Below are 288358 nucleotides of genomic sequence, written 5' to 3'. Positions count from 1 at the left end.
CAACAAACTTTTGGCTGTAACTAAGGACTGTCTCTTTTTCAACTTCCTCAACAGTTCGTTTAAAATAAAGCTCTGTTTATCGGCAAATTATATTTACACAAAAGGAATCCTGGTTGACCTCTTGCTAGCCAGCTAGTCGCCAGAACTCCCGCTCTTCTGCTATTCCAATTCCTGTGAGTATTGCCAGCTCCAAAGAATCATAGGAGACGATTAGTCCAAGGAGGTTTATGTATGAAAGATCACCAGTAAATAAGTAACATAGAATTGAAAAATTAAAGGAAACTCGAATAGAGCGGACAGAAGCAACTCACTTTCAATGGTTTAAAGACTAGTGTCATAACATATTATAAAGTGGAATGCAATACGCAATGTGATCTACAAGAAAGAGTTTGACTCAAAAAGCTCCAACTAGAGATTTTTTCAAAATATTTGCTTTATTAGTGTTTATTTGTATTATAACCGGAATTGAAAAATTGACCCATTTTTAGTTTTACGACTATGCATCTTCAAATTCGTTGCCTTTTAATTTTAAACCCTAACCAAAAGGCGAGACATGGTTAAATCAAGCATTGAGACAAATTAGCCTTCATAAATCTTTGGTGGAACTAACCTGCATTAGCATCACATGGTGAAGAAAACAACGAGAGCCTCCTACTGTTAAGCAGAAGACAAGAAGACTCTAAACCTTGATCCGTCTACAACTAAGATCTACATCAACACTAAGGTTGGAGAGAGCTGGAAACGGAATTAGAATTGAAAAACCACCACTGAGATTCGAACCTGGGTCACCTCTTTGAATGATCTATACCCTGACCTCGGTTACTTCTGATTGAAATCAATAACACCTCTATGCCAGGTGATACAAATACCCTGGGTAGAAATCCCTATTTGAAAGGAGAATAATGAGCTAAAACACAGCTCAAGGGATTCATAAGTAGATTCAGGCTTAATATACACGCTATGGAGTGCATCTTGTGCTATGGAGCGCTATCATGGTGTAGTGCCCCTCCAGAAAAATGTCAGGCTACACGTAGTCAAGAAAACCCTCAAACTTATTGCGAACTTACGATTAATTGTTTAGTAGCATCCTTTATACAACCCTGATCTCTCTCCAATTGACTCTTATGTATCTCCATCCCTGTACAAATATCTGGAAAGCCAATCTTTCATCTGTGGCAAAGATGTACAGAAGACCGTGGAAAACTGGATCCACCAGCAACCCTGAGTTAGTACGCTGATGCCATCCTATGTTCTAAGCTATTATATATAGTAGTACTGCTCTAAATTAACTGTAATAATGAAATTAGGAATAAAGTTTCATTAAAAATAACTGTAGTTTCGTTTCATTTGGTGCACCTTAACTAGACATAGCATTATATATCTCATCGTAAAAGTTCACTGAGCAGAATTAAAAAACGTTATCCCCTGAAAATCTATTGGTGATTTATTTTGGCCGTTATTTTATTAAACCTATCACTCAGAAATTTCAATACACCTCCGATTACATTATTTCTTGTTTTTCCATCATAAACAAAGCGTAATTCGTTATGTTGAGTCATAAAATATTCACCCTGTATAACTTTTGCTTTCATTATCATATTTTCAGAAAATAAAATTCTGCCTCAATGGTCGTAAAAGTTGAATTCAAATATGCTAATTCATTAGGAACTTTCAACTAAATTTTGGAATTAGTTACAAAAACGTTTTCTTTAAGTAAAAATGTCTGTTTTTCGTAACCTTAACCTAAACCTTAAAACTGGAAAATAAAGTGTATTATGATTATTTTCGTGTAATTTCCAAACGAAATAAGTTAAGAATATCTCGTTGAATTCATGAAGTGATGGAACCAAGGGGAAGTAGTCAAACTTTGTGACCATGCCGCTGGCTGAAGACGCTGTGTGTCAGCAAGAAAAACACTTAACGGCATGAATGGTCAACCCCTAAATTCACAAGGATTACACCAATGATCAGTTAGGAAAAAGTACGTGGAAAAATTATTGAAATATCATATGCTTTTTAAATTATAGAGAGAGTTCTGCAATCGTTTGTAAAGTAATGTGTGGTATTACGACTCTCTAAAAATGGACTTTTAATTATGTCACAATTTCCTGTGGCATGAATAGGGAACTAAGTGTAAACTATACGAAGATTCTAACGGAATTTCAAAACTCCTCTGTGTATTTCCAAGTCCAAGAGACGATGTGCGAGCAGGTTTGGTTTTCTAGGGAGTTTAAATATTGAGATTTGTCTTTAAATTAGCAAGTAATTTTACTTTCATAAGATTTTTTTTTGTATTCTTTCAACTCTAAGGTCGAAAGTCATAAATCATTTCAAGGAAAAAAATGTCACGGCATAAAGTTTTTTTAAATCTTCATCTAAAGTTAAAATTGATTGTTCACCATTTACAAATTAAATGGTGAACAACTCATATTGTAAGCAGTACAAGCACTCAAATAATTCAACAGCCAAGCACTCTTAAATCCTTTCATTCGGCAAAACTCTATATCAAACATTTTCTGAGACAAAACTGGAAAGCGTTACGCACTTCTCGTATTTCTTCAAGAAGTTGGAAGAACAGCTTAGAACAGGGTAATGCCGATAAGCCCCGTAATAAAGCTGTTGCAGAATTCAGACTTGCGGTGGGCCATGATTGCCTGGCGAACCACCTCTGCCGCATCGGCATTCTCGCTGACCCAAATTGCCCGTTATGCTCGAATAATGAACTTATGGACAGGAACCATCTATTGAGATGCTCAGCACTGCGCTACTGGAGTGCCCAACATCTGTTAATGAGATAGTGACTTTTTTCTCTTACTTGTTGTTCACTGTTTTTGTAAGAGTTTGACATTTTCTTTTGCCATTAGAAATAAAAATCAAAAACAAGCACAACAACAATATCTGAAGGCGTGGTTTTTAAGATAAGGTGTAAAAATTAATCAGAACTCAGAAGTCTTATTACGAATTTTAACTGCTTGCAACACTTGTGCTTGGCTTTATAAGGTTCTCCATCCATTGGTTAAAATGTGGATCCATTGGTTTATGTGGAAAATAATGTTCAATATGAAGAAAGGTCATCGAAATAGGGTATAGCCAGACTACAGAGCCCATTTGAAAGATTAAAAGAAAATTCAGAGTGGTGCACCACAGATCTGTGAAAGTTTACGATCTTCTGTGTAGATTCAGTGCAATTGAAATTTCGCACTAATTCATGTAAAGCTTAGAGTGTGTTGGATCGAAGATCATTGAATTACTGGATACATGAAAGGAAAGTCCCGGAGTTGATATACTAAAGAAGGTAAGTGTTTCGTTTTATGTATTTCTTTACAAAATAAGTATTGAAATCAATGAGTGGTAGTGTGTATTGTGTGTTAAATTAAATTGTATGACATTTAAAAGAGGTAAAAGTAGACACTGTGATGAAATGATTTTACTAAATCTACTTTTTTTTTAAAAAAATTAAAGGCTTAACTTTGTTATTAAGTTTCAAGCATTGATACATTTTCAGCTCTTTCTTTTTACATCTCTTTTTTTCCTATTAACATCTTGTTTTATTTAAATAATTTTGTAACCGCGAACTTTAAATTTAGAATTGCATTAAGCGCGCGTTTAGGTCAATTTACATTGCATTTATAATGTCTAAATATCTTTTTGTTATTAGTTGCATAGATTGAGTAACCCCATCTCATCATTTATGGGGAAATAGAATTTTTCGGGGAAAGGAGGGGGATTCTTAGCCCCTTTAGATTATATCAAAACTAAGGTAGTAGTGGAATAAAGTGATGCGTACTGAACAAAAAGAAATTAACAAAAAATAATAATCAAACAATTTCACAGAATTCATTTAAATGTTTTTCAGCTCTGTCATACAAACAGAAGCTTTTTACCGAAGTTTGAAAACTGTTTAGAAAAGCTTTTATTAGCTGGTTAAAGGCTAATACAAAAAAGAAAAGTAATCCAAAGTTAAAGGATTTTTTTGTGAAAAGCAAATATTTTTATGCATTTAAAAATATTGTGAATGTTATGAAAAATATTGGGAAATATAATGGGAGACCTATTTCTTATGATTTAAAAAAAAACGGTTTTAAAAACTATGAAATTGCAAAAAGGAAATATTTTGAATAACTATTTTCAAGTAGTTTTTTTTCTAGTTAAACTGGAAACCAGTTTTTTGTTATGCAAGAGCAAAAGTGCTTATTTGTTTAATTACTAATTATTTACACTCATCTATAACTATAGTAAATACACCTTAGATACCTTTTTTTTCTCTTGGTATCTCTCATGATTTTACATTTAAATTCCTCAAAGCATCTCATTTTAAAGGTTTTCTACTTTTAAAAAAAATTAAAATCTTCAGTCAAGACTTTTGAAAGTAATTTTTGAATTGAATTCGCGACTTGACTATGAAAAAATGGAGACTATGAAAAATGTTCTATGAAAATATTAGTAAACTAGTTATAATACGCATCACTTTATACAATATGCATAACCAAAAGAAATTCGAATATAATCATACTACTTGCTGATGAAAGAGATAAAATATTCTAATACTGAAATATTAAATTAAATAAATCTGAAGTAAATATAGCCTCCAATAACGGTGCTTAAATACTTCACATCTTTAGTTTTTTTTTTATACTTAACTGCATTTATTTTTTAATTTCTGGTATCTATATCTTTAGCTACATCTTAATGGCCTGGGTTATGTGAAATTTTATATTGGAATGGTGCGATTTTTATAAATGGGTGCGATTTTTAAAAACAAACAGCTGGATTTTTTTTTCTGGATGATGCTGAAATGGTAACTTATTTTTTTGGAAGGAAGGGGCTATGAATGAAGGAAAGGATAAGAAGGAAGAAAGGGGTTAAGAATCATATGTTAGAAACCCTAAGAATGAAAGCGCTTATTGTGAAAGAAAGAAAAAAAAAATAAGTAGAAAAACTATAGATCGAAATATTGAAGGAAAAAAACTTATGTAGGAGTCACAACCTTCCCTACCTCAGTGTTCTCCAACCTTTTTATCACCGCGGACCTGTCAACGTTTGATAATTTTACTGCGGCCCGCTGGTGGTGTGTCTCTAGGGTGGGGGGGGGGATGTTGATTGTTTATATTTTAGATTATTTCGATTTATTAATTTTAATTTAATTGTATTTAAACATGCCTTCAAAATAAAATGCAGTCACACCAAAAAATAAATATAAAGTGATTTAACATTTTGATTTACTAGAGCTTTAAATCAATGAGAACCCTGAGCTTTTTTCTTTGCAATGAGACTGTTCCATCCGGGGGTAATCGGATACAATGACTCCCGAAGTGTGTTGCTTATGTCCAGTTTATTCCGTTGCTTTGTTTTGGTTGCTGTTACTGCAGAAAACCCAGCTTCGCACAGATAAGTAGTCGGAAATGACAATAGGGATTTAAGTGCTGTGGTGGCAATCTCGGGGTATTCTGCCACGTCTTTAATCCAGAACACCGGCAGAGTTGTTGTCTCGAACGTAGTTTTGAGGCTGCTGTCGTCATTTGCAATCTCCAGCAGTTGATCTTCTTGCACACACATGCTAGATTCGCCCGATTTGTTGACAAATGGGTCGCACATCCATTCCTTACCAGATATTTTTAATTTGGGGTATAAACCTAGGAATTTAAATTCAGTTTCAATGAAGAGGACTGCCCAGTACCATTTGTACCACGGACCGGTACCGGTCCGTGGACCGGGGGTTGGGGAACACTGCGGCCTACCTCATTAATATTTTTCAAACTTTACATTTGGTGTGGATGACACCCATAGTGAGTTATAATTAAATTCCTTCGCTCATAATTTCTGATTATATTCAACAGCCTGAAAAAAATAATCTTTCGAATATTTTTCTTTATTCTATCTAATATCACTATTAAGATAAATTTACATAGTGAATCGAAGAATTTGCAGGCCATCTAACATAATTTCACAATAAGCTCCTTTCATTGCTCGACTCGTAGAACGATTATTATACGAATATCAAACTTGTTTTTGTTGGTGTTCTAAACTAATACAGTACAAATTTTATGAGATTTGAAATTTATTCAATAACATTTAATACTCAAAATCGCATTCATTAAAAGATTTTGGGATGCTTAATTTGTACATAACTCAAATTTGAGTTGCTTTACTTTAGAGTGCAATACCTTATTTTTTCTATGCTTTCGATACAAGCAAGTCTGTTTTGTGAACAGGGTAGCGTACATTTACAGGTACAAACAGGGTGGCGTATTATTTTTGTAATTTTCTATCGCAGTAGCAAATATATTCCTAAAAAAAGGTCACCGTTTGGTAAAGTTTGTTATAAAGGTAAAAGTTTGTTATAATGACAATTCTTAATAGCAAATAATAGTGTCGTTAATAAGAAAACAAACTTTTAATGTTAAAATAGGAATAAAATGACTAAATAATATAATCCTTTTTTTTTTCTTCGATTGTGTACAAGTATTTTAAACTAAAATAATCTGGAGTAGTTTCCATATAATTTTTTAACTGAATTGACTCTGTGCTTAATGCAAAACAGTCATATCTACATGTCTTTTGAGATATGTGATAGATATTTCGTTAACAAGAAGTGCATTCTTTTTAAGCCCGAAGCAGAATTTCTAAAAGTAGCAGAACTTTCCTTTTGTAAGGAAAAATATAATTTAGCTGGTGGTTGGTCATGCATTTATAAAAATAAAATGTTAAATTTATAAGAAGGAAACTATATTTGATTTTCGCTTTTCTACATCGATATTAAAAATTAATGATATATCCAATTTAAGCCATTTTTATATATATTACTTGCTGAAACAGCTGAAAATTGTCTCTAGTGCCACTTGCTAATACAGCAAGTCTGCTTGGTGAAACCAAATGCATCTAAGGCAGAGGGTACGTTTCTTTCAGAAAAATGTCCTTACTAACATTTAATCTTGACATCTTTAATATAAGCATTTTGACGATGATTTGGAACTTTGATGGTGAACTTCTCGTGGTAAACCGTGACCGTTATATCGAGCTTTTACTGAAACACATCCTTTAGATTTCAATTCTGGATTTAACTCTAAAGTGGCGGAGCAGCAGAGATTAATTGCAAAACTTTTGAGTTTGAACAAAAATTTTAGATTTTCTCACCTAGACTTCAGTCAAAAATAAACTATTGGCGAATTTTGTGTTTTAGATAGTTGCAATAGTTCCAATCATTATGATGACTAACCGATGACGCAATACGGTGAGAAATATTTTAATCAAAAGTCCTAAGATAATTATGATTAATATGGATAGTTACTTTCCCAAACCTATATGCGTATTTTTTAAGGCTTTTTTTGCCATTTTCACGAAAAAAATTTTAAATATAAAAAATTTAATAATAAATATTTAATATTAAAGATTATTTAAAAATTAGATATAAAGGAACATTAACAATTACCTAAACCCTTTCCTGTTACCACTCATTGCAAAAAATTACAGACCGTTAGAATATAAAAATTCTAAACGTTTCCTTTTTTTTAAGCAACCACTACTCTTAAAGTAACAGAACTGAAATATAATTCTTTATTCGATTGTAGTTACTTAGGTGATGTTTGCTGCACCAGAATTTTTTTGGAATAATAATTAATATACAAAACTGGGATGAATTAGGATAATCAAAGAAGCGTTTAATAGTGAATACTTATAAGAAAAATATGAATAGTTAGTGTAAGTACTGTTGAGATGAAAAAAATATTTTCGAGGAAAAAAAGAGAACTTAATAAGACTGTGAATAAGTCTCCTTGCCTATTTGCCAGCGCAGTATCAAAAGGGAAAGTTACCCTTCACGATTTTATATTGACCGGCATACCGCCGACTCAATTCTGGGTTTATGACAATCACTGTTCAACTCCATAGTTTTTTTTTAAATTTTGAACCCAATTTAGAAGACAAGGGATCTCCTGGATTAAACATTGGTGGAAAACCTGCCTTTGTGGAAAACTTTTTGTCGGAACTAAACCGCATTTGCGTTACATGGAGAGAGAAACCACGAAATCTTCCAAACGTCATCTCGACGGCAAGGGGGATTCGAATCTATGATCTGTCTACCACTGAGCATATTTTGTAGCACTACGGTCGGTGCGAGCCGGGAGCAAAATTCATTTCCACCAGCTTGGTGCTTACGAGTTCTGGAAAGGCCTTTCTGAAGAACATTTTGAAAGGATTAAGTATGAAGTTTTCGAACTGTCTAATGCGCTCTTTAAAACTTTAGTAGTCTTTTTTTTTTAAATTGAGATTCTACGGAGGGTCTGTGTCCGTCTTAGAACAGGACAACATCCTTAATACGCATGAAAAGGTAATTTAATACTCAATTGATCGGGGCTGATTAACGTTATGAAGTCATATAAAAACCTGGATGATATGTACCTATAAGATTAAAGTCAAAGTAATTTCATTTTTTTGAATATGTATTTAAATATTGTTTTCTGCCTCTGACTTTATGCTATTAGCTTAAGCAAAACACATTTTCAAAAATCTATCTTTCTAAAATAAAAATTATCTGTATTGAGTATCATAAGGCATGATCAACTCATGATAGCCAACTCATGATAACCAATATTTAGCAGATGCAAGCAATTTTCCTCGTGCTTATCCCTTTCGAGGGGCCGTTACAAACGTATTATAAGCACCTCGGTACCCATAAAAGTATAAATGACTCCCTAAGCAGTATGAATTACAGCAATGCTTTTACCAAAATTAAACATAATTACTGTCAAGAATAGTATGGCGTTTTTATGCGATTCCCTTAAGTGAATTAGTACTAATTTACGATTGTTTTTGCTTTTTAGTACATGATTACCCTTAGTACAATTACTCTTGATTTTACTTTATTTAGTCTTATAGAACACATTTTAAATGAGTAATTACAAGAGAAATAAAGAAAGTGGTTTCAATAATTTTAGGAATACTAAAGTGGTGACGTAACCCCTACATGCTAGCCATGTTGATAAGTTAGCTTGCCCTATGTGTCGAAAAATTAAATAAAATGATTAAATATAAAATCATGGAAAAATTAAATATCAAAAAACTTGAAAATACTCCTATTTTGATTAATTTTGTAAGCTAGCAAATATCACTGATATTCTTTTATAAATAATTGAAATTTAAAAAAAACTGAATCAATCAGGAGTAGGATTTCTTTTTTAAAATTCTCTTTCTAACAAACTAAGTAAATTTTTGTAACTAAAAGTAATGTAAATAAACCTCTGTACGAATTTCTGAAGGTTAGCGCAGATGGTCCTGGAGTTGTAATATAGTGATAGACATACACATCCAAATTCTTCATTTTAAAATAGGTGTTATTTAGTTGCATACCAAACGTAAGTTTGTTGTTTGTTAATATTGCGATTGCACTATTTCACCGGGCAATGTAGGACTCTTTTGAAAAGTATTATAGATTATTAAAGTAAACTCGGCTAAACTTTAGAAGTTTAACAAATATCTTTTTTTCATTCTTTGTATAACTAAACACGCAAAATTGTTTACAATTTCAATAATAGTTTTACGAGTTTAGCCTAAAACAAAAGTATTTATTTCATTTAATTTTCTCTCCAATAAACTAGAAAATTGAGTTTATTTATGAAGCTGTACCCGGAAAATCATGTATATAAAGTGTTCTTTATTATTCTTGTTTAAAGAATATTTAGATATGAAAATTAAATTTTCATTTCGAAGAGAAGTTTCTTATTAGTGTACTATGGTTAGTTCACTTGCGTTTTCCAAGTTAGATCACTTGCAATAAAATTGGTTATTTATTAAACAGTTCATAAAAAAAATTAAGCTTATATTGTTTTTTTTTTACAATCAAATACGGCATTAACGCGAAATGTGACTCAATCTAAAAAGAATTTCTAATTAATTTTGTAGGTAGTATCGAGAATGAATGTTGATTTAATTTTTTAGAAATTTTAAGAACATTTAATTAGATTGTTTTTCCTACTACACATTTGTTGTTTTAAATATTTATAATGCTTTAATTGCATAGTGGGTTAATCCATATATATCTCATTTTTATTCAAAATCATTTTAATCAATTTAAGTTTTTAGATTTTACTATTTCAGGAATTAGTTATGACATAGGCATAAAAATGACCTCTAGTTTATTAATGTGTTCAGTGGCAATGTTTAGGTCGTTGATCTGACATTTACTGGCAATGTTAATGTTAAATCTATACCACGTTGTTTTTTCTTCATCTTTTTTGATGTGTTTAATTTTTAGAAAATTATTCTCAATAAAATAATTTCAAACCAAATTTTGTTTTAGAACAAATTTTAAACTTTGGCCACGATTTTGTTTCGTGGATGCATTGCAGAAAAAAGAAAAAAATATATAAATCGTGTTTAATATTTTGTAAAACAAAAGTTTGAACATAATTTCCAAGCAATTACTGTGTGATTGCTATCTTATAATTCGATATTTTTGTTCACTGATTTAAAACTAAATTTTTATACTTGAGTTAATTTAACGAGAGTCAAATTAAGTAATGTGAATCACATCGCAGATCAATTGAAAAAAATAAATTTGTAAACACTTAAAAGGGAGGCGGATATTCTACACTAGAGTCAACTTACTAACTTTTCTGCGAAAATTTTGATCGATATGGTAAAACTTTTTTTTCTGCGTTAAAGAGGAAAAAGATATATTTTGCTATAGTAAAAAAATTATTCCAAAATTAAGCCTGACTTGAGTCATAGTTGAAATTTTTACAGTTGAGATTTTCACGAAATTTAAAATACGATCTCAAAAATGGGTTTATGATAAATAACAGAAATATTTCATTTAGAAAAGAACCCCTAAACAAATCTGCTTAATAAGTTTTTAGAATAAAATGTTGCCTCTTGTCTTAGGTGGAAATTAAGAAAATTTAGTTACTGGTCAAAGATTAAAATTATTCCCCGGTTAAGTTATTAAAGGTTAAAGCTATTACCAAAGTAACTAAAAGTTATTATCTTCCTTGTCTATTTACGTATCTCTATATTTTTTTTTAAAATAAATGTTAATCAAGTTAATTTAAAAGAGTTATAATGCGGAGAATGTGTAATGTTCAAATTGTGATGAACTATAATTTAAGTAAACACAGAAAAAAAGCATAATCAAAATCAAAACTATATAATATCTTCTTACATCGGTTGGTGGTCCACAAACTATTAATAATAATTTTATGGTAGCTCGAGTTAAATTTTAATTTCGGACCAACTGACCACTTTTAATATATTGTCCTGTAATTAATAACTGGTCAATGTTGTTGCTCTTTTAAACAAAGATCAATAATGAATAAAAATAAACTTTTGAGGAATTATAATTAAATTTATAATTGAGTCCTAAATTATGAAGAATTTTAATATTCAATACTTATCTGTTTTCGCTTCAGTTATGTATGCTACAATATTATGGAGTAGGATCTTTAAATGATGAGCAACCATTTATAGCGTTGTATATTTTTTTAATTTTAAAAGGCTGTTTTATTCAAAATGTCAATTCAAAGTGTTTTTCTTTTTAATTAAGTATTTTTAAATTATTTTTTTATTAAGTATATTTTAATTAAGTATTTTTTCACTAAGCATCTTTTAACTTGATAGACTAAGAATTTTCTTCCTCTCAAGAATTAATATTCAATAAAATTTAAACTTTTGTTATGTTTAATTGACTGCGATATACTTTCAGAAGTTTATGATTTCAATTTTTCGAATGCAATAAACTATTGAGAGCACTTAAATTCCGAAGAATTATAAAATGAACATTAAATATAGATATTATTTAATATAAATTAATATGAAAATAGCAAACCAATTAATATAAATGTATAGTTAATTCCATTTATTTCTTGGCTGTCTGTGATACTTTTTGTCCATGTCTGATCTAGCGTAACACTATCACTACCAGGTCCGTTGCCAGAATTTCTATTAAGTGGGCATCATGTATTTTTTTTAATTGATGACTGAATTATTTTAAATTTGTATTCGTTTTAGATATCTCATACTTTAAATAACTAAACATTAATCTAAAATGTATGAAAATATATATGATATACAACCTAGTACATATATACATTAACTTTATTCAATAATTATTATCATTTTTTCCTTTTGAAAATCTTCTCGAGGATGGGGTAACCTCCTTTCGTAGCAGGATTTAAGTCCTGTGAAGATTTAAAAATTTTCTTATACTCTTTTTTGACGATGAGTTAAAATGCAGGAAAAGAAAGATAAATAAACAAGACTGAGCATTTTGCATGTTTTGATGTTTTATTCGTAAAAAAAAATCTCGTTTTTAAATTCAAGTATATGTTTCGTAGCTTTACAAAATCGAATTCTTTCTCGTACTGCAATTTTAATATTTATTAATATTTTTTTTTTGACGCAACAAAGAGAAACCTATTTTTTTTAAAAATTGAAATAAGCATGACTTGTAAAATTTATTTTTTATGTCAATTATAAAGCACTGTTTACATACAATTCAGTGAAATGTAGGCCTTGTCAAATATGACTATAATCGATGTTATATTCCTCATATTAATCTTAGATAAGTTTTAGACGCCTCGATAAATAAGGCATCTTGGTGAATTTTCCTCAAAATTTCATAGAGTGCTTAATCAGTACTGTGCGGTATTACTGATTAAATTTTAGGGTTTTCGCTCAGCGGTGCTAGTTTTACCTTACAGTTTAAGCTTCATAGCACTTGCGCATACATTAATGTAAAGAAAAGATCTCATTAACATGAAGGGATCGAAAATATGGTTAGTAATAACAGATAACGTATGATAAATGCTTTGCATATCTCTTTAATTACATATGTGTGTGGGCATATAAGGAGGGGTAGAAAGTGTGAGAGGTATTTTTACATGCCTCGAACATGTCGAGCAGTATAATTTTTGAGTCAGTATGCGTACTGTTATTCTAAATTCATTACGTTTTTGATAACTGTCAAAAATAAAGGTTTAAATTTATATAATTTATTGGAAATTTCTACCGGTTTATATTTTAAAATGTTACAATGTTACTAATAATCTTCCAAGAGAATGTAGCATAAGCCTTACTTCAAAGCTTGTTCTTAATTAACTGAAGTTAATCCAAACATGTTTCCTTTAAGTCCTTCCAAAAAGTGCTATTTGTCAGGCAATGTTTTGGTGACACAAATATAATATAAATTCACACAGAACAAGGTTTGCGCGTTGTTTAAATTTATCTTTTTGAAAAATGTTTCATTGGGTCAGTAATTGAAATATTTTCTTATTCACGGTTAGTTCAAATGTAAGCATATTTTTTTAATTATAATCTAAATTTTTTTAGTATAAATCAACAGCTATATTTAATATTTTTACTTTTTAAAGTTTAAATTTTAAAGAAACCCCACGTTTTAAGAATTTATTTTTATTTTAATTGTTTAAGTTGCATTTGTATTCAGTTAATGCTCTTTCAAAAGTCATTTAGATGTAATTTAAGGTAAAACTTTCTTTAACTGACGGAGAACAATTTTAGATTTTTAGAGTTATCATTAAATGTTTACATTTAATGAAATTTTCCACATTTTAATCTAATTTTCTTCTAATTTACATAAAAATGTATAAAAAAATTAAAATGTTTAGTTTAAATTTAGGTCTTCATTATTGGTTTCTTTTTAGAACGCTTACAGAATTTTTGCTTTTACTATTCCTTATAGGGTATTGATCATCAATAGTTTAAATGCGTTTTTCATTCACATTTAACTTTAAATGTAAAAGTATAATTATTATGCTGATCAGCATTTATATATTTTAAGTATTTAAAAAAATATATTCTTGAGGACACCTCTGCTGCTTGATAGATGCTTCAATTTTTTTAGTGCAGTTAGTTTTTTTTTCAGTATTAAGTTCAGTTTTTACTATAAAGAGTGGAAGCATATATGCAATTGAATATGTCTGTTCTTTTAAGTGTTACAAATTATATTGTTAATAAAATTATAAGTTTTTTTTAAAAATGTTTTGATTTTTAAAGTTACTGCATGTGATGAGTCATTTTTGTAGGAAAATTAATGTTTTATTTGGTGTTTATCTGAAATTATTATTAATACACTGATGGCTTTAAAATTTTGAAAATGGGCAGGTTCTTAAAATCTGTCAATTTCTTTTGTTAATTACCTCTTTTGAAAATTAATTTTTAAAAAAAAGAAGAAAAAAACATCTGCATACGGAAACTACAGTGCTGTTTCGAATAATCTTTAAAAGAGGTCAGCTGTAGCCTAAAATTTACAATTATTGCTTATTTAATGCTTTCTTTTTTTCTTCATGTGTCTGCATGCAAAAGTAATTTAAGAAAAAAAATTATCAATTTTGAAACGCAGTTTTGTTACTCGTATAGAAATCTGTGCACTGACGCCATGACATTTTTACCAACTTTATTTTGTCTTACCACAATATTCTGTTAGAAATAACTCCTTAGCAAGAAAGGTAACGTTTTATCATGAAATTAACTGTTTATTTTTCATATAACAGCAGAAATAAATTGGTAAAACATCCAAATATAGTTATAATCTAAAAGATAATTGATTTAATAAAAAAATATGGTTATTTAAATAAAATTTTAAAGAATGCATAAAAAGAAAACATAAATAAAGTATACATGCTTGCTTTCTTATAAATTTTTGCGTTAGACTTAGTTTTTGCCACGATTTATTTATTAAATCATGCAACATTAAACAGTATTATTAAACTCTAAATTTATTCTTTTTAATCTAACTATCAGTATATGATTAGTCTCAGAACTTGAAGAAATAGGAAATAAATAAAAATAAAATTTAGAAAGGATCACAAAAAGATGATTTTAAAGCTAAATCTCGTGATGAAATTAAGAAATCATGGTAATTTTTCATTTGCCATAGTTTACATATTTTTTAAAACAAAACTTATATTTTGAAGAAATTAATTTTCGCAAAAAACGGAAATTAAGAACAACTTAGAGAATAAATGAAAATAAATTCGACAACTGTGACCTACCGAAGAGGCATTAGTTTTATTTCAAATAGCACAGAAAGTAGATTTATGATCTATATGTTTCTCTCAACCTAATTTGGTGATGCTATCAATAATTTAAAACACAATGTCTTAAGTTTGAATTTTAGATGTGAGTTCGTGGATCAAAAATGATGAAATAATTTGTATTTTATGCAAAAATTTTAATAATATCCGTAGCTTTTGTTGTGCTTCACTCCCAAATAAACATGTTTGTGGCACTTGCCCATTTAATGTATGGTTGAAATTCGTCTCATTAAAGAAAATTTATAACTTTTTCAGATATTATAGTTATTTTAAAGATTTTAATTTTTCTTCATAATAATAACGAAAAAATAATAATAAAGAATAACAATAAAAAGTTAAAAATACGCAGTCCTTTTTTGTTTCAATTTCAACTTAAGTTGATTTAATATACGTGACACCCATTTAAAAAAAAAAACAAATTTAAAATTTTTGAAAGTTTTGAAATTTTTTTGGACTTTTTTACACAGGAAAAATTATGTATTCAAATTATTGAAGAAAAAAAAACGTTATTAATGATTTTTTTTAAAAATAACTTTTTAGATTATAGTAAAAGTTTAAACTTTAAAATATCGCAATAATATTCTTTTGATTATGAATCATGAGAAGTTAATTCCCAGAAGTCATGATGTATATTAGCATAAGATTTAAAGATTTTTAATTGACAAAAAAGAAACGTTCGCCTTTATGTTGATCTAGCGCTCTCTAGTATGCACGTAAATTATTTAAAAAACTATAACAAGTATTATATAATAGTAAATTTTAAAAAAAATGCTGTTAAATATAGTTTTTTTAAAAACTGAAAAAAGTTTCAGATTTCAATACCGAAATAGTTATATAATAATAAAGAAATCAATTTGATAAAGAAGAAAGGTAAAAAAAAATTTTTTTTTACTTCAATGTATAATTTTTTTTCTTCAAAAATTAAATATATTATAATGCCGGAAAGTACTGAGTTAGGTGCATCAAGTATTTTATAAAACTAATCAAACAATAAAACTAATCAAACAATAACAAAATATCCTGAATTTCAGTATAATTGGCAAAAGACAATTACAAATATATTTTAACATTCAAAACATTTTCTCCCAGAACATTTAATATTCATGGTACGTAAAATATTTAAGACTAAGAAAATCATGTCATTACTTCAATTGTCATCTATTCCTAATTCTCCGTATCCAATTTGGCAGAGAAAGTTCTCAAATTTGTGTATGAACTTACAATGTCGAGTGTCGAACTATAAAAATGACTTTGATTCCAGTAACCATTTAAATCGTAATTTTTAATCGTCCATAGTAAAAAACCATGCTTGAAGTTTCGTAATGAAAATTTTATAGTAAAAGAACTCTTAATGTTTGACTAGACAAGGTCTTTCGGAGGAGAAAGGGTATTTTCAGCCACAAGAATATTTATTTAGTTGCTAATTGATAGCAAACAATTAGAAAAACATATGGACACCAGAAGTTAGTGTGTTCCTAACTAGCACAAACATTCCCGTATGATCTAAATTTTTATCAGAAAATATTTTCTCTTATACTTCATTCGATTAGAATGAGTTCTCCGTTGTTAGCTATTTACTTTTAAATTTTAGAGGCATACTCGTAATCAAGTTATAAGTATATCATTAATAAGCAACTTAAAGTAGCTAATTTTTTGAGCTGTGTAAATTTTTTTTGGATTTGTTTAGAAGTCTTTTACATTTAGTTGAACTTTTTCTCATAACTGACATATTTAAGATAATAGGAACCTTTTTTCCTCTTGTACATAATGCCCATAGTTACTTTTATAGATTTCAATGATCGCTCACGATGGATCTCGTGTTTTCCTTTCCCAACACAATATCTTTTGAATTTAAATCATTGTTCTTACTACTATGATTAACTATTAAAAATATATGCTTTCTGAAAATTAGTCTAAGAAATATATTCTTGTGAATTCTTAAAAATTTTATATTAGTTTTTCATCTGTATATTAACCTTGTTTCTTTAATTGCTCGTGATAAAAATCTGTTTTTGTTTGTTGGCGATATTCAAAGAATTTTTATACGTTTGGGGAATTACGTTGACGGATCACCAAATATTTTTTTATTCTCACTTAATGATAGAACTAAATATTTCAATGGTTTAAAGCACACAAAAAAAAAGATTCAAAGAAAACTATTAAAAACTGATGCCAAAGATAAGATACATTAAAAATAATTATGTGAATAATTTTTAAACTGTTAATATAATAATGTCGTTTGTTTTAAAAAGATTTTCTTAAATTTGTTTTTTTATTGTATTTTCTTTGCAGTGTATCATTTCATTTGTTTGTTAATTTCAATTACTTGACCAGACAGTTTCCATATTGCTTGCAGAATGCTAGTTTACTAAAAATATTCGTGTGGACTCTTAGCACACAGATAAATAACTAATATAAATATTTTAACTTAGCTCGTGGTAAAGACCGATCTGGCGATGCTCATTATCAGACATAAATTTGAATGTTGCACTATAGTTTATTTTTTACAAGAAACTCCGTATATTATTCATTATTTTTAACATTATACATTATTCCATTATTATACATTATTCCATTATCGTTTTGGTGGCTTCTTCTTTCTGAGATGGATGACATTCTTGAATAAGTATTTAAAAGTAGAATTTTACAAACGTATGTTTCACATTATTTACAGTGAGAGTACTTAAATTTAAAAAAAATATATCTATCTCCATAATAATTATTTCATAAAAAAATATCATTTTTGAAAAAATTAAATTTAAATTTAAATTGAAAATGACAGATTGGGTTTCACTGTATTTGCACAATATCCTTTTAATACAGTAACAATACTGTTGATTTTTCTTTTTTTTGTAATTGGACAAATTTCTTAGTTTTGAAATGCGAAGAATGCAATTTCTCAATATTGGTGGTTTAAGGAATTTCATTTGTTTTTGAAATGATAACTGCAAATTTATTAATATAATAATCTAATTAAATAAACTGAAGTAGTTACTATAATATATCAAAAGCTTAAAAAATCCAAATTCTTTGCAGAATTTAAACTCAATCATTCATTCGATGAATTCCAACGAACAATTTTTACTTATTTGATTGATTACATCAATAGATATTTTTTTCGTTGTTCTCACTCATTGGTAGAACTATATATTTTGATGGTTCAAAAAATTGATAGGAAAGTGTCAAAACTGATATCAAAGACAAGATTCATTAAACAAAATATTATCTGATTAATTTTTATAGTATTAATGTAATAATGTCATTTGTATTAAACATCATTTTCTTAAATTTACCTATTTTTTTTAAATAATTTTTTTGTAGTAAATTTTGTAAAACAAATTTATCTTCAAAAACGAATAGTTTCCTCTATGAGGTTTATTTAAAGAATTAAAAAGTAGTGTTTGTGCCAGTTTTATGTTTTAAATTTTTTTCAAAGCTAAAAAAATAATGCACGCATACTGTACACTATATATTCAAGGTTTTGTAATTTTTGAGAGTATCTAGTTAAAATTTTATTGTATTTTTGCATAAGTGATTAACCATCTTTTATATCTGAGATGTTTCTCCTTACGTATTTTTTAACACCAGGTATATTGCAGTTATGTATTTAATTATGGTTTTAATTTCTTAAATTGAAAAAAAAATAAGAATACCAGAAAAAAATTATTTTGGGATAAAACGTTGATGTATCTTGATTATTTTATGTCGAAGCAATGGTATTGTTAATCTTAAATTTTTTTTTACATTTCTCATGAAAACTAATGAACATTTTGTGAAAGCTGAAAGTTTTGGAACTTCACGAGGTCATGCTTAAATAGGTCATGCTTAAATCAAACAGTTGAAAGAATTAACTTTTAGTTGGGTCACATAGCTGCAGATATTCTAAAAATAACTTTTTTATGTAAGGACTTACCAACAACCGATCCCTATGACGAGGAATTCAGAAAAACCCTGCAATTTGATATCACTGAAAGTACGAAATGAGAAGAATAGTATAATCCAATGAAGCATAAAATAGAAATTTTTAAACTCTGTGGACAAAACAATTTTGATAAGAAAAAGAAACTAATAAACTGTTCTGAAAGTCTGATAACACGCTAAGAAAGTAGCTTATAGATACAATTAGAAAATAGTTTAGTTAACAAGATTAAAGAATATTGATGGTCTTATTCAAAAAACTGTGTGATAATGTTTACTGGAAATAAATTTCTGTCAAAAGAAAACGACTATACTAAATTCTTTTTATCATTAAAAAATAGCGAGATAGTTGCACTTGAAAGACTTCAAACTGTACTGGTCCCTTACGTGCGCAATACCTCTAAGAAACATTTTGGCGGTATTTGTGCTCCAAATTGTGAAATTTCACTTTAAAATTTCCAGTTACATAGAATATTGTGATAACGCATCACCTAGAAAGAAGCTTGAAAATAAAGGGAAATATATTCTAAATTTCTACCAGGTACCTAAAAATAATAGAAATTAGAATAAGTCATAAAGATAATTTTAATAAAATGAAAAAGTTTGGAATCTGATGACTTAAAAAAGGTCTAATAAAGAGCGCATCTACACAAGTAGTTACTGCCTGTGCAAAAACTAAAGAATGTTCCACAAAATATAAGAGGGAGAAAATAAATACAAAGAATTTGGTATTTCCTCAATTGATCAACAATTAAAGCTAATATAGAAATGTACTGTTACAGTTGCGGCTAGAATACGGTGTAACTAAAGTGAATCATCCAAGTGGCAAGTAGAACCTGGACAGTTACAAAATGTTCCCCTAAATTGAATGGAGTATTGTTCTGGGAATTGCACCATATCAACAAGAATATGATGTAACTAAATTGAACCTTCCAAGTGGCAAGTGGAATCTGGACAGTTACAAAATGTTCCGCTCAATAGAATGCCACATTGTTCCATAAATTATACCATAGCAACTAGAATATGGTGTCACTAAAGTGAATCATCCAAGTGACAAGTAGAATCTGGACAGTTACATAATGTTCCGCTCAGTTGAATGCCACATTGTTCCAGAAATTGTACCATAGCAACTAGAATATGGTGTCACGAAATTGAACCTTCCAAGTGGCAAGTGGAATCTGGACAGTTACAAAATGTTCCGCTCAATAGAATGCCACATTGTTCCATAAATTATACCATAGCAACTAGAATATGGTGTCACGAAAGTGAACCATCCAAGTGGCAAGTGGAATCTGTACAGTTACAAAATGTTACTTAAATAGAATGCCACAGTGTTCCAGAAATTGTATCATAGCAACTTGAATATGGTGTCACTAAAGTGAATCATCCAAGTGACAAGTAGAATCTGGACAGTTACATAATGTTCCGCTCAGTTGAATGCCACATTGTTCCAGAAATTGTACCATAGCAACTAGAATATGGTGTCACGAAATTGAACCTTCCAAGTGGCAAGTGGAATCTGGACAGTTACAAAATGTTACCTGAATAGAATGCCACAGTGTTCCAGAAATTGTATCATAGCAACTTGAATATGGTGTCACTAAAGTGAGTCATCCAAGTGGCAAGTAGAACCGGGACAGTTACAAAATTTTCCCCTGATTTGAATGGAGTTTTGTTCTGGGAATCGCACCATATCAACAAGAATATGATGTAACTAAAGTGAATCACCCATAGGGCAAGTAGAATCTGGACAGTTACAAAATGTTCCGCTCAATAGAATGCCACATTGTTCCAGAAATTATACCATAGCAACTAGAATATGGTGTCACGAAAGGGAACCATCCAAGTGGCAAGTGGAATCTGTACAGATACAAAATGTTACTTAAATAGAATGCCACAGTGTTCCAGAAATTGTATCATAGCAACTTGAATATGGTGTCACTAAAGTGAATCATCCAAGTGACAAGTGGAATCTGGACAGTTATATAATGTTCCGCTCAGTTGAATGCCACATTGTTCCAGAAATTGTACCATAGCAACTAGAATATGGTGTCACGAAATTGAACCTTCCAAGTGGCAAGTGGAATCTGGACAGTTACAAAATGTTACCTGAATAGAATGCCACAGTGTTCCAGAAATTGAATCATAGCAACTTGAATATGGTGTCACTAAAGTGAGTCATCCAAGTGGCAAGTAGAACCTGGACAGTTACAAAATGTTACTTAAATAGAATGCCACAGTGTTCCAGAAATTGTATCATAGCAACTTGAATATGGTGTCACTAAAGTGAATCATCCAAGTGACAAGTGGAATCTGGACAGTTACATAATGTTCCGTCCAGTTGAATGCCACATTGTTCCAGAAATTATACCATAGCAACTGGAATATGGTGTCACGAAAGTGAACCATCCAAGTGGCAAGTGGAATCTGCACAGTTACAAAATGTTACTTGAATAGAATGCCACAGTGTTCCAGAAATTGTATCATAGCAACTTGAATATGGTGTTACTAAAGTGAATCATCCAAGTGACAAGTAGAATCTGGACAGTTACATAATGTTCCGCTCAGTTGAATGCCACATTGTTCCAGAAATTGTACCATAGCAACTAGAATATGGTGTCACGAAATTGAACCTTCCAAGTGGCAAGTGGAATCTGGACAGTTACAAAATGTTACCTGAATAGAATGCCACAGTGTTCCAGAAAGTGTATCATAGCAACTTGAATATGGTGTCACTAAAGTGAGTCATCCAAGTGGCAAGTAGAACCTGGACAGTTACAAAATTTCCCCCTGATTTGAATGGAGTATTGTTCTGGGAATTGCACCATATCAACAAGAATATGATGTAACTAAAGTGAATCACCCATAGGGCAAGTAGAATCTGGACAGTTACAAAATGTTCCGCTCAATAGAATGCCACATTGTTCCAGAAATTATACCATAGCAACTAGAATATGGTGTCACGAAAGGGAACCATCCAAGTGACAAGTAGAACCTGGACAGTTATAAAATGTTCCCTTGAATTGAATGGAGTATTGTTCTGGGAATTGCACCATATCAACAAGAATATGATGTAACTAAAGTGAATCACCCATAGGGCAAGTAGAATCTGGACAGTTACAAAATGTTCCGCTCAATAGAATGCCACATTGTTCCAGAAATTATACCATAGCAACTAGAATATGGTGTCACGAAAGGGAACCATCCAAGTGACAAGTAGAACCTGGACAGTTATAAAATGTTCCCTTGAATTGAATGGAGTATTGTTCTGGGAATTGCACCATATCAACAAGAATATGATGTAGCTAAAGTGAATCACCCATAGGGCAAGTAGAATCTGGACAGTTACAAAATGTTCCACTCAATAGAATGCCACAGTGTTCCAGAAATTGTACCATAGCAACTAGAATATGGTGTCACGAAAGTGGATCATCCAATTGGCAAGTAGAACCTGGACAGTTACAAAAAGTTCCCCGGAATAGAATGCCACAGTGTTCCAGAAATTGTACCATAGCAACTAGAATGTGGTGTCACGAAAGTGGATCATTCAAGTGGCAAGTGGAATCTGGACAGTTACAAAATGTTCCCCGGAATAGAATGCCACAGTGTTCCAGAAATTGTACCATAGCAACTAGAATATGGTTCAAGGAAATCATCTAAGTGGCAAATGGAATCTGCACTGTTACGTTATATTCTTCTGTATAGAATTCCACATAGTTCCAAGAATTGTACCATATCAACAAGAATAAGGTGCAAGTGATTCACCTAAGTGGTAAATAGAATCTTCACAGTTACATGATGTTCTTCTGAATCGAATGCCACATTGTTCCAGGAATTGTACTTTATGAACTAGAATATGGTGTAACTAAAGGGATCCGTCCAAGTGGCAAGTAGAATCTGGACAGTTACATAATGCACCCCTGAATTGAATACCGCATAGTGCTGGGTATTGCACCATAGGGACCAGAATATTTAAAAAATTTTAATCTTTCTATGAAATATATACCAGATGGTCTTACCAGAACTACATCATAAGAATTAGGATGTGATTTATCACTTATTTTTCCTCTAAAATAACAGCAGCATGTTTCTAAGGGAATTACCCCATTACGTTCAGAACTTGTACAGTTATTTATTGTTTCACTAAAATAAATGCCTCTTGGTTCTACAAGGAGTGAACCATAGCAACTAGACTTAGAAGAAAACAGATTTTAATTTTCATAACACTAAGATCTGAGTACTTGGAATATGTTGGTGGAACTCCCACATGACTAGTTGTACTGTTTGAAAGGCGAAGGTTGTACTAGTTGTACTGTTAGGTGTCCATATTTCAGGTATAGAAATATGGACACCTAAATTGTTAGTAGTTGCTGTGTGCTCTAAGAAACATTTTGAGGTGAAAAGCATTCCACAACAGTCCCACCATTCAGATACTGTTTTTGATAGAAATAGTTCCTATAGTGACTTTCTAAATCATACCAGTGACATTTGTACGCATGCACAATAAATCTGCCTATGACTAATTTGGAAAATGTCTCGACATGTTCTCTCAAGATTTTCTCGATTATCTGACAAAAGCAGCTTTGACCCAACTCCCACACATCAAATGCCTTCTCCATTTAACCGAGCTATTGATGCTGAATAAGAGAGACAACGAACTAAGTAAAATGGGGGTGATTAAACAAATTAGACTATTTATAAACTTACTGAACAATATGCTTTAGTTAATTTATTACATTCTTTTTTTTTAAATTCTTGTAATCTTGAAGTGCTTTCTCTTGAAGTGTTTTCTATGTAAATATAAGGAATATTTTGTTAAATTTTTAAATTTTTATGCAGGCATGTGAAGTGATTGTTAATTTATATACATATTTATTGTCATATTCAAATGTGGCATATATTATGTTTTACTTAGTTAGTAGAGAAAACTGTTAATATTCTTTCAGTAGCAAATAACTTTTTTTAATTTCTTTTTTTTTGACAGATTAATAGATAAATTTAACATTTTATATTTAAATCATGTACTTACTTTTAATTATAGAATATCCATTCCACCCCGTCAAAAAAAAAGGTTGCATAGTTTCTTATTGTAAATTATACATTTTTTTTATTTCCTTAAATTTGAATTTTTTAAATTTTTTTTTACGGATTGAATGGACGTTCTTTTACATTTTGAGTGTAATATTTTTATATCTATTTAAATAACTTGTTTTCAGTTAGTTCATTCCTTTAAGAAAATCCATTTCACCCCATTGTAAAAAAAAAAAAAAAAAAAAAAAGATGGGTCATAATTTCTTATTCCAAATTATATTTTAATTTTTTTTTTATTTCCCTAAATGCTTTTTTTTAATGTTTACGGTCTTTGGATTTTCTTATATATTTTGCGCGCAATGCTGTAATAATCTTTTTTAATAACTTATTTGTATATAATTTATTCCATTAAGAAGTTCCATTCCGCCGCCCCATCGTAAGAAAAAAAAAAAGATGGGACGTAGTTTTTTATTCTAAATTATTTTCATCTTTTTATTTCCATAAATAATTTTTTTTTTAATTTTGCTTACGGACTGAATGGAATTTCTTACATATTTTGAATGCTTACATATTTTATATATTTATACTCATTCAAGTCATTAAATTTTAGTGATTAATTTTTAGTCTTTTTTTTTTCATTTACTATTAGTAACCTTTTCAATATCATATCATTTCACCCCATTGTAAAAAAGAAAAAAACAAAAAAAAAAGATGGGTCATAATTTCTTATTCCAAATTATATTTTAATTTTTTTTTTATTTCCTTAAATGCTTTTTTTTAATGTTTACGATCTTTGGATTTTCTTATATATTTTGTGCGCAATGCTTTTATAACCATTTTTAATAACTTATTTGTATATAATTTATTCCATTAAGAAGTTCCATTCCGCCGCCCTATCGTAAGAAAAAAAAAGATGGGACGTAGTTTTTTATTCTAAATTATTTTCATCTTTTTATTTCCATAAATAATTTTTTTTTTAATTTTGCTTACGGACTGAATGGAATTTCTTACATATTTTGAATGCTTACATATTTTATATATTTATACTCATTCAAGTCATTAAATTTTAGTGATTAATTTTTAGTCTTTTTTTTTTCATTTACTATTAGTAACCTTTTCAATATCATATCATTTCACCCCATTGTAAAAAAAAAAAAAAACAAAAAAAAAAGATGGGTCATAATTTCTTATTCCAAATTATATTTTAATTTTTTTTTTATTTCCTTAAATGCTTTTTTTTAATGTTTACGATCTTTGGATTTTCTTATATATTTTGTGCGCGATGCTTTTATAACCATTTTTAATAACTTATTTGTATATAATTTATTCCATTAAGAAGTTCCATTCCGCCGCCCCATCGTAAGAAAAAAAAAAGATGGGACGTAGTTTCTTATTCTAAATTATTTTCATTTTTTTTATTTCCATAAATATTTTTTTTTTTAATTTTGCTGACGGACTGAATGGAATTTCTTACATATTTTGAATGCTTACATATTTTATATATTTATACTCATTCAAGTCATTAAATTTTAGTGATTAATTTTTAGTCTATTTTTTTCATTTACTATTAGTAACCTTTTCAATATTGCATTTAGGTTATTATTGCATTTAGGTTATTATTCTTTTATATTTATTTTTATAATATTTATAAAATATTAATAGTAACCTTATTCCATTTTATTTAAGTATGCTATTTAGATATTTTTTTAAGTTTAGAAATGCTCTTTAATAAAAAGACGAACAATTTTATTTTCTAAATTTATTGAACTATCAGTTTAACTTTTTTGTTAATATTCATTATTTTTCTACATTCAACTATTTGACCTCCATGAAAATCTTGTAATTTCTCTGTAATTTTTGTGTTTTCCAGATTGTTATTGTTTGTACCCAATCATATTCTAAACAACAACCCAGTTTGCTTAAAAAAAATTTTAAAAAATGAAAAAAAGAATTAAAAAAAATGAACGAAAAAAAAGAACAAAAAATGATAAAAAAAAAAGAATGAATAAAACTTGAAAAAAAAGACAACTTTAAAAAAAAAATTACAGAAGGAAAAGCAAACTGTCTGTTATTGTATTTTGTGCAATAGTTTGCATTTTTTTAAAATTTTGCTTTCATTATATGTGTCTTCAACTCAAAAAAAGAGGGTACTGCTTTCATGCGTCTAGTTTTATATTTAGTGTACAGTACTGTGTTGAAAAATTACTTTCATTATTTTATTCTTTATATTTAAAAGATGAGAATATTTTTTTAAAACTTTTATACACAATTTCAAGATTTTTAATATAAATTAATATAATGAAGTTATTTTGAAGACTTCTAAAATAATTTTTTAAGTACCTATAATTTTTTTTTTATTTTGTGATTGATTACTTTTTAAGCATTTCACTGTTTTCAAACTTATATTGTGAAAAGAAAATTTTGAAAATAGCACAAATAATATATTTTAAATAAATATCTTTTTTAAAAATGTTCATCTTTGCATCAGTATTTATACTTTTTCTCATCATTTATAATTAATTGAGTGAATTGTATTGTGTAGAGTCCCTGATAATAATTTAAACTAAGAATTTCTCGGGTAAAAGTTATCTTTTTTTGACAAAGTCTTTTTTTAAACATAAATTATAGTTGTTTATAATTCTATTAATAAATTTTTTATTCAAAGAATATCTTAAAATTGTCTAGCATTTTTAAATGCTCTAATCTATTGTTTCTGAAAAGTTTGATTTGAAACTGTAGATTCGAATCAAATAACTCAAATCAATAAATAAAAAAAACACCGATTCGAGTGAATGATTGATAAATGAATTATGTCTATTTAGATTTCAGTATTTAAATTTATTGGACAGTACCATTTGATGTTATTAAAAGGATGTTTTTCAAAAGTGAAACCTATTAATGTGAAATTTTAAGTATTTGTCATGAAACTGATAAAATGCTTTTAAAAGTAGAGTGGAACTTTCGTTGGAAAGGAAAATGTCATTTCATTTACTGGAAGCCAATCAAAAAGATTTTGGGGTTGACTTACATCAAACAAACCCGTTTCTTAAAAGTAAATCGTAATAAATCCAAATTGTTAATTCACTTTGACAAAGATTTGAAAAAGTGCCAACACTCAAAATTAAGCCGTAATGAGCTTACGCTAGGCAACCTTATCACGCTTTGATTATATTAATCTGTTTAAATAAATATCTGGTTTAATTTGGAAAATTAATAGATCCAACATTTTGTGTAAAAAAATTATAAAAGACACAAAAGCAAAATAAAAAGAAAAATTAGAAAAATAAACTAAAAAATATGTTAAAAAAACTAAACAAAAATTATCAAAATATGTAATAAAATTCTTACTTGATATGCATACTGTATGGTCTTTATGTTTTATGTGAAAAATTATTTTTAAATTTTGTGATTATCATTTAAAGTAGAAATATAATTTTCTACTTTAAATTTTTTATGTGAAAAATATATTTACATTAGTTTTGACATTTTTTTTTTAAATTTGTTATGAAACATATTTTCTTGGTTAGAATTAGTAGTTTTCTGTTTAATGTTAAAATCATTTTTTTATTTAACTTATATGGAAATTATAACTTTCTTTTCATAAAAAAACTCCAAACGAAATTTTGGTTTAAAAAAATAAAAATTTATTTTCCTTTCTCATTTGATTGCTACATAACTGACGACATTTACCTTTTCGTGCTATTGAATTTGTCCAGCAGAGAAATTCCGGCAAACTAAACAATTGAAACTAAGAATCTTGCTTTAACCAATCATGGCATCTTTACGTAGGTTTTTTGTACTTTTTTTCATCTTTTTAAACCTACTTAAAATTTTTGAAATATATTTAAGTTTAGGGAAATAACAAGAAAATATTTTTCCGTATAAAGGTTTGAATCTTTATTTCTCATGAATCTCTGGCTCAATTCAAGTATTAAAGACAACAATATTATTAAACAAAAGGTTGACTTTTTAAAATATTTTTAGTTTTAATAAATACCAAACAAACAATTTATTTGGTCATATTGGTGATAAACTATTTTCTGGCTATTAAGATGGTTCTTCCAAAATATTTTTTAACTCCTGGTATATTGTTCTATACTTAATTATGGTTTTACTTACTTAAATGAAAAAAAAATACAAAATGCAAGACAATAATTTTTGGGGGATAAAATGTTGATGTATGTTGACTATTTTAAGTAAAGCAATGGTATTGTTTGTTATTGTTACCAGAAATGTTATTTTTTCCTTGAAATCTAATGAATATTTTTTGAAAATGAGCAATGAAAATTAATAAACATTTTTTCGACTGAATTCGACAATCACCCCTAAATATGCCATGCTTAAATTAAGCAGCTTTAAGTGACTTTTGAGTTGGGTCATGAAGCTGCAGAAAAAGCAGTTATGAAATAACTGCTTTATGCAACGAGCCATCAACATACATTTCATGTGACAGCTAATTCACTTAACACCACAGATAAGAACAAGATAAAATCAAAGCAGCATCAACTCCTGAAACTCTATCAACGAAAGAAATTATAAAATTTTTAATTTTATTTCATTTTCAAAGTTTGATTATTATAAATTAGCTTTATTGACAAGAGAAGTGATGATCTGTGTGTTTTTAAAATCGATGATGTCTACTGGAATTCATTTTCAGTTACTAAGTGCCTTAGATGATACGATGATACTAACTAAATCATTTTTATCGTTTAAAAGCAGTGAGATCGTTGCACTTGAAAAACTTTGAACTGTTATGATCCCTTACGTGTGCAATGCCTTACATTTAGGCGATATTTGTTCATTTTGTGCTCCAAATTTTGAACTTTTACTTTAAAATTCCCACTTCCATTAAATATTAAGATTAATTATCACCTACAAAGAAGCTGGAAAATAAAAGGTAGCATATTTCTAAATTTCTTGCATGCACCCCAGAAGTAAGAATATAAACTAGTATAAGTTAGGAAAAGAATTTTATTGATAGGAAGTGGTTTAATGACTTAAAAAGGACAGATAATAAATAATTTTGCATAGTACTGACCCCTTGTGCAATGTCTGAGAAACAAATCAGCGACATGTGTTCCTTTATACTCCAGATTGAACTCTTTCTTTAGAAGTTGTACCAGTTAAAAATATTAATCATCATCCGGAAAGCATCACCTAAGAAAAGTTCAAAATTTAAAGATAAAATAATTCCTAAATTCTTCCCATTACACCAGTTATTAAGAATGATAAATACTGGAATCAGTTGAGAATTTCATCAGTAGGAAGAAAAAAGTAAAATTTAAGGACTCAAAATGGATGGATAGAAGCATCTACACAAGTAGTATAGCCTACGAGAAAATTAAAAATGTTCCACAAATTATAAGAGGAAGAATACAAAGAGAATTTATCATTCCCTCAATTGTTCCACTAAATTAAATGCAGCCAAGTTTTACATCATTACAACTAGAATTCAGTTTCTTATTGTTTCACTAAAATAAACGCCTCGTGATTCTACAAGAAGTGAACTATAGCAACTGGAATATGGACAGTTTTACTATGTTCCTCATAGTTAAATAAAACATTTGTCACTTATGGTAAGCAAGTTAAAAAGCTTTTGAAAATTATTTTACTGAGTTCAGTTATTCCAGTTTAAAAGAACCCTGGAAACTAGAATCAAAGGAAAGGAGCTTATAATATCTAGAAAGATGGACATTTAAACACTCATAATATATTGGTAGAATGGTTTTAAAATGAATGAAACCAAATGAGGCGATTAATGATAGGAAGATCGCATAGACTGTGTATTAAAGAGATACAAAAATTGGTTATGCCCAAAGAAAGGATCTCAAATTTGAGTTCTGCATCCGGGACTAATTGATCTTAGTTGTGCAAAGAAAAAAAAAATCGGAATTGCTAGTCAACTTATTTTTATAGTTTGGAAAAAGAGAGCTAACTGCATGTGAACAATTCAGAACAGTGTTTTACCACTTGACCATTGTAACAAACTATTGACAGCTACTAAGACTACTGAAGCTAAATGAATGTTGACTCAATCATTTTCATCGAAAAACAGATATTTAATGTAAAAGAAATTTTAAAACTGATGAAAGTGAATCACCCAAGTGGCAAGTAGAATCTGGACAGGTACATAACGTTCTTTTGAATAGAATGCCACATTGTTTCAGGAGTTGTACCATAGCAACTGGAATATGGTGCAAGTGCATCACCCAATTGGCAAGTACAATCTGGACAGTTACTTAATGTTCTTCTGAATAGAATGCCACATTGCTCCAGGAATTGCACCATAGCAGCTAGAATATGGTGTAACTAAAGTGAATCACTGAACTGGCAGGTGGAATCTGAACAGTTACATATTATAACCCTAACTTTTATGCGACATTGTTCTAGAAATTATACCACAGTAACTAGAGTATGGTGGAAGTGGCAAGTAGAATCTGGACAGATACATAATGCTCTTTTGAATAGAACGCCACATTGTTCCAAATATTGTACCATATCAATTGGAATTTGGTGGTACTAAAGTGAATCATCCAAGTGCCAAGTAGAATCTGGACAGTAACATAATGTTCCACTGAATTGAACACGGCATTATTCTGGGAATGGCACCATAGCGACCAGAATATGGACAATTACTTAATCTTTCTTACAAATAAATAACAGATGGTTTTACCAGAACTACATCATTGGAATTAGAGTACGAGTAGTCACTTATTTTTGCTCTAAAATAAATGCAGCATGTTTCTAAGGGAGTAACACCATTACATTTAGAATGTGGACAGTTACTTGTTTCACTAAAATAAACGCCTCTTCATTCTACAAGGAGTGAACCATAACAACTAGACTTTGTTAAGAAGAAAACATTTAAATTTTTATAAAAAATAAAATCTTAGCACTCGGAATATATTAATAGAGCACCCACATGACTAGTTGTACTGTCTGAATGATGCATCAATATTAAAATATTTCCGAAATAGAAACAGTGAGACCTACATTGAGTAGGTGCAATTTTAGTTTGACTGAAATTAAATGAAGAGATTGACATGACCGATTAAAAAGACAGTGGAAAAAAGAGTTTTACAGTGATAAAAGAATTCAAATCTCAGTAACTCTTCCAGAACGAAAGTACTCCTAATCAGAAGGAAAAAAAATTCTCCCCAAAATATGTTAGTTTGAAAGAGTGAGCTAACTCAATTTACCAGAGTACTGTGTATTAGTGACATTCTAAATCCTGCTTTAAACAGATCTCCAGTGATTTTATATAATATATAAATTGACATTTTAATTAATATTTAATAATTAAACTACTAAATGTCAAAAGTTTGTTTAACCATGTGCGCTGAGAAACATTTTGAAGTGAAAGGCATTCCACAACAATCCCACCATTCAGATACTGTTTTTGATAGAAATAGTTCCTATAGTGACTTTCTAAATCATCCCAGTGACATTTGTACGCATGCACAATAAATCTGCCTATGACTAATTTGGAAAATGTCTCGACACGTTCTCTCAAGATTTTCTCGATTATCTGACAAAAGCAGCTTTGACCCAACTCCCACACATCAAATGCCTTCTCCATTTAACCGAACTATTGATGCTGAATAAGAGAGACAACGAACTAAATAAAATGGGGGTGATTAAACAAATTAGACTATTTATAAACTTACTGAACAATATGCTTTAATTAATTTATTACATTCTCTTTTTTAAATTCTTGTACTCTTGAAGTGCTTTCTCTTGAAGTGTTTTCTATGTAAATGTAAGGAATGTTTTGTTTAATTTTTATGGAGGTATGTGAGAGTGATTGTTAATTTATATACATATTTTTTGTCATATTCAAAATGTGGTATATATTACGTTTTACTTCGTTAGTCGAGAAAACTGTTAATATTATTCTTTTAGTAGAAAATAAATTTTTTTAATTTCTTTTTTTTTGACAGATTAATAGATAATTTTAGCTTTTTATATTTAAATCATGTTCTTACTTTTAATCAAAGAATATCCATTCCAAATATCCATTCAAAAAAAGGGTGCATAGTTTCTTATTCTAAATTAATTTTTTTTTTAATTTCCTTAAATTTGCATTTTTAAAAAATTTTTTTTACGGATTGAATGGACGTTCTTTTACATTTTGAATGTAATATTTTTATATCTGATTAAATCACTTCTTTTCAGTTAGTTCATTCCTTTAAGAAAATCCATTCCACCCCATTGTAAAAAAAAAAAGAAAAAAAAAGATGGGTCATAATTACTTATTCCAAATTATATTTTAATTTTTCTTTTTTATTTCCTTAAATGCTTTTTTTTAATGTTTACGGTCTTTGGATTTTCTTATATATTTTGTGCGCAATGCTTTTATAATCATTTTTAATAACTTATTTGTATATAATTTATTCCATTAAGAAGTTCCATTCCGCCGCCCCATCGTAAGAAAAAAAAAAGATGGGACGTAGTTTCTTATTCTAAATTATTTTCATCTTTTTATTTCCATAAATAATTTTTTTTAAAATTTTGTTGACGGACTGAATGGAATTTCTTACATATTTTGAATGCTTACATATTTTATATATTTATACTTATTCAAGTCATTAATTTTTTTGTGATTAAAATTTAGTCTTTTTATTTTTAGTAACCTTTTCAATATCATATTTTTATCATAAACAATTACTTTAACATTACACCGAGTATAATAACGTATTTTTAATATGTTTTAGTTTTTACAATTTTTAATAGAAGATTCCATCCAATACAACAAAGAAAAATTAAAAAAATGTATTTAAGTTATTTTTCTTTTATATTTCTTTTAAGTCATTTTTCTTTAATATCTATTTAAATCACTTAATTGTAGCTAGTTTATTCCATTAAAATACTCCATTTTGCCTCATCAAAAAAAAATTGTATAAAGTTTTTTATTCTAAATCATATTTTTTTTAAAAATTTTATTTCTTTAAATATGTTTTTTTAAAGAATTTCATTGATTTACTGATATATTCTTACATATGACATATTTTGGAATACGTTTCTACTTATTCACGTCATTAATTTATATTTATCTCATTTCAATATCTCTCATAATTTTTATGTAATTCAAGTATGCTCCACAATCTACCCATTATAATATTATTTCATAAATATTTATTAATTTTTTCTTTTTTCTAAGAAAAGGAATTCTTTTTAATTGCATGTAAGTTACCTTTATTTCTTTTAATTTTATTTCTTTTTTGAAACGTATTGCATTTTATTTGTTCATCTATGCTGTTATATAGAACTTTTTTTAAGCAAAATGTGGTTAATTAAGACACGTTTCATTCTGTTTTCAAAATTTTATGAACTAGGAGTTTACCAGCTTTATTTTTAATTATTACTTACCTACATTCAATTATGCGATATTCTTGTAATTTTATTATTTCATGTGTTCCAGATTGTGATTGTGTGTAACGAATTATTGTGTAAAGAACAAAATGGTTTGCTAAAAAAGAAAAAAAAATTAAAAAAATTAAAAATTGAAAAAAAAAAAGAAAAAAAATTGCTCGAAATTTGAAAAACCGAAAATTATAAAAAAAAAGCAGAAAAAAATACAAAAAATTAAAAAAAAAAAAAAAATACAAAAAAAAAAAAAAAAATAAAGAACGAAAGAATAAAAAGCAAGCCATCTTAGAATTTTGTATCATAGTGATTATCTTGGTGATTTATCTATTATTTTGCATGCATTGTATTAATCTTCAACTGATAAAGGGACTGAAAAAAATCTTTTATTTTTAGTGTACTGTATTAAAAATTTAATTTATATAATTATTTATGTTTAAACGATGATAATAATAATTTTTCCCGATAGTAACTTTATGCATGATTTCTAGATTTTTTTGTTGCTGGAAAAGTGTCAAATATTAGTAATTATTAGTAAACGTTACTAATATTAAAAAATTATTATAAAGACTTCTAAAATTTTGAGTATTTATTAGTTACTAGAGATTTGCTTTTTTTTCAAGCATTTTAAACGTTATAAACTATTTTTTGTATCGACAGGTTAAAATTGAAAGTGGCAGAAATTATGTATTCTGTAATCTTTTATTCCTTTAAATATTACATCTTGGCATCAGTATTTATGGTTTTTTTTTCTTAACATTTACAAATAATTGAGTGAGATACCAATGTCTAAAATTCGTAATAATAATTGAAATTGTGAAAGTTTCAGGTTAAAGTTATATTTTTGACGAAGTAAATTTTATATAAATAATAGAGTTGATTAAAATGAATTAAAACAATTCTAAATCTATTAATAAAATTTTTGAACGAGGAATATGATGAAATTGTCAATCATTTTCAAAATGCTTTAAACTATTCTTTTTTAAAAGTTCGATTTGAAACTTCAGTTATAGACTGGAATCAAATGATTCAAGCCAATGAATGGAAAAACATTGAATCAAATGGGTGATTGATTAGTGAAATATGTTTAATTAGATTTCAGTATTTAACTTTAATGGATATTACAATTTGAGGATATTATGATGATGTTTTTCAAAAGTGGAACCTACTATTTTCTAATTTATAAGTCTTTGTTACTAAAATATAAAACGCTTTTAAAAGTAGAGTGGAGCTTTAGTTTCGAAGAAGAAAAAAACATGTACTGGAAGGCTGGAAACCAATCAAAGTGATTTTTGGGCGGACATGTATCTTAGAAAACTATTCAAGTGTAAAATTTTTAAAACTATTTTTATTCTTCTATTTGGAAAATATTAGAGGTATTTTTGGTGGCAATACTCAAAATTTTGCTTAAATGAGTGTATGCTAGACAACGGCAATCTTTATCACTATAAAGTATTTATTTATCTCACACTCTTAATTACCAAGTTTTTCCAAAGTAAATAAATAGTTGAATAATTAATTTCACCAACTCATTATTCCCGTAGTAATTTCGTAGATGAAATACACGTTCACTAAAGATTTTCCTCCGAAAATGTGTTTGCAAAATTCTCATAACGTTTAACGAAATCCTGAAATTTGATTGTAGGAATACCCAAATTAGAAAATAATTATAAAAGTTTCTGCTTGAAAAATTAAAATGAAAAAAGAAACTAAAAGAATTTATCGGATCTAAGTGCATTGATCTTGCATTTAGCCTTGAATATAATTTTTTGTATGCGTAGAAAACGTTAAAGCATTTTTTTAAAAAAAAATCTGCAGTTCCTGAGTTAGTAAACATGAACTTTCTTGAACAAAATATTTTTTAAAAATAAATTTCTATTTCTAGTTAAAATTTTCACAGTTCATGTATTTTAAGTCTTAACTAAAAAACTGTTCGGTAGTTTAACACTTTCAACTTCTAAATTTATTTATTTTTATTTTTGAAAAAAAAAAAAAAAAAAACAGTACTTTTGCGATTTTTGTACGAGTCTGTGGCTGAAAATATTTTGTCTCTTTCTGTTAATAAGCCACTTTGATTTAAAAACTATTTTTTTTGGCATGTAAAGTACAATGTATCGTTTAGAAGAGCAAAGCAAAATTAAATTCAATACAGAATCATAATGTAGATAAATCATAATAAAATTATAGTGGACGTGATAGCCCACGTCATTCTTAAAAACTTAGTGTTGATATTTGTTTCCTGTTATATTTATTGAAATCAAATTTTTTATTTTTATAAGACTTTTCTTTAGTTATATTGATTTCGCTAAAAAGCAAATTTTGATTCTCAACATTCAACATCCATCTTAATTTTAATATTGAACTCAGATTCTCAGTTAAGAAGACGAGGGCAATTGTGTCAAATGACAGCATTTACTAGAGAGCCTAGAATAATTTTTTAAGAGAAAATTTTTATGGTCATTAAGAAAATAATGAAATCACGAGAAAGAATGAATAGATCAATCTTTTATTCCTGCGTTAGATCAGTATAAGAAGTCCAATCCTAAACGACTCTTAAACAGGTATTTTATCATTTAGATTAAATTTAAGTAATTTAATTTATACAGGTTAATAACGGTTAAACCGGTTTATGCCGCTTAATTTATTAGATTGCTGTAACATATTAAAAAAAAAATTAATATTTTTTTAATAAGTATCAAGTTATCTATGAAATGAAGCTGGGTAATATTTCTGGTAGATAAATTTCAATTATATTAAAAAAAGGACTTTATTTCGTTACTTAGAAGGTTGTTTATATTTGCAAATTGAACAAGAGATAAACTTTTAAAGATCTACTTGGAAAGTGTAAAAATTGGTGAAAAGTTTGTATAAACGAGCAAATATTTTGTTTCAGATTTAATTACAAAAATATCATTGCCAATTTTGAGGCATATCAGTTTTGATTTTATAGCCATGGTAAATATTCAGTATTATTATATAACTGCATACATTGCTTAACAGAAAGCACTTCAAATGTGCATATTTATTTTTAAAAAAATGTTATAGCATTTTTTTTTTAAATTTCTTGAGTCAGTAATTTTCTTACTTTCTTGAATAATTTTTTTCCTCAAATTAAATAACTGAAGACTAATCATGTACTGTTATAATTGCTATTTTTACTGATATTTTTTGAATTCTTCTATTTTTATGCGCAATTAATTCTACGCAAATACTAAAATCAACTTTTAAAAAATCCTTACTGATTTTAAATTCTTTCTTGAAAAATTTTGTTTTCCAAAGCAAATACATTTTTACAACACTTCAATGACAGTTACTTAACTCTGGAAAACATTTTTAGCACTTTTTTAAAATTTAAGCTTATAAATGCTATCCAAAAATATTTAAAAATATTTTTGGATTATCTTTCCTTTTAAATCAAATATTTTCTACGTAAATTATGAGAATGAAATAATGGTCACAATTTACTGATTGTTCATAGTACATTTCGAAGTAACTGTTTGATGCGATTTTTGGAAAACAGAACAGCAATTAAAATGCGGTTAGGTACTTTGTGTGAAAGACAGATTTTCAAATAAAAAACAGCGGTTAGATGCAATTTATGAAAAACTTAATATCAAAGCAAAACAGTCCATTCACAATTGGGTACTTGCACTTCAATAAGATCACAATACCCTCATGTGACATGTCATCAGTGCCAGCTGATCGCTTATAAGCAAAATGGCGCGTTAACGTTAAGCTAAGTTTCGACACCTAAGTTAGAATGCTAATTAGCATGAAGTTAATTCAATACAACTCCGTATCACTCATGGAACTTGTTGAAACATAATTCTTTCTCGTCTTTGTTTTATTTAACTTAGATTAATTATTTGTTTATGTATTTTATTGTTATCGTGTTATATTTTTGTTTGCGTACCTGGCAAATTTGATGCATGATTAGTTTACGCTCTACATAGCTTCATGCTTATTTTAGTGTTAAGTTAGAAATATATAGTAAAAGAATTAGCTTGGCTTTCTCGAAACAGAATGAAAAGAACAGTTGCTAACGTAAACAAAAGCCACGTTTCAAAAACCAATCAGGAGCAAGATAACCACTCTACGTCACTTGCAGGTATCTTATTGATCAATGGTTCTGGTTTATTTTTTATGCTTTTTTTTAATAAACTTTTCAATCAAAACCTTTTTAAATGATTAATTTGTCATATTTTCGAAACAGTAGCCGGTGTTTTGTTTAAATGTGCTTCCACTCTTACTGATTCAATATTTCACCAATGATAAAAACTGAAATATTAACTAATGTAAAAGTATTTTAAACCATTCCTAAGTTCCATATTGCCAAAAGGGAAGCGATATTCTAAATTAATTGATTTATTTTCATGCCAATGTGCCTCAGTACCATGGGTTAAATATTTAAAAAAATCATAACAGCGGTTGACTGTCTTGCTAAACTTTCTGTTTATTTTAAAACAATGGTCGTATTGCTGAAAGAAATGAAAATAACCAGCATTTAATTGTATTTTTTTTTTATTTAACTCACATAATATTCGAGACGTTATATTAAATTACTTTAAAAACTACAATAATGAGCGGGTGATTTTTCTTCAACTGCTGTAAATATGGTAGGAATTTTCAATCGATGATCAGTTAAGCATATTGTCAAAAAGAAACCAATAATCTTGAATCACACACAAAGTAGAATTATAAAATAAAATAAAGAATTTTTTTTAGAGGGAAAATGCAACGGTTCTCTTCGGGACGCATTCCTTTACGATGGTAATTATAATAAATCAAAATAAAGAATGATTATCCTAAGAAAAAAATTACTCTTTATAATGCGCTATATTGCTTAAACATAAAAATGCAACTGAAATGAGTTGAGAAAAAAACAGAAAACAAATTTAGCAACGTGGGGTAAAAGTTAAAAGGCCTTAAATTAGATGTACTAATCTAATAGTTAACAAAAACTTTCTGAGAAGAAAAAGATTTAAAGCAGCGCAAGAATTAAAATAAAAAAAGTCAATGTCTTTAAAGAATTTTCATGCCATAATTAAAATGTAAAATAATTAAATCGTTCATTAAAAGAATTTTTGAAAGAGTGCCCTAGAATTCTTCTGAATGAACAATTGATGGTTGAATGTAACAACATAAATACCCCGAAAGAGGTTAAAAAAAAGCAGAAGCATTACTATTTCTCTTCTTTCATTCTGATTATTTTTGTACACTTAAACAATTGTAATCTGTCATTCCAATGCAAAGGCAAATTAGACGTATATTAAGATATTTTCAAAAAGGGTTTACCCTGTTTTTAATCAAATACTTCAAAACTCATTGAAATAAATCACAACTCACTTATCTTGAACAAAATAATGTTTCTGATATTTTACATAATTGTTTGCTATAGCCGCTTTAAAATTTTATTTTTCTTACTCGCAATTATCCTCATTTTCAAGTAATATATCAAAAAACGAAATTCCTGAAATTTCCAATAAGTTATTCGAAATTCGTAACCATAAAATTTTAATTAAAGGCTGAATTCGCGCTAAGTAAATATTAAATTCTCTAAATTTTGTAAAATTTTGATTTGTTCCCCTTATCTGAAAAGCTAAAATATTAGGATAAATTCTTGATTCATAAATATAAATTCCACATGATTGCACGCAATTTTTTCCCTACTACTGCTAATTGATATTTTTTTCTATAATTTCTACATTTTTTTTCTGAATTAAAATCTTGCTTGTGAATAAATACAAAATTTATTGTTTTTTCGGATTAACTCAAAAAACTATGTTATTGAGTCATTTTTGCTGCTTCGAACGGCGCATATTTTGATTTTCCGGCTGGAAATCGAGATCATCCTTTCAACAATTCAAGCGTATCAAGATTCAGAACCTGTTAAATTTAATCGGGATTGAATGCAGGAATTCAATAACCCCTATAATTCATATTTTTACTCTAATTTCTACTTTTTTTTCTCTAGGTGAAATAATCCCGCACACTTGTCCCACATTCCGCAAACTAAATTCTTTTTAAGCTTATAAGGTCACTGGCCGATATACGCAATTTTATTTCATGAATTTTTTGCAAATCTTAATAGGAATTACGATTTCTGCAAACAAGGTTTATTCCGCCTAATTTTAGTTTACTATTTTGTCAGTCGTGGGTATGTTTGTAAAATCTAGTTTTTTAAAAAATGGGATATTAATTCAAAATTAATTTCACTCGTAACTAATTATACTTATATTATAAATGTTAAGTAAGCCGGGATAGTCTGATTGATGGGCACATTCGTGAGAACGAGAGTTTAAATCCAGCCGACCGAAGACTCCCCCATGTAGTAAATGGTGACTGGTGTACGTTAAATCTCTCGGGTCACAAAGTCTTCCATGTTCCCTTAACAAATTATGTTTCTGGATGTGTGCTGAATTAGAAATTGATCGTCCTCGGGTTCAGATCAAAATTACGAACTGTGGATGAGTGAATGGTTGCACCCTATGAACGGGTGTGACGTATGAGTGTAGAAGTCGAATTCTTGGCCATAGATGGCTCCACTGGAAAACAAGAACAATCTCACCTCCAGTGCTTTAATAGCCTGAAACAACAATCAATTTTAAGTAAACTTTTTGTGGGTCATGATTGTCTAAGAGGGAATCTAAAAAAACAATCTAAAACCGCGAACTCAATTTCTATCTGCAGTTATTTTTATCTGCAGTTACCTTTGAAATAACGGAACTCTTGTCATCTCCTTTTGAATTGATGCTTTTCTTTAAACGATAATTACTAGTGCAATAGTACTTAGACTAGGTCCTGCTAATCAGAAAATTAACCTTATTTTGCTAAATTATTACATTGATTCTCCCACTTGTCAAAAATTACAAAATGAGTTATTTATTACGACAATTCGGTACTTCTAGTTGGTATAGATTTTTTTTCTTATTTAGAAATTATTTTTATTATTACATTGATATTCATGAATTTACAAAAGATAATAATTTTTAGAACTTATCCTTTTTATTTTCCCGATTGTTAATTTTTTTTTAGAATGGTTACTTTCACATGTCTTTTAATTGTTGTTTAATTTTTTAACTTAAAGTATAGCTATGTTTTTAGAAAAAAAATTATATTTCTACTATCTTGATTGAAAAATTATCATTTTTAGAAAAATTACATTCACATTAAAAAAAAAAAACTAAATTTCTTCTCTGAAAGGTTAAATTCTGCAACTGATCAAAAATAACGACAGTTTATTTTTGAGCTGTTGCCACAAAGTCATTAAAAATATAATATAAATAATTGAGTACAGCAGTTTTGATTTTTGCATTTATTATTAAAATAAGAACAATCATAAGTTTAAATCGTCTAATGGTTGCTTATCTATGTTTCTGAAGTAGATATTTTACAAGTGAAAATAATTTCAGAATCGAAACAAATTATCCTTTAAAACAGGTGCTAAAATGTATTTTCAAATTTTTTTTTTATCAAATGAAGACAAACTCAGGATTATATTTTATTGAAAACACGTATAGTTCCACTATAAAGTAAAATATTGTTTTAAATGTTAAACTTTTTCTTTAAAGCCGCTTTCAACAAATATAATTTAAAAGTCAAGGATCCAAAAAGTTTTAATTGATTAAGTCAGAAAAAAATGGGGATCAAAATTACATCATGTCAAAAAAAATAAAGTCTGGAGTTGTTTGAAGATACCTAATTTAGTCATTCAATAATAATTGATCATTAGTTACAAATCTATTATTGGCGTCGGCTCCATAAGCATTTTTATTAATTCGAATTCCAAGTTAAATCCCCCTAAATAGCTCTTTATATATATGCACTATAATCTGTGAGAAAATGGTGCAATTTTTCTTGATTGCATCAATTAATTACTTTGAAAAAATATTAATACAATACAATTATGTAATGACATGCATTTGCATGTAGAATGTGAATAGCATGTAGAATAAATAGATATGTGTCATCAACTACTGAAAAGTCGACCAAAATAATCAAATCAAAAATTGATTTCATTGATCTAATTTTTTTCAAACTTTTTTTTAAATGGCAAAATTGTGTTACTCAAACCAACTGCGGGTTGACAAACATTTCAGTTTAGAATAACTTATTTATTTAAAAAGACTTTTAGAATAACTTATTTATTTAAAAATAACAACTCACTATGCGGGAAAGGCAGTTTAAAAATATATATATTTTTTTTTAATTCCAGATAAAGATATTTCCTCTTGAAATTGAATGAACTTTATGAGGCAGAAAAATCTATGCGGAATTAAAATAATGTGTATAATAGTTATAAATTTATTGTTTATTATAAAAATAATAAATGGGTAAGACTTTCATTAACATCATTATTTTTTGGAAGAAAAAAAATTCTCAGTCGATGCCTACTTTTTACAGCTGTATTACTATACAAATCTGTTAAATTTTCATTTCTTTCTTTTTTTTATTCTGAAAAATTCAAAAACATTATACGATTTCTAAAATGTTATTTCAAATGTGCTGTTATTTTTAACACACTAAGTAACCTAGTAATGAAATTTTGCTTATTGAAATTTGTTAAAACAGCAATATATTTGCAATATATTTTATACTATGAAAATTAACATAGAGTTTAAACACTCCTTTAGTAAAATGCTTTGTAAATTTTTAAAGCATAACTTTATTTAAGTAAAAGAAAATGGATTTGTAATGAAGCATTTTTAACTTGGTCTGCAAGTGAACTAGCTTGAATAATCGCATATTAGTAAAAAATTATTTACAAAATATGTCTTAAGATTTAGCTAATGGTTATATTATCAATTGAACAAATTCGAAAAGTCAATTCGAAAAAAGCTTAGCAGAACCTTTCAGAAACTTTATTTAATTTAGTTGGGGTGGGGAGAACTAAAAGAAAAACAATTATTTATTTTAAACAGCAGTGACAAGAAGTTTTTTGTAAAAACTTTTTCTTGTACAATTTCCAGTTAAATGTTCTCACTTTTTATTTAAGCTAATAATTAAGTTTAATTTTCATAAATTGGAACATTGCCCAGTGATGGAACAAGTGCTAATATTTTATGTAACATCAAAGTATGCCAGATTTAACAAAAAACTGATATCGTTAAAACTGATTTCGTTCTCAAAGCTGCATTTTAATTTAAATTTTCACTTTTGTCATTTTGATTTAATAGAAAGTTTTTTATCAGTATACTTATAAAGAGGTGATTAATAACTCAATATTGATTGATATGATGGATATTTAGTTGAATTTACTTTTCTCTTACCTAAATTATTTTTGGGTTTAATTCTAAAAGTAGTGCAAATATTTAAAATGTCGGGTAGGAGTCAAATTAATTTTGATTTGCCGTTTGCTTGCTAAAGTATTTATACTGGTTTTGACCTTAAATTATCTGAATATATAGCTTAAATATTGAAAATTTTGGTCACCAAAAATTGTAGCAATTAATTAAATTAATCTATCTTTATCATGTCAATCCTAATATAAAACAATACTGTTATAGATTATCTTTGCAAAATAAAATTCAAATGCTTGTTTGTTTGTAATCTTAATCTTTGTTAAATATCTTTTTTAAAACATTGCTTCATGTAATATCACTAGGTATGTAACTATATATATTTCTGAAGAGGTTTTAGGCAAATGTTTGCATTCAATCGTATCTTGAAAGCATCCTACAGTTAGTCTTCGCATTCAAAATTTAAAATCTAAATTATTTCTTTATTTTTATATAACAAGATTTAATGCATTTTTAACCAATTAGTACTTCTATGTTTTTTTAGAGACCGTTCTAAGAATGAATTAAGAGCAATCATAAATTACGTATTTTAATGCAGAAATTTGGGTTAAATTATTTGTAAGCCTTCCATAAATAGCAGTATATTCCGTATACGTAATGTAGTCATTTTATTTTCGAAGGACTACGTTATCAACTGAAAGTATAAATGTTTTATCTGACTCGATAGTAGTTTTTTACTTTGGCGTGTCTTAGATTTTATTTCACAAAGGGTCTAGTCTATAAAGTCATCCATAAAATAGGCAAATAAAAAAAGGCTTTGAAGTTAAGTAAAAATATTAAACTTCATCTCTTTATCTCTTATATTAAAATAATTATCTTTTTCTCTTAACATAAACTCTTTTTTGGAATAATAAATAATAATTTATTAATATTGTTCAGTGTTTATGTACAGCATACTCGAGCATAGTGGACTGTATAAATATCTGTTCATTGTGGATATAGTAAAAATAACCTAACATTTAATTCAATATCTAAATTTTTAAATAATATAGAAACTTATTTTAAGCTGCTAAGATGGGAATGATCCTCACTTTTTGAAAAATGTTAATTTTGTATCTGAATTTTTGACTTTTATAAACAAAAATACGGAATGTAATTTGCTTACAATCTTTCATTTTTAAAATGCTTTATATATTACCATTTAAATAATTTAATTAATTCAAAATTTAATTTGGAAGCATATTACTCTTCTTTAACTAAATATTTAAGCAAGTACATTTTTGAAAAGAATGTTCCCCAAAATTGAACGTCATACTATTCTGAATCTAAATGTAATTATTTTTGTTTTGTTATTTCAATATTTTCGTTTTGGGAAGACCCCATGGATTCCCCACTCTGTTAACTACACTTGTTTTTAAGACAAAGTACAGTAAAAAAAATTCAATTATTTATTAATATGTATACATAAATTTTATGTATTTCTTATCTAATAAAATAGTTTTCGAGCAGAAATATTTTTAAAAATTGTTTTAATAGATTTCACATAGTATCGAAAAATTAAGGCATACATTAGGTTGAATGGCAATGGCTGAGTGGTTAAAAAATTGAACTGTCATTGTGAAGGAATGAGGTTTGATCCCTTGCTGCTGCTTGCAACACGCCCAGATTCAGATCGATGGATATAAGCTTGTCTCGAAACAAAAGGCAGCCTAAGCGCTAAGCTAATCGCATTGTCCTATTCATGCTGAAGGTTGTATAATTTCTGAACCTTAACCTTCATGACACCCCGGGCCCACAGCGGGTGGTTGCGGAAATGCTTTACTTTACTATTAGATTAAGAGAAAGTAAAAAAAACGCACATAAATTATATATAATATATATGAGCATCAATTTCATTATAATGTTTCAGCTACAGTAAACATTGATAAGTTTATATTGATTGCTTTCGTAGCAATTTAATTTAAATGATTGGTTGCTATGAAAATAAATTTCATTCATTTCATAGTTTAGCAGAAATTCTTATTCACTCAAATAAAATTATTTAACTGAGACCCAAAAGAAAATCTTTTTTTAAGCATAAAAGCTTGCCTAAATTTCGTTTCGTTTTATTAGTTTAAAACCTTTTCTTACAATATTTTCCACCTCGTTTTTTTTTCCTCCGACGCACTATTATTACCTTTATACCAGATATTGTAGCTACCATTTTCACTTTTTCTCACTTCAAATGAGTAAAGGGTTAAAAATCAATGTTGAAATTTTTCAATCATACAATGTTGCATTAATTATTTATTTTCCCGAGCAAGACGTACCTAAAGGTCTAGTAACTCAACGAGTATCTTTGTTCTCGGTTGGAATTTGTTAGGTTATAATAAGATTTCTAGATCGGAAAAAGAACTTTAAAAACGACAGAGAGATGTGTGGCCTTTTTCAAATATTATTTTAAGAGTAGTAGTTGTTTTTTATTTCTTTTTTTAAGAAAATTGTTACTTAGGGATAAAATTGTATTGTTTAAAATTGTTGCCCAAGAAAAATTAGTTCTTAATTTAGATTTCATTTTAATATAGCTGCTTATGGTGTTTTATTGTTCATAAAAAAAGAAAAATTCTAACCCACAAAATTAGGTACTACTTCAGTTTACACCATTAATCAACCTCTAAAAGCTATTTTCTTTCTTATCTAATTTGTATATCAGTATAAAGTATGAGAATCGCCATGGTTAACAGGAAAGCGGTGGTGGCAAATTGATTAAAAAGAACACGAATAACAATAGTTTCAAAAATGAAAGTATGGAGAAGTTGCTGCTTATGTGAGAAAGGGGGAAATGCAGCAATGGTGGATCTCAAAAATGTCCGAAATAACTTAGAGTTAAATCCAACGTAAGGATGTGATGGATTGATGTGGGAGAAATCAAATTGAGTTCTGTTTCATCGAGAACTATTGCTTGTTTCGAATGCATGAGAAAAATAAGGAGGGTTTCTAACATGAATTGAGAATGTCCTTGAAAAATTTCAATTCTCCAACGATGAATGAAGGGATGGAGTGCCTCGGACTTCTCAAGGAACTCAAAATTATATTTAGACTTTATAAATACAATATAAATTTACCTTTTTTATGTACTTTTCCTTGCAATTCATTAAATTTAAAATTCATGGTTATTGTTTTCAAAAGGAGGTAAACAAAGTAAATCTAAAGGTGAAGATGCTTTTTGTGTTTTTGCAGGAGCAGCCTGGATTATCTGATGTGAACACGTGCATGCTTGGAGTAGCGAACTGTTCTCTCTGCATGCGAGTTCAGAGATGCGGATAAGAACTTGATTGGTGAAATGAATTTTCCAGTAAAAAACTCACCAATCAAGTTCTTGTTCGCATGCATGATTTTTTTCCACATGCAATGAGGATGGTTATAAAAGTGAAAACATCCGTTAGTTGTCTCAGTCAGTGCGGAATGTCGGAGGTCAAGCGTTTGGACACCCTACTCGATGAGTACATCATTGAAGAGCATTCTACTCAAAAGAAACTCTACAACAGTGAGAATTCTCGATGGTGCATTCATTAAGTAGTATTTTCATGCGTTTGACCTGCTATGTTCCATTCATTTTTTTTGGGGGGGGGGGGCTGTGGTAATTCCAATTTCATCCTAATTCATTGTATACAGGTGAGCACATCAGACAATTTTATAGTTTTTCCTTGCGAAAACATAAAAGTTTTATTTCTCTTAGATTTACTATCTTATTGATGCGTAATATTGAATTAAGGGGGGAGGTCAAATTTTAAATATATTCATAATTTTCCTGTTTACTTCCTTTTGCTCATAACTTTTTATTTCTCACTAACTTTTGCATTTCTCACTTTTTTTTTAGTTTCCACTTTTCTTTGCATGTTTCCTTTTTTTAAAATCTTGGTTTTTTTTTTCATGAATATTTCATTTTTTTTATATTTCGAGTTATTTTGTGACATTTTTTTTTTCTTTTTACATTTTTAATTTAGGCATTTAATTTTATCAATTTCTTGTATCCTTTTTCCCATTTTTAGTCCATAATTGTTTTTGTTTTTTACAGTTTCTTGGTAGATTTTATTTATTTTCGTTAATTTGATTCTATTTATACATTATTTCATGTTACTGTTTATTTTTTCCCTGAGATGTGTAACTAAACAATGCTTGAAATTTTCTTGAAAAGGCACAATCAATTTTTTGTCCTTTATAAAATTTAATGACGAAATTACCTTTGTAGTAAAGTTATAATTTGATTGTCTGATATTTTTACTGATATTTTGATGGATTAGAAGTATTTAATTGCATTTTCTCATTTAAAGCTTGCGTCTTACAAAATTCTGATCCGATTAGTGCATTGTTCAAACTTGAACTTTTTACTATGCGTTTAAATAAATAAGAACATACGATGAATTCTATTCGCTGAGAATTATGTTCATGATATTTTGGACTACATCTCACATCGTGATTTGAGTTTTTGTGAATAAATTAACTATACAACATTGAAATTTTTAATCAAACTCAGAAGACAAACTTCGAAGAGCGGTATACTAAAAAACTCTGTATGTGACACTTATGAGTGTATGACATGGATGAATGTAATTCATGATCTGTATTTCATTAGAGTTGTTGACAAAGCTATGTTAAATTTTTCTGCTTAAAAATAAAACTGTCTCAAAAATTCTTTTCCCCAGGGGGTTTGTTTAAATCTACAATACGGTTTTTTTGTGTAAAATATTTCATTTTTAAATATATATTTCGAATTGTTTTCAATTATCTTGAATTCGTGAAAGAAAAAAAAATAATCACTTATTTCTTAAAGAATTAAAAGCAATTTTTAAAATTTAAAGAATACATGAATAAAAATATCTCTGATTTTTACAAATTTTTATAAATTTTAAAATTTAAAGATTTCTAAATAAAAAAAAAAAAATTTTTTAAAAAAAGATTTGATATGCATAAATAAGAATTGTAGATTTAAGCAAATACGGAGCTTCACGCACCCGGGTGCCCCAGTGACGTCCATCTTCTTTTATGTTTGCAATTTTTGGCGTTAATCTTGACTAATGCCACTTGGAACTTTTTTCTATATATTTTTTTGCAAATTATTGAAATGTTACTATTTTTAAATTTTTTAAAGAATATTTCGTAAACATATAACTGGAAAATTTTTGAGAGCTAAATTGCTAAAAAGCATGCTGTTTAATTATTGAACTTCCTTCATATACTTTCGAAATTGATTTTCGTAATTTTTGATATCTATAACAATTTTTTTCGTTTGCATGAAAAGGAAGATGGACGGTATTTTGTCTTTTTAATTCAAAGTGTGACTGAGTATTTTATTTTAGAGAGTTTTTTGAACTTTTATCTTGCTTCCGGTGATTTAGGCAAAATTATATTTCGTTAATTTTTACTAAGAGAAAATTGGATTACATAAGATGTCAGTCGCTTTCTTAAAAGTAACTGCATTAATCCGTTAAAAAAATGATTATATAGACTTGTCAAATTTTTTTTAAAATATCCTAATTTTTGTATGAAATATATGTATATTCATTTTGGGTGTAAATAAGATTAAAGAGAGTTTCTTCATTATCCAATTTTACTTATTTAAAAAGAATTCATCAGATTAGTTTTGTTTAAAAATATTTTTGAGGTTAGAACGTTTAATGTTTTTTTATAAGGATTAAAATAAATATGTGCTGCTTTGTCCAATGCACTTTTATTTTTAGAGCTTTCTTTTACTAAACTGTTTCAATATTGTTTTTTTATCTATGGAAAATAAAATACCCTTAGAAGGAATTTTCTTTTCTAATACCCATGTTCTTTATTTCAAAAATATTTAATTATTAATTATTGAAGTGCATGTATTTTAATGAGTGGTGGTTTATTTGTTCAGCCAGATGACATAGAGCCAATTAATCTAAAAATTGTGCCACATAAATTTTTTTTTTTTTTGGGATCATAGGTAAGTATTTTCATATCAGAAGAGAACGTGGAATGTAGCCCCAAAACAAAATTTATTACACTTGTTTTTTTTCAATAATCGAAAGTTTCTGTGAATTTAAAGAATTTAGTAACAGAATTATGGCATTTAGTTCAAGTGTTCTAAAACACACTTCACATTTCTGGCCAGATTAGTCAGCTCCAGAAAAAATATCTTTCTTTGAAATTAAAAAAAGCTTATCACAAAAGTTTGAATCATATACTGTTTATTAACGTACATTTTTCAGAATTTTTTTTATTTAGATAATGAAATTCCCTGCTGCATCTAAAAATAATTTTTTCCTCTTGGAAGCAGAAACTTTCGATTTATAATTTTTAAATTATGTATTTATATATTGTAAAAATGTAAAAATATGGATTTTTGTGAAGTTTTAATTATACTGATATATTGTTACAAAAAAGGAAATTAAAAATGAAATTGACCACTGTCTTTAAAAATTAATAAATGAAAAAATCAAATAAATTAAACAATGAATCGAAAACTCATAACTTAATAAACGTGTATATGTTCTCAAAAATAAAAGAAACTTATTTACTCATATTAACCATTTCAAACAATTTCTATGTTATCATAGTTGCAAAATTAGGAATTGTTGCTATTAGACAGAGACGTTTAGTAGCAACTCTTAAAGTATTGAAAATTCTAAGGATTAGAAATTAGCTAATTGTATTTACGCAAAGTACTTCTTTTGAAGCATTTTTCGAAATATGAAAACACTACAGGATTTATTTCTAAGATGAAAAAATTTCCTGACCTCTTTAAATTGATTTACGTTAAATTAAAGCATTGTGTGTTACGTTTTCAACTTATAAAATTTCGGGTTCTTTGAGTCTTTGATCCAACAATGCAACATAAATTAATATTTAATGTTAAACATAAACTACTTATTTCAAAACAAGTTTAAAATAATTGCATTTTCTGTGAAAAAAAGGACTCTATTAAGAGGCAGTTTCTTAATTGCAATTTTTTTAATTAGTCACCCTCTGGTCAGTGTGACCGTTAATTTTGCTATACATTTATAACACTCATTTTTTTTTCTTCTTTGCAAAAATCCAATCTCTTTTTTTTCTAACATGAGGGATTCTCTAAAAATTGAAGAGCAATTATTTTGATTATTGAGTATGATAATTGAATGTTTATTCAATTATCACACTCAATACTTAACTAAACCATTTATATATATTTTATTAAGCTAAGGATTTCATCATACCATTTTAAACACATTGATTTGCTTACGAAAGTTTGTTTTATGTAATTTATAACTAAACTACGCTTACCTTACTTTTTGTATGTACGAAGGAAGAAAACATTCTCTCGATAATTTTAAATGCAGAGGGTTAAGCTACTTCATGATTTAAATGCATAATAACAGCTTTTGCAATTATGTGAGTAAAAATAAATGCATAATTGATTCGTCTTACTATTTTTTTTAAATTTTTATACTTTAAGAGCGAAAAAGCTTAGAAATAGGAAGAAAAAAAATATTTAACTTATTTTTTTTTGATTAATGCAACGGAAATAATATACAAACTTAAAAAAAATAGAAAAAAAGAATTATTGTTGATGGTTTCATAACCAAGCAATGTGTCACAAAAATTTCTTTATTTATTGTTATACATTTTTTGTTTTAAATTGATGTGATTAATGATTAGGCAAAATTAATTCTATTTTATCCATTTATTGTGCATTTTACCAAAAACAAAATTTAGAAGGTAAAATTTTAATAATTGATTTAATTAAATGTACAGTTATTTTCTTTCTGGATTTGAAAAAGCAGCTTAAAATATTTTATGCAAAGCAAAGTATGATTACTTGCATTTTGAATCATCTTGTTCTGAAACTCGTGTCTTTACAATATTGTGTAATGCAAATGCATAAATGTAGGTAAGTCATGTATATAAGTATACATGATGCATCATAAGTATGCATACCTTAAATGTGTTATTGATTGGAGAAGAAAACTTTCTCCAAATTTGTCTTAAAATATTATTTTAAAAAGAAAGTTTCAAAATTATATGTCCCAGATGTACAATATATAGAAAAAAGAATTCTAAAACAAATTGATACACATAAGTCTCAAAAGTCTCATCCTCTTTTTCTTTTTAATTTTTATTTAATACATGGGGAAAAGTTTCTTTGCATAAGGAAATTTAACTATTATGCTTTTAGAAAACTAAAAAATTACCCTCTAAAAGGTTTATGAAGAAAAACAACTATATATTTTGAAATTTTCCATTTATTTCCCGTTTAAACCTTTCATATATTTTTCTATTAATAATTTTTATTCTTCGATGGAGAAAAATTCTCTTTAATTGTTTTATTGTTTGTTTTTATTACCTAAATAGGAAGTTTTAATAGTACAATTCTTGGTTGTGGTTTCAATCAAATTATGACTCTTGCTTTCTAAAAATATTTTATTTCTTTAATTATATTTTAAAGTTTTCTGTTTTCAACTGAGATCACTGCTATGCAAATTTAGAATTTTTAACTTTTAAAACTTCCTATATATTGTTATGAGCTATTATTGTGGGTTTCTCCTATGAGATTTATTCCTGTACTGTCACATAGTAAAATCGTATATGTTTGGTGCATGCTTCTACTATGAGGTATTATTATATGTTTATTTATGATTCTACTATGATATATTTATTATATAATTATTATATTATTTTGTATTTTTATAAGAAAGCTTCTAAAAATGTGTTAGTTAGCCTAACATTCAGTTCAGAGGTTTAAAATTACCCATAGACTGATAAAATCGGATTAGACTGTTCGCGCAAACCATCCCCAAACCCTGAAAAACTTCCTCTAAAAGACTACCTTACCCATTGATCATAAAAAAAATGAATTATTAACGTTGATTTGTTTTTCGTGGATTTGACAAAAATTATCAATTTTTTTTACTTTTTTTGTTTTCTTAAACACTAGGTGGTTCTGTTACTTGCATGCTATCGCTATTTTAAATGAATGGCTAAAAATTTAGTTTGGTTCTATCCAAAATAGAAAAAATACTAAATTTCTGTTAACCTTTCGAGATAATATAAAACAGCACCGAAATTTTATAATGTAACAACTTTGACGCTGATTTGAAATTTCTGAAAATGTCAAAAGTTTTTTTTTTCTTTTTTTTTTATTCCGAAGTGAACATGGTTACAAGCAATTTTAATTATTCGATTTTATTTCGTTTTTTTTTCGTTCGTTTTTAATTCTGATCGTTTTTTATTCATTCGTAGAAAATATGTCAATATAAACTATTTACTTGCTCTTAAACTAATATGAAATTTAAACAAAATTAGACGTGTGACGTATTTTCAGTCTTTGAGTTACGTGGCTCCAAAAAAGAAGAAAAAAAATTACTTTCCTGCTAAAAACATTGCTAAGCTAAATAACGCTTCACAAAAAAGTAATAAGTAATAATAATTGCTGTATTAATAACATCTTCGTATAAGAATGTTTTTTTTAAATCTTTAGAAATATACAAAATTTCATATTGTTTTATTTAATAGTTTTCGAGTTATGGCAGTAAGAGGCACGCTAAGCGAAAATTTTCCGAAATAGTGGTAGCAACGGAAATAACTATTTTTTTTCTTCTTAAATATAGAGCGATTACTGTTAATTGCGCTTATCTTCTCTGCAAAAATTCACATATTTTGAATAATTTTTAAGTGGAAAATTGAATATTTCTAACGAAAGTATTTTGCTCTCTGGTTAAAAAAAATTTTTTTTTTTTAATTTTCAAAATTTTAATTTTACAATTTGTTAGTAATAATGTAAGTATTTAACTGAATAGAGTTATAAAAGAGAGATATAAATAATAATAGAGACATGCTTTCATTTTAAATTCTAAGCATAAAAATATTTTTCATGCGTTTTAATAAAGAAATAAAGTTTGTTCATTATGAGCACGTTTGTACCAATAAAAAAATTGCTTTATTTTAACTAATAAATCAAATGTTAAAAAATATAATATAAATCTAATTATCATCCGATTTATATATTTTGGATGCAGGGGTAATACTGAGTAGCTAGGATTCGAAGGCCAGTTAGAGCTAAACAATTCAATCTATAAATAGTCTTATTTATCTAAGATGTTCATTCTCGAAAAGTCATAAATGTTATACTTTCTTTATAAAGGATTTTTTTCCAGAAAAAATGTAAACCATCCGGTTTTACCCCACTACACATGTTAACTCTATGGAATATTTAAAAACACTTGAATTTCAGTGAAAAAATAGCAGACATTTCTATTTTGTAAAACAAGTTAAAAAAAATTATGCATGTAATTTACATGTTATGGTAGTCAAGGTCATACTCGAAGGGAGGGAAAATTGTCCCATAGCGGCTGAGGGCCCAATCAAAATTTTTAATATAGTTTTTATTAAGTTTTTTTCTTTTTTTTAAAAAAGAAGGAAAATAGCAGGGACTATCTATATAAAAATGTAAATTTTGTATAAAAGGTCTTCAAAAATTCTACAATGTATGAAATTTAGGTTTTTTGAACTTTGAGGCTAAGACTCATAAAAATTTTTGTCAACCCGTCAAACCTTTGTTCAGCTTTGGATGTAGTTATCTTCTTCCTCTGCTGCACTGCAGCTTTTGTGGGTTCAGCATAGACACATATCAAGGAAGGGGGGCACCGGTAGTATCCAGTTTTACCTCGTGATCAGAGTTTATCGAAACGAAACGGAACAGTGCTAATTATCGGGCTAAATCCGTATTGTTTTTTAAGGTGTGAATCCTTAGTAAACATATAATAAGCTAAACTAAAAAAAAATTTATAATTATAATCATCAATATGGATAGCTTAAAAATGAGGGAACATTAGAGAGTTAACATGTAATTATCTACACTTATCTACACTGACGCCGTGAATTAATTATCAACAAAAAGCCAATATAGTAGGACCTTCTTTTTAACTAGTAAAATGCAATTTAGAGTTTGGCCGCAGAAGACACAACTCATTTCCCCGAAATCGATGTGCCGGTTTTACCTCACTACCCCCTATCTAAGTATTGTCCAATTTATTTATATATATTTATATCAAATAATACATTTTCCAGTTAACATAACGCATAAGTTAATTGAAATATAGCTAATGTGATTGTACTTTATAGAAAACGTTCATCACTTCTCATGATTGAAATGTGAGTTTAATTCCGAAATGAAATATTTATCACCAAGCTTGCGCCTACTACTAAGGTATTTATTGGTACATACATTTTAAGAGTGTCTAAACATTTTGATAGGAAATTTAATACTGCAAGAACGTTTTTTTTTCTTTTTGTAGGATTTCGTTTTTAAAATGAATTTTTTTCGTGGTAGTTTTAGCCTCAAATTGTAAGCTATGGTCATTTTGTATCTTATTCAGATTTCCATTTGGGTAGTCTATTCCCACATGCCAAATGGGATGTCGAATTTCAGCAGTCTACCTATATTATTAATCTATGGAAAGACTTTTCTGAATGCTAAGCTAACTTGATTGATTCGAGAAAGTCTGTTTTATGACATAAAACAGAACGCAATACTTTGAGTAAATATGGATAATGAAGAGCTTTGAATGTCTTCTGAGTTTTGAATGTCAAATTTTGATTGTTAAAATCAGTTTAGATATTTGGTTTAAAATCAACTCGAAGAAATTTTTTTTTTGATATATAATTTTTAAAGAATGTTATATTAGTAACTTTAGGACTTGTTTTTCATCTGAAGACGAAAAAAGATTTAAGCGCCCTAAATCTTAAACAATTGAAATTTTTTTCTTTTGTTTAAATTTATAAAAAAATGGTTAGAGCTAATTAAAACCAAAAGCTTGTTATCAAATTTCAATATTGAAATTTTGTGCCTTTTTTATAATGTATAACAAAGTGTAGTTTGAGTTAAAAATTTATTAGAACCAATTTAAATTCTAAAATATTATTTCGCTGTAGCTCAATTTTTTATCTCCATTTCAATTTTTTTGTTTACATTTTCTTTTTAGCTTTGATTACATGAAAGTTTTAAATATTTTTCTTTTTTCCAATCACTTATTGTTAATTTTAACTTTAGTATGTCTATAGTCATAAGTCTACTTATTACCTCTTTAAAAATGATTACAATAGTTACTTATAAAATTTTTTATTTCATTTCAGGCTCTAATGTTAATTTTTTTTCAGGTAAAACTAATAAATATTTTAGATTCATTTTAGTTCATTAAGATGCTCAGTTCAACTAATAAAACCGTATTAATTGGTTTCCTCCCTGAGAATGAATGACTTTGTGTCTGCTACTAATAGACAGAGATGAAGACGGCAGAAAATATTCAGACAACACTTAAAAGATGGTCTTTTTTTCCAAATTAGGTTAGTTTGACAAATCTTTTTAAACTTACGATAATCATAACTGCCAACTAGTACGATCATTGAAAAAAGATTTTTTAAAAAGTTAGAAGTAGAACAATTAAATTTGTAAGAATTAGTTAGGTAGTAGAACAATTAAATTTGTAAGAATTTTCTTTGAACAAAACTATCAAGACATTTCTAAGCATAATTAGCCATGAAATAGATCTTAACTACACATTTTTTAAAAAATTATTGATTAGTCGTGGTAGCTTAAAATTTTTTTGACGTTTTAAACTTCAAAATTTTATACCCCAAAACGCTAGTGTTAAATCTTAATGTAATACTAAGAAAATTATATCTCAGTGACCGTACAAGTTGGCAGCTATGCGTATTGTTCTAAAAAACAATGCATTTTTTAAAAATAGTACTTTTTTTTCGAACCACGAAAGTCTATTTTATATCTGTGGTGATTACTGTTGACATCTAAAGCACGTGATTGACAATTTTGTGTGAAAAGCACTTAGACGTGCGAAGTACGTCTTTCTAGCGCAAGTGGTAGAAAGGAAATCTTTAATTTGTGAGGGAAAGCTATCTCAGATTGAATGTAAGTCACGCTACATTGCAGAATATAAAACACAGAACTATTTAATTTTTGATTTTGTAATATATATATATATATATATATATATTACAATATATATATATATATATATATATATATATATATATATATATATATATATATATATATATATATATATATATATATATATATATATATATATATATATATATATATATATATATATAAGATCAAATACTATACTACTAAAAGAACTTTTTGTAAAAAAATTCAATAAATAACATTGTTGTTAGCATTTTAAAATGTAAATTTGCACTCGCATTGGCTGTTTTGTATATTTAAAAATTTAATTGAATATCAAAATGTCATTTTCCTGTTATGTCACAAACAATCTTTCCAATAATAACTAGCTTTAAAACTTTTCAATGTCTATTTTTTTATTATCTCAACCGTTGTTAAGTATTTCTAGAATATATGCAGAGGGTATTATTTCCAAAAACTTGGTTGAAAATAATTTTTTCTGTCAATAATTTGTTTGTCACATGAAAATCAGTCATTTTACTGGCCACTTTTTTTTAATAATTAACCAAAATAGAGTCACCAATCTATCTATTTTGCGGGTTATCTATTATAATATTATTGTTATTTAAAATACATCAGGTTAAGCGATTGCTAAGAATACCATCCATACCTTTGACAGTAAATAGGTTTTTATGTTGTCATTTTCCTGTCTTCTTGAAATCATTAACATAAACTACATAAATTACAACCTGAATTATTTCAAGAAATCCTGTTGTTTTCTGCGGAAAGTAAACTTCTTAGACTGAAATGTTAAATTAAATGCTGTAAAATGGCTAATTGTCATTATCCTGCCTGTCATTTTCCTGGCTTCTGACTGCCATCAGTTACCAGAATTTTTTTTAAACAGTATAATGTTAAGAGGGAAAGCAAATATTAACCTAATACCCAGTTAAGATTGTAATATCCTTGTATGTAATCAAAGTTATTTATTTATTTAATGATTGATTATTATAAACAATTTTATTCTGCACATATCAACAACAAAAACACTTTTGATTCTTTTAACAGTGGATAAAGTAAATAATTTAAACAATTCATTATCCATAAAACACAGATAGTTAAAATATTAAGGATAAGCTAAGAATGTAATAAAGTTGTAAAATAAAATGATTTGAAATAATTTAAGTTTAAATAATATAATAAAAAAATTTCCAATATAAATTATTATAAATTTAATTTTACTAGGTTATTTTAAGATATTAGGCCTAAAAACAATCTAGGAAAAATAAACTGAGAAAAAAAAACGAGAAGCCGAGAAGAAATGGTATGCTCAAGTTGTTCACAATAACTATTTTTGGAATTTATTTACATAAAAATTTAAAATTAGCTTTTCAACTCTGTCTTTTTTGAGTTCTTAAGTTGAGTTACTTACTATTAGCTTAAAATGACTGTTTTCTTAACTTCTAATCTAATATGTCATTTTCCTGGCATTCAAAATTTGGTGAATTCCTATCTATTTTTTTTCTTGAGCAAATATCAATTAATTGCACTGCTGTCTCTAAGATATTAATAAATGCGACTAAATAAATATACAAAAAAATTAGATTATTTTGAAGACTTTAAATTTGAAGAAAAGTTTTTTTTTCCCGTATTGTCATGTCTCCAAAGAATCACCCATTTATATACCGAGAGAGAGAGAGATACAGAAATATTCATATATATATATATATATATATATATATATATATATATATATATATATATATATATATATATATATATATATATATATATATATTGATAGATATTTAAGTACGTGTTTTGCTTAAGGGGCATTTTTTTCTTCATCTTACGATATAACAGCAATTTCTTTAAAACCAAAATTAAATGGATTCTGAATTTACGTTGGATGAGCAAATATAAATGGGACCTTTCTAATAGCAGCATACGATTTTCATTATCATGGTTACAATAAACTATCTAGAATTTAAATAATTGTTTGTCACTGTAGTTCTCGTTCTTTTTTTTTTCTTTTTTTTTTTTAGTAACTTGAATCAGAAGTAAGCGAAAACGTTTCTAATCCAGTTGCAGAGCACATAATAATAAAATTTTTAACGAGAGGAAATGTCAAATGTACTGACATCTTGGGCAGATTACAGGCGAACTCTGACAATGATATCCTGTCTAGAGCTCAAGTATGCAAACGGCATTAATCATTTAAACAGGGCCGTTAAAAAATTGAAAACTAGTCTCATGCTCTTCAACCAAGATTGAGTCTTACTACAGACCTTATTCATAATGGCCGACGAATGAAAGTTCGAGAAATTTGTGCTGTGACAAAGATGAGTTATGGAAGTATGCAAAGCATAATTCATGACTATTTGGAATATAGAAAAATCTCAGCGAGGTGGGTACCTAGAATTTTGAACACAAAACAAAAGTATGCAAAAAAAAAAGAAGTTTGTCAAAGACCGAAGTAACACAACCAAAGTTTCAGACATTTCACTGAGATACAGTTCAACATCCACTATATAGTCTGAATTTGGCACTTTTAGATTAGCATTTGTTTAGAAAAATTAAAAAAACTTTATGAAAACTTAAAAAACTCAAAGTTGCAACAATCACTACTATGGTTGATAGAATCAATCACTTTAAAAACCATAATACAAAGAATAAAATGGTTTTAAAAATTATTACCATTAAAGAAAAAATCATTTATTTTTAGAATCCAATCAATAAATATAGCCAACAAATTAGTTGATAGAATGAAAGAAACAAACTTTTGAACTTTAATGGCATGAAGTCGTTTAAGTGCTCATCAGCTAGGAAAAATGAGGAAAATACTTGATTCTTTTGCACTTTAACTAAGCAATTCAGTTAATCTGCAAATTATCTTGATAGAGATTCTTGACTCCGACATCCTACATTTCTTAATGTTAGGAAAATTAAGAAGGCGGAGATAAAAATAATCTATTGAAATACAATAATTATATTTCGTTTACGACATTAAGATGTAATGATTACAATTTAATGATCTTTAATTTTCCCTCAGAATATAAAGAAAAATGAGCAAGAAGCCTTGTAAAGACGTCTAACAGTCATTAATGGTAAGGTAAGGTAACTATCGGTAAGTTTTACTAGCTTAAAAAATGGTATGTGATTCTGCTCTTTGTAAAGGTAAGCTTACTAATAATACTTAATAATAAGGTAAATTATTTATTTATCTTGAATTTCTGTTTGTATGAAAGTAATCCTAAAAAAAGGTTGAGTAAGTAATCTTATATTGCGTTTTTTACTTCAGGGTAAAAAAAAAAGGCAAAATTTTGTCCGTTTTTTTTCCGTTTGGTACATTTTCGTTCGAGGGATCCCGTCACACATTCCGCAAAATTCATCATTCCTCCTACGTCCGCGTTTAATTATATGTGAGGAATATCGGTCGTTCCGTCATCTCATTGCTTTTGCGTTTCCATACTTTTGTTACTTTTTTCCGGTCTTTTCCATTTCTTTTCAGTTTTTCATTGTTTTCTGAGACTCTTTCCACTGTGTTTGTCCCTATTTTTTTCACTTTTCAGAAGTTTTACTTTTCCATTGTGCCTTTTCCACGTTTTATTTTCATTGTTTCTTTTCCAAATTTTTTTTGCTTTTTCTTTAAATTTTTTTCCATTGATGCATTTTAAATTTCTTTTAATTGTTTCGTTTCCAATTTTTCCATTATCTTTTTCTTATATTTTTTTTTCCATTGTGTAATTCTTATATTTTCTCCTTAGTACTTTTTCTATATTTTTTTCATTGCTTTTTTTTATTGCTTTTTTTTTCATAGTTTTTTCTCGCCACTTTTTTCCATTGCTCTTTTTACTTTGTGTTTTTTTTCATTTTTCCATTGTGTTTTTTTAATTTATTCCGGTGCATTTTTCTTTTTTTTTCCCAGTGTTTTTTTCCAACAGTTTTTCTGATTTTTTCCTGTGGAGTTTTTAATTTTCCATTTTATCCATTGTATTTTTTCGTTTTCTTCCTCAGCGTTTCCCAATTTTTCCATTGTTTTTTATTTTTAATTTTTTCAGTATTTTTTTCTATTTTTTCCTGTGCATAATTTTCCTTTTTCATTGTTCCTTATTTTTCTATTTTTTCGATTTTTTGTGTAATTTCAAAGTGTTTTTTTTCTCTCCTTTCAATTTCTTTTTCGATTGAGTAATTTTTATATTTCTTCCTTCGTATTTTTTCCATATTTTTTCCATTGTTTTTCTTTCTATTTTTGCCATTGCGTTTTAACTTAGTGTTTTTTTCTTTACCTTTTTCCGGTGTGTTTTTTCATTTTTCCATTGTGTATTTTCCATTGTGTTTCTTCCATTCTGTTTCTTTCGGTTTTTTTTCCATTGTGTTTTTTTAAATTTTTTCCAGTGTATTATTTGATTTTTTCCAGGGTTTTTTAATTTTTTTCCATTGTGTTTTTTGTATTCTCATCGTTTTTTTACATTTTTCCAATCTGTGTTTTTTTTCTATTTTTCCCATTGTATTTTTGCGATTTTTCCTATGGAGTTTTTTTAGTTTCAATTTTATCCATTGTCTTTTTCTATTGTTTTTTTTTTAGTGTTTTTTCGATTTTTTCCTGTGTGAAATTTTCCTTTTTTCTATTGTGTTTTCCTTATTTTTCAATAGTTTTTTTCCATTTTTGAAGGTGTGTTTTTTCATTTTTCCAATGAGTATTTTCCATTGTGTTTCTTCCAATCTGTTTTTTTTTCAGATTTTTTCCATTGTGTTTTTTTAATTTTTTCCAGTGTATTATTTGATTTTTTTTCCAGTGTTTTTTCATTTTTTTGTCGATTGTGTTTTTTGTATTCTCATCTTTTTTTTTACATTATCCAATCTGAGTTTTTTTCTGTTTTTTTTTATTGTATTTTTCCGATTTTTCCTATGGAGTTTTTTTAATTTCAATTTTATCCATTGTATTTTTCCATTGTTTTTATTGTTATTTTTTCTGTGTTTTTTCGATTTTTCCTGTGCGAAATTTTCTTTTTTCCATTGTGTTTTCCTTATTTTTCTATTGTTTTTTACCTTTTTTCCGGTGTGTTTTTTCATTTTTCCATTGTGTTTCTTCCATGCTGTTTTTTTCGTTTTTTTAATTTTTCCAGTGTCTTTTCGATTTTTTCCTGTGTGAAATTATCCTTTTTTCCATTGTGTTTTCCTTATTCTTCTATTGTTTTTTTTCCAATTTTTCCGGTGTGTTTTTTCATTTTTCCAATGTGCATTTTCCGTTGTGTTTCTTCCATTCTCTTTTTTTCGGTTTTTTTCCATTGCGTTTTTTTTAATTTTTTTCCAATGATTTTTAATTTTTTCCATTCTGTTTTTTGTATTCTCATTGTTTTTTTACATTTTTCCAATCTGTGTTTTTTTCTGTTTTTTCCATTGTATTTTTCCGATTTTTCCTATCGAGTTTTTTTAATTTCAATTTTATCCATTGTATTTTTCCATTGTTTTTATTTTTTCAGTGTTTTTTCGACTTTTTCCTGTGTGAAAATTTCCTTTTTTCCATTGTGTTTCCTTAATTTTCTATAGTTTTTTTCCATTTTTGAAGGTGTGTTTTTTCATTTTTCCATTGTGTTTCTTCCATTCCTTATTTTCGGTTTTTTTCCATTGTGTTTTTTAAATTTTTTCCTGTATATTTCTTAATTTTTTTCCGGGGTTTTTTAATTTTTTTCCATTGTGTTTTTTGTACCCTCATCGTTTTTTTACATTTTTCAAATCTGTGTTTTTTCCTATTTTTTCCATTGTATTTTTCCTATGGAGTTTTTTTAATTTTAATTATGTCCATTGTATTTTTCCATTGTTTTTATTTTTTCAGTATTTTTCGACTTTTTCCTGTGTGAAAATTTCCTTTTTTCCATTGTGTTTTCCTTATTTTTCTATTGTTTTTTTCCATTTTGCAGGTGTGTTTTTTCATTTTTACAATGTGTATTTTCCGTTGTGTTTCTTACATTCTCTTTTTTTCGGTTTTTTTCCATTGTGTTTTTTTTAATTTTTCTCCAGTGTTTTTTAATTTTTTCCATTCTGTTTTTTGTATTCTCATTGTTTTTTTAAATTTTTCCAATCTGTGTTTTTTTCTGTTTTTTCCATTGTATTTTTCCGATTTTTCCTATGGAGTTTTTTTAATTTTAATTATGTCCATTGTATTTTTCCATTGTTTTTATTTTTCAGTGTTTTTTCGAGTTTTTCCTGTGTGAAAATTTCCTTTTTTTCCATTGTGTTTTCCTTATTTTTCTATTGTTTTTTTCCATTTTGCAGGTGTGTTTTTTCATTTTTACAATATGTATTTTCCGTTGTGTTTCTTCCATTCTGTTTTTTTCCATTGTGTTTTTTTAATTTTTCCAGTGTTTTTTTATTTTTTCTATTCTGTTTTTGTATTCTCATCATTTTTTTACATTTTTCCAATCTGTATTTTTTTCTATTGTATTTCTCAGATTTTTCGTATTTAGTTTTTTTAATTTCAATTATATCCATTGTATTTTTCCCTTGTTTTTATTTTTTCAGTGTTTTTTCGATTTTTTCGTGTGTGAAATTTTCATTTTTTTTCCATCATGTTTTCCTTATTTTTCAATTGTTTTTTACCATTTTTCCGGCGTGTTTTATCATTTTTCCATTATGCTTCTTCCATTCTGTTTTTTTCGGTTTTTTTCCATTGTGTTTTTTTAATTTTTTCCAGCTTATTTTTTGATTTTTTTCCAGGTTTTTTTTAATTTTTTTTTCCATTCTGTCTTTTCTATTCTCATCGTTTTTTTACATTTTTCCAATCTGTGTTTTTTTCTATTTTTTCCATTGTATTTTTCCTATGGAGATTTTTCAATTTCAATTTTATCCATTGTATTTTTCCATTGTTTTTATTTTTTCAGTGTTTATTCGATTTTTTGAGTAAAATTTCTTGTGTGAAATTTTCCTTTTTTCCATTGTGTTTCCTTATTTTTCTATAGTTTTTTTTCAATTTTTGAAGGTGTTTTTTCATTTTTCCAATGTGTATTTTCCATTGTATTTCTTCCAATCTGTTTTTTTTTCGGTTTTTTTCCATTGTGTTTTTTTAATTTTTCCTGTGTCTTATTTAATTTTTTCCAGTCGATTATGTTTTTTGTATTCTCATCGTTGTTTTTACATTATCCAATCTGTGTTTTTTTCCATTGTATTTTTCGATTTTTCCTATGGAGTTTTTATAATTTCAATTTTATCCATTGTATTTTTCCATTGTTTTTATTTTTATTTTTTCTGTGTTTTTTCGATTTTTTTTTCATTTTTTTTCCTTATTTTTCTATTGTTTTTTACCATTTTTCCGGTGTGTTTTTTCATTTTTCCATTGTGTTCCTTCCATACTGTTTTTTTCGTTTTTTTTCCATTGTGTTTTTTTCTTAATTTTTTCCAGTGTATTTTTTGATTTTTTTCCAGTGTATTTTTTGATTTTTTTCCAGGGTTTTTTAATTTTTTTTCAATTGTGTTTTTTGTATTCTCATCGTTTTTTTTTTTCATTTTTCCAATCTGTGTTTTTTTTTTATTTTTTCCATTGTATTTTTCCGATTTTTCCTATGGAGTTTTTTTTATTTCAGTTTATCTGTTGTATTTTTCCATTGTTTTTGTTTTTATTTTTACTGTGTTTTTTCGATTTTTTCCTGTGTGAAATTTTTCTTTTTTTCATTGTGTTTTCCTTATTTTTCTATTGTTTTTTTTTCCATTTTTCCGGTGTTTTTTTTTCCATTTTTCCGGTGTTTTTTTTTCCATTTTTCCGGTGTTTTTTTTTCGTTTTTCCAAATTGTATTTTCCATTGTGTTTCTTACTTTTAGTTTTTTTACATTGTGTTTTTTTAATTTTTTCCAGTGTTTTTTAATTTTTTTCCTTTGTGTTTTTTGTATTCTCATCGTTTTTTTACATTATTCCAATCTGTGTTTTTTATTCTCTTTTATCCATTGTATTTTTCCATTGTTTTTATTTTTTCAGTGTTTTTTCGATTTTTTTCTGTGTGAAATTTTCCTTTTTTCGTTGTTTTCCTTATTTTCTATTGTTTTTTTCCCATTTTTCCGGTGTGTTTTTTCATTTTTCCATTGTGTATTTTCCATTGTGTTTCTTCCATTATGCTTTTCCGGTTTTTTTCCATTGTGTTTTTTGTATTCTCATCGTTTTTTCACATTTTTCCATTGTGTTTTTTGTATTCTCGTCGTTTTTTTCACATTTTTCCAATATGTGTTTTTTTTCTATTTTTTCCATTGTATTTTTCCTATGGAGTTTTTTTAATTTCAATTTTATCCATTGTATTTTTCCATTGTTTTTATTTTTTCAGTGTTTTTTCGATTTTTTCCTGTGTGAAATTTTCCTTTTTTCCATTGTGTTTCCTTAATTTTCTATAGTTTTTTTTTCCATTTTTGAAGGTGTGTTTTTTCATTTTTCCATTGTTTCTTCCATTTTTTTTTCATTTTTTTTTCCATTGTGTTTTTTAAATTTTTTCCTGTATATTTTTTAATTTTTTTTCCGGGTTTTTTTTTTAATTTTCTTCCATTGTGTTTTTTGTACCCTCATCGTTTTTTTACATTTTTCAAATCTGGGTTTTTTCCTATTTTTTCCATTGTTTTTATTTTTTCAGGGTTTTTCGACTTTTTCCTGTGTGAAATTTTTCTTTTTTCCTTTGTGTTTTCCTTATTTTTCTATTGTTTTTTCCATTTTGAAGGTGTGTTTTTTCATTTTTCCATTGTGTACTTTTCATTGTGTTTCTTCCATTCGTTTTTTTTTCCATTGTGTTTTTTTAATTTTTTCCAGTGTATTTTTTGATTTTTTCCAGGGTTTAATTTTTTTCCCATTGTTTTTTGTATTCTCATCGTTTTTCTGCAATTTTCCATTGTACTTTTCCGATTTTTCCTATGGAGTTTTTTTAATTTCTATTTTATCCATTTTATTTTTCCATTGTTTTTATTTTTATTTTTTCATTGTTTTTTCGATTTTTTCCTGTGTGAAATTTTCCTTTTTTCCATTGTGTTTTCCTTATTTTTCTATTGTTTTTTTTTCTTCCATTTTTTTGTGAAATTTCAAAGCTTTTTTTCTCTTTTTTGATCCTTTTCTCCCATTGCGTTTTTTTTTCTATCTTCCTTTAGTTGATAACAAATTAGATTATCTCTATTGCATTTGACGATTCATCTCTATTTCGTCACCTTACCTTCCCTTTTTTTTTAAATGATGCAAACTTTGTATCGCGTGCTTCGTCTTTTCAAAGTTTTCTTTGCTTTTCTCGTCCTTTTCTAAGTTTTTCCAATTTTTTTATGTTATCTCATATTTTTTTTAAAACAAACTTTGCGTCTTTTTATTTTAAAATTAACTAAAAATAACTTTTCAGCGTTTTATTAGTTTGTTTCGTCTGATTTTTTTCCCTCAATGTGGTTTATCTGTATTTCTTTAAATAGGTGCATGAGTTGTTTTTTCAGTGTTGTTCATTTGGTTTTTTCAATGCAGTTCATCAGTTCTGTCAGTATAATTTCCATTGGTATTTTCTCTTTCTTTGTGTGTGTGTTCTCAGTTGGATTTTTTCAGTTTGTTTTTTCACTGATTTTTCAGTCAGTGTGTTTTCCATTTTTTTTTAAAATGTGTTTTACGTTTTTTCCCATTTTTTACATTTTGCTTTCCATATTATTACTATTTGTTTGTACTACCACAATTACTATTTGGTGTGTTTTCAATTTATATTTTTTGGTATTTTCCATTGATATTCTTTCAGTATTTTTCAATACTTTTTTTCAGTGTGCTCAATCTTGTCTTTTCCTCCAGTTTTTCTCCATATTTTTCGCAATTCTTTGTTTTACAGTTTTTTCTCATTTTTGTTTAAATTTAAGTTTTCTATTTTTTTACTACATCTGATAAATTCCATCCGTGACTTCTGTCGTTGTATTTTTCAATATTTTTCATTTCTCAGTTTTTTAATCTTGCTTTTTCCACATTTTTAATATTCAAATTTTATCCTGTCAAATTTTCAAGTTATTTTTTTAAAATTACTTATCAATTTTTTTTTGTTTTCGTTTTTTTCTAGTTTTTTTTTTAGTTCTGGTTTTTTACAATGTAAATACCATTTTTTTGTTCGTATCAATTGAAGTTCAATTCGTGTTTTGTCATCCCATTTTTTTATCAGTTTGTTTTCAAATTTTTCGTTTCTTTTTTTTTCTATGCCCTGTTTTTTTTATTGTTTCAAATTAATGTCTGTTTCATTGCATGCTTCAATACTAGTATGGGTTTAAATTTTTTACAAAATACTTTTTCAATTTTTAATTATGTGTTATAATTTCTTATCAGAGTATTCAGTTTTATTTTCCAATTCGAATTCTACATTTCATGTGATTTGTTTTTCCAATTTTTTCCTTATTTTTTTTCTTATTTGATTTAGATTTTTTTTCCAGTTTTTATTTCTTTTTTTTTCATGTAGTTTTAGCTTTTCATTCATTATGTCTAAAGATATTTTTCTGAAGTAATTTTCAGTTTGGTTATCTAATATGTTTCACAGCACTTCATTCAATTTCTTTCAAATATTTTTCCCTTCAGTGTGATTTTTCAGTATCATCCCGGTTTTTGGTTTTTCATTCATAGTTTCAACTATCCACTCCACATTTTCTCTTCAATTTTTTTTCGTGCTTACTGTGATCAGAAAAAACGCTTCATTTAAATTCTAATTTATTATATTTCAGTTTTTAAGGATTTGCTCACAATGTCCGATATATAAGTGTATGCCTGACTTATTGGAATCGGCCAGATTGACTAACATTGCCTGCCTCCTTCTCTTTGAGCAGAAGAAGAGGAATTGTCGCTTTTGAGAGATAAAGACTGTAAGTAAAAAGTTCCATCCTTATTTTTCTTTGTTAACTGTTTTATACGTTGAAAATTTTAAATTTTATACACCAGTTTTTTTAATAACTTATTGGAGATTCTAGTTCTCGTAAGATCTCCAAAAAGATCTTTAAAAGCATCATGAGCAAAATTTCTTATTTCCCTCAATCGCAAAAATTATTTTTAATGTATTTTGAGTGTATCCGGGTACTATTCATTGTCAATTAGTGTTTAGTCACTTTATCTTTATGTTAAGATTGACTTCTCTCTCTCTCTCTCTCTCTCTCTCTCTCTCTCTCTCTCTCTCTCTCTCTTTCTTATAAACTTGGTCTGTTAATGGAAATATCGGAACTCTCTTTGGGTCTCTCTTCATTAAAATTCAATTTTTAAAAAATATTTTACAGATTTTCAAAATTATTTGTTGCGCTATTTTTGGTTATCATATTTAATTTATAATTTTTACCATGCTGTTAGGACATTCAACATTAAAAATACATTTCAATTATTAAATATTTCATTTAGAAGAAAAAAAATTCAAATATTTGAATAGCTTATTTTTCTTTAACACCATAATAAAATAAAAATTTAAATTTGCTTATGCAATCAATAAAGCATATACTGTGATATATAATGCAATAAAAAGATAGTGATTCCTTAAAATAATTTAGGTATTAATTATAATTATAATCATACTGAATCAAAAGTGAAAAAAAAATATAATGAAAACACTAAATTTTAATATTTTAATTTAAACAAACAATATGGTAAACTATTGAATATTATCAATTAAATTTTTTTTCACGATTCCTGTAATCAGAAAAAACGGTTGATTTTAAATTTTAATTTATTATTTTTCAGCTTTTGAGGATTTGTTCACAATTACCCGGCATAAAAGTGTATGCCTGACTCCTTAGAATCTGCTAGATTGACTCTAACATTACCTGCCTCCTTCTCTTTAAGCAGAAGAAGAGGAATTCTTGCTTTTGAAAGATAAAGAATGTAAGTAAAAAGTTCCATCCTTATTTTTCTTTGTTAACTGTCTTATACATTGCAAATTTTAAATTTTATACACCATTCATGTAACCGTTTTTTTTAAAATAACTTCTCGGAGATATCAATACCATCAATATTTCTGAGTCACTGAGTCCGGTGTATTATGAGGCTATTAAGCTCAACGTGTTCGCTGCGACCACAGTAAATATTGACAAGAGTGTACTGCCGTGCAATTGAAAAAACAAATTTAGTGCTTTACGATTGATTCCGAGACACCCACATGTAGTTCAATGCGTCTAGCTCTCTTAAGATCTAAAGGATTGCTAAACGCATTCCTTAAAAACATCATTAGAAAAATTTCTTATTTTCTTCACTCGCGAGATAAAAAAAAACTCTTAAGATGCTTCTAACGAACTATATGTACTATAATCAACTTTAATTTTTTTATACACACGAATTTTTCCAGACAAAAGGATTCTCCATCGCTTTCTTTTTAATGAAGAAAACATTTTTAAAAATGATAAAATCCGAATTTTTTAACTCCATATAAATTCTATTAGAAATGAAGTTTTACCATTTTAAATGAATAGGTTTTCTAGTAAAAAATTTGGTTTTTATCTTTTATTACATTAATTGGTTTTTATATTTTATCACTTTAGTTTTATTTATTCATGCCAGCGAAAAATTTTAACTTATTACTTATGAATTTATTATTTAATCAAACAAGTTTGGTGGCTTATAATAAGCTGTAAGGAAAATATTTTCATTTACCTATTTGCTGATTAACTTTACTCAAAATTAGATTAAAATAAATTAAACTAAATAAATTATTCCAAAACCTCTATTAGTGTGAAAATGTGATATTTTTGCATAAATAAATAAATGTCTTAACTTTTCAGTGTCTCTTTTTATAAAAATTTTGGCTTGCCTTGTAACTTATTAATTTTATATATTTGCCTAACTTATTATATTTGTCTTGTAATTTATTAAGTTTCTGCCTACAATAATTATACTGAAAATATTATAAGTTTTAAAATCACGTAACACGTGGTATTTGATATCAGTTCAAAATCATAAGATGGCGCTGTGCTGACCTCTGACGGAATTCCCGATTGTGCCTGAGACTATATATGAATATATGCTTCAAGAAACCTGAAATAAAGAAATTATATACTGGATGCTTGAACTAATCACCCTTAGTATTGGGCTTTTCAGTACCCCTCTCAAAACAAAATAACTTAGCAAGTTGGGAGATGCAAATTAATCTTAATTCGGAGATAATTTAATATTGACAGAATAAAGAAATGAATCATCCAACTTCGTCGAATTTCTAGACAAAAGTGCAAAATAAAGACAACAAAACCAGTTTGATTGTCTTATAAAAGTAGAAAATATTCATAAAAATCAGGTTTCAACTACTCTCCGTTTTATTTTGGCAATCAAACAGGTTTAGATTCCTTTAACCTCGCTTTCCTTTTTAAAATGATTGTCTGGGATAGTATTTTTTGTTTCTTTCTTTACTAAAATATTAATTGACGATCACTAACTTCAATTGCTTCAATTTTGACAAAAATTTCAAAAATATATACTGAAAGTGGTATTTACGGAACACCTTTCAAAATTAACTAGCTAACAAACAATTACGCATGCAGATTATTTCATATTGATTGCCCTTTATATACATTTTTTAATAATTATTATTTAAGCAAAATACTATATAACATTAACATAACTAATATTTCAGAGAAGAGAAAAAATATCTATCAAACTGAAGATGGTACTTACTGAAAAATCAAAACTTGTTTGAATGCCTTAAAGAAACGAAAGAGTAGTTTAAATGTGATTTAGAAACTCCTAATTTCATCAGTTACTGGTTTTGATGTTTTTCATCCCATCCCATCCATTACCCCTTTGATTCGACAGTTTTTGATCGTATGTTTTCTTTCCTCCTCGCTTAAATAATAATGTGAGTGCACTAATATGCATTACTTCATTTTTGACAAAAATTTTGAAATCAATATTAAAGGTGGTGACTATGGAAAATTACTGCACAACAATCTTCCAAACTTTACAACTCTTTTGTATAAAATGCTTTTCAACGTTACTGTTTTAAAAAAGGAATAATTAATTAATATATATAATTAGTTTTGCTGGAAAAAAGGTTTATACGTCAAGATGAAATTTTCAGACAGCAATATTGTACTTTAAGTAGTTAATATATATATATATATACATACATAGAGGGTGTTCCCGAATTCATGGTAAAAATTTTAAAGTTAGATACCGCACTTTGTAACAATCATTTACTGTTCAGGAATGTATGGACGCAAGTGACGCGATGAGGCTGAAACAGGAGAAATTAAAAAAAAAGAGAGAAATTTAGTTATCGGTTGGTTGCGCAGGCCACCGTAATCGGTTGGTTGGCTGCCAAAGGAAAGTCCCATTCTCAATTACGCTAAATTCTACGATGGAAGACTTTACGTATGTCGAAAAATCAGATATCCATTGCATGTACGGAAGTACAAATGGTAACGGCAGAGTTGCGCAACGAATGTATCACGCGCAGTTTTCGGATCGACGAATGCCGGCTCACAGAATTTTTCAGCTGTTACATCGTCAACTTCGTGAAACGGGTTTTTTTTTATTTCACCAGACATGAAACTGGTCGACGAACAAGTGCGCGCAGTCCAAACCTGGAAGAAAGCATCTTGGACATTGTGGCTGATAGACACGAGTTACGTACAAAAGCTGTTGCTCATCATGTAGGTCTAAGTCATCAGGCAGTTTGTAGAATATTAAATTAAAATCGCTGACACCCCTTCCATTTTCAGCGAGTACAAGCTTTGAGTCCAGCAGATAATCCTTTCCGCCTGGGCTTTTCATTGGGTGGTACAGCAATGGGCGCTAAAAACGTACTTTATACGTCATGTACTATTTACAGATGAGGCGACGCTTACACACGAAGGTGTGACTTTAATACGCGCAATTCCCATGTGTAGAGTAACCGAGAATCCACACGGAACGCGACCACATGCGCATTAACGACGATTCTGTGTGGGATGTGTGGGTTTTTGATTGACCCATACTTACTATACTGACGTGACTTAATGGCGAATGTTATCTTATTTTTCTAGAACATGTGTTGCCAGAACTACTGCAGGACATTCCAATCGAGATTCGTCACCACATGTGGTTTCAGCATGATGATGCGCCAGCCCATTTTACTTGCTCTAATATCCGAAAGGGCTGCACGTGTGCGTGAAATAACTGGCATCTTTGAACGTGAGGCCAATCGCTCCACCGACGCTGTCAAGCACGTATCGATACTGGTGAACGCAATTTTTACAAGTCATTGTAAACATTACTCTTGTCAACAATGCTTTCAATAAAAAAATTTGTCGTTCCTTTCGTCTCTTATTTTTTGTGTTTGCACCTAACTGCCTCACTTGCGTTCGTACAATAAATGATACGTAATCCTATACAATAAATGATTGTTACAATGTCCTGCACCTACCCTTAAAATTTGTTCCAAGAATTTGGAACCACCCTGTATAAATATTAAGGATTTTTTCTATAAAAATACCTTAAAATACTAAATTTCAAAAAAATTAAAAATTATAATCTTCAATTATTCAATAATATTATTCTAATAACTTCAACTCAAAAATCTACAGATAATAGATTAATTTTAAAAAACACACCTAATAATTTTTTTAAAGAATATTTTATCCTTCCGAGTACCAATCCACTTCCTGCATAAAATATAAAATTCGATAAAATCCTCTCTTTACTATATTTGTTGAAAATTCCAGTAGAAAATTTTTCCAGTAGCCTTTCAAATGACTGATGCAGTAAATAAGTTAAATTCAAAAGTAAATGCTTTGCGTTTTAACTAATATTAAAAGATTTAATGAAAATTCAAAGCATTTAATTCGAGTAAAATTTTCAGCTAATTAATGAAAAACAATTCTAGAATGTTCATTTCATTGCAACAAAAAATAAAAAATATACAAAAAAAGTTAAACTGTAATAAAAAATGTTATTTATTTAACTCTTTGTAACTCAACAACTCTGATTTAAGAAATATTTACGCGGATGTTAGAATACATCATATTATACGTGTAAAAACTAAAGAAAAAATTAAGATCTTAAAATTAAAAATTTATTGATAAAAAGTATTTGTTGAACATCTCCAATATCGTGAAAAATATCACAAAAATTCAAATATATTTAAAACTTCATGGGAAAAATTTTGAAATTGTTGTTTTTATGGTAACAAAGTCTCACACCACATTTTTCAATCCCTCCTTAGTTAAATATACAATCAAGGGAATTGTTGTAAAAAAATTGTGTTGTGGAACAATTATTGCTAAACGCATTATAATATTGGTAGCTGCACCAAGACTTGGTTCCCTCGAGTTTGCAATATTTTCTTTACCTGAATTTGGTTCGATTTTATAGGTAAATCCAGCTCATTATAGAAATGAATTTTCATGTATGTTGCAGATATGCAACGCGGTGATACAAAGGGTTAAATGTTATATACTATAGATTGTTCACGTATGATTATTTATGCATACGGATTAATTTAGGATTATTATTTACAATTAATTGGCACTAGTGTATGCATATCTTGCTTATGAAGCCAATTCTAGGCTCACAACTTTTTTATTATTCAAAAATATTAAATATATCCTCCTATAAGGTTAAAAAATTTATTCAGAATGTTATTTTACGGAATAAAAACACTAAAAGGCATGTAACTGTTAACATAATTACCAGCTGAGAAGTAAGAAAACATAAAAAAATTTAAATACAGGGTATCTGCGCACCAGGGAAGTCATGAGAAGTCATAGGAAGGCATGAATTTCGGTATTGAACAAAATTTGTCACGAAATGTCATGATTTTAACTATTTTTTAAAAAAAAAATCGTAGAAAGTCGCCGAAATATTTAATTTTTAAAATGGAATTTAGTCATTGTGTTCCGAATATCTGAATTTGAAACAAAATCCCGACTCAGTAATATTTTATTAAAATATAAAATGTTTTATCAGGTTCTTTAAAAAATATGGTGTTCTTTCAAAAAATGAAAGAAAAAGCATTTTTAGAGTGAATTATCTTTTAAACTTCTGTGATTTCAGAATTTTTGTTATAATTTTTTTATTTTATCAATTGCAAATTTTTTGCTGAAGAAAGCCAGTCATTGGCGAATTTGTTTTATTGCAAAATGAGAACAGAAAAATCAGGAGTGTTTCTTTCTTTTCCGATGAACAAGAAAAGTTTCTTAAGAATATAATTCTGCAGGAAAAAAAAATTTCTTTTGTGTTTTTTTCAGCTATTTTATTGCTTCAACTCTTTCAATTCTGTTTTTTTTTTTTTTTTTTAATTTAAAATCTAGAAATATGAAGATGCAGAGCAAAACAGCTTTGGTTATGCCTATCATTTCAATTAATGTTATTATAATGCTATTTTTAATTTATTGTTGTGTTTTTGCTGGGTAAAATAGTAACTTTGTGCAGTCATGAAAAATTCTTGGAATTAGTCGTAGAAAGTCATGAATTTGAAAATCTAAAATGTAGCAGATACCCTGTAAATAGATATTGTAAAAAAAGGACTATACAGCCTAATTTTAAAAATACGTTTATAATTACTTCATTTATATCAATTGTCAAAAAATTGAAAGAAACGGAATATTTTAAATACGGGCTCCTTTTTCTCCATTCATTTTATTATTAATCATAAATTAAGATCAAAGCGCAATCATACATTGCACAATGCATTCATACGAAAAATTTCCTAACCGAATTAGGTAAATATTTCAAGACCACGTTAAGCAAAACTTTTTACGTAATTAGATTTAATAAGCACAGATATTAAAAAAAATGCAAACATTAAATTTATATACAGCCGAAAGAATACAAACAATACATTTAAATACAAACTATAGCTGTTCACATCCTTTAATTTTATTCTGTCAAAAATAGAACAAGCGTGGAATTCGAAAACTAATTCTTACAGTTAGGAAAATATTTTTTTAAAATCTATTTTTTAATTTTTTATCTGAAGCTTCATATACTTTGTTTATAGTTGGTTATGTGAATTAAGTACTAATGCGAGTAATTGAAAATAAAAAAAAAACGTTTCTAACGAAGTATTATTTTAGTAAAATGTGCAGAATATATTATTTGTAAGCTATTATATAAAAAAAACTTAAAATATAGTTACTTTCGTTTAGATCGATCATTTTGTTTAGACCATCCTGTTTGTGCAAGAATTAAATATTTTCTAAAACTAGTGGGCTGCGCCCCCTGCTCGCTAACGCTCGCCAACCCCCGAAAATTGCTACGCAATCTTATATGGTTTGCTTTGCTCGCTACTAACTTAGGTACATTGCAAATGCACAAAATTCTAAGAATTCAAAACAATTATTCATATCCATATAAAAACTTTTTTTTTAATTACATCTTTTTAGTAAATACTAAGTCATTAAATAAATTTAAATTCAAATAAATGGCATGTAATTCGTTAAACCTATTAGAAATGTGCTGTAGTATAATTCGTGATATAAATCAAAAATCGTCAAATAAATTCGTGAAAAAATGCACTTTCGACAAAATACTAAAATAGAGATCTATTGACAAAGACTACTCACTTCTGCCTAGCTTTAATAGTATGAGATTGCCACAGCTGATGCTCTCTGGTTATTTCAGTCTCCGTTTTTAAAAGCGCTATATGTTGAGCCACCTCAGCTAGAGTTGGCATGTGACATTTTTAGCGGCAATCATTGGTCGATTCGCCGTGTAAGAGAAATAGTAACGTAAACAAAACAAAGCAAACGTTGCCACCGGCGGAAAAGAAATGTAGCCAAAATTTAGGAACCACGTAATAGAATTATATATATTAGATTTTTGGTGACTTTTTCATTCTCTAAATTTAAATGTAAAACCACCTAATATAATTTTGTTTTACACATCAAGCGAAAATATCTTTGTTATAAGAGGATCCTATCGCACGGTGCTTTCATATCACGCTTTTCCGATAGTTTTACGTCATCAGATTAACAAAACAAGTTTTAACAATGCATTTAATAAAGCAGAACTCTGTTTAGAATCATTTGCCATGATGTTCTAGGTCAACTTATTGCTAGTCAAAACTTAACACCATCGAGAGATACTTATCCCTTTAAAGAGATTTAAAAAAAAACAAACTTTTTTTTTCCCACAGCATTTGTATTAAAGCTTCACCAGTATTGATGCCCTATATATTCCTACATTTAATAACTATCGAAATTGCATCCATTACCATATTTCCTGTAGTGTCTTTAATTAAAATGAAGCATCATTGGTGTCAATAATAATATGGCGATTTTTTTAAATTTCTCCACAACTAAATATTGGCATTTCTCTATTAATATTGTTTAATTTTTCATAAAATATATAGTCCTGCAGTGGACTGATTGTTAAGACACGGTTCCCAGCAGGTCACCGAAGTCAAGCATCACTGGCTGAGGTCAGTGTGCGGGTTTGTGACCACTTGGATCAGTCTGCCTGGGGACCGAGGGTGTGCTGTATTGGTCCTCGTTAAACTGTTCTACCTTAAAGTGTTCGATTTCGCGTGCAGGTCGTCGGGCTACCGAATCGGAGGTGCCAGATCCTCTGCAGAGGATCAAAATTGTGATGGCACGTCTTCGGATAATTCTCAGGGATGTTTCCCAGACCGTCGCCAAGAGCTCATTGTGCAGCTCTAGTGCGACGTAACTGAACAACATATAGCTTATTTTTTTTAAATTTTATTTAGTTCTTACTACCAAAATTTTTCCTTTTAGTGTTCAAATTAGTTTTTTTAAATTTGTACCGATTATCAAAATTAAGCTTCATTGAAGTCGATAATAGTATGGTGATTTTTCACCGTTCCCCTAAAAGAACAAGTACCTTTTCTTAGGACATACTTTTCTTTTATTTAAATTAGAACCTATTATCAAGTGCGCCATGGCATCGTTGGCTTCAATAATTGTATGGCAATTCTTTATGCTTTTCCTATATAAATTAGTACCATTTCTCCAATAATTTTGCTTTTCAACACATATTTTTCATTTCAATTACTGTTGATTTTAAATTATATTTATTCTCATAGATTCACGTTTTAAAATCTTAGCTGTAAATAAAATAAACATGAATTAAATTTAAAACTTGTAGTATATTATTCAAGGTTTAAGAGAAGCTTACCTTTTTTGAAACTAACATTTGACACTATCGCTTGTAAAATTTACCCTTTTTTGGAAAAAAATAGGCTGAAAATTATTTTGACCGTTACTTTTTTTCTAGTTGGTTAGCTAACGAAAATTTTTGCTGTGTTTCTGATTTCCTATAATGGTTTAAAAATTGGTGGCGAAATTTAAGATTGTGGTTCTTAAGTAATGGATTAGCTAAAATCTATTTTACCAAATTTATTTTTGATGGGTGGATCAAATTTATTTTGATGGATAATGTACTGTTTCAAATTACTTCGGTATGCTAAAGTCTGACTGGAACATATTTCGGGCCTGGTCGATAGGGCGCTGGACCCATGTCCGACAGTTCGTGGGTTCAAACCCCGACGGTCGAATAGTAACATGGTGACTGGTGCACGTTAAATATGTCGAGTGGCAAAGTCTGCCATGTTCCTATAACAAATCATACCTCAGCGGGTACGGAATCGAAGATTAATCGAGTTCGAGCCAAAATTACAATCTGTAGATGAATGAATGGATGTATGAATACAGGGCTAGTTCACTTCCCTCTTAGAGCTGAAGCTACGATTTCCCTCCCCATGACGTCACGCTGCACGCAGATCTCGGAGATCGCAAGCAAAGATATTATGAAAACTTTGCATCATTCTCTCTGTAAAAATAATTTCGACTTTATCTTGATTTCAGCTTTTAAACTTTATGCAATTAACATATTATTTCCTTTCAAAAACATAGTTTAAAAAAATTTTCTTGGCCAAAATATTAAATTAAACACCATTTTAGACAAATAGAAATATTTTACTAGTTGTAAATGACGCTTTAAATGCTTTATTTTAAAATTTTAAGTTTTAACTTTTATTATTAAAAAAATTTTAATGCATGTATCGACACTTTTTTAGCTACATATTGTTAGATAATAATAATTTGTAGAGTTGGGCTAAATTTAGAAACCTGATTTTAAAATATGCCGTTAAGGGCAATTTGCTTATACTTAATCATTAGGAAACAACTTTAAACGCTAATTATCCTAACAAAATAATAATTTAGGTTCATTAAAATATTAAAAATTTCACAATTGTTTATAGATCTTTAAATTTAAAAGAATATAATTATCTTGAAAAATAATTAGATTATAATTAAAAAAGTAATAAATATTTAGAATAACAATATTAAAAACTACGTTATGAAATTAGGAGAATTTTAACTATTAATTATCTATACTTTTCATTTAAGTTTTTATTTTCATTGATTTATTCATTTATGAATTTTTTCGTCTGCCTTTCTTCTTGAAGTAGCTGGGCGGTTTAAATCGTTTGTGTTTCGATCAGAATTTTTGTAAGTAATTTCATAAATAATTTTAAAAGTAACTGACATTTCATAAATAACTGGTATAATACAACATTTGTCGACAATGTTCAATTTTTCTAAAGATTGGAAAAATTTGTTTTGAGCAATACTATTTTCGGAGTTTCTGAATTACATTTGCCAGAGCCGCGATGACTCAGGGGATTCGCCTGCCAATGAGGTGAATCGGGTTCGAATCCTAGCGATGGATGGTCGATATGAATCCGTATCCAACTTGCACCGACCACAGTGCTGACGTATCCTCAGTGGAAGACGGATCATGGGTTAGAGTCCCTTTGCCGTCTGGGTAACCGTGGGAGGTCTTCGTGGTTTTGCTCTCCATGTAACGTAAATGCGAGTTAGTTCCATCAAAAAGTCCTCCACGAAGGCTGATGATTTACTGTAATGAACTGAATATTTGACTCGATAATCAAACTTTTGATTTCTAGGAAACGAATTAGTTTCGTTTCCTAGAAACCATTTCCAAACCAGAAAACGAAGATTTTACTTCACGGGTTAGCTTTTCATAGTTCAAAATATTTTCATAGTACATAGTTGCCTGAAACTTGTAATGGTCAGAGCTGTTTTTGACGGCTGGGCTATCTAAATATTTTGTCCAGCTAACGTGGACATAAAATTTCCTTTAATGAACTGTCATTTGGAAAAAAATTATTGTCTTAATTTTTCTAATATTTGCAGGAAAACGTAGGCTAACGATTTTCCATAATGGTTTATGGTTAAGAACCACAATTCAAAATTGTAGTTTTCATGTCAGAAATTGGTGGTTTTGATCGCGAACATTTGAGGCTATCATTGATTTCTAACAAAGGGCTAACATTGGAAGGCAAATTTAAAAGTCGCGGCTTTTATGTTAAAAATCAGCTAAAACTTGTTTTGTCAACATCTTTCGATTGGTAGTGTAAGGCGAACAGTTTCCAGAAACGAGCTTACATTTTAGGACAACTCAATTTTGTGATTTCTATGTCAAAAAAACTTTTCCCTGGATAATAATTTGCCTATACTTTTTGAATTATAACTTTTTTGTATAGGCTGCAGAATTTATGCAAAGTTTTGTTGAGCTACGAGCACTAAATATTTTCTAAAAAAAAGTCTAACGTTTGTAGGCAAATTTGAAATTTGTAGTTTTCAGCACGTAATAGATAGAATTTGAATAAAAGCCTGGTTGATAGGGCACTAGGCCCATGTCCAAGAGTTCGTATGTTCGATCCCTGCCTGCTGAAGATTCCCCCGTTTCGTAAATGGTGACTGATGCACGTTAAATACGTCGATTTGCAAAGTCCTCCACGTTCCCATAACAAATCAATACCTGTGGGGGTACTGATCCAGGAGTTTCCTAGTCTTCTGGATTGGTTCAAAATTACAAGGCTACGGAGTTGAACAATAGTTGTCGTAAACCCGAAATTGGGTCGGCTGTTCACCGACGGATATAAAATAAAATAAAAAACTCCGAGAACTTGAGACACAAAAAAAAATTCGGAACAGTCCTCATCTATAACTATTCAAATGCCCTGATAAAAAGAAATGTGTAAAATCTGAGAGATAAAAAAAAAAACTCCTGATTATAAATTTTATCAAACCAATGTGGAATTAAGATTTCTAGCAGAGCACTATCATTAAATCGAAACATTACACTTCCAAGGTCAAAAGCAAACTAAAAATTGTTTAATTCATTTTTAGTTGGTTTGAAAACAAATTAATTTACTTTTGCGCTGTATCTATTTTACACCTGTGGTTTATCGGGAAAAGTTTACTAAAACTTGTTTCGGCAATGACTTAAATGAATCAGTGTTCTAAATTAAATTTAAGGTTTGATAAAAGTTAGTTTTGGCCGTTTCATTTAATTGATGGAGGTAGGGCCGAAATTGTTTGTTGGGCTAACAAATTCCTACAGTGGACTAGTGTTTGGCTGTGAAATTCAAATTTGTAATTTTGATCAGAATATCGTTAAAACGTTTTAACTTTAGGTCTAACTAAAGTTTATTCCACGAACATAGTGCTAACGTTTTCTTACAATGAATTAACGTTTGAAGGCAAATATCAGACTTGTGTTTTTTAGGCCATAAATGAACAAATATTTGTTCTAGATTTAAGTTATTTGGGTATTCTGATTAACGAAAACTTTTGTTGAACTAATGATTCCTTAGACTGAGTTAATGTTTAATGGAAAAATTCAAGCTTTTCTTTTCTAGATCAAAATTAAGCTAATGCTTGATTTGGCTGCACCTTCTTTTTCAGTTGGATTACTAACGATAATTTTTCTTCGACTAACGTATTATTTCAATGACCTAACATTAGAGAAAATTCAAACTTCTCATTTTCAAGTCATTCATTAGTTGAAACTTTTTTGGTTCGTAAATTTTTTTTTGCTGGTAAACTACCGAAAAAAATTTATACTGTCATCGTAGCGACGTGATTTCGAGTTTCCAAAATTAGTGGTCCATCGCTTGGAGGAAAAATTTAACCTTCATGGTTAAAAAAGGTAGAAATTCTATAAATTGAATTTCAGCCCAACAGAGTTAGGTTTGAAATTGATGTATGGTATTTTATTGTTGAAAGGCAACGGTATGCAAATATGAATTGTTTAAAGTACGGAATTATTTTTTTTTCAATTTGTTCTATCTTGCAAACAATGAAGGATTTAAGGAAATCTTTTGTCTGCTTTTATCTGATACTCAAGGAGTTTAAAATCCATCAATTCATGGTTGATAAAATCATATAGAAGGAGAATTCTTTAACAGTTAACATATACATGAAATATATTTTGCCCCTCTCAAATATTTTTGCATCACGTTCTTTAAAAACCAGTTTGATTAACTAAATTTTACTACATATTTAATAGTTTTATTGTTTTATTAAATTTTTATAGCCTTAGATTATTTCTGATGGGATTTGTTTTAATAAAAAACACATAATTTAATCAAAGTAAAACAAAAGTTTGTAAAATGTTGCTTTTAAATGTCATCTTTTTGGGTGTATTGATATCGGTCACCAACTCATTATGTTAAAGGAAAAAGTGGTGGCTGCTAAGAATGTGGGGATAGTAGTTATCGACAATGTCAACCTTCCTCTATGTAAAGGTACCCCGAAATAGAATCGAGTTAACATGTCTTATAGACTAGTGAATTGGAATTGTATTATTGTAATGATAGATACACTACAGAACTCCCCCACCAGAATTTTATCTGTGATAGAGTACGATGAACGGATACCACTAGTTTGCCCATTACTGTTTTTTGAGAAAAGCCGGGAGAGCTGTATTAAGATCCCCTTACTTTTTGAGTGCTGATCGTGAGAGTTGTATTAAGTTCACGGTCGTGGTCTCTCCTGTGTTGCCTTTAGCAGTCGAGTGTATACGTTGTTGTGTGATCGAGACTGAGATCATATCAGTCTATATTCCAGAAATTTATATGAAAATGTAATTTTTTGTTTTGCAACATTTTAAACATAAAATTTTAATACGGTAGCAGTATGGTTTGTATTAAACTTTAAACATTCTACAATGTAATGGTTTTAATTAAGCTAAAAGCTGAGATGATTGTGCTCCGGAAAAAATCCGAATTTCCGGATTTTTAGCTAACCGCTATCCGGCAGTTTTCGGAAACCGAAGATCCCGTAATTTCAAAAAAATCATCGCTTGCATTTACGTATAAAAATTCTTGTACATTTTATTTAGAATTATTAGAACTATAATTTATACTTGGCAGCTCTTTTATTTGTAAATATTTTTTCTCATATAATAATAAATGTGATTAGACATAAAAGCAAACTTATACATAATTATCCATTTAAATTATGCTGCATATAATTTATTTAGAATTTCATGTTTTGAAAACATCAAAAATTTGAATTTATAAAAGCGTTAATTTTTTGAAATGCGTCGTTAATGACTTTACTCAAGAAATTTTCAGGATTTTTGAGTTGGGCCCACAAGTTTGTTAACAAACAATTATTTTTTATATTTTACATTGTCACAGACGAAAAACTAAGCAGACGTTGTTTTACCAATATATTTTGAGCTAATTACAATACCTATACTCAGACAATACGTTTTAACAGAAACGTCAACTACTACGTTGCTCAACTGTTCATTGTCAATAATGATCACAATTCATAATATTTACTGACTTTATTAGATATATGATCGTTAAATTGATTCCTAAGCTTTGATTAAGCGGTCAAGATTATTAAATACACTGAATGTTTCTACAACATCATCCTTTCTAACAAATCGCAAAATTTTTCAGCGTTAGCGATTTTCTGTAATGAAGTAACGTTTTATGGTAAAATTCAAACTTGTTTATAGTTAACAAAGACTTAGACCATATTTTTCGATAAATTGATTTGCTAACAAATATTTTTGGTTTGGCCTACAATTTCCTATTGTGAGTTAACGTATAAAAGCGAAGGACAAACTTGCAGTTTCTAAATCATAAACCTGGTAATATTATAAACCTTGTAAATCGAAACCTGGGTATCATTGACTGATTTCTAACAATGAGCTAACGTTTTAAGGAAAATTTGAAAGTTGCGGATTCTGTGTTAAAAATCAGCTAAAAATTATTTTGTCTACATCTTTTGATTGGCAGTGTAGGGCTAACAGTTTCTTGCAACGGGCTTACATTTTAGGACAAAACCCAACTTTGGTATTTTTAGATGGGAAAAAAAAATTTTTCATTTGGCATTTTTTTTTTTTTTTTTTTTTTATTGGTCAACGAAAATTTTTGTTGAACTCTCGTGGCCTAATGGCATTTTGTATAATCGACTAATGTCTGGTTTCAAAATTTCTAATTAGCGGCTACTAAATTGAAAGTTAGCTAAAACCTGTTTTGGCCTAACGAAAATGTTTGTTTGGCTAACACCCAACGTTTTCTTATAATGGGCTAGTTAACATTTAAAAGCTAAATTGAAACTTGTGTTTTCTAGATCCTTAAGTTGTATGGGCGCTGTATGGTAGGATGACGAGTTGTTAAAATGAGTCATGAGTTCTGTGGTTAAAATTATGAGTTTTTAGGTCAAAAATTAGCTGAAGCTTGTTTTGGAATTGTTATATCTTTGCTAAGCGGGCTAACTTTGATAAACAGAAGTATGGGAAGGAGAAGCATGGGTTCATAGAATAAAAGTTGTTCGAATTACTACAATGAGCTAACATTTGGAAGTAGAATTCTGTCTAGTGTTTCCTGGGTATAAAAAGTTATGACTTTTTTTTGTATTGGTAGGAGAATTGATGCTAATTTTTGCTCAGCTACCAGCTCTAAATATTTTCTAAAAAAAATTAACGTTTGAAGGCACGTGCTAAAGAGAGTTTGAATAAACTCCGTGAACTTGAGACACTAAAAAAATTCTGAACAGTCCTCGTCTATTACTATTCAAATGCCGTGGCAAGAGCAAATGTGCAAAATCTGAAAGACAAAAAGAACTTTAGACAATAAATTTTACCAAACCAAAGATTTCCTACAAGATGAAACATTTTACTTACTAGGCAAAGAGAAAACTAAAAATTGTTTTGTACACTCATTTTTGGTTGGTTTGCCAACAAATTCATTTACAATTGTGGTTTTTAGAAGGGGAAAGGTTGCTAAAATTTGTTTTGGCCATAATTTTAATGGATTAGTAGACTAAATGAAATTTTTTTGCCGATGATGTTCGAAGACAAAGAAGAAGAATGTTGGACGAAAGTTAGTTTTAGCCGTTTCCTTTTAATCGATGAAAGTAGAGCCGAAATTGTTTGTTGGGCTTACAAATTTCTACAGTGGTAAGATTGAAATTTTTAAATTTTTATATAAATCAAGTGTCTGCTTAGAAGAAATTTGGACGGACCCTTTACAAAATGATTTTTCTTTTAATCGGACCCTTCACAAATTTGTTTATCTTCGTTATTGTTTTGTTAATCGAAACCCTTCCCAAGGAAGAAAAATAAAGATGGATGTAAACGAATTAAGTTTTGTCTTTGGCAGACGCTTCTTCCTATATTCGTCCGAAATGAATATTCTGCGTTCAGCAGTATAGGCTAAATACCAAATATTTGTATGTTGTATCTCTAATTTAGAAGCAGCAATTGCTTTTTATTTTTGAAAATGTAATTTTTTTTTAATTATAGTTTTACAGTGTTGAGCATAATTTTGTATCTATTTACAATTTAAAAACTCCTTGAAAAAGTTTTTCGCAATAACAGGACCCTATTTGCACAAATTCATAAAAGCAGGATCCTGGTTGAAAGAATGTGACTTAAGGTTTATTTTATGTTCACAAATTACGTGTGATTTTTTCACAATTTTACAAAAATGAACCTTTTATAAAATGTCTGGACAGACCCCTGTAAATTTTTTTTAGATCTTCATTGACAAAATTTTGTTAGTAACCTGAAAATTTGTCGTAATAGCGAATTTCTTGTTGCATGCCGTGTTTGTATCTAACTTGCCATGTACTTAACACTTTATTTACCAAATTATTACAAAAATTATCATAAGTGTGATTAACTTTTTTGTCCAATTAAATATTGTTTATTTAACATCTTTGGCAAAAAAAAAATTAAAATTAAATGTTATTTTCTAATTTACATTACTTTATAAAATTTTAATTTAAGTCAAACATTTAATACTTTGTTTTAAATATAGTTGAATTAATGAATCAATAAAAAATCAGAAAGACATGCGAACTTGATCGAGATAGAAAGCTGAGAATTGATGGAATAAAATTGTGGAATCATAAAATGACGTCCTATAACGAATTACCATAATCTAAATGGTTACATTGGTGATGTTCAACTTCAAAATATTTTTGAGTTGCTTCTATTCTTCAAAATATTCTTGAGTTGCTAACTAGAAATGATAAAGAGAAAGTCATATTGCAGTGACGGACAAGTTCCAATGGGATATTTTGTTCCGGCTCAATGCTTTAATGAAAATAATATTTGTTGACAAATATTTATTGTATATAATATATGCTTATATAATATATGTTTATTCAGAAATATGTTACATGGTGTGTTTAAAAAGTGCTGAAAGGTGCTTATTTTCGATATTCTTTTTTTAAATGACCATACAGGTGCTTTTTTTATTGGATGTTTTTAAAAAGTGTTTAATTTTCCCTTTTCGAAGATGAGATTTTTTTTTCTTTACCATGTCGATTTTCACCACGTATGCGTGCTTTCCACATTGTTCTATTCAACGTTTTCACAATTCATTTAACCACATTACATTTCGGCGTACCATTGGTCCATGGCGTGTAAAAGCGTCAATCCTTTTACATGTTTGATAAAATACTTGCGAGTCCGCATGTGCGTCTACTGAGCTGGGTTCGGTGAGATTCTTGCACTCTCATTTGAAACTCTGCTGCATTTTGCAAGATATTCTCAATTTCAGGCTTCATTTTCCGCCCTCTGATATCGAACCTAAAAGTTTCTTGATCATTTTATAATGGCTAATATAGTCAAGAAAAAGAGTTCTTTGTCAAAAACTAGTTATTTTATTATGATCGTGTAAAGTCTTTGAAAATTTATTTTGTTACTGTATATAGTGCTTAAAAGGTGCTTATTTTTTGTTGAAAGATTTGTCTACGCACCCTGTGTTTAGAATATACGTTATATAATATATGGCTATTCAGAAAAAGTACGCTTTTGTATCTTGTCTGAGTTCGTAACTTGAAATGTCTGAACTAGTTAATTAGGATACTTGAAGTCACCCTCAGGAACCATTAAGATTGAATTTTGTCCCCAGCTGTTTAGTTTATCAACCAAATTGGAAAACTAAAAGCTATTAAATATTACTAAGTGAAGTGTTATTATACAAATGACTGTAGTATTCACTTTAATTTACATCAGTTAAATTTAAAGTACTTTTTAATTAATCATTTATTTTCACATATAGGTTGATCTGTTAAATGAAGCTTTGGAAGTATACTCATCAGAAGTTTTAAAACTTTGAAGAATATGAGCTGGAATGTAAAAGTGCTGGAAGAAAGGTTAAATTTATTTCAATAATTGTCATTAAAAACTCTGTTTCGTATTTGCATATTTCTTAACTGTGTAATTTGTATTTTCTAAGCTTTTTATTTAGTTTTCAATCCCAGCTGCTCGTCCTTTGTTGACAACTTATCGTGCACCTACAACCCTAGAATACATTAGAAAAAAGTTATAGTAACAGTAAAATCAAGGTATGAAATTTGATTCAAGGTATTCTTTTTATATTTTATTTTATTTGCATCCAATGCTATTTAGTTAGACCACCGTTATAATAGAAATTAGTTTTTTTCTCCGCTTTTTTTTAAAATTAATACAGTCATACCCCCTACAGTGAACATAATTTATATAGAACTCCTGAATATAGTGAACGAAATGTTCGCTCCCTTGCCTTGCTAGGCACATATGTTATTTTTTGTGGATATAGTGAACGGAAACAAGAGAGGAAATTAGAAATTATGAACTTTTTTCTGTCTTCGACTGATTTTTTCTTCATTTTTTGGTAATTTTGAAATTTTTACATAAAATGCATGAACCGATTTTCAAAACCATCTACTGAGTGGAATGTCGCCATAAGCATTATATCTTGTTTGCTTCTTCTATCTCAGTTACCCATCTTTAAATAAAGGCCTTCCTTAAATTTTTTTTGTGCGCAAAACGAAGAGTAATTAAAAATAAAAGTTAACGCATTTTTTGTTACTACATATTGTTTTTTTTAAAAATTATTTTTGTATTTCTTTTTATTGGTCATTTGATTAAACAATGTGTAATAAAAGAGAGTAGTTCCAAAAAATTAGTTAAAATTGTTTGCAGTACGGATATAGTGAAATCCCCGTTAAAGTGAACCGAAATTTCAGTCCCTTGAATGTTCACTATAGCGGGGTTTGACTGTAAAAGAAAAATTCCGTTTTTTCTTAGAAACTTCTGCTTTTTCTATTGACTGAAAAAAACTTGCACATTTCACCTTTTTTCCTTTCTAGGTAAAACGAATTTTAAAATTGCATTCACTTGGTTTAAAATAATGGATCACGGTTTATATATAGCTCGTTCACCAGGAGTTGATACTTGGCTCCGCCTTCATCACGTGTTATGCGACGATACTATTTCGCTATTTTTGGGAGAAGGTTGTGAGCAATCCTGAACAATGTTGCTATTTGGCGATCGTTTGGCAAAAATATTTATTTCGCAAACTTAATGTGCATTTTTTTAACAATGAATATTTCATAAATTTGATGATATTTTACACTATTTTTTATGATATTTCTTTCTTTTGAGTGAATAGTTTGTCCTTTATGAGACATTTCGCTGGGAGAACAACAGTTTTTAAATTTAAACTTTATTTAATTAGCTAGTATAACAAAAGGTATATTAGCAGATGATAAAGCATAGTAAGTGAAAAAGAATTCACTTTCTGTGTTTGGCGCAAATTAAGGGTTGTCTCAATTTCAACAACGGAGATGTTTTTCCTCTTACTCCCCCGCGTTGAAATGAACTCTGCGTCCCAGGAGGTGGAGCCAAGTCTCAACTCCTGGTGAACGAACTATACATACGATTAACAAGAAAACACATCGCAGTATATATTCAGGACGTGATTTAACACTTTTTTCCGGCCATAACCGGCCAAACGACCGTTAAAGTGCTTTTGCATCGATAATGCGCTCATCGTTTTTGCACATTTGACTGCATGACCTTTTCTAACAATTATATACAGTTAGTTACAATATTCGTTTATTATTTTTTTATATTTTGTTTGTTTCGAATAATACTTGTCGTATACCTATTTCGTCCAGAACCGGTCATTTGACCCGGAGAACAATTTATTGCTTTCGAAGGTTATCGAATCAGAAATTACGATGAAATGCGTGTACAACGTATTACATTCGATGAGTTGCACATATGTGCAAAGACTGTTGCGTAGTGAGTTCAATCACAATAAATGTGAATTCAAATTTCAAGAAAGTACCTAAAATCTTAGATCGGCATTTTTGTGTCAGAAAAAGTGACAAAAACTAAATGTTTTGGTATGTCGCTTATATTTTATTTTGTTGGCTTTACTTCATTTTTAACTTTTTACCCAAAAAAATGTCGAAACAATAAAGATAGCGCAAATTTTTAGAAGAAATGATATTAATTATAAGAATCACAGAAATAATAATGATTAGAAGAAATATGTTTGCGGAAAATGTACAATGGAGACACCCTGTATATGTAAAAAAATGCATTGAGCAATGAATTAAAAATTCTTATTATTTGTTATACATAAAAATTGGCAATATATAATTTCGTTTAATTATAATAAAGTTTTTTAAATTTATTTCCTTCCTAACTTCCACATTTCATACATTCAATCAAGAAACAAAAAGTACGGTGATTTGACCGGCTATGACAGAAATAGATTAAGTGTTGGCATGTTTAGTGTTAATTCTTATCCTAGGTGGTGGTTGTCATTCACAATGCTTATGACTGCTTTTAAGGGATGCAATAAATTTATCAATAATACTTTTCTTATATTATTCACATTATTATTGCTTATATTATTCACATAGACATTTTATTCACTCTTTTCGTGCTATGTCAGACCAATTGAGTGGTTTCTTTTGAGGTTAAAACATCTGGCCTTTTCAGTTAACTCGGTGTATGTCAATTATCTATAATAGCAGCCCTGGCAGAGCATATTAAGGTATTATAGAACATTTATAAGTATTATTTTAACCGTCACTTTTATGATATATTAATGAAAAGAAAAAGCTGCCTTAGTACTAAATAATTCTGCTTCTAAAATATGATAAAAGTGAAATGTAGTGTGTCTACCACTACAATATTACAATTCCTACTCACTAGTAAATAAGACATGTTAACTCGGTTCTACTTTGGGGTACCTCTTCATAGATGAAGGTTGGCATGATTCCCACATTGAGGACTCAGACGTGATGTGAACATGCCTGCTTGGACAGGAAACTCCCACTTCAATTTGAACACGCCTACTTCGATGGATGGTTCGCAGTTGAACAGTTGACTTGCTACTTGTGACTGTTACAATATCCACCTCGAGCTGTTGCTGCTCAGTCTCGATCACACACAACGTATTCACTCTACTACTGAAGGCAACACAGGAGTGACCACGATCGTGAACTTAATACAGCTCTCACGATCAGCACTCAAAAGTGGGGTGATCTTAATACAGCTCTCCCGACTTCTCACAAGACAGCAATGAATCAACCAGTGGTATCCGTTCATCGAGTTCTGTCACAGCTATAATTCTGGGGGGGGGAGTACTGTAGTGTGTCTACCGCTACAAAATTACATTTACATGTTAACTCGATTCCATTTTGGGGTACCTTTTCAAAAATGAAGTCTGACATGGTCGATAAATATATCCCCTCAAATATTTTTTTTTGACTATGACAGTATTCTTGTGCATTCACGATACAGCAACCTCACATTTTATCATTCTGCTCAAACTACGATATTGAGTATTGACTGTGTTATTTAATTTCTCTTATTTTTTATATCTGTTTTTAGATTGATATTTATTCTTTAATTTCCTCTTTTCTAGTGAACTGCAGGGTGATTTGATGTACCCGCTTTTTATTTATGTGTGAGACTTCTTGAGAATACTATCTGAATTTACTGATAAGGGTTGGGAGACTGAACTTTGTGAAAAATGCACTTCATTTTTAGTACGGTAAGTACCGATTTTCTTGTTTTGACTATATTTTCAAAATTTTCTGCAGAAAAAAAAATTCCCTCAAACATAACTTTAACACTTACTTGATTCTTGTATATCCTCAACTTCCATTATTTGGGGATCTTACCGAGATGGTGCTTAGCTTTTTCAAAAAGTGCTTAAAGGTGCTTATTTTTGATTTTCGTTTCTTATAAGCCCGTAAAAATGCTTTTTTCATTGGGTGTATTTAAAAAGTGCTTAATTTTTTCCTTTTTAAAAATGAGATTTTTTTCCTTTACCATGTCGATTTTCACCACGTATATCAAAAGCGTGCTTTTCACATTGTTCTATTCAACGTTTTCGCAATTCCTTCAACCACAATCTATTTCGGCTTACCGTCGTCCATAGCGTATGAAAGCGCCAATCATTTTACATGTTTGATGAAACACTTGCGAAACCGCATGTGCGCTTACTGATCTGGGTTTGGTGAGATTCTTGCACTCTCGTGTGCAACATTGTTGCATTTTGCAAGATATTCTCAATTTCAGACTTCGTTTTCCACCCTCTGATATTGAACTGGAAAATCTCGCAATCATAATGGCTAATATAATCAAGAAAAGAGTTCTTTGTCAGAAAACTAGTTATTTTATCTTTTTTATGAATGACAATCCATTGGTCTGGCATCTTCTTTTCAAAATTTTATATAAAATCTTCATAATCTTTAATTTTGTCATCAGCAGACCATTGCTTAAATTCTTCTTCCCTTCTTTTTTCCAAGAGCAATAATTCTTTCTTCTGGTGCTTTTCTTTTGGGGAGACTTAATTCCTTAGTTAAGTAATGATGAGGTAAATTTGGGAGAATAGAGGGGAATGCATCAGAAGTTAAGTCTGTGCCCTTTCGAGGTAGAACAAGTATCGAACCATCTGCTCGTACTGCTTTATGTTCTCTTTCAATAAAGCGTTCTTCAAAGTACTTAAAAGAGATAACTGTAGAATCAGTAGCTTAAAAGTCTTTTCGGTGAGAGCGTTTCTCCCACTGATTCCTTCATTCTAAATCTTTTGGGAAACTAGTGATATTTGTATATGTTTCTCCTTCGTAACTAGAACGGTACCCAGGTACACAGCATGATCGTGGCATCTGCAAAAGAAATACATATAGCATGTTCCATTTATTTACAAAAAAATAAAAATCTAATTTGATATGAATTTAAAAAACAAATAAAAAATAATAATAAAAACTCAATTTTATATACTTCTAATTGAAAAGGCATCTAAAATTATAAATTAAATATCATCATTATAATTTCAGGAACAGTTTAAACAAATTTATAACATATGGGTCAAGCTAATGCTTGAAAAGTAAGAAATGAAAAAAAAAAGTATATGAAACAGATTCAAAATATCATGGCAAAATAGTCATATAATTTGTTTTAAAATAGTCACTTACTGTAACTAAAATGGTGAAAAAGTATCTTATTGCTTTTTATACCTATTTCATGCAAAATTATGAGCAAAACTAGTTCCAGTAATAGCTTTTGTAGTCAGTGATATCTCTTCTTAGTGTTATTCATTTATTACAAGTAGAAAAATATATTTTAAAGATTTTTACTTATTTATTGTAAAAACAACAATAACAGAATTACTGCTATTTAATTAAAATTACGGCTTAATGTCTGTTAATTTTTTACGCAGGCAATTACACCTGTGGATATTAGTGTAGTAGATAATATCACTTGATAGCATGTAAAGCATAAAATAATTGAAGAAAAAAATTTTACAAGTTGACTAAGTTTAAAAAAATATGTACGACTTCATACGCATAATGTTTTAAAATAAACTAAAGATGCAAAGTAATATTAAATCTATATTTAAAAATATAGCAATAAATATATAAAGTCATAGCACATCATAAAATAATATGCTATGTTTAATCTATTGAAATTAGTTTTTATTATTTTCATGAAAAAATTATTTTATTGTTTTCACTGTCATTTATAGTACAATCATATGTGTTAGTCTTCATAAAATGTATATATAGATTTCAAAAATATTTGCTTGTAAAACAAAATTAAAACTATATGTATTTCTAGTTTTGCTTTATTGTGTATTTAAATTATTTGAAGTACTAGAAACAGTTACTTTATTGTTTTTTAATGTTATTAAAAGAATGTCAGGTAATTAAAAGAAAAGCAAAACAGAAATATAAGATTTATGTTTACAAAATGCTTCAAACCAAAACTAATATGCAAATCAAAATAAAGCTGCTTAAAATTTTAAATGTAGATAAAATTAGGTTTTAAGTTAGTAAAATCAGAAAATTTATTAATTTTTGAAAACTGGAAACAGACTAATTAAAAAAAATTAAACAGCAATTGGTTTGATGTTTAAAACACTTTTATACACATTGATAAATATTTGCTTTTTATTTTACAAGTAACGTAATAAGAAAATACTTAAAAATTAAATAAGACCTGATGTTTATATAATGTTTCAAACCAAACCAAATGGAAAATCAGAACTAAAACTACAGTATAATTTTAAGAACATAAATTAAAATTTTATATATATAGTGTAATCTGTGTTTCAAGAATTTAAAATTAGAAAAATTGTACTAATAATTCAAAACAGAAAGCAAAAATATATAAAAACAATTGTTTTTATATGCATGTGTAAATATTTAAATTTATAGGTACCAGACTTCAGTAAATATTGATGCATCAAGCATTGCCTACTATATTACATACCTGGTAACAAATAAAAATATTTAATAAAAGATACTTAATAATAAAATATGACTTCATCTTTGCTTAATATACTTAATCGAATTAAAGCTGCAAATAATTTTTAAAAATTTGAATTAAACAAGAAACTATAACAATTAGTCACTAATGAAAATTTAAATTAAAAATTCAAACATTTAATATTTTATACATATAATTTATATAAATCAATTGAGAGGTACTTATGCAAATATTATTAATATTTATTCATTACTATGTTAAATGTCAAATAATTATGAAAAAATCAACCTAATACTAAAACTGCAAACCAAAATAAAGATGCTATAATTTTAAAAACGCATATTAAGTTTTAAAGGAAGGTATAAAAATGATATCTTCTCAATGGAAGGTATCTTCTCAAAATTTAAATCTGAAAACTAATTATTCAAGACTAGAATTAGAAGAATAAGAAAATTTATAAAAAATTATTTTAGCTTATATGTAAATGAATAAATATTATTGCTTGATCTTTATTACATGCAAGATTAGTAAAAAAGTATGACATAAAATCTCATGTTTACATTATGTTTCAAAGCAGAACTATTTTTTATTAACATAACTATTTGTCATTGATATGTAGATAAATAAGATATTCAACAGAAATGTACTGTAAATTTTGTTTGTACTTAATATATTACAAACAATAAATTATACAATATGGAAAATATTGTACAAATAAGAATTACAGGTTTTTTACATCTAAAAAATAGCTAAATAATAGCTAAAAAAGCTAAAAAATATAATAATTGAAGCTAAAAAATAGATTTAATGTAATCTAAAGTAATTTAACTAATCTCAATTACTATGAAGTCTATAAAATATCTATCTAATAAATCATATTAGCAACTTTTATACAAAATAAACAGATGGAGTTAGCATTTTAATAACTTGAAAAAAGGAATGAACAATTTATTTAGAATAAAATCTAGAAGGGTAAACAAACCAGTGAAGGAGCATTTAAGCTTCGCTTGCCTTTTAAAAAATCTTATTAATTTCAAAATTCGTAATTTTAGTTAAATGACAGTGTCAACAAATTTGTTACTAATTGCAAATTGTGTAAACGAAAATGTAGAGAGCTTACATAATATTGTTTTAAAGTTTTGGAGGTTCAAATAACTAGTAGTAAGAAGACCAAGTGAAGGAACAGCTCTTACCAGTGACTGAACACCCAGTAAAGGAACACTTAATTTTGGCTATTTTTTAATGCTCTTTATGAATTTATAAGCCATACAAATATTTAAAAACAAGCCTATACTTGAAATTATAACATATAAATACTTGGAAAATGTTAACTTTTTTTCGTAATCATGAATTGAAAATTAATGTGTCAACTTATTAACACATACTATACTGTTCATTCACTGGGAAATCTATGCCCAGTAAAGGAACATGCCTGTTCCCTCACTGGTTAGAAGTTGTTTTTTTGTATTTTTAACATACTTTTAATGCGGAACATCATTAAAGGTACAAGAAAATTAAAGTTTATTATTTATTTTCATTAACTTAGAAAAAAAACCAATAAAGGAACACTTGTTCATTCACTGGTTTTTCATCGTTTGGTGATCCAGTGAATAAACACCCCCTTATCTCAGTACTTTATTATGCTATGATGCTTAAAAAAATAAAACGTAACTTCAATAACTATATTTTGAATTCTCTTTTTCACAGTGAGAAAAATAAAACTATTACATGCAATTAATTCCACTTCAAACATATAAATACAAACACTCTCCTTATAATTTTTTCAAAGAAAGAAGTTGTTGCAGAGATAATAATAAATTCAAAACTTTTTCCAGAGAAGTCTATTTGACCAGGTAATCCGAAACATTGCTAGATGATTACTGTTTGGCAGTAAGCTATCGTTACCAATCAATCTAAAGAAAAACTTTCAAATTCATATTTTTAATCAATATATATGAAATGTTCCTTCACTGGGTAGTGTTCCTTCACTGATTGGTTTACCCTACGTAACAAAGAATAATTTTTTTCGATAAGTTACTCATTGTTACAGGGTGTGATTATAATCAATAAGCTTTTAATTTAAACATTAAATTTGATTTAAACAACGCAATATATCTAATACATTAGAAGAAACATTTAAATAAGATAAAGTGAACTTACTTCTCAAAAGGTTTGCTTTTCAAAGATGAACACTTTTCATAGATCGCTTCCAATCGGTTTAAATGGCTACCTCAGTTCGCTGTCTTTCTTTTCGACCTTGTCCTTCGTCAACTTAAAATCTAATCCCCCAGAGAGTGACATCACAACTAGAGAGTAGAAACAATATTTCGACTGGAACACCCTATCTCGGAGGCTTTGAGCTAACCCGCAGTTGCGTTACACGGAGAGGAAGACCGCGAGTACCTCCCACGGTTAGCCTGACGGCAAGGGGACTCTAACCCATGATCCGTGTACCGCTGAGGATATTTAACGTCAGCACTGTGACTGGTGCAAGCTGGATGCGAAATTCATGTCGTCTGGGTTCGCATTATTGGAAAACGAACGCTCTGTCTCCTGAGCAATCACGGCTCGTGATTTTCTCATTTTATTTTATTTTGAACCCATCGTTGAACAGCCGTAGCCTTGTAATTTTGGACCCAATCCAGAAGACAAGTGAACTCCTGGATCGGTACCACCAGAGATATTGATTTGTTATGGGAACATGAAAGACTTTAAGACTCTACATATTTAACGTGCATCAGTCACCATTCACTACCATTTTCATTAATTTATTCTTCGGCTGGCGAGGATCGAACCCGCGACCTCTTGGACATCGGTCCAGCACCCTACCGACCAAGCTATCCCGGTGTTTACACCGGCCAGGATAGCCTGGTACTCCCCGTATAGTAAATGGTTACTGCTATGCGTTAAATCTGCCGGGTCACAAAGACCTCCATGTTTCCATAACAAATCATACCTCTAGGGGTACTGATCCAGAAGTTTCTTTGTCTTCTGGATTGGACTTAAAATTATAAGGCTACTGTGTTGAACATTAGTAGTCGTAAAACCAAAATTGGGTAGGCTGTTCAACGACTGTTGTATAATTATAATATAACATTTAACGTTTACGCAATTCGTTCGACTACGATCCATTTCGACTTACCGTCGATCTGCCAATCATTTTACACGTTTGATTAAATATTTGCTTGTCAGCATATGCGTATGCTGAGCTGAATTCGGTGGGAAGGATTCTTGTACTCTCATGCATAGCGGCCTTTTTGAAAGAGATTCTCAATTTCAGAATTTTCAGGCTTCATTTTCCGCCCTCTGAAATTAGATCGAAAAATTCTCTAATTTTTGCTGATCACTGGGTAGCCAATTTTTTTCCTAATAGCAAAGGAAAATTTTTTTTCTCTTGTTAATTTCATCGTTAGTGAAGTGCTGTCGTCTTCGTCACTGGCAAGCTAAATGGCCTTCTCGCTCTCATTATATGTAGATCAGTACCATAATCCTTGAATTTGACATGGGGATCATTCACTAATTACGTATTTTGATGTTTATCCCCAGAGCAATCAAGAATCACAAAGCTTTATTGCCTCTAAATTTCCGTCTCTCATTTATTCCTTAATTTAATGAAGATAAAAATTGATTGAGATTTTTACTTGCAATATTTTTATCTGAGGGTCCATCCACCTGTAATTTATATTTTTTTAAAAAAATTTCTTGTATTTAACAAATTTTTTTTATTACTTTTTGTTGTTGTATTAATACTTTTAAAATTGTCAATGCTCTTAATTTGTTTTATGAAAAAACTCAATAATACTTAAAGGCAAGATTTAAAAAAGTATGGATTGTTTTTCGCAGCATGTCCTTATTTAGAATTTGTGCAATTAAACCCTACATTCAATCAATAAATCAATCAATTAAAAAAGTATGAAGTTAGGGGCTTTCACTATTTTAAATGCAGCAAAAAATCTTATGTTATTCCAAAAAACTCTAAATTCATTTCTTCATGATTTGATCTAAAAACAATTGAGGTAAAAAAAATCAATCATCTGAAGTTTGTTAAATATTATGAATTTAGGGGCCATATAATAATTTTCTCCTAACAAAAATGTTTTGTTTCAAAACTCGTTTATTTACATTCCAAAATTATTTTTTTTAATCATTACATGAGAGAAATGCTGAAACCAAGTAACAAATTTTAATAAAAATTATTAGGGGTCATTCACTAATCTACATTTGGTATACCAATTTATTTAAATTTTCTTAATTTGCTTAATTCTTTACATAACTCTATAAATTCGATATGATCAATAACATAATCTTGTTAATGTTTTGTTGAATATGCTTTTATGAATAACTTTTATTTAAATCTAAAAAATACACTTGTGAACCTTTATAAATAATAGTTAAATTAATTATAATTTTTAATAAACTTCTTTACCTTATTAAATAAAGTAATTAGTATTGATTTAAGAAATATAATGGGTCACTCAATATTAAATATGCTTAAAATTGGGTACTAGTTTTTTTTATGTTTTCAAATGTAATTAAGAAAAGAGTTCTTTGTTAGAAACTAACCATTTAATCATGATCACGTGAAGTTCTTGAAAATTATTTTGCATTTTGTCAATGCATATAAGACGAACTTCCAACAATAGGAGGAGAATACTTTTATTAGTGCCCATATCCTAATTATGATATTTTTTAAAGTTCTCACAAATATTTTGTGAGCACTTAAAAAGTGCTTATTTTTTGATAAATTTGGCTGCGTACTCTGGTTTTAGCACATTAAAATCGATGATTAGATCAAAAGTTATTAAGGGTGGACTCTTTTTAATTTTTCGCACTCTGTATGCCATGTACACCTAATTTTATACAATTTTTTTTTTATTAAAACAATAAAAACTTTTTATGAAAGTTTTCTTCAAAATTAAGAGGTCATTAATGCTAATTTCACTCTTTGCGTATTTCGTCAGATCTCGAAAATATTTTAGATCCAACAAAAATTTTATCCACATTAAAAAAAAAGGGTTAGATTCAAAACATATTTTCGCTGACCAAGAAAACACAAAACCACAAACGTAGGCGCAATGTGAGAAATCGTTAGACCACACGACAAAAAGTTCTGTCTAAAACAAGTTTTAACATATTTATAATCTAGAAAGAAAGGTTTGAGTTTAACCTCCTTATAATTTTTCTCTTCAAATAAAATTTCTGGCCGCAGCTGTCAACTGGTAGGCTCCTTAAGGATCAAGTACAGGGCTGCTGTTATTATCTAACCTCCTTATTTTGAAACAAAACTATTTGTTAAATATGAATAAAAATATGTCTTGGCCCATTAACCGACCAAACAACCACGTGTTTTAATTTTTCTCAGAACATTAACATCTAGTGAGAAATTGTCAGCTTGTGAAAAAATATTTGTTATTGCTAACGCCAAAAAGGTTGCGTCCAAAAACATCCTGAATCCAACTTCTGAAAAATTGATTATTTTGGTTAACTAGTAGTTTTTATTTGAAGTAACATTTGAAATTATACTTTATCCTAGCAGTTCACAATTTTTTTTCCGTTTGTGGAACCCTTAATAATCAAACTTCCTTCTGTGGAACCCCGATTTCATAAATTAAGTTCATTAGGTGAATATACAAACTAATTATTAAAAATTACTAATATGAAAGACTACTAATTATGAAAAACTACTAAAAGACAATTATAAATTTATTAACCAATAAAGGGCTATTTCATTTTCGAAATGTTTAATAGTAAGAATGAAATTTTTTCGTATCTTAAATTAGGTTTGATATCCGACTGTTGAATTAGTAAGCGGAATTTAATCTAGGCATAGATTTGTTTTCAGTCATAAGCTAAAAATGAATGAAATAGGCCGTTGAAATGGAAACTAAAAAGAACTTAAGTTGAAATCAGTTGTTAGGGAAGCACATTTCTTTATTAACGAATTTAGTTTTGATTTGAAGATCGCAATGGGAAATACTAATGCAAATTTGTGTAAGTCCATCAATAAGTTGTTTGTATTTATTTTTTCATAAGTATGTGCCTTTTCTTTTGTCAATTTACTTTTAATAATTCAGTAAAGACATCCGAAATATTAAGTAAATAATGATTTAATTAATGTACCTAAATCGAATTGTAGGTTTCAAAAATTTTACAAAGTTCAAAGTCTCGGTACCCCTTTAAATCTTCCACGGAACCATAAGGTTCCTCAAAACACCATTTGGGAACAGCAACTTTGGCCCATAGAGGAAAATAGTGATCATTCCAAGAATTGTTCTCGCTCAGTATACAGACATCAGCTAGGTCGTAACAAGTTGTAGCTAATTGTTAATGCACATGGTGCGTAGCGTTTTAAAATGTGATTAAAGGTACTTATTTTCGTTTGTTAAAAAACAAGCTCTTGAAGGTGCTTTTTTAATGGTTGTTTTTAAAAAGTGCTTAATTTTCCCTTTTCGAAAATGATTTTCTTTTTTCTTTACCCTGTCGAGTTTCGCCGCGTATTATGGAAAAACGTGGTTTTCACATTGTTCTATTCAACGTTTTCACAATTCATTTAACAACAATACATTACCATTGGTCCATGGCGTATAAAAGCGTCGATCCTTTTACATGTTTGATGAAATACTTGCGAGTCCGCATGTGCGTCGACTGAGCTGGGTTCGGTGAGATTTTTGCTCTCTCATGTGCAACTCTGCTGCAATTTGAAAGATATTCTCAATTTCAGGCTTCATATTCCACCCTCTGAAATCGAACCGAAAAATCTCTCGATCTTTTTATGGTGGCTAATGAAATCAAGAAAAGAGTTCTCTATCAGAAACCAATTAACAAAGACTTTTCATGATCATGATAAAATAACTAGTTTGCATTTTGTTAATGTTTTTAGTGCTTAAAAAGAATTTAAAAGGTGCTTATTTTTTTTTGTTGAAAGATTTTTCTACGCACCCTGATCTAATCAGGGCTGATTGTGCTCCGGAAAAGTTCCGGATTTTTCGCTAACAGTGATCCGGAAGTTTCCAGAGATCGAAGGTCCAGACTTTTCAAAAAATTATTGATCACAGAATTTCCGGAAAGCAAATATTCAAAGGTGGAATTTAAAAACACAGTTTATTTGTTTGTAAGGGAGAGCCAGATACTTTATAAGCTTATATTCATGATTAATATTTATTTTTTTATCAGTAAATAGTTATTATAATCATAAACTCAAGAAAGAAAAACATATTTGTAAATTTTAATGACTTCTCCAGGTCATCATAGGTATGTTAGGTATGTGTAAATGGTATAGGTATGTGTAACTCAAGAAATTTTTCGGAATTTTGACTTGGGCTCACAATGACCCCTGTCTAATAAACAAAAAACAATTCACACATAGACAACTGGAAATTGACACAAAAAGATAATTTATACAAACCTGTTAGTCAACTTGTCTTTACCTGTTTAATAGTTAATCGCATGCATGGATTGTGAGGGAAAGACAAAGCAATGCTTAAGTTTAATGATTTTTAATTCATTTTTATTGTTCAGTGTATATCTTAAAGAAATAATCAAACAAGCCTTGCAAAAACACAGTAAAAACTTATGCCATATAAAAAAGTAGTAAAAACTTATTATATCTTCTATATTACTCACATGTTTCTTTTGCACCATGCGCATATTCGTTATTTTAATTAAAAGTGTTGTGAACGTATTAATACATTTTTATTTAATTTTGTGATTTGAAATGCTTATTAAAACTTTGCTTATGCTTTTTGTTATCTTTTCAATTTACGCAGGACAATTTGTGGCCCTTAATTTTTGGACAGGGATGTTAGGGTGTAAATGCTGTCTAATGTGGAGTAACATAATTCTGGTAAGAAATTGTTTCTCTAGTTTCATAAATTAAGATGTCCACGTAACTTTTATTTATCAATCATGGTTCTAAAAATATTTTAGTTTTGTTCTACTTGCAATGGAAATATTTTCTTATGATTTTTTAAAAGATTTTGATGCCACTTGTCAACTTTTGATACGTGTTTCTTTTGCTAGCTTTCTTTTCTTCTCAAAACTGCAAACTGCAACACAAACATTTTCTCTGAAACTACTCCAATAAACTTTAATTTTGTTGAACAATTTTTTTTTATATTCAATAAAAAATTTCTGGAGTGATATAACCTATAGAAAATTGCTGAAGATAATCGAATTAATATTTTGAAAAATACCCTCGCGTGCGCGTTAATTTAATGAAAAGCGTATACTAATTACTAAAAAACGGCGATCATTAATCTAGTGAGGGATCTTAAGTGTAAAAATGTGCCTCTTTATTTTAATTTTCAAAATCAACTGAAATAAAATTTGCACTAAAAAAAATCAATCAAGTTTAACCATTTGACTCAGATAGAACATCGGTTTCCCTTTTATACATTTTTTTCTGGCAATCTAATGACAATTAAAAATATATTTTGGTATTTTTTAATTATAACATCAGTCTAATGGTTACTAAAAGAATCTCTTACTTTATCGGAATTATATTTGTGCTAAGAAATACAATCTAATAAAGTAGTTTAAAATTTTTTATCCTTGATATTCAAAAATTTATCAAAAATTGATTTTAAAATTTTATTTCAATGATGATCCATCCGACATTTCATGCTGTATTTCATAATCATAAATTGTTGAAATGCTAAATATGATATTTTCACTCATTTTGATCTAAATTAATACAAAATTTTATGAAAAATGTGTTAAATAAAAACTCTTAAAATTGCTAAATTTTAAAGAAAGTAGTAATATGAAACACGAAACTAAGAAATAATTTATTTTTTATACATAAACAATGCAGATTTTTATTTCGTTACTAAACATTTAGTTGAATTATGATAGAAATTAAAATGTAAAATAAGTGTATAAATCATTTCCAATGAGCAAAAATATTTTACTTTTCAAAACCGATTTTTTTTTTTAAATTTTAGCAATTATTTTGCGTGTACAAATAACAAAGTTGAAATATTTTACACCGATGACTTTTTTAATTTTCATCAATTCTTCGATGCATAATCTGAAGTTGAAAATGGTTAAAGGATTTTAAGATCTTCATCAATGAATAATGAACGGTATTTACTTTTAGCAATGTTTATTACGAATTAGCAATAGGTAGGTGACGCATATTCATAAACTGAAATAATTAATAATGATTTTATAATAAACGCTAAAAAATTTAACACCCCAGACGCTAAATATATTTATGACCAAAAATAAGTTCAGCTGAATTCTGACCATGACAAAATTAGACAAAAATTGGCCCATTGTACGAAATAATTAATGAAACTTTTGTTACCTACCCCACCTATAAAAAGTTATTAAAAAAAATATTAATTCAACTAAAAGGCCTGGATAGCTTTGTTGGTAGGGCACTGGACGCATATCCAAGAGGTCAAGAGTTCGGTCCCCACCGACCGAAGACTCCCCGTGTAGTAAACAGTGACTGATGCCCGTTAAATCTGTTGAGTCTCAAAGTCCTCCATGCTCCCATAACAAATCAGATCTCTGGGGGTACTGATACAGGAGTTTCCTTGTCTTCTGGATTGGTTCAACATTTCAAGGCTGCGGAGTTGAACATTAGTAGTCGTAAACCCCAAAACTGGGTGGACTGTTCCTCGATAGTTATAAAATAAAATAACTAAATTAAAGAGAGCGGCGAAAACAGTTTCTTAATAAATTTTTTTGTTATCTAAAAATCCAAGACTTTTCAGGGGAAATTTCAAATTTAACAACGCAGAGTTAGCCCGTAACAGTAAGCCTATATTTGGCATCAAAAACTTTCATTTCAAAAACGTTAGTTTTTGTAGAAATAAAAATAAAAAATTAAAAAAAAAATATTTAAAAAAAATTGCTCCAAAATCTTTTATTAGCCGCCTCGCCAATAAAAAGTAATGGCCGAAACGTTACTCAAGCATCAGTTTTAATTTGGCCCCAGTTTTGCAGTACATTTGAAAAAACAACGTAGAAAGTGGCTTCGCAACTATTTTTCTTTCTATGCTATAAACGCTAAAATAGAATTTTCGAAAATTGATAAAAACAAAATTTATTTTTGAAAATATTTCGTTGCAATATGTAGCGTATCATGCGAAAATGCCAAATGTAACTCAACTTTGATTTTTTTTTCTTTTGCACTTCAGAGTTGGGCTAAAATTTGCCTCAATAAGAACATACAACCAGGGTTTAACATTGGGATGTCTGGATTTTTAAGTATTGGTCCTAGAAGGACTTCCATTATTGGAACAAGATTCCTTTCTATCTAGGACCAATATTAAAAAGTATAGACCCCCCAATATTCAACCAACATTATAAGCCTATAAGGGACCTAGATAGAAATGCTTGAACTCTTCAATCTCAGTTCAATATCGGAAGCTATTCCAAGCAGGGTATCTGCTCACCTGCAAAATCTTGAAAGTCATGGATTTCAGTATTGAACAAAATTTGTCCTGAAATGTCGTGATTTTAATTATTTTTTTAAAAAAATAATGGATTTTGGTCGACGAAAAATCTAATTTTTAAAATGGAATCTACACCCCTCCCCCTCCAAGTTCCGAATATCTAAATTTGTAACAAATTTCCCATTCATAGTTATACTTAATTAAAATATGAAATGTTTTTATCCTGTTCTTTAAAAATTATGGTGTTCCTTCAAAAAATGAAAGAAAAAACATCATTTCCAGAGCGAATTATCTTTTAAATTTGTGTGATTTCAGAATTTTTGTTATTTTTCATTTTATCAATTTAAAATTCTAACTGAAACAATCTTTAGTTGTTGCTCTTTGTGGTATTCTCTCTATTTAGCTCTTTATTCAAATTAAGTAATGTTTTTAAAAAGGAGTAATCTCGATTTACTTTTTAAAAATATTAAGAAATCTAAGATGAAAAATCATCTGCTAGAGGGTCTCTACTACTGGGGACATAACTGTAGAAAGTTTTCCTTAAACGTAATTAAATTTAATAATCATTTTAATTTATGATTTGTTAAACACGAAATCAGGAAGAAAAACTAATTTTATATTAACCTGTGAAATAAACATTAAGAAATTAAACTAAATTTAATTAGGAATAATAAAAGATTGATTTAGCATATCTTTTAAGTTTGACTCATTTATTGAAGTAATATAGTCTATTAAATGTAACAAAAAAAAACAATTTTAAATTACTTTTTACTTTACAAGTAAAAATTGCACTAAAACATAAATAGAAGAACATTTTTTGAACCTGCAGTAACTGCTATTTTTATTCTCCAACCTAGTTTGTAGTTTGCACAGTCTCAGCTCATTGGTTTGGCAAACTGCTGCACTCATTGACTTCTGGAAAAATAGACAGCATCTATTCTTTGGCTCCATGGTCAACCTATCAAACAGTGTTTTGCTAGTGTGAGGGAGATTTGTCTTTGGTCTATTTACGAATTAAAATTTACCAAAATAATGAGTGCCAGTTAATAAGAGTAGATCATCATGGAATAAAGTGTTTAATAACTAACCATCACATTACTGTCTAACACAACATATGTTAGACATTGTTATTAAAGATTTAAATGTTGACAACATTAGTTCTTTTATAATGCAATTTTTTCTTTCTTCATTTTCCTGAGTTTTATGCATTTTGTTTCTTTTTCAAAGTTTTTAATGTAAATGCAATTTTTTGGTTGTAGTTTTTGTCATTATATATGCACAAACATAAATGCTTGCTGGTCCTTAAAAATATATAAATATTAGGTGTATGAAAAACATAGAATTTTTTTTGTGTCTGTATGGATGGGTGTTTATTGAAATTTAGTATAAATATGGCGACATTACGAAGCAAAATGGAGCAATAAAGACATTTATTTACATGACACATAATTTGAAGAAGAAAAGAAATATTCAAGAATTCGTTTCATTTATGAGCATGGTAGCCAGGTTAAGATATTCCATGTACATTGAAGCATAATAATATTTATAACTTTAACATAAAATTACTTTTATAAACTTTTTGAAATGGAAAAAAACTTTGAAAAACCTTATTTAATAATTGTATATTTTGTTCTCACTGCCCCATATCTCTTGTGAAGCATAACGATATTTTCGAATTTTATTATTACCATACCTGTCAAGTGTCCTGCTTTTTAACGAAGACTCCTGTATTTTCGACTATAACCTGTTAACCCATATATTCTAAAATTTCTCTGTATTTTTTCAAGAAAGTTATTTAAAAAACAATTTAACCAATAAAATATCCGCTGATGACAAAAATACTTCTCTTATTCCTCAACAGATAATGCTATTGCTAGCACCGCAGTACGTTGAGTGTTAATAGTTCAAGTATTCCTTGTAGTTAGGCTAATTGTTGGACGTTTTCGTGGTTTTCCCCGCCATGTACTGCAAAGACGGGTTAGTTCCTTCAAAAAGTTCTCCACGAAGGCAAATTTTGCCCTGTTCTTGATTGATCCAAGAGTTCCCTTGTCTTCTAGATTGGGTTCAAAATGACAAGGATACAGAGTTGAACATTAGAAGCCGTAAACCTAAAATTGGATTGGCTGTTTAACAATGGTTATAAGATAATTTATAAATAATGGTTTAAAAAATCATCTTTAGATTAAGATTTATGTGCATATTATTTTGCTAAATGTAAGTTCTTATATTATTTTCAATTTTGAATCTCTCTTTTTGACTTACATGATTATGCATGAGGCATCAAAACTTTACTCGTAACCTAATAAATGTCGATAGTAAAATCTCTGTTATTTTATTTGTTTAGTGTTGTCAGGTATGTATTACATTCATATGATTCATCATTGTTTTGAAAGTATATGCATTTATTTTGCAGCTGCTGTCAGTTCCTTGGCTTAGTTTGGCTCTCACTGTGAAGAGCTTCTCCCAAATATTTTAGTCCTTCTGCAGAGGAGTCTTCTTGATTGTGATGATGAAGTGAGAGACAGAGCAACCTACTATTTTAATATCTTAAATTAGAAGCAAAAAGGAATTTACTCCCAGATCATATTGAATGGTACATCTCTTTTTGTTTATTAAATTTATAAATAAAGCTTTGAAATTTATATTTACAATAGTTTAGTGAAAGTAGGTATGAAGTGATACTTTTAGAAAAGCTTAATTTTTTAGTGTAAAATCAACTACTGCAGATATGGTTTCCAAATAGAAAATACATACAGTTTCCTAATTATCCAGGGTTTCCACTTCACAGGAGCAATACAGGAAATTTTGATTTTTTTTCTCTACAATTTTGGAAAATACAGGGAAGTTAGTTTCGTTTCGTCTCTGAAAAAATGGTGACCACTCAATGCATAATCTATGGGATAGGATGATACTCCAACTATACTAAACTGTTTCAATTACCATAGCATTATTTAAATATGTTCATCTGTTCCTTTTTTTTCTCAAAGTTTTTCCAGCAATTAAAACTAGCGTAGTTAGACTAATGTAGCTCACACAAGACAACAGTAATTGCGTTTCCTTTAAATATATTGTCTATAATGCACATGGTGCGTTGAAACAGATTAACTTGAATGCCCACAGATGGCGCTCGAACTGAACGAACATTAATGTTTTTTACTTTTCTGTTTTATTTTGATTTCTATGAAGGATGATCGTTTTTATGTTATGTCCGTCCTCTCATTAAATTTGTTTAATTATTAGAATTCGTTTTCTTTTGAACACAAGCGACGCAGTAGCGAAGTCTGGTAACAAGATAAAACTAGGTAAGAGAGAAAATTAGAATTATTTCTACTATACCTTTTCCATGCGTAGCATTTTTTAAAAGTTCTTAATGGTACTTATTTACGATTTTCGTTTTTTTAAAAGCAATTAGAACTGCTTTTTTCGTGAGGTAATTTTAAAAAGTGCTTAACTTTCCCTTCTCGAAGATTTTCTTTCCTTTACCAGGTTGCTTTTCGCTGCGTATTATGTAAAAGCGTGATTTTCACATTGTTCTATTCAACGTTTTCACAATTCATTCAGCCACAATTCGTTTCGGCATGCTATTTGTCCGTAGCGTATAATAGCACCCATCATGGTTGACATATTTGATGAAATACTTGTGGGTCGGCATGTGCGTCTACTGAGCTGAATTAATTGAGATGCTTGCACTCTCATGTGCAACTCTGCTGCATTTTCTCAAGATATTCTCAATTTCAGGCGTCATGCATAGTTTAGAGAGAAAAAGATTTGAATATACAAGGTTATATTTTGAAAAAGCATTATTTTTTTAGTTTAAAGATGGTTTCCGAAAATGGTCTCTAATGTGAACAGTTACTTACTTATGCTTTATATTGTTTCAAGCTGATGTTACTAAATGCTGCTTGTCTTTTTTCACTAGCACATGAAGTACACATCTGTAGAGTTTTTATTAAAAGAAATTAATCTTAAATACGAAAGTATGGTTGAAAGCAATAGATAGGGTAAAAGTTAACTGTCGGTTCTGCCCTGTTAAATAAGTCACATTAAGGTTTCAGTTCATTTAAACTAACAATGTGTGGATTTGTAGTTTAATGGTTAGGCTATCCTCTTTCAGCAGTTGTGTGTGTGTGGGGGGGGGGTCAATTTTCAGATGGGCATTTGATTTTTATCTTTAGATTTCTGTTCTGAGATCCATTTGGTATATTTTATTCAGTTTATATAATATTTTAATTTAAATTATTTAAAAATAAATTTAAAATTCCAAAAGCCAAAAAAAACTAAGTATTTAATTTGTCAAAATATATGGATTATTTTTCTTTTAAATTGTCGTTTAAAATTTTTTGATAAAATAACTGAATTTTTTTCAATTTTATAATAAATAATTTTAACTTTTATTAAATTTAATTATGAAAATGTAGACAAAAGTATGTTGGACTAGTTTTAAAAAAAAGGGAAGCTATTTATTACATAACTAGAAAATCATTCTATTAAAAATACAAAATTTATTTCGAATGCATTCTGATTATTTGAAATTCAATGGATTATATTTAAGTAATAAATAGTCCCTTTTATCTTTTTTAAACAAGCGTGATAATATAGTTTTGTTTAGATTTTCATAATTAAGTTTAATGAGAACTTAAATTTATTATTAATTTAAAAAAAAATAGTTATTAAAACATATTTATTACAACTTTTTTAAAAAAATATAATCCTTAGATTTTTAATTAAAAATATTGAACATCGATTCATTTTTTTTTTTGTTCTTATAAATTTTAAGTTTTTAAAGAAAAGTATTTAAATTCAAAAATAACTTATAAATTGAATAAAATATTATAAAAAAATATCCACTTGCGAAATGATAGTTGATAAATTCTTTCTCCTCAGCTGGGATACAAACCCCCGACCTCTCTTGCATAACTTGAACAGACTAGCATTCACACTACAAACAATAATGAGCTGGAAAGTTTGTTAGTTTAAGATTAGCTGAAACTATGATGAGGCATATTTTAACCTAGGGGCAGAGCTGGCAGCTAATTTTTACCCTGTCTAAGGTTTTCAACTATGCTTTTTAAATGTTTCACATGATTACAATAGCTCCCTTTCATTTCTCATCAACGCATTTTGTTTAAGGTTTGTCAATTTCTATTGTTGGTTTGGAAAAAACTTTGCATCAATACACATTTAGAACCTTCAGAATTCCCCTTCGATATCAAGAGTGTGCCCGTGGCTACTCAACCTTTGATAGAAGATAAGAAAGCTGGTAAATTTCTTTTAAATGGAATTTAAGTGTATTTATTATGTGTATGCAGGGTATCTGAGCACCTGGAAAGTCATGAGAAATCATGGAAACTCATGAAGTTCGTTATTGAACAAAATTTGTCATGAAATGTCATGATTTTATCTATTTTTTTTAAAGAAAATCATGTAAAGTCATGGTTTTTGGTCACCGAAAAAATCTAATTTTTGAAATAGAATTTACCCCCACCCTTCTCCGATTATATGGTGTTGTGAATATCTGAATTTGTAACAAAATCCCTACGAACTGTCATATTTTATTAAATTATAAAATGTTTTCATCATGTTCTTTGAAAATTATGGCATTTGAAAAAAAAAAAAAAAACAGATGATTGTGCTCTGGAAAAATCCATATTTTCGGATTTTTCGGTAAACGCGATCTGGAAGTTGACGGAAATCCAAGGTTCAAAATTCAAAAATTTCAAGAAATTGTTGATCACATTTATGCATATAAAAAAATTATGTTTTATTTAGAAATATTAGAACTCGAATTTATACTTGGCATCACTTTCATTTGTAAGTATTCTTTCGGGTAGAATAATAAATGTGATTATAGATAAAAGTAAACTTACACATAATTATTCATTTAGATTATGCTGCATATAATTTATTTAGAATTTCATGTTGTGAAAATAACAATGATTTAAATGTATAAAGACGTTAATTTTTTGAAATATGTAATTAATGATTTAATTAGAGAAATTTTCAGGATTTTTGAGTTGGGCTCACAATCACCCCTTAAAAAATGAAGGAAAAAACATAATTTCTTGAGCGAATTATCTTTTTAACTTCTGTGATTTCAGAATTCTTGTTATTATTATTTTTTCATGATATCAATTAAAAATTCTAACTGAAGCAATCCAGTCATTGACGAATTTTTTTTTATTTCGAGATGAGAGCAGAAAAATTATGAGTCTTTTCTTTCCGATGAACAAGAAAAGTATCTTTAGAATATAATTCTGCAGAAAAAAAAAGAAAAAAATATTTGCTTTTTATATTTTTTTCAGCTATTTTATTGTTTCAACTCTTTCAATTATCTGTTTTATTAAATTTAAAATCTATAAATATGAAGATGCAGAGCATAACAGTTTTGGCTATACCTATAATTTCAAATAATATTATTGTAATGCTTTTTTAAATTTATTGCTGCGTTTTTTTTTTCGGAGAAAATAGTAACTTGGTTAAGTCATGAGAAACTCTTCCAATTAGTCATGGACAGTCATGAATTTGAAAGTCTGAAATGTTGCAGATATCCTGTGTATGTAAGTATGATTATTTGATATTGTTGATCTGTTATTTTCAGATGTTCCCATCATTGGGAAGTTCAAAGATAAAGTTGCTGCTTCACGTCAAGATATATTTGCAGGAGAGGTATTTATCCTTTTCTTTATTTAGTTTAACACTATTTTTTGAAGCTCTTGCTCCAAGAAAAATAAAGCCACAGTATAAGTGCCTTAAATTTTATACTACATGTGAAACATTCTCCGGTTAATCCGACATTTGTGCCCTTCTCCTTTATTGAATTATTATTTCCACTGCAAGTGATGCTGAAAAAGTTAGTTAATTTGTTTTTCAATAACAATTAATAATTCTGCATTCAGCTTGTTGCTTATTTTGGCAGCCTACTGCTTCGTAGGAAATAGCTGTCTAGTTTGTTTTCCAGATAAAAATTGTGTTTTTCTAGAGCGTCTGGAGTGCATGGTTTCTAAGCTCAAATTAAAGCATATGCCAGTGCACCGGTATAGCAGCTATCATCTTTGATGCGTCGGAGCTCTGATTAAGCGGCCAACATGAAAAGACGCACGCCATGTAATGTTATAAGGGTTTAACTTTTATTTTTTCTGTTTTTATTGTACTTTTTAACGGAACATTTCTGGTAATCAATTGATTTATTATGATTTTGTTTAATGTATATTGATATATAAACCTGTCATAATGGGTATATATGTTATGGACAACTTAAAACTTGAGTGTCTAATAATATCGTAATAAAAAATGAGATTTTTGAAATCTCGTTGAAAAGTTGTAATAACTGCTTAAGAGTCATTAAGATTTACGATAACATCAGAAAAAACTCGTGAAGAAGCTATTATTTAAAATCTCGTGGAAAAGCGTAGAAATAACTATTTGAAAAAAAATCCGTCATTTTAACGATAAAGCTTACAAAGAAAGTGTAGTGAAATAAGATTATTTGAATGCGTGATTCAACTTCAGGATTAATAATATTATCACATTAAAAATTTCAAGACTTTTAAAACTTTGCGAAAATACGTTGTTATAACTGCCGAATAAGCCAGAGATAATCGATGAAATCGACAGAAGTAAATCGCGTCAAAAAATGATTAATCAAATATGCGATAGATAACTGACTAGACAAAAAATCGTATTAAACGTTTCGGGATTTTAAAAAATGTAACGACATAGGTAAAGTTGTAACTGACGAAAGAAGGATCGAAACGTCACTTGGATTTACGATGTAAAATTTTTTTTTTCAAAAAGCTAGTTTAGAAATGATTACTAAAATTTAAAGTTCGTGTATCGTACTATCGTGTTAAAAATATTGGGTTTCTTTTAGCCGCGCAGAATTCCATACAATGACCACACAAAAGACATCTAGAAATAAAATAGATTTACTATAGAATTTGTCAAAATTGAGCACGTCAAAAAGTGATAACTCAAAAAGAGAAATATAAAATTTCAATATTTTTTTAAAAACATTTTGGAAGAAATTTTTTTTTTGCATACCTGCCATGTCTCCTGTATTTCATTACTGTTTCCTGTATACCCGTATATTCTCAAATTTCTCCTTATTTGTTGAAGAAAATTTTTTTTGAAAAATTGGCGATAAAATATCGGCTGGTGGAAAAATACTAATCTCATTCCTCAACAGATAGTGCTATTTCCAGTACTGCAGTATGTTGAGTGTTGATAGTTTAAGTAGTTATAAATAATGGTTTAAAAAATCTTCTTTAGTATAATATTTATAAACATATTTTTTACTTTACTAAATGTAAGTGTTTATATTCAGGGTTCTGTTTAGAAGAAATTTGGGTCCTTTAACGGACCCTTCACAAAATATATTTTCATAAAAACAGACCCTTCACAAAATATATTTTCATAAAAACGGACAGTAGTATATAGGGGGGGCTACAGGACACTTTTGCCCTTCCCTATATACTACTATTAATTTCCTATTTTTTATATTAAAAAAATTTAAAATAGGCCTATATTTTACATTTTTATATGAAATATCAGTATATTTAAAAATTCTTATTTTTATATTAATAATTTTTATTTTATTAAAAATCCTGTACCTTATTGAAAATATCGTTTTTTATTTTACATGCTATCTCTCTTAAAATCTTACGACTGGGAAAAATAAATCCCTGAATGTTTAGGATGACTGTAATCTTATCCATTTATTTAAGAACATTTTACTACCTATAAATGGAAAGTATTGAAAAAGAGAGAAATAAAAAGTTGTTAGAGCAATTAAAAAATGATCTAAGATTAGTTAAACTACAATCAGAAATTAGGAAAAATAATGAAATAAAATTAGAAGAAGATATAGGAATACAAAAATCATTGGCCGATTTCCACGAACCTGTACTTCATCAAATGGAAAAACTAGAAACTTCTAGACAACAAAACTTGCTAGATATAAAAGATGCTGTTGATAATTTATCTTTCACTATGAATGAGACCTATAGATCTTTACCTCAGATAGAGAATCAGTCAGAGGAAGATTATACTGAAGATGTAGGAAGTATGTTTTTAAAAATAGATCTAGACAAAAATTTAGATAAAGAATTATTAGAAGAATTAGAATTTGAATTACCTTCAATAATGTGGAATAAAACTGATGAAGATATTGAAGAAGTTATTAAAAGGGCAAAGGCAAAAAGAGATCAATTTAAAAGAGAGAAAGGAAATGAAACCAAAAATAGAAATTTAACAAACAACAAAGATGAGTATCAGAAAAGGATTGATAACGCTGATTATAAAATGAATATGATGAAAAGATATTTAGAAGCTTTATCAGCCATTAAACAAGGTAGACATTACACAGGAAAAGGTTTAGAAGATAAACTGAATATCTTAGTTGATTTGACAGATAAAATTTGTAAAGGTTCTAAAAGTAAAAAATTGTATAATAAAACTGTAGATTTGTTGGATTTACTTTTAAGAGAGGGAACTTTAACGAATGAACAGGTAAAGGAATATTATACAAAATTTCTTCTTTAAATAAATGTATATTGTAAAAAAAGTATACTTGAGCGACAGTCAGATTTCTAAATTGAAATCAGCTTATAAAAATGGTGAAGAACTTAGTTTACAAATAGATAAAAGTAAAACACCCAATTTTGATTTACATTTAACAGCTACACAAATTAACCAAATTGATAAAGGTAAAAGAATTAAAATATCAAAGACTCAACTGAAAAAGAATGGAGGGTTTTTACCATTTTTAGTACCTTTACTTTCTACTTTAGCATTAGGAGCTGCTAGCGGAGCAGCTGGTTGGGGTACTAAAAAAGTATTGGACAAAATTTCTGGATCAGGTAAAAAAAAAAAAACCTTGTGGAAAGGGAGTCTATCAGTCATGGGAATATCCAACAAAATGATTGAAAACAATATGAAAAATGAAAAAGGATTTAGAGGTATATTTACTATAGATATGTTACCTAAAAAGATAAGAAAATTTGAAAACGGAATTATAAATTTAGATGTATCTACAGGTCCTGGAACTCATTGGGTTTGTTATTATAATGATCCAAAATATAATTTTGTTGAATATTTTGATCCTTTTGGAGAATATAAATATAACAATAGAATAATAAAAAATGATTTTCTTCCTCAAAACATACTAAGTTATTTAAATACTTCTGGAAAAGAAATTAGATATAACGATAGTTTTTTACAAAGTCCGAGTTCTGTAAGATGTGGTTTCTATTGTATGAAATATATAACTGAAAGAAATAAAAATAAATCACCTATTGAAGTTTTATATTCATTTACTCAAGAACCTAGTAAATTAAATGAAAAAATTGTTCTTTATAAATGAAGTATATTATATTAGATTCGAAAAACGTAGATAAATCTGAAGATTTCACCATTGAGTATTCGAGACCTTTTCATTTTACAGAGATAGCTCTTCAGTCTTTTTCAATGTATATTTCATGGAATAATATTACGGAGAAAAACAATAAATTTTCATACTTTGACGGAGCCAAATGGGAAGATTTTATTATTCCAAATGGTCATTATAGTATAAGAGGTTTGAATCGTTATATGGTAAAATATTTTGGAAATGATTCACCTATATTATTTGGAATAATTGAAGAAAGACAAAGGTTTAGTATTAAACTCGAGAAGAATTATAAAATTGATTTATCTAAAAGTGAATTGTACAAAATTTTAGGATTCGAACCCAAAATATATGAAGAGAAAGAGCAAGAAGGTAAATTTATTGCTGATATAGCTAATGGTAATGATAATATTTATATTCACTGTGATATAGTGGATGGTGCTTATATAAATCAGTTTCAATCTCAAGTTATTTATTCTTTTACATCATCAAATCCTCCTGGAAGTTTATATGCTAAAGAATTTGATAAACTAATATTTTTTCCGGTTAAATCTGATTCTATTAATCGAATTAGAATGAGAATTACAAATCATAGAGGTGAACTAATTGATTTAAATAAACAAGAAGTACAGTACAAATTTATTGCTAAATAAATGAATAAACAAAGATTGTACAGAAAGAGTAAAAAAATACAAGGAAGAGGCTTCTTTTCAGACCTTATAAGTCCTATTGTAGAAGATAAATCTAAGGAATTTGTGAGAGAAAAATTGAATGAAATATTTTCTAAAAATAAAAAACATGGTACTGGATTGAAATTTTTTATTCCTAAATAAATGGATAAAATTTACGATTTGAAAGACACTAGTTATTATTATAATAACGACGTTGAAAGTTTTGAATATAGAGAATTAAAAAGTGAAAATAGAAATAATATTCATGAAAATGCTACATATAATTTCTTTATCAATGATACAAATGCTAATATTTTATATTCTGCGGGATATCTGCAACAAGAATTAAAAATTGTAAAAGGAGATGGAGGTGTAATAAGTAATGAAAATGTTACTCTAGTGAATGGAGGAGGTCTCATTAATTCAAACAGGTTGATTATAGGAAATACTGAAGTTGAATCCACTATAAATTATAAAGCCATTATGAATCAAGTATTAGGGATGATACACTTCACCTCTGATTATTCAACATCGGAAGCTACTAACATGTTCTTTTATGTAGATACAACTGATTCTGTAGATAGAAACAATTTCAAATATAATGGAACTCTGATAGATACTACCAAAATAACTGATTTTTTTAAAAACCTTAAACTAAATGAAAGTTTTAATGAAGGATTTTCAAAAAGATGTAAATTTACTAAAAATAGTCAAACAGTAAAAATATGGATTCCTTTAAAGTATATATTTGATTTCTTTAACGAATATAAAAAAGTAATGACAGGTTTCCAAGTTAAAATAGAAATTCAGAGAAATGATAGTAAAAATATGTTGTATACAGATATTCAAAATCCAGATTTTAAGGTTCTTGTTGAAGATTTATCACTTTGGTTACCTTATGTTAGATTTAAAAATTCCGCATCTGTAAAATTCAATGAATTAAAATTATCAAATACTCCTATAGAAATAAATTGGGATCATTATAACATTATCAAATCAAATGTATTTTATAAAAATTCCAGTGGGTCTTATTCTATTCCTGCTACATCTGATGAAGTTTTGAGTTTATATGTCATTCCTCAATATGAAGATAGAAATGAAAACATGAATCAAAATAATATGATGTTTGATCACTTGGATATGATAGAATGTTGGTTAATGATTAATAACATTAAAGTTCCCACTGTAAGTTATATGATGGACTTTAATAAAAATGATTATAATCGATTATATTATGCTCTTTTAGAATCAGGAATGAATAATATAAATTCTGAAACAGGTTGTATGATAAACTATTCAAATTTCAGTAAGTATCCTATAATTTGTTTCAACTTGGCAAACCATGAAAATTATACGAACTTGAGTAATTTAATGATTTAATTCAGTTGGAGGTTGAGAAATAATACTACTAAAAATTATGTTTTTTACTTTATTTTGAAAGAAAGAAACAAATGCTCCTTGAATATGTCAACTCAGGATATAAAAATGATTAAAACTCTGAAAACATAAAGGATTTTTTCTATTTTAATAAATGGCTGCTTATTATCCACTTTACGACGATGAAATAAAAGAAGGACCTTTAGGACCACCAGGTGTAGGATTTAAATTAACGAATGATGGTAATTATGATATGGAAAGTAAACTATTAAAAAATGTTTTACATCCTCAGGAAGATAATGATTCTTCAACTAAAAAATATGTAGATGATTTAAAAAATAAGTGTTTGATTCGTAATAACGGTTATTTTAATGCTAAAAATAAATGTATTAGAAATATAGCTACTCCTCTAGAGGACAATGATGCTTCAACTAAAAAATATGTCGATGAATTAAAAGACAAAAGTTTAATACATGATGAAAATAATTTTGATGCTAAAAATAAAATCATATCAAATGTAAAAGAACCTGAAAAAGAAGGCGATGCGGTTACCAAAAAACATCTTGATTATTATTGTATACTGTGGGATAAAATTAATAGAAGTTATTATGCCCACAACGAAAGAATATCCAGTGTAAAATGGCCCATAAATGATACTGACGTTGCCAATAAATATTACGTTCATAATAAAACTTTTTGCGCTACCACAGATAGACTTGTTCAGTTTACAGGTGTGGGTTACAAGACTTTTGAATTCAACGAAACTACTTCAAAACTTTTAGATTCAAACTTAAAATTATCACAAAACATGTATATGAAAATTACAATTTTTTTAGCCTGTGACAAAATGAATGAAAAGCCAAAAATACGTTTAGAAAAAGTGAAAGAAGTACTTCTTGATAAAGAGATAAATGTTAATGAAGATTCAATAACTATGTTTGCGTATGGAAAGTTAAATGAAGTTTTAACATTATCAGTGCTAACAGGAGGAGGCTGTAAATTAAAGCCTTATTTACATATTGAAAAGATAAATTTTTCTTCTTAATAAATGGCCAATGAAATTAATTGGAACGACTTTTCCAGAAAGAAACTTTCAGAAGATGTAATTATAAGTTTAGCAGATTATTTAAAATGGGAATATGTGTTTCAATTTTCTGAATTATCTGAAGTTTTAATCGAACGATATGTACAGCCAAATGATTGGTATATTATTTCTCAATATCAAAAACTCAATGAACCTTTTATTGAAAAACATGCCTCTGATGTAGATTGGGAAAAAATATGTAGATACCAAACCTTATCTATCCGTTTTATTGAGAGACATTTAGATAAAGTGACTTGGTATGAAATATCAAGATTCCAAAGATTGGATTTAAGATTTATAGAAAATTATTCTGACCGTTTAAATATGAATGTTGTATCTAGATATCAAAAATTATCAATGGACCTTATAAGAAAATTTCAAGATTATGTAAATTGGGATTATATTATACAATATCAAGATATTGATAAAGACTTTGTAATAGAATTTGTTTCTAAAATAGATTTCTGTCTTTTAATAAAAAATAAAAGTAATATATTACCAGAAGAATTTTATAATTCAAACAAAGAAAAGATAGTTTGTATACTTCTTGCTGAAATTTGTCATAATACACGAGTACCGCTATATGAACCATTAAAAGAATAAATTATTTAAAAAAAAATATTTTTATTTTAATAATAGTTTTTACTCGTAGTAGATTATTTTTTACTCGTAGTAGATTATTTTTTAATTAATAAATGTATTCTAAAATTGTAATTAAAGACTATAATGAACCAGATGAATTTAAAGATCCAAATCAACATCCTCTATTGCCTATACATCCCTTTAGATTAATCATAAATGGTTCTTCCAACAGTGGAAAATCAAACTTATTAATCAATTTAATTTATGACTATTTACACTTTGATAGACTTTACATGTGTACAAAAGACATATTTGAATCTAAGTATAAAAAATTACAAGAAAAATACATTCAATTTACAGATGTAGAATTAGAAGATATTCAAAAATGTAAAGGTTTAAAGAATAAAAAAGAAGTTTTGAAAGAATATAAAAAATTTAAAAAAGATCAAGTTTTGTTTTCTTCCAAACTAGAGGATTTTATTACCGTAGATGACTTGGATCCTTCCTATATGAATTTAGTTGTATTTGATGATTGTATATGTGAAAAAGATCAACAATCTATAGAAGAATTTTTTATACGAGGAAGAAAGAAAAATACATCCCTTATCTATATAAGTCAGTACTATTATAAAATACCTATAACCATCAGAAGTAACAGCAATTATTTTATATTTTTCGATATGAAACAAAAAGAAATTAAACAAATAATACGAGAAATAGATGGTCAATTAACAAAAGAAGAATTTAATAAAATGTATAAGAACTGTATCAAAAAACCATATGATTTTTTAGTTTTAGATTTAGTCAATCCTAATATGAGGTACCGAAATAAAGAATTTATGTAATGGAAGAATATTTAGAGAAAAGAATTTTTATTCACAGAAAAAGTTATAATTACTATCAAAAGATTAGTATCGCACTATCTATGAGTAAGTTTTTATTTAGCGCATCTGGCTTATCTGGTTTTATTTTAATCCCTTTATCAGCTTTGAGTTTAGGAGCTGGTGTGATTGAAGTGGTTGACAGATCTTTAAATATATCCGAAAGAAAAGAAGAACAAATTTTATAAACAACTACTGAATTTGTTTAAAGCTAATACATTAACTGAAGAAGAAATTCATAAGAAAGAGGCTGATTTTATTCAAAGTTTGAAATATTTTCCTTTAGAGAAATACGTTAAAAAAACTCAATTGAATGGCTATAAATACATATAATTTTTTATTACCTATAAATGACGTGTAAAAGTAATATATTCAAAGTTGGAAAATTAAGTAAAGACGGAAAGTTCAAATTTTGTTGTAAAGAATGTGGTCAAAAAGGATCTGGCTTTATCAATTCAACAATTAATAATTTACCCTTTGAAATGCATTTACCAGGACATCAATTTACAGGACCTGGAACACAATTATTACATGGAAAGAAAAGATTAAACGATGATTTAACATATAAAGAATGGAGTAAGCCCATTAACAGAGTAGATGAAATTGCATATAAACATGATGTTTGTTACCGTAAAAATAAAGATACTAAAACTAGAAATGATGTATGTGATAAAAATATGATAGAAGAGTTAAATACAATTCCAAATCCTACAATCAGGGAAAGAATAGAAAGAGGAATTGTTAAACCTATTATCAAAGCCAAAAGAACATTTGGTATGGGAATGATTTATTGTTTAAAATGTAAAAATTTTACTAATACTAAAGATGTTTATGAAGAAACTTCTAAAAATGGAAGATTGACGAGGAAAGGCATATGTGAAGTTTGTGGATCTAAAAAAAGTACTTTTTTAAAGAAAACGGGGTCATAGAAACAGTATATTATGATCCCGAAAAAGGTTATTGTGGTATCAATGAATTAAAAAGAAAAACAGGTTTATCTCAAAAACAAATTACAGAATTTTTACATGAACAAGATGTTTATACTAGACATAAACCAATTATTCGTAAATTTAGAAGAAGGAGATGTTACGTTTCATATATTGATGATCAATGGCAAGCCGATTTATTATTTATAAAACCATTTAGTAAATATAATAGTGGAGTTAATTATATTTTAACAGTTATTGATATGTTTAGTAAATATGCTTGGGCTATTCCAATAAAAAGAAAAACAGGCGAAGAAGTATCAAATGCTTTCAAGTTAATATTTAAAGAACGAATTCCAGAGAAACTACAAACGGATAAAGGTACGGAATTTATAAATAAAGATACTCAAAAATTATTCAAAGATAATAATATTCATTGGTTTACTACTGAAAATGTTGAAATAAAATGTTCTATTGTTGAAAGATTTAATCGAACAATTAATGGAAAAATAAGAAAATATATGGCAGCAAATAATACAAATAAATACTTAGAAGTACTAGATAAATTAGTTTATAATTATAATAATTCTTATCATCGATCTATTAAAATGACACCCTCACAAGCCAGTCGGACAGAAAATGAAAGTATCGTATACAATAATTTATTTTCTAAAAAAGAAATAAAGAAACCAAAGTTTAAAATAGGTGATAAAGTTAGAATTTCAAAATATAAAGAAACATTTACCAGAGGTTATCATCCTACATTTACAGAAGAAATTTTTATAATATCTGAAATATTGAAAACAGATCCTATAACTTATAGAGTGAAAGATTTAAATGGTGGAGAAATTAAAGGAACTTATTATGAAAAAGAATTAGTAAAATATAATAAGAAAAATGAAACATATAAGATTGAAAAAATAATAAAAAGAAAAGATAATAAGTTATTAGTGAAATGGGTTGGTTACCCTGAAGAATTTAATAGTTGGATAGATGAAAAAAATATTATTCTAATTTAGGAATCATTTTTAAATCTTTTAATTTTAAATGATTAAATTTAGTATAATATTTTCTTTTATTCTGTTAAATAAATTAATAGCATTCGGATTATATTGAATTTCATGAGCTATTTTTATCTAAATTTTAAATCTCGTATAGTTTTATTATATAAACCTCTAATAACATAATAATGATAATCAGAATCATTTTTATTCTTTTCTATTATTGTAAACATTGTTTTTCATTTTTTATTTTTAAGTCATTCATTTTAATTTTTATTATATCTAATTTCTTTTGAAGTTTATCATTATCATTAAATTTATTAGCATAATAATTAATTACAACATCGTTTACTTTTTTAGAAAATTCAGGTAAAATCCAACATTGTAATTAAATCCCATTATATTTTAATTCTTCTACCTTTAATTTCATAAAATAATGAATATAAAATTAACTCTTTAGATTCTTTATTTTCTAACCACTTTTTATTATTAATTTAAAATCTCCAAACAATCCATAATAATAACTATCTTTAATTTGCTCATCTTTTAAAGAAGTCATTTTATTACGAAACATTTTTAAATTAATTTTATTTTCTATATCCATTTATAATCTCTAATTTCATATGTTATTTTTTCAATTATTAATGTAAAATTTTATCAGTAAATATCTTTTAAAGAAGAACCAGTAGTTTCAGTAAGAATATCCTGCACAACTTTGACCTACCATTTTTTCGTAACTAAAGAGCTTATAAAGAAGATTATTATCAGATAAAAAAATCACACCACTCTCCGGTTAGAATCCCACGAAGCGGTCAATTTTTATCGCAAAGTGGCATGAAAAAAGTTTCTTCGATTTTCCTCCCGCTGATAAGGTCAGAGAGGAAAGTGTTTTAATTATTATTATGTAAATAAATGGAAAGTCATTATTTCGAAATATTTAATCAGATTAAAAGGAATAGCCATTCAAATTTAAAAATTACATTTGATAAGGAAGAAGAAAAATATTATTATGATACGAAAGACTTTGACCAATATTTAAAACAGAGATACAATTCGAGAATTAGTTTTTTTAAAAAGTTAAAAAGAAAATTGAACTTGGTTTTTACAGTTGAAACAGATGAAATGTTTTTAAAATTTTTAGATTATATGTATTTTAAAAAGAGTTTAAATTATAAATATTTTATGAAAAAGATATGTGAATATTATAATATTTCTAACAATATTAAGTTAGGTACTCCTAAAAAACAAAACATTTATGATGAAATTTGGAATTCGTTTCTTAAAGAGACAGAAAAGTATTTATAAAAACTCCATTTAATAAATGGAAGATAAATTTTGTTGCGATTGTAAGACTTTGAAATCAGCTGACGAATTTTACAAATATAAAAAATATTTATTTAAAAGATGTATAGATTGTGATCTTAAAAGAAAATATATATATTATGAATGCGATTGTGGTAAAAATTATACTTATTCACATAAACAAAGACATTTTAGAAGTAATTTTCATATAAAACGTATGAACTCCTTTTTATAAAAGTATTTATAAATTTTCTTCCTTATAAATGAGTAACATGACAAAGGAGTTCAAACACTTGAGTAATGTACTCTCAACTTTCAGTATTAAAAAACTAAGAGAATTGATAACTAAATTTAAAATTCCTGTCCTGACTGATAAGAGATTGAAATCAAATATCGTTGAGTCAATAGTTTCAGATATCAAAATTACAGGAAATTATAAATCTATTTTATCAGATTATTTAGGATTAGATGCTTCTTATTATATGAAACTATTTAATAAATATCCTAAGTATAGAAATGAATTAAAAAAAGTTTTTGATTCTTATAATTTAAAATATAAAGATGGTCAATTTATACCTAAAGAAGAAAAAAATATAATAACTGAAACTAATTTAAATGCTTTGTATAGGCCTCAAAAAATAAAAGATAAGGTAAAAGTAGAGGTAAATCTTAAAAATTTCTTTAAACCAGATTATAAAATTATTGAATTCAGAGGTCAATATATTGAAAAATATAAAGTTTATAGAAAACAATATAGAGTGGTAGGATCTAAAATTTTACCTGAACAATACTATAATATTTTAAGAAATGTATTTAAAAGGGCTATTGGAAATATTATAGGAAAAGTAGATGTAATTATACATAATCCTAAATTAAATGTACCTTTTCATGATAAAATGATGTCAACTAAAACTGCTTTTAATGAATACATTGATAAATTATCTAACCAAATTGAATATAAAGAACTCGATATAACAGAGTGTATATTTGATTTTAATGTCATCGAATTACCTCAAGGTGGTAGACACAAGGCTTTAAAAATGTATTATGAAACAGATCCAGCAAAAAAGAAAAGTATTTGTCAAATAAAAAATGATGATAATATATGTTTGGCTAGATCAATTGTAACAGCTTTAGCTATCCAAAATCCTGAACTGTTAAGTGATAAATTATGTACTGAAAAATTATCAAGTAATGAAATAATTTATATTAAAAAAGGTCGTGTTTTACAAAAAACATTAGCTATAAAATTACATGATATTTGTAAAATTCCTTTAGAAGTGTGTAGTTTAGAAGAAGTTAAAATATTTGAAAATTTTTTAGACATTCAGATCAATATAGTTTGTAGAGAAAATGGTAATGAAATTATATATAATGGTGATTATAAATCAACATGTATTTTTATATATAAGAATAGAAATCATTTCGATGTCATTACATCAATGACAGGATTTTTAGGTAAGAATAATTATTGTAATTATTGTAAAGTGGGTTATAAACGTTCAAATCAACATAAATGCCCTTTAAAATGTGATAGGTGTTTTGTTAAAGAATCTAATTGTAAAGGAGAGGAAATATTTTGTAAAAAATGTAATCGGAAATTCTTAGGAGAAAACTGTTTTGATAATCATAACAAGAAAAATTCAGAAGGTTTTACTGTTTGCAAATTACTATGGAAATGTCTAAAATGTAAAAGAAATATTAATAGAGAGGACAGAAACCCTGATGATCATATATGTGGTGAATATCGTTGTAATAATTGTTGGAAATGGGTTATGAAAGGTCATGAGTGTTTCATGAAATATGAAAAAAGTAAAGGAGGTGTATGTGAAAATAATTGTGTAAAAAATAAATGTAATAAAAAAAGATGGTGTAAAAATTGTAAATATGATTATACAGAAAAATACTTATTTTTTGATGTTGAAACCCAACAAGATACAGGAATTCATGAAGTGAATCTAGTTATATGTCATGATTTTCATGGAAACGAAACAGAATTTAAAAATGAAAACGATTTTTGTGAATGGTTATTTAGTGAGGAACACGAAGAATATACAGTTATAGCTCATTATGGAAAAGGATTTGATTTTCAATTTTTAGCTAAGTATTGTTTTAAAAAACATATAAAAATATTCACAATTTATCAAGGAAATAAGTTAGCATATATGAAAGCTAATGAGTATGATATAAAGTTTATTGATTCTATTAATTTTACAATGTGTCCACTTAAAAAATTTCCTAAAACATTTGGTTTAAATGAACTGGCCAAGGGTTATTTTCCTCATTTATTCAACAAACAAAAGAATCAAAATTATATTGGTAAATATCCAGATAAATATTACTATGGATATAATTATATGGTTAATGAAGACAGGAAAAAATTTGATAAATGGTATGATTCCATTAAACATGAAACCTTTGATTTCCAAAAGGAATTTATAAAATACTGTAGATCTGATGTAGATATTTTAAGAAAAGGTTGTTTAGAATTAAGAAGATTATTCTTAGAAACTGTGAATGTAGATCCGTTTAAATATGTAACTTTAGCTGGTCTATGTATGGCCATTTACAGAGATAAATTCTTGAAAGAAAACACAATAGCTATTGATGAAATTGTCATTCAAAAAGATCAGTACAGTAAAAAATCAATAGCTTGGTTAGATTACATATCAAAAAAGGAAAATATTAATATACGCCATGCTTTGAATGGAGGAGAGAAAAAATTACAATTAGGTGAAAAATGTTATAAGGTAGATGGATTTTATAAAAATACAGTATTTCAATTTAATGGATGTTTCTGGCATGGATGTAACAAATGTTTCACTAGAACACAAGTAAACACTGTTAATCAATTGCTCATGGAAGATTTATGTAAACGAACTAAGAAGATCAATAAAAATATAATAGAAGCAGGTTATGAATTGGTAAATATCTGGGAGTGTGATTTTGATAATAATAAGGATATGAAACAATACATGAAAAAAGAATGGAAGAGAGATTTTATAGAACCTTTAAATCCTAGAGATGCTTTTTATGGTGGAAGATGTGAACCTACCAAATTAAAATATGAAATGAAAAGTAATGAAAAAGGTAGATATATTGACGTATGTTCTTTATATCCTACTGTAAATTATTTTGATAACTATCCAGAAGGTCATCCAATCAAAATATTTAATCCTAAAAAATACGATGAAAATTGGTATGGATTAATAAAATGTAAAGTACTTCCACCTAGAAAAATAAAGAAGAAAAATTAATATTTTCATTATGTAGAACTTGTTCTGAAACAATAAAATGTAATCATTTCAAAACCACTTTAGAAAAAAGGAAATGTGAAATTTGTTACGAGATAAGAAATTCAGAATGTAAACACGATGATAGCGATAGATGTATAATCGGAACTTGGACTACTGAAGAGATCAGATTAGCTATTAAAAAAGGATATAAAATATTGAATATTTATGAAGTGTGGCATTTCGAAAATAAAACGAATGAACTGTTTAAAGAATACGTCAAGACGTTTTTAAAAATAAAATTAGAAACATGTGACAAGTGGAAAAATAATTTCAAAAATGAAGAAGGGTATAGAAAAGTAGTTAAGGAAAAATTAAGTATTAATTTAGATAAAATTGAAGAAAATCCAGGTTTGAGATTCATAGCTAAAATATGTTTAAATTCTTTATGGGGTAAGTTTGGTCAAAGAAATAATACGAAACAAACTGAATATGTGATGGAAATTGAAGATTTTTACAGAATTATTCTAAATGATACTATTAAAGATTTGAATATGAATTTTTTAAATGACGATTGTGTGGAAATGAGTTATAAAATGAAAGATAAATTTGAAAAAAATAACTTCAATACTAATATATATATAGCTGCTTTTACAACTAGTTCTGCCAGAATTAGATTATATGAAATGTTAGATAAATTAGGAGATAAAGTACTTTATTATGATACAGATAGTATAGTATATATAGACGACGGAACCAATAAAATTGAAACAGGATGTATGTTAGGAGAATGGACTGATGAATTGGGAAATGATAAATATATTACATCTTGGATAGCTGGAGCCTCTAAAGATTATGGGTATAAATTAAATGATAAATCGGTACATGGAAAAGTAAAAGGATTTAAAATGTCTTATCAGAGTGAAACCATATTAGACTTTGATAATAGGACTAAAATAATAACAGGTGAAACAGATTGTTTAGATGTAGAAATCAATCAGTTTAAAATCGAAAAAGATAGGAATATTTCAAGTATTAAAACAAATAAACGTTATACCTTTGGATACGATAAACGTAGACTTTTAGATAATTATGATACTGTACCTTTTGGCTTTTAAAAAAATGTTTCTTAATAAATGGATAAGATTACAGTCATCCTAAACATTCAGGGATTTATTTTTCCCTATCGTAAGATTGTAAGAGAGATAGGATGGGCTCATTTAAATTTACCAATCGGTGAATATATTGGCGTATTTACACCTAATTGTGAATTGAATGATCAAGAATTGAAGATTGTACGTAAATGTACTTCAGAAGTACACGGATTAAGATTTAATAGAAATAAGAATAGTTTATGGATAAATCATCAAGATGTAAAAAATTATATAAATAACCTATATCAACTATATGGTGGTACATTTGCTTATAAAGGAGGTATTTTAGAAAAAGAGATATTAGATGAATTGAATATACCATCTATTGACATTGATGTACCTAAATGTACTAAAATTTTAGGACCTGGATGTTCGTTATACAAGTGTATGTATTACAGAAATTATATTACAAAAAATGTTCTTAAATAAATGGAAGAATTTAATGACCTCAAACGATTTCCTGAAACATACAAATTAAATGAACTCGAGATAGGTAAATATAATTTAATATCACTGAGAAAAATAAATACAAAATACGGTGACTCTATTATAGCTAGATTAGAAGTAGACAATGATGAGAACGATTTTTATCTCTCGAAATGTCATGGTGAATTATCTGATAAAGCTATAAGAAAAATTAATAGTGGAAAATATATTTTTGATTTTAAAGGTAAAAATAAATATTACGATTATGAATTACATGTAAAATAAAAAACGATATTTTCAATAAGGTACAGGATTTTTAATAAAATAAAAATTATTAATATAAAAATAAGAATTTTTAAATATACTGATATTTCATATAAAAATGTAAAATATAGGCCTATTTTAAATTTTTTTAATATAAAAAATAGGAAATTAATAGTAGTATATAGGGAAGGGCAAAAGTGTCCTGTAGCCCCCCCTATATACTACTACGGACCCTTCACAAAATGATTTTTCTTTTAATCGGACCCTTCACAAATTTGTTTATCTTCATTATTATTTTGTTAATCAAATAAACCCTTTACTGGGCAGAAAACAAGAAAGATGGATGTAAACGAATTAAGTTTTGTCTTCGACAGACGATTCTTCCATTATTCGTCCGAAATTAATATTCTGCGTTCAGCAGTATAGGCTCAATACCAAATATTTGTATGTTGCATCTCTAATTTAGAAGCAGCAATTGTTGTTTATTTTTTAAAATTTAACTTTTTTAATTATAATTTTACAGTGTTGAGCATAATCTTGTAACACAACACTGACCTGGAAGTTTTAGGATTCTTACTGGAAAACCTGGAAAAATCAGGGAAATTTTAAACCTGATTTGAGTGGCCACCCTAATAAAAAATTTTAGCACATTATCAAAAAGTTCAAGTTCTGTTTTTACTTATTTCAAAATAATTTAACAAAAAAACTTTATTTATTTTTTAAATATATATCAATAAATTTTATTCTTTGCACTATATGCCATAACTGAATTGGTATTTTTAAAACATTATTTTTTTAAAAACACAGTTCTATCCTATTTTTTTAACTGTGTATGTTTTTTTCCCTTAACAGGTTGATGCTATGAAAAAAAAACAGAAAGAGAAACAAGAAATGGAATTAGAGGTTTGTTGCTAAAAATTTAAACTGATTTTGCTAAATATTTAGTCTTTTAAAGATTAATTAAATGATATTATTTCAATATATTGATAATAAATTTAAAGTATGTTATTGTTTGAACAATTAAATTTATGCTTATTTAGATACAAAAAAAGGAACTGAATGAAAAGCAGGTAGAATTGAATGAGTTAAGGAAAGAAAAGTCCCAAATGGAAAGCAAACTCAATTCAAGCAAAACTCAACTTGATGTATTGACTTCTTTTTTTACAAAGTAGCACCCTTCAGGTAAGCCGAGTAAATAATTTTATGTTACTTAATATTGTTTATTAAATTTTAGCTTATTTTTAAAAACACGTGTAATTATAAAATACAAATAATCCACTATAATGTGATAACAATAGTAAATTAAAAATAATGCATGAAATCACAGATGCCTCATTCTCACTTAATCTAACACATATATTTTCTCCATTTCATTTTGCTTTTTTGGTTCGAAGATTGAATTTGAGGCACTGAAATTTATCCCCTGTAAAAAACAGAAATCTTTTTTGCTTGTCTCTACTTATTTGTTATTTATTTTTTTAAATGAATTTAAAGCTCATTTTACAATTTGCTTTTTATGGAGCGAAAAAAAAAAGATGTAAACACAGCCTTATTTCATCCTTTTTCTATTTAATTTTTAAAAAAAAAATAAATTTCAAGCTTATGTAAGCAATTAAATTTTTTGTATATTTGCTAAAGTGATAAATCACGAAAATTGTACTTATCATATTCCTACGTTATGCTTTTCATTTATATCCTCTGCTGCATTATTATGTTCTTGTAAATTGAGCTTTGAGTTACTTGTTAAATAAAACTTGGGAGTTTAAAATGTTTACAACTTAATTCGTCTTAGTAGATTTTTTGTTGAAAACAATTATAGTTGCCTTGTTTGTGTATTTTAAAATTGATCAAATACAAGACCAAATACAATACGACACAGGTTAATGAGTGAAGCTATCAAGGATATGGATAAGCAATTTAATTTTTGTCTGTCTGTTGAAGTGATAATTCACTAAAATTGTAGTTATTATACTCCTTGGCTACACTTTTCAATTACTATATCCTTTTGCTGCATTAGTAAGTTTTTGAAAATTAACTACTTAATGATAAACTTGATATCTTAAAGTACTTAATTTGATTGTAGATTTTTTTGTGGAGGGCAATTACTTAACTTTCCTTGTTTATTTTATTTTCTTCTAGATTAAAATTAAAATTGACCAAATTCTACACCTAATGATGACATAGCCTGTATTTCACCAACATGTAAGTATGCATTTAGTTTTGTATCACTTAGAAACATTTATTTTGTTTATCTTTTATTCACATAAAGGTCCATGTAAGTCTTAATTATTGTAATCTGTTAACATATATAAAAGAAATTCTAATTGCAACTTATTTCATATATTAAATACATTGCTGGCATTTCTGTTCTAATTTTATATATAATTTTTAAAAATAATTATCAAACATCTAAGTGTTAAAGACAATTCCTTTTTTTTTACAAGATTGCAAATTTCTGGCATGTTGGGAGTATATGTCGTTTGCGGAAAAAGAAACCTAAGATAAAAGCTTTTGAAATTTAAAAAGCATAAAAAAATAAAAAAAAAGCCATAAAAAAAAGCCAAAATTTTCCATTCAAACGGTTACAGAGTGGGACACTGCTAACTTATTGATTCCAATGCATATGATGTCCGTGAATCTTAAAATTTCTAGCTTTATGGTATATTTAAAACAAACATTTTTATCATGTTTTATTTTTTAAAATATTCTTGAAAAAAATATGTTGATTTTTTTAAAATTTTTTTCATGTTTTTTTATGGTTATAAGTATTGTTTTTTTTAAAAGAAAACTTTAATATGTAAGAAAAATATTATGAAAGAAATGAATATCTATTAATGTCCATCAATTAATGTCCATCTTTACTACTGGTGTATAAATAGAGCCCCTGATTTTTGTAAAATTTTAGGGGTTCAAAAATTCGATATATACAATTTGATATATGGTATTTTAATTATTCTACTCTTGTGTGTTTCTTTAAAAGACAACACCTTAGAGCGTCCCTTTTATTAATAAGTACTGGTCTCATGACTTAGACCTAGTCATATTTAGTTAGTTTTGATGATTGTTACATTTGTGTTTGGTGCAGCATGACCAATTCTAATTCTTCTGTCATTAAGTTTTACATATATTGTAATCCATAAAAAAATGGTTGGTATTATCGCCTATATGGGCTTTTATTTTATTTTAAAAATTTTTTAATTTTTATTTTCTCCTTTATTGAATGCATTGTATCATTTTTCATACATTCAATGCTTTGTGTTACTTTCATAAGTAAGGGGAAAATTTTCTTGTGGAGTATGATTAAAAATGTACACTAAGTGCAAGTGCAGAAAAAAAACTCCATACTTTTAAACTATTAAAATTCTTTTATGAGTCTGGACTTTTCAACTTTATTCGATGTTCAATCTTTTTTTCATATTCAAAAGGTAGTTTTCAAGTGTTTACTGTAATCAACTTGAAGAAAATAGTGAATGAACTATGAAGTATTCGATATAATCACTTTACTATTCCACAAATGTGCAAGAAGTGCCTGACTGCATCAGAGATGTATAAAAAATGTGTTTTGTTTCAAAAAGTTAGTTTTCAGTTCATACATCATTTAATCCCTCTCCTAGAAACAAAAATGGTTTATATTTCTCAGAAAATATTTGTTTATACAATGATATTTATTAAATTTTTATTATTGTTGTTTTTTGTTATTGAATTGGCAGATGTTGAATTAGTTGGATTATACAAAGTATTTTTTTTAGAGTATAGAAGATTTGCCATCAGCGATTTACCTAAGTGTTTTTAATTTTGTGTTAAAAAGCAAGTTGTTTTGTGTACTTATATTGCAACTTATAATGTCTTTCAGTACTTGGAACATTGAGTAACACATTAAAGTACTTAGTTAAAGATTGTGATCCAAATAGGAACAAGATGATGAAGAAGGCTATGAAGATGAATATGTAGTGAGTATTCTTATTTATCTTAAAATGATGGCTCAAGGAATGACTCTATAACAATTGTGTATATTCCTTTTTGCTGCAACGATGGTGTGTGTATGAATTTTCTATGGGGTGTCTGAACAATATACAGTCAAACCCCGCTATAGTGAACATGGTTTATAGTGAACTCCCGGATATAGTGAACAAAATGTTCGGTCCCGTGCCTTGCTATACCCGTATAATGTTATTTTTTGTGGATATAGTGAACCAAAAAAGCGATGAAGTTGGATATAATGAACTTTTTTCTGTCTTCGACTGATTTTTTTCTTCATTTTTTTGTAATAATTTCGAAATTTCTACTTCTAAATAAATACATATACCGATTTTTAAAACCATCTATAGTGGAGAAGGTAGCGATAAGCATTTTTTTCTTGTTTGCTTCTTTTATCTTACTTTCCCATCCCTAAATAAATCAAGTAGATGTTTCCAATCCAGGCAGATGATGCACCTGTAAGGTGTCAGTGGGATCAATATGCATTTTCTGTCAGAGGGAATGAGTAATTATTCATTATTGGTCAAAGAGTTGGACACTAATATGTGTTGATAAGGCCCTCATTTCAACTCCTTTTTGCTCTCAGTGCAGTTAAAGAAAGCCTGCAAACAAGTGTCTCAAATTTAACTATGGCGAGCAGTAAACGCAAAATGTTCTCCATTGATGATAAAATGGGCATAGTCAGAAAAATTGAAAATGGATGTAATCAAGCTGATATTTGCAGGGAATATAAACTATCCAAATCTACAGTTCGTAACATATGGAAAAGTTGGCAATTAACAACTTCTGCTCATGAAAAAAATTTAAATGGCAGAAAAAAGTGGAGAAAAGCGGATCGCAAGGATGTTGAAGAAGCATTACTGAAGTGGTTCAGCATTCAAAGAAGCCGCAATCTTCCAGTATCTGGACAAATGTCGATGAATTTGCTAAGCGATTTTATGAGATTACTTTTATGTGCTTGCTCGAATGGCAGATTAGACAAGTTTAAAAAGTGGACTAACATAAATTCAGGAAAAATTATCTGAGAGTCGGGAAATGCTTCCATATCTGATGTTGAGGAATGCTCAACAGCTAAAGATTACTAATTATTTTTTTTGTACGCAGGACGAAGAGTAATAAAAAATAAAAAAATTTTTGCTACTACGTAATATTTTTCAGTCATTTATTTGAATAACGTGTAATAAAAGGGAGGAGTTTGGGAACCATTAGTTAAATTGCCTGCGTAACGGATATAGTGAACTCCCGTTTATAGTGAACCAAAATTTCGGTCCCTTGAAGGTTCACTATAGCGGGGTTTGACTGTATATCTATGCACATAAGTTAAAAATGAACAGAAAATATGGAAAATATTAAAGATTAATGAAAAGTGAAAAAGAAAAAATAATGGAATAAATTTTTAAAAAAAATTTTTTTAATCTAAATTTTGAAGGAATGAATTGGTTACGAGTCTTTTTAATATTGGATGAGCTATTTGTTTCGAATCTCGCGCCTAATTTGACTGATTTTTTGAAGAAAAAATAATGAATATCGCTTCATCAGCTCACACGATTATGTCCGCAAAAATAGCAGATAGCACTCCTTTTTGAGGATATAATTGTGTGAGCTGATGAAGAGACTATATCCTTTTTGTTTTCCGGCTGTATATATATTTTTAAATATTTTATTGTAATAATTTCTCCTCTTCTCTTTTCATCCATCTTTAATATTTTCCCTGTTTTCTCCATATTTTCAACTTATTTTATGAGTTCTATATAACTGCAGCTTATGCGCAGCAAATAAAACTTATTAGTTTTCTTAATTTCCTTCGTTTTTTTTCTTCTTTTTATCATTTTGTCTTTATTGGGCTATTTATACATATGTATATAGATGTTTAAAAGATAAAAATGCGAAGAAAAATATGTTTTAAGAAAGAAAACATTATTAAATAAATTTTAAAAAGAAATTAAAAGCCAGAAAATAAAATAATGAAAAGATATAATTTTGTCATCAGCTCACATGATTATATCCGTCAATGACAGTATTTTATTGTATTAATATAGCCAAAGCAAAACAAAAACTTTTTGTCTTGTTATTTTAATTCATCTCCAAGTAGAATTTATCGTCAGTTGAAATTTTGACAATTGATTAAACTAGATGAGGTGCGGGGGTGATTGTCATCTAGATATACTCCAGATTTCAGGGTTTTTCGTATCATCCCTCCAGGTCTAAACACTAGGAGCAGGACATGTGATTTTTTCAGGGAATTTTCGCATATCTGAAACCCATTGATTTTGAGAAACTTGTATTGGCCATAAGTTTTCCTGGTGGGAGTGCTAGTTTTGTTAAAGCAGCGTATGCTCTAACAATTTTGTGAAGTGAGCCTATGTTTTGAGGCGAAATTTCTTTCTAGATTAAAAGTTTGTAAAATCTTGTTTTAGCCATGTTTTTTCCTGGGTGGGAAATGACATCCGTCGTTGAACAGCCAACCCAATTTTAAGTTTAAGACTACTAATGTTCAACTCTGTAGCCTTGAAATTTTGAACCAATCCAGAAGAAAGGGACACTCTTGGACCAGTACCCCCAGAGGTTTCGAATTGTTATGGGAACATGGAGGATTTTGTGACTTGACAGATTTAACGTGCGTCAGTCACCATTTACGACATGGGGAGTTTTCGGCCGGTGGGGATTGAACCCACGACCTTTTGGAGATGGGCCCAGTGCCCTACCAACCAGGTTATCTCGGCTAGGTGGGATATTGAAATTTTTTGTTGTGCCAACAATTTTCTACAATTTTGGGCAACATTTTATAGTTTTTATGTAGTAAATTAGCTAAAACTTATTTTGGCCATAATTTTTTTATATTTTTGGTTGGGCTAACAAGACTGTTAGGATAACTATTTCCTACAATGGATGGATATTTGGATATTTAATGGATGGATATTTAAAGCAAAAATTATCTTACTCTTTTTTTTTCTATAACCTAATTTTGGTTGATGGGATAATGAAAATTTCCGTTGGGATGACAATTTTGTTCAATGAGGTAATTTCTGGAGGTGAAATTAAAACTTGCGTTTTCTAGGTGAAAATTAAGGTAAATTTTGCGTTGATTGTTCTTAGAGTCCTGCAGTGGACTGATCGTAAGGACTTGGTTCCCAGTAGAACACCGAAGTCAAGCATCACTGGCTGCGGTCAATTAGTGGGTGGTTGACCACTTTAATCAGTCTGCGTAGGGACCGAGGGTGGGCGGTATTGGTACTCGTTAAACTGTTCTAACGTAAAGTGCTCGACTTTGCGTGCAGGTCGTTGGGCAACCGAAGCGGGGGGTGCCATCTCCTCAGCAGAGGATCAAAATTGTGATAGCTTGTCTTCGGATCATCCTTGGAAATGTTTCCCAGACCGTCGCCTATAGCCCATTGGCAGCTCTAGTGTGACGTAAATGAACTAAATTCTGCGTCTGACAAAAAACAAATTATGGCAATCAACGCTTATAAAAAATTGTAACGATGAAGAGAGAAAAAACTATCATAGTTTTCCCTAAATATTAAGTAAATTAAATTAATAGAAATTATTAAATGGCTGGAAAAAAGTAAGAAGAATATACAAATACTTTACTTAATTTTCGTCTATATTTATTAAGCATTTTTGAGCAAATTATCAACGTTTCATGTTAGCTTACATAACATACTAAAAAACAGTACGATTAAAAAAAAAGTTTACATTTATTGAAGTAGATAGAAACAAAAAATTACAAGTAAAGAATTAAAAAAAAAAAGAAAAAAACGATTCTAAAAATCTCAGTTTTTCATATTACCACAATTTTAGGAAAAACTAGCTATAAAAGATTAAAATTCTAGTAGAAACAGTTAAAAAAACAGCGTCATTATCTAAACAGACATAATAAAAAAATTAAGGAAAAAGAAAAAATGGAAAAAAATAATTCTTAATTCTTAAAACAAAACTTAAAAGTAAAAAATTTTAGAAAAAAGCGATGATAGAAAAAGTTTATCAAAAATAAGACCTAGAAAATGCGTCTGAATAAAATCGCCGTTGAAAGAAGTATTTTAATTCTAATAAAAAAAATTTATAATTCTCTGAAGAAACCTTAATCACTGTAAATCTCGCTTTTTCGTATTGCCGCAAGTGGGGAGGATTAAAAAAAATAGATTTATACGTCATTAAATTTTTTTATGTAATCTTGTAACGTTTACGAATGAAGTTGATAGAGCGTTGAACTAGGGCTCGAAATACCGCCCGTCCTCGGCGGTCAAAAATTCCCAGCGGACAACGAATTACTTGAATCCGACGTCCGCGTGGACGGCCATTTTCCCGTTAATGTTCGTGACACATTTTCAAATTTTATTATATTGGAAGAGTCTAGCGCCTCACTTCTAAAGGCCATATCACACATAGGGAAAATTCGTTCAATTCAACCATCAACTCAACCCCAACTTCAACTTTCTGTTCAACTACTACCTGAAACAGTTGAACTATGGTTGCCATGCGGTTGAAAAGAGTTGATCATTGATAAACGAGTGATTTCTTTCTTTTTAGGCGATTTAGCGCTTTATACATAGACGGATAAAAATTTTCATCGAAAGACTCAGCGCGTGTGGTAATTAAATTTAATTTAATCGGCGGCAATGGATCCTTCCTCAGCAATTTCAAGTTTGATCATTTACAGTTTGGTAAAGAAAAAAAAAAGATAAGAGAAGGACACTTTGGAGTAAAGCATGACGCTTACGAAGACAGAGATTAGGTTGTTAGGAAAATTTATTGAGAGAACTGTTTGTTTTCATTTGTGCAATCTTTGACATAGAAGTTAAAAATATATAATTAGTTTTAATATTGGAAAAGTAAATTAGGAAAAAAACCACTATTTTGTTATAAATATATTCGTTGCATGCTGTATTAATTTCACTTATTATCATAAATTAAACACATAAGTCGCAATGGATTTTTATCTTTAGTTAATAAATATATTTTTAGATTATTCTTTACCTTTAGTCATATAGTACTTATTTTAAATTATTCAAATAAATTACCTTTAAGTTTTTCATATATTTAATAACATAATATAGCTTTTTGCAACTTACATTTACTATGTATATTTTACAACGGAGAAAACAAAATCTAATATAAGAGTAAAAATAAACAGTAAGAACAAAATTTAGGAGTTTGATAATTTTTTGCACCAAATTAATGCAATTAATTTTTTTAATGTTGACTTTAAGTTCTTGAAAAATTATTAAAATAGTTTTTTAAGAGTTCGATAAGTATTATTATTTATGTTTAGTGAAATACTCTAATTTGAAAAAAATTGTGCTATTTATAGAAAATTAAAAGTTTATGTGAAACTGAATTTTAAAAAAAAGAAAGCTATTAAACGTCACTATTTTGTTAAAGGTTCAACATGAATAAACACAAACTATTTAAAAATTAGGAAAAACAAGAACTGATAAAAGTGAACAATTTATTCCAAAAGCAGTTTCGATTAATTTTTTATGAGCTCTTAAATGATATTTCCTGTGGTGGCGGGATGTTACATTCCAAGTGTTCTCTTTTTTCTTCAAGTTCAATAAATGTGCTCTCCATTTCGATGCTCCATTTAAAAGTTTCTCCAACGGGAGCTTGTTCAAAATTTTGACTCATCTTGGCTGCAATACAAGTAAAAAAATTTATTAAGAAAGGTGAAGCAAATGTATTTAAGGCAACAAACAATAAGGAACAGTCATTAAAAATTAGATAATACCAACCACTTAATTCTGTCAGCATATTGTTATGGTATGAGTAAGTTTTTTATTATCAGTAAAAACTGAAATAAATTTTTAATGGTTTTCCATGTTTTTATAATAAGATTAATAGAAAGTGAAATTAAAATTATGTATAATTACAAGGAATATCAGTTACTTGTCCCATTTTTTCAAATATTTAACCTTAAGAAGAAGACTTCTTTTTTAGATAAATAATTTTAACTTTATCTTTAATTTCAAAAAATAAATTAATCTATTAAATTATGAAAAAAGCAGATATAAAAAGTACCTACATATTAGCATATTTAAAGTTAAACGTGTGTTAATACTTTTTTATTAAAAAAGTTACATTGAAAAAACCTGTTAAGTGCTTTAACGGGTAAAAAAATATTTTCAACTTCCTTCATAATTTATTCAAAACCTGCTTATTAATAATATAAAGCATGCAACTGCATTTGAAAAATTGATCCTTACAGTCTATGTTATTTAAATTTCCATCTAATCTAATTTCATTAAATATTACTTTTTGAAAAAACCCGCTTTAAGTTTTTAATAGTAATACAAAATTACAGATACAAGTTTCTTCAACTTTATAAATATTAAAAACTTAATCATATAAAGCATGCAGATCTATTTGACAAACTTATGCTACACAATAAATTACATAAAATTAAATGTGAATCAATAAGTTTTAATAAAAACATTTTTTTAATAAAACCCACTTAGCGTCCCAAGTGGGTTTTTTCAAGGTGGGCCCACTTATCAATAGAAAGTGCAAAGTAATTGGAAAAAAAAACAAATTTTTATTCCGCGAATACTGACAAATATACAGTTTAAAAATAAAATAATAAAAAGAAATTAATTCTGTCAGCATATTGTTTAGGTATGAGTAAGTTTATTTTTTATAACGCAATTTTTTCCTTTGTAAAAAATATTCAAAATCACTGAATTCAGTACCAACTCTAGAATAATTGCTGGTATAATCTTATCGGAACTATAGAAAGAGAAAAGTAATTGTAAAAAAAAAACTATATTTGAATTCGGCGAATACTTATAAATATACAGTTACGTACGAAAAAGATTAAATGCAATTCATAAAATTTGTTTATCATTTAAAGTAATGTCAAAATATAAAACAAAACTACTTTTATGTACTTGCAAAATTTACTTCAGATTGGCGAATTTGGCGTAGAAAATCATACTTTTAATTCACGGTTAAAAACATAACACATTTATAACATAAACTTCTTTAATGGATAGAAACAGATTTATACTTCTTATAAATTAGCTTTAAAATCAATACTCAATTAAAAACTCACCTGAATTAATATATAACAAATTAGATACGCTGCTTCGTTACATAAACTTTGCCGCCATATTGTTTTGACTTGTGCTATCCCATAACCCCATGCGGTTGCTGCCACCTGATTGGTTGAATTGTGAAGTTGCTTCAACTCTTTCGAAGAGATGTGAAAGAGTTGAACAGCAGTTGATCCAACTCGGATAAGTATAGCACACCTATGTTTTCGGACGGGGTTGTCTTCAGAGTTGAAGTTGAGGTTGAGTTGAAGGTTGAATTGAATGAATTTTCGCTATGTGTGATATGGCCTTAATCTAGAAATCCCGTTAATTCCTTCGTCAGACCAAATGCACATGCTCACGTAATCGGTAAACAAGAGAAAAGTTGCTTGTGATTGTGCATTTGTACTTCTAACGATGAGCTTACAAAAAAACACAATACGTACTGGTCTTAAGCAAAAAGCGTTAAACGCAATCATGAATATCTACCCAAATGGAAAACCGATTTCAGATTTCCGTGCAGAAACCCCTGTAAATCATTGGAGAGTAATAAATAAGAGAAAATTATATTTTTATTTATTTAGAAGCTACGGGTTAGTTTCAAAGGAGGACGGGTACATTATTGGATAAGCCGTCCTCGGGGACGGGTAAAATTTCTGAGTTTTTTCGAGCCCTGAACCCATGTCCAAGTGATCGTGAATTCGATTCCTAACCACCAAAGGCTCCCCGTTCAGTAAATGGTGACTAGTGCACGTTAAATCTGACGGGTCACAGAATCCTCCATGTTTCCTTAACAAATCATACTTCTAGAGGAACTGAATTGGAAATATAGTTCTCCGGTTCAGGTCAAAATTATGATCAGTAGATGTATGAATGGATCCACCCTTCGAGCGGGCTTCGACGTGTGTGTCTGAAGTCGCATTCTTGATCATAGATGGCTCCCTGTGCTTTAAAATTCGTTTAGTTTCACCCAGCAGGCTTTCTGGTATACGCACTTTGCATTAGATACAAAACCAACAAGATAGCTTGGAATGAAAATTTCGGTGAAAATAGCATCTCTCTCGCGTTATTACAAGAAGTCGAAATCATTGGTTTTGGAGCACATGGCGCAATTTTGACGAAAAAAAGCTCCAGGGGCAGGCATTCGTTCCATCGCCATATTTTATATATTCAGTTTCCCTATGGCTGGTGGCGACTGATCCTTATGTTTAGAGGGCTAACTTTGATTGACAGAGGTATGGAAAAAAATTGAACGCATATAGCAGTTTTGTAATGAAATTTTTCTTCGAACAAATAAATAATAGTGACTACATATTCATATGTGTTGCAAATTTATTATTATTTTAAAAGGCTGATATTTTATTCATATCTTATTGATTACTTTGCATTTTATAGGACAGGATGTTGTCTTTATAATGGAGAGTAGTATTTTGGGATTCATCATAGATCTGGTAAGAACTATAGTCTAGAACTTCAATATATTTTCAGACCGTTCAATTATAACGAAAGCACCTAAAGTCAAAAAGGGATTTGCTCACTTTTTCGGGCAGAGTTTGAGAAAGATTATGAGCGATGTCTTATAAAGAAAATTAATTTTATTTCATGCTCAAATTTACTAATATATCATTACTTACATATGTTATGAATATTTCAAATGCATCTTGTATTTACATAACGTGTAAATTTGGTTTAAAGGTGCGACAAGTAAGCCCCCTGACAGTTCCTACACTCTTCAGATTTCTAACTCTGTCCCTAATTATGAGCATTGTTAACATGCGGCACTAAAATCCCATTATTTTTATAGTTTGTACTCCAGGAGTTGGCACTTGGTTCCGCCTTCTTCGCGTGGTATCCGGCGATGCTAATTCGCTTTTTTTTGGGAGAGGCTTGTAAACAATCCTGAAAAAGGTTGCTATTTGGCGAGAATATGACAAAAATATTTCTTTCGCAATCTTTATGTGCATTTTTTTCACATTAATATTTCATAAATTTGATGATATTTCTCTCTTTCGAGTGAATAGTTTGACCTTTTTGATATAATAGCAGAGTACAATAATAACGTATGATAGCAGAGGATAAAGCGAATTAAGTGACTGAAAAAGAATTCGATGTTTGCGTTTGGGCACGCTTTAAGGGTCGTTTCAATTTCAAGAGCGGTAATGTTTCTCCTCTTATTCCTACGCGAAAATTAACTCTCAATCCGATGAGGTAGAACTAAGTGCCAACTCCTGGTGAACGAACAGTAGTTCGGATCACAAGTTTACTACCATCGACTTTCGTTGTAGTGAAAATTTTCGTTGGGATGACAATTTTTTTAATGGGTGAGTTTTGGAGGTAAAATAGAAACTTACTGCCTCTTGGTATAAAAATTAAGGTAAACTTAGCTTTGATTGTTTTTGGAATCCTTCAGTGGTCTGATCGTAAAGACACGGGTCCCAGTAGAACACCGAAGTCAAGCATCTCTGGCTGCGGTCACTAAGCAGGTAGGTGACCACTTTGATCAGCCTGCGTAGGGACTGAGGGGGCACGGTACCGGTTCTCGTTAAACTGTTCTACCGAAGAGTGCACGACTTCACGTGCAGGTCGTTGAGCTACCAAATCAGGGGAGTCACCCTCTCTGCAGAGGATCAAAATTGCGATGGCATGTCTTCGGATCATTCTCAGGGATGTTTCCCAGACCGTCGCCAATAGCCCATTATGCAGCTCTAGTGCAGCGTTAAATAAGTACCTACCTTGTTTTTGGATTATTCCTATAATTTTCTATAATGGGAAAACATTTGTGCGCGAAATTCAAGATTGAAGTTTCTAAATAATAAATTGGCTGAAATTTGTTTTAGTTAAAACTAATTTTGCAGATGTTTTTTTAATTGTTGTTTTTATAATTTTGTCGCTAACAAATATTTACGTTAATGTTATGATTTCGATGAAGGGACAAATGCGTAGAGGGGAAATTTCAACTCGTTCAGGAATCAGTTAAAGCATGTTTTGACCATAACTTTTTTATTTGATAATTTTGCAAAATTCAAGTTTTAGTTTCTATGCTATAAAATAGCTAAAGTTTTCCTTACATTTGTTGCATGAGATTACGTTACTTTTTGGTGCTAACGTGTGTTAACGAATTTGTACAATGCGCTGACATTTGGAGGCAAAATTCTAGCTTGCGATTTTTAGAACATAAGTTAGCTATAACTTGTTTTGTTTAGCTGACAAACTTAGGTTATCGTAGACTTGTCATAAAAGTGCTCATATAATCTAATTCTTACAGTATTTGTTTTCAAACATATAAATTATACCAGTAGACGAATATTAATTATGCAAATCAACGGTACTAAATTTATTAATCATTTTTTTATTTAAAATCTTTTTGAAATAATAATTACTTCATATGAAATCTAATTGTTTCCCATACATTTTACAAAATAGATTGTTTTTATGATGAGATTAAGTTACTAAATAGAATTGATCGGTATTTTGTGAGACCGATAATTTTATTAAGAACTTCAACTTCATGCTACATAAATTTTTATCTTTTTACAAATATAACGAAAACTTCTAAATTTATTTTTTCTGACAAAGAGGGGGGAAGATAACGAGCAATGCTTATGGAAGATATAAAATTTCCCCTCATTTTTGCAGACTAACGACCTACTGCAATGAGCTAATGTTATACACATGCCGCCGGGCTGACCATTGGAGGTTTTCGTGGTTTTCTTCATGTAACGCAAATGTTGGCTAATTCCATCAAAAATTTCTTCACTAAGACTAATTTGTCCCAATGCTTGATCGGATATTGTAGCTGAGACTGGTAGTGAATTCAATGTTCAACGCCGGGCTTTAATATAAATTGAGCTAATGTTTAAAGGTAAAATATTAACTTATGCTTTATAGGTCAAAAGTTATCTAAAACTTATTTTGACAAGAACCATTTTGTCACTTATCGTGGGCTGACGTTTGACGATAAAATACAAATTTGTTGTTTTATGTTTAAGTGGTATAGGTTCTTGTCCAGTTTATAGGTTTTGTGATTTTTTTTTACCGAAAAAGAATAGCTAAAGCACTGTTCCCTATTATATATTATACCACTAAACCAAATATTCGATTTGTACATTGGATACCGAAAACTATCCTAATAATTTTATCCTTCTTAGAAAAATATATATATAGTTGATTCTGTATATTGCGTGATTGCCATTATTTAAAAATTGATTGTGATTTAAATGCCTTACGTAGGCGTTGCTCGTTTCCCTCGTGCTACTTGTCACAAAAAAGAAAGCAAATCTCAAATCTACATCCCTCTTATGTCATAAAGTTTGAAAGGTCCCTATGAAGCCGGGATGAGTCAGGGGATAGAGCGTTCGCCTTTCAGTGAGATGAACCGGGGTTCGATCCCGGCGATGACTGGTCGATACGAATTCCGCATCCCGCTTGCACCGACCACTGTGATGACGTGATATATCCTCAGTGTTAGACAGATCGTGGGTTATATTCCCCTTGCCGTCTGGCTAACCGTGGGAGGTTCTCGTGTTCTTCCTCTCCATATAACGCAAATGGGGGTTTGTTCCATCAGAGTCTTCCAACAAGGCAAATTTCTCCCAATACTTGATCCAGGAGTTTCCTTGTCTTCTGGATTGGGTTCGAAATTACGAGGCTATGGAATTGAACATTTGTATTCGTAAACCCAAAAATTGAGTCGGCTGTTCAACGACGGTTATAAAATAAAATATTAAATAGAAAGGTTTCTATAGTGTTGCATAAATATTTATATAATTTTAACCAATGTGTCGTGTTTTTTCAGGTTTTGAACACTATATGGTATACAAATCCATCTAAGAGTCGATGTCTTAAATTATTAAAAGTAAGTCATGCAAAATATAATCTTCATGCTCTTATTAACCGGCATTTACATAAGTTTTCAAAAAAATAAAAAGAGTACGCAATAAAGATATATATTAATAGCGAACATAATTTCGTATACATAAAAGAAATTACATTTAAGACTTGCCACATATCTGAAAAGACAACATATATTGACGACATAAAAAAAATGTATTTTTAGTCAAGAAAATGTATGAGGCTTTCTAATTATGTTAAAACCATTTTTTAAGAAAACAAGAAATTTCATAACGGAAAAAAGCCACGATATAAGCAGATTAAAATAATTATTTTTTCTGCTGAAAGCATTTAATATCTTGACGTAGACTTAAGAAAAATAGGTAAAAAAACTTTAATCAATGAATTATAAATAACAATTGTAACTTTAGCGTCGTGATAGGGGAATAAGGTTTTCTAATAATGATAATAAAACCATTTCGTGATTCATCCCCTGTAGTATTAAATAATTTAAGTTTTATTGAAATGTCTCGATAAAAAATGGTACATTCTCCAATTAAAATAAAGCTGTTTCTAAATAAATTGCAATGTAGCGAATAATAAAATTAATTCAACTTAATACTATCATAATTGTCCTAAAATGCGATAAAAAATAAAGATAAAATCTTGTTTATAAATAAGCAGAAGTCATTTTGTCGTATCTTCGAATATGGGTTAATTTTGCTTGAAAAATGATCAATGAATTTCAGATGCAAATGTCTTACTACATTGTCTAAATAATAAATGATGCGTAATCAAAGTATGAAGTTAAGCGTACAATTAAATAAAGAATAAAATTTAATATTAAGAGCTAAATAAAAATTGCATACAATAAATGCATCAAACATAAAGTAAAGCGAAAATATAAGGTGTAAAATATTTAATGAAGTAAAAAGAAAGCTTAATATGAAGTAATACTTAATACATTTAGTAGCAATTGTAACAGAGAATAAAGAATAGTTAAGTTTGAAGTATCAGGGAAATTTAAAGCGTAATATATGAAGTATAAGATAAAGTGTTACGGAAAGAGTGAGATATAAAGTGAAGCAAAAAATAAATTTAAAAAGGAGTCACGCGTAAGTAACTGAAAGCGCAAAATATGAAAGTAAAGCTTAAAGTAAAAAGGGGATGGTAAAAATCTGAAAGAATAAAAAGGGAAATATAGAAAAAAAAGTAAAGCGTAGTAGAAAGTATATCGTAAAGTAATGTGTAAAACATAAAGAAACTCGTAAAACGAATAAAGTGTAAACTCAAGTAAAGCGTGTAATATATAGTAAAAGTGTAAAATAACGCGTTAAATATAAAATAAAATAGAGAATAATATAAAGCAGAAGATATTAAAAAAACTGCAATGTGTAAAAAATTAAATAAAGTAAATATTGAACTATTAAGCAAAGCGTAAGGTAGAAAGTATATTATATTTTTGAAATATAATAAAAAGGAAAGTGTAAAGTAAAGAAGACACTAAAATATAATATAGTAAAAAGTACAGCTTAGTTTAAAACAAAGTATTAAGTAAAAAAAATGTGGTATAAAAATTAAATCATAAAATGTAAAGTAAAGAAAACAGCTAGTAAAGTAAAGCATAAAGTAAGAAGCGGAAAGCATAATGTGAAAATTGTGTACACTAAAATGTAAGCATAGAGTTAAATGTAAAGTAAGATGCGTGTCAGGTAGAAAGTATAGTTAACGATAGAGTATAAATTATAGTGTAAATTAAAGTATAATGTAAGACTAAGTTTTGACTAGTCTAGTCTAATTTTGACTGAAACTAATGTAAGACCAAGATTAAACCAAGTTTAAAATTACGTGTAAAATATAAAGTTTAAAGTAAAGAGTAAAATATAAAGAGAAAAGTAAAGTAAACTAAAGCAGAAGGTCAAATAAAACGTGAAGTATAATTTACAGCTTAAGATATAAAGTGAAGCGTAAAATTAAGTGAAGTGTAAAATGTAAAGTAAAACGAGAAATATAAACTATAATGTAAAGTATAAAGTCAAGTGCAAAATTTAGCTTAAAGTCTGAAGAGTAATGTGAAACATATGAAAATATTAAACCATATATAAAAGTTCAGTAATAAGTAAAGAGATTGAAGAAAATATTAAGTAAACTGAATGAGTTAAAATAAATTAAAATTAAAATGTTATTGAATTGTCTTAAACCTGTAATGTTTGGCTTCATGGAAATTTTTTATAAGTATGTGAAGGAGTCGGTCATTTTTTTTCTCATCGTAGAGAGTCGATGTTATTGGAATAATAAAGAAGACAGAGATATTGAAATATGAGAGAATAATTTAAGGTAGATATTTGATAAGAACTATCAAGGTAATTTCAATACCACATGTTGAATACTTTGACTTGAAATATGAAACGATTCATCTTTCGACTAACAAGTCTTACGAAAAATGGTGAATAGCACTTTTGGGATTCGTTTTCAGATTTCACAAATCAAGTCGCATCGAGGTATTATGAAATAAAAATATCAAATTGAATTTAGTGAATAATTTCTTAAACATACAAAAATTGTTTGTCTTTTGAACAAGCAGTAATAATGCTCTTAGTACCATTTACAACATTTAATCAGGCAAACAATAAATAAATTCCGTGCTGATAGAGAAGCACAAGAAAAGGAAATGTGTAAATATGACGCTTAATGGAAAGTAAACGTTTTAATGTATAAGAAGTATAACAGAGTAAGAGTAAAGCATAAAAAGTTATAAACATATAAGAAAAATAAATTTGAAACAAATTACATGATGAAAAGAAACACGTAAAATCTATTGCGTATAGCACGTAAAAGTAAAAGGAAGGCATAAGGAAAATTAACCCATAAAATTGCCCGCTAAAGAAAAGTGAAGCACGGAAAATTTAAAAAAGAAAAATAACGCTTAAAATTTAATTAAAATTTTTACAAAGAAAAATAAATGCCTAAAAACTATGCGTAAAGTAACGCGCTAAAAAGTAAGTTACAAGAATGATATGCACGCAAAAGTAACGCAAGAGAAAATAAACGCGTTAATTTAGAGCTGAGGAAATATGAACGCATAAAAGATACGTAGAAAAGAGGAAAAAATAATGCGTGGACAAGAAAACTCGAAAAAATAACACGTTATAAAAAGTAAAGCATAAAATATTTTTTTAAAAAATCTATAAATGATATATATAGTACGTAAAGTAAGCCTTACGCTTTACTTTTTTTGTAAAGCCTAAAATTTGCGAAAATTATTAAAAACCCATCAGAGTAAAAAGATGCATAATAAAATTTATTTAAAACCGCTTAATTAAACACTCTAAAGCAGTGGTTCCCAACCTGGGGGCGATCGCCCCAAAGGGAGCGATAGAGCTCCTCATGGGGGCGATAATCCTTAGGGGGGCGACGAGTATTCAAAAGATAAAAATTGCTAATAATATTAATGACAAAAGCTATTTGAGATCGAAATTGAAAACATATATGAATCTTATGGTTCTGGTGTAGATAAAGAATTACGATAGTTAAAAAATAAAAAATTGGGATCGTTTTCGTCATACGTTTTGGTATCGCTGGCGGAAATCTGACCTTCAAGAATTCTCTTTTGTTGAAAGTCATGGTTTTTTATATAACTTCTTCTCCTCAAATGTTCCTCTCTCGTCTCATTCCCATCCCTCCGATTTTAAAAGGCATGTAATAGGAGAAACGGATTGATAGACGAAACATTTATATAACTCTAAACCTCTCACAGTTGGTAAACTCGTATTTTACCTGCTACTAAAAAAAATTTTGAAATCATGTTGGGTGAGGGATAGAGCAATAATACTGTTTCCAGGCTTATTGATGAGATGGCCGCAGACGTTGAATCAAAACTCATCAAATTTATGAGAGAAGGTAAATTTGCTTTGCAGATTGATGACTCAACTGTGATAGATAACAAATGTAAGTGCTTGTGCGACAGATGGTGCTCCTGCCATGTCTGGTCGTCATACTGGGCTTCTAGCGCACCTTAAAAAAGAAGTACCGGCGGTCATCACCATTCATTGTGTCATTCATTGTCAACATTTTTCTGCAAAACAGTTGAGTGGTGCCCTGCATGACACTTTACAATTCGTTATTTCTGGCATCAATAAAATCAAAGCTGATTCTCTCAATGGCCGTTTGTTCCGAGAACTTTGCCGTGAAAATGATGAAGCTCCTACATACAGATGTGAGATGGCTTTCAAAAGGAAACTGTTTGCATCGTTTTTTCGAATCGTTTGACTCGGTTACTGAGTTTCTCGACACCACTGATCCTGTCTTAAGTGAGAGTTTGAAGCAACGCAAGTTAGAAACTGCGTACCTCACGGATATTTTTGAAAAAATGTACGAAATCAACGTAAAACTTCAAGGAAATAAAGTGAACATTATCAAGGCTAAGGGAATCATATCTTTATTCATCGGCAAGTTTGATATCTACAAGTCAAACATTGGTCGCAAAGAGCTAATGCAATTTCCAACTTTTAGAAAGTGTTCAATGGCAGATATCGAGATTCTCGAAAATAAAATCTTAATTTTTACTGATCACCTTGACCAGTTAAAAACTTATATCGAATCAAGATTTAAAGATTTGATGAAATTAGAAATTCCGGATTGCATTTTCGATCCTTTCTCTTTTGAAGTTGTGGATAAGCTCACTTCCTCTTTGCAAACTGAGTTTTTAGATTTGAAGTATGCTAAAGTCGTCTTTAAAAAATACGGTTACGAGTTAGCTTGGGTAAAGCTTATGGACACTTATCCACAATTGTGGAAGCAAACTGAGCCGCTTCTCATCTCGTTACCGTCAACATATTTAATGGAGAGAGGATTTAGTTCCGTCGTCCAGCTCCTCACAAAGCAAAGAAATAGGTTGGACATTTGCTTCAAGGGAGACCTGTGACCTGCGTTTAAATCTGACGATGACATTCAAGCTTTACCTGAAATACACCAAATACAGGGCAGTTATTGAAGTGGTAAAAATGTACTTTCTCACTCTTCTTTTTTTTCTCAAATTTTAGTTGCTAACGTTTTAACTTTTTCTTGATCACATTAAAATATGAATTTTAAAAAATTTACTTTTGTTTTGATTATTCCGTTTTAAATATAATTTCTTTTTGAAAAAAAAGATGCACAATTTTTTTTAATTAATAAAAATGGCAGGATAAAATTGCCTCCTTATTTGCATTACAATTTAAATTAAAATCAAATATAACTTAGCGTTTGGCTGCTCACAAGCAGCAATGAATGGTTTTTGAGCAAAAAGAAAAAGGGGGGCGATGTGTGTCAGCCAACCCCAAGAGGGGGGCGATGGTCCAAAAAAGGTTGGGAGCCACTGCTCTAAAGTTACGCTTTAGAAAGTAGAGACTTAAATATAAAGCGTATTAAAATATTAAGTGACGGAAGTAGAACAATAGTTATAGATAGAACAATAGTTTTAAATAGTTTAATTTTTCCAAGTTTGCTTCCGATCTTCTAGGAAATGAATAATTTTTAACACTTTATGGCAAGGTTTTTTTAATACAACATGTTTTAGTTTTTATAGGATTATTTTGCTCAGTAGTCCGAGTCATTAGGACCGGTTTGGATGATTTAAACATGGATAATCGAGTTTGGGAACTGCTGTACATATTTAGATGCCGATCAATCGAATCGGATCACATTTGAAGACTCTAAAACGTTTGCTGTAAGTATAGCATTTTCGTTCGGTTTCATTTTTTTAACTGCTTTTGAAAACTGCAGACAATAAATTAAACTATTTATATACTTTTTTAACCGATTTTTTGCAACCTTAGGCAGCAAAATAGCTTACTTCTGACCATTCTTGCATGGGTGGAAATCCAAGATGATTGTCTGTATTATTCTGTTCTGATAAAATCTGCTCTAGTTCAAAAATAAATCTTACTTAGTTCCGAGAAAAATACGTATTCCAAAGAGTTTTATAAAAGTTTAAAGTGCCTGCAGCATTCTCGTTTTTTATATTTTAATAAAGATCAAACTGAGAAAACAAACGATAATGTATTATTTAGTTTAATGAACAATTGAGTAGATAAAAATTGGAATTTCTAATTCTTTTCAAGATAACGTTGTTCCAGAAAATATTAAGCTGAAATGTACTTTCCTTTGTATGTTTGACACCTTTTTCAAATGGTAAGGTTAAGAAATAGTGCGAAAACTACTTAAAAATTATCAAGGGGGGAAATATAGAAATAAATTATTACAATATTAACTTTTTTACATAAAAATTTTTGACTTGATATTTTTCATTGTTAGTGTCACTGAAAATAAGCAAATCACGTCCTATGCTTAAGTGAGAAAGAAACAAAGCACTATCTTGCTCTAATATTAGCTATTCCTGAAGTAATCAAATTTTAGAATTCAAACAAATGAGGTAACTATTCAAAAAATACAATTAGTAGATATTTCAATTCATTTTATAAAAGTTTGTAAATAGTATTCATTATTTCTGTTTTTTTTTGTTAAAGTTCCGAAACACATAACAGCAATTATTGTCCAATTTTTTTTCTTTTTTAAAACTTCTTTTTTTAAATTTGAAGTTAATTCAACTGATATTTTATAGGAAAAATTTAAAAGATAGTGATTTAAGTGACTTACGTAAGTATTACTCATAAAATTAGTAAATCACAAACCCCCCATCCCCTTTATGTCCTTACAAAGCAATTAAAATATTCCTATAATGTTGCATAAGTGTTTATGTAATAATAATCAATATGTGATATTTTTTCAGCTCTTGAAAACTTCATGAAGGACAAATTCAAACACGACTTGACATCTTAGCTTTTTAAAGGTAAGCAATATAAGAGAAGAGCTTAATAATTTTCGCGGTAATATTATCCAGCATTGATATATATTTTCAAGCAAACAAAAAGAGTATGCAATTAAAAGGAAGTAGGAAACATAAGCTCACCGGACAAAAAATTAGTCACCCAAGCGCCAATCACCGCGATGAATCTTTAGGTTTCGTTAGAAGACGCAGTGGTCAAATAATGTGCTCAACTGCTTCAACGCGATCAAAGTCAAGTAGCTATCAGCGAGATAATTTTTCTGAAGTGAAATTATGTGTAAATATAGGTAAGTGTAAGGATGTAATAGAGTGGCAAAACGGAGCAATTGTGTTTGGCCATGCCCATGGTCATAAGGTGAATTAAGTGACTGAATTTTTTGGTTTTTTAATTCTGACTGTTAATGTGTCTACAAGTAGTGGTGTAATACATGTGGTCACGAAAAAGATCCTGCATGAAAGGGATCAGAGACGTGTTTCATGACTTCTCAATCAAAATCACTTCCAAACCCAACAGGAGTTGCTTAAGTAAGTAAATGAAGGTCCATTCCAAACTGTCAGTGAGAAAACGTTGCGTCGGGAGCTGCGTGCATTGAACATTTGTCGAACCTCTTGTAAGAGGCCATTGCTCGCTAAGGCACTTGTAGACTGGCCGAATGAATTGTGGTATGGCGAATCACGTTTTTGCCTTTATTCAAAAGGCGCATGTCATCGAGTACAACGGAGAGCAGATGAAGTATTTCATCCTGACTGTGCGCAAGGTCAGTTTCAAGCAGAAGGTGAGTCTGTCATGTTTTGGGGGAGTTTTTCTTATTATGGATGGGGCTCCCTCACTAAGGAGGCCACTAACACGAGCCAGCATGTTTGAGTATTCCGGATAATCAGATGATGCCTTTCAGTCAACATCTTTATGAAAAGAGTGTGCCGACATCCCTATTTTTCAAGATGACAACAAGCAAAGTTCATAGGGCTGGAAGAATATGTGACTGATTTTATGAACGAACACTCAGACACTCAAATGCATCTCGTATGGCATGCAAAGTTACACGAGTTCAACCCCATTGAAAATTTGTGGGACATGTTGGAACAACGGGTAAAACGCCGAAATCAGCATCCTCGCAATTTGGTGGATTTGTGCGGTTAAATCCTCAGCGAGAGTCTTGAACTGAATTCGACGTACCTGCAAAACCTTATGGAACTCACTTCCGAACCGAATCCAGGTGGTTATCGAATCGATCAGATGAAGCGGTGTTACATGCTATAAAAAGATGTTTTTCATGATTTCACAAAGGTTGACTAATTTTTTGTCCGGTGTGATTAGTTTCGTATACTGAAAAGAAATTGCACTAAGACTTAAAACATTTTTAACAATAAGACAGCAAATTCTTCAGAATTAAAACAAAAAAACAGTAGTTTCGTCCAGAAAATATTTGAATCTTTTTAAACGTGTAAAGGCCATTTTTGAAAACATGGACTCCCTTTGTGGAAAAAAAATCGCGATATAAGTAAAAAAAAAAACAATTAATTTGTCTGCTGAAAGCATTTAAAATCTAAACGTAAGTTGAGTAATATATAAAAGCAGCACGCAAAATACAAAAAATGATAAAATTAAACATAACTTTTTATGCGAAAGAAAAATAAATGCGTGAAGAAAGCGAAAAAAAAACTCATAAGAGAAATAAAGCAGATATTGTGTTAATTGATGAAAAAAAACAAATATAGCGGGAAAAATAATGTATAAAAAAGTAAACGTGAAAATAAAACGCTTAAGAAGAGGAAAAGCGTAAATAAAGGGCGTAAAAAATAATAACGTATTATGTACGGTAAAGGATAGCGATATAAATAAAAGCAATGCGTAAAATTAATTATAAGAAAAGAAAACAAAAGTATGACATGAAGAAAAAAAAACGTAAATTATAATAAGGAGTAAATTTAGTATTAAATAAACGTAGAAACGTGTAAATGTGGCGCATAAAAAAACGAAGAAATAAAAACAGCTCATAAAAATGTCAGCCAAGTACAAGAAGAGAAAACGCTTCGAGTAAAGTATAAAAGCTATGTCCAAAATACAATAAAATGTAAAATTAAACATAACTTTTTGTGCGCAGAAAAAATAAATGTGTGAAGACAGGCGAAAAAATAAAATATAAAGTAGATATTGTGTTAATTAAGTAAAAAAATCAAATATGGCGGGAAAAATAATGCATAAAAAAGTAAACGCGAAAAAAAAAACGCTTCAGAAGAGGAGAAGCGTAAATATAGGGCGTAAAGAAAATAAAAACGTAAAATGTACGGTAAAGGATAGCGATATAAATAAAAGCAATGCGTAAAATTAATTATAAGAAAAGGAAACAAAAGTATGACATGAAGAAAAAAAAACGTAAATTATAATAGGGAGTAAATTTAGTATTAAATAAACGTAGAAAGGAGTAAATGTGGCGCATAAAAAAACGAAGAAATAAAAGAAGCGCATAAAAATTTCAGCCATGTACAAGAAGAAAAAACGCTTCGAGTAAAGTATAAAAGCTGTGTCCAAAATACAATAAAATGTAAAATTAAACATAACTTCTTATGCGCAAGAAAAATAAATGCGTGAACACAGGCGAAAAAATAACTCATAAAGAAAAAGAAAATATAAAGTAGATATTGTGTTAATTAAGTAAAAAAAAAACAAATATAGCGGGAAAAATAATGCATGAAAAAGTAAACGTGAAAAAAAAAAAACGCTTAAGAAGAGGAGAAGCGTAAATATAGGGCGTAAAAAAGTAAAAACGTAAAATGTACGGTAAAGGATAGCGATATAAATAAAAGCAATGCGTAAAATTAATTATAAGAAAAGAAAACAAAAGTATGACATGAAGAAAAAAAAACGTAAATTATAATAGGGAGTAAAGAATAATAAACGTAGAAAGGAGTAAATGTGGCGCATAAAAAAACGAAGAAATAAAAGCAGCGCATAAAAATGTCAGCCATGTACGAGAAGAAAAAACGCTTCGAGTATGTGTAAAAACTATGTCCAAAATACAATAAAATGTAAAATTAAACATAACTTTTTATGCGCAGAAAAAATAAATGTGTGAAGACAGGCGAAAAAATAAAATATAAAGTAGATATTGTGTTAATTAAGTAAAAAAATCAAATATAGCGGGAAAAATAATGCATAAAAAAGTAAACGTGAAAAAACAAACGCTCTAGGAGAGGAGAAGCGTAAATATAGGGCGTAAAAAAAAATAGAAACGTAAAATGTACGGTAAAGGTTAGCGATAAAGCAATGCGTAATATTAATTACAAGAAAAGGAAATTATAATAAGGAGTAAATTTAGTATTAAATAAGCGTAGAAACGAGTAAATGTGGCGCATAAAAAAAACGAAGAAATAAAAGCAGGACATAAAAATGTCAGTCATGTACAAGTTGAAAAAACGCTTCGAGTAAAGTATAAAAGCTATGTCCAAAATACAATAAAATGTAAAACTAAACATAACTTTTTATGCGCAGAAAAAATAAATATAAAGTAGATATTGTGTTAATTAAGTAAAAAAATCAAATATAGCGGGAAAAATAATGCATAAAAAAGTAAACGTGAAAAAAAAAAAACGCTTAAGAAGCAGAGAAGCGTAAATATAGAGCGTAAAGAAAATAAAAACGTAAAAAGTACGGTAAAGAATAGCGATATAAATAAAAGCAATGCGTAAAATTAATAATAAGAAAAGGAAACAAAAGTATGACATGAAGAAAAAAAAACGTAATATAGCGGGAAAAATAATGCATAAAAAAGTAAACGTGAAAAAAAACGCTTTAGAAGAGGAGAAGCGTAAATATAGGGCGTAAAAAAAATAAAAACGTAAAATGTACGGTAAAGGTTAGCGATATAAATAAAAGCAATGCGTAAAATTATTTATAAGAAAAGGAAACAAAAGTATGACATGAAGAAAAAAAAACGTAAATTATAATAAGGAGTAAATTTAGTGTTAAATAAACGTAGAAACAAGTAAATGTGACGCATATAAAAACGAAGAAATAAAAGCAGCTCATAAAAATGTCAGCCATGTACAAGAAGAAAAAACGCTTCGAGTAAAGTATAAAACCTATGTCCAAAATACAGTAAAATGCAAAATTAAACATAACTTTTTATCCGCAAGAAAAATAAATGCGTGAAGACAGGCGAAAAAATAACTCTTAAAAAAGATAAAATATAAAGTAGATATTGCGTAAATTAAGTAAGAAAAAAAAACAAATATAGCGGGAAAAATATTGCATAAAAAAGTAAACGTGAAAACAAAAACGCTTAAGAATAAGAGAAGCGTAAATATAGGGCGTAAAGAAAATAAAAACGTAAAATGTACGGTAAAGGATAGCGATATAAATAAAAGCAATGCGTAAAATTAATAATAAGAAAAGGAAACAAAAGTATGACATGAAGAAAAAAAAACGTAATATAGCGGGAAAAATAATGCATAAAAAAGTAAACGTGAAAAAAAACGCTTTAGAAGAGGAGAAGCGTAAATATAGGGCGTAAAAAAAATAAAAACGCAAAATGTACGGTAAAGGTTAGCGATATAAATAAAAGCAATGCGTAAAATTAATTATAAGAAAAGGAAACAAAAGTATGACATGAAGAAAAAAAAACGAAAATTATAATAGGGAGTAAATTTAGTATTAAATAAACGTAGAAAGGAGTAAATGTTGCGCATAAAAAAACGAAATAAAAGCAGCGCATAAAAATGTCAGCCATGTACAAGAAGAAAAAACGCTTCGAGTAAAGTATAAAAGCTATGTCCAAAATACAATAAAATGTAAAATTAAACATAACTTTTTATGCGCAAGAAAAATAAATGCGTGAAGACAGGCGAAAAAATAACTCATAAAAAAAGTAAAATATAAGGTAGATATTGTGTTAATTATGTAAAAAAACAAATATAGCGGAAAAAATAATGCATAAAAAAGTAAACGTGAAGAAAAAACGCTTAAGAAGAGGAGAAGCGTAAATATAGGGCGTAAAAAAAATAAAAACGTAAAATGTACGGTAAAGGTTAGCGATATAAATAAAAGAAATGCGGAAAATTAATTATAAGAAAAGGAAACAAAAGTATGACATGAAGAAAAAAAAACGTAAATTATAATAAGGAGTAAATTTAGTATTAAATAAACGTAGAAACGAGTAAATGTGGCGCATAAAAATGTCAGCCATGTACAAGAAGAAAAAACGCTTCGAGTATGTGTAAAAGCTATGTCGAAAATACAATAAAATGTAAAATTAAACATAACTTTTTATGCGCAAGAAAAATAAATGCGTGAAGACAGGCGAAAAAATAACTCATAAAGAAAAATAAAATATAAAGTAGATATTGTGATAATTAAGTAAAAAAAAAAAAAAACAAATATAGCGGGAAAATTAATGCATGAATAAGTAAACGTGAAAAAAAAACGCTTAAGAAGAGGAGAAGCGTAAATATAGGGCCTAAAAAAATAAAAACGTAAAATGTACGGTAAAGGTTAGCGATATAAATAAAAGCAATGTGTAAAATTAATTATAAGAAAAGGAAACAAAAGTATGACATGAAGAAAAAAAACGTAAATTATAATAAGGAGTAAATTTAGTGTTAAATAAACGTAGAAACAAGTAAATGTGACGCATAAAAAAACGAAGAAATAAAAGCAGCTCATAAAAATGTCAGCCATGTACAAGAAGAAAAAACGCTTCGAGTAAAGTATAAAACCTATGTCCAAAATACAGTAAAATGCAAAATTAAACATAACTTTTTATCCGCAAGAAAAATAAATGCGTGAAGACAGGCGAAAAAATAACTCTTAAAAAAGATAAAATATAAAGTAGATATTGCGTAAATTAAGTAAGAAAAAAAAACAAATATAGCGGGAAAAATATTGCATAAAAAAGTAAACGTGAAAACAAAAACGCTTAAGAAGAGGAGAACGTAAATATAGGGAGTAAAAAAAATAAAAACGTAAAATGTACGGTAAAGGATAGCGATATAAATAAAAGCAATACGTAAAATTAATTATAAGAAAAGGAAACAAAAGTATGACATGAAGAAAAAAAAACGTAAATTATAATAAGGAGCAAATTTAGTATTAAATAAACGTAGAAACGATTAAATGTGGCGCATAAAAAAACGAAGAAATAAAAGCAGCGCATAAAAATGTCAGCCATGTACAAGAAGAAAAAACGCTTCGAGTATGTGTAAAAGCTATGTCGAAAATACAATAAAATGTAAAATTAAACATAACTTTTTATGCGCAAGAAAAATAAATGCGTGAAGACAGGCGAAAAAATAACTCATAAAAAAAATAAAATATAAGGTAGATATTGTGCTAATTATGTAAAAAAAAAAAAACAAATATAGCGGAAAAAATAATGCATAAAAAATTAAACGTGAAAAAAAAACGCTTAAGAAGAGGAGAAGCGTAAATATAGGGCGTAAAAAAAATAAAAACGTAAAATGTACGGTAAAGGTTAGCGATATAAATAAAAGCAATGCGGAAAATTAATTATAAGAAAAGGAAACAAAATTATGACATGAAGAAAAAAAAACGTAAATTATAATAAGGAGCAAATTTAGTATTAAATAAACGTAGAAACGATTAAATGTGGCGCATAAAAAAACGAAGAAATAAAAGCAGCGCATAAAAATGTCAGCCATGTGCAAGAAGAAAAAACGCTTCGAGTATGTGTAAAAGCTATGTCGAAAATACAATAAAATGTAAAATTAAACATAACTTTTTATGCGCAAGAAAAATAAATGCGTGAAGACAGGCGAAAAAATAACTCATAAAGAAAAATAAAATATAAAGTAGATATTGTGTTAATTAAGTAAAAAAAAAAAAAAAAAAAAATATAGCGGGAAAATTAATGCATGAATAAGTAAACGTTAAAAAAAAACGCTTAAGAAGAGGAGAAGCGTAAATATAGGGCCTAAAAAAATAAAAACGTAAAATGTACGGTAAAGAATAGCGATATAAATAAAAGCAATGCGTAAAATTAATTATAAGAAAAGAAAACAAAAGTTTGACATGAAGAAAAAAAAACGTAAATTATAATAAGGAGTAAATTTAGTATTAAATAAACGTAGAAAGGAGTAAATGTGGCGCATAAAAAAACGAAGAAATAAAAGCAGTGCATAAAAATGTCAGCCATGTACGAGAAGAAAAAACGCTTCGAGTATGTGTAAAAGCTATGTCCAAAATACAATAAAATGTAAAATTAAACATAACTTTTTATGCGCAAGAAAAATAAATGCGTGAAGACAGGCGAAAAAATAACTCATAAAAAAAATAAAAAAGGTAGATATTGTGTTAATTATGTAAAAAAAAAAAAAAAACAAATATAGCGGAAAAAATAATGCATAAAAAAGTAAACGTGAAGAAAAAACGCTTAAGAAGAGGAGAAGCGTAAATATAGGGCGTAAAAAAAATAAAAACGTAAAATGTACGGTAAAGGTTAGCGATATAAATAAAAGCAATGCGGAAAATTAATTATAAGAAAAGGAAACAAAAGTATGACATGAAGAAAAAAAAACGTAAATTATAATAAGGAGCAAATTTAGTATTAAATAAACGTAGAAACGATTAAATGTGGCGCATAAAAAAACGAAGAAATAAAAGCAGCGCATAAAAATGTCAGCCATGTGCAAGAAGAAAAAACGCTTCGAGTATGTGTAAAAGCTATGTCGAAAATACAATAAAATGTAAAATTAAACATAACTTTTTATGCGCAAGAAAAATAAATGCGTGAAGACAGGCGAAAAAATAACTCATAAAGAAAAATAAAATATAAAGTAGATATTGTGTTAATTAAGTAAAAAAAAAAAAAAAAAATATAGCGGGAAAATTAATGCATGAATAAGTAAACGTTAAAAAAAAACGCTTAAGAAGAGGAGAAGCGTAAATATAGGGCCTAAAAAAATAAAAACGTAAAATGTACGGTAAAGAATAGCGATATAAATAAAAGCAATGCGTAAAATTAATTATAAGAAAAGAAAACAAAAGTTTGACATGAAGAAAAAAAAACGTAAATTATAATAAGGAGTAAATTTAGTATTAAATAAACGTAGAAAGGAGTAAATGTGGCGCATAAAAAAACGAAGAAATAAAAGCAGTGCATAAAAATGTCAGCCATGTACGAGAAGAAAAAACGCTTCGAGTATGTGTAAAAGCTATGTCCAAAATACAATAAAATGTAAAATTAAACATAACTTTTTATGCGCAGAAAAAATAAATGTGTGAAGACAGGCGAAAAAATAAAATATAAAGAAAAATAAAATATAAAGTAGATATTGTGTTAATTAAGTAAAAAAATCAAATATAGCGGGAAAAATAATGCATAAAAAAGTAAACGTAAAAAAAAAACGCTTTAGAAGAGGAGAAGCGTAAATATAGGGCGTAAAAAAAATTAAAACGTAAAATGTACGGTAAAGGATAGCGATATAAATAAAAGCAATGCGTAAAATTAATTATAAGAAAAGGAAACAAAAGTATGACATGAAGAAAAAAAAACGTTATATAGCGGGAAAAATAATGCATAAAAAATAAACGTGAAAAAAAAACGCTTTAGAAGAGGAGAAGCGTAAATATAGGGCGTAAAAAAAATAAAAACGTAAAATGTACGGTAAAGGTTAGTGATATAAATAAAAGCAATGCGTACAATTAATTATAAGAAAAGGAAACAAAAGTATGTCATGACGAATAATAAACGTAAATTATAATAAGGAGTAAATTTAGTGTTAAATAAACGTAGAAACAAGTAAATGTGACGCATAAGAAAAACGAAGAAATAAAAGCAGCTCATAAAAATGTCAGCCATGTACAAAAAGAAAAAACGCTTCGAGTAAAGTATAAAAGCTATGTCCAAAATACAATAAAATGCAAAATTAAACATAACTTTTTTTCCGCAAGAAAAATAAATGCGTGAAGACAGGCGAAAAAATAACTCATAAAAAAAATATATATATAAAATAGATATTGTGTTAATTAAGTAAAAAAATCAAATATAGCGGGAAAAATAATGCATAAAAAAGTAAACGTGAAAACAAAAACGCTTAAGAATAAGAGAAGCGTAAATATAGGGCGTAAAGAAAATAAAAACGTAAAATGTACGGTAAAGGTTAGCGATATAAATAAAAGCAATGCGTAAAATTAATTATAAGAAAAGGAAACAAAAGTATGACAAGAAGAAAAAAAAACGAAAATTATAATAGGGAGTAAATTTAGTATTAAATAAACGTAGAAAGGAGTAAATGTTGCGCATAAAAAAACGAAATAAAAGCAGCGCATAAAAATGTCAGCCATGTACAAGAAGAAAAAACGCTTCGAGTAAAGTATAAAAGCTATGTCCAAAATACAATAAAATGTAAAATTAAACATAACTTTTTATGCGCAAGAAAAATAAATGCGTGAAGACAGGCGAAAAAATAACTCATAAAAAAAATAAAAAAGGTAGATATTGTGTTAATTATGTAAAAAAAAAAAAAACAAATATAGCGGAAAAAATAATGCATAAAAAAGTAAACGTGAAGAAAAAACGCTTAAGAAGAGGAGAAGCGTAAATATAGGGCGTAAAAAAAATAAAAACGTAAAATGTACGGTAAAGGTTAGCGATATAAATAAAAGCAATGCGGAAAATTAATTATAAGAAAAGGAAACAAAAGTATGACATGAAGAAAAAAAAACGTAAATTATAATAAGGAGTAAATTTAGTATAAAATAAACGTAGAAACGAGTAAATGTGGCGCATAAAAATGTCAGCCATGTACAAGAAGAAAAAACGCTTTGAGTAAGTATAAAAGCTATGTCCAAAATACAATAAAATGTAAAATTAAACATAACTTTTTATGCGCAAGAAAAATAAATGTTTGAAGACAGGCGAAAAAATAACTCATAAAAAAAATAAAATATAAAGTAGATATTGTGTCAATTATGTAAAAAAAAAAACAAATATAGCGGAAAAAATAATGCATGAAACAGTAAACGTGAAAAAAAAACGCTTAAGAAGAGGAGAACGTAAATATAGGGAGTAAAAAAAATAAAAACGTAAAATGTACGGTAAAGGATAGCGATATAAATAAAAGCAATGCGGAAAATTAATTATAAGAAAAGGAAACAAAAGTATGACATGAAGAAAAAAAAACGTAAATTATAATAAGGAGCAAATTTAGTATTAAATAAACGTAGAAACGATTAAATGTGGCGCATAAAAAAACGAAGAAATAAAAGCAGCGCATAAAAATGTCAGCCATGTGCAAGAAGAAAAAACGCTTCGAGTATGTGTAAAAGCTATGTCGAAAATACAATAAAATGTAAAATTAAACATAACTTTTTATGCGCAAGAAAAATAAATGCGTGAAGACAGGCGAAAAAATAACTCATAAAGAAAAATAAAATATAAAGTAGATATTGTGTTAATTAAGTAAAAAAAAAAAAAAAAACAAATATAGCGGGAAAATTAATGCATGAATAAGTAAACGTGAAAAAAAACGCTTTAGAAGAGGAGAAGCGTAAATATAGGGCGTAAAAAAAAATAAAAACGTAAAATGTACGGTAAAGGTTAGCGATATAAATAAAAGCAATGCGTACAATTAATTATAAGAAAAGGAAACAAAAGTATGACATGACGAATAATAAACGTAAATTATAATAAGGAGTAAATTTAGTGTTAAATAAACGTAGAAACAAGTAAATGTGACGCATAAGAAAAACGAAGAAATAAAAGCAGCTCATAAGAATGTCAGCCATGTACAAAAAGAAAAAACGCTTCGAGTAAAGTATAAAAGCTATGTCCAAAATACAATAAAATGCAAAATTAAACATAACTTTTTATGCGCAGAAAAAATAAATGTGTGAAGACAGGCGAAAAAATAAAATATAAAGTAGATATTGTGTTAATTAAGTAAAAAAATCAAATATAGCGGGAAAAATAATGCATAAAAAAGTAAACGTGAAAAAAAAAACGCTCTAGGAGAGGAGAAGCGTAAATATAGGGCGTAAAAAAAATAGAAACGTAAAATGTACGGTAAAGGTTAGCGATAAAGCAATGCGTAATATTAATTACAAGAAAAGGAAATTATAATAAGGAGTAAATTTAGTATTAAATAAGCGTAGAAACGAGTAAATGTGGCGCATAAAAAAAACGAAGAAATAAAAGCAGGACATAAAAATGTCAGTCATGTACAAGTTGAAAAAACGCTTCGAGTAAAGTATAAAAGCTATGTCCAAAATACAATAAAATGCAAAACTAAACATAACTTTTTATGCGCAGAAAAAATAAATATAAAGTAGATATTGTGTTAATTAAGTAAAAAAATCAAATATAGCGGGAAAAATAATGCATAAAAAAGTAAACGTGAAAAAAAAAACGCTTAAGAAGCAGAGAAGCATAAATATAGGGCGTAAAGAAAATAAAAACGTAAAAAGTACGGTAAAAAATAGCGATATAAATAAAAGCAATGCGTAAAATTAATTATAAGAAAAGGAAACAAAAGTATGACATGAAGAAAAAAAAACGTAATATAGCCTGAAAAATAATGCATAAAAAAGTAAACGTGAAAAAAAAACGCTTTAGAAGAGGAGAAGCGTAAATATAGGGCGTAAAAAAAATAAAAACGTAAAATGTACGGTAAAGGTTAGCGATATAAATAAAAGCAATGCGTAAAATTAATTATAAGAAAAGGAAACAAAAGTATGACATGAAGAAAAAAAAACGTAAATTATAATAAGGAGTAAATTTAGTGTTAAATAAACGTAGAAACAAGTAAATGTGACGCATATAAAAACGAAGAAATAAAAGCAGCTCATAAAAATGTCAGCCATGTACAAGAAGAAAAAACGCTTCGAGTAAAGTATAAAACCTATGTCCAAAATACAGTAAAATGCAAAATTAAACATAACTTTTTATCCGCAAGAAAAATAAATGCGTGAAGACAGGCGAAAAAATAACTCTTAAAAAAGATAAAATATAAAGTAGATATTGCGTAAATTAAGTAAGAAAAAAAAACAAATATAGCGGGAAAAATATTGCATAAAAAAGTAAACGTGAAAACAAAAACGCTTAAGAATAAGAGAAGCGTAAATATAGGGCGTAAAGAAAATAAAAACGTAAAATGTACGGTAAAGGATAGCGATATAAATAAAAGCAATGCGTAAAATTAATAATAAGAAAAGGAAACAAAAGTATGACATGAAGAAAAAAAAACGTAATATAGCGGGAAAAATAATGCATAAAAAAGTAAACGTGAAAGAAAACGCTTTAGAAGAGGAGAAGCGTAAATATAGGGCGTAAAAAAAATAAAAACGTAAAATGTACGGTAAAGGTTAGCGATATAAATAAAAGCAATGCGTAAAATTATTTATAAGAAAAGGAAACAAAAGTATGACATGAAGAAAAAAAAACGTAAATTATAATAAGGAGTAAATTTAGTGTTAAATAAACGTAGAAACAAGTAAATGTGACGCATATAAAAACGAAGAAATAAAAGCAGCTCATAAAAATGTCAGCCATGTACAAGAAGAAAAAACGCTTCGAGTAAAGTATAAAACCTATGTCCAAAATACAGTAAAATGCAAAATTAAACATAACTTTTTATCCGCAAGAAAAATAAATGCGTGAAGACAGGCGAAAAAATAACTCTTAAAAAAGATAAAATATAAAGTAGATATTGCGTAAATTAAGTAAGAAAAAAAAACAAATATAGCGGGAAAAATATTGCATAAAAAAGTAAACGTGAAAACAAAAACGCTTAAGAATAAGAGAAGCGTAAATATAGGGCGTAAAGAAAATAAAAACGTAAAATGTACGGTAAAGGATAGCGATATAAATAAAAGCAATGCGTAAAATTAATAATAAGAAAAGGAAACAAAAGTATGACATGAAGAAAAAAAAACGTAATATAGCGGGAAAAATAATGCATAAAAAAGTAAACGTGAAAAAAAAACGCTTTAGAAGAGGAGAAGCGTAAATATAGGGCGCAAAAAAAATAAAAACGTAAAATGTACGGTAAAGGTTAGCGATATAAATAAAAGCAATGCGTAAAATTATTTATAAGAAAAGGAAACAAAAGTATGACATGAAGAAAAAAAAACGTAAATTATAATAAGGAGTAAATTTAGTGTTAAATAAACGTAGAAACAAGTAAATGTGACGCATATAAAAACGAAGAAATAAAAGCAGCTCATAAAAATGTCAGCCATGTACAAGAAGAAAAAACGCTTCGAGTAAAGTATAAAACCTATGTCCAAAATACAGTAAAATGCAAAATTAAACATAACTTTTTATCCGCAAGAAAAATAAATGCGTGAAGACAGGCGAAAAAATAACTCTTAAAAAAGATAAAATATAAAGTAGATATTGCGTAAATTAAGTAAGAAAAAAAAACAAATATAGCGGGAAAAATATTGCATAAAAAAGTAAACGTGAAAACAAAAACGCTTAAGAATAAGAGAAGCGTAAATATAGGGCGTAAAGAAAATAAAAACGTAAAATGTACGGTAAAGGATAGCGATATAAATAAAAGCAATGCGTAAAATTAATAATAAGAAAAGGAAACAAAAGTATGACATGAAGAAAAAAAAACGTAATATAGCGGGAAAAATAATGCATAAAAAAGTAAACGTGAAAAAAAACGCTTTAGAAGAGGAGAAGCGTAAATATAGGGCGTAAAAAAAATAAAAACGCAAAATGTACGGTAAAGGTTAGCGATATAAATAAAAGCAATGCGTAAAATTAATTATAAGAAAAGGAAACAAAAGTATGACATGAAGAAAAAAAAACGAAAATTATAATAGGGAGTAAATTTAGTATTAAATAAACGTAGAAAGGAGTAAATGTTGCGCATAAAAAAACGAAATAAAAGCAGCGCATAAAAATGTCAGCCATGTACAAGAAGAAAAAACGCTTCGAGTAAAGTATAAAAGCTATGTCCAAAATACAATAAAATGTAAAATTAAACATAACTTTTTATGCGCAAGAAAAATAAATGCGTGAAGACAGGCGAAAAAATAACTCATAAAAAAAGTAAAATATAAGGTAGATATTGTGTTAATTATGTAAAAAAACAAATATAGCGGAAAAAATAATGCATAAAAAAGTAAACGTGAAGAAAAAACGCTTAAGAAGAGGAGAAGCGTAAATATAGGGCGTAAAAAAAATAAAAACGTAAAATGTACGGTAAAGATTAGCGATATAAATAAAAGAAATGCGGAAAATTAATTATAAGAAAAGGAAACAAAAGTATGACATGAAGAAAAAAAAACGTAAATTATAATAAGGAGTAAATTTAGTATTAAATAAACGTAGAAACGAGTAAATGTGGCGCATAAAAATGTCAGCCATGTACAAGAAGAAAAAACGCTTCGAGTATGTGTAAAAGCTATGTCGAAAATACAATAAAATGTAAAATTAAACATAACTTTTTATGCGCAAGAAAAATAAATGCGTGAAGACAGACGAAAAAATAACTCATAAAGAAAAATAAAATATAAAGTAGATATTGTGTTAATTAAGTAAAAAAAAAAAAAAACAAATATAGCGGGAAAATTAATGCATGAATAAGTAAACGTGAAAAAAAAACGCTTAAGAAGAGGAGAAGCGTAAATATAGGGCCTAAAAAAATAAAAACGTAAAATGTACGGTAAAGGTTAGCGATATAAATAAAAGCAATGTGTAAAATTAATTATAAGAAAAGGAAACAAAAGTATGACATGAAGAAAAAAAACGTAAATTATAATAAGGAGTAAATTTAGTGTTAAATAAACGTAGAAACAAGTAAATGTGACGCATAAAAAAACGAAGAAATAAAAGCAGCTCATAAAAATGTCAGCCATGTACAAGAAGAAAAAACGCTTCGAGTAAAGTATAAAACCTATGTCCAAAATACAGTAAAATGCAAAATTAAACATAACTTTTTATCCGCAAGAAAAATAAATGCGTGAAGACAGGCGAAAAAATAACTCTTAAAAAAGATAAAATATAAAGTAGATATTGCGTAAATTAAGTAAGAAAAAAAAACAAATATAGCGGGAAAAATATTGCATAAAAAAGTAAACGTGAAAACAAAAACGCTTAAGAAGAGGAGAACGTAAATATAGGGAGTAAAAAAAATAAAAACGTAAAATGTACGGTAAAGGATAGCGATATAAATAAAAGCAATACGTAAAATTAATTATAAGAAAAGGAAACAAAAGTATGACATGAAGAAAAAAAAACGTAAATTATAATAAGGAGCAAATTTAGTATTAAATAAACGTAGAAACGATTAAATGTGGCGCATAAAAAAACGAAGAAATAAAAGCAGCGCATAAAAATGTCAGCCATGTGCAAGAAGAAAAAACGCTTCGAGTATGTGTAAAAGCTATGTCGAAAATACAATAAAATGTAAAATTAAACATAACTTTTTATGCGCAAGAAAAATAAATGCGTGAAGACAGGCGAAAAAATAACTCATAAAGAAAAATAAAATATAAAGTAGATATTGTGTTAATTAAGTAAAAAAAAAAAAAAAACAAATATAGCGGGAAAATTAATGCATGAATAAGTAAACGTGAAAAAAAACGCTTTAGAAGAGGAGAAGCGTAAATATAGGGCGTAAAAAAAAATAAAAACGTAAAATGTACGGTAAAGGTTAGCGATATAAATAAAAGCAATGCGTACAATTAATTATAAGAAAAGGAAACAAAAGTATGACATGACGAATAATAAACGTAAATTATAATAAGGAGTAAATTTAGTGTTAAATAAACGTAGAAACAAGTAAATGTGACGCATAAGAAAAACGAAGAAATAAAAGCAGCTCATAAGAATGTCAGCCATGTACAAAAAGAAAAAACGCTTCGAGTAAAGTATAAAAGCTATGTCCAAAATACAATAAAATGCAAAATTAAACATAACTTTTTATGCGCAGAAAAAATAAATGTGTGAAGACAGGCGAAAAAATAAAATATAAAGTAGATATTGTGTTAATTAAGTAAAAAAATCAAATATAGCGGGAAAAATAATGCATAAAAAAGTAAACGTGAAAAAAAAAACGCTCTAGGAGAGGAGAAGCGTAAATATAGGGCGTAAAAAAAATAGAAACGTAAAATGTACGGTAAAGGTTAGCGATAAAGCAATGCGTAATATTAATTACAAGAAAAGGAAATTATAATAAGGAGTAAATTTAGTATTAAATAAGCGTAGAAACGAGTAAATGTGGCGCATAAAAAAAACGAAGAAATAAAAGCAGGACATAAAAATGTCAGTCATGTACAAGTTGAAAAAACGCTTCGAGTAAAGTATAAAAGCTATGTCCAAAATACAATAAAATGCAAAACTAAACATAACTTTTTATGCGCAGAAAAAATAAATATAAAGTAGATATTGTGTTAATTAAGTAAAAAAATCAAATATAGCGGGAAAAATAATGCATAAAAAAGTAAACGTGAAAAAAAAAACGCTTAAGAAGCAGAGAAGCGTAAATATAGGGCGTAAAGAAAATAAAAACGTAAAAAGTACGGTAAAAAATAGCGATATAAATAAAAGCAATGCGTAAAATTAATTATAAGAAAAGGAAACAAAAGTATGACATGAAGAAAAAAAAACGTAATATAGCCTGAAAAATAATGCATAAAAAAGTAAACGTGAAAAAAAAACGCTTTAGAAGAGGAGAAGCGTAAATATAGGGCGTAAAAAAAATAAAAACGTAAAATGTACGGTAAAGGTTAGCGATATAAATAAAAGCAATGCGTAAAATTAATTATAAGAAAAGGAAACAAAAGTATGACATGAAGAAAAAAAAACGTAAATTATAATAAGGAGTAAATTTAGTGTTAAATAAACGTAGAAACAAGTAAATGTGACGCATATAAAAACGAAGAAATAAAAGCAGCTCATAAAAATGTCAGCCATGTACAAGAAGAAAAAACGCTTCGAGTAAAGTATAAAACCTATGTCCAAAATACAGTAAAATGCAAAATTAAACATAACTTTTTATCCGCAAGAAAAATAAATGCGTGAAGACAGGCGAAAAAATAACTCTTAAAAAAGATAAAATATAAAGTAGATATTGCGTAAATTAAGTAAGAAAAAAAAACAAATATAGCGGGAAAAATATTGCATAAAAAAGTAAACGTGAAAACAAAAACGCTTAAGAATAAGAGAAGCGTAAATATAGGGCGTAAAGAAAATAAAAACGTAAAATGTACGGTAAAGGATAGCGATATAAATAAAAGCAATGCGTAAAATTAATAATAAGAAAAGGAAACAAAAGTATGACATGAAGAAAAAAAAACGTAATATAGCGGGAAAAATAATGCATAAAAAAGTAAACGTGAAAGAAAACGCTTTAGAAGAGGAGAAGCGTAAATATAGGGCGTAAAAAAAATAAAAACGTAAAATGTACGGTAAAGGTTAGCGATATAAATAAAAGCAATGCGTAAAATTATTTATAAGAAAAGGAAACAAAAGTATGACATGAAGAAAAAAAAACGTAAATTATAATAAGGAGTAAATTTAGTGTTAAATAAACGTAGAAACAAGTAAATGTGACGCATATAAAAACGAAGAAATAAAAGCAGCTCATAAAAATGTCAGCCATGTACAAGAAGAAAAAACGCTTCGAGTAAAGTATAAAACCTATGTCCAAAATACAGTAAAATGCAAAATTAAACATAACTTTTTATCCGCAAGAAAAATAAATGCGTGAAGACAGGCGAAAAAATAACTCTTAAAAAAGATAAAATATAAAGTAGATATTGCGTAAATTAAGTAAGAAAAAAAAACAAATATAGCGGGAAAAATATTGCATAAAAAAGTAAACGTGAAAACAAAAACGCTTAAGAATAAGAGAAGCGTAAATATAGGGCGTAAAGAAAATAAAAACGTAAAATGTACGGTAAAGGATAGCGATATAAATAAAAGCAATGCGTAAAATTAATAATAAGAAAAGGAAACAAAAGTATGACATGAAGAAAAAAAAACGTAATATAGCGGGAAAAATAATGCATAATAAAGTAAACGTGAAAAAAAACGCTTTAGAAGAGGAGAAGCGTAAATATAGGGCGCAAAAAAAATAAAAACGTAAAATGTACGGTAAAGGTTAGCGATATAAATAAAAGCAATGCGTAAAATTATTTATAAGAAAAGGAAACAAAAGTATGACATGAAGAAAAAAAAACGTAAATTATAATAAGGAGTAAATTTAGTGTTAAATAAACGTAGAAACAAGTAAATGTGACGCATATAAAAACGAAGAAATAAAAGCAGCTCATAAAAATGTCAGCCATGTACAAGAAGAAAAAACGCTTCGAGTAAAGTATAAAACCTATGTCCAAAATACAGTAAAATGCAAAATTAAACATAACTTTTTATCCGCAAGAAAAATAAATGCGTGAAGACAGGCGAAAAAATAACTCTTAAAAAAGATAAAATATAAAGTAGATATTGCGTAAATTAAGTAAGAAAAAAAAACAAATATAGCGGGAAAAATATTGCATAAAAAAGTAAACGTGAAAACAAAAACGCTTAAGAATAAGAGAAGCGTAAATATAGGGCGTAAAGAAAATAAAAACGTAAAATGTACGGTAAAGGATAGCGATATAAATAAAAGCAATGCGTAAAATTAATAATAAGAAAAGGAAACAAAAGTATGACATGAAGAAAAAAAAACGTAATATAGCGGGAAAAATAATGCATAAAAAAGTAAACGTGAAAAAAAACGCTTTAGAAGAGGAGAAGCGTAAATATAGGGCGTAAAAAAAATAAAAACGCAAAATGTACGGTAAAGGTTAGCGATATAAATAAAAGCAATGCGTAAAATTAATTATAAGAAAAGGAAACAAAAGTATGACATGAAGAAAAAAAAACGAAAATTATAATAGGGAGTAAATTTAGTATTAAATAAACGTAGAAAGGAGTAAATGTTGCGCATAAAAAAACGAAATAAAAGCAGCGCATAAAAATGTCAGCCATGTACAAGAAGAAAAAACGCTTCGAGTAAAGTATAAAAGCTATGTCCAAAATACAATAAAATGTAAAATTAAACATAACTTTTTATGCGCAAGAAAAATAAATGCGTGAAGACAGGCGAAAAAATAACTCATAAAAAAAGTAAAATATAAGGTAGATATTGTGTTAATTATGTAAAAAAACAAATATAGCGGAAAAAATAATGCATAAAAAAGTAAACGTGAAGAAAAAACGCTTAAGAAGAGGAGAAGCGTAAATATAGGGCGTAAAAAAAATAAAAACGTAAAATGTACGGTAAAGGTTAGCGATATAAATAAAAGAAATGCGGAAAATTAATTATAAGAAAAGGAAACAAAAGTATGACATGAAGAAAAAAAAACGTAAATTATAATAAGGAGTAAATTTAGTATTAAATAAACGTAGAAACGAGTAAATGTGGCGCATAAAAATGTCAGCCATGTACAAGAAGAAAAAACGCTTCGAGTATGTGTAAAAGCTATGTCGAAAATACAATAAAATGTAAAATTAAACATAACTTTTTATGCGCAAGAAAAATAAATGCGTGAAGACAGACGAAAAAATAACTCATAAAGAAAAATAAAATATAAAGTAGATATTGTGTTAATTAAGTAAAAAAAAAAAAAAAACAAATATAGCGGGAAAATTAATGCATGAATAAGTAAACGTGAAAAAAAAACGCTTAAGAAGAGGAGAAGCGTAAATATAGGGCCTAAAAAAATAAAAACGTAAAATGTACGGTAAAGGTTAGCGATATAAATAAAAGCAATGTGTAAAATTAATTATAAGAAAAGGAAACAAAAGTATGACATGAAGAAAAAAAACGTAAATTATAATAAGGAGTAAATTTAGTGTTAAATAAACGTAGAAACAAGTAAATGTGACGCATAAAAAAACGAAGAAATAAAAGCAGCTCATAAAAATGTCAGCCATGTACAAGAAGAAAAAACGCTTCGAGTAAAGTATAAAACCTATGTCCAAAATACAGTAAAATGCAAAATTAAACATAACTTTTTATCCGCAAGAAAAATAAATGCGTGAAGACAGGCGAAAAAATAACTCTTAAAAAAGATAAAATATAAAGTAGATATTGCGTAAATTAAGTAAGAAAAAAAAACAAATATAGCGGGAAAAATATTGCATAAAAAAGTAAACGTGAAAACAAAAACGCTTAAGAAGAGGAGAACGTAAATATAGGGAGTAAAAAAAATAAAAACGTAAAATGTACGGTAAAGGATAGCGATATAAATAAAAGCAATACGTAAAATTAATTATAAGAAAAGGAAACAAAAGTATGACATGAAGAAAAAAAAACGTAAATTATAATAAGGAGCAAATTTAGTATTAAATAAACGTAGAAACGATTAAATGTGGCGCATAAAAAAACGAAGAAATAAAAGCAGCGCATAAAAATGTCAGCCATGTACAAGAAGAAAAAACGCTTCGAGTATGTGTAAAAGCTATGTCGAAAATACAATAAAATGTAAAATTAAACATAACTTTTTATGCGCAAGAAAAATAAATGCGTGAAGACAGGCGAAAAAATAACTCATAAAAAAAATAAAATATAAGGTAGATATTGTGCTAATTATGTAAAAAAAAAAAAAACAAATATAGCGGAAAAAATAATGCATAAAAAATTAAACGTGAAAAAAAAACGCTTAAGAAGAGGAGAAGCGTAAATATAGGGCGTAAAAAAAATAAAAACGTAAAATGTACGGTAAAGGTTAGCGATATAAATAAAAGCAATGCGGAAAATTAATTATAAGAAAAGGAAACAAAAGTATGACATGAAGAAAAAAAAACGTAAATTATAATAAGGAGCAAATTTAGTATTAAATAAACGTAGAAACGATTAAATGTGGCGCATAAAAAAACGAAGAAATAAAAGCAGCGCATAAAAATGTCAGCCATGTGCAAGAAGAAAAAACGCTTCGAGTATGTGTAAAAGCTATGTCGAAAATACAATAAAATGTAAAATTAAACATAACTTTTTATGCGCAAGAAAAATAAATGCGTGAAGACAGGCGAAAAAATAACTCATAAAGAAAAATAAAATATAAAGTAGATATTGTGTTAATTAAGTAAAAAAAAAAAAAAAAAAAATATAGCGGGAAAATTAATGCATGAATAAGTAAACGTTAAAAAAAAACGCTTAAGAAGAGGAGAAGCGTAAATATAGGGCCTAAAAAAATAAAAACGTAAAATGTACGGTAAAGAATAGCGATATAAATAAAAGCAATGCGTAAAATTAATTATAAGAAAAGAAAACAAAAGTTTGACATGAAGAAAAAAAAACGTAAATTATAATAAGGAGTAAATTTAGTATTAAATAAACGTAGAAAGGAGTAAATGTGGCGCATAAAAAAACGAAGAAATAAAAGCAGTGCATAAAAATGTCAGCCATGTACGAGAAGAAAAAACGCTTCGAGTATGTGTAAAAGCTATGTCCAAAATACAATAAAATGTAAAATTAAACATAACTTTTTATGCGCAGAAAAAATAAATGTGTGAAGACAGGCGAAAAAATAAAATATAAAGAAAAATAAAATATAAAGTAGATATTGTGTTAATTAAGTAAAAAAATCAAATATAGCGGGAAAAATAATGCATAAAAAAGTAAACGTAAAAAAAAAACGCTTTAGAAGAGGAGAAGCGTAAATATAGGGCGTAAAAAAAATTAAAACGTAAAATGTACGGTAAAGGATAGCGATATAAATAAAAGCAATGCGTAAAATTAATTATAAGAAAAGGAAACAAAAGTATGACATGAAGAAAAAAAAAACGTTATATAGCGGGAAAAATAATGCATAAAAAATAAACGTGAAAAAAAAACGCTTTAGAAGAGGAGAAGCGTAAATATAGGGCGTAAAAAAAATAAAAACGTAAAATGTACGGTAAAGGTTAGTGATATAAATAAAAGCAATGCGTACAATTAATTATAAGAAAAGGAAACAAAAGTATGTCATGACGAATAATAAACGTAAATTATAATAAGGAGTAAATTTAGTGTTAAATAAACGTAGAAACAAGTAAATGTGACGCATAAGAAAAACGAAGAAATAAAAGCAGCTCATAAAAATGTCAGCCATGTACAAAAAGAAAAAACGCTTCGAGTAAAGTATAAAAGCTATGTCCAAAATACAATAAAATGCAAAATTAAACATAACTTTTTTTCCGCAAGAAAAATAAATGCGTGAAGACAGGCGAAAAAATAACTCATAAAAAAAATATATATATAAAATAGATATTGTGTTAATAAAGTAAAAAAATCAAATATAGCGGGAAAAATAATGCATAAAAAAGTAAACGTGAAAACAAAAACGCTTAAGAATAAGAGAAGCGTAAATATAGGGCGTAAAGAAAATAAAAACGTAAAATGTACGGTAAAGGTTAGCGATATAAATAAAAGCAATGCGTAAAATTAATTATAAGAAAAGGAAACAAAAGTATGACAAGAAGAAAAAAAAACGAAAATTATAATAGGGAGTAAATTTAGTATTAAATAAACGTAGAAAGGAGTAAATGTTGCGCATAAAAAAACGAAATAAAAGCAGCGCATAAAAATGTTAGCCATGTACAAGAAGAAAAAACGCTTCGAGTAAAGTATAAAAGCTATGTCCAAAATACAATAAAATGTAAAATTAAACATAACTTTTTATGCGCAAGAAAAATAAATGCGTGAAGACAGGCGAAAAAATAACTCATAAAAAAAATAAAAAAGGTAGATATTGTGTTAATTATGTAAAAAAAAAAAAAACAAATATAGCGGAAAAAATAATGCATAAAAAAGTAAACGTAAAGAAAAAACGCTTAAGAAGAGGAGAAGCGTAAATATAGGGCGTAAAAAAAATAAAAACGTAAAATGTACGGTAAAGGTTAGCGATATAAATAAAAGCAATGCGGAAAATTAATTATAAGAAAAGGAAACAAAAGTATGACATGAAGAAAAAAAAACGTAAATTATAATAAGGAGTAAATTTAGTATAAAATAAACGTAGAAACGAGTAAATGTGGCGCATAAAAATGTCAGCCATGTACAAGAAGAAAAAACGCTTTGAGTAAGTATAAAAGCTATGTCCAAAATACAATAAAATGTAAAATTAAACATAACTTTTTATGCGCAAGAAAAATAAATGTTTGAAGACAGGCGAAAAAATAACTCATAAAAAAAATAAAATATAAAGTAGATATTGTGTCAATTATGTAAAAAAAAAAACAAATATAGCGGAAAAAATAATGCATGAAACAGTAAACGTGAAAAAAAAACGCTTAAGAAGAGGAGAACGTAAATATAGGGAGTAAAAAAAATAAAAACGTAAAATGTACGGTAAAGGATAGCGATATAAATAAAAGCAATGCGGAAAATTAATTATAAGAAAAGGAAACAAAAGTATGACATGAAGAAAAAAAAACGTAAATTATAATAAGGAGCAAATTTAGTATTAAATAAACGTAGAAACGATTAAATGTGGCGCATAAAAAAACGAAGAAATAAAAGCAGCGCATAAAAATGTCAGCCATGTGCAAGAAGAAAAAACGCTTCGAGTATGTGTAAAAGCTATGTCGAAAATACAATAAAATGTAAAATTAAACATAACTTTTTATGCGCAAGAAAAATAAATGCGTGAAGACAGGCGAAAAAATAACTCATAAAAAAAATAAAATATAAAGTAGATATTGTGTTAATTAAGTAAAAAAAAAAAAAAAAACAAATATAGCGGGAAAATTAATGCATGAATAAGTAAACGTGAAAAAAAACGCTTTAGAAGAGGAGAAGCGTAAATATAGGGCGTAAAAAAAAATAAAAACGTAAAATGTACGGTAAAGGTTAGCGATATAAATAAAAGCAATGCGTACAATTAATTATAAGAAAAGGAAACAAAAGTATGACATGACGAATAATAAACGTAAATTATAATAAGGAGTAAATTTAGTGTTAAATAAACGTAGAAACAAGTAAATGTGACGCATAAGAAAAACGAAGAAATAAAAGCAGCTCATAAGAATGTCAGCCATGCACAAAAAGAAAAAACGCTTCGAGTAAAGTATAAAAGCTATGTCCAAAATACAATAAAATGCAAAATTAAACATAACTTTTTATGCGCAGAAAAAATAAATGTGTGAAGACAGGCGAAAAAATAAAATATAAAGTAGATATTGTGTTAATTAAGTAAAAAAATCAAATATAGCGGGAAAAATAATGCATAAAAAAGTAAACGTGAAAAAAAAAACGCTCTAGGAGAGGAGAAGCGTAAATATAGGGCGTAAAAAAAATAGAAACGTAAAATGTACGGTAAAGGTTAGCGATAAAGCAATGCGTAATATTAATTACAAGAAAAGGAAATTATAATAAGGAGTAAATTTAGTATTAAATAAGCGTAGAAACGAGTAAATGTGGCGCATAAAAAAAACGAAGAAATAAAAGCAGGACATAAAAATGTCAGTCATGTACAAGTTGAAAAAACGCTTCGAGTAAAGTATAAAAGCTATGTCCAAAATACAATAAAATGCAAAACTAAACATAACTTTTTATGCGCAGAAAAAATAAATATAAAGTAGATATTGTGTTAATTAAGTAAAAAAATCAAATATAGCGGGAAAAATAATGCATAAAAAAGTAAACGTGAAAAAAAAAACGCTTAAGAAGCAGAGAAGCGTAAATATAGGGCGTAAAGAAAATAAAAACGTAAAAAGTACGGTAAAAAATAGCGATATAAATAAAAGCAATGCGTAAAATTAATTATAAGAAAAGGAAACAAAAGTATGACATGAAGAAAAAAAAACGTAATATAGCCTGAAAAATAATGCATAAAAAAGTAAACGTGAAAAAAAAACGCTTTAGAAGAGGAGAAGCGTAAATATAGGGCGTAAAAAAAATAAAAACGTAAAATGTACGGTAAAGGTTAGCGATATAAATAAAAGCAATGCGTAAAATTAATTATAAGAAAAGGAAACAAAAGTATGACATGAAGAAAAAAAAACGTAAATTATAATAAGGAGTAAATTTAGTGTTAAATAAACGTAGAAACAAGTAAATGTGACGCATATAAAAACGAAGAAATAAAAGCAGCTCATAAAAATGTCAGCCATGTACAAGAAGAAAAAACGCTTCGAGTAAAGTATAAAACCTATGTCCAAAATACAGTAAAATGCAAAATTAAACATAACTTTTTATCCGCAAGAAAAATAAATGCGTGAAGACAGGCGAAAAAATAACTCTTAAAAAAGATAAAATATAAAGTAGATATTGCGTAAATTAAGTAAGAAAAAAAAACAAATATAGCGGGAAAAATATTGCATAAAAAAGTAAACGTGAAAACAAAAACGCTTAAGAATAAGAGAAGCGTAAATATAGGGCGTAAAGAAAATAAAAACGTAAAATGTACGGTAAAGGATAGCGATATAAATAAAAGCAATGCGTAAAATTAATAATAAGAAAAGGAAACAAATGTATGACATGAAGAAAAAAAAACGTAATATAGCGGGAAAAATAATGCATAAAAAAGTAAACGTGAAAGAAAACGCTTTAGAAGAGGAGAAGCGTAAATATAGGGCGTAAAAAAAATAAAAACGTAAAATGTACGGTAAAGGTTAGCGATATAAATAAAAGCAATGCGTAAAATTATTTATAAGAAAAGGAAACAAAAGTATGACATGAAGAAAAAAAAACGTAAATTATAATAAGGAGTAAATTTAGTGTTAAATAAACGTAGAAACAAGTAAATGTGACGCATATAAAAACGAAGAAATAAAAGCAGCTCATAAAAATGTCAGCCATGTACAAGAAGAAAAAACGCTTCGAGTAAAGTATAAAACCTATGTCCAAAATACAGTAAAATGCAAAATTAAACATAACTTTTTATCCGCAAGAAAAATAAATGCGTGAAGACAGGCGAAAAAATAACTCTTAAAAAAGATAAAATATAAAGTAGATATTGCGTAAATTAAGTAAGAAAAAAAAACAAATATAGCGGGAAAAATATTGCATAAAAAAGTAAACGTGAAAACAAAAACGCTTAAGAATAAGAGAAGCGTAAATATAGGGCGTAAAGAAAATAAAAACGTAAAATGTACGGTAAAGGATAGCGATATAAATAAAAGCAATGCGTAAAATTAATAATAAGAAAAGGAAACAAAAGTATGACATGAAGAAAAAAAAACGTAATATAGCGGGAAAAATAATGCATAAAAAAGTAAACGTGAAAAAAAACGCTTTAGAAGAGGAGAAGCGTAAATATAGGGCGCAAAAAAAATAAAAACGTAAAATGTACGGTAAAGGTTAGCGATATAAATAAAAGCAATGCGTAAAATTATTTATAAGAAAAGGAAACAAAAGTATGACATGAAGAAAAAAAACGTAAATTATAATAAGGAGTAAATTTAGTGTTAAATAAACGTAGAAACAAGTAAATGTGACGCATATAAAAACGAAGAAATAAAAGCAGCTCATAAAAATGTCAGCCATGTACAAGAAGAAAAAACGCTTCGAGTAAAGTATAAAACCTATGTCCAAAATACAGTAAAATGCAAAATTAAACATAACTTTTTATCCGCAAGAAAAATAAATGCGTGAAGACAGGCGAAAAAATAACTCTTAAAAAAGATAAAATATAAAGTAGATATTGCGTAAATTAAGTAAGAAAAAAAAACAAATATAGCGGGAAAAATATTGCATAAAAAAGTAAACGTGAAAACAAAAACGCTTAAGAATAAGAGAAGCGTAAATATAGGGCGTAAAGAAAATAAAAACGTAAAATGTACGGTAAAGGATAGCGATATAAATAAAAGCAATGCGTAAAATTAATAATAAGAAAAGGAAACAAAAGTATGACATGAAGAAAAAAAAACGTAATATAGCGGGAAAAATAATGCATAAAAAAGTAAACGTGAAAAAAAACGCTTTAGAAGAGGAGAAGCGTAAATATAGGGCGTAAAAAAAATAAAAACGTAAATTGTACGGTAAAGGTTAGCGATATAAATAAAAGCAATGCGTAAAATTAATTATAAGAAAAGGAAACAAAAGTATGACATGAAGAAAAAAAAACGAAAATTATAATAGGGAGTAAATTTAGTATTAAATAAACGTAGAAAGGAGTAAATGTTGCGCATAAAAATGTCAGCCATGTACAAGAAGAAAAAACGCTTCGAGTAAAGTATAAAAGCTATGTCCAAAATACAATAAAATGTAAAATTAAACATAACTTTTTATGCGCAAGAAAAATAAATGCGTGAAGACAGGCGAAAAAATAACTCATAAAAAAAATAAAATATAAGGTAGATATTGTGTTAATTATGTAAAAAAAAAAGAACAAATATAGCGGAAAAAATAATGCATAAAAAAGTAAACGTGAAGAAAAAACGCTTAAGAAGAGGAGAAGCGTAAATATAGGGCGTAAAAAAAATAAAAACGTAAAATGTACGGTAAAGGTTAGCGATATAAATAAAAGCAATGCGGAAAATTAATTATAAGAAAAGGAAACAAAAGTATGACATGAAGAAAAAAAAACGTAAATTATAATAAGGAGTAAATTTAGTATTAAATAAACGTAGAAACGAGTAAATGTGGCGCATAAAAATGTCAGCCATGTACAAGAAGAAAAAACGCTTTGAGTAAGTATAAAAGCTATGTCCAAAATACAATAAAATGTAAAATTAAACATAACTTTTTATGCGCAAGAAAAATAAATGCTTGAAGACAGGCGAAAAAATAACTCATAAAAAAAATAAAATATAAAGTAGATATTGTGTCAATTATGTAAAAAAAAAAACAAATATAGCGGAAAAAATAATGCATTAAAAAGTAAACGTGAAAAAAAAACGCTTAAGAAGAGGAGAACGTAAATATAGGGAGTAAAAAAAATAAAAACGTAAAATGTACGGTAAAGGATAGCGATATAAATAAAAGCAATGCGTAAAATTAATTATAAGAAAAGGAAACAAAAGTATGACATGAAGAAAAAAAAACGTAAATTATAATAAGGAGCAAATTTAGTATTAAATAAACGTAGAAACGATTAAATGTGGCGCATAAAAAAACGAAGAAATAAAAGCAGCGCATAAAAATGTCAGCCATGTACAACAAGAAAAAACGCTTCGAGTATGTGTAAAAGCTATGTCGAAAATACAATAAAATGTAAAATTAAACATAACTTTTTATGCGCAAGAAAAATAAATGCGTGAAGACAGGCGAAAAAATAACTCATAAAGAAAAATAAAATATAAAGTAGATATTGTGTTAATTAAGTAAAAAAAAAAAAAAACAAATATAGCGGGAAAATTAATGCATGAATAAGTAAACGTGAAAAAAAAACGCTTAAGAAGAGGAGAAGCGTAAATATAGGGCCTAAAAAAATAAAAACGTAAAATGTACGGTAAAGGTTAGCGATATAAATAAAAGCAATGTGTAAAATTAATTATAAGAAAAGGAAACAAAAGTATGACATGAAGAAAAAAAAACGTAAATTATAATAAGGAGTAAATTTAGTGTTAAATAAACGTAGAAACAAGTAAATGTGACGCATAAAAAAACGAAGAAATAAAAGCAGCTCATAAAAATGTCAGCCATGTACAAGAAGAAAAAACGCTTCGAGTAAAGTATAAAACCTATGTCCAAAATACAGTAAAATGCAAAATTAAACATAACTTTTTATCCGCAAGAAAAATAAATGCGTGAAGACAGGCGAAAAAATAACTCTTAAAAAAGATAAAATATAAAGTAGATATTGCGTAAATTAAGTAAGAAAAAAAAACAAATATAGCGGGAAAAATATTGCATAAAAAAGTAAACGTGAAAACAAAAACGCTTAAGAAGAGGAGAACGTAAATATAGGGAGTAAAAAAAATAAAAACGTAAAATGTACGGTAAAGGATAGCGATATAAATAAAAGCAATACGTAAAATTAATTATAAGAAAAGGAAACAAAAGTATGACATGAAGAAAAAAAAACGTAAATTATAATAAGGAGCAAATTTAGTATTAAATAAACGTAGAAACGATTAAATGTGGCGCATAAAAATGTCAGCCATGTACAAGAAGAAAAAACGCTTCGAGTATGTGTAAAAGCTATGTCGAAAATACAATAAAATGTAAAATTAAACATAACTTTTTATGCGCAAGAAAAATAAATGCGTGAAGACAGGCGAAAAAATAACTCATAAAAAAAATAAAATATAAGGTAGATATTGTGCTAATTATGTAAAAAAAAAAAAAAACAAATATAGCGGAAAAAATAATGCATAAAAAATTAAACGTGAAAAAAAAACGCTTAAGAAGAGGAGAAGCGTAAATATAGGGCGTAAAAAAAAATAAAAACGTAAAATGTACGGTAAAGGTTAGCGATATAAATAAAAGCAATGCGGAAAATTAATTATAAGAAAAGGAAACAAAAGTATGACATGAAGAAAAAAAAACGTAAATTATAATAAGGAGCAAATTTAGTATTAAATAAACGTAGAAACGATTAAATGTGGCGCATAAAAAAACGAAGAAATAAAAGCAGCGCATAAAAATGTCAGCCATGTGCAAGAAGAAAAAACGCTTCGAGTATGTGTAAAAGCTATGTCGAAAATACAATAAAATGTAAAATTAAACATAACTTTTTATGCGCAAGAAAAATAAATGCGTGAAGACAGGCGAAAAAATAACTCATAAAGAAAAATAAAATATAAAGTAGATATTGTGTTAATTAAGTAAAAAAAAAAAAAAACAAATATAGCGGGAAAATTAATGCATGAATAAGTAAACGTTAAAAAAAAACGCTTAAGAAGAGGAGAAGCGTAAATATAGGGCCTAAAAAAATAAAAACGTAAAATGTACGGTAAAGGTTAGCGATATAAATAAAAGCAATGTGTAAAATTAATTATAAGAAAAGGAAACAAAAGTATGACATGAAGAAAAAAAAACGTAAATTATAATAAGGAGTAAATTTAGTGTTAAATAAACGTAGAAACAAGTAAATGTGACGCATAAAAAAACGAAGAAATAAAAGCAGCTCATAAAAATGTCAGCCATGTACAAGAAGAAAAAACGCTTCGAGTAAAGTATAAAACCTATGTCCAAAATACAGTAAAATGCAAAATTAAACATAACTTTTTATCCGCAAGAAAAATAAATGCGTGAAGACAGGCGAAAAAATAACTCTTAAAAAAGATAAAATATAAAGTAGATATTGCGTAAATTAAGTAAGAAAAAAAAACAAATATAGCGGGAAAAATATTGCATAAAAAAGTAAACGTGAAAACAAAAACGCTTAAGAAGAGGAGAACGTAAATATAGGGAGTAAAAAAAATAAAAACGTAAAATGTACGGTAAAGGATAGCGATATAAATAAAAGCAATGCGGAAAATTAATTATAAGAAAAGGAAACAAAAGTATGACATGAAGAAAAAAAAACGTAAATTATAATAAGGAGCAAATTTAGTATTAAATAAACGTAGAAACGATTAAATGTGGCGCATAAAAAAACGAAGAAATAAAAGCAGCGCATAAAAATGTCAGCCATGTGCAAGAAGAAAAAACGCTTCGAGTATGTGTAAAAGCTATGTCGAAAATACAATAAAATGTAAAATTAAACATAACTTTTTATGCGCAAGAAAAATAAATGCGTGAAGACAGGCGAAAAAATAACTCATAAAGAAAAATAAAATATAAAGTAGATATTGTGTTAATTAAGTAAAAAAAAAAAAAAAACAAATATAGCGGGAAAATTAATGCATGAATAAGTAAACGTTAAAAAAAAACGCTTAAGAAGAGGAGAAGCGTAAATATAGGGCCTAAAAAAATAAAAACGTAAAATGTACGGTAAAGGATAGCGATATAAATAAAAGCAATGCGTAAAATTAATTATAAGAAAAGAAAACAAAAGTTTGACATGAAGAAAAAAAAACGTAAATTATAATAAGGAGTAAATTTAGTATTAAATAAACGTAGAAAGGAGTAAATGTGGCGCATAAAAAAACGAAGAAATAAAAGCAGTGCATAAAAATGTCAGCCATGTACGAGAAGAAAAAACGCTTCGAGTATGTGTAAAAGCTATGTCCAAAATACAATAAAATGTAAAATTAAACATAACTTTTTATGCGCAGAAAAAATAAATGTGTGAAGACAGGCGAAAAAATAAAATATAAAGAAAAATAAAATATAAAGTAGATATTGTGTTAATTAAGTAAAAAAACCAAATATAGCGGGAAAAATAATGCATAAAAAAGTAAACGTAAAAAAAAAACGCTTTAGAAGAGGAGAAGCGTAAATATAGGGCGTAAAAAAAATTAAAACGTAAAATGTACGGTAAAGGATAGCGATATAAATAAAAGCAATGCGTAAAATTAATTATAAGAAAAGGAAACAAAAGTATGACATGAAGAAAAAAAAACGTTATATAGCGGGAAAAATAATGCATAAAAAATAAACGTGAAAAAAAAACGCTTTAGAAGAGGAGAAGCGTAAATATAGGGCGTAAAAAAAATAAAAACGTAAAATGTACGGTAAAGGTTAGTGATATAAATAAAAGCAATGCGTACAATTAATTATAAGAAAAGGAAACAAAAGTATGTCATGACGAATAATAAACGTAAATTATAATAAGGAGTAAATTTAGTGTTAAATAAACGTAGAAACAAGTAAATGTGACGCATAAGAAAAACGAAGAAATAAAAGCAGCTCATAAAAATGTCAGCCATGTACAAAAAGAAAAAACGCTTCGAGTAAAGTATAAAAGCTATGTCCAAAATACAATAAAATGCAAAATTAAACATAACTTTTTTTCCGCAAGAAAAATAAATGCGTGAAGACAGGCGAAAAAATAACTCATAAAAAAAATATATATATAAAATAGATATTGTGTTAATTAAGTAAAAAAATCAAATATAGCGGGAAAAATAATGCATAAAAAAGTAAACGTGAAAACAAAAACGCTTAAGAATAAGAGAAGCGTAAATATAGGGCGTAAAGAAAATAAAAACGTAAAATGTACGGTAAAGGTTAGCGATATAAATAAAAGCAATGCGGAAAATTAATTATAAGAAAAGGAAACAAAAGTATGACATGAAGAAAAAAAAACGTAAATTATAATAAGGAGTAAATTTAGTATAAAATAAACGTAGAAACGAGTAAATGTGGCGCATAAAAATGTCAGCCATGTACAAGAAGAAAAAACGCTTTGAGTAAGTATAAAAGCTATGTCCAAAATACAATAAAATGTAAAATTAAACATAACTTTTTATGCGCAAGAAAAATAAATGCGTGAAGACAGGCGAAAAAATAACTCATAAAAAAAATAAAATATAAGGTAGATATTGTGTTAATTATGTAAAAAAAAAAAAAAACAAATATAGCGGAAAAAATAATGCATAAAAAAGTAAACGTGAAGAAAAAACGCTTAAGAAGAGGAGAAGCGTAAATATAGGGCGTAAAAAAAATAAAAACGTAAAATGTACGGTAAAGGTTAGCGATATAAATAAAAGCAATGCGGAAAATTAATTATAAGAAAAGGAAACAAAAGTATGACATGAAGAAAAAAAAACGTAAATTATAATAAGGAGTAAATTTAGTATAAAATAAACGTAGAAACGAGTAAATGTGGCGCATAAAAATGTCAGCCATGTACAAGAAGAAAAAACGCTTTGAGTAAGTATAAAAGCTATGTCCAAAATACAATAAAATGTAAAATTAAACATAACTTTTTATGCGCAAGAAAAATAAATGTTTGAAGACAGGCGAAAAAATAACTCATAAAAAAAATAAAATATAAAGTAGATATTGTGTCAATTATGTAAAAAAAAAAAACAAATATAGCGGAAAAAATAATGCATGAAAAAGTAAACGTGAAAAAAAAACGCTTAAGAAGAGGAGAAGCGTAAATATAGGGCCTAAAAAAATAAAAACGTAAAATGTACGGTAAAGGTTAGCGATATAAATAAAAGCAATGCGTAAAATTAATTATAAGAAAAGGAAACAAAAGTATGACATGAAGAAAAAAAAACGTAAATTATAATAAGGAGTAAATTTAGTGTTAAATAAACGTAGAAACAAGTAAATGTGACGCATAAAAAAACGAAGAAATAAAAGCAGCTCATAAAAATGTCAGCCATGTACAAGAAGAAAAAACGCTTCGAGTAAAGTATAAAACCTATGTCCAAAATACAGTAAAATGCAAAATTAAACATAACTTTTTATCCGCAAGAAAAATAAATGCGTGAAGACAGGCGAAAAAATAACTCTTAAAAAAGATAAAATATAAAGTAGATATTGCGTAAATTAAGTAAGAAAAAAAAACAAATATAGCGGGAAAAATATTGCATAAGTAAACGTGAAAACAAAAACGCTTAAGAAGAGGAGAACGTAAATATAGGGAGTAAAAAAAATAAAAACGTAAAATGTACGGTAAAGGATAGCGATATAAATAAAAGCAATGCGTAAAATTAATTATAAGAAAAGGAAACAAAAGTATGACATGAAGAAAAAAAAACGTAAATTATAATAAGGAGCAAATTTAGTATTAAATAAACGTAGAAACGATTAAATGTGGCGCATAAAAAAACGAAGAAATAAAAGCAGCGCATAAAAATGTCAGCCATGTACAAGAAGAAAAAACGCTTCGAGTATGTGTAAAAGCTATGTCGAAAATACAATAAAATGTAAAATTAAACATAACTTTTTATGCGCAAGAAAAATAAATGCGTGAAGACAGGCGAAAAAATAACTCATAAAAAAAATAAAATATAAGGTAGATATTGTGCTAATTATGTAAAAAAAAAAAAAACAAATATAGCGGAAAAAATAATGCATAAAAAATTAAACGTGAAAAAAAAACGCTTAAGAAGAGGAGAAGCGTAAATATAGGGCGTAAAAAAAATAAAAACGTAAAATGTACGGTAAAGGTTAGCGATATAAATAAAAGCAATGCGGAAAATTAATTATAAGAAAAGGAAACAAAAGTATGACATGAAGAAAAAAAAACGTAAATTATAATAAGGAGCAAATTTAGTATTAAATAAACGTAGAAACGATTAAATGTGGCGCATAAAAAAACGAAGAAATAAAAGCAGCGCATAAAAATGTCAGCCATGTACAAGAAGAAAAAACGCTTCGAGTAAAGTATAAAACCTATGTCCAAAATACAGTAAAATGCAAAATTAAACATAACTTTTTATCCGCAAGAAAAATAAATGCGTGAAGACAGGCGAAAAAATAACTCATAAAAAAATATATATATATAAAATAGATATTGTGTTAATTAAGTAAAAAAATCAAATATAGCGGGAAAAATAATGCATAAAAAAGTAAACGTGAAAACAAAAACGCTTAAGAATAAGAGAAGCGTAAATATAGGGCGTAAAGAAAATAAAAACGTAAAATGTACGGTAAAGGTTAGCGATATAAATAAAAGCAATGCGTAAAATTAATTATAAGAAAAGGAAACAAAAGTATGACATGAAGAAAAAAAAACGAAAATTATAATAGGGAGTAAATTTAGTATTAAATAAACGTAGAAAGGAGTAAATGTTGCGCATAAAAAAACGAAATAAAAGCAGCGCATAAAAATGTCAGTCATGTACAAGAAGAAAAAACGCTTCGAGTAAAGTATAAAAGCTATGTCCAAAATACAATAAAATGTAAAATTGAACATAACTTTTTATGCGCAAGAAAAATAAATGCGTGAAGACAGGCGAAAAAATAACTCATAAAAAAAATAAAATATAAGGTAGATATTGTGTTAATTATGTAAAAAAAAAAAAACAAATATAGCGGAAAAAATAATGCATAAAAAAGTAAACGTGAAGAAAAAACGCTTAAGAAGAGGAGAAGCGTAAATATAGGGCGTAAAAAAAATAAAAACGTAAAATGTACGGTAAAGGTTAGCGATATAAATAAAAGCAATGCGGAAAATTAATTATAAGAAAAGGAAACAAAAGTATGACATGAAGAAAAAAAAACGTAAATTATAATAAGGAGTAAATTTAGTATAAAATAAACGTAGAAACGAGTAAATGTGGCGCATAAAAATGTCAGCCATGTAAAAGAAGAAAAAACGCTTTGAGTAAGTATAAAAGCTATGTCCAAAATACAATAAAATGTAAAATTAAACATAACTTTTTATGCGCAAGAAAAATAAATGTTTGAAGACAGGCGAAAAAATAACTCATAAAAAAAATAAAATATAAAGTAGATATTGTGTCAATTATGTAAAAAAAAAAAACAAATATAGCGGAAAAAATAATGCATGAAAAAGTAAACGTGAAAAAAAAACGCTTAAGAAGAGGAGAACGTAAATATAGGGAGTAAAAAAAATAAAAACGTAAAATGTACGGTAAAGGATAGCGATATAAATAAAAGCAATGCGTAAAATTAATTATAAGAAAAGGAAACAAAAGTATGACATGAAGAAAAAAAAACGTAAATTATAATAAGGAGCAAATTTAGTATTAAATAAACGTAGAAACGATTAAATGTGGCGCATAAAAAAACGAAGAAATAAAAGCAGCGCATAAAAATGTCAGCCATGTACAAGAAGAAAAAACGCTTCGAGTATGTGTAAAAGCTATGTCGAAAATACAATAAAATGTAAAATTAAACATAACTTTTTATGCGCAAGAAAAATAAATGCGTGAAGACAGGCGAAAAAATAACTCATAAAGAAAAATAAAATATAAAGTAGATATTGTGTTAATTAAGTAAAAAAAAAAAAAAACAAATATAGCGGGAAAATTAATGCATGAATAAGTAAACGTGAAAAAAAAACGCTTAAGAAGAGGAGAAGCGTAAATATAGGGCCTAAAAAAATAAAAACGTAAAATGTACGGTAAAGGTTAGCGATATAAATAAAAGCAATGCGTAAAATTAATTATAAGAAAAGGAAACAAAAGTATGACATGAAGAAAAAAAAACGTAAATTATAATAAGGAGTAAATTTAGTGTTAAATAAACGTAGAAACAAGTAAATGTGACGCATAAAAAAACGAAGAAATAAAAGCAGCTCATAAAAATGTCAGCCATGTACAAGAAGAAAAAACGCTTCGAGTAAAGTATAAAACCTATGTCCAAAATACAGTAAAATGCAAAATTAAACATAACTTTTTATCCGCAAGAAAAATAAATGCGTGAAGACAGGCGAAAAAATAACTCTTAAAAAAGATAAAATATAAAGTAGATATTGCGTAAATTAAGTAAGAAAAAAAAACAAATATAGCGGGAAAAATATTGCATAAGTAAACGTGAAAACAAAAACGCTTAAGAAGAGGAGAACGTAAATATAGGGAGTAAAAAAAATAAAAACGTAAAATGTACGGTAAAGGATAGCGATATAAATAAAAGCAATGCGTAAAATTAATTATAAGAAAAGGAAACAAAAGTATGACATGAAGAAAAAAAAACGTAAATTATAATAAGGAGCAAATTTAGTATTAAATAAACGTAGAAACTATTAAATGTGGCGCATAAAAAAACGAAGAAATAAAAGCAGCGCATAAAAATGTCAGCCATGTACAAGAAGAAAAAACGCTTCGAGTATGTGTAAAAGCTATGTCGAAAATACAATAAAATGTAAAATTAAACATAACTTTTTATGCGCAAGAAAAATAAATGCGTGAAGACAGGCGAAAAAATAACTCATAAAAAAAATAAAATATAAGGTAGATATTGTGCTAATTATGTAAAAAAAAAAAAACAAATATAGCGGAAAAAATAATGCATAAAAAATTAAACGTGAAAAAAAAACGCTTAAGAAGAGGAGAAGCGTAAATATAGGGCGTAAAAAAAATAAAAACGTAAAATGTACGGTAAAGGTTAGCGATATAAATAAAAGCAATGCGGAAAATTAATTATAAGAAAAGGAAACAAAAGTATGACATGAAGAAAAAAAAACGTAAATTATAATAAGGAGCAAATTTAGTATTAAATAAACGTAGAAACGATTAAATGTGGCGCATAAAAAAACGAAGAAATAAAAGCAGCGCATAAAAATGTCAGACATGTGCAAGAAGAAAAAACGCTTCGAGTATGTGTAAAAGCTATGTCGAAAATACAATAAAATGTAAAATTAAACATAACTTTTTATGCGCAAGAAAAATAAATGCGTGAAGACAGGCGAAAAAATAACTCATAAAGAAAAATAAAATATAAAGTAGATATTGTGTTAATTAAGTAAAAAAAAAAAAAAAAACAAATATAGCGGGAAAATTAATGCATGAATAAGTAAACGTTAAAAAAAAACGCTTAAGAAGAGGAGAAGCGTAAATATAGGGCCTAAAAAAATAAAAACGTAAAATGTACGGTAAAGGATAGCGATATAAATAAAAGCAATGCGTAAAATTAATTATAAGAAAAGAAAACAAAAGTTTGACATGAAGAAAAAAAAACGTAAATTATAATAAGGAGTAAATTTAGTATTAAATAAACGTAGAAAGGAGTAAATGTGGCGCATAAAAAAACGAAGAAATAAAAGCAGTGCATAAAAATGTCAGCCATGTACAAGAAGAAAAAACGCTTCGAGTATGTGTAAAAGCTATGTCGAAAATACAATAAAATGTAAAATTAAACATAACTTTTTATGCGCAAGAAAAATAAATGCGTGAAGACAGGCGAAAAAATAACTCATAAAAAAAATAAAATATAAGGTAGATATTGTGCTAATTATGTAAAAAAAAAAAAAACAAATATAGCGGAAAAAATAATGCATAAAAAATTAAACGTGAAAAAAAAACGCTTAAGAAGAGGAGAAGCGTAAATATAGGGCGTAAAAAAAATAAAAACGTAAAATGTACGGTAAAGGTTAGCGATATAAATAAAAGCAATGCGGAAAATTAATTATAAGAAAAGGAAACAAAAGTATGACATGAAGAAAAAAAAACGTAAATTATAATAAGGAGCAAATTTAGTATTAAATAAACGTAGAAACGATTAAATGTGGCGCATAAAAAAACGAAGAAATAAAAGCAGCGCATAAAAATGTCAGCCATGTACAAGAAGAAAAAACGCTTCGAGTAAAGTATAAAACCTATGTCCAAAATACAGTAAAATGCAAAATTAAACATAACTTTTTATCCGCAAGAAAAATAAATGCGTGAAGACAGGCGAAAAAATAACTCATAAAAAAATATATATATATAAAATAGATATTGTGTTAATTAAGTAAAAAAATCAAATATAGCGGGAAAAATAATGCATAAAAAAGTAAACGTGAAAACAAAAACGCTTAAGAATAAGAGAAGCGTAAATATAGGGCGTAAAGAAAATAAAAACGTAAAATGTACGGTAAAGGTTAGCGATATAAATAAAAGCAATGCGTAAAATTAATTATAAGAAAAGGAAACAAAAGTATGACATGAAGAAAAAAAAACGAAAATTATAATAGGGAGTAAATTTAGTATTAAATAAACGTAGAAAGGAGTAAATGTTGCGCATAAAAAAACGAAATAAAAGCAGCGCATAAAAATGTCAGTCATGTACAAGAAGAAAAAACGCTTCGAGTAAAGTATAAAAGCTATGTCCAAAATACAATAAAATGTAAAATTAAACATAAATTTTTATGCGCAAGAAAAATAAATGCGTGAAGACAGGCGAAAAAATAACTCATAAAAAAAATAAAATATAAGGTAGATATTGTGTTAATTATGTAAAAAAAAAAAAACAAATATAGCGGAAAAAATAATGCATAAAAAAGTAAACGTGAAGAAAAAACGCTTAAGAAGAGGAGAAGCGTAAATATAGGGCGTAAAAAAAATAAAAACGTAAAATGTACGGTAAAGGTTAGCGATATAAATAAAAGCAATGCGGAAAATTAATTATAAGAAAAGGAAACAAAAGTATGACATGAAGAAAAAAAAACGTAAATTATAATAAGGAGTAAATTTAGTATAAAATAAACGTAGAAACGAGTAAATGTGGCGCATAAAAATGTCAGCCATGTAAAAGAAGAAAAAACGCTTTGAGTAAGTATAAAAGCTATGTCCAAAATACAATAAAATGTAAAATTAAACATAACTTTTTATGCGCAAGAAAAATAAATGTTTGAAGACAGGCGAAAAAATAACTCATAAAAAAAATAAAATATAAAGTAGATATTGTGTCAATTATGTAAAAAAAAAAAACAAATATAGCGGAAAAAATAATGCATGAAAAAGTAAACGTGAAAAAAAAACGCTTAAGAAGAGGAGAACGTAAATATAGGGAGTAAAAAAAATAAAAACGTAAAATGTACGGTAAAGGATAGCGATATAAATAAAAGCAATGCGTAAAATTAATTATAAGAAAAGGAAACAAAAGTATGACATGAAGAAAAAAAAACGTAAATTATAATAAGGAGCAAATTTAGTATTAAATAAACGTAGAAACGATTAAATGTGGCGCATAAAAAAACGAAGAAATAAAAGCAGCGCATAAAAATGTCAGCCATGTACAAGAAGAAAAAACGCTTCGAGTATGTGTAAAAGCTATGTCGAAAATACAATAAAATGTAAAATTAAACATAACTTTTTATGCGCAAGAAAAATAAATGCGTGAAGACAGGCGAAAAAATAACTCATAAAGAAAAATAAAATATAAAGTAGATATTGTGTTAATTAAGTAAAAAAAAAAAAAAACAAATATAGCGGGAAAATTAATGCATGAATAAGTAAACGTGAAAAAAAAACGCTTAAGAAGAGGAGAAGCGTAAATATAGGGCCTAAAAAAATAAAAACGTAAAATGTACGGTAAAGGTTAGCGATATAAATAAAAGCAATGCGTAAAATTAATTATAAGAAAAGGAAACAAAAGTATGACATGAAGAAAAAAAAACGTAAATTATAATAAGGAGTAAATTTAGTGTTAAATAAACGTAGAAACAAGTAAATGTGACGCATAAAAAAACGAAGAAATAAAAGCAGCTCATAAAAATGTCAGCCATGTACAAGAAGAAAAAACGCTTCGAGTAAAGTATAAAACCTATGTCCAAAATACAGTAAAATGCAAAATTAAACATAACTTTTTATCCGCAAGAAAAATAAATGCGTGAAGACAGGCGAAAAAATAACTCTTAAAAAAGATAAAATATAAAGTAGATATTGCGTAAATTAAGTAAGAAAAAAAAACAAATATAGCGGGAAAAATATTGCATAAGTAAACGTGAAAACAAAAACGCTTAAGAAGAGGAGAACGTAAATATAGGGAGTAAAAAAAATAAAAACGTAAAATGTACGGTAAAGGATAGCGATATAAATAAAAGCAATGCGTAAAATTAATTATAAGAAAAGGAAACAAAAGTATGACATGAAGAAAAAAAAACGTAAATTATAATAAGGAGCAAATTTAGTATTAAATAAACGTAGAAACTATTAAATGTGGCGCATAAAAAAACGAAGAAATAAAAGCAGCGCATAAAAATGTCAGCCATGTACAAGAAGAAAAAACGCTTCGAGTATGTGTAAAAGCTATGTCGAAAATACAATAAAATGTAAAATTAAACATAACTTTTTATGCGCAAGAAAAATAAATGCGTGAAGACAGGCGAAAAAATAACTCATAAAAAAAATAAAATATAAGGTAGATATTGTGCTAATTATGTAAAAAAAAAAAAACAAATATAGCGGAAAAAATAATGCATAAAAAATTAAACGTGAAAAAAAAACGCTTAAGAAGAGGAGAAGCGTAAATATAGGGCGTAAAAAAAATAAAAACGTAAAATGTACGGTAAAGGTTAGCGATATAAATAAAAGCAATGCGGAAAATTAATTATAAGAAAAGGAAACAAAAGTATGACATGAAGAAAAAAAAACGTAAATTATAATAAGGAGCAAATTTAGTATTAAATAAACGTAGAAACGATTAAATGTGGCGCATAAAAAAACGAAGAAATAAAAGCAGCGCATAAAAATGTCAGCCATGTGCAAGAAGAAAAAACGCTTCGAGTATGTGTAAAAGCTATGTCGAAAATACAATAAAATGTAAAATTAAACATAACTTTTTATGCGCAAGAAAAATAAATGCGTGAAGACAGGCGAAAAAATAACTCATAAAGAAAAATAAAATATAAAGTAGATATTGTGTTAATTAAGTAAAAAAAAAAAAAAAAACAAATATAGCGGGAAAATTAATGCATGAATAAGTAAACGTTAAAAAAAAACGCTTAAGAAGAGGAGAAGCGTAAATATAGGGCCTAAAAAAATAAAAACGTAAAATGTACGGTAAAGGATAGCGATATAAATAAAAGCAATGCGTAAAATTAATTATAAGAAAAGAAAACAAAAGTTTGACATGAAGAAAAAAAAACGTAAATTATAATAAGGAGTAAATTTAGTATTAAATAAACGTAGAAAGGAGTAAATGTGGCGCATAAAAAAACGAAGAAATAAAAGCAGTGCATAAAAATGTCAGCCATGTACGAGAAGAAAAAACGCTTCGAGTATGTGTAAAAGCTATGTCCAAAATACAATAAAATGTAAAATTAAACATAACTTTTTATGCGCAGAAAAAATAAATGTGTGAAGACAGGCGAAAAAATAAAATATAAAGAAAAATAAAATATAAAGTAGATATTGTGTTAATTAAGTAAAAAAATCAAATATAGCGGGAAAAATAATGCATAAAAAAGTAAACGTAAAAAAAAAACGCTTTAGAAGAGGAGAAGCGTAAATATAGGGCGTAAAAAAAATTAAAACGTAAAATGTACGGTAAAGGATAGCGATATAAATAAAAGCAATGCGTAAAATTAATTATAAGAAAAGGAAACAAAAGTATGACATGAAGAAAAAAAAACGTTATATAGCGGGAAAAATAATGCATAAAAAATAAACGTGAAAAAAAAACGCTTTAGAAGAGGAGAAGCGTAAATATAGGGCGTAAAAAAAATAAAAACGTAAAATGTACGGTAAAGGTTAGTGATATAATTAAAAGCAATGCGTACAATTAATTATAAGAAAAGGAAACAAAAGTATGTCATGACGAATAATAAACGTAAATTATAATAAGGAGTAAATTTAGTGTTAAATAAACGTAGAAACAAGTAAATGTGACGCATAAGAAAAACGAAGAAATAAAAGCAGCTCATAAAAATGTCAGCCATGTACAAAAAGAAAAAACGCTTCGAGTAAAGTATAAAAGCTATGTCCAAAATACAATAAAATGCAAAATTAAACATAACTTTTTTTCCGCAAGAAAAATAAATGCGTGAAGACAGGCGAAAAAATAACTCATAAAAAAAATATATATATAAAATAGATATTGTGTTAATTAAGTAAAAAAATCAAATATAGCGGGAAAAATAATGCATAAAAAAGTAAACGTGAAAACAAAAACGCTTAAGAATAAGAGAAGCGTAAATATAGGGCGTAAAGAAAATAAAAACGTAAAATGTACGGTAAAGGTTAGCGATATAAATAAAAGCAATGCGTAAAATTAATTATAAGAAAAGGAAACAAAAGTATGACATGAAGAAAAAAAAACGAAAATTATAATAGGGAGTAAATTTAGTATTAAATAAACGTAGAAAGGAGTAAATGTTGCGCATAAAAAAACGAAATAAAAGCAGCGCATAAAAATGTCAGCCATGTACAAGAAGAAAAAACGCTTCGAGTAAAGTATAAAAGCTATGTCCAAAATACAATAAAATGTAAAATTAAACATAACTTTTTATGCGCAAGAAAAATAAATGCGTGAAGACAGGCGAAAAAATAACTCATAAAAAAAATAAAATATAAGGTAGATACTGTGTTAATTATGTAAAAAAAAAAAAAAAACAAATATAGCGGAAAAAATAATGCATAAAAAAGTAAACGTGAAGAAAAAACGCTTAAGAAGAGGAGAAGCGTAAATATAGGGCGTAAAAAAAATAAAAACGTAAAATGTATGGTACAGGTTAGCGATATAAATAAAAGCAATGCGGAAAATTAATTATAAGAAAAGGAAACAAAAGTATGACATGAAGAAAAAAAAACGTAAATTATAATAAGGAGTAAATTTAGTATAAAATAAACGTAGAAACGAGTAAATGTGGCGCATAAAAATGTCAGCCATGTACAAGAAGAAAAAACGCTTTGAGTAAGTATAAAAGCTATGTCCAAAATACAATAAAATGTAAAATTAAACATAACTTTTTATGCGCAAGAAAAATAAATGTTTGAAGACAGGCGAAAAAATAACTCATAAAAAAAATAAAATATAAAGTAGATATTGTGTCAATTATGTAAAAAAAAAAACAAATATAGCGGAAAAAATAATGCATGAAAAAGTAAACGTGAAAAAAAAACGCTTAAGAAGAGGAGAACGTAAATATAGGGAGTAAAAAAAATAAAAACGTAAAATGTACGGTAAAGGATAGCGATATAAATAAAAGCAATGCGTACAATTAATTATAAGAAAAGGAAACAAAAGTATGACATGAAGAAAAAAAAACGTAAATTATAATAAGGAGCAAATTTAGTATTAAATAAACGTAGAAACGATTAAATGTGGCGCATAAAAAAACGAAGAAATAAAAGCAGCGCATAAAAATGTCAGCCATGTACAAGAAGAAAAAACGCTTCGAGTATGTGTAAAAGCTATGTCGAAAATACAATAAAATGTAAAATTAAACATAACTTTTTATGCGCAAGAAAAATAAATGCGTGAAGACAGGCGAAAAAATAACTCATAAAGAAAAATAAAATATAAAGTAGATATTGTGTTAATTAAGTAAAAAAAAAAAAAAAACAAATATAGCGGGAAAATTAATGCATGAATAAGTAAACGTGAAAAAAAAAACGCTTAAGAAGAGGAGAAGCGTAAATATAGGGCCTAAAAAAATAAAAACGTAAAATGTACGGTAAAGGTTAGCGATATAAATAAAAGCAATGCGTAAAATTAATTATAAGAAAAGGAAACAAAAGTATGACATGAAGAAAAAAAAACGTAAATTATAATAAGGAGTAAATTTAGTGTTAAATAAACGTAGAAACAAGTAAATGTGACGCATAAAAAAACGAAGAAATAAAAGCAGCTCATAAAAATGTCAGCCATGTACAAGAAGAAAAAACGCTTCGAGTAAAGTATAAAACCTATGTCCAAAATACAGTAAAATGCAAAATTAAACATAACTTTTTATCCGCAAGAAAAATAAATGCGTGAAGACAGGCGAAAAAATAACTCTTAAAAAAGATAAAATATAAAGTAGATATTGCGTAAATTAAGTAAGAAAAAAAAACAAATATAGCGGGAAAAATATTGCATAAAAAAGTAAACGTGAAAACAAAAACGCTTAAGAAGAGGAGAACGTAAATATAGGGAGTAAAAAAAATAAAAACGTAAAATGTACGGTAAAGGATAGCGATATAAATAAAAGCAATGCGTAAAATTAATTATAAGAAAAGGAAACAAAAGTATGACATGAAGAAAAAAAAACGTAAATTATAATAAGGAGCAAATTTAGTATTAAATAAACGTAGAAACGATTAAATGTGGCGCATAAAAAAACGAAGAAATAAAAGCAGCGCATAAAAATGTCAGCCATGAACAAGAAGAAAAAACGCTTCGAGTATGTGTAAAAGCTATGTCGAAAATACAATAAAATGTAAAATTAAACATAACTTTTTATGCGCAAGAAAAATAAATGCGTGAAGACAGGCGAAAAAATAACTCATAAAAAAAATAAAATATAAGGTAGATATTGTGCTAATTATGTAAAAAAAAAAAACAAATATAGCGGAAAAAATAATGCATAAAAAATTAAACGTGAAAAAAAAACGCTTAAGAAGAGGAGAAGCGTAAATATAGGGCGTAAAAAAAATAAAAACGTAAAATGTACGGTAAAGGTTAGCGATATAAATAAAAAGAATGCGGAAAATTAATTATAAGAAAAGGAAACAAAAGTATGACATGAAGAAAAAAAAACGTAAATTATAATAAGGAGCAAATTTAGTATTAAATAAACGTAGAAACGATTAAATGTGGCGCATAAAAAAACGAAGAAATAAAAGCAGCGCATAAAAATGTCAGCCATGTGCAAGAAGAAAAAACGCTTCGAGTATGTGTAAAAGCTATGTCGAAAATACAATAAAATGTAAAATTAAACATAACTTTTTATGCGCAAGAAAAATAAATGCGTGAAGACAGGCGAAAAAATAACTCATAAAGAAAAATAAAATATAAAGTAGATATTGTGTTAATTAAGTAAAAAAAAAAAACAAATATAGCGGGAAAATTAATGCATGAATAAGTAAACGTTAAAAAAAACGCTTAAGAAGAGGAGAAGCGTAAATATAGGGCCTAAAAAAATAAAAACGTAAAATGTACGGTAAAGGATAGCGATATAAATAAAAGCAATGCGTAAAATTAATTATAAGAAAAGAAAACAAAAGTTTGACATGAAGAAAAAAAAACGTAAATTATAATAAGGAGTAAATTTAGTATTAAATAAAGGTAGAAAGGAGTAAATGTGGCGCATAAAAAAACGAAGAAATAAAAGCAGTGCATAAAAATGTCAGCCATGTACGAGAAGAAAAAACGCTTCGAGTATGTGTAAAAGCTATGTCCAAAATACAATAAAATGTAAAATTAAACATAACTTTTTATGCGCAGGAAAAATAAATGTGTGAAGACAGGCGAAAAAATAAAATATAAAGTAGATATTGTGTTAATTAAGTAAAAAAATCAAATATAGCGGGAAAAATAATGCATAAAAAAGTAGACGTAAAAAAAAAAAACGCTTTAGAAGAGGAGAAGCGTAAATATAGGGCGTAAAAAAAATTAAAACGTAAAATGTACGGTAAAGGATAGCGATATAAATAAAAGCAATGCGTAAAATTAATTATAAGAAAAGGAAACAAAAGTATGACATGAAGAAAAAAAAACGTTATATAGCGGGAAAAATAATGCATAAAAAATAAACGTGAAAAAAAAACGCTTTAGAAGAGGAGAAGCGTAAATATAGGGCGTAAAAAAAATAAAAACGTAAAATGTACGGTAAAGGTTAGTGATATAAATAAAAGCAATGCGTACAATTAATTATAAGAAAAGGAAACAAAAGTATGACATGACGAATAATAAACGTAAATTATAATAAGGAGTAAATTTAGTGTTAAATAAACGTAGAAACAAGTAAATGTGACGCATAAGAAAAACGAAGAAATAAAAGCAGCTCATAAAAATGTCAGCCATGTACAAAAAGAAAAAACGCTTCGAGTAAAGTATAAAAGCTATGTCCAAAATACAATAAAATGCAAAATTAAACATAACTTTTTTTCCGCAAGAAAAATAAATGCGTGAAGACAGGCGAAAAAATAACTCATAAAAAAAATATATATATAAAATAGATATTGTGTTAATTAATTAAAAAAGTCAAATATAGCGGGAAAAATAATGCATAAAAAAGTAAACGTGAAAACAAAAACGCTTAAGAATAAGAGAAGCGTAAATATAGGGCGTAAAGAAAATAAAAACGTAAAATGTACGGTAAAGGTTAGCGATATAAATAAAAGCAATGCGGAAAATTAATTATAAGAAAAGGAAACAAAAGTATGACATGAAGAAAAAAAAACGTAAATTATAATAAGGAGTAAATTTAGTATTAAATAAACGTAGAAACGAGTAAATGTGGCGCATAAAAATGTCAGCCATGTACAAGAAGAAAAAACGCTTTGAGTAAGTATAAAAGCTATGTCCAAAATACAATAAAATGAAAAATTAAACATAACTTTTTATGCGCAAGAAAAATAAATGCTTGAAGACAGGCGAAAAAATAACTCATAAAAAAAATAAAATATAAAGTAGATATTGTGTTAATTATGTAAAAAAAAAAAAAACAAATATAGCGGAAAAAATAATGCATAAAAAAGTAAACGTGAAGAAAAAACGCTTAAGAAGAGGAGAAGCGTAAATATAGGGCGTAAAAAAAATAAAAACGTAAAATGTACGGTAAAGGTTAGCGATATAAATAAAAGCAATGCGGAAAATTAATTATAAGAAAAGGAAACAAAAGTATGACATGAAGAAAAAAAAAACGTAAATTATAATAAGGAGCAAATTTAGTATTAAATAAACGTAGAAACGATTAAATGTGGCGCATAAAAAAACGAAGAAATAAAAGCAGCGCATAAAAATGTCAGCCATGTACAAGAAGAAAAAACGCTTCGAGTATGTGTAAAAGCTATGTCCAAAATACAATAAAATGTAAAATTAAACATAACTTTTTATGCGCAGGAAAAATAAATGTGTGAAGACAGGCGAAAAAATAAAATATAAAGTAGATATTGTGTTAATTAAGTAAAAAAATCAAATATAGCGGGAAAAATAATGCATGAAAAAGTAAACGTGAAAAAAAAACGCTTAAGAAGAGGAGAACGTAAATATAGGGAGTAAAAAAAATAAAAACGTAAAATGTACGGTAAAGGATAGCGATATAAATAAAAGCAATGCGTAAAATTAATTATAAGAAAAGAAAACAAAAGTTTGACATGAAGAAAAAAAAACGTAAATTATAATAAGGAGTAAATTTAGTATTAAATAAAGGTAGAAAGGAGTAAATGTGGCGCATAAAAAAACGAAGAAATAAAAGCAGTGCATAAAAATGTCAGCCATGTACGAGAAGAAAAAACGCTTCGAGTATGTGTAAAAGCTATGTCCAAAATACAATAAAATGTAAAATTAAACATAACTTTTTATGCGCAGGAAAAATAAATGTGTGAAGACAGGCGAAAAAATAAAATATAAAGTAGATATTGTGTTAATTAAGTAAAAAAATCAAATATAGCGGGAAAAATAATGCATAAAAAAGTAGACGTAAAAAAAAAAAACGCTTTAGAAGAGGAGAAGCGTAAATATAGGGCGTAAAAAAAATTAAAACGTAAAATGTACGGTAAAGGATAGCGATATAAATAAAAGCAATGCGTAAAATTAATTATAAGAAAAGGAAACAAAAGTATGACATGAAGAAAAAAAAACGTTATATAGCGGGAAAAATAATGCATAAAAAATAAACGTGAAAAAAAAACGCTTTAGAAGAGGAGAAGCGTAAATATAGGGCGTAAAAAAAATAAAAACGTAAAATGTACGGTAAAGGTTAGTGATATAAATAAAAGCAATGCGTACAATTAATTATAAGAAAAGGAAACAAAAGTATGACATGACGAATAATAAACGTAAATTATAATAAGGAGTAAATTTAGTGTTAAATAAACGTAGAAACAAGTAAATGTGACGCATAAGAAAAACGAAGAAATAAAAGCAGCTCATAAAAATGTCAGCCATGTACAAAAAGAAAAAACGCTTCGAGTAAAGTATAAAAGCTATGTCCAAAATACAATAAAATGCAAAATTAAACATAACTTTTTTTCCGCAAGAAAAATAAATGCGTGAAGACAGGCGAAAAAATAACTCATAAAAAAAATATATATATAAAATAGATATTGTGTTAATTAAGTAAAAAAATCAAATATAGCGGGAAAAATAATGCATAAAAAAGTAAACGTGAAAACAAAAACGCTTAAGAATAAGAGAAGCGTAAATATAGGGCGTAAAGAAAATAAAAACGTAAAATGTACGGTAAAGGTTAGCGATATAAATAAAAGCAATGCGGAAAATTAATTATAAGAAAAGGAAACAAAAGTATGACATGAAGAAAAAAAACGTAAATTATAATAAGGAGTAAATTTAGTATTAAATAAACGTAGAAACGAGTAAATGTGGCGCATAAAAATGTCAGCCATGTACAAGAAGAAAAAACGCTTTGAGTAAGTATAAAAGCTATGTCCAAAATACAATAAAATGAAAAATTAAACATAACTTTTTATGCGCAAGAAAAATAAATGCGTGAAGACAGGCGAAAAAATAACTCATAAAAAAAATAAAATATAAGGTAGATATTGTGCTAATTATGTAAAAAAAAAAAAAACAAATATAGCGGAAAAAATAATGCATAAAAAATTAAACGTGAAAAAAAAAACGCTTAAGAAGAGGAGAAGCGTAAATATAGGGCGTAAAAAAAATAAAAACGTAAAATGTACGGTAAAGGTTAGCGATATAAATAAAAGCAATGCGGAAAATTAATTATAAGAAAAGGAAACAAAAGTATGACATGAAGAAAAAAAAACGTAAATTATAATAAGGAGCAAATTTAGTATTAAATAAACGTAGAAACGATTAAATGTGGCGCATAAAAAAACGAAGAAATAAAAGCAGCGCATAAAAATGTCAGCCATGTGCAAGAAGAAAAAACGCTTCGAGTATGTGTAAAAGCTATGTCGAAAATACAATAAAATGTAAAATTAAACATAACTTTTTATGCGCAAGAAAAATAAATGCGTGAAGACAGGCGAAAAAATAACTCATAAAGAAAAATAAAATATAAAGTAGATATTGTGTTAATTAAGTAAAAAAAAAAAAAAACAAATATAGCGGGAAAATTAATGCATGAATAAGTAAACGTTAAAAAAAAACGCTTAAGAAGAGGAGAAGCGTAAATATAGGGCCTAAAAAAATAAAAACGTAAAATGTACGGTAAAGGATAGCGATATAAATAAAAGCAATGCGTAAAATTAATTATAAGAAAAGAAAACAAAAGTTTGACATGAAGAAAAAAAAACGTAAATTATAATAAGGAGTAAATTTAGTATTAAATAAACGTAGAAAGGAGTAAATGTGGCGCATAAAAAAACGAAGAAATAAAAGCAGTGCATAAAAATGTCAGCCATGTACGAGAAGAAAAAACGCTTCGAGTATGTGTAAAAGCTATGTCCAAAATACAATAAAATGTAAAATTAAACATAACTTTTTATGCGCAGAAAAAATAAATGTGTGAAGACAGGCGAAAAAATAAAATATAAAGAAAAATAAAATATAAAGTAGATATTGTGTTAATTAAGTAAAAAAATCAAATATAGCGGGAAAAATAATGCATAAAAAAGTAAACGTAAAAAAAAAACGCTTTAGAAGAGGAGAAGCGTAAATATAGGGCGTAAAAAAAATTAAAACGTAAAATGTACGGTAAAGGATAGCGATATAAATAAAAGCAATGCGTAAAATTAATTATAAGAAAAGGAAACAAAAGTATGACATGAAGAAAAAAAAACGTTATATAGCGGGAAAAATAATGCATAAAAAATAAACGTGAAAAAAAAACGCTTTAGAAGAGGAGAAGCGTAAATATAGGGCGTAAAAAAAATAAAAACGTAAAATGTACGGTAAAGGTTAGTGATATAATTAAAAGCAATGCGTACAATTAATTATAAGAAAAGGAAACAAAAGTATGTCATGACGAATAATAAACGTAAATTATAATAAGGAGTAAATTTAGTGTTAAATAAACGTAGAAACAAGTAAATGTGACGCATAAGAAAAACGAAGAAATAAAAGCAGCTCATAAAAATGTCAGCCATGTACAAAAAGAAAAAACGCTTCGAGTAAAGTTTAAAAGCTATGTCCAAAATACAATAAAATGCAAAATTAAACATAACTTTTTTTCCGCAAGAAAAATAAATGCGTGAAGACAGGCGAAAAAATAACTCATAAAAAAAATATATATATAAAATAGATATTGTGTTAATTAAGTAAAAAAATCAAATATAGCGGGAAAAATAATGCATAAAAAAGTAAACGTGAAAACAAAAACGCTTAAGAATAAGAGAAGCGTAAATATAGGGCGTAAAGAAAATAAAAACGTAAAATGTACGGTAAAGGTTAGCGATATAAATAAAAGCAATGCGTAAAATTAATTATAAGAAAAGGAAACAAAAGTATGACATGAAGAAAAAAAAACGAAAATTATAATAGGGAGTAAATTTAGTATTAAATAAACGTAGAAAGGAGTAAATGTTGCGCATAAAAAAACGAAATAAAAGCAGCGCATAAAAATGTCAGCCATGTACAAGAAGAAAAAACGCTTCGAGTAAAGTATAAAAGCTATGTCCAAAATACAATAAAATGTAAAATTAAACATAACTTTTTATGCGCAAGAAAAATAAATGCGTGAAGACAGGCGAAAAAATAACTCATAAAAAAAATAAAATATAAGGTAGATACTGTGTTAATTATGTAAAAAAAAAAAAAACAAATATAGCGGAAAAAATAATGCATAAAAAAGTAAACGTGAAGAAAAAACGCTTAAGAAGAGGAGAAGCGTAAATATAGGGCGTAAAAAAAATAAAAACGTAAAATGTATGGTACAGGTTAGCGATATAAATAAAAGCAATGCGGAAAATTAATTATAAGAAAAGGAAACAAAAGTATGACATGAAGAAAAAAAAACGTAAATTATAATAAGGAGTAAATTTAGTATAAAATAAACGTAGAAACGAGTAAATGTGGCGCATAAAAATGTCAGCCATGTACAAGAAGAAAAAACGCTTTGAGTAAGTATAAAAGCTATGTCCAAAATACAATAAAATGTAAAATTAAACATAACTTTTTATGCGCAAGAAAAATAAATGTTTGAAGACAGGCGAAAAAATAACTCATAAAAAAAATAAAATATAAAGTAGATATTGTGTCAATTATGTAAAAAAAAAAACAAATATAGCGGAAAAAATAATGCATGAAAAAGTAAACGTGAAAAAAAAACGCTTAAGAAGAGGAGAACGTAAATATAGGGAGTAAAAAAAATAAAAACGTAAAATGTACGGTAAAGGATAGCGATATAAATAAAAGCAATGCGTAAAATTAATTATAAGAAAAGGAAACAAAAGTGTGACATGAAGAAAAAAAAACGTAAATTATAATAAGGAGCAAATTTAGTATTAAATAAACGTAGAAACGATTAAATGTGGCGCATAAAAAAACGAAGAAATAAAAGCAGCGCATAAAAATGTCAGCCATGTACAAGAAGAAAAAACGCTTCGAGTATGTGTAAAAGCTATGTCGAAAATACAATAAAATGTAAAATTAAACATAACTTTTTATGCGCAAGAAAAATAAATGCGTGAAGACAGGCGAAAAAATAACTCATAAAGAAAAATAAAATATAAAGTAGATATTGTGTTAATTAAGTAAAAAAAAAAAAAAAACAAATATAGCGGGAAAATTAATGCATGAATAAGTAAACGTGAAAAAAAAACGCTTAAGAAGAGGAGAAGCGTAAATATAGGGCCTAAAAAAATAAAAACGTAAAATGTACGGTAAAGGTTAGCGATATAAATAAAAGCAATGCGTAAAATTAATTATAAGAAAAGGAAACAAAAGTATGACATGAAGAAAAAAAAACGTAAATTATAATAAGGAGTAAATTTAGTGTTAAATAAACGTAGAAACAAGTAAATGTGACGCATAAAAAAACGAAGAAATAAAAGCAGCTCATAAAAATGTCAGCCATGTACAAGAAGAAAAAACGCTTCGAGTAAAGTATAAAACCTATGTCCAAAATACAGTAAAATGCAAAATTAAACATAACTTTTTATCCGCAAGAAAAATAAATGCGTGAAGACAGGCGAAAAAATAACTCTTAAAAAAGATAAAATATAAAGTAGATATTGCGTAAATTAAGTAAGAAAAAAAAACAAATATAGCGGGAAAAATATTGCATAAAAAAGTAAACGTGAAAACAAAAACGCTTAAGAAGAGGAGAACGTAAATATAGGGAGTAAAAAAAATAAAAACGTAAAATGTACGGTAAAGGATAGCGATATAAATAAAAGCAATGCGTAAAATTAATTATAAGAAAAGGAAACAAAAGTATGACATGAAGAAAAAAAAACGTAAATTATAATAAGGAGCAAATTTAGTATTAAATAAACGTAGAAACGATTAAATGTGGCGCATAAAAAAACGAAGAAATAAAAGCAGCGCATAAAAATGTCAGCCATGTACAAGAAGAAAAAACGCTTCGAGTATGTGTAAAAGCTATGTCGAAAATACAATAAAATGTAAAATTAAACATAACTTTTTATGCGCAAGAAAAATAAATGCGTGAAGACAGGCGAAAAAATAACTCATAAAAAAAATAAAATATAAGGTAGATATTGTGCTAATTATGTAAAAAAAAAACAAATATAGCGGAAAAAATAATGCATAAAAAATTAAACGTGAAAAAAAAACGCTTAAGAAGAGGAGAAGCGTAAATATAGGGCGTAAAAAAAATAAAAACGTAAAATGTACGGTAAAGGTTAGCGATATAAATAAAAGCAATGCGGAAAATTAATTATAAGAAAAGGAAACAAAAGTATGACATGAAGAAAAAAAAACGTAAATTATAATAAGGAGCAAATTTAGTATTAAATAAACGTAGAAACGATTAAATGTGGCGCATAAAAAAACGAAGAAATAAAAGCAGCGCATAAAAATGTCAGCCATGTGCAAGAAGAAAAAACGCTTCGAGTATGTGTAAAAGCTATGTCGAAAATACAATAAAATGTAAAATTAAACATAACTTTTTATGCGCAAGAAAAATAAATGCGTGAAGACAGGCGAAAAAATAACTCATAAAGAAAAATAAAATATAAAGTAGATATTGTGTTAATTAAGTAAAAAAAAAAAACAAATATAGCGGGAAAATTAATGCATGAATAAGTAAACGTTAAAAAAAACGCTTAAGAAGAGGAGAAGCGTAAATATAGGGCCTAAAAAAATAAAAACGTAAAATGTACGGTAAAGGATAGCGATATAAATAAAAGCAATGCGTAAAATTAATTATAAGAAAAGAAAACAAAAGTTTGACATGAAGAAAAAAAAACGTAAATTATAATAAGGAGTAAATTTAGTATTAAATAAACGTAGAAACGATTAAATGTGGCGCATAAAAAAACGAAGAAATAAAAGCAGTGCATAAAAATGTCAGCCATGTACGAGAAGAAAAAACGCTTCGAGTATGTGTAAAAGCTATGTCCAAAATACAATAAAATGTAAAATTAAACATAACTTTTTATGCGCAGGAAAAATAAATGTGTGAAGACAGGCGAAAAAATAAAATATAAAGTAGATATTGTGTTAATTAAGTAAAAAAATCAAATATAGCGGGAAAAATAATGCATAAAAAAGTAGACGTAAAAAAAAAAAACGCTTTAGAAGAGGAGAAGCGTAAATATAGGGCGTAAAAAAAATTAAAACGTAAAATGTACGGTAAAGGATAGCGATATAAATAAAAGCAATGCGTAAAATTAATTATAAGAAAAGGAAACAAAAGTATGACATGAAGAAAAAAAAACGTTATATAGCGGGAAAAATAATGCATAAAAAATAAACGTGAAAAAAAAACGCTTTAGAAGAGGAGAAGCGTAAATATAGGGCGTAAAAAAAATAAAAACGTAAAATGTACGGTAAAGGTTAGTGATATAAATAAAAGCAATGCGTACAATTAATTATAAGAAAAGGAAACAAAAGTATGACATGACGAATAATAAACGTAAATTATAATAAGGAGTAAATTTAGTGTTAAATAAACGTAGAAACAAGTAAATGTGACGCATAAGAAAAACGAAGAAATAAAAGCAGCTCATAAAAATGTCAGCCATGTACAAAAAGAAAAAACGCTTCGAGTAAAGTATAAAAGCTATGTCCAAAATACAATAAAATGCAAAATTAAACATAACTTTTTTTCCGCAAGAAAAATAAATGCGTGAAGACAGGCGAAAAAATAACTCATAAAAAAAATATATATATAAAATAGATATTGTGTTAATTAAGTAAAAAAATCAAATATAGCGGGAAAAATAATGCATAAAAAAGTAAACGTGAAAACAAAAACGCTTAAGAATAAGAGAAGCGTAAATATAGGGCGTAAAGAAAATAAAAACGTAAAATGTACGGTAAAGGTTAGCGATATAAATAAAAGCAATGCGGAAAATTAATTATAAGAAAAGGAAACAAAAGTATGACATGAAGAAAAAAAAACGTAAATTATAATAAGGAGTAAATTTAGTATTAAATAAACGTAGAAACGAGTAAATGTGGCGCATAAAAATGTCAGCCATGTACAAGAAGAAAAAACGCTTTGAGTAAGTATAAAAGCTATGTCCAAAATACAATAAAATGAAAAATTAAACATAACTTTTTATGCGCAAGAAAAATAAATGCTTGAAGACAGGCGAAAAAATAACTCATAAAAAAAATAAAATATAAAGTAGATATTGTGTCAATTATGTAAAAAAAAAAAAACAAATATAGCGGAAAAAATAATGCATGAAAAAGTAAACGTGAAAAAAAAACGCTTAAGAAGAGGAGAACGTAAATATAGGGAGTAAAAAAAATAAAAACGTAAAATGTACGGTAAAGGATAGCGATATAAATAAAAGCAATGCGTAAAATTAATTATAAGAAAAGGAAACAAAAGTATGACATGAAGAAAAAAAAAACGTAAATTATAATAAGGAGCAAATTTAGTATTAAATAAACGTAGAAACAATTAAATGTGGCGCATAAAAAAACGAAGAATTAAAAGCAGCGCATAAAAATGTCAGCCATGTACAAGAAGAAAAAACGCTTCGAGTATGTGTAAAAGCTATGTCCAAAATACAATAAAATGTAAAATTAAACATAACTTTTTATGCGCAGGAAAAATAAATGTGTGAAGACAGGCGAAAAAATAAAATATAAAGTAGATATTGTGTTAATTAAGTAAAAAAATCAAATATAGCGGGAAAAATAATGCATGAAAAAGTAAACGTGAAAAAAAAACGCTTAAGAAGAGGAGAACGTAAATATAGGGAGTAAAAAAAATAAAAACGTAAAATGTACGGTAAAGGATAGCGATATAAATAAAAGCAATGCGTAAAATTAATTATAAGAAAAGAAAACAAAAGTTTGACATGAAGAAAAAAAAACGTAAATTATAATAAGGAGTAAATTTAGTATTAAATAAAGGTAGAAAGGAGTAAATGTGGCGCATAAAAAAACGAAGAAATAAAAGCAGTGCATAAAAATGTCAGCCATGTACGAGAAGAAAAAACGCTTCGAGTATGTGTAAAAGCTATGTCCAAAATACAATAAAATGTAAAATTAAACATAACTTTTTATGCGCAGGAAAAATAAATGTGTGAAGACAGGCGAAAAAATAAAATATAAAGTAGATATTGTGTTAATTAAGTAAAAAAATCAAATATAGCGGGAAAAATAATGCATAAAAAAGTAGACGTAAAAAAAAAAAACGCTTTAGAAGAGGAGAAGCGTAAATATAGGGCGTAAAAAAAATTAAAACGTAAAATGTACGGTAAAGGATAGCGATATAAATAAAAGCAATGCGTAAAATTAATTATAAGAAAAGGAAACAAAAGTATGACATGAAGAAAAAAAAACGTTATATAGCGGGAAAAATAATGCATAAAAAATAAACGTGAAAAAAAACGCTTTAGAAGAGGAGAAGCGTAAATATAGGGCGTAAAAAAAATAAAAACGTAAAATGTACGGTAAAGGTTAGTGATATAAATAAAAGCAATGCGTACAATTAATTATAAGAAAAGGAAACAAAAGTATGACATGACGAATAATAAACGTAAATTATAATAAGGAGTAAATTTAGTGTTAAATAAACGTAGAAACAAGTAAATGTGACGCATAAGAAAAACGAAGAAATAAAAGCAGCTCATAAAAATGTCAGCCATGTACAAAAAGAAAAAACGCTTCGAGTAAAGTATAAAAGCTATGTCCAAAATACAATAAAATGAAAAATTAAACATAACTTTTTATGCGCAAGAAAAATAAATGCTTGAAGACAGGCGAAAAAATAACTCATAAAAAAAATAAAATATAAAGTAGATATTGTGTCAATTATGTAAAAAAAAACAAAAACAAATATAGCGGAAAAAATAATGCATGAAAAAGTAAACGTGAAAAAAAAACGCTTAAGAAGAGGAGAACGTAAATATAGGGAGTAAAAAAAATAAAAACGTAAAATGTACGGTAAAGGATAGCGATATAAATAAAAGCAATGCGTAAAATTAATTATAAGAAAAGGAAACAAAAGTATGACATGAAGAAAAAAAAAACGTAAATTATAATAAGGAGCAAATTTAGTATTAAATAAACGTAGAAACGATTAAATGTGGCGCATAAAAAAACGAAGAAATAAAAGCAGCGCATAAAAATGTCAGCCATGTACAAGAAGAAAAAACGCTTCGAGTATGTGTAAAAGCTATGTCGAAAATACAATAAAATGTAAAATTAAACATAACTTTTTATGCGCAAGAAAAATAAATGCGTGAAGACAGGCGAAAAAATAACTCATAAAGAAAAATAAAATATAAAGTAGATATTGTGTTAATTAAGTAAAAAAAAAAAAAAAAAAATATAGCGGGAAAATTAATGCATGAATAAGTAAACGTGAAAAAAAAAACGCTTAAGAAGAGGAGAAGCGTAAATATAGGGCCTAAAAAAATAAAAACGTAAAATGTATGGTAAAGGTTAGCGATATAAATAAAAGCAATGCGTAAAATTAATTATAAGAAAAGGAAACAAAAGTATGACATGAAGAAAAAAAAACGTAAATTATAATAAGGAGTAAATTTAGTGTTAAATAAACGTAGAAACAAGTAAATGTGACGCATAAAAAAACGAAGAAATAAAAGCAGCTCATAAAAATGTCAGCCATGTACAAGAAGAAAAAACGCTTCGAGTAAAGTATAAAACCTATGTCCAAAATACAATAAAATGTAAAATTAAACATAACTTTTTATGCGCAAGAAAAATAAATGCGTGAAGACAGGCGAAAAAATAACTCATAAAAAAAAATAAAATATAAGGTAGATATTGTGTTAATTATGTAAAAAAAAAAAAAAAAAAAAAACAAATATAGCGGAAAAAATAATGCATAAAAAATTAAACGTGAAAAAAAAAACGCTTAAGAAGAGGAGAAGCGTAAATATAGGGCGTAAAAAAAATAAAAACGTAAAATGTACGGTAAAGGTTAGCGATATAAATAAAAGCAATGCGGAAAATTAATTATAAGAAAAGGAAACAAAAGTATGACATGAAGAAAAAAAAACGTAAATTATAATAAGGAGTAAATTTAGTATTAAATAAACGTAGAAACGAGTAAATGTGGCGCATAAAAATGTCAGCCATGTACAAGAAGAAAAAACGCTTTGAGTAAGTATAAAAGCTATGTCCAAAATACAAAAAAATGTAAAATTAAACATAGCTTTTTATGCGCAAGAAAAATAAATGCGTGAAGACAGGCGAAAAAATAACTCATAAAAAAAAATATATATATAAAATAGATATTGTGTTAATTAAGTAAAAAAATCAAATATAGCGGGAAAAATAATGCATAAAAAAGTAAACGTGAAAACAAAAACGCTTAAGAATAAGAGAAGCGTAAATATAGGGCGTAAAGAAAATAATAACGTAAAATGTACGGTAAAGGATAGCGATATAAATAAAAGCAATGCGTAAAATTAATTATAAGAAAAGGAAACAAAAGTATGACATGAAGAAAAAAAAACGTAAATTATAATAAGGAGTAAATTTAGTAATAAATAAACGTAGAAACGTGTAAATGTGGCGCATAAAAAAACGAAGAAATAAAAACAGCTCATAAAAATGTCAGCCAAGTACAAGAAGAGAAAACGCTTCGAGTAAAGTATAAAAGCTATGCCCAAAATACAATAAAATGTAAAATTAAACATAACTTTTTACGCGCAAGAAAAATAAATGCGTGAAGACAGGCGAAAAAATAACTCATAAAAAATATAAAATAGATATTGTGTTAATTAAGTAAAAAAAACAAATATAGCGGGAAAAATAATGCATAAAAAAGTAAACGTGAAAAAAAAACGCTTAAGAAGAGGAGAAGCGAAAATATTGGGCGAAAAAGTAAAAAACGTAAAATGTACGGTAAAGGATAGTGTTATAAATAAAAGCAATGGGTAAAATTAATTATAAGAAAAGGAAACAAAAATATTATATAAAGAAAAAAAAAGGAAATTATAATAAGGAGTAAATTTAGTATTAAATAAACGTAGAAACGAGTAAATGTGGCGCATAAAAAAAACGAAGAAATAAAAGCAGGGCATAAAAATGTCAGTCATGTACAAGTTGAAAAAACGCTTCGAGTAAATTATAAAAGCTATGTCCAAAATACAATAAAATGTAAAATTAAACATAACTTTTTATGCGCAGAAAAAATAAATGTGTGAAGACAGGCGAAAAAATTAAATATAAAGTAGATATTGTGTTAATTAAGTAAAAAAAATCAAATATAGCGGGAAAAATAATGCATAAAAAAGTAAACGTGAAAAAAAAACGCTTTAGAAGAGGAGAAGCGTAAATATAGAGCGTAAAGAAAATAAAAACGTAAAATGTACGGTAAAGGATAGCGATATAAATAAAAGCAATGCGTAAAATTAATTATAAGAAAAGGAAACAAAAGTATGACATGAAGGAAAAAAAACGTAAATTATAATAGGGAGTAAATTTAGTATTAAATAAACGTTGAAAAGAGTAAATGTGGCGCATAAAAAAACGAAGAAATAAAAGCAGCGCATAAAAATGTCAGCCATGTACAAGAGGAAAAAACGCTTCGAGTAAAGTATAAAAGCTGTGTCCAAAATACAATAAAATGTAAAATTAAACATAACTTTTTATGCGCAAGAAAAATAAATGCGTGAAGACAGGCGAAAAAATAACTCATAAAAAAATAAATAAAAAGTAGATATTGTGTTAAGTAAAAAAAAACAAATATAGAGGGAAAAATAATGCATAAAAAAGTAAACGTGAAAAAAAACGCTTAAGAAGAGGAGAAGCGTAAATATAGGGCGTAAAAAAGTAAAAACGTAAAATGTACGGTAAAGGATAGCGATATAAATAAAAGCAATGCGTAAAATTAATTATAAGAAAGGAAAACAAAAGTATGACATGAAGAAAAAAAAACGTAAATTATAATAAGGAGTAAATTTAGTATTAAATAGACGTAGAAAGGAGTAAATGTGGCTCATAAAAAAACGAAGAAATAAAAGCAGTGCATAAAAATGTCAGCCATGTACAAGAAAAAAAAACGCTTCGAGTATGTGTAAAAGCTATGTCCCAAATACAATAAAATGTAAAATTAAACATAACTTTTTATGCGCAAGAAAAATAAATGCGTGAAGACAGGCGAAAAAATAACTCATAAAGAAAAATAAAATATAAAGTAAATATTGTGTTAATTAAGTAAAAAAAAAAAACAAATATAGCGGGAAAAATAATGCATAAAAAAGTAAACGTGAAAAAAAAAAACGCTCTAGGAGAGGAGAAGCGTAAATATAGGGCGTAAAAAAAATAGAAACGTAAAATGTACGGTAAAGGTTAGCGATAAAGCAATGCGTAATATTAATTATAAGAAAAGGAAATTATAATAAGGAGTAAATTTAGTATTAAATAAGCGTAGAAACGAGTAAATGTGGCGCATAAAAAAAACGAAGAAATAAAAGCAGGACATAAAAATGTCAGTCATGTACAAGTTGAAAAAATGCTTCGAGTAAAGTATAAAAGCTATGTCCAAAATACAATAAAATGTAAAATTAAACATAACTTTTTATGCGCAGAAAAAATAAATATAAAGCAGATATTGTGTTAATTAAGTAAAAAAATCAAATATAGCGGGAAAAATAATGCATAAAAAAGTAAACGTGAAAAAAAAACGCTTAAGAAGCAGAGAAGCGTAAATATAGGGCGTAAAAAAAATAAAAACGTAAAATGTACGGTAAAAGTTAGCGATATAAATAAAAGCAATGCGTAAAATTAATTATAAGAAAAGGAAACAAATGTATGACATGAAGAAAAAAAAACGAAAATTATAATAGGGAGTAAATTTAGTATTAAATAAACGTAGAAAGGAGTAAATGTTGCGCATAAAAAAACGAAATAAAAGCAGCGCATAAAAATGTCAGCCATGTACAAGAAGAAAAAACGCTTCGAGTAAAGTATAAAAGCTATGTCCAAAATACAATAAAATGTAAAATTAAACATAACCTTTTATGCGCAAGAAAAATAAATGCGTGAAGACAGGCGAAAAAATAACTCATAAAAAAAATAAAATATAAGGTAGATATTGTGTTAATTATGTAACAAAAAAAAAAAAAACAAATATAGCGGAAAAAATAATGCATAAAAAAGTAAACGTGAAAAAAAAACGCTTAAGAAGAGGAGAAGCGTAAATATAGGGCGTAAAAAAAATAAAAACGTAAAATGTACGGTAAAGGTTAGCGATATAAATAAAAGCAATGCGGAAAATTAATTATAAGAAAAGGAAACAAAAGTATGACATGAAGAAAAAAAAACGTAAATTATAATAAGGAGTAAATTTAGTATTAAATAAACGTAGAAACGAGTAAATGTGGCGCATAAAAATGTCAGCCATGTACAAGAAGAAAAAACGCTTTGAGTAAGTATAAAAGCTATGTCCAAAATACAATAAAATGTAAAATTAAACATAACTTTTTATGCGCAAGAAAAATAAATGCTTGAAGACAGGCGAAAAAATAACTCATAAAAAAAATAAAATATAAAGTAGATATTGTGTCAATTATGTAAAAAAAAAAAACAAATATAGCGGAAAAAATAATGCATGAAAAAGTAAACGTGAAAAAAAAAACGCTTAAGAAGAGGAGAACGTAAATATAGGGAGTAAAAAAAATAAAAACGTAAAATGTACGGTAAAGGATAGCGATATAAATAAAAGCAATGCGTAAAATTAATTATAAGAAAAGGAAACAAAAGTATGACATGAAGAAAAAAAAACGTAAATTATAATAAGGAGTAAATTTAGTGTTAAATAAACGTAGAAACAAGTAAATGTGACGCATATAAAAACGAAGAAATAAAAGCAGCTCATAAAAATGTCAGCCATGTACAAGAAGAAAAAACGCTTCGAGTAAAGTATAAAACCTATGTCCAAAATACAGTAAAATGCAAAATTAAACATAACTTTTTATCCGCAAGAAAAATAAATGCGTGAAGACAGGCGAAAAAATAACTCTTAAAAAAGATAAAATATAAAGTAGATATTGCGTAAATTATGTAAGAAAAAAAAACAAATGTAGCGAGAAAAATATTGCATAAAAAAGTAAACGTGAAAACAAAAACGCTTAAGAATAAGAGAAGCGTAAATATAGGGCGTAAAGAAAATAAAAACGTAAAATGTACGGTAAAGGATAGCGATATAAATAAAAGCAATGCGTAAAATTAATAATAAGAAAAGGAAACAAAAGTATGACATGAAGAAAAAAAAACGTAAATTATAATAAGGAGTAAATTTAGTATTAAATAAACGTAGAAAGGAGTAAATGTGGCGCATAAAAAAACGAAGAAATAAAAGCAGTGCATAAAAATGTCAGCCATGTACAAGAAGAAAAAACGCTTCGAGTATGTGTAAAAGCTATGTCGAAAATACAATAAAATGTAAAATTAAACATAACTTTTTATGCGCAAGAAAAATAAATGCGTGAAGATAGGCGAAAAAATAACTCATAAAGAAAAATAAAATATAAAGTAGATATTGTGTTAATTAAGTAAAAAAAAAAAAAAAAAAATATAGCGGGAAAATTAATGCATGAATAAGTAAACGTGAAAAAAAAAACGCTTAAGAAGAGGAGAAGCGTAAATATAGGGCCTAAAAAAATAAAAACGTAAAATGTATGGTAAAGGTTAGCGATATAAATAAAAGCAATGCGTAAAATTAATTATAAGAAAAGGAAACAAAAGTATGACATGAAGAAAAAAAAACGTAAATTATAATAAGGAGTAAATTTAGTGTTAAATAAACGTAGAAACAAGTAAATGTGACGCATAAAAAAACGAAGAAATAAAAGCAGCTCATAAAAATGTCAGCCATGTACAAGAAGAAAAAACGCTTCGAGTAAAGTATAAAACCTATGTCCAAAATACAATAAAATGTAAAATTAAACATAACTTTTTATGCGCAAGAAAAATAAATGCGTGAAGACAGGCGAAAAAATAACTCATAAAAAAAAATAAAATATAAGGTAGATATTGTGTTAATTATGTAAAAAAAAAAAAAAAAAAAAACAAATATAGCGGAAAAAATAATGCATAAAAAATTAAACGTGAAAAAAAAAACGCTTAAGAAGAGGAGAAGCGTAAATATAGGGCGTAAAAAAATAAAAACGTAAAATGTACGGTAAAGGTTAGCGATATAAATAAAAGCAATGCGGAAAATTAATTATAAGAAAAGGAAACAAAAGTATGACATGAAGAAAAAAAAACGTAAATTATAATAAGGAGTAAATTTAGTATTAAATAAACGTAGAAACGAGTAAATGTGGCGCATAAAAATGTCAGCCATGTACAAGAAGAAAAAACGCTTTGAGTAAGTATAAAAGCTATGTCCAAAATACAAAAAAATGTAAAATTAAACATAGCTTTTTATGCGCAAGAAAAATAAATGCGTGAAGACAGGCGAAAAAATAACTCATAAAAAAAAATATATATATAAAATAGATATTGTGTTAATTAAGTAAAAAAATCAAATATAGCGGGAAAAATAATGCATAAAAAAGTAAACGTGAAAACAAAAACGCTTAAGAATAAGAGAAGCGTAAATATAGGGCGTAAAGAAAATAATAACGTAAAATGTACGGTAAAGGATAGCGATATAAATAAAAGCAATGCGTAAAATTAATTATAAGAAAAGGAAACAAAAGTATGACATGAAGAAAAAAAAACGTAAATTATAATAAGGAGTAAATTTAGTATTAAATAAACGTAGAAAGGAGTAAATGTGGCGCATAAAAAAACGAAGAAATAAAAGCAGCGCATAAAAATGTCAGCCATGTACAAGAGGAAAAAACGCTTCGAGTAAAGTATAAAAGCTATTTCCAAAATACAATAAAATGGAAAATAAAACATAACTTTTTATGCGCAGAAAAAATAAATGTGTGAAGACAGGCGAAAAAATAACTCATAAAAAAAATATATATAAAGTAGATATTGTGTTAATTAAGTAAAAAAATCAAATATAGCGGGAAAAATAATGCATAAAAAAGTAAACGTGAAAACAAAAACGCTTAAGAATAAGAGAAACGTAAATATAGGGCGTAAAGAAAATAAAAACGTAAAATGTACGGTAAAGAATAGCGATATAAATAAAAGCAATGCGTAAAATTAATTATTAAGAAGAGGAAACAAAAGTATGACATGAAGAAAAAAAACGTAAATTATAATAAGGAGTAAATTTAGTAATAAATAAACGTAGAAACGTGTAAATGTGGCGCATAAAAAAACGAAGAAATAAAAACAGCTCATAAAAATGTCAGCCAAGTACAAGAAGAGAAAACGCTTCGAGTAAAGTATAAAAGCTATGCCCAAAATACAATAAAATGTAAAATTAAACATAACTTTTTACGCGCAAGAAAAATAAATGCGTGAAGACAGGCGAAAAAATAACTCATAAAAAAATAAATAAAAAGTAGATATTGTGTTAAGTAAAAAAAAACAAATATAGAGGGAAAAATAATGCATAAAAAAGTAAACGTGAAAAAAAACGCTTAAGAAGAGGAGAAGCGTAAATATAGGGCGTAAAAAAGTAAAAACGTAAAATGTACGGTAAAGGATAGCGATATAAATAAAAGCAATGCGTAAAATTAATTATAAGAAAGGAAAACAAAAGTATGACATGAAGAAAAAAAAACGTAAATTATAATAAGGAGTAAATTTAGTATTAAATAGACGTAGAAAGGAGTAAATGTGGCTCATAAAAAAACGAAGAAATAAAAGCAGTGCATAAAAATGTCAGCCATGTACAAGAAAAAAAAACGCTTCGAGTATGTGTAAAAGCTATGTCCCAAATACAATAAAATGTAAAATTAAACATAACTTTTTATGCGCAAGAAAAATAAATGCGTGAAGACAGGCGAAAAAATAACTCATAAAGAAAAATAAAATATAAAGTAAATATTGTGTTAATTAAGTAAAAAAAAAAAACAAATATAGCGGGAAAAATAATGCATAAAAAAGTAAACGTGAAAAAAAAAACGCTCTAGGAGAGGAGAAGCGTAAATATAGGGCGTAAAAAAAATAGAAACGTAAAATGTACGGTAAAGGTTAGCGATAAAGCAATGCGTAATATTAATTATAAGAAAAGGAAATTATAATAAGGAGTAAATTTAGTATTAAATAAGCGTAGAAACGAGTAAATGTGGCGCATAAAAAAAACGAAGAAATAAAAGCAGGACATAAAAATGTCAGTCATGTACAAGTTGAAAAAATGCTTCGAGTAAAGTATAAAAGCTATGTCCAAAATACAATAAAATGTAAAATTAAACATAACTTTTTATGCGCAGAAAAAATAAATATAAAGCAGATATTGTGTTAATTAAGTAAAAAAATCAAATATAGCGGGAAAAATAATGCATAAAAAAGTAAACGTGAAAAAAAAACGCTTAAGAAGCAGAGAAGCGTAAATATAGGGCGTAAAAAAAATAAAAACGTAAAATGTACGGTAAAGGATAGCGATATAAATAAAAGCAATGCGTAAAATTAATAATAAGAAAAGGAAACAAAAGTATGACATGAAGAAAAAAAAACGTAATATAGCGGGAAAAATAATGCATAAAAAAGTAAACGTGAAAAAAATATCTTTAGAAGAGGAGAAGCGTAAATATAGGGCGTAAAAAAAATAAAAACGTAAAATGTACGGTAAAAGTTAGCGATATAAATAAAAGCAATGCGTAAAATTAATTATAAGAAAAGGAAACAAATGTATGACATGAAGAAAAAAAAACGAAAATTATAATAGGGAGTAAATTTAGTATTAAATAAACGTAGAAAGGAGTAAATGTTGCGCATAAAAAAACGAAATAAAAGCAGCGCATAAAAATGTCAGCCATGTACAAGAAGAAAAAACGCTTCGAGTAAAGTATAAAAGCTATGTCCAAAATACAATAAAATGTAAAATTAAACATAACCTTTTATGCGCAAGAAAAATAAATGCGTGAAGACAGGCGAAAAAATAACTCATAAAAAAAATAAAATATAAGGTAGATATTGTGTTAATTATGTAACAAAAAAAAAAAAAACAAATATAGCGGAAAAAATAATGCATAAAAAAGTAAACGTGAAAAAAAAACGCTTAAGAAGAGGAGAAGCGTAAATATAGGGCGTAAAAAAAATAAAAACGTAAAATGTACGGTAAAGGTTAGCGATATAAATAAAAGCAATGCGGAAAATTAATTATAAGAAAAGGAAACAAAAGTATGACATGAAGAAAAAAAAACGTAAATTATAATAAGGAGTAAATTTAGTATTAAATAAACGTAGAAACGAGTAAATGTGGCGCATAAAAATGTCAGCCATGTACAAGAAGAAAAAACGCTTTGAGTAAGTATAAAAGCTATGTCCAAAATACAATAAAATGTAAAATTAAACATAACTTTTTATGCGCAAGAAAAATAAATGCTTGAAGACAGGCGAAAAAATAACTCATAAAAAAATAAAATATAAAGTAGATATTGTGTCAATTATGTAAAAAAAAAAAACAAATATAGCGGAAAAAATAATGCATGAAAAAGTAAACGTGAAAAAAAAAACGCTTAAGAAGAGGAGAACGTAAATATAGGGAGCAAAAAAAATAAAAACGTAAAATGTACGGTAAAGGATAGCGATATAAATAAAAGCAATGCGTAAAATTAATTATAAGAAAAGGAAACAAAAGTATGACATGAAGAAAAAAAACGTAAATTATAATAAGGAGCAAATTTAGTATTAAATAAACGTAGAAACGATTAAATGTGGCGCATAAAAAAACGAAGAAATAAAAGCAGCGCATAAAAATGTCAGCCATATACAAGAAGAAAAAACGCTTCGAGTATGTGTAAAAGCTATGTCGAATATACAATAAAATGTAAAATTAAACATAACTTTTTATGCGCAAGAAAAATAAATGCGTGAAGACAGGCGAAAAAATAACTCATAAAGAAAAATAAAATATAAAGTAGATATTGTGTTAATTAAGTAAAAAAAAAAAAAAAAAACAAATATAGCGGGAAAATTAATGCATGAAAAAGTAAACGTGAAAAAAAAACGCTTAAGAAGAGGAGAAGCGTAAATATAGGGCGTAAAAAAAATTAAAACGTAAAATGTACGGTAAAGGATAGCGATATAAATAAAAGCAATGCGTAAAATTAATTATAAGAAAAGGAAACAAAAGTATGACATGAAGAAAAAAAAACGTAAATTATAATAAGGAGTAAATTTAGTGTTAAATAAACGTAGAAACAAGTAAATGTGACGCATATAAAAACGAAGAAATAAAAGCAGCTCATAAAAATGTCAGCCATGTACAAGAAGAAAAAACGCTTCGAGTAAAGTATAAAACCTATGTCCAAAATACAGTAAAATGCAAAATTAAACATAACTTTTTATCCGCAAGAAAAATAAATGCGTGAAGACAGGCGAAAAAATAACTCTTAAAAAAGATAAAATATAAAGTAGATATTGCGTAAATTATGTAAGAAAAAAAAACAAATGTAGCGAGAAAAATATTGCATAAAAAAGTAAACGTGAAAACAAAAACGCTTAAGAATAAGAGAAGCGTAAATATAGGGCGTAAAGAAAATAAAAACGTAAAATGTACGGTAAAGGATAGCGATATAAATAAAAGCAATGCGTAAAATTAATAATAAGAAAAGGAAACAAAAGTATGACATGAAGAAAAAAAAACGTAATATAGCGGGAAAAATAATGCATAAAAAAGTAAACGTGAAAAAAAACGCTTTAGAAAAGGAGAAGCGTAAATATAGGGCGTAAAAAAAATAAAAACGTAAAATGTACGGTAAAGGTTAGCGATATAAATAAAAGCAATGCGTAAAATTAATTATAAGAAAAGGAAACAAAATTATGACATGAAGAAAAAAAAAACGAAAATTATAATAGGGAGTAAATTTAGTATTAAATAAACGTAGAAAGGAGTAAATGTTGCGCATAAAAAAACGAAATAAAAGCAGCGCATAAAAATGTCAGCCATGTACAAGAAGAAAAAACGCTTCGAGTAAAGTATAAAAGCTATGTCCAAAATACAATAAAATGTAAAATTAAACATAACTTTTTATGCGCAAGAAAAATAAATGCGTGAAGACAGGCGAAAAAATAACTCATAAAAAAAATAAAATATAAGGTAGATATTGTGTTAATTATGTAAAAAAAAAAAAAAAACAAATATAGCGGAAAAAATAATGCATAAAAAAGTAAACGTGAAAAAAAAACGCTTAAGAAGAGGAGAAGCGTAAATATAGGGCGTAAAAAAATAAAAACGTAAAATGTACGGTAAAGGTTAGCGATATAAATAAAAGCAATGCGGAAAATTAATTATAAGAAAAGGAAACAAAAGTATGACATGAAGAAAAAAAAACGTAAATTATAATAAGGAGTAAATTTAGTATTAAATAAACGTAGAAACGAGTAAATGTGGCGCATAAAAATGTCAGCCATGTACAAGAAGAAAAAACGCTTTGAGTAAGTATAAAAGCTATGTCCAAAATACAATAAAATGTAAAATTAAACATAACTTTTTATGCGCAAGAAAAATAAATGCTTGAAGACAGGCGAAAAAATAACTCATAAAAAAAATAAAATATAAAGTAGATATTGTGTCAATTATGTAAAAAAAAAAACAAATATAGCGGAAAAAATAATGCATGAAAAAGTAAACGTGAAAAAAAAACGCTTAAGAAGAGGAGAACGTATATATAGGGAGTAAAAAAAATAAAAACGTAAAATGTACGGTAAAGGATAGCGATATAAATAAAAGCAATGCGTAAAATTAATTATAAGAAAAGGAAACAAAAGTATGACATGAAGAAAAAAAAACGTAAATTATAATAAGGAGCAAATTTAGTATTAAATAAACGTAGAATCGATTAAATGTGGCGCATAAAAAAACGAAGAAATAAAAGCAGCGCATAAAAATGTCAGCCATGTACAAGAAGAAAAAACGCTTCGAGTATGTGTAAAAGCTATGTCGAAAATACAATAAAATGTAAAATTAAACATAACTTTTTATGCGCAAGAAAAATAAATGCGTGAAGACAGGCGAAAAAATAACTCATAAAGAAAAATAAAATATAAAGTAGATATTGTGTTAATTAAGTAAAAAAAAAAAAAACAAATATAGCGGGAAAATTAATGCATGAATAAGTAAACGTGAAAAAAAAACGCTTAAGAAGAGGAGAAGCGTAAATATAGGGCCTAAAAAAATAAAAACGTAAAATGTACGGTAAAGGTTAGCGATATAAATAAAAGCAATGCGTAAAATTAATTATAAGAAAAGGAAACAAAAGTATGACATGAAGAAAAAACAACGTAAATTATAATAAGGAGTAAATTTAGTATTAAATAAACGTAGAAAGGAGTAAATGTGGCGCATATAAAAACGAAGAAATAAAAGCAGTGCATAAAAATGTCAGCCATGTACGAGAAGAAAAAACGCTTCGAGTATGTGTAAAAGCTATGTCCAAAATACAATAAAATGTAAAATTAAACATAACTTTTTATGCGCAGAAAAAATAAATGTGTGAAGACAGGCGAAAAAATAAAATATAAAGAAAAATAAAATATAAAGTAGATATTGTGTTAATTAAGTAAAAAAATCAAATATAGCGGGAAAAATAATGCATAAAAAAGTAAACGTAAAAAAAAAAACGCTTTAGAAGAGGAGAAGCGTAAATATAGGGCGTAAAAAAAATTAAAACGTAAAATGTACGGTAAAGGATAGCGATATAAATAAAAGCAATGCGTAAAATTAATTATAAGAAAAGGAAACAAAAGTATGACATGAAGAAAAAAAAACGTTATATAGCGGAAAAAATTATGCATAAAAAATAAACGTGAAAAAAAAACGCTTTAGAAGAGGAGAAGAGTAAATATAGGGCGTAAAAAAAATAAAAACGTAAAATGTACGGTAAAGGTTAGTGATATAAATAAAAGCAATGCGTACAATTAATTATAAGAAAAGGAAACAAAAGTATGACATGACGAATAATAAACGTAAATTATAATAAGGAGTAAATTTAGTGTTAAATAAACGTAGAAACAAGTAAATGTGACGCATAAGAAAAACGAAGAAATAAAAGCAGCTCATAAAAATGTCAGCCATGTACAAAAAGAAAAAACGCTTCGAGTAAAGTATAAAAGCTATGTCCAAAATACAATAAAATGCAAAATTAAACATAACTTTTTATGCGCAAGAAAAATAAATGCTTGAAGACAGGCGAAAAAATAAATCATAAAAAAAATAAAATATAAAGTAGATATTGTGTCAATTATGTAAAAAAAAACAAACAAATATAGCGGAAAAAATAATGCATGAAAAAGTAAACGTGAAAAAAAAACGCTTAAGAAGAGGAGAACGTAAATATAGGGAGTAAAAAAAATAAAAACGTAAAATGTACGGTAAAGGATAGCGATATAAATAAAAGCAATGCGTAAAATTAATTATAAGAAAAGAAAACAAAAGTATGACATGAAGAAAAAAAAACGTAAATTATAATAAGGAGTAAATTTAGTATTAAATAAACGTAGAAAGGAGTAAATGTGGCGCATAAAAAAACGAAGAAATAAAAGCAGTGCATAAAAATGTCAGCCATGTACGAGAAGAAAAAACGCTTCGAGTATGTGTAAAAGCTATGTCCAAAATACAATAAAATGTAAAATTAAACATAACTTTTTATGCGCAGAAAAAATAAATGTGTGAAGACAGGCGAAAAAATAAAATATAAAGAAAAATAAAATATAAAGTAGATATTGTGTTAATTAAGTAAAAAAATCAAATATAGCGGGAAAAATAATGCATAAAAAAGTAAACGTAAAAAAAAAAACGCTTTAGAAGAGGAGAAGCGTAAATATAGGGCGTAAAAAAAATTAAAACGTAAAATGTACGGTAAAGGATAGCGATATAAATAAAAGCAATGCGTAAAATTAATTATAAGAAAAGGAAACAAAAGTATGACATGAAGAAAAAAAAACGTTATATAGCGGGAAAAATAATGCATAAAAAATAAACGTGAAAAAAAAACGCTTTAGAAGAGGAGAAGCGTAAATATAGGGCGTAAAAAAATTAAAAACGTAAAATGTACGGTAAAGGTTAGTGATATAAATAAAAGCAATGCGTACAATTAATTATAAGAAAAGGAAACAAAAGTATGACATGACGAATAATAAACGTAAATTATAATAAGGAGTAAATTTAGTGTTAAATAAACGTAGAAACAAGTAAATGTGACGCATAAGAAAAACGAAGAAATAAAAGCAGCTCATAAAAATGTCAGCCATGTACAAAAAGAAAAAACGCTTCGAGTAAAGTATAAAAGCTATGTCCAAAATACAATAAAATGCAAAATTAAACATAACTTTTATTCCGCAAGAAAAATAAATGCGTGAATACAGGCGAAAAAATAACTCATAAAAAAAATATATATATAAAATAGATATTGTGTTAATTAAGTAAAAAAATCAAATATAGCGGGAAAAATAATGCATAAAAAAGTAAACGTGAAAACAAAAACGCTTAAGAATAAGAGCAGCGTAAATATAGGGCGTAAAGAAAATAAAAACGTAAAATGTACGGTAAAGGATAGCGATATAAATAAAAGCAATGCGTAAAATTAATTATAAGAAAAGGAAACAAAAGTATGACATGAAGAAAAAAAAAGTAAATTATAATAAGGAGTAAATTTAGTATTAAATAAACGTAGAAAGGAGTAAATGTGGCGCATAAAAAAACGAAGAAATAAAAGCAGCGCATAAAAATGTCGTCAGCCATGTACAAGAAGAAAAAACGCTTCGAGTAAAGTATAAAAGCTATGTCCAAAATATAATAAAATGTAAAATTAAACATAACTTTTTATGCGCAAGAAAAATAAATGCGTGAAGACAGGCGAAAAAATAACTCATAAAAAAAATTAAATATAAGGTAGATATTGTGTTAATTATGTAAAAAAAAAAACAAATATAGCGGAAAAAATAATGCATAAAAAAGTAAACGTGAAAAAAAAAACGCTTAAGAAGAGGAGAAGCGTAAATATAGGGCGTAAAAAAAATAAAAACGTAAAATGTACGGTAAAGGTTAGCGATATAAATAAAAGCAATGCGGAAAATTAATTATAAGAAAAGGAAACAAAAGTATGACATGAAGAAAAAAAAACGTAAATTATAATAAGGAGTAAATTTAGTATTAAATAAACGTAGAAACGAGTAAATGTGGCGCATAAAAATGTCAGCCATGTACAAGAAGAAAAAACGCTTTGAGTAAGTATAAAAGCTATGTCCAAAATACAATAAAATGAAAAATTAAACATAACTTTTTATGCGCAAGAAAAATAAATGCTTGAAGACAGGCGAAAAAATAACTCATAAAAAAAATAAAATTTAAGTAGATATTGTGTCAATTATGTAAAAAAAAAAAACAAATATAGCGGAAAAAATAATGCATGAAAAAGTAAACGTGAAAAAAAAACGCTTAAGAAGAGGAGAACGTAAATATAGGGAGTAAAAAAAATAAAAACGTAAAATGTACGGTAAAGGATAGCGATATAAATAAAAGCAATGCGTAAAATTAATTATAAGAAAAGGAAACAAAAGTATGACATGAAGAAAAAAAAACGTAAATTATAATAAGGAGCAAATTTAGTATTAAATAAACGTAGAAACGATTAAATGTGGCGCATAAAAAAACGAAGAAATAAAAGCAGCGCATAAAAATGTCAGCCATGTACAAAAAGAAAAAACGCTTCGAGTATGTGTAAAAGCTATGTCGAAAATACAATAAAATGTAAAATTAAACATAACTTTTTATGCGCAAGAAAAATAAATGCGTGAAGACAGGCGAAAAAATAACTCATAAAGAAAAATAAAATATAAAGTAGATATTGTGTTAATTAAGTAAAAAAAAAAAAATATATATATAGCGGGAAAATTAATGCATGAATAAGTAAACGTGAAAAAAAAACGCTTAAGAAGAAGAGAAGCGTAAATATAGGGCCTAAAAAAATAAAAACGTAAAATGTATGGTAAAGGTTAGCGATATAAATAAAAGCAATGCGTAAAATTAATTATAAGAAAAGGAAACAAAAGTATGACATGAAGAAAAAAAAACGTAAATTATAATAAGGAGTAAATTTAGTGTTAAATAAACGTAGAAACAAGTAAATGTGACGCATAAAAAAACGAAGAAATAAAAGCAGCTCATAAAAATGTCAGCCATTTACAGAAGAAAAAACGCTTCGAGTAAAGTATAAAACCTATGTCCAAAATACAATAAAATGTAAAATTAAAGATAACTTTTTATGCGCAAGAAAAATAAATGCGTGAAGACAGGCGAAAAAATAACTCATAAAAAAATAAAATATAAGGTAGATATTGTGTTAATTATGTAAAAAAAAAAAAAAAAACAAATATAGCGGAAAAAATAATGCATAAAAAATTAAACGTGAAAAAAAAAACGCTTAAGAAGAGGAGAAGCGTAAATATAGGGCGTAAAAAAAATAAAAACGTAAAATGTACGGTAAAGGTTTGCGATATAAATAAAAGCAATGCGGAAAATTAATTATAAGAAAAGGAAACAAAAGTATGACATAAAGAAAAAAAAACGTAAATTATAATAAGGAGTAAATTTAGTATTAAATAAACGTAGAAACGAGTAAATGTGGCGCATAAAAATGTCAGCCATGTACAAGAAGAAAAAACGCTTTGAGTAAGTATAAAAGCTATGTCCAAAATACAAAAAAATTTAAAATTAAACATAACTTTTTATGCGCAAGAAAAATAAATGCGTGAAGACAGGCGAAAAAATAACTCATAAAAAAAAATATATATATAAAATAGATATTGTGTTAATTAAGTAAAAAAATCAAATATAGCGGGAAAAATAATGCATAAAAAAGTTAACGTGAAAACAAAAACGCTTAAGAATAAGAGAAGCGTAAATATAGGGCGTAAAGAAAATAATAACGTAAAATGTACGGTAAAGGATAGCGATATAAATAAAAGCAATGCGTAAAATTAATTATAAGAAAAGGAAACAAAAGTATGACATGAAGAAAAAAAAACGTAAATTATAATAAGGAGTAAATTTAGTATTAAATAAACGTAGAAAGGAGTAAATGTGGCGCATAAAAAAACGAAGAAATAAAAGCAGCGCATAAAAATGTCAGCCATGTACAAGAGGAAAAAACGCTTCGAGTAAAGTATAAAAGCTATGTCCAAAATACAATAAAATGGAAAATTAAACATAACTTTTTATGCGCAGAAAAAATAAATGTGTGAAGACAGGCGAAAAAATAACTCATAAAAAAAAAATATATAAAGTAGATATTGTGTTAATTAAGTAAAAAAATCAAATATAGCGGGAAAAATAATGCATAAAAAAGTAAACGTGAAAACAAAAACGCTTAAGAATAAGAGAAACGTAAATATAGGGCGTAAAGAAAATAAAAACGTAAAATGTACGGTAAAGGATAGCGATATAAATAAAAGCAATGCGTAAAATTAATTATTAAGAAGAGGAAACAAAAGTATGACATGAAGAAAAAAAACGTAAATTATAATAAGGAGTAAATTTAGTATTAAATAAACGTGTAAATGTGGCGCATAAAAAAACGAAGAAATAAAAACAGCTCATAAAAATGTCAGCCAAGTACAAGAAGAGAAAACGCTTCGAGTAAAGTATAAAAGCTATGCCCAAAATACAATAAAATGTAAAATTAAACATAACTTTTTATGCGCAAGAAAAATAAATGCGTGAAGACAGGCGAAAAAATAACTCATAAAAAAAAAAATATATAAAATAGATATTGTGTTAATTAAGTAAAAAAAACAAATATAGCGGGAAAAATAATGCATAAAAAAGTAAACGTGAAAAAAAAACGCTTAAGAAGAGGAGAAGCGAAAATATTGGGCGAAAAAATAAAAAACGTAAAATGTACGGTAAAGGATAGTGTTATAAATAAAAGCAATGGGTAAAATTAATTATAAGAAAAGGAAACAAAAATATTATATAAAGGAAAAAAAAAAGGAAATTATAATAAGGAGTAAATTTAGTATTAAATAAACGTAGAAACGAGTAAATGTGGCGCATAAAAAAAACGAAGAAATAAAAGCAGGGCATAAAAATGTCAGTCATGTACAAGTTGAAAAAACGCTTCGAGTAAATTATAAAAGCTATGTCCAAAATACAATAAAATGTAAAATTAAACATAACTTTTTATGCGCAGAAAAAATAAATGTGTGAAGACAGGCGAAAAAATTAAATATAAAGTAGATATTGTGTTAATTAAGTAAAAAAAATCAAATATAGCGGGAAAAATAATGCATAAAAAAGTAAACGTGAAAAAAAAACGCTTTAGAAGAGGAGAAGCGTAAATATAGGGCGTAAAGAAAAGCAATGAAAGATAATGAATGAAAGATAAATAAAAGCAATGCGTAAAATTAATTATAAGAAAAGGAAACAAAAGTATGACATGGAGGAAAAAAAACGTAAATTATAATAGGGAGTAAATTTAGTATTAAATAAACGTAGAAAAGAGTAAATGTGGCGCATAAAAAAACGAAGAAATAAAAGCAGCGCATAAAAATGTCAGCCATGTACAAGAGGAGAAAACGCTTCGAGTAAAGTATAAAAGCTGTGTCCAAAATACAATAAAATGTAAAATTAAACATAACTTTTTATGCGCAAGAAAAATAAATGCGTGAAGACAGGCGAAAAAATAACTCATAAAAAAATAAATAAAAAGTAGATATTGTGTTAAGTAAAAAAAAACAAATATAGAGGGAAAAATAATGCATAAAAAAGTAAACGTGAAAAAAAACGCTTAAGAAGAGGAGAAGCGTAAATATAGGGCGTAAAAAAGTAAAAACGTAAAATGTACGGTAAAGGATAGCGATATAAATAAAAGCAATGCGTAAAATTAATTATAAGAAAGGAAAACAAAAGTATGACATGAAGAAAAAAAAACGTAAATTATAATAAGGAGTAAATTTAGTATTAAATAGACGTAGAAAGGAGTAAATGTGGCTCATAAAAAAACGAAGAAATAAAAGCAGTGCATGAAAATGTCAGCCATGTACAAGAAAAAAAAACGCTTCGAGTATGTGTAAAAGCTATGTCCAAAATACAATAAAATGTAAAATTAAACATAACTTTTTATGCGCAAGAAAAATAAATGCGTGAAGACAGGCGAAAAAATAACTCATAAAGAAAAATAAAATATAAAGTAAATATTGTGTTAATTAAGTAAAAAAAAAAAACAAATATAGCTTGAAAAATAATGCATGAAAAAGTAAACGTGAAAAAAAAACGCTTAAGAAGAGGAGAAGCGTAAATATAGGGCGTAAAAAAGTAAAAACGTAAAATGTACGGTAAAGGATAGCGATATAAATAAAAGCAATGCGTAAAATTAATTATAAGAAAGAAAACAAAAGTATGACATGAAGAAAAAAAAACGTAAATTATAATAAGGAGTAAATTTAGTATTAAATAAACGTAGAAAGGAGTAAATGTGGCGCATAAAAAAACGAAGAAATAAAAGCAGCGCATAAAAATGTCAGCCATGTACGAGAAGAAAAAACGCTTCGAGTATGTGTAAAAACTATGTCCAAAATACAATAAAATGTAAAATTAAACATAACTTTTTATGCGCAGAAAAAATAAATATAAAGCAGATATTGTGTTAATTAAGTAAAAAAATCAAATATAGCGGGAAAAATAATGCATAAAAAAGTAAACGTGAAAAAAAAACGCTTAAGAAGCAGAGAAGCGTAAATATAGGGCGTAAAGAAAATAAAAACGTAAAATGTACGGTAAAGGATAGCGATATAAATAAAAGCAATGCGTAAAATTAATTATAAGAAAAGGAAACAAAAGTATGACATGAAGAAAAAAAAACGTAATATAGCGGGAAAAATAATGCATAAAAAAGTAAACGTGAAAAAAAAACGCTTTAGAAGAGGAGAATCGTAAATATAGGGCGTAAAAAAAATAAAAACGCAAAATGTACGGTAAAGGTTAGCGATATAAATAAAAGCAATGCGTAAATTTAATTATAAAAAAAGGAAACAAAAGTATTACATAAAGAAAAAGAAAACGTAAATTATAATAAGGAGTAAATTTAGTATTAAATAAACGTAGAAACGAGTAAATGTGGCGCATAAAAAACGAAGAAATAAAAGCAGCGCATAAAAATGTCAGCTATGTACAAGAAGAAAAAACGCTTTGAGTAATGTATAAGAGTTATGTCCAAAATAGTAGAAAGTAGGTAGTGCGTTATTTAAGTAAAAAAATATAAATTTAGCGATTAAAAATAATGCACAAAAAAATTAAACATGAAAAATAAACGCTTAAGAAGAGAAGAAGCGTAAATATAGGGCATAAGGAAAAAATACCATAAAATGTATGGTGAAGTATAGCGAAATAAATAAAAACAATGCTTAAATTAATGATTAGAAAAGGAAACAAAAGTATTACATAAAGAAAAAAAAGCCTGAAATATAATAAGGAGTAAATTTAATAAAAGTATAAATGTGGCGCATTAAAGTTAAAGCCATCCAGAAGTTATAGCAATGCGCAAAAGTAAAGTATCAAAAAACAAACCGCTTTAAGTAAAGAAAAAAAAAACGTGTAAAGTACAATAAATTTTAAAAGTTAAACATAACTTTTTATGCATAAAATAAAATAAATGCGTGAGGAAATGCGAAAAATTAACGCTTAAGAAAAATTATATATGAAGTAGATAGTGTGTTAATTAAGTAAAAAACAAATTTAACGAGTAAAAATAGTGCATAAAAAAGTATCGTTTAAGAAGATCAGATGTGTAAATATAGCTTATAAAGACCCGTAAAATGTACAGTAAAGTATAGCGTAAATGAATAAAAGAACTGCGCAAGAAAAGTAATCAAAAGCAATGCATTTAGAAAAGAAAGCGTAAATTTATTAATAGAATAAACGCCGAAACGAGTAAATGTAGCCCCTAAAGGTAACACATAAGAAAAGTAAAAGTCATGTAGAAGCAAAAAAAACATTCGTTTTAAGTAATGTATCAAAGCGACGTGCAAAATACAATTAATTGTAAAAGCTAAACAAAACGTTTTATGCGCGAGAAAAATAAATACGTAAGGAGAGACCAAAAATTAACGCTTAATTAAATTAAAAATAGTGCATAAGAGAATAAAATATAAAGCAGATAGTGTGTAAATTAAGTAAAAAACAAAAAACAAATTTAACGTGTAAACATAATGCATAGAAAGTAAGCGTGAAAAAGTAACGCTTAAGAAGAGGAGAAACTTAAATATAGTGCATAAAGGAAAAAAAAACCTTAAAATGTACAGTAAAGAATTGCGTAAACTAGTAAAGCAATGTTTAAAAGTATTGCATAAGAAAATGAAACAAAAGTAATTGACGTAGTAAACAAACGTAAAATATAATAATGCGTAAATTTATAATAGAATACACGTAGAAACGAATAAATGCAGTGCATAAAAGTAACACGTAATAAAAGCAAATAAGTTAAAAACAATTCGTACAAAAGTAAAAGTCGTGTATAAGAAGAAGAAAAAACGCTTTAAGTTAAGTATAAAAGCAACGTGCTAACTACAATAAAGTGTAAAAGTTAAACATAACTTTATTATGGGTGTGAAAAATAAATGCGTGAGGAAAGGCGAAAAAATAGAGCATAAGAAAAATAAAATATAATGTTGATAGTGTTTATAAATTAAATTAAAAAAAATTAACGTTTAAAAAAAATGGACAAAAAGTAACACTTAGGACGATAAGTGTAAATATGCGTCATAAAGGAAAAAAATTCTAGTAAAATGTAGAGTAAAGGATAGCGCAAATAATTAAAAGCAACACGTAAAAGTAATGAGAAAAGAAAACAATAATAATGCATAAAGAAAAAAACGCATAAAATGAATTAACGCAAATTTAAAAGTAACTTAGAAGAAAAGTAAATGTTACGAATTTAAAAAAAATTAATTCGTATTAAATCATAACGCGTAAGAGACACGTAAGGAAAGTAAATGCGTAACTATAAAGAAGAGTAACGCGTAAAATATAAAGTGTGGAGAAAAGAATGAAAAGGAGCAACGCTTAAAATTAAGGCATAATAAAGTAAAGAAAGTCAAGGCGTAAATGCAACTCTAAATAAAAAGAAACACATAAGATAAAATGCATACATAGATCTTGTAAAATAAGGCATAAAAATTAACGCTTGAAGAAGTATAAAGAAGTATACGCGTATAAATAAATAACACATAAAAAAAGTAAATTTAAACTTAAGATAAGTTATGTGAAAGTATTTAATGTCTAAATGCAACGCATAAAGAAAAGTAATTCATAAAATTAAATAACACTTAAAGTAATGCGGAAGGAAAGTAAAAAATAATGCAGAAAAAACGTAACGCATGAAAAAAAGGAATTCACAAAATTTAATAACACGCAACAAAGTTAAGTAATAACGTTTGAAAGTTACGTAACAATGAAACGTATAAAAATAACTCATTCGCATAGAGAAAAGCAACGAGTAAAAAATCGTATATGAGAAATAATTGCGTAAAAGTAACACATTAAAAAACATCGCGTAAATTATAATGCATATTATAAGAAAAAAGTAACGCATTAAAAGGTAAAACGCGTAAAAGTACCAAATAAAGAAAAATAATCCATAAAATTAAGATTACACGTCAAAGAAAAGCCGTAGCGTGAAAGCAAAGCTTAAAGAAATGGAAAGCTTAAAGAAATGAAAAGCTTAAAGAAAATGGAAAACTGCATAAAAAAAAACGCATAAAAAGAAAGCTCATCGAAAAGTAAGAGTATAAATGTGACGTATAAAATAAAAGAGAGGAAAAAATGTACAGTAAATGTTGTTTAAAATAAGAAAAGTTAAGATAAGTAAGGAGTAAAAATTATAAGAGAAAGTAAAGTATTAAGAGAATTAGAGCCTAAAATATAAGGGGGACTGGAAAGTAACGTAGTTTTGGTGCATTTGATATTTATTATGAAGATTTTCTTTTTAATCAATAAAGTATTCACCCTCGTTAGCAGCAAGCTTTCAATGCCGGATCGAAAAGAAACGAATTGCTTTTTAAAACTAACGAATATTTAATGCCCCGAAAAACTACTTTCCGGTCCGCCTAATATAAGGAATGTAACGAGTAAAAGTGACGTCTGAAAAATGAAAACGCATTGAAGTCAAGCATAAATGAAAGTAAAGCGTGAAACGAAGCAAATCTCGAAATTAAAAGTAATGTGCAAAATAAGGAAACTCGTTAAAGTTACAAATATCAAAAGAAGAAGAAATAACGCATTATAAAATTAAAAGTAACTCTTAAGGTAAGTAAGGCGTACGGAAAAGTAATACATAAAAGTCAATAGCGCATTAAAAAGAAGTATTGTGCGTTATAGTTATGTGTAAGAAAATCGTACTCTAATAGTAACACAGAAGAAAAATTAAAGTAGTTTTTAAAAAAGTAAACGCGAAAAATATAAAACTTAAAAGTAGAGGTTAACTAGATACCGCTAAATGAAAAGTAACAAGTAAAATATAGGGAAAAGGATTAAATGTTAGGTTTAAAAACATAAAAATGCCACGCATAAAGAAAAAATATATCTAATTAAATTTGGTGAATAATTAGTTAAACAAACAAAAATCGTTAGATCTTTGAACAAGCGTAATAATGCTCTTCACTACATTCAGTCGGACAAAAAAAAAATAATAATAAACTACAAATTTACATCTCTTTAATAAAAATTGTTTTAGTTTTAAAAAAAAAACATTTCGAACTGATAGTTTAACAGTAAAATTTGTAAGAGCATGTTATAAAGAGGTTAAATAGTGCACTTTTTATTACAGGATCTTAAAAGATATCGATTTGTAGAAGTGGTTGTTAAAATCGATAAGTCGCAGAACTATTTGGAAGATTATAGTACATTATGATTCAGCTTATACCATCCTCGTCGTGTCCGTTACAGTCTCCATTGTACTTTAAATTGGCTCCTATGCAATTATTCCTATTTATGCAAGAACAATTTAAGATCTTCAAGAAACTGAAAGGATTTCCAAGTGTTACGATGGCGAACAATTCAAGTCACTGGACAGATTTGAGCGAGTTGATGAAGTAATCGCATATCTTTCGTGTATACATAAAAAGAACTGAAATATGTTAAGTCTGCTAAGTTATCTTATTTAAATGTAAATTTATTTTTCAAATATTTTACAGCTGATTCTTGCAAATGTAATTAAAATGTATGGCGTCTGTGTATCTTTCTTTACCCCCAAAAGCATGAAATAAGGTTCTAAAAATAAGAGTAAAACACAAATGTTATATTCTTGAAACTAAAATACAATTAAAAATTCATATCGCAAACTTTTAACTGAATCTTAATTTTATCGAAATCTCAGTTAATTGCTTTATGAAGTAAAATTTACATAATTTTTGTAAGATAGAATTCAATTGAAATACACTTTCTCATTTTGTTGCTTTATTACAAGTAAGCATGCTTAGTTAGATAAGAGATGAAAATATTTACCCCGTCCTGCCCCAATTCAGGGCACATGGGTAAATGTTAATTACAACCATGTAAAGAACATAAAGTGCATAAAATACAAAAGTCATATGACAACAGCTCGTAAACTTTGCGGGCGAACAAGACTGTTGAACCAAATTAGCCATCTGCAATTAGTCAGAATATTATATCTTTAAAAAAACATGACAAATATATCTGTCATGTATGTCATGAAAAGTCCAGTTCAACAGATCCTAAAGTATGGATTAAAAGCACAAATTTAAAGCACCAGCAATATTAGAAGCAAATTAAAATATAAATTGCCATTCTAGGTCAACAGACCCTTATATTGAGGCAATCAAATGGCATAAAATTTTTAAAAAAATTGGCTTAGTTAGAAAAGAGAGATACTATTTCAGTCATTGTGTAATTACATCTGAGCATTGGTTACAAATTCACTTATTGCAAAGTAAAAAGTAGCACTCTAAACAGGCAATTAGTTTGGTAAATACTAATATTCTAGTAAATGCTTGAACAAACTGTATAATAATTATTAGAAAATTATGGTTCCTGTAAACAATAGTGAAACAATAAGACACAAGCTAAACAGACTTAAGTGAAGTAAACGCTTAAACATAAACAACTCGTGAATTAGCGAGAGAATAAAGATAAGTAAAGCGTAATATATAATATCGGGCAAAATTAAAAGAAACTTATAAAAAGTAAATAATGAATGGGATAAGTGAAAACACACATAATAAGAGTAAACACGCAAATTACAAATATTAATGCTCAAAATATAATCTGTAATGGAGACGCATGAGGTAAGTAAAATTAAAAGGAAGTACAACATCATGTATAAAGTACTGGTAAGATAAGTAATTATAATGAGTGTAACAAGTAAAAGCAAAGCATTAAAGAGTAAACGTATATATAGCCATTTTTTGTCTATTGATATATAAAAGTTTTTTTGTAAAGCGAAGCATCTCAATTAACGCGTGAAGTCTATCCTTTAAAATAAAAATCGCCAAAAGTAAAAAATGTCATATAATTAAATTGTAGCATCTTGACAATTAACACGCAATAAAAGTAATCATGTAAATGTAAGGCATAGAGAAAAAATATCTTTTAAAATAAGCTACGAATATTATCATGCTTCAATTTACACCCAACTAATGCATAAAAAAGAAAGGCAAAAATGTAACTCGCAATATAAGAAAAGTAAAAGCTTAGAAGTAACGCATGAGATGCGTACACTCGTGAAAGAAAAGTAAGGCACAAACGAATAATACAACTTATAATTTTTTTTAAATGCAAGACTGTAGTAAATTTGTAAAATTAAACTCAAAGAAAAGTAACTCCTGAAATTATGCATAAGTAAAGCATACGAAAAAAGTAGCGCATAAAAAAATTTGATGTAATTCATAAGAATAAATTCGGAAAATATAAAACGTAACGCATAAGACAAGTATCGCTTAAGAATAAATAACAGATAACATATCAAAGAGCGAGAAAATGCGATTATGCTTAAAAGTAAAGTATGCATTATTTCTTTTGCGCCGCAATTTGCTTAACATTAATTTTCTGACTTAATTTACTCTATCTTTCTCAATGAGTCACTTAATATATACGTTACTTTTTACACGGTACATATATTGAATGCATTTTTTTCTCGCAATATTCATTATAATATACGAGTTGCTTTCCTCATGCAATATTTCTACACGTTTAATTTCTTTAAACGTTACTTTTAATTTTTCTCCTTTTACTTTTCTCATGCGTTACTTTCACTTATCCTATGCAATATATTTACGCGTGTTTATTATGCATTACCTTTACGTGTACGTTTCTCAAGAACTATTCTTTTTTTCTCGTCTGCCTTACTTTTAATGTTTTGATTAATTTATTCGTTATTTTTAAGCGCTTTCTTGTCTTGCTCGTTGCTTTTAATTTCATGAGTTATTATATTTTACGCATTACTCTTCTCTATGCATACTTTTACGAGCTTAATCTTCTAATGCGTTTTTAACATTACGTTTTGTGAGTTACATTTCTTTCTGTTTCGTTTTCACTCGGTTACATTTCATGGGCTATTTTTACTTTACCTATGCGTTGCTTAAACATGTTTTTTTTCTTACTCGTTACCTTTAATTTCGCACAATATTATATTTCATGCCTTACCTAATGTGTTTCATTTTCTCTTTAATTTTATACGTTACTGTATATTTATGCCTTGTGGCATAATTAGCCTTAACACACTAAGAAGTAAAGTAACGCGTGAGAAAAACAAACTAGTAAAATTAAAAGTAAAGGCAAGCATTAAAATATGGAGTTAAAAATTTAGTAGAGCGTCGTGTAAAAGTACTGGTAAAATAAGAACATGCAATGCGTGTAACAAGTAAAAGTAACGTTTTAAAGAATAAAGCTTAAAATCAATGCATGAAAGAGCAAACTTATATTAGAGCCATATTTTGTCTATAGTTTTATAGAAGTTATTTTTGTAAAGAGAAGAAATCGAGTAAAATAAAAAAGCATCTCAATAATTAGCGCGTGAAGTCAAGCTTTTAATGTAAAAATGTCATTTAATTAAATTGTTGCATATTGATAATTAACACCAATAAAAGTAATCGTGTAAATGTAAAGCATAGAGAAAAGTAAAATATATCTCGTAAAATAAGTTACTCATATTTTCATGCTTTAATTTACACCCGACTAACGCACAAAAAAGTACGGCGAAAAATATAACTGTCACTTAAAGAAAACAAGTCAAAGTAAAGCATAACAAAAGTAAGAACTGAAAAGTAACGTCTAAGACTCGTACAAGAAAAGTAAGGCATAAACGAATAATAGAACGTACAATAAAATTTTAATAAAGTCCAAGACAATAGTAAATTTGAAAGAACAAACTAGTGAAGAAAAAGTAACACTTAAGAAAATGAAACGCGTTAAATTGTGCATAAGAAAAAGAAGTAATTTATAAGAAGTATAAATTTGGAAAATATAACACTTAAACGTAACGCACGAGATAAGTATCGCTTAAGAATAAGTAACAGATAACGTGTCAACGCGCAAAAATAAATAAAGTGCGAGAAATTGCGACTAGGCATTATTTCTTTTGCTCGTTAATTTGCTTTATGATTAACATTAATTTGCTTTTTAAAAACTTAATTTATTCTGTTTATACTTTTCCTTTCTCAATGACACACTTAATATCTACGCTACTGTTACATATGTTGTATGCATTTTTTTCCCGCAATATTCATTATAATTTATGAGTTGCTGTCCTCATGCAACACTTTTACACGTTTAATTTCTTTATACGTTACTTTTAATTTTTCTCGTTTTCTTTTCTCATACGTTACTTAACATATGCGATATATTTACGCGTGTTTTTATTATCATTAGGTGTTTACTTTTCTTAAGAACTTTTTTTTCTCGTGTGAAATACTTTTTATGTTTGATTGACCTACTCTTGCGCGCATCCTTGTCTTGTACGTTGCTTTTAATTTCATGCGTTATTATTAGAGCCCGGATTTTGATGACCTAAAAAATCTCAACTAATGCCCTTAAAAAGGGCAAAAAATGCCTTAAATAAAGTAAAAATATTGAATTAAAAAATTGTTTTGCTCTTTAAAATTATTATGAGTCATTTAAAAAATATAAAGCAATGCAATACTTGTTCTACGTTCATTAAAGTTTGAAAAATATGTTTTATATCCTAAAATAACAAAAAAAGGAAAATATATTGACACCAAAATATATTTTTTTTGTATAGAAACTTTGATGGATATAACAACTTCCATATCATAATATTTCTAAATATCAGAATTACATTGGATTATTAAATGTTTTTTGAAATGTAAACGAGCGTCTCTTGTCTGAAAGTAAATTTTCATTCCTGCAGAAGCTTCTTTCAACGTCTACTGATGTTATAGTTGTGTACTTGAAAAAGACAGTCTCACTTACTGACAATTCTTCTTCAATTTGAAAAGATTTTGCTTCACCTGTTAATATCCTATAGATTTTCCACATTGTTTGGAAGCCAGTGTAATAATGAAAATTGATAAAAAATAATAAAAATTGGAAAAAATTAACAGAAAACTTTAAAAAATGCATTAAAATGCAAAATACGCCCCAAAATTTAAAGAAAAATGCCCTATAAATCTAAAAAAATGCTCTAAAAGACAAAAAATGTCCAAAAATGCAAATGTCATCAAAATCCGGGCCTTAGTTATTATATTTTGCGCATTACTTTTCTTTGTGCATTCTTTTACGAATTTAATTTTCTTTTGCGTTTTTGAAATTAAGTTTTGTGTGTTACATTATGTTTCGTTTTTACGCTTTCACATTTTATGGATTATTATTACTTTTCCCATGCGTGACTTAAACGTGTTTTTTGTCTTATGCGCTATTTCAAATTTTGCACAGTATTATATTTAATGCCTTACTTAATATTTTTCATATTCTTTTTGATTTTATGCGTTTTTTTCAATTTTTACTCCTTATTCACTTTAATTTTCTTCATGCGTCACATTTAAGGGTTTTCTGTTGTAACTTTACTTATGTGTTAATTTTAAGCGTCTACATCATTTCAATTTTTTTATGTGTTATTTTTACGAGCTAACTTTTTATACGTTACATTTACGCGTTTATTTTTCTTACGCATAAAGATGCTATGTTCAACTTTCTTTTAACACGTTATTAAATTTTGCGCGTTACTCATCTTATGCATAACTCATATTCTTCCATGTTTTACATGTCGCATTACTTTTCTTACACGTTACTTCTACTTTTTAAACATATGTCAGTTTTGCGCTTTATTTCTACGCCTTACACGTTTACTTCCCATTGTATTACTTTCATTTTACATATGATCCTTAGCTTTGGTATCCAGGTGACCTGCATGCGAACACTTTAAGGTAGAAAAATTCTGATACCGCACTCCCTATGCAGGGTGATCAAAGTGGTCACCCACCCGCTTGCTGACAGCAGCCAGTGATGCTTAACTTCGGTATTTTGCAGAGAATCGTGTCTTTACGATCAAGTCTATTGCGGGACTAACACTCGTTAAAATAGGGTGCAGTAGACACTAAATGAAAAGGAATGCATAGAGAAGAGTAACGAGTAAAATATAAGGGAAATAGTTAAGTATGGAGTGAAGAATCGAGCAACTCTTAAAAGTGAAAGTAAGGTATAAGAAAAGTTACCGCGCAACTAATGCGTAATAAAAATAAACGGGCAATAAGTAAAGCATGAACAATAAACGAGTGAAATTAAAGGTAAAAGAAAGTGCATTAAAGTATGGAGTGGAGAAAGTAGGAGAACAATGTGCAAAAGTAGCGAGTAAAAAAAATACAAGCGTAAAGGTAGCACATAAGAAAAGTTACACGCAAAAGTAGTGCATAAGAAAACTAAATGCTCCAAAAAAAGTAAGGCGTTACAATAAAGTATGAAAGTAACACATAAGAAAAGTAAATTTAACATATAAGAAAATTTATGTGTCTAGTTAAAGCGTTTAAGCTATAATTTTCAAGCTCGGACGAAAGTAGGCCTCTATGGCTCTAACCACCGTGAAAAAGAAAATTTTTATAGAAGAAAAAAAATTATTTTTTTATTCGTGAAATGGTTAATACTGCGTTAAAACTGGAAAAATCCGGGAAAAAGAATTTATTTATTATTATTTTATATTATTTTTTATCTTGTTTTACAATATTTTCGATACTTTAGAGCAGGGTTTCTTAACCTGTGGTTCATGAACCCCTAAGGGGTCCATGAGTCATATTTTGGGGGTCCACTAACTACTCCTAATTTTTTAAACGTTTGGAAGCCTACCCATTGCCTGCAAAGCGATCTATGACAGCTATAATTCCGTTTGCTACTGTGTATCTTTGAGAAGCGGGATTTTCCACACTCGTGGCAGTAAAAACAAAACATCGAAATCGATTGAATGTTGAACATGATATGCGCGTTGCTTTGTCGAAAACTATCCCCCAATTCAATTAGTTAATTAAGGAAAAGCAGCAGCAACCTTCACATTAAAAATTTTAATTATAAAAATTTTTTATACTATTAAAATAATAAGGCAGGTCGTTGGGCTACCTAAGCAGGGGTGCCATCCCCTCTGCAGAGGATCAAAATTGCGATGGCATGTCTTCGGATCATCCTCATGGATGTTTCCCAGACAGTCGCCAATAGCCCATTGTGCAGCTCTAGTGCGACGTAAATTAACTACAACAACAACATTGAAATAATAAAATTAAATGTTTTCTAATAATGGATGGTTTTTGCAATTATTTTTTTCACAGGGGGGTGGTCCGTGACTTCTTAAAAAATTTTAAAAGGGGTCCATTATACCAAAAAGGTTAAGAAACACTGCTTTAGAGTAATGTTTCAACTAACCTAATTGTTTAATTTACATTGTTATTGTAATTGATTTTATGTTGCTTTATTAATCCAAACTAATTTCTCATGAATCCGTTAACTCCGAATTTCTATATCAAAATTTTCGAAGGACATCAAGAAGACATAAATTTTTCACATTTGGAGGTAAGCAAATGTTTTTATTAAATCATCTTTGTGGTTAGGGAAAACCTATGGAATGTTTGCACAGTTTTTCATTTATACATTTTTTAGCATAATAAATTTCAAAGTGGAAATTATTAATTATCTAATAGCTTATTATATTTGCCCCTGTTTACATCAATATTTTTTACTTAAATTGAAAACTTTGTCAAATTAAAAAATATGTTTTATAAATAATTTTTAAGAGTTGAGGAACCAGGCCAAAACTTCTTAATAAAGGATAACCTGACCCACTTTGTTCTAAAGGATGAGTATTTAAAGAACCAACAAAGCAATAAGTAAGTATCTAAAATATGTGATAATTTTGTTTAAAGAAATATCAAATCTAATTATTTACTGTTGAAAAGTAAGAAATCTGAAGCTACACTGTTAAATATTAATATTAATGCTTATTAAGGAATGAATGTTAAGATTTATTCAGTAAATTTTTAAACCAAAGTCGAAACTATTTGTGAAGTTTTGACAGATTTCTTTAATTTTAAGCCTGTGCATTAAATTTAATAAAACAAAAACAAATAAGAAATAAATTAAAAAAATATAAATAAATGACTGGACAAAATAAAAATAAAAACTTCGTTGTCATTAGAAAGGAACATATCATCTCTTAAATAATTTGAGTATTAATAAATTATTTAAAAATAAACAATTTTTTTAATTTAAGAGGTAAAAGATTTTTTTGATTTGTTTGAAAGGTAATTTTGACCCTTCATTTGCTTATGAAACTATTTAATATCTATTTCTAAGGATCGTAACTCCTTTTTATTTCAATTTAAAATTGCACTAATGTTACTTTTAGTGCTTTTATATGATATGCTGCAGTTTCAAATAGTACCTAAAAAATGACTGAAATTGTCAATTCAAAACACAATTAACTAATACTTTTGAATATCAATTTAAATAACTCCACACGTTTTGTTTTGCTATCTCATTTCATGCTCGTATTATTTAGAGCAGACAGTTGCGTGTGGGTGTGTGGATGATGTAAGTAAAAAAGGCAAACAAAAAAATCCAATTTAATTTACGTTCATGCCCTCGATATTATATTTTTAAACTCCTTGAAAAAAATTAAGTAAAAAAGGTATACAAATTAATTGTCGCAAACAAATTAATATTAAGTAAGAACGAAACAAAAAAGATATCGAAATATGCTGAATCACTAATGAGACACAAACGGGTGAAAGACATCGAAACCAGTTTGTTTAAAACAATTCGATAGGAAAATAAAAAAGTTTGTACAAAGAAATTTATTTCAGATAACTTGAAATACAAAATTTAAAGCAGAGGCTTAGAAGATTATAAAATTAGATGCCAAGTAAGCATAACAGAACACTTAATTAAGAATAATATATTTGACAAATTAGCATTTAGAGGATACTTTGAGAATTGCAATAAAACACAATTCATTAAATATTGGCATGTTAAGTAAAGCAAAAACAGAGTTTAAAAAGTCACATAATCTTTTTAATTAAACTTTTTTGTAATTTTTTCACGCTGTTATATTGTAGATATTTTTAGCATCACTGCATATTATGATTTATCCATTTCAGACAGCAGTAAATAGATAAAATAAACTGATTATACCTTAATTTTATCTAAATTTTTAACAAAACACAAATATGTTCGAATTAGAAACTTAAGAAGCTATATTAAAATTAATTATCTCCCTCTTGCAATTGAATTTCTAACTATATAGAAAACTGTAACTTCTCTTGAAAGAAGGGTTAATATAAATTACACATTTTTATACATTCTAAAATATATGCTTTACAATGAAAAACTGTTAAAAATACTTTCACCGTAAACTTATTTTAGAGTAAATAAGTGGAAAAAGTATTTGATTCCCACTTTGGGGAAATCCTCAAAATTTAAAAATAATTTTTAGAGGTTCACATTTTTAATATGTCTTCTAATTAAACGAATGAAACCAAAACTTATCAGCTATAAAGAAGGATCTTAATATAAATCCGTCCAATTGCCCCATTTAAACATATTTATTTAACATTTCTCAATATAATATTTGTTTATTTATTTATTATATGTGCTTGGAAGAAAAACATTGATTCTAAATTATGAAAATAAGCTTATATTAACAATTGGAAGAATTAAAAAAAAAAGGAAAGGAACTAGAGAATATTGAGAAAGAATATCTTTTGGCGAAAAACAGCCAATTTTGTAGCTACCCTTTTAAACTAGTCTTTTTGAAATGTACTTCCTACTTTCTTTCCCCTCCCATGACGAATTTTGGTGAGGAGGAGAGTTCGATAATTGATTAGATTCGATTAGATTTTGAAAAGCATCCGACTACGTAAAAAAAAAAATAATAATCTGAATAAATCTCTGAATAAAACTTTAAAAAAAGAAGAAAAAAGTGGGATCTAGGGGCCCTCTTGAGTTATAAATAATAAATGAGTTACAATTAAAAAAGAAAAAAAAAATACAATGTGACTTTAGACTTTTCGGGGGCCCCATCAGAACTCGAGACACTGGGCCCATCCTTAAAAACGGCTCTGATTTAATGTCACCCTCTCGTACCATTACAAATGAGTCCTAGAACATGAAGAACCGAACTTAAGATTAAAATTTATTCCGGTGGGTCCATTTATTTTTTTGCGCACTGTACATTCATTTGAAGTATATGTCAATATTGCTGATAATAGCAAAATAATTTTTCATTTTTATACAGAAAGGTAATTTAGCTGGTGGTTATCCATATACATATGCTTTGATAATTTTAAGGATTATGATTGAAAGAGGAAAATAAGGTGAAATTATGTTCACTTTCAATATTAATATCAGATATAAATAAATAAAAACGTCTTTCCTTTTGTCCTCTTTTGTTAATTTCATAATAATTGCATAGTAATAGCGTCAAAATAATAGCTCAATGATAATTATGATAGTATCTCAATCTCGTCATATCTCAAGAACGTTTTGCGTTTTGATTGAATCGAAAAAATTTTCATACAATTGCAAAAATTCGTTTTTCCAAAGATAATGGCCATGCAAAAAATATAGTTTTAAATAGTTATAAAATATTTAATATTTTTTATATTTTTATTTATAATATGCGTTGGAAAAATTCTGAATCCCCATTTTTGAAATCCCCGTGTAGTAAATGGATACTGATGATGCACGTTAAATATGTCGAGTCGCAAAGTCCTCCAGGTTCCCATAAAAAATCAATACCTATGGGGGTACTTATGCAGGAGTTTCCTTGTCTTCTGGATTGGTTCAAAATTACAAGGCTACGGAGTTGAACATTAGTAATCGTAAACTCGAAAATTGGGTCGGTTACTCAACGACGGATAAAATAAAATAGCAAGATATACAAATTTTTATGGAAGGTAATTTTAAATTGTAAAATACAAAATTTGAATGAAATCAGTTGAATAATTCGAGATAAATAAAATTTTAAGCAAACTGACTTTTTTAAAATTTGATAACTCATAAACTAATTGATCGATTGCACTGAAGGTTTGTATTTTGAAATTAAAAGGATGTAAAAATATGTAGAACATACAATTCAATATATTTTACTACTATTTAATAAACAAATAAAAAATAACAAATAATTATTTAAAATTAATTTTGCTTAAAAATTTGTGTGTAAAATGTTTTTCGTTATTTTATGCAAAAATTTTTCAATACACTCAAAAAGTTCTCGAGATAATAGGCTATAATAGAAGAGTGAAGTTAAAATTAAAGGACCCATACTTTCCAACTCTCTCTCTGCCGTAACTTACTTCAGACCATATCTTCCAGGTTGCGGCTGTTTCCTCATTTTGAAAATTAAACTATAGACAAACTTGGAAGTTTATCCAGAACAGAATGCGCTTTTCTGGTCATGGTAACTTTCTGGTAACTTAAAATTGACTCTTTGTATGTGAAATTATGATTAAATCAAAAGTTAATCAAGGTGTTCTCTTTTTCCATTTCATACACTCTACACAAAATAAGTCAATGAGAATCTGTTGATTAATATATATTTAAAGATATTGAATACGAACAGTTTAATTGTTTTTCTGTATCAATCAACAATCTTTTTACTACTAAGACAATGATAAAAAAAAATAATAAATTTAAAAAAATTTGTTTCTTTTTTTCCGACTGCATATTTATTGCGTTGATTAAAATATAAACCTTGAATCCGAATAAGTAAATGATTTTCCTCATTTAAAAGTATAAAAAAAAATTGGAAATTTTTTTTCGTATACTTTCATTTTACTTGAAAATTTCAAAAAACAATTATGTGATCCCATAAACCATTGATAAACACATAACATCAAAAAAGAATTTGTAAAGAAGTGGACCTGCGTCTCTTTCTGTCCCCAGGCTTTTGTTCCAAGAAAATGAAGATGTGTCTGTGGGAAAGGATTTCTAAGGGACTTCGAAAAGTCGCCAATTTCCTAATCGCATCCGGTCTCTAGTTTAACAATGTATGAGCAAAGTTACAAGTAGTGCAGTGAAACTACAATTACATAGAATCTATATTATATAAAACGCTAATACGTACGTATGTATGTATGTATCAATAAAACCAATGATATTTCTTTTCTCGCGCTGGCAACAGTTTTCATTTTTAATTGATTGGATTCGGCGCGCAAGAGCACGCAGTGAGCAACCAGATAACAATAACCAGAGTGAGCATTATCAGGTTGTTCAATTCAGATTCATGCACTAAAAACGTAGAAATATTTAATTTAAACTCAATTAGGAATTAATTAATTAATTGAAGTGAGAATGCTTTAAAAGGCCGCTGTTGAATTGATATTTTTCTACTGGGAGCTACCTAAACGTTTAAAAAACGTTTAAGTGTTTGTATTGAATGCATTGAATTTTTTTATATTTCGCGTTTATTTATGCATTGAATTTTCACGCTTTAAAATGCAGAATATTAGTGAAGCAATATTTGATAATTTATTTTGCTAATATGTTTCTTATTTAGCTAATGTTTTGATTTTTTCACCATGTACAATCTAAATAGCTAATATACTTTTTTAAAAGCCAATAAGAACATTGGTTGAAATCTTCTACATAAGTACAATACTATGTCTCTGATGATAATATATTATGTCTTTGTGCTAGAACATTGTGTTCATTGGCGAGCGAGCGCAGCGAGCCATGGTTCACGGCGTGAACCACATAGGATTGCGTAGCAATTCTGGGGGGTTGGCGAGCGTTAGCGAGCAGGGGGCGGAGCCTCCTAGTTTACAATATATTTTACTAATTTTTGGAACTAATTCTTAAAAATAAAAAATTAACTACAAAAATTTTTATTAGGCATTTTTTTATATTATTTAGAAAAAAATGTGACCAGACTATTTTCCCGACGAGACTCTAAATTTTTCCCGATGGGTGGGGCTGGCCATGACCGACGGGGGTGCAATTGCCCCCCTCCGATCCCCTACTGGCGCCACCCTTGATGTAAATCTTTTGAAACATCAATATCTTTTTATTAAAAAAGGGGGGTTGTTTCTTCAAAATAAATAAATGTGGAGGCACAAGCTTTCATTATTATTGATTTCGAAGCCTGCATTAAATGTTGTAAACCAAAGCAGATATAACTATTTATCAGTACCATAATCCTTGAAGGTTTATTATTATTAAATAGAAGAGAGCGAGAAAGCCATTAGCTTGCCAAAGACGATGACGCTTCACCAATGAGGAAATTAACAAGAGAAATAAAATTTTCTTTCGCAAGGCAAAATGTAAAAAAAAAAAAACAATTTAATGTTCACGGTGATCAACAGAAATTAGAGAGATTTTTCGGTTACATTTCAGAGGGTATGAAATGGAGCATGAAACTGAATAAAGCTAAACTAAAAGTAGCGGAGTTGCACATGAAAATACAAGAATCCCTCCCACCGCATCCAGCTCAGTATACGCAACTATATCATCAAACATGAAAAAATGATTGGCGCTTTCATTCCTTACGGACTGACGGAAGGCCGGAAAGGATTGTGGTTGAATGAATTTTATAACCGTCGTTGAACAGCCGACCCAATTATTGGGTTTACGACTAATAATTTTGAACCCAATCCAAAACAAGGGAGGTCCTGGATCAAGTACTAGGAAGAAATCTGCATTCAAGGACTTTTTTGATGGAACAAACCCGCACTTGCGCTACATGGTGAGGAAAACCACGAGAACCTCCCACGATTAGCTTGACTGCAAGAGGACTCTAAACCATGATCCGTCTACCACTGAGGATATTTTACATCAGAACTGCGGTCGGTGCGAGCCAGATGGGGAATTCATATCGACCAGCCACAGATGGGATTCGAACCCGGTTCACCTCATTGGAAGGCGAACGCTCTATCCCCTGAATCACCACGGCTCTGGTTGAATGAATTGTGAAAAAGTTGAATAGAACAGTGTGAAAATCACGCTTTTGCATCATTTGTTTCGAAAATCGACAAGGTAAAGAAAAAATATCCAGCACCGACCACAGTTCTGATGTAAAATATCCTCAGTGGTAGACGGATCATAGGTCAGAGTCCCCTTGCTGTTAGGATGACCGTGGGACGTTTTCATGGTTTTTCTCACCATGTAGCTCAAATGCAGGTTAGTTCCATCAAAATGTTCTCCACGAAGGCATATTTCTCCCGATACTTCATCCAGGAGTTCCTCTGGATTGGGTTCATACATACAAGGTCACGGCGTTGAGCATTAGTAGCCGTAAAACCTACATTGGGTCGACTGTTAGACGACGGTAATAAAATAACCCTCCACCCCCTTGTTAGTAGCAATAAGCAAATCACAAAACATTCGCCCTCTGCGGTACTCTCATATTATTTCACCGATCACAAATTAAATATTTAGTTTCGCAGACAACGCAACAGTTTTTTTTATCGTTAATAGATGCATTTCATTGCGAAGGATCAGGGATAGAGTGTTCGGCTTCCAATGAGATGAACCGAGTTCTAGTCCCAGCGATGGCTGGTCGGCTTACACCGACCACAGTGCTGACCAGAAATATCCTCAGTGGTAGACGGATCATGGATTGTCGTCAGGCTGACCGTGGGAAGTTTTCGTGGTTTCCCTCTCCATGTTACACGAATGCGTGTTAGTTTCATCAAAAAATCCTCAACAAAGGCAAATTTCTCCCGATAATCAATCGGAGAGTTCCTTTGTGTTCTGGATTGAGTTCAAAACGACAAGGCTACGGAGTTGAACATTAGTAGTCGTAAACCCAAATAATTGGGTCGGCTGTTCAACAACGGTTATAAAAAAATATGAATTGCCTATTCAAATGCAATTTTATTTACAGTTTTTTTTCTTCTTTTTTTTGTTTTTGTTTATTATAGTAGTTTTACAATTAAGTAAATAGAATCTAAGCTCTCTAATGTTAATAATAAAGCAAAGTTTAACTTCATATTTTCAATGTGAAAATTAGATCTAAACTTTTACACAATTTACTCTATAAATATTGCATGTGAGATTTTCCATATGTAGAAAAAAAATTATAATTCTCAGGATATTGGAATAAACTGAAGACAAAAGAGAAAAAAAAAGTAGATTAAACGTAAAATAGACAAAGCAAAGTGAACTAGCACCTATAAAATAACATTAATCTTCAGAATAATTTGTATTAAATTTTATAGGAGGTCGCGCTTTCAAAATAACATATTCAATTTCATTCATTCATTCATTTTACAATAGATTTTTCTTATAAAATGTATTTAAGTTCAAAGTTATTTTTGTTTCAGATTTAATATGTTACTAATTAAAATCTTTCTTTAATTCTTTCATAGTTGTTTTAGCATTTTTTATTATTGTTTCTAAAATCTGTTTGAAGTAATTGATATAATAACATCAATGCGTTTGAATCTTCATCTTAAGGTACTTGTGGCATCAGAGCTATCGCTATTTTTTTTGCAAAAAAAGGTCTCTTTCTTTATAATAACACAAATTAAACTTATGATTAAAATAACATTTATGATACACGCACAAATGTTTTCGAATTGTATTAACAGACATGTGATTGCTGGACAAAAAATTATATGAAATCTTTTTTCCCTCAATAAGCAGTTTTTTTTTCTTTTCTTTTTTTAAAGTACTTCATTCCTTTTCTTCTTCTTTTGTCAATAGAAGAGAAATGAAAGACTAATTTTTATGCACGAAAGTAACATTTATGAAATTTAAAAAACTTTTATTCAAAAGAAAAACGATTATTTAATAAAATTTTTTCCTATCAAAGCGTAAAAGAATATATACATTGAAAAAAATCACATATTTCTTCTTTTTCTCACTTTGCGAGTCGTCATCGCATACGAAAACTAATAAAATTAAAAAAAAAAACATGGAATCTATGACAATAACTAAAAAGAGATTTTTGATAAAACCGCGTGTATTTATGACAAAATCGGACGCGTCAAAAAGGGGTTCATTAACTGCACGTTTCGAGATTCCCGTTTGTGATAAGGCATCTTTAAGAATTTTCAGGAAAATTTTTTCTGGTCATACAAATCAGACAATATCAGAATTACTACATACATATTTGAATTTAATAGTAAATTTTTTAAACCTAAATTTATTATTTCGCTTAGAATAATATATAGTTAATTACAGCTACAGATAAGAAAAAAGTGAACCAAAAGGTTTTTTTCTTACCTTTTTTATTATTTTTTTTTAAAAAGGAAAATAGTAAGCTTTGGAATGAAATTCCATTAAATATGAAGAAAAAAAGAAAGGTATGAATTTAATATAATTTATTTATTATTATTTTTGCATTCAGAAAAATTTATTTACATTTTCTAAACAAAAAAATGTTAATTTCTAAAAAAAATATGCAAAATAGTCAAGTCATTTTATACAATGTAAAGAACATACTTATTTCACTGATCAAAAGTTGAAACTGGTCCAAATAGCTTTAGCCATCTTCATGCACACAGTTAAGCCTAATTTACGAATACCTCTGTGAAATTTCTCAGCTCTCTCAAAGAGATGCTGGAAAAAAAATATTAAGTGGAACACTCTTTTTTTCTCATAATTAAATTTTCAACACAAATTAAAGTGCACTAAAATGGAATAACAAGGTGAACTTTAAATGAAACATTGCTAGCCAATTTAAATTTTATCTAGAAACACACAAAAACTTAAATAATAACAAAAATAAATGGATGGGATAAATTTTAAAATTTCACTAAGTGTTACCTTTTGACCATTTTGATTCTTGTTTTCTGTTAAATCCTGTCAAAGGAAAAGAAATGTAAACAAAAATTATGTCATTAATTAAACTACACACTAATACTGAAGTAAAAAAATATTAATTATTTAATTTATTACATAAGTACAAATTTTTTTAGATCATTCTTATTGTAAAGGCAAAATAGTAAAAAAATTCACCCTTTATTAACCCTTTGACGGTAAGGGAAATGAGCAGTTTTCGTTGACTTAATTCACGCAGTATTACTAGTAAACAGCATTTGAAAGTAGCAGCTGTTTTCCCCCATCGTTCTTCCGAAAATGTCTTCCTTCTCTGGCGATGCTGTTGTTGTTAATTTACGTCGCGCTAGAGCTGCACAATGGGCTATTGGCGACGGTTTGGGAAACACCCCGGAGGATGATCCGAAGACATGCCATCACAATTTTGATCCTCTGCGGAAGGGATGGCACCCCCGCTTCGGTAGCCCGACGACCTGCGCGCGAAGTCGAGCACTTTATGGTAGCACAGTTTAACGAGGACCAATACCGCACACCCTCGGTCCCTACGCAGATTGATCCAAGTGGTCACCCACCCGCACACTGACCGTAGCCAGTGATGCTTGACTTCGGTGATCTGCTGGGAACCGTGACTTAATGATCAGTCCACTGCAGGACTCTCTGGCGTTGCCATAGATAGCTCGCCTCACGCACTTCAAAAATTTCTTAAGTATTTGCAGTACATAAATAATAGTTTTTACGTACTTTAAAATAATTAATAAACGATACTATTTAATAGTAAATTCTAAATGATTATAATCAATTATATAAATAATAATAGTTAATTATAAATATAAGACAAATATTAAATTGAAAGGACTCAATAAATACAACTAATGTAAAACTTTATGAAGCATTTAAATACAGTAATTACCTAAATACTGTGAACAAAGTCTTCATCAGACTCAAAACTTGATAAGCTTTCTGTATCATAATCATCATTATCTAGCTTTCGTTTATGAGCCATTTTACTTTACAAGCACCCTAAAAAACGCGCCAAAATATGCATAAAAATGACAAGGTAAAAAGAAAAATTCCCGCTTCATTATGAAAAGAAATTAATGGAACCCGTACTGCCATCTGTACACAGTAAAACTAACTAAATTTCGCGAGTAGGATTCGTTTTCAACATAATGAATGTAGAATAATAACGGCGAACGAGCTCAACTCGTCAGCATTGGGAAAAATTTCACTACAAGAGTACTGCTCGTTTCTAAACATTTTGGTCGAAATCCTTCTCCCGAGCAGAACTCGTTTGCACGCATTATGAAGCACGATTCGATTGCGAGCTGAACCCGTTTAGAACCATCAAAGGGTTAATCTTACTTTGATGTGCTCATCATAAAGAAATTAGGAAAATATTTGAAACTTTTCCTCAGAAATTAGTGAACAAAATGTATCTAAAATTAAACAATAACATCATGCAACTTTTATTTTAAAAATTATATCATATTAAAAAATGTTTAAGTCGCTTACTGTTGAGTTATTAACATAATGTTGATTAATTAACATAACACTTATTCCATGAGTAGGTATAGAATTGGTTATGTGGCCAATATTTATAGTACTCAAAAGCTTATTACTACTTGAGTGTTCAACAAATATAATAGACACATAATATAAAATCTAATTACATTATAGTTAATTAATTTAAATGGAAATCGTACTTTTGAAATAAACACATGTAATCTTCATATAACAAAAAATTTTAAGCCACCAAAATATAAACGACTTTAAATAAATTGTAAAGAATTTCATTAGCTTTACCAGCAGTTTTATTTTCTTCTGAATTTCAATTTTTTTTATTTTTATTCATGATCTGTTTTACAAAACTTATTCACGTACCATGTTAAAGAATATTAAAATAATATCAAGCATGTTAACTACTCCAAGTCTCTTCCTGTTCATTTTTAACTATCATAATTTTAGACAGCAGGCAGATTTTTATAAATTCCAGATAAGTAGCTGACCTTTAAATACTACACTCTAAGAAACTTATACATTAAATCCAGAACCTTATTAAACATGAGAACTTTATAAGAGGATCCTGCAGTAATAAATTACCGTGCGTTTTAACAAAAGAAAAACTAACACCATATAACCATTGAGAAAAGTGTTAAGAATGAGTAAAATACAACAATATGATAGGGCAGTGAGTCCATGCCCAAAAGTTTGTGGGTTTGATACCAGCGGGTCGAAAGAAGACTCCCCATGTAGTAAATGGTGACTGATGCACGTTAAATCTGTCGAGTGGCAAAGCCATCCATATTCCCATAACAAATCAATATCTCTGGGGCATAGACATAAAGGAGGAAGATGAATCACTTCACCTGAAGGGCGTCACGGTGAAGTTGAACATTGTAGTCTGTACTCTATGTTCGTGCCATCTAGTGACCATTGATATAACATTTTGTTCTCAAATATTTTTAAAGAATTATCAAAGAGCTTATGTTTGAAACATAATGATAGAATGTAAATAATATTTAAAAATTGAGTCTTCAACGATATCAATGCTAAAAAAGATATTTATTTATAAGAATCGACTGTGTGAAATATTATTTTATTAAATATTTCGTATTTTTACATTTTCTACAGTAACTTTCGAATAAAAATACCAAATGTCATAAAGGATTTTTCGTTGAAATTTTTTTTATTTGTTTGGAGTTTTCAAAGAAAATAAATTGTGATTCTTTTTGTTCAAAAATAAAAGAACGTCCCAATATTGTAAAGTCAAATCATTACATTCATAAATCAAGGAATACATAAAAAGTTTTTAGATTAAATAATCATCTGTATGAAAAATAAATACATCTACAATAGTTTTAAAAAAAATTATTTTGAGTTGGCATTTTTGTATTTATACCTCTTGATTTTATTTATAAGAAAATTAAAAAGCTATAATTAAAAGCTATTTTCTTGCATGAAATTTACACAATTTGGAATTAATTGCACTGCTTTATTATTTCAGTTTTAATGGTACTTTTAGTAAATTGTAAATTCCTTTACTGTAACTATTTATTTTTATTACAACTAAATTATAGTTAAGCTTTTATTTTCGTTTTAATAATTGAACAGAAAACTTTATTTTGACCTAATATCAAGAAAAATAAATGCTTAAAAGCTGTTAATAAAATCCATTTAAAAAGCTGTTAAAATCATTTTTAACAAGGTATCATACCTTACAATAAAAGGAAAACTTATATTTAATGAAATAAAATATTAGTGTAACTAATAAAATTTAAAACTCTACACATACTATAAATAATAATAATGTATACATACTCATGCTTAAGAATCATTTGAGCCATGAGAATTTCAATATTCCTTCATCATGCTTTGCCAATAAAAACTAACTCAGCCAAAAGATTGAGCTATGATGTCTTGCTACTCAATAATTCAAGTTCATCAAATTGTCAAAGATAGAATCCAACCAAATGTTTAAATTATATTGGGTTTTTAAGCAATTATACTGAAACCCTAATGCAATTCAACATTTAGTTCTCAAAACTTCAGAAAATAAAGAGCTTTCTGAAAATATAATTTAAACTTCCAAACATGTAATAAAATTAACATTAAAATAAGCAGGTAAGTTTTAAATTTACAAAAAAGGTTTAATTTCAAAGTTTAAATAAAGGCATTGAATTAATGCTAAACGTTAGAGCTTTTATATGTTTGTTTTTTCTACCTTTATATTCTTCAAATTAAGTAATTTTTAATTTATGTGGCCCACAAAAAAAATTGTTCCATGTCTCCGTGATACAGTGTTAAATTAAATAACTATTTCAATTGAAAAAAAAGAATTATAAAAATTAGACTCCCGTACATATCTTCTAAAATTTCATAAAATATAGTATGATTATTGAAAACTATATTGGATCATTTCAAGCAGTTCTTATAGGTTAAGAAAAATATAAAAAAATATTTAAACCCACAAACATCCTATTAAATAAATATTTAGAAAAACAAACAATTGCAAATTTAAGCTTTCAACAAAACATTACTTAGTTTGTTACAATAGAGAAATAATACACATAAGCTCAAAAAAAATTTCATATGATAAATATTTGACTCAATTCCGTCTATTTGTTTGACTTAATCACATGAGTTTGAATAATACCATAAGGTTACATGGCCCTGCATACAGGGTTAAAAATCAAGAATTAATGATATAAAATAATTTTTCTGCTAATAAGTAACACAAATTAAATAATTATATTAAATATTATATGATTATTGAATACATACCTAGATTTCTAATCTTCTATACCAACCTTTTCAATAAGAACTCTACACATAAAACTCATTCGGCTAGAATATAGTATACTCGGATTCACAATTACACTAGGCAATAACTCTTGCTTCACTGTCCGCCATTTGGCCAAGAAGTAATCTAACCAAACGTTTGAACTGTATTGGATCTTTGCAATTTCACTTAAACCCTAATACAGTTCAACATTTAGTTTACGTTTGAATCTGTTAAAAGTCTAAAAATATAGCTTAAACGTTGAGATTTTAAAAATAATTTTTAAGTAAAAACTAAAAATAAATAAAAAAGACGAAATTTACATGAAAAAAAATACTATGTAAAAGTATAATAAGATATGGGACAAAATTACTAAAAAAATCTAATAGTTTTAAAAAAAATATTTTAAAGAAATACTGGAATTTATTATATCATCTAAAGAATTCATTTTAGAATAAACTATAAATATTATTAAATACATATCAAAGTGAAACATCAAACAGGAAAGTAATTCTCATCACACTCTAGAAATTATAGCAAATAACAACAATACTAATTAATAATATCAAAATTCCAGACATTAATAAAAGCATGCATTGAGAACAAAAATATTATAAAATACTTAAAAATAAATAACAAAACTGCATGTAAATCTGCAACTTTTCCAGCTTCAGCTTGCTGCAAAAATCACATGCTACATAAAATTAATTATTAATACATTTATATATAAAAAAAATCCTGACGAAAAATTGTAAAGTTCTAGACATTAATAAAAGCATGCATCAAAAAAGAAAATATTATAAATTTCTTTAAAAAGAAATAAATATATAAATTAAAATAACTGTATGTGCAGATATCAGTAAAAGTTTCCAAACTCCAACCAGATGCTAAGATTACATGCAACACAAAATTAATTATCATTCAATTTATGCAAAATAAAATCTTGATGAAAAATTGCAAATATAACTAATAGCATACATTGAATTTAAAAAAAAAAAAATACGTACAGGGGTCTGTCCACGTTGAATTTACTACCTTTTAGCGGTACCTTCACAAATTCAATTTTAGGAAAAACGGTAGTTTCACAAATTCAACTTTAGGAAAAACGGGAGTTTCACAAAGTACTTTTTCTTAAAATGTTAATTTTCTATCCTTAAGAAACGATAAATCTATATTTTTACTATGTTTTTGTGTTGAATTTTTAATATCATTTTTAATTTTTCACATATTATGTCTAAATTTTCACAAAATAGGCACCTCTCAGTAAAACCTAGACAGACCCCTGACGTATAAATTTCTGCAAAAAGTTTCCAGGCTCCAGCCAGATGCTAAGATTACATGCAACACAAAACTAATTATCATTGAATTTATGCAAAATAAAATCTTGATGAAAAATTGCAAATATAATTAATAGCATACATTGAATTAAAAAAAAAACTGTACATATAAATTGCTGTAAAAAGTTTCCAGGCTCCAGCCAGATGCTAAGATTACATGCGACACAAAATTAATTGTTATTTCATTTATGCACTTTTACCTGACTTTTTGAATAAGTAAGAAAAATCCTGACTTTTTCCTGTTTTTTTAGCTTAATTTTAGAATAGCCTGACTTTTGCAGGTTTTCCTGACCGTGTAGGAACCCTGTTCACTGAATAGTTATGGATAGATTTAGGTAAAATTAAAAGCTTTTTGTACACACAAAATCTTAATTAAAAAAAAATACTGTAAGCAATTAATAATAATTATCATAGCATACTTATTATTTCCAGCCCCTTTACAAACAACTGCTCTTTCAAGGATACCTATAAGTTTAAATGAATCTTCTTGGCAGTATAACTTTTGAATGTTAAATGAAACAGTAATTCCTTTAATAGAGGCCTAAAAGAAAAGTCAAACAAGCTTTATATTGATCTACAGGTTACAATTTTCCTAAAGAGTTTGGTACAATATTGCTACTGTTATAAATAATCTAAAAAATTTAAAAAAAAAAACTTTTCGAAAAAATTATTTGAAAATTCATAGAATTCTGAGATACGGAAAAATATCCAGAATTATCCAAGAAAAAAAGTATTTTTACAATTCTACTTCCTGAATGCAAATAATTTATGGATAAATAATTATATTAAGTAACACTTTTGCTTTTGACATTGTGAGAAACAATTTTCAAACAATTGAAATTAATAGTAAAATATTTTTAAAAAAAGTCAATATAACACTTGACAGGTAAACTAAAAATAACATGAAAAGCATATGAAAAGAAATAGTAATAAGTAAACAAAAGACAGAGTCTATAAGGCTTTTTTGGAAGCTGCGCTAAAAAGTACTATGCAGACCAGCGATTAAAAGTATTTTAGAAGCAGTTACTTCAGCCATCTACTTTTTTTAAAAAAATTTTTATTAAAAATTAAAGCACACTTGTATAAAGAATTAAAGCACATACTTTTGGAATAAGATCTTCTCTAACTACTATACTCTTCTCTACACAGCAGGGTTCGTGATTTTTTTGATTTAAATCGGATTTTTTTGATTTAAATCAGATTTTTTTTATTTTTATTCAAATACACTGTAAGAACTTTAATTTATGATTTAAAAAAAATTATAAATGTTGAATCGAATTCGCTTAATACTAAAACTATATTGTAACAATATTTTAGAAGCTCTAACTAAAATAATTTTTCATTATTATACATGGCTTTGAATGCATAGCAACCATTTTGAAACAAATGCATGATTAAAGACTAGATGAAATAGAGAATTTAAAGAATATTTCAGGGGTCTGTCTGGGTTTTTCTAAGAGTTACCTATTTTGTGAAAATTAAAAATTATATTAAAAAATCAACACAAATATAGTAAAAATATGGATTTATTGTTTCTTACGAGACACAAAAATAAAATTTTAAGAAAAAGTATTTTGTGTGATTATTCTATCATTTTTTCTTAAGTTGAATTTGTAAAGGTACCGTTAAACGGTAGTAAATTTGGCTTGGACAGACCCCTTTACTTTAACTATTAAAACAAAGTTTCAGTTATCAAACCATAACTTTAATTTAAAATTGTGATTTCCTCTTTTTTTTTTCTCTCGATTTTTAAAATGACAAAATAAATGTAGCAGACTGTGTTTATAAATGTAGTCATTCATCAAAAAATAAATAAATATTTAATCTATATATTTTTATATTAAAATATTCAATTTTAATTCTATATCAAAATAGATAAGTTTAGCTAAAAAAAAATTTGAAAATCTATGTACTCATAGGAATTTTTTTTCACAAAATTTCTTTATAGAAAATCAGATAATGTCAAAGATATTGTAAACATATTATGAGAAAAAAATACCAATTAATAACCCTACTGCATCAAATAGACTTTGAAAAGGTAGAATAACACTATATTAGGAAAAAAAACATCTGAATTCATCAGCCCTTTTTTTTTTTCTTTTTCTGTTTTTGGCACATTAGGGTAATTTCTTTTTCATATAACCTCAAGCTTCAGAAATATACATTTTTCACCAATAAAATATGATGTATATTTTAATTCGCGCTTTTTCATTCAAAAGGTAGAATTTTAATTAACATTATTTGTATTATTTTTTGAAAAATATTCATGTTTATTAATTACTTTCTACAGCTATGCAAGTCTATATTAAGACAGCATTAAATGTTTACTTTAATCTGTACTTTCAATCTCAAGAATCAAAAGATTTTTAAAAATGTAATTTCAAATGTGTTGGAATTAAACACACACCAAGAAAGTAATTTCGTTAACTAAAATTAATTAATGCAGCAATTTATTTAAATTAAATTTTAATACTAAGAAAAGAAAACAATAAAAGTATCAAAAATTTAAAACACTGTTTTTTAACTTTTAAAATCAATATATATAGATAAAAAAAATTAGTTGATCTAAATCAATGATTTTTTTAAAAAAATCATTAGATTTAAATCATGATTTAAATCGTGATTTAAATCAAGCTGATTTAAATCAACGAACCCTGATACACAGTCATTATTCCAAAGAAAAAAAGCAACAAAATCTGTTGCTATTGATGTCGACCATGAGGAATTTGCAAGTGGAGACATAGCAGCCTTTTTCAGTTCATTATAAGTAAAGGGCACAACATCCTCAGAAATTGTACTGATATTGTTTTCATCTAAAATTAACATTAATTATAACAAAGTACATATAGTGATCTAAATTACAGGCAATTAAGTTAATGATTATTTAAAGCAAAGTGTAAAATTACCAGTTACTGAAGATATCCATACCAAATTTACTGGCAATGTTTCCAATCAAGCTCATTTGGATGGTGGCTTTCTAACACTTGTGGAATCAGACAAATAATGAGGAAGATTTTCCATATCTACAAAAATAATACTTAATAAATAAAAAGGGTACATCAAAGTACGAAAATGAAATAATTTAAATATGAATACGAACTGAGCCATCAACCAATTTTACTTCATAATGAGTTTCAATATCACTTGTTTTGAAGTGTAAAGCACAAACAAAGTCCTTGGAAGTTAATTCTCGATCACTTCGCGGAATAGATCTCTTCTACTTATCAAGTAAACCAGTATCCTATAAGAAATGTAACAAATAAAATGTTATACCACAACCACTTCTTAGGGAAAACATGAAATTTTATACAATAATTAGGATGATAAAGAAAAAGCCTGAAATGCTATGCCAATGAGAATAATTTTTTAATCTCTTTAGTATTGGCCATGAAGACTTGACACTCAGCTTTATCCTTTTTTCCAAATTTGAAATCCTAGGATAAGTTCTGCTGTCAGAATAAAAGGAACTAATTTAATTAATCAACTACTCAAAATAACTAAGCCATTAAAAATCATAATAATTCTGCACTTTATTAAATGTTACTTGCATGATAATGATAATTAGAACAATATTTTTAATAGTAAAGGTTATGATCACTATTCATTGATTTATCTATTCTGATTTAAAATACAAAAGAAAAAAAAAGAAGAAAAAACTACTGAAATACATAAAATAAGTATTTATTTTTAAAAGAGGGTTAACGAAATATATAAAGTTAATTCATTTTAACAAATATGAAGAAACTTGAATTAACTGAAGATTGAAGTCAAAAGGTGTAATAAATTTAAACTTGTCAAAATCAAATTAATTAATTTAACAATTAAATTAACAAATAAACAGATTTATAATTTTGATATTTAACAAATAAGCTTGTCAAATATCAAAATTACATTAAATAAATTAATACATAAATGAGGTAAAAATGCTGTGTTTTGAATATGAATGGTTTAGGTTAATTTAAAATATATATGAAAAATATGAAATGAAATTACATTTAACAAGATTTACTGTTCTAGAAAAGTTGTATTAAAATTTAAACAGATAAATAAATTATTATATAATAAATATTAAATGGTAATGGACAGAATGTTTCATGCAGTCAGAACAATTTCAATTGTGATGTTATCACGAAATTTTTATGAAAACATTTTTCAACAACGCATGTTTACAAAAAAGTTAATAAAAATTTTTTCAACACTCAGCAGAACATAGAACCAGTGGATATAAATATTTTAAAGAAAGAAGTTTACAAGGATAAAATCATAACAGCCGTTACCTGATATCATCCTTTAAGAAAAGGCAATATAAAGAAAGCAAATTCATACTTAACCAATTCAAGTGATAAATATGATATTGTACAGAAAGAATGAAAACCCTATCAATAAATTAAATTTTATTAAATGAGCTATTAACTTTTATCATTCTGCGAAGTTATTAAGTTTCATTATTTTTATTATATAAGTTAGTACAATTAATAGTAAATTAAATATAATTATTGAATTTTAATTAATTTCAGCTATTATACATACAAAAATATTCATTTACATACAAATGTTTTAATTGAAATAATATTTATTTTATGTGCATAGTATATATTTTCCTTAATTAATCACTTCTTCGTTATTTTAATTTTGAATCTAAGACATCTGATCAGTTAATCATTATATGTAACATATTTGTTATATTGTATTTTTCAGTTTTAAATTATATTACATATATCGTATTGTATTTAACGTCAATATATATATTTTATTTTTCAAAGAAATTTATAACAAAACAATCATTGCAAAATTTTAAACAATAGCTTTGTTTCATCTCCAAATGCGATACAGCTAATAAAAACAGTTTTGAAATCGAAACTACATAATGATTAATGATCATCAATTCATGACATATGTACTATATCAATATATGACGTATAATCATAACTTAGATACATATTTAAATAGCACATACCTTTGGTGCTTGAAAAAGACTGGGTACTTTTTTCCCATCTTTTATTGTTTCTCTTCGTTGTTTCACATACGCGGTATTGCATCCTGTAGAAAAACACACTCTTGGCATTCTAAAATTGTGAATTTTATTTCAAAATTTTAAAAAAAAAATTAATTAATACAGAAAATATATAGTAACACAGCAACTATAAAACTGTAACGAATTGGAAAAAATGTATGGAATGCACTTTTTTTGATCCTTGAAAAGTAATCAGCGCCACTTTTTGAGCAACAAACCGGTTTATAAATGGCCAGCTGCTTTTCAAACTTCCGGAGGGGAAAGTAAACTGTCCTTATCCCCTATTGTAGTCCCTGCTCTGGGGGTACTGATCTAGGAGTTTCCTTGTCTTCTGGACTAGTTTAAAATTACAAGGCTACGGAGTTGAACATTAGTAGTCGTAAACAGAAAATTTGGTCGGCTGTTCAACGATGGATATAAAATAAAATATGTAAAATAGAGTTATAATGATGACTATAACTCTTTAATAACACTTAAGAAAACATTAAATCAATTCAAGATTAAGATGAATAAAGAAATGATTAAATAATGTGTACATTGAAAAAGTGAAGAAGCTTCACCTGATTATAGAGACCGTAGAGTTAGAGATTATATATTGAGAGAGAGAGTTTGGTTACAAATTTTAAATGAGTATTCCTCTTAATTTCAAGAACATCTATACGCTAAAATAATGATTTAAGCAGAAAAAATGTTGAAATTTTAAAACAAACCTGTTCTAAATTTTGACTAGGAAGGTGGGCATTGACAGCTTCTAAGCGATACTTCTATGAAGCTAAGCTCCTCATTTTACCATATGTTTTCCAATCGTGAAGGGCAACTGTTGTTAAATTATGAAATATTTTGTCAAGATAATGTTCACATATATATATATATATATATATATATATATATATATATATATATATATATATATATATATATATATATATATATATATATATATATATATATATATATATATATATATATAATAGATAATGTTTACATATATAAGCTGGAAAACAATACTTACATTTAAAAAAAAAGAATTATAAACATGCAACACACTTTTTTGAAAAATATATTTTATAATTAAAATTTATAAATGCATTTCCTTATTGAAGACTGAAATTAAAGCAAACAAGTTCACACATATTCTCACATTTTACAAAATATTCCAGTATTTTAATTCTATTAGTTTTTCTTCCCTAATATAAAAAGAGGCCTAATCCTAAGGCCTTCCCTAATTTTAAAAAAACTCCAGCCATTCAATCGAAACAGAATCATTTTTTAAATTTGGTGTCACTCGAAAACTGAAAAAACACCTTTTCATTACATGAAAATTAAAAATAATCCAGAGTGTATAATTTTTAAAAATACAAAAGTAAATGTACTTCTTTATTATTTAAATGTTTTTCATATTTTTTATAAGTATTTTTAATTAATACATTTTCGGTTAGATACGATAAAGATTGGAAAGTCTGTTGCCATAATACTTATTACTTTTACATATTCTAGACAAAAATATTTCTTGCATAATTTTAATAATATTGAATGCAAACAAAGGTTTTTAAAAAAAAACTTTTCAAAAAGATTCATGTCTGTAAAAGAATGAAAATTCAGAAAACAGTATTTTAATTCTTAAAAAAAAAAAAATCAGAAAACAAAAACAATAAATTCTATTTAATTTAGACGAAAAAATTAAAAAGCTAAATTATTCAGTTGAATAAATAAACATTTTTAATACAAATAATTATGATAACAGACAAGGCATAGTAAAAAAAAAAAAAAAGCTTCCTCAACTAAACAGAACAATCAAAGTAGATGATTTCCTTTCGAAACAGTCTTCAATGATAAACAAGTGTTTTTGTCTGTTAAAACTTAATTTCTCTGAATCTCTCTGCATTCTTTTTCCCTCACAGATTCAAATTCTTAATCTTTAAAGTGGACATCTGTAAAATATGGCCACAGTAATTTAGTCTGAACAGCCATTGAAAGTTAATGTGTTAATTTTAATTTTTGCATATTTCATCATAGGTTTGGAACTATTTAAGCAAATCAAAAAATTTTTTTGAAAAGGTATGAAACTCATTCAATTATCGTAAGATAATATTATACTCATAATTTATAGTAAGATCATTTCATTGAAAATGTAATTTAATATTATTTTTTTAACAAAATATTTTAATAACGAGCAAAACATTTTCAATTCTGAGCTACAAAAATTTTTTCATCATTTTAAACTAAGTAATTTTAAAAAAGAAAAATCCAAAGATCAATTAGAATCAGTGAAAAAGTATGAAATTTTGAAAAAAGTCATATTTTATATATTCTTTCCTATATTAGTGATTAATCCTGAATTTTGCATTTCATTATTAAAAATTATGTAGTTTTAAACAATGTCAAAATTTATATACCTTACAATTCATACATTATACAAATAAAATTATTCTGTTTTACAATACAGAAAGTTATGAACCTCGTTACGAATTCATTATTTAAAAGTTAAAATTTATTTCTTTATATAAGTTTTAAGAGTGACAACATTTTTCTTTTGATTTGCTTGAATGGTTCTATAAATACAAACAAATAAAATAACAATTAAGGGGACCAAACTTATGCCTACTCTCCTGGTTTAGTTAATTTCTAGATAGCAATTCCCACTATTTTAAGATACAATAATCCAAATCCATTGGAAGAAAAAGATACCTTTATTCAGACAAAAAAAAAAAATAGTTTACTGGCTTTAATTATTTGTCATTATTAAAATTCACCTTTTTAAACATTAAGATTGCACGTAAATAAGTGAAGTTTGAATCACCAGGTAACAAAGTATTAAATTGTTTTATGCATAATGTACAGGTATATTGGTATTGCAATTAAATACGTATGAGTCGTTTCCAGTAACAATTGCAAATTGAGCAAATTTTTTAAAACATAATTTAATGTTTCAAATATCCTTCTAAATTCTGATTAGTCACTATTAATTGTTCATAATAATAAATTTTTTTTGCAATTTCATAGGGAGAAGAATGCATTAATGATCCGAAAGTGAAAATATATACATGCAATCAATCATATGGAAATATTTGTCACAGCACAAGTTGGGAAAATTGTCAGATGAATAACAACAAATAATATATAGCATCTAAATGCAAATTGTAGAATAGTCCAAACTCACTTTAATAATTGTAATTTTTATCTAATGATTTATGTACTAGCAATGCAGTGTTTTCACTACAGCGCGAGAATCTCGCATATTTTTTTCTTTTCTCGCAATAAAAAATGATTACCGCGAGAAATTCGCGCATTCTATAAATCAATTTCAAAATTCGCAATTTCTTGCATTTTGGAAAAAGCTTCGAATTACGCCATTTAGAATAAAATCCGTTTCACTTTTCTTCCTGGATCTTTCATTATTTTCAACATCTGCTCCATTATCTAGTCTCCCTATTTACCAGTACTGTTCAGAAACTTTTCGAATAACAGAACACAACCACAGAACCCCTTTCAGAACACATTTCTCTGCAACCACGTGTTCACCGTAGGTAAGGTTTCTTCATGTAAGACGTTAAAATTTTTTATGAACTTATGTAAGATGGACAAATACCTTGTAAAGGCAAAATCTTCTGTGATGATGCACCAAAAATATTCAATGCTTTAAAAAATAGAAGACATTAAAATGTATTATAATTAAAGAAATGATTTTTTTTTTTCAAGAGTTTTTGTGCTTTTTTAGTTTTTAGAAATCTCACTTTTTGAAATCTCACCCTGTTTTTGAGAAAGGGTGAGAAATTCTCACCCATTTTTTTTCTATGATGAAAACACTGCAATGGGATTATGAAATAATAGCAATAGACTACATCAGTCTTCAAAAGCAATTTTTATATTTGTCATAAATCTTCACATACATTTTTGCCTTGCTTTTTATTGCTATGTTTCTGTCTTATCTTTCCTCAATCTTTCCCATTACTACATATTTTCATATTAGGGTTCTATTTATGAAAGCATAGATGTAAGAACATTTTTCAGTAGTTCAAAATTATTTTAAAATTGCAAAAAGTAAGCTTGCTTAAAAAGTATTTGTTTTGCAGTATATTGATTTTAATTATAGATGTAACTTCACAATTTTGAAGAAATTGTAGCTCTTGTTACAAAAGAAAAATTTACATGAAACAGCATTAGTTCTACCTCATATTACGATCAGTGGCATAGTGATAAATAAGTTTTAGGAGAAATCAATTTCATTGAAGCAAGTTCCAACAGTGTCTGAATAAAAAATAATTTATTTTAAAAAATATAACAGGGTTAACATACGAAAATTTATTTGTTTTCTTAAGATTTCAGTTTAATTATTTTATATTTAAAAATATTCAGCACTAGAATGATTGTGAGGAATGCAATGTTCCCAAAAAGCACCTTGGATTAAGCTTTCCTATTCATTCGAATGCCCTTTAAAACTTCCTAATATATAAATTGCTATTCTTTCTAAAATAATTTTTGAAAAATAGACATTTATTGAAGTTTTTTTAAAAATAATCAATGATGTTAATAAAACAGATAGAACACAAGTGATTTTGTAATTTATAACACATGACACAAATAAAATTAACTTGAGCTAATCTTTATAACATTGTATTTAAGCAATGAAACTTTTTACAGAAATGGTTTTTAACTATTTTTTTTAATAAAATTCTTGAAGGCACGTATTAATGAATTTCCTTAAATCAGTAACCAAATCGAATTTTTATAAAAATGTGAAATTTATATACACCACATCATTGCCAAATTTAAAGAACTTTCTTATAAGTTTTCAAAAGAAACTTTAAAAACATTTATATTTTAATGAATGAGATATTTACTTTCTCAATCAATCAGTTTTTTTTTAAAACTTTTAGTAAGTCTCTTTAAAGAAAATTTTTTATTACTCAATTTTTTATTTTAAATTATCATTTCTAAGCTATTAACTACTCAGTAATTATTGCTACTTATTGAAAAATAGAAGATGAACTATATGTTTCCTGAAAAAACAAAATAAGAACCAATTTTTTTTTATAAAAGTGATATTAAGACAAGCACACATTATATTTTCTAGCAAGAAAAAAGGTTTGGAGAACAAAAGAAATGAAAAGTGAACAATTAATTCATTAATAAAAATATTTGAATTTTGAACATTCTTTTAGTTTAAAAGAAAAAAAAACTTTCAAATACTAACTTTCTTTATAGTAAGGTAAATTTTCTTCTGAAATGCAAATAGCCGAGCCTCAGGAGTAGATTCATGATGAGATGATAATATTGACCAGACACTGTCATGTAATGCTGATACCATATACTGGAAAAAAAATTTTACAAGTGAAGAAAAACTACATCAATATTTATAAGATTTTAAATCTAATATACAAAGCAAAACAGATATAATATAAATTGCTAAATAATAAAAAAAAAATTGCCGCCAGTTTTGTTTGTTTGTTGGTTCTGTTTTGCATTATTTACATTTACATCACATATACGAAACAGATTCTACAACAATGTTACATATTTCAAGTTCAAGCACTCCTTAAACCTAATCTTAGAAGATAATCAAAATGCACCATTTGTCCAATTATGGTCATAAACTACTTATGCGTGTCATTTATGTTCAAAACTTGAGCGGTAACCTTCATTGGTGGAAGTTTATGAAAAGAAAAAACTAGACGTGAAAAGTATTTTTAATTATTTTACTTACATATGATTGCTTATTGGTATATTTTCGGAATTTAAATTATGTCAGCATATTTATAATCATTAATGAAATATCTCGGCACACCACTAAATACAGAATTTAATTGTGCGGAAGGGAGGATGCAACTGTAGTGTACCTACCACTGCAAAAATACAATTCTATTTCACTAGTATATAAAACGTGTTAATTCGATTCTATGGTGGAGTGGCTTTTCATAGGCGAAGGTTGACATCTGCGATAACTTCTCCCCCACATTGGTGACCGGGTAGTTGTTCTGTTGTAGTGGTAGATACCCTACACAACAAATAGGGGTGAATTGAAATACTTTTCAGATAAAAATAACTACAAAAATTGCATAATAATAATTGAGGTTTTATTAAATAAGGAAGAAAAGAAAACTAGAAATAAATTGTTACATTTTATTCATTATATTTTGATATAGAATGCTCGACATACTTTTAAAAAAACTGAAGAGATAAGAACAATTAATAAATAAACTTGTAGATCTGTATCCAGATCTGGACAGAACTCTATAGATCTTATTCCCAATCAGAATTTATAGATGAATTTGTCTTACAAAAATTTTAGCTATTATTTCTGGGTCATTCCATGTCAGTTCATCCAGCCATGGCACCCACCATCTCAGATTTTGATGAAAATTTGTACACTTATAGAATTTTTGATGCTGATTTAAAAAATATCAATTATATTTAAATCAGTTAAGGGGTGTAAAAGTTATAAGCATTTATATTTTAACCAAGATGGCACATTTGCCGCCATTTTGATTCATACATCAAAGGCTATTAATGACTGTAACTCACATTATATTTGTCATAGAGAAATAATTTTTTTTTATTTTGTTCAGAATAAAATAATCTGTCATTTAAACACATTTGTATGAAAATAATTATCCTACTTATTTAGTAAATGGGTCTGTTTTGCAGTTTTTTGATCAACGGAGTTGAGTAACTTCAGGAGCTGATTTCTGGCAACTCGCCCCTTTCAATTTCGAAAATATTTTAGGCAAAGATAGTTGAAAGTGCAAACTAACATTTGATATAAAAATTTTGATGGGCGGTTCACTCACTTTTTTAAAAAAAATATTTTTCTTATGAATTATTGTGCGTTAAAAGTACTGGTAGTTTGAAGATTTATAGTCCTTAATTGTAATTGTAACTAGAGTATAATAAAATGACGTAAAAAAATTTGAATGGTAGAACATGATGCAAAACAAAGTGATCATTTATTAAAAATTTTTTTTCCTTCTTTCATTGAGTCCTCCCCCCCCCCTCAAAAAAGAATAGAAGAAAGGAAAAAATTTGAGAATAAACAAGAGAAACGCAATTTGTGCATCACAAACACAATTTCTGGCCAGGGATTGCTGAAATTTGCAATTTAGCTCTATATGTTTTAGCCTGATTGACACTTATAACATGAAGGGAGACTTTCTTGGTCTTATTGGAAGGAGAATTAAATAAATCTCAACATTTTTTAAAAAAATAATTTTAATAAATATTTCATACTGATACAAGATATGCTCCTTATGTATGAGGCATATAGTTGAACTTTCCTTAAAATTTAAATTGCTCCTTAATAAAATAAGTTCTATATTCTCAAAAGAAAGTTCCAAAATCTTCTGTGAGTTTAAACTGCATTTAAAATCTTTCAAAGTTAATCCAATACTACATAATACTTGGGTTTCCATAACAGAACTCTTCTTTAAATATCAAATTGATACATATAAAATTTTTGAAAACTTATTTCTATTCTGTTGGGCTATGTGGATTGGGCTATGAGCTATGAGCTACGCTGAAATTATTTTTAATAGCATGAAATTAAATTTGCTGGGATCAGTTAACTAGTTGCTACTGATTATTTTTTACACACTTTTACACTACTCAGTTGCAAAAAGGCACGATATGAGTAGACTTGTGCATTAGCAAATTATAATTTTTCTTTTGGCATGCAGATGATCACTACACAACAGATTCCTGAGCAATGCTTCCAACTTACAACACTGCAGTCTCATCACATTCTAGTTCTATAAATTTTTTCCCTGATAAAAAAAAAATTTCAAGATTCCTATAGACTGTAAAGGTGACAAAAAGGATAGTGGCATACGAGCATTTATGATCATTTCAGGAATCATTTAAGATCTTCTTAAATCCATAAAAAATATTATTTTCAATTTTAATTTATAAGTTTTTATTTTTTTAGTTCAAAATGTAGAGAAAACATGGAAAAAATTATAGAACAATGAAAAAAGGGAAAAAGAAAAATTATAATAATAAAAATCCAAGAGAAAAAAAATCCGAAAAAAGGGGGGAAATTAATAAAACGCCGTAAATAATCTTTTCATCAGCTCACGCGATTATATCCGCAGAAAGGAGTACTTTCCAATATTGTATCAATATAGCCAAAGCAAAATATATCAATACAATAGTGTGAGGAGCAATTAAAAGAAAAATTTATAAAAAATTACAACAAATAAAATAGAACACATTAAGTAAAAATATCACGCAAAATCAGAAAATAAAATGAAAAACAGAATAAAACATAAAACAAAATCTATAAAGCAAATATCGAATTCAATTGAACTTACATGAATGAGAATTTTTTCAAGAATGATTTAAAATATTTTTACAATAAGATTGCCAGATTACAAAATATGAAAACAAAAGCTCAAATTGAGGTAAAAGCATAAATAGAGGGTTTTGTTTTATAGTGGATTCTTACTGCAGTACTGAAGTGCGTTTGATTTGTTAGTTACCAAGGATGGGCCTGAAAATAGATATGCACAAGGTAATAATTATACTCGATAATTTAAAGAAGTAAACAATTAATAATTTTAGAAAATTAACTTCTATTTAAGAAAAAAATAAAAAAGGAACGAGAAAAAAACATGAATTGCCTGTTTTGCAAATAATTTTTGTCATGGATTTGCCCGAAAAGGATTTGCACATGGTAAAAATTATATAAATTAACAAAGAAGTTTTTTAGTAAATTTATTTACAATAATATACAATTAACTAAATGATTTTATATAGAATTTAATTACTTTAGTTGTTGTCCATTGTTTTTTTTCTAATAAATTTTGAAAGAGTTTTTCTATTTGTTTTTTGGATAAATAAACATTACTGCATATTCATTCAATTCTATTCATTTGATTAAAAATGGTATTTAAATAGATGTTCTTAGAATTCTAAGTAATTAGTTTATTTATATTAAAGATAAAATCATTTATTTTATTTTACAAATCCACAAAGCAGATATTTTCTTCTTTTATAATACCCAAATCCAAAAAATTGAAATTAATATTATCATCATTATTACAAAGCAAAAATAATTCCTTGGGGTGAATGTTGTTTAATAAAATAGCATAATCTTGAAAATTATAGATAATTAAATCAGCAATAAATCTAAAAACAAATTTAATATTAAGAGTATAATTTTTTTACTAATAGTGCAAAAATAAGTTAGATAAGAGAGATGAAAAATTAGATTCTTGTGGTATTCCATCAATTTAAAGAAAAATATCTTTTTCATCGCAAAGATAATTATTAAAAATACAAAAATTAATTAGAATTTCCCAATGAACAAAATTATGACTAAGGATATTTTTAAAATCATAGTAAAAATTCAAAAGTACATCTTTTAGTTCAGAAAGGGGAATGCTATTGAAAAGATCCTGGAAATCAAAAGTCGCAATATAATTAATTTTAATAAATTCTAAAATCGGTTGATTGTTAATGATAATCCAAGAAAAACCTTCTTTAATAATATTTTTTATAATTTTATTTAAGTAGAGTTAGAGAAAATGGTGCCAGATTTAATTAGGTAAGTATTAGAGACATGGGATTGTTCTAAGTTTTATAGGAATTTTATGAAATTTAGGACTGATAATTAAGTAAGGAAATTGTATATTGCTAATTTTAATTTTTAATCTCTTATATAAAGTCAAAAATTTTCACTATTTTTTAACTCCGTATTTAAAAGTGCAATATAGAATTTTTTACAGAAGATTGGATAGTTACTGTTAGCTTTGTCTATGGGGAAACTATAAAATGTTTTTGTAGTTGCTTTATTTATTGAACAATTATAAAAAAAATTGTTGAATTGTTACAGTTATTTAAATTATCCTTATTATTAAAAACAAAGTTTTTAAAATAATAATAAACAACCTATTTCCATTCTGTTAACATACTTAAAGGTAAAAAGAATCTATTTGATATCTTTCAACAAAAACTATTGAGATCATTAAGAAAGTATTTTAGAAATTTATTAATTGATATATGGAAAATGGGTCTAAATTTTGTGCCTTTTATCATTAAATTCCTAAGCTCTCTATAATATTTAAATTACCAGTAATAATATGTTTATGTTTATCAATAAAATTTTAATCTTTTTTGATAACATCATTATAATTAAATATAGTTCTACCAAGAGATTTATTATATTTAAAGGTTTTAATTATGTGAAATTCTTTTAATTGAAATACATTTTCAAGAATATTATGAAATTTGATCTTATTGAAAATAGAATTTTGAAAGTTAACAAAATATTAATTATCTAAATTTTTCTTTTTATTTGGGGAAATTTTACTCATTTTAGCTTTTACAAGTTCGAAACAAAGTAATGTAAATTAATAAAAGAAAAGTAAATAATAAGATCTTGAAGCTTATATACATCATTATTTTTAAGGGGGAAAATAAAATCTTTAATTGGTTTAATATTATAATGTTCATTAAAATCTTTTTCCATTTAAGAAATGAAATTTATATTTAATTTGTCACTATTAAGAGAGTTTCGATTACGTCTTGATCTCCGTTTACCTCGATTTGTACGCTTATCTTTTATATGAAGAAGTTGAGGAGTTATTAAAGTTAATCTGTGTATGTTGGAAGGTATCGTTTAGCCCATACAGCAAAATTGTTTTGTATAAAAGTCTGTAGTAATTTTCTTTTTGTAGTCTTAAATCTAAATCTTCTACTATATCTAAATTATTAATTTTGACACTGTGAAAATTATGTTCCCTATAATGATTCAATTCCAGATTATTGATGATTTTATTACTGTTATCAGAACGGTGTTGATTAATTCAAATATTACGAGAGTTATTGGTTTGTCCATCATATTTCACATTATAAAAACCACAGGTTTACATATAAATAAAATTTTTACTTTTACAAAAAGAATTGGTACTATCATTATTAAGAAGCGTATGTTTGTGGTCAATATTAGGGCAAGTTTTGCACCTTTTAACACCACACGCTTTATAAGGCAGTAAAATTTCAGACATTGAATGTCATACCTGCCAACATTGGTGAAATAAAATAGCAGAGATTTTACTAGGGACATATTTTAGGCTACAAATAAAGTCTTGATACATCATGCAAAATCAAGTAACTCAAAAAGAGAAAGATATAAAATTGAAAATATTAAAAGCAGTTACTGTTAGTTGAAGTAAAAAATTTGTATATAATTCTTAATCTCAAAATAAGATTTTTTTTAAAGCAATATTTATAATTACTTAAAATACAAACACTCAACATACTGCCTGGCAATAGCACCATCTGTTGAGGAATAAGAGAAGTATTTTTGCCATCATCAATTATTTTATCGGCAAAAAGTTACTTTCAAAATTTCTTCAACAAATACGGAGAAATTTGAGAATACACAGGTAAACAGGAGATAGTTATAAAATACAGGATTCCTCATTAAAAAACAGGAAACTTGGCAGGCATGGAATGTAATTCAAAAAATCTTTAGCTTCCAGAGTAGCAAGATGTCTATCCAAATTTCCCCTCTGAATTAGGCTCTTTGTACTTGGTACAACATGAAGAATAATTTAAATAGTGAAAAATATTTTTTTAAACATTGAACATATTTTTTACCAGGCACAAATTTGTTATAACTGTTTAAATCCATAAAAATAGGCTCATAGAGCAACGCCCTAAACACACACAACGTCCCAAGCACACGAAATTAGAAAAAAGAATTAATAAACTAAAGCAGAAGGAAAATTAAATTAAGCTAATAGTAGATAACATTAAGAGCTAAGCTGCATTAAATATGATCACTAAAACATAGCATAATAAATAAATACAAAAAAGACAACAAAAAAAACTTATAACATAAGATTTTCAAGTAGTTATAAAAAAAAAAGATACTTTTTCTAAATGCATAAAAAAAACTTGGATAGACATACCATAATTTTGCAGAGCATACCATGGCATTTATGATTTATAAACATTAAACTTTGGTATGCGCTGCGTACCTAATGGGGCAGCCTGTACAGTATTTGTTTGTTTTTTTAAACTACTTGAGCTAGAAAAATCATTTTTGTTCAATTGATTCTCCAAAATTTCATTATTTTTCTTCATCTCTTTATCTTTTGCAGCAATCTATTTTTATATTTTATGATCAATAATAATTTAAAGAATTAACAATGGAGGTGTAAAACAGTTTGCAAGAATGTATCAATAGTGCAACATACGTTCTACCCTTCACACAAAAAAGTCTTCGGTGAATTCCCCGCTCGCAATCACTCTGCTAATAGTCTCTTATAAAGCTCAGCGGAAGTATGATTCCACCTTTTTTCTGCTGCAGGTGTGAAGAAAAAAATGAAAGAAAAATATCCAATCAAATGAGTTGGGTGAAATGGTTAAATCTTAAAGGTCAAGTTTTTTTCTCACTTTCAGCTGAAGATCAACTTTATTATTAAAAGAAATAACGCATTCACGATCATTTAATGCTTTATTTTCGTGCAATTATTCATCCATTTTTAAAACTATTTTCTTAAAAGTTTTTAGCTGTTATCATTTGATAGGTTAAAATTTTAGAAATTTAAAATTAGTAGTAAAAAAAAGGGATGCATACATGATTGTTTTATTGTACAATTTAAGTCAAACAAGACTTATTTTACTTTATTGAATCATTTGATTTAATAATATTTCGGTATTTCAAATCAGATTATTACATTAATTGCGATAAAGCCACGTGATCAGCAATTTATTGTATTTTGATAACTAATTTTAATTATATTTGGGTTCTTAATCACTTGGCTTACATAAAATTAGAGTATTTTAAATTGGCATTTATTAACGTAATACATTTGTGAAACGTAATTTTGCATACATTTGAAAAGTTGTGATGAAAATTATCAAATTACATAATTTCTAGTTTTATGTAAGAATGCATATATTAATTTATTGTAGATTTAGTAATTATTTTAATGATTTTTAAATGTCTAATAATTTATTTTGCTTATAACTTTTTATTTGAAACAGATGCGTTAACTTAGCGATCGATTGTAATAAAATTTTGTGCGTCGTATCAGAGGGTCTGGCCTTTCTGAAGAAAAAACTGTTCCTTTATATTCAAATTTTACACATATACCAAGTGCAGGGTATATACCAGGGCAGTGTATCTCCGCAAAAAGCTGGTATTTTTATTTCATAAAATACTAATCATATACCGAATATACATTACAAATCACAAAATATACAAGGGGTGAATAAATAAGTTTTACATTAAATACATGCATATAAAAACATTCCAATCATGTCTAAATGCAATAAGAATTATTACAGCATGCAGCATAAAAAATTTATATTAACTTTTCTTTTCAATCACACAAGAAATAAAGTTTTTTTCACCACATTGAAAAAATTGGCTATTTCATCATCTTTGCTTAAAATAAGCTTAAAATAAATGTATACAAAACAATAAGTATATTCATTTGTAGCATGATACTAGGCAAACATTAATAAAATTTAAAATAAGTATTAAATAACTTTCTTTATGTTACAATGTTAATTTGGATAGAAATATATAAATAAAGATGCTAACTACCTAGTAAGTTTTAGCTCTATAATTTGTGCAATTTAAATTCTTGTTCAACACATTATTTAAAATTTTTTAGGTAAGTTTAATTTCAAGTAAAAGGTTAAATTTATTATTTATTTTAGCAATCAATATTTTAATAAGGAGAAAAAATTATAATACGTTAACCAATGTACCTTTTACGCTAAAATTAAATTTTTAAAAGTCAAAAATATGGTAGCATACAACTACATTTTTAAAAAATAAAATATAGTAGCACACTATTTTTCACTTTAAAACAAATAGCTTTTAAAAACAGACATTCTATTTTTCCAAACCAAAATTTTAAAAAAAGTTATTAAATCTCCATAGAATAATAAAGATATAGAATAGCCAATTGAAAAAATATCAACTGCCATTTATTTTGTCTTAAATATAGATACATATTCTGTTTCAACTTCATTTAGAAATAATCTATTTTGTAAATTACATTGTATAGGAACAGTAATCATTAAAATAAATTGTATTGATTTTATTGTATCATTAAATTAAACTTATTTTACCATGAGTATTTTTATGAGAATACCATTCTGAATATTAGTGTACATATTCCCATTAGTACAAAATTTTCATTTTAAAATATAAAAAGATTTCTTTTTTATTTCACATATTTCACCAATATAACTTTTGAATTTATAAAGTAGGAAGACAATTAATCAATATATTAACAATATATAGCATTACTTATCAAAGGTAATGTAATTCTATTAGCCAGAAAGGCTATATATGCAATAATATATCAAAACATACTGATGGTAATGCAACATTTGAACTATGTTCAAAATACTTTTAGAGGAATGGGTGTCACAAGGTATATTCTTTTCTTTTCTTGTGTGTTAACATAGTGTTAAATTTTTCAAAAACTATTAATTTCAGAAATGCATGCTCTTTGAAACTTTTGACCCAAATAAAAACATTTTAATTTTAAAAAAAAATGCAAGTTTCAACTAGACTCTTAGAGCACCAACTACTAATTTTGTGAAAGATATCAGTGTTTTAATTCAAATAATCTGTTAATTAAAGTCATTTGTATATTAAAATCCAGTAACTGAAAAATGCAGTTGTTATGGAATTATTCATCATTTTATGTAATTCAAATAAAATAAAATGAATAATAACATGTTTTTCTTTTGACTGAAATGTGAAATAATGCTACTATTTGCACTCCTACAGACATAAGCAACCAGTCTTCATTCTTTTGCACATTTAAACTCCCACTTTATAATCAAATAAAAATAATATAAAACTTAGCAAAAGTTTTTTTTAATTCATTCTTATGCAAAGCTCTTTGCAATATTTTTTTCTTATTTCCAATAGGCATTGTAATATTTAACAATAAACAGGGCATTGTAATATTTACTACTAAATTATTTTTAAAACTTTTTGAATGAGCTTAAAACAATCAATTTCTCTAAGTTTAAAGGGGAAGAGAATTTATTAAGCAAGATGTAACTGGACATTCCAAATGTTATTTTTATTATATGAAATAATTCCACTGCATAAAATGCAATCTATCATACATCGGAATAATTTTAACAATATACACATAATATATAAATAAATATATTTATTATTGTCAAAAAAATACCCTTGAAAAAATTATGAAATATTTTTAAATATTATGATCAAATTCAACAAATTACTGAATTTATAAAGGAACTCAAAACATAAATATTCATACAATTTGATATTTAAAGGAATTGCATACCTGGACCATTAAGAGCAGATAAAACAAATATATATATAGTCGACACTCACTATACTTTTTGAAAGATACTAATCATTCCTGTAAAAAAAAAGTACATAAAAAGATATCTTAATTTCTAAAGCCTAAATAAAAATGCAACTTTTATTCAGAAAATAAACATTCATGATATTTTAATGCAATTGGTTTAGCAATTTTGTGATTGACAAATATAATTAAAATAGCAAAGATACAGCAGAGTAAAACAATAACATTTTTATCATAAAAGCTAAACTAAACTCAGAAGTGCAATAGCTCAAAGAGAACAAAGACCACAGTACCCATTCTGGTTTTCTTGACATCTGCGTTACAGCAGCAGATTTTACAATTGGGCTGTCAATCAAATGTGGAATGCTCAGAGTTTAATCCCCAAGCATGCTTGGCACTCATTTTATCAACCAACTGAAGCAATGAAAGGCTGAGTTAACCTTACCTGGACTGAGGATAGAACCCAGGACTTTTGACGTGCTACCACTAAGCCATTGGGCATGGGCATCTACTATTAAAGCCACGTTATTATAATTTAGTTTTTTTAAGACTATATTCGAAAGAAAAACCAGAAAGACAATTTAAAGCTGCGCTCCTGAAAATGTTGAATTGAGTGAACATAATGTAAAATACTATAATACTAAATATTGAAAGGTCATTTTTTTAGTAGATATAGCTGCATTGAGAGATACAAATGGCAAAACATTCTAAATTGAAGTACATTTATCAAACTTACTCATAAATGAATAAACTTTATTTAATGATAAAAACTTAAAAATGCTTACTTCATTTTTATCACTATAATTTTGATTAAGTTGATAATTAAAAATTTCAAGCATAAAAAAATCCTAAAAAATTTATATTCTTTTTGAAGATCTAATAAATTTAAAAGAATTAAAACAATTTAAACTGATATAGCATTGAAACCCTCTTTTTGAAAATAAACGATTAAATTAAGCATTATTAAGAATTCGAGTACAACAGCTGATGGCGAATTGAAGCCTACCCAGTTTCAGATTGATAGATACCAGCTTGTCTGGGATGTAAAGACGACTGGTATAGTAATGCTGGACCACATTGCTGCTATCATGCTGTTGGTTACAAAATTGTGAAGTCTTAATCTCCACGACCCCTTTGGCCGATAATGGGCTGTTGTGAAAATGTTTTACTTCGTAGTCATGGAGAGTAAATTAGGTAGCTTCTACATCAGTGTGTTGGAAATAAAAATATATTCTATTTTTATTATAGGTCATTCAGGTATGAATACCAGCAAATTTAGATTAGTTGACTCAGTTATTTTTGATAATATATGAATAGATATATTCTAAAAACATGTGTCATTTAAAAATAATCTAATTATATTATAATGAAAATTTTAGATAATTATTAGATGAAAATCTTATACAAGTTTTGCGTAAATTAATTTAATTTTTACTTGAAACTATCAAGATAATATCACATCATGGTTATCATTTAGCTATAATATAAAATATAAAAACCAAATTCTCAGTAGAGTTAGTTTTTTTAAATTAAGATTTACAAAACTTAAAATAGTTCATACCTTTCCAATGATGATTATTTTCAAAGCAAGGTGTTCTAAATGTTTTACCCAATATGAGTAGTTGATTCATTAATAACAACAGAATGACGGTGGAATATTCTTTCAATTCCCTATAATTGAAAAAAAAATATTTGTTTTCATTGGAAATTTTTTTTAAAAAGCAGCTTTAATGGCAAGTAATAAACAGAAAATAAAAATTGGATTTCTTAATATTGAGTAGAATTAACAATTTAAAATAGACATATAATTAAAAAAAAATTTAAAATCCATATGGAGCTTGCTTGAGTACACAAATTATAAAAATTTATGCCTACATGCTATATATCATACAACTAGATTATACAACAAAAAACAGACTATGTGAACTGATCAGCTCTTTCACAGCAAAACAAAGAAAGTGAATACATAAATTATTAGATATAATATAAACAAGTGGTATTGCAGTAATATGGCTTCCTTTAAAATAAACTAATGGTTATTGAAGAAAAATTTATGGTTTTCAAACTTTTTTTAAAAAAGTAATGTTAAAAACGTTAAATATGCAATACTCATTAATTAATGCTTATGCATACTGCTCTGTTTTTTGCAGGACAAATAAAAAAAGAAACTTTGTAATTTTTTCAAAAGCAATTTATAAACCACAACTGCCATTATTGTCTCTGGAAAGGACAAGACATTTAATGTCAATTGTGCTCTATTATAGGTGGTTTTGAAAATTAGAGAAATTAACAATTCCAAGAAAAGTCATAATAATGAATAGCGTCTAAAAATATAAACAATCAACTGAAAAAATCATAGTATATTGAACTGATAGCCAACTTATTAAACATTGGTCCAAAGTTGACACCAGAATCGACTGATATACAAGTTTTATAGATGTAATGTTATAAAATTAGTTCTCTTAAAATACATGCAAAAATTATCTATTTTGTTTCTTTTATCAAATAGGACCATTTTACCATTTACCATAGGACCATTCTTTGTCCACATTTTACAATTTTTTACTGATTTAAAATGAGCATCACTTATTGCAAATTTCATTTGGTGTGATTAAGATGGAGAGTGAGAGTTTTTAATAATAAGAAGAGTATTAAAATATTAAGTATATAAGTGAAGTAAATATTGCACAGATTTCACACTAGCTTAAAACTTACTTATATTAAGATATTTTTGTTTCAAATTGAGACCTTAATAACTAGATTTAGATGATCTAGTCATGGTTTATTATGCCTAATTGTAAAATTTTTGAAGTGTAACTATACTACTGAGTCTTAATGTATTATATTAGTCAGAATCTTGACACTATACAGAATCTGATAAAGTATTAATAAAGTAAATTCACAATGAAAACCAAATTTCCTATAGAAAATACATTTTTTAATTTAGCCATTAGGTATAAAATTCCATAGGAATAAAGTTAAACAAAGGTATTGCTAAAATCATATAAAACAAAGGGAAAAAAATTAGATTCAGAAATGATGAAAAAACTCTTTACAAACATAATTTGCATAATCCATATCTAAATCATAATATTTAATTACATTCCCAGGAATAATTAGTTAACAGTCATTTCAATAAGGAATAAATTACCAAACAAAACTTTTGGTAAGATCAACTAAAGAACCAGATAATAATGCCATTAGTGAATTGTTAAAAGATTAAAAATTAAGCTTCAGTTTTCTGTTAACAATTGGACTAGTTATAACCATCGCTATGATAATGGAAGAAAAATCTGAAGAAAATATTATACCCACAGCAAAACCACACACACACATCATCCGTTTAAAAACAGCTCCAACTTTATTTTTCCTTGAAAGTTTTTCTTTACTGGATATAGATTCCTCAGCGAAATTGTCTGGAAAAAAAATAGTACATTAATATGGCTTCAAATCTTTCAAAGAATTTTGTTTTAAGTTAGCAAAGAAATACAATATAAAAAGAAATTATTACCAAAGAGGAGGTACAAAGACAAAAAAATTTCTCATATGCCCATTTTTTTGGATCTCATAAAGCAGGACCAAATGTCCAAAAGCTATATATGAGAAAATATAAATAAATTATTATGTAGTAACATAATTTATAAAAATGCCTTATTAAAGTTTGAGCTTATTCAATGAAACTTAAACACTAACCTTGAAATGCTAAGTACCTTCTGAGAAGTTTTTTGAGAGCTTGTTACTGACTGAATCAAATTTTGATACAGCTGATATTGCATATTCAGAAAAATTTTCTTCTTTACACAAGTCAAAAAAATGAACTAACTCATCTCATCAAGATTAGGAATAAAAAAATCTAACAGCATTGCTGCAACAATGTATGCTTCCATACAGAGAGAGAGAAAGAGAGAGATCGAATGATTCTGACAAACCCCATAACATTTCCTAAAATCAAAAATGAAAAGTTCAAAATGAAGCAATTTGATGGTTACACAATCTAATGAGGAATACATTTTTATACATGGTACAAAAATTATTATCAGTTATTGAATTTATTTGCAAATATCAGAAAAAGGTAAAACAATCAATTGAATAAAGACAAATACACAAGAAATAGACAAGACACAATGAACTCAATAAACATTAAGACAAATTTAGCACAAAAGTAATAATACAAATTTTGATTTAAAAAGAAACATAATTGGGTTCTTAATATAACGTTAGAAGTAATTTAGAAAGTAGAACATCACACTAAAAACTGCTAATTTGAAATAAACGTCAAAAAATAAAGTTTGGAAGAGAATGCAAATGTATGAGAAATGCCAAACTAATTTTCAAACATGATTATTTTATATAAATAAGAATATGTAACCAATTTATTTCCTTAAAAAGTTTTCAGCTTAGAAAAGCAGCAAAATTCATATTATGTTAGATCACACGATGACAATTATCGGCAATGAAACTGGCAAGTCAATCGCTATCCTCCACTTTCTCCAAAAATTGCTCGAAAATCCTCATGCAATATAGAAATCACGGTTGCCCGAAATATTAGCAACTGCTCAGGCAATTTTTCTCTCTCCGTTACACTTGAACAATTCAGATCATTTGCTTTTTATGACATTTCAATTTTGTGGGATGACATATACAAAGGTAAATAAAAATGGCGGCGACGCTGATGAAGAAAATAATCAGATGAAATTTTTTGTTGATGAAACAGAACAGTTTTTTAGTTCAATAATAACATTTGCCTTTAAATTAAAGCATTAAAAATACTTTTACATGATGAGATGAGAATCTCAATGAAGTTGATGTACCATAACAGGAACCTGCACATCATTTCAAAAGTGGTGAGTTCAGTAAACTATTTTCTACATTTTCTTTTAAAATATTTATATTTGGTTTAAACTAATAAAATTAATGGGCAATTCCATATGTGACGGAATGACATTTTGACTTGCATAATAACAATTAATTGAAGTTTCTATGCATCTAATTTCAAATAAACATGATTTTTTCTCATGCATATCATTATTATTGGTATAATGTGATTCATAAACTAAAAAAAAAGGATTTTGTATTTTTTTTCATTTTAATTTTATGAACTTTTTACTTGTGTGACGGAATGACATTTTGGCAACCAAGCTTTTGGTATGCCGCTTAGAACTGGTAGTTTCTGTGAATTTTGCAACTATTATTTTTCTGAACTATTTTTTACTTTTAGTATAATGTGTAAGCAATGCAAATTATGAATTTGGAAAATTAACCTCAGGTTGGCTAGCAGTTATTAACATCTATTTGCTGTGATAGAATGACCGTGACGGAATGACAAAAAGTTTAGTGGAAGAAAGTCTTCATTAAAAAAATGTTTTATTAATATGTAAATGATAAACAGAATGTAACAGATAAACAGAATTAATATTTACGTAAGAATCAGTTAAAATTTCAACAATTTGAAAATTAGGTTGTCTCAGAAGAGGTTTTATATCTAACTTGCCAATGTCACATCTTATCTTCGTTCTCAGGAAATTTATGCATAAATCAATTTTTGTCCCAACCTTTTTTTAAGTACTTTAACATCTAAATCATATTTGTTTATCAAAGTAATTTGTGCCGCATATAAATGTGCCTTCTTTTTTTCTGCAGTATGGGACAATGATTAAAGAGCCGACCGCATACTTCTCAATCATGTTTTCCATTTCCTCTTCAAAACAGTGGCTTTTCAAATCATACACTTGGTTTTGGTGAAAAATAGAAAGCATTCCAATTTTGATGATTCACTTCTCAACTACATGAGCATCTAGTGCACGTCTCTTGTTCCTGGCAATGCTGTTGTAGCAAGTGTCTAGCTGAAGTCATTTTCTTTTGCCCTCTTTTAAATAGAATAGCTAGACAAAAACAAAACTTCAACAATTTGTTGCTTCGACTTTATGAAATCATAAAATTCTTTTACATATTATGTGCCGTTTTACAGCAGCCAACATCTTGTTTGGCCTTTTAGAACAACATCCCAATTACATGGTATTTATAGGTGCATATGTTGTAAGGTATTAATGAAATACACTTAACAAAAATGAGAATAAGAACAAAAATGAGATAAGACACACTTTACATCAATATATGCTTCTTTATGAAAAACCTCTTTTATGGCCATAAGCATATATTGCATCTGCACTCTTCGTTACTCTGTCAGAGTTTGTATTATGACTGAATCCATCTTGACAATAAAAATTTTTTTAACCAAATTAAACAGCTCATCAGCATTACTTTTCTCACTTAGTTTCTTTTGAGTTCGATGTTAAATACTTCTCACATAAAGACTGAATTAATTTTTTTACCTCTATTGGTGATTTTGGAAGTGAGTGTACAATTCTTTTTATGGTGAGTGTACAATTTTTTTTATGGCTTTACCGAGACTCTGCCAGAATTTGTATGGGGAATTTAAATTATTTGTATGTGAAAAGATTGGTAGAATTTGATTTTTTCTTTGTTTACACAATCTCTGCACAACAGCGTTTGCACTTCTGAGTTTTTTAAGTCCAGCTTTTGTCACGGAAGCTTTCTTCTCTGCCTTTCTTTCTCTGTTTTTTTTCTTCATCATATCATGGGGATCTTGGTCCCTTTCAACATTTTATCTGTCTTTCAACAGCTGTTTTAGCCATTAGGTTAACGGGAAAAAAATAATTTCCTAGTTTTTGACTAAGCTTCTCAAGGACTCGTTTTGTCATTCCATCTCCGAAGATGTGTCATTCCGTCACGCTAATTATTGGAAGTTAATAAGCAAATGCATAGAATTTTATAATTTCTCATTGATTCTTATGCCACATCTGCTTTCTATTCCAAAATATACACATTTTCATTCAGTAACGCAGTTGCTATTTAAAAAAATATACTAAAACATGTGACGGAATGACACAAAAAAAAGTTTCTTTTATTTAATATATTAAACTTAAAATGACTTAAAGGCTATGTTTTAAATGTTTAAATTTTGTACTACATGCATATTTTTATCAAAATATTGCAAAAGAAAGATACATTTCTTTTATTTTATAAGTATTTTTCAAGAAAACAATTTGAGCACAAATGTGAAGAATTCACTTGTCAGCCATGTGATTACTTTAGAATGCTGTCAGATTCAAAAAAACTTGTAATTATCAAAATTTAAACAGTAATATGTTAGACTTTGGCTATTTTTGTACATATTTTTAAAATTAAAATATGCAATTCATAAAAAAAAAATTTCACTTAAAAGTTGACACTTTTGTGGAATTGCCCAAAACTTATTATAATTTATTCCAATCAAAGTTTTAATTACTTTAGATAGAAATAAATTCTATTTTAATGGATGTAAAGATTTATACTGGTGAAAAACTTCATTTTGAAATATCCGCCAAGCAACTCGCCAAACTTTGTTGCATTATTGTAACATAAAATATAATAATCATTGTATTTTTTTATTTTTAAACTTTAATCTTTATTTCAGCTGATTGTTAAAGCATGTGTTTGATTATTTGAAAAATTTATTTTATTTTTATTATTATTGAAATAATTATTTTATTCTTCCCTAAGAATTCTTTTAATTTTTGAAAAGTTAATTTTAAAACAAGTTAGAAAACATGAATATTTATCATATCTGCCATCTTTCATTAGAGTATAGAATAATCTTAGAACTATAATCAAAATATCTGGTAAACTTTAAATCAGTTCATAAAGGATACCTGACGGCTTAATTGATTTCAAATTAATGGTATTTAATCCCCCTTATTCTAATGTGTGTATTTTAATGTTAATGTGTAAAATTTTATCATGAGAGTGATTTCTTTCTTTTATTTCAGATATTTTGTGGAATCTTGCATGGTTTTTTTGGTGAAGAAGGAAAGAGTTGTAAAATTTTTATGAATGAAATAAAAAAATAGAAAATGTAAATGAATAATGTTCTAAACATTTCACTTGACTTTTTCAATTGATTCTTGTATTATTTAAAATACAAAACACATTTAAAACCTATAACAAAATAATAGGGTACATGAAAAAGTATGCTCTTTATAAAATACAGTTTTTTTTCCTAGTTATTAATGAATTTATATAGTGTATATATTACAATAAATTTATCTTAAAATAAATTATGTAACTTTTAATTAAATTATCATATACCAATAATGAATGCTTTAAATTTTACAATAATAAATTGCAAGTATGAAATTGAAAATCTTCTTACATTTCAAAAATAATTTTAAAAAGAAATTGGTTTTTCATAAAAATGATATTCCTGATATGCAATGTGAAAATGATGAATAGAAGTTATGATCCCTTAATGCAAAGTAAATTAATTTTATGACAATAAATCCGGAGACATTATTTATTGTGTATTTTTTAGACTAAAGTAAAAAAAATAGAATTGATTTGATAGATCTAACAGTTTTGATGTTACAAATATTTTAAGATTAAAAGGTAAGTCAAAAAATGCATATTTCATACATTAAACCCTCATTTCTTTTAAGAAATTATTTCAAAGGTCTATTTTATTAGGTTAAGCATAAAAAATTGAATTTGAAGAAATGTCGCATTTGTTTAGATAGCAATGTCAGTTGCATAAAAAAGTCAAAAAATTGTACTTTCTACACATGAAACATTTAAAAATTTTCGAATTGCTTCACTATTAAATCAGACAGCTTGGTTTTATTCTCATTCAATTTAGTGTATACATAGCAGGGTTTGAGATTTTTTTGATTTTTTTTAAAAAAAATTAAAAAAATCAGATTTTTTTTTCATTTAAATCAGATTTTTTTCATTTTTTACTCAAATACACTGTAAGAAATTTAATTTATGATTAAAAATACTTCATAAATGCTTAGTCAAAATTAAATTAACATTAAAACTATATTACAACAATATTTTAGGAGCTTTAACTTACTAAAATAATTTTTCGTTATAATACATAGCTATGAATGCATGGCAACCATTTTGGAACAAATGCATGATTGAAATTTAAAGACTAGATGAAATAGAGAATTTAAAGAGTACTTCATGGGTTTGTTTAGGTTTTTCTGAAAGGCACCAATTTTGTGAAAATTTAGACATGATTTGTGAAAATAAAAAATTATATTAAAAAATCAACACAAAAATATTGTAAAAATATGTATTTATCGTTTCCTACGAGACACAAAACTAAAATTTTAAGAAAAAGTATTTTGTGAAATTATTCTACAGCTTTTCCTAAAGTTGAATTTGTGAAGGTACCTCTAAAGGGTAGTAAATTTGGCTCGGACAGACCCCTGTACTTTAATTATTAAAGCAAAGTTTCAATTAGCAAACCATAATTTTAATTTAAAATTGTGATTTCTTTTTTTTCCTCTTGATTTTTAAAATGGCAAAATAAATGTATTGTGTATAAACAGATTGTGTTTATAAATGTAGTCATTCATCAAAAAATAAATAAATATTTAATCTATATATTTTTATATTAAAATATTCATTTTTAATCCTACATCAATAAAATATAATGTAGATTTTAATTCCATACTTTTTCAATCAAAAGGTAGAATTTTAATTAGCATTATTTGCATTTTTTTTTAAAAAAAAGTCATGTTTATTAATTACTTTCTACAGCTATGCAAGTCTATATTAAGACAGCATTAAATGTTTACTTTAATCTGTACTTTCAATCTCAAGAATCAATAGATTTTTAAAAATGTAATTTCAAATGTGTTGGAATTTAACACACATCAAGAAAGAAAGTAATTTCGTTAACTAAAATTAGTTAATGTAGCTATTTATTTGAAATAAATTTTAAAACTAAGAAAAGAAAATAATAAAAGTATATCAATATTTGAAACACTGTTTTTTAACTTTTAAAATCAATATATATTAAAAAAAATTAGTTGATTTAAATCAATGATTTTTTTAAAAAAATCATTTGATTTAAATCAAGCTGATTTAAATCAACAAACCCTCATACAAATCAATAAAAAAGGACTATAATAGCAGGGATTGTAATAAAAAAAAACAAATAAAATAACAGGGATAACAATAAAAAAAGGATAATGTGGTATAATATACAAATGAAATCAGTTCTAATTTTATAAATTAAGTAACATGCAAATAATACATGCAATACATACATACATGCAAATAAAATGACAATAAAAATTAAGAGTTATTTATTCAAAATGCTAAAAACAGCAACGTATAATAATTTTACATAGAAAAAAAAAATCATTTTTTTAAATGACTTTTTTTTATTATTTAAAACTTTTAGGGGAAAAAATCTAGAAAGTTTTAAACAATTTGTTTGCACGTAGTTCTAATCTAAAGAACAGCTTTTCCAGTAGCGGCATTCTAAAATTAATAAATAGGCTTTTTTGTCAAATTTTTTGTTAAATAAAAAAATTTCTGCAAAACCAATTTGAAACAACTTTTTAAAGTTTTTCCAAAAACCACTTAGAGATGTAACTGTATTGGTTACCTTGAAGGATTGAACAGGTATCATAGTAGGTATTACTGTTTGAGGATAGCCATAAACTGGAACATTGACCATTCCGACCACTCCTTGCCCAGCAGCAGCCTAGAAGGAAAAAAAAATTCCATTCATTCCATTTAGGCTTATCCCAAAGAAATTACATTTTGCAAACATTTATAAGCTGGTTAATTTAAACCCAGTAGTGAAAGTATGATGGAATTGAGAAACAATGTAGTTATTTAAATAAACAATCTTTATTTTTTTAGATAAAAATTATAATTTAAAATATTATACCAGAATCAGGGTCTGTCAAGACATTTTGTGAAAGATTCTGTTCTTGTAAAATAGTGAAAAAATTACTTGTGATTTGTGAATATAAAATAAGCGTTAAGTTACATTCTTTCAACCACGGTCCTGTTTTGTGAATTTGTGCAAAAAGGGTCCCTTAAGAGCTCAAAAAATATTTTTTATCACTTTCCAAAAGAAAAATCATAATTAGGATCTGTGTACCAATAAAAAAGTTTTCAACTGTTTAAAGTTCTTAATATATAAACATAAAATTCAAAAACTTTTAAAAAACTTTACATGATTGTGATAAAATAACTAGTTTCTGATAAATATTGCAGAGAAAATTGAGGAAATCACGCATTTTTTGCATGAAGATTTAGAATTTAAATTTACTCGGCAAGGAAAAAAATTTCTTTTAAAAGATAGAAAATTAAGCACTTCTTACAAACACCGAAAAAAAAGCACCTTTAAGGGCTTTTAAAAATTGCAAGAAAAATAAGCACCTTTAAGCACTTTTCAAAAATGCTACGCACCCTGAATAACACAATTTAAAAATGTTCTCACCCCACATGAACGAGAGGGGGTTTATCTCTACCACGGCAGTAACAGAAAAAGATGTTTGGATGTAGGACAGAAAGCAGTTTAAAAGATACTTATTTTGTTAGATTTAACAAAAAATTATTATTAAGTAAATGTAGTTCGTGAATTACCCCGGGTCACCCTAAATAATCAAATGCGCAATTCGAATTTCCCATATAGCCTGAAATATATTGGAATATCTTTTTTTTTTGATTAATGGCAGGCTTTGAATTTGAATCTTTGCCTGTGAAGATGCCGGAATTGTTACTCATTTAGCGTTACCCAGTGGGCACCTGTGAACCAAAGTCAGGGAGGGGAGCAACGTTGCCCACGCCATACTGCCACAAACCCGTTTATAGGGTGGGCCACATTCACACATAACAGAGGACAGCACAAAGAGAGAGAGAAATATCCATGACCAGGGGGGGATTCGAGCCCGCAGCCAATGGCTTCGCAGTCAGGCGCGGTAACCACTCGGCCGGCATAATGGAATATCTAAAAAGTACAAGAAAATCAATGCTAATAACTGCCAAAAATACAATAAAAATGGATTCACAATTTTGGCATAAATTGAGCGCATCAAAACGTGATTATTTAAATGATTAATTAAATCCCTTAATTTGTATAGATATATTCGTATTTTAAACTTTTAACACACCTACAATGTACTATTTTAAATATAAATGATAATATTTACACTATTTATACCTTATTAGAAAGAACCGAAATACCTTAAATTTATTTAATCAGATGATAACAAAGAAGAATCTAAAGTAGGTTTACGAGAAAGGGAGAATAAAGAAAGGGAAAATAATTACTTATGAGGTATCATTATTAATAATCTTTAAAAAGATAGTTTAACATTTCACGCCAATATATCCTATTAAAACTACAAATGCTTTAAAAATTCTAAGATTATAAAGGTATTAAAAGAGGGGCAATTAATTAAATAATAGTAATGTTTCTAGAATTGAGTATTGAGTATTGAGTATACTGGAGTATAGTTAGGTGCTGCGAGCTCTCTGCTTATCGCTTATAGCTCTGCGTTTCAATAAATAAGTCTCATTTCAGGTTGGGGGCTGGGTAGATAGCACAAGGTTGGAGCGAACTGCTAGAATCTGTTAGTTGTTTGGAAGAATTTTAAGAGGGATTGGATTTTGGTCCGGGAGTTGAGAGACAAGTTAACCAGATCAGTGAAAGCTGGGCTCTGCAGGGATAAGGATTGATAGAGGTCTTTACGAGCATTTTGATAAAAAGAGCAGTCCAGGAGGTAGTGTTCATTCGTGTCTATATGTCCGCAGTTGGGGCACTTAGGACTTTCTACTAACTTGCACTTATGTAGAATCGCGTTAGTTGGAAGCGTTTTCGTTCGGAGTCTGGCTATTAACACATCTAGTTTTCGGGACTTGATAAGTGGGCGGTAGCCTTGAGGTTCGTCGAGGTGCGGAAAGGGTTGGAAGTATTTGCACTCTTTCCATTCTCTGTGTTCTTTATTGAGCTCATCTCTCAAAAACATTTGACAAAGATCTTGGGGTGATGAAAGGTGCGAGATAAAATCTTGATTAAGTGCCTGTTTAGCGAGTTGGTCAGCTTGTTCGTTTTCAGTAATACCAGTATGGGATGGGACCCAGATAAATGAGAGTGACTTCGCAATTTGGCTAGATTTGGCTATTTGGTCTAGGAGAAGTAGTGAGATTCTTGGAGATTTTCTAGTGCCTTTGGAGAGGGACTGAAGTATTGAGTGGCTGTCTGTTAGCAAGGTATGATGTTCGTAGCTGGTAACACAATGTTTGAGGGCGAGGAAGATCGCCAATCCTTCTGCAGTGAAGACTGATGTTTGTGACGGAACTCGGCCAGAGACCGTATAACCTTTAGAGGAATATATACCCACGCTGGTTCTGTCCAATTGTTTTGATCCGTCTGTTGCCAGAACAATGCTGTTGGTAAGGTTTCGATAGCGAAACTCTTTAAATAAGGCTCTTATCTGAGGTGGGGCTAGATTCTTGGTTTGGAATGCAAAGTTGTCTAAATGAATGACGACGTTTGGGGGAATTGGAGTAGGGGTATGGTATTTAATGATGTCATTTTGGGAGAGGTTCTTGCTAATCATCCATTTATGCATGTATGGTATAAGCGGGGCCGATTTACCTTGTGGAAAGCTGGATAGTGGGAGATTTAGGTGATGGAAGACTGGAGAATATGAATGTAGGGAGGTGTGCCGGAAGTAGAATTTAGCTGCTATCCATTTGTGACGAGAAGCTAATTTGCTCACTCCCGCTTCTTTGAGAAGTAGTGGAATGGGTGTCCATCGGGGTAGTCCTGTTGCTACCCTAAGCGCTGCATTGTATAGGATTTCGAGGGTTCGTAAACCTGTTACACTTGAGGAGGTAAAGATGTGGCTACCGAAGTCTAAAACACTTCTGATGCATGAGTTTACGATTTGAAGAAGATGTTCTGACTGGGCTCCCCAGCGGGTGGTAGCAATACAGTGAAGAGCGGAGAGTTTCTTTAAAATTTTTTGTTTTAAAATTCTGAAGTGGTGGTGGAAGCTCAGGTTACTGGAGAAGTGAAGTCCGAGAATTCGGAGATTTTGAGTCCACGGGATAGGTTTATTAAAGATGTTGAGATTGAAGTTATCACCTGAGCGTCTTCTAGAAAAGTTGATGACGGCACTTTTTTCCGGAACGATTTCGAGGCACCAGTCCTTGCACCATTCCTGAATAAGGAGGAGTGAAAATTGCATCTTATGTCTTACTTCGTAGGTGGTTTCAGCGATTGCTATAAGGTAGATGTCGTCTCCAAAAATGAGGCAAGTTATGTCACCTGGGAGAATGCGATGCAGGTCTGACATGTAAATCATGAAGAGGAATGGGGAGAGCACAGATCCTTGCGGAACGCCTCTGTTCATAGGAAAGTTGGCTGAAAGCGCTTTCCTCCATCGCACAGCTATTTTTCTTTGGTTGACAAAGTTGTGTATGAATTTGGCGGCTCGACCAGTAATTCCGACCTTTAAGAGTTTGAGAATTAAATATTCCTGGTTTATACTGTCATACGCAGCGTGAATGTCTAGGGAGCAGCAAATTACATACTTTTTTTCGAACCGAGCCTGGAGCACTTCATGGTGAAGAATGGTGAGAACCGAGTCTACACCTTTGAATGGTAGGAATCCACAGTGATAGGGATGGAAAATTCTAGTTTTGAGTGAAAAATCTACGAGTCTCTTTAAGAGCATGCGTTCGAGGGATTTGCTCAAGGTTGATGTGAGTGATATGGGTCTGTATGATGATATTAGGTCAGGTGGTTTCCCTTTCTTATGGATAGGTATGATATGGGCTAGCTTCCAGGATTCTGGGATCTGTCCTGAGACCCAGATATGGTTTAATTCGTCGAGTAGCTTCTGAGTGGCTGCTTCCGAAAGGGAGCGAAGAATTTTTAAAGGGATGCCATCTGGTCCGGGGGACTTGCATTTTGAAGCTGTGAGGGAGTCGTTGAGTTCTTGTAAGGAGAATGGTTCGTTGAATTCTTGGTCAGCTCCGCTGAAATCCAGTGGGAGTGGGTTTTTGTTTGGTGGTTTGGAGTAAAAAGCTGCAAATGCATTTGCTTGAGACAATGGGCTGTGAAGCTCAATGTTGTTGGTCATGATTAGATTTGACGATATATTTTGGTTTTCAGGGCGGTTAATAATTGCACGGAGTATTTTTCCAATGGATTTAGTTTGACCTGCGTTGACACAAACGTCATTCCAATATTGTCTTCGGGCTGAGTGTATTGTTTTTCGTAGCTCAGCTGCTGCTTTTTTGTATATATTCCACTTATCTGGGTTGAAGGATCTACGCGCGATTCTTAGATATTTTCGTTTCTTACCTAATAAATAGGAGCACAGACTGTTCCAGTAGGGTGGGAAGAGTGGATTAATCGCTGGTCTGAAAGAGGTATGATTCTTTATTTTTTGCTGGAAAATAGTTTGAAACTTTTGAGTTGTAAGGGTATTTTCGGTTCGAATAGTTTCCTCAAGGTCACGGGTTAGGTTCTTCCAGTTCACTCGAGTTTGCCTGTTCAAAGCGGGGTTGCCGTTTGGGGTATTAAGGGACATGTTCACAGGGGCATGATCGCTATCGAATGTGTCTGGGGACACTACGAAATTCATTTTGGGAAAAAAATCCGCTGATGTTATTGTGAGGTCTAGAAGGGAGGGTTGGCACCCTGGTTTGAAGCATGTGGGGATCTTCGTGTTTAGTAGAGAGAATTGCGCATCTAGGATCCAGTCGAGGAGCCTATCCGCGTCTCTTGATGTTGTCTGAGCTCCTAACGCAGCATGGTGTGCGTTGAAATCACCTGTTAAAATAAAAGGGTTTGTTAACGTTCGTCTTAGGGATTGCAGCCAGTCTATTGAATATTGACCTTTAGGGGAATAAATATTCACTAGTAAAAATGAGAAATTAGTCGTTGTGATCTGCACCGCTAAGATTTCGTTATCTGATGTTGGTAGATTCGGTATTGGAATGATCTTCGATGAAATGTTGCGGTCAACCGCGATGACGAGTCCGCCTCCTCGACCTCTCGTTCGATCCTGACGGAAAATTGTCTTGGACGGAACATGGAGCGAGTCTGCTGAACTTAAAAATGTTTCCTGAAGAACAATTATATGGGATTGAGAAAAAGGTTTTATTTTAAGCCAGTGAAGTTTGTTTTTAATACTTCGGCAATTCCAGGAAGTGATGTTAATTGGCATTTTGTAGACTGTTCAAAAGGGTGGCTAGAGAATTGTATTGTCAATTGCAGTAAGGAAGTAGGGGTTAGCTTTTGGTTTTATTGGTCGATGATTTTGTTTGAACTTGCGGGACCTTTTGGGTTAGACCTCTATTTTGTGGTCTTGGGGTAGTGCCTCGAACTGGTGTAACTAGGCTCTGCCCTTTAATTTCTGAAGATTCTGGTCGAGGTTCTGTTTCGATGTAGTTGGATAAGTACGGAGTGGGTGACTCAGTGTCGGTCACAAAGGGAAATTCGGTTTTAGAACCGTGTTCTAGGGCTTCCGTGTCGAGTGTCGGACGAAATTTCTTACGTGAAAGATTTTGGTGAGGTTGTTCGATGTCTTGTTTAGAAGTCAAAATTTCTAAAACTTTGAATATTTTGTCGAAGAGGGCGTCCTGGCGTTGTGTTAACGCCAAGAGTTTTGCGTCAAACACTGTAGCTACTTCTGCTACTGCTGTTTTGACTATTTCTTTGATATCCGCAATTTGTTCTGATCGGTCGGATTTCACCACTGATGCAAACGTTGGTTTATCTTTTTGTGATTTATATTGTCTGCGAGCTTCTGGAAACGTTAAGTTAGATTCGTTTTTGAAGCGCAAAAATCGAGCTTCCTCTAGTCGTGCTTGGCAATCAGGATAGTCGGAGGCGTGGTTCCCTGTGCAATTACTGCAGATCGTTGTAGGGCTGTTGCATGCGGATTTGTGATGACTTCCACTGCACTGGCTACAAATTTGGGTAGGAGCGGGGCAATTCTTTTCTAAGTGTGAGAATTTGTAACATTTGTGGCACTGTCTAGGGCGGTCATAAAATGCTATGGGTCGGATGCTATCATAGAAGAGTCTAAGATTCTTCGGCGTGTGTGTTCCGTAACAGGTTACTAAGCAGGTTTCAGAGGGGACGGTATCTCCCCTTTTTTGGAATCGTCGAATACTATATACTTGGATGTTGCTGTACTCTAATTCGGTTTTTAAATCACAAAGATTTAAGTCTAACGGTATCTCATGCAGAAGGAAGCGAGATGTAATGTTTTCTTGTATCACTTCAGGTTTGGTAGGTATATCAAATAGAGAATTCAGGTTGGTAAGTTCCAAAGCTGTAGCTAAATCTGAGGTTTGAATAAGTAGTTTGCCCTGTCTTGTATGAGTGCATAAACTAATTTTCCTTGGGTTGCTAACAGCGTTCGTTAGAATTGTTTTTAATTGCAAAGGTTTTTTGGGAAACGAGTTTACTCCTGTTGGCGAGAAAAATAGCGTGTATGAATTTAAACCATTGTCCGTTGCGTACGTCAGTTTGTCTTGGATCGTGTCGTCATATTCTAAGAGGATGTTAGTATTCGTTTTAATAAGACGACTGCTATATTCTGTAGCAGTTTCATCCATTAATTCATTCTGATCCATTATTTACATTTCCAAATTATACGGAAAATTGTAACTTACAGTTTTCCTGGAAAGAAGCAGAAGAGTCTGTCGGAGAAGGGGGCGGTTCCTTTCCCGACGAGCGAAAACTCCCAACTCGGGAGAAAACAAAATTACGAAGTTCTTATCAGTAACCGAGGTGAAGTATCCGTTACTAGAAATATAAAGGACCTACTTTATCACTATTCTTTGCAGTCGATTCACATTAAAACATCCAAAGAT

At 27.9% G+C, this 288358-nt stretch overlaps 2 protein-coding genes and 3 long non-coding RNA genes across 6 annotated transcripts; 1 reads left to right on the top strand and 4 right to left on the bottom strand.

The window, feature by feature from the left end:
* Nucleotides 1-5235: 5235 nt before the first annotated feature.
* On the bottom strand, nt 5236-5556 carry LOC147812753 (protein FAM200A-like). Its single transcript, XM_087158525.1, has one exon. The coding sequence runs from the start codon at nt 5554-5556 to the stop codon at nt 5236-5238; it is 321 nt and encodes a 106-aa protein (XP_087014651.1).
* Nucleotides 5557-65188: 59632 nt separating this feature from the next.
* Nucleotides 65189-230226, top strand: LOC139424856 (uncharacterized). Its single transcript, XM_087158755.1, has 18 exons — nt 65189-66340; nt 67200-67340; nt 84793-84886; nt 84970-85078; nt 88441-88569; nt 99059-99135; nt 104112-104291; nt 106829-106958; nt 108297-108364; nt 125836-125886; nt 126024-126165; nt 127123-127185; nt 128837-128933; nt 137385-137440; nt 140785-140844; nt 146377-146526; nt 147589-147648; nt 228300-230226. The coding sequence occupies exons 7-11, from the start codon at nt 104289-104291 to the stop codon at nt 126153-126155; spliced, it is 384 nt and encodes a 127-aa protein (XP_087014881.1). The 5' UTR covers nt 65189-66340; nt 67200-67340; nt 84793-84886; nt 84970-85078; nt 88441-88569; nt 99059-99135; nt 104112-104288; the 3' UTR covers nt 126156-126165; nt 127123-127185; nt 128837-128933; nt 137385-137440; nt 140785-140844; nt 146377-146526; nt 147589-147648; nt 228300-230226.
* On the bottom strand, nt 134394-136295 carry LOC147812752 (uncharacterized). The gene is made up of 2 exons (XR_015432261.1): nt 136010-136295; nt 134394-134594 (listed from the first exon to the last, which is right to left on the bottom strand). It is a non-coding gene; the product is annotated as an uncharacterized LOC147812752 (long non-coding RNA).
* A 14050-nt stretch (nt 230227-244276) lies between the features above and the next one.
* On the bottom strand, nt 244277-245894 carry LOC147812751 (uncharacterized). Its single transcript, XR_015432260.1, has 3 exons — nt 245613-245894; nt 244691-244726; nt 244277-244483 (listed from the first exon to the last, which is right to left on the bottom strand). It is a non-coding gene; the product is annotated as an uncharacterized LOC147812751 (long non-coding RNA).
* A 27628-nt stretch (nt 245895-273522) lies between these two features.
* LOC147812750 (uncharacterized) lies at nt 273523-274588 on the bottom strand. 2 transcript variants are annotated; one of them, XR_015432258.1, is made up of 3 exons: nt 274343-274588; nt 274161-274242; nt 273523-274065 (listed from the first exon to the last, which is right to left on the bottom strand). It is a non-coding gene; the product is annotated as an uncharacterized LOC147812750 (long non-coding RNA). The 2 variants fall into 2 exon arrangements; XR_015432259.1 differs by having other exon boundaries at nt 274360-274588.
* Between the last annotated feature and the right edge of the window lie 13770 nt (nt 274589-288358).

Source organism: Parasteatoda tepidariorum, chromosome 3, assembly GCF_982258835.1.
Source record: "Parasteatoda tepidariorum strain Cologne lab strain chromosome 3, Ptep-v5.0, whole genome shotgun sequence".
In the NCBI taxonomy this organism is placed as follows: Eukaryota; Metazoa; Arthropoda; class Arachnida; order Araneae; family Theridiidae; genus Parasteatoda; species Parasteatoda tepidariorum.
The sequence above is the reverse complement of the archived record's forward strand: the minus strand, read 5'-3'. Positions and strand labels throughout refer to the sequence as shown.

What these genes read in the sequence shown, in the direction of transcription:
- LOC147812753 (XM_087158525.1), bottom strand. Translation starts at nt 5,556, where the DNA reads ATGTGTGTGCAAGAAGATCAACTGCTGGAGATTGCAAATGACGACAGC.
- LOC139424856 (XM_087158755.1), top strand. An exon ending in GATAGAAGATAAGAAAGCTG is followed by an intron (nt 106,959 to 108,296) that starts GTAAATTTCTTT and finishes TGTTATTTTCAG; the next exon opens with ATGTTCCCATCATTGGGAAG. An exon ending in AACAAGAAATGGAATTAGAG is followed by an intron (nt 125,887 to 126,023) that starts GTTTGTTGCTAA and finishes ATGCTTATTTAG; the next exon opens with ATACAAAAAAAGGAACTGAA.